Consider the following 273132-nt stretch of genomic DNA (forward strand, 5'->3'; position numbering starts at 1 on the left):
GAACAGTTGCATATCACGGGGGCTATTCGATGCTATTGCAGTCCGCCACAGGATGTTTTTGTGCTGGTCGAGGGCAGTCAGGTCTGGAGTGAACCAAGGGCTGTATCTGTTCTTAGTTCTGCATTTTTTGAACGGAGCATGCTTATCTAAAATGGTGAGGAAGTTACTTTTAAAGAATGACCATGCATCCTCAACTGACGGGATGAGGTCAATGTCCTTCCAGGATACCCGGGCCAGGTCGATTAGAAAGGCCTGCTCACAGAAGTGTTTTAGGGAGCGTTTGACAGTGATGAGGGGTGGTCGTTTGACTGCGGCTCCGTGGCGGATACAGGCGATGAGGCAGTGATCGCTGAGATCCTGGTTGAAGACAGCAGAGGTATATTTGGAGGGCCAGTTGGTCAGGATGACATCTATGAGGGTGCCCTTGTTTACAGAGTTAGGGTTGTACCTGGTGGGTTCCTTGATGATTTGAGTGAGATTGAGGGCATCTAGCTTAGATTGTAGGACTGCCGGGGTGTTAAGCATATCCCAGTTTAGGTCACCTAACAGAACGAACTCTGAAGCTAGATGGGGGGCGATCAATTCACAAATGGTGTCCAGGGCACAGCTGGGAGCTGAGGGGGGTCGGTAGCAGGCGGCAACAGTGAGAGACTTGTTTCTGGAGAGAGTAATTTTCAAAATTAGTAGTTCAAACTGTTTGGGTATGGACCTGGAAAGTATGACATTACTTTGCAGGCTATCTCTGCAGTAGACTGCGACTCCGCCCCCTTTGGCAGTTCTATCTTGACGGAAGATGTTATAGTTGGGTATGGAAATCTCTGAATTTTTGGTGGCCTTCCTGAGCCAGGATTCAGACACGGCAATGACATCAGGGTTAGCAGAGTGTGCTAAAGCAGTGAGTAAAACAAACTTAGGGAGGAGGCTTCTGATGTTGACATGCATAAAACCAATACTTTTTCGATCACAGAAGTCAACAAATGAGGGTACCTGGGGACATGCGGGGTCTGGGTTTACCTCCACATCACCCGCGGAACAGAGAAGGAGTAGTATGAGGGTGCGGCTAAAGGCTATCAAAACTGGTCGCCTAGAGCGTTGGGGGCAGAGGATAAGAGAAGCAGGTTTCTGGGCATGGTAGAATATATTCAGGGCATAATGCGCAGACAGGGGTATGGTGGGGTGCGGGTACAGCGGAGGTAAGCCCAGGCACTGGGTGATGATGAGAGAGGTTGTATCTCTGGACATGCTGGTTGTAATGGGTGATGTCACCGCATGTGTGGGGGGTGGGACAAGGGAGGTAACAGGGGTATGCAGAGTGGATCTAGGGGCTCCATTGTGAACTAAAACAATGATAACTAACCTGAACAACAGTATACAAGGCATATTGACATTTGAGAGAGACATACAGCGAGGCATACAGTAATCACAGGTGTTGAAATGGGAAAGCTAGCTAAAAACAGTGGGCGAGGCTAATCAGCTAGCACAACAAACAGCAGGTAAAATGGCGTTGACTAGGCAACTGGGCCGACAGATAAACAAACAAGCAGAATGGAGTACCGTGATTAATGGGCAGTCCAGCGTGCGTCAGCTATGTAGCCAAGAGATCAGTGTGGTCCTACAACGGAACCTTGAGGAACACTGAAATTTACAGTTGATTTGTCAGAGGACAAACCATTCACAGATACAAACTGATATCTTTCTGACAGATAAGATCTAAACCAGGCCAGAACTTGTCCATGTAGACCAATTTGGGTTTCCAATCTCTCCAAAAGAATGTGGTGATCGATGGTATCAAAAGCAGCACTAAGATCTAGGAGCACGAGGACAGATGCAGATCCTCGGTCTGATGCCATTAAAAGGTCATTTACCACCTTCACAAGTGCAGTCTCAGTGCTATGATGGGGTCTAAAACCAGACTGAAGCATTTCATATACATTACTGTTGTCTAACATTACTTGTACGGGATAACATTACTGTTATATAACACTACTATTAGTAGATAGCATTACTGCTATCTAACATTACTAGTATGAGAACATTACTCTTGCCTAACATTACTAGTAGTAGGTAACATTACTGTTGTCTAACATTACTAGTACGAGATAACATTGCTGTTGTCTAACATTTCTGGTATGAGAACATTATTGTTGTCTAACGCTAATAGTAGTAGTGAACATTACTGTTGTCTAACATTACTAGTATGAGAACATTACTGTTATCTAAGATTACTAGTAGTGGATATCATTATTGTTATCTAACATTACTAGTAGTAGGTAACATTACTGTTGTCTAACATTACTACTAGTAGATACCATGACTGTTGTCTAACATTACTACTAGTAGATAACATGACTGTTGTCTAACATTACTAGTATTAGATAACATTAATATTGTCTAATACTCCCAACAGACAAATGGACGGACCTGTGTCCAGCAGTTCTGAAAGGATCATAGGCTTCCACACTGGTGAGCCTCTGGGTCCCTCAGTGCAGGCCGGGAGTGGGCTTCAGCCAGATGCAGCACAGCTACAAGTCTCTCTGGTTGGAGAGAGTCAGCCAGGAACCCTGCACAAGCCTCTACTTCACGGGGAAACTGGAGAGAGTAGATGGATACAGGGAGAGAGAGACAGAGGCAACAGATCAAGTCAAGATGACAGACAAGAGGTTTTATCTTCATCTAACTAACATTTATCTGACTTAAATCATCTCTCTCAAATACACAGGCACACACACAAAAACACACAAACACAGCTGTGAGCTTCATTCAGGCCAGAGTAGAAAACTGATACTGAGGATTAACATCAAGTATGACTTTCACTTCCCTGTCTCAGCAGTCAGCAGATTTAGACTAGAATACAATGATATGTTAGCTGTCATCTGATTGCCTAGAATACAGTAATATCTTAGTGGTCACCAGATGCAGACTAGAATACGGTAATATGTTAGCTGTGCACACCACAGGAGGTTGATGGCACCTTAATTGAGGAGAACAGGCTCTTGGTAATGTCAGGAGTGGAATAGGTGTAATGGTATCAAATATATGGTTTCCATTTGTTTGATGCCATTACATTTGGTTCGTTCCAGCCATTATTATGAGCCGTTCTCCCCTTAGCAGCCTCCACTGGTGCACACCTATCCCAGAATTTAGAGACAATATTCCCACCAGCCCTTGAATACACATTCACCACGACACAGAACTTCATAGCATGTGTAAGTGTGTTTATTAGCTCTTCCTGTCAGGCCCTGTTGCTGATGCATTGTGATTGGTTGATGTCATGTGGTACATGATGAAGCAACATTCCTGTTCTAGATCCCTCCCTCAGCTGTCAATCCCTGGAACTGGCCGTTTGACACCTCTCCTGCTCTACCTAGCACAGGTACATGTGTTTGATGATTTGTAGCACTCTTTTATTAAGGACCAGACTGAGCAAATTCCACTCTCTCTCACTCTGCTTCACATTGTGCATACTAACAGACCAGAGCCGTGGTATATTTAAGAAATAAGGCACGAGGGGATGTGGTATATGGCCAATATACCATGGCTAAAGGTTGCTCTTTGCACGATGCAACGTGGAGTGCCTGGACACACCCCTTAGCCGTGGTATATTGGCCATATAACACAACCCCTAGAGGTGCCTTGTTGCTATAAGAAACTGGTTACCAGTGTAATTAGAGCAGTAAAAATACATGTTTTGCCATACACGTGGTATACCACAGCTGTCATCCAAAAAACATTCAGGGCTCAAGCCACCTAGTTTATATTGGCCATTAGTCTTCCGTTGCCGTACCTCCAAAATCGCGTCATTGTCACGGGAAGACTGTTTCTCGACGAGGCTAATTGGACACACACCCCACCCCGTCTGGTCTCATTATTTAATGATAGATCTAATAATCTGTGCAGGGCCTATTTTGTGCTTTCATGACCGTTGTGAACAAGTAACAAGTTATTGTCTTACTCAGCGTTAAAGCAGCCTGAATAGTTGTAGCTGCAGAAATAGTTGAAGTCCACACAGTGGCACTATCGAGCCACGCAGCCCAAGCTCACTAAATAAACTATAGTAGATTTATACGTACACCGTATCATCACACCCTCTTCTCACCATGCATTTTCTCTTTGTCCACAAGGTCGCAGTGGCATATCAATGTACATGTGATTCAAAAAATCTCTTGGGGAGAATTGGCTTGTTGCATGCTGAGACACATTTGTAATCATAATACAGACAGGCATCGTTTCTCTGTAATATCAAATTATGCTGAGACAAAAATCAGAAGGCATAGAGAGCACATGCACACATACACTACCAGCCAAAAGTTTGGACGCAACCAACTCGTTCAAGAGTCTCTTTATTTGTACTATTTTCTACATTGCAGAATAATAGGGAATACATCAAAGCTATGAAACAACACATATGGAATCATGTAGTAACCAAAAAAGTGTTAAACAAAACAAAATATATTTGAGATTTTAGATTCTTAAAAGTAGCCACCTTTTGCTTGATGACAGCTTTACACACTCTTGGCATTCTCTCAACCAGCTTCATGAGGAATGCTGAGCACTTGTTGGCTGCTTTTCCTTCACTCTGTGATCCAACTCATCCCAAACCATCTCAATTGGGTTGAGGTCGGGGGGATTGTGGAGGCCAGGTCATCTGATGCAGCACTCCATCACTCTCCTTGGTCAAATAGCCTTTACACAACCTGGAGGTTTGTTTTGGGTCATTGTTCTGTTGAAAAACAAATGATAGTCCCACTAAGCGCAAACCAGATGGGATGGCGTATCGCTGCAGAATGCTGTGGTAGCCATGTTGGTTAAGTGTTCCTTGAATTCTAAATAAATCACTGTCAGTGTCACCAGCAAAGTACCCCACACCATCACACCTCCTCCTCCATGCAGATTTTCAACAGTCTTGTAACGGTGGTCCTCTGACGAGGAGGAGTAGTAGGAAGGATCGGAGGACCAATGCGCAGCGTGGAAAGTGTCCATATAGTTTAATAAGAATAATGAACACTGAACAAAACAATAAACAACAATGTGAAATAACAAAACCGATACAGTTCCGTGTGGAACAAACACTGTCACGGAAAATAATCACCCACAACTCAAAGTGAAACCAGGCTACCTAAGTATGGTTCTCAATCAGGAACAACGATTGACAGCTGCCTCTGATTGAGAACCATACCAGGCCAAACACAGAAATCCCAAATCTTAGAAAGGGGAACATAGACAACCTACCCAACTTACGCCCTGACCATACTAAAACTAAAACAAAACAAAGGAACTAAGGTCAGAACGTGACAGGTCTAATGTCCATTGCTCGTGTTTCTTGGCCCAAGCAAGTCTCTTCTTATTATTGGTGTCCTTTAGTAGTGTTTTTTCTGCAATTCTTAACAGTTTATGTTGAGATGTGTCTGTTACTTGAGCTCTGTGAAGCATTTATTTGGGCTGCAATCTGAGGTGCATTTAACTCTAATGAACGTATCCTCTGCAGCAGAGGTAACTCTGGGTCTTCCTGTCCTGTGGCGGTCCTCGTGAGAGACAGTTTCATCAGAGCGCTTGATGGATTGACCTTCATGTCTTAAAGTAATGATGGACTGTTGTTTCTCTTTGCTTATTTGAGCTGTTCTTGCCATATGGACTATCTTCTGTATACCACCCCGACCTTGCCAAAACACAACTGACTGGCTCAAATGCATTAAGAAGGAAATTCACTTTTAACATTTTTAAATGCCAAGAGAGTGCAAGAGTGTGCAAAGATGTCATCAAGCTAAAGGATGGTTACTTTGAAGAATCTTTAACATAAAGTTTTGATGTCTTCACTGGGGGTGACTGTTAGTTGGCAAAATGAAGAAGAATACTTCACACGTTTAAGAACATTCTAATGTTGTATGTAAAATACTTTTATTTAACTAGGTAAGTCATTTATCAACAAATTCATATTTACAATGACAGCCTAGGAACAGTGTGTTAACTGCAGAACAACAGATTTTTACCTTGTCAGCTCAGGGATTCGATCTAGCAACCTTTCGGTTACTGGCCTAACACTCTAACCACTATGCTACCTGCCGCCCCAATACAGTTTCATGTATTAATTTTCTGGGTGAAAATGAATTGAAATGTATTCCAGGTGACCACCTCATGAAGCAGGTTGAGAGAATGCCTAGAGTGTCATCATGGAAAAGGGTGGTTACTTTAAAGAATCTTAAATATAACGTTTTGATGTCTTCACTATTATTTTACAATGTAGAAAATAGTGAAAATAAAGAAAAACCCTGGAATGAGTAGGTGTGTCCAAACTTTTGACTGGTACTCTACATGCACACTGACGCACACACACGCACACACATGCACACACATATGCAATCACACACACAGACACTACGTGTTTTTTTTTCAGTTGCCAAGAAACCACAGCTCATACTTCCTCCTAGTCTGTCTGCAGAACGTATTCAAGAAAAGATCATAACACCACACATATTACCACAGACAGATACACAGACAGACAGACCGGAGGTGTCTGAGAGCAGATAACTGAAACTGCTGTGTAGTTGATACAGCCTTGTGTTTGGAGTGCAGTTTGGCCTAGCGTGTCGGTCAGTTAGGGGCAGGATGGGGTGTCCCCAGCCGTACATTACCAGTATCCTGTTCTTCCTGAGTGGACTCATCCAATGGGGTAAGAGGATCTTCAGGTCACCACACACACACCTCCAGTCCTACCCATGGGGGTGCCTGTTGGTTAGCAAAATTAGGAAGAACACTACACACATTTAAGAACATTCTAATGTTATATATAAAATGTTATACAGTTTCCTCTATTAATTTGCTGGGTGAAAAAATGATCTGCATAAAGGCACAAAAGGTTGTGCAAATTCTCGGTTCTCTTTGACCTGTTAATTATCAGCAAAGTCCAAAGTATTGAGTTGCCTTTTAGAGTCCTTGGGTCAGATGATGGGGGTGGACTGTTGAAATGGCCACAGTTCTATATCAGTGTTTCTAAAATCTCCTCTCTTCATAGTTGGTCTACTGATGAAATGTTATGAAATACTGTTCGTGTGACAGAAAATGTCTACTTGGAATGAGTCACAATGTTTTTGATTTGATCAAACAAGCGCTATGAAAACAATTTAACTAACACAAACCCTGACGATTGAAAATTATTTATTCAAAATTGCAATTTAACAGCAGTAATTACACCTTTTGATTAGCAGCACAATCAAACCTCCCCACAGCAGGTGTTAGTCTAAGAGATGGAGCTGTGGCTGTTTTCAAGCCATTACAATTGTCACATGACAGTTGCGATATGAATGCATTATTTATAGTTTGTTGATGAGAGGCAGACAGTGCAGACTGCAATCATTCTAAAAAAGAGAGGTCATATTTGAAGCTAGATATAATTCTCTTTAAGTTAGTCTGAGAATATCATCTTCCTGTATTGACTTCTGTTCTCCATCTAGGCGGGGCCAGGGTGCTTGTGGAGGTGCAGTCTGGCCCTCTGCATCGTGTGATTGGCTACCCTATCTCCATCTCCTGCAACGTGAGTGGCTTCTCTAACCCGTCGGCCCAGCAGGACTTCAGATTCTCAGTCTACAAGCCAAAAAACCCCACCCAGGAGATCCAGATCATCAGCACAGATGACCCAAACTATGCCATGGCGGTGTACGGCGTCCGCGTCAGGGGAGGTGTCATCACTCTGGAGCGCCTGTCAGTGACCTCGGTCCTTTTCCACGTGAAGAGTCTGGAGGATGGGGACGAGGGAGAGTATGAGTGCCACACCCCAAACTCAGAAGCTGTATATGACGGGACATACAACGCAAAGACCACATTGAAGGGTAATGTTTTTTTCTTACTTATTCATCTAATTTTGCCTAAATGACAAGGCCTTCTGTGGTTGCTGTATGTGTATCATTAACAAGCCATTATTTGAAATAACTCTGGACTTGTCTACCAGATATACTGTATCAGTCAATCAGAACCATACTGTAGTGTTGATGTCCATCCCTCAAATCCTGTTTCCATAGTGATTGGGGACACCCTGACCGCCTCCTCCACTGGCCCCGCCTCCTTTAGCCTATCAGAGGGTGACGACCTAACCCTGCAATGTCTCGCCTCCAGCAACACCTTCCAGCACACCCACCTGTCCATCACCTGGTATCACCATGGAGACAGGGAAGCCTCACCCCACCCCATCATCTCTCTGGACCGTGATTTGAAGGTGAGTCCGGGTCAGCGGTTTGAGGGTCGATACCAGGCAGGGTTCATTGTTTTGGACAAGCTGGAGGAGGCCACCTACAGGCTGAAGATGGCAAGGATTGAGCTGTCCGATGCAGGGAGAATCTCCTGCCAGGCCCAGGAGTGGATCCAAGACCCAGACCGGAGCTGGTACCGAATCGCCCAAAAAGACACACAGCCAACCACTTTGGAGGTCAAAGCCATAGGTGAGAAACACCTTAGTGTTTTTTATACTTCCAATCCTTAGCCCAAATTTGTCATGCAGGTGAAAGAGGACCCAAAAGCGACTTAACAGAAACAGAGTTTATTCAAGTCCAAACAGAAAACGACAAATCCTGAATCCTTAACAGGAAATGTCCAAACAGGGAATAACAGAAATCCTCTAGTCTGTAGAGGGGAATAACAGGAGAAGCGGCCACAGACTGCAGGTCGCTTCGGGTAGGCGCAGGCCGTAGCTGACAGAGACACCTGCTCACACGCAGCATCTGATGAAGGCAAAAACACGACAGGACAGGGCGATACACAATCACAGCACGGTGAATTCTAAACAAGGAACCGACAGGACAGGAACGGAACACAAAGGAAGAAATAGGGACTCTAATCAGGGGAAAGGATCGGGAACAGGTGTGGGAAGACTAAATGATGATTAGGGGAATAGGAACAGCTGGGAGCAGGAACGGAACGATAGAGAGAAGAGAGAGCGAGAGAGTGAGAGAGGGAGGGGGAGAGAGAGGGATAGAAAGAGGGAAAGAACCTAATAAGACCAGCAGAGGGAAACGAATAGAATGGGGAGCACAGGGACAAGACATGATAATAAATGACAAACATGACAGTACCCCCCACTCACCGAGCGCCTCCTGGCGCACTCGAGGAGGAATCCTGGCGGCAACGGAGGAAATCATCGATGAGTGAACGGTCCAGCACGTCCCGAGACGGAACCCAACTCCTCTCCTCAGGACCGTAACCCTCCCAATCCACTAAGTATTGGTGACCCCGTCCCCGAGAACGCATGTCCATGATCTTATGTACCTTGTAAATAGGTGCGCTCTCGACAAGGACGGGAGGGGGGGAGGGAAGACGAACGGGGGTGCGAAGAAAGGGCTTAACACAGGAGACATGGAAGACAGGATGGACGCGACGAAGATGTCGCGGAAGAAGCAGTCGCACAGCGACAGGATTGATGACCTGGGAGACACGGAACGGACCAATGAACCGCGGAGTCAACTTACGAGAAGCTGTCGTAAGAGGAAGGTTGCGAGTGGAAAGCCACACTCTCTGGCCGCAACAATACCTTGGACTCTTAATCCTGCGTTTATTGGCGGCTCTCACAGTCTTCCCCGCAGACAAAGGCAGACCGGTAATGAAGTCTAAGGCGATGTGAGACCATGGTCGAGAAGGAATGGGGAGCGGTCTGAGACGACCGGCAGGAGGAGAGTTACCCGACTTAGTCTGCGCGCAGTCCGAACAAGCAGCCACGAAACGGCGCGTGTCACGCTCCTGAGTCGGCCACCAAAAGCGCTGGCGAATAGACGCAAGAGTGCCTCGAACACCGGGATGACCAGCTAACTTGGCAGAGTGAGCCCACTGAAGAACAGCCAGACGAGTGGAAACAGGAACGAAAAGGAGGTTACTAGGACAAGCGCGGCGACGCAGAGTGCGTGAGTGCTTGCTTAACCTGTCTTTCAATTCCCCAGACTGTTAACCCGACAACACGCCCATAAGGAAGAATCCCCTCGGGATCAGTAGAAGCCACAGAAGAACTAAACAGACGGGATAAGGCATCAGGCTTGGTGTTCTTGCTACCCGGACGGTAAGAAATCACAAACTCGAAACGAGCGAAAAACAACGCCCAACGAGCTTGACGGGCATTAAGTCGTTTGGCAGAACGGATGTACTCAAGGTTCTTATGGTCTGTCCAAACGACAAAAGGAACGGTCGCCCCCTCCAACCACTGTCGCCATTCGCCTAGGGCTAAGCGGATGGCGAGCAGTTCACGGTTACCCACATCATAGTTGCGCTCAGATGGCGACAGGCGATGAGAAAAATAAGCGCAAGGATGAACCTTATCGTCAGACTGGAAGCGCTGGGATAGAATGGCTCCCACGCCTACCTCTGAAGCGTCAACCTCGACAATGAATTGTCTAGTGACGTCAGGAGTAACGAGGATAGGAGCGGACGTAAAACGTTCTTTTAGAAGATCAAAAGCTCCCTGGGCGGAACCGGACCACTTAAAACACGTCTTGACAGAAGTAAGAGCTGTGAGAGGGGCAGCAACTTGACCGAAATTACGAATGAAACGCCGATAGAAATTAGCGAAACCTAAAAGCGCTGCAACTCGACACGTGACCTTGGAACGGGCCAATCACTGACAGCTTGGACCTTAGCGGAATCCATCTGAATGCCTTCAGCGGAAATAACGGAACCGAGAAAAGTAACGGAGGAGACATGAAAAGAGCACTTCTCAGCCTTTACGTAGAGACAATTCTCTAAAAGGCGCTGTAGAACACGTCGAACGTGCTGAACATGAATCTCGAGTGACGGAGAAAAAAAATCAGGATATCGTCAAGATAGACAAAAACAAAGATGTTCAGCATGTCTCTCAGAACATCATTAACTAATGCCTGAAAAACAGCTGGCGCATTGGCGAGACCGAACGGCAGAACCCGGTACTCAAAATGCCCTAACGGAGTGTTAAACGCCGTTTTCCACTCGTCCCCCTCTCTGATGCGCACGAGATGGTAAGCGTTACGAAGGTCCAACTTAGTAAAGCACCTGGCTCCCTGCAGAATCTCGAAGGCTGATGACATAAGGGGAAGCGGATAACGATTCTTAACCGTTATGTCATTCAGCCCTCGATAATCCACGCAGGGGCGCAGAGTACCGTCCTTCTTCTTAACAAAAAAGAACCCCGCCCCGGCCGGAGAAGAAGAAGGCACTATGGTACCGGCGTCAAGAGACACAGACAAATAATCCTCGAGAGCCTTACGTTCGGGAGCCGACAGAGAGTATAGTCTACCTCGAGGAGGAGTGGTCCCCGGAAGGAGATCAATACTACAATCATACGACCGGTGAGGAGGAAGGGAGTTGGCTCGGGACCGACTGAAGACCGTGCGCAGATCATGATATTCCTCCGGCACTCCTGTCAAATCGCCAGGTTCCTCCTGAGAAGTAGGGACAGAAGAAACGGGAGGGATGGCAGACATTAAACACTTCACATGACAAGAAACGTTCCAGGATAGGATAGAATTACTAGACCAATTAATAGAAGGATTATGACATACTAGCCAGGGATGACCCAAAACAACAGGTGTAAACGGTGAACGGAAAATCAAAAAAGAAATAGTCTCAATGTGGTTACCAGATACTGTGAGAGTTAAAGGTAGTGTCTCAAATCTGATACTGGGAAGATGACTACCATCTAAGGCAAACATGGGCGTAGGCTTGTCTAACGGTCTGAAAGGAATGTTATGTTTCCGAACCCATGCTTCGTCCATGAAACAACCCTCAGCCCCAGAGTCAATCAAGGCACTGCATGTAGCACCCGAACCGGTCCAGCGTAGATGGACCGACATAGTAGTACAAGATCTAGATGAAGAGACCTGAGTAGTAGCGCTCACCAGTAGCCCTCCGCTTACTGATGGGCTCTGGCCTCTTACTGGACATGAATTAACAAAATGTCCAGCAACTCCGCAATAGAGGCACAGGCGGTTGGTGATCCTCCGTTCCCTCTCCTTAGTCGAGATGCGAATCCCTCCCAGCTGCATGGGCTCAGTCTCAAAGCCAGAGGAGGGAGATGGTTGCGATGCGGAGCAGGGAAACACCGTTGATGCGAGCTCTCTTCCACGAGCCCGGTGACGAAGATCTACCCGTCGTTCTATGCGGATGGCGAGAGCAATCAAAGAGTCCACATCTGAAGGAACCTCCCGGGAGAGAATCTCATCCTTAACCACTGCGTGGAGTCCCTCCAGAAAACGAGCGAGCAGCGCCGGCTCGTTCCACTCACTAGAGGCAGCAAGAGTGCGAAACTCAATAGAATAATCCGTTATGGACCGTTCACCTTGGCATAAGGAAGCCAGGGCCCTAGAAGCCTCCCTACCAAAAACTGAACGGTCAAAAACCCGAATCATCTCCTCTTTAAAGTTCTGGAACTTGTTAGAGCAATCAGCCCTTGCCTCCCAGATAGCTGTGCCCCATTCTCGAGCCCGGCCAGTAAGGAGTGAAATGACGTAAGCAACCCGAGCTCTCTCTCTAGAGTATGTGTTGGGTTGGAGAGAGAACACAATCTCACACTGCGTGAGAAAGGAGCGGCACTCAGTGGGCTGCCCGGAGTAGCAAGGTGGGTTATTAACCCTAGGTTCTGGAGGCTCGGCAGGCCAGGAAGTAACAGGTGGCACGAGACGTAGACTCTGGAACTGTCCAGAGAGGTCGGAAACCTGAGCGGCCAGGTTCTCCACGGCATGGCGAGCAGCAGACAATTCCTGCTCGTGTCTGCCGAGCATGGCTCCTTGGATCTTGACGGCAGTGTAACGAGCGTCTGAAGTCGCTGGGTCCATTCCTTGTTCGGTTCCTTCTGTCATGCAGGTGAAAGAGGACCCAAAAGCGACTTAACAGAAACAGAGTTTATTCAAGTCCAAACAGAAAACGACAAATCCTGAATCCTTAACAGGAAATGTCCAAACAGGGAATAACAGAAATCCTCTAGTCTGTAGAGGGGAATAACAGGAGAAGCGGCCACAGACTGCAGGTCGCTTCGGGTAGGCGCAGGCCGTAGCTGACAGAGACACCTGCTCACACGCAGCATCTGATGAAGGCAAAAACACGACAGGACAGGGCGATACACAATCACAGCACGGTGAATTCTAAACAAGGAACCGACAGGACAGGAACGGAACACAAAGGAAGAAATAGGGACTCTAATCAGGGGAAAGGATCGGGAACAGGTGTGGGAAGACTAAATGATGATTAGGGGAATAGGAACAGCTGGGAGCAGGAACGGAACGATAGAGAGAAGAGAGAGCGAGAGAGTGAGAGAGGGAGGGGGGAGAGAGAGGGATAGAAAGAGGGAAAGAACCTAATAAGACCAGCAGAGGGAAACGAATAGAATGGGGAGCACAGGGACAAGACATGATAATAAATGACAAACATGACAAAATTGTGTTTACACAGCCATCAAATATGTGGGTGATTGTTCTGGGTTAAGAGGACTTATGCCCATTCACTCTTTTGTCTTATTTCCTGTAAGTAAATGCTGAGATGGGGTTTCCTGTGTCTCAGAGGTGATTATGAGGACTGAGTTTACTGTATGTCTAAGAGATTATTGTGAGTTATTTCCTGTCCTTCTCTCAGTGGTGGCTCCAGACCAGGGCTCTAGTTCTATGGTGGTGAGTATGACTGTGCACAAAACACACCTTCAAGAGGGGGGAGGAGCTATCCTTGCAGTGCATCGTGAACACACAGGGCCCGGTGGGTCAGTTCTTCTCAGTGGCCTGGGTCAAGGACAACCAGGAGCTGGCCAATATTGGGCCCACGGGGGTCCTGTCTGTGGGGCCGGAGTATGGGGGGCGAGAGAGAGGGGGTGAGCTGAGAGCTGTGCGAACGAGGGAGAAGACACACCTGCTCACCCTGCGACCTGTCAGAACCCAGGACCAGGGAGTGTACCACTGCAGGGCCTGGCCAGAGGAGAGGGATGGGAACGGGGTCTTCACACAGGGATCCACCCAGGACTCCACCACAGAGACTATCACCATCACAACTACAGGTGAGTGATCTGACACCAAGCCAATCAGAAGCAAGGCTACAGGTGTGTAAGCAAGTAAGAAGCCAATCCAGGTCAGAGCTAAATTTTTACGCTTACATTTTAGTCATTTAGCCGACGCTCTGTGATCAGAGACCTGGAGGGGAGTTGCAGTGAGATTAGTAGGCGAGCAGCCTCTAGTATTGCCTGCCCTGTGAGTTGGAGGGGACTGGGAAAGGGTGAGGTCAAAAGAGGCAAGGAGGGGAAAGAGAGAGTCAGAAATAAATTAATCGAAGGCAGATGTCGGGAGGTTGAAGTCTCCAAGTACAAAGATCAGTGAGCCATCGTCAGGACATTAGCTTATCAAGGTGTCAAGCTCATTGAGGAGCTCTCCAATGGCACTTGGTGGGCGATAGATGACAATAATGTTAAGCTTGAGTGGACATGTGACAGTGACAGCATGGAATTCAAATGAGGAGATGGAGAGGTGAGAGAGCTGAGAGAAAATCTCCACAGAAATGAGTAGACCTGTACCACCACCGCGACGACCAGATGCTGTCGGACTATGAGAGAAAACATTGTCAGATGAAGAAAGAGCAGCTGGGTCATTAAGATGAGTCATCAAGCACTGAGTCAGAGCCAGAGCAAAATTGTAGTTGTTTCATCAGCTTTCCATGTGGTTGCTACACCAATCAACAACAGGGGGTGAGATCCTCAATAAGTTCAGTTTGTGCATTGACCTGGCTCTGAAAACAGTTATTACATATGTACAACACACACACACACTCATCACTCACACACTCATCACACACACACACACACACACACTTATCACACACTGATAACACACTCAGCACCTTCTTTTTGTCTGTTCTCAGAAAGTGGTTTGGCTGTTGCCGTGGATACCCAACAGGTGAATGTTGACGAAGGGGATGCGCTGCAACTCACCTGTAGAGTGAGCGGGGTCAAGGGTCAGCTCTCTATCACCTGGCAACACAGATCAGCCTCAATGGCAACAGGCCCCTTCAGTGATGTCATCAGCCTGAGCCGTGTGGGTGTGATGGAACTGGGGGCAAAGTTTGGGAAGCGTAATGTTCGTACAATGCGTCCCATGGCAGACATATTCACCCTGGAGCTGGGTGAGGTCACGCCCTCTGACGCAGGAGCCTATCAGTGCACCGTCTCTGAGTGGACCACGGAAGCCAACGGCAATGGCAAGAAAACTCACAGCCAATCACAGGACTGCAGTGTAGAGGTTCATCATGTGGGTAAGAGCACTTTCTGCATCGTGGTGCTAGAGGCGTCACTATAGGCCCGGGTTCAATCCAAGGCTATGTCGCAGCCGGCCACGACCGGAAGACCCATGAAGCGGCTCACAATTGGCCCAGCGTTGTTCGGGTTAGTGGTTTGGCCGGCCGGGATGAGAAAGAGAGGTCATAGACCATGGGAAGTAGGGTTGTTGGGGGTGCTACAGCACCACCTAAAAAAACAGAATAAAAAACAAATGTGCGCTGGGCCTACTAGTCGTGTATTAACAGACCTATGTAACAGTCTGTAATGAGGGCAAAACAGAAAACCTCCACCCTCAACCCCAAACTACTTCCTGCGGCTATATGGGAAAGAGAGAGGGAGAGTTTCAAAGTTGACAAACATAACATAAAAATTCAAACAAAATATTTGCTTGCCTCGTTGATGTCCATGAATATTTAATTTAACACAGCACAAATATTTATTCTTCAAAGTTACTGGAGACAGTGTTGGTAAAGATCAACTGAGCAAGAAGCATGAGGTAGGCTTTCAGCTCCCACATTATCTATGTAGAGATCAATAACTTTATACTTGATGACTGATCTCTCACATCAGATAGATTGATTCAATATTTTTGCAGATGACCATGTTCTCCTTATCCTCACAGCCACTGTTAGAGTTTGGCCCTAAGAGGCCTGATAGTTGTCATCAGTGATTTCTCATCATTGTCATCTCAGTGGTATCTCATCATTGTCATCAGTGATATCTCATCATTGTCCTTGCAGAGTCTCTGCTGAGTGTGTACCTGAGTAGTCGTGGTGTCCAGGTGACAGTGGGGGGAGAGGTGGAGCTGGTGTGTCGGGTTCAAGGGCCCTCGCGCCCGGTTACTGTAACGTGGAGCCTGCAGCGTGAGGGGCAGTCTGCCCCAGACAACATCCTGACCCTGTCGTACACTGGTGACATCACGTGGAGTGGCGACCAGAGCAATTACCAGTTGAGGGCGACCACCGGGAAGAAGGAAGTGCGTTACTACCTCCGCATCATCAAAGCGAGCCACAAGGAGGCTGGGCGCTACCAGTGTGTGATCTCAGTGTTCCTGCAAGGGAGACACAGGAAGCCACAGAACTCCAACGCTCTGGGTGTGCTGGTCCAGACTCCAAGTAGGTCAGGTCAACAGGTCAACCTGGGGTTAGAGTTAGGGTCTCAGCCTCCATCACGCTTTCTTTATTTACCTGTCTTTCTCTCTCTCCCTCTTCCAGAGGGTGTACTCACCTTGTCCTCTAGCTCCTCCCCTCTGGATAAGAGTGTCAAGACAGACATACAGATGGAATGCTCCGTAGCCAAAGCAACCTCTAACTCATCCCGCTTCGCTGTCAGCTGGTTGGCCCAGAAGAACGGGGAGGGGAACAAGACGGTCCTCAGCTCAGACCGTGATGCTGTGATAACGCTAGGGCTGGGATTAGGCACAGAACAGCGAATCAGCATGAGAAGACGTGAGGGGCGGAGCTTTGAGCTGACCATTCGACAGGCCCGTAGCTGGGACAATGGGATGTACTACTGCGTGGTGGAGGAGTGGCTACAGGATCCTCACGGCCAATGGTACAAGCTCCTGCCCTCTTCTGCAGCCATGGAACTCCGTGTACTCCAGACAGGTGTGTTATCCGGTCATGGCTAGAAGGGATTTTTTTTTTTTGCAGTTTAGCTAACCCTAACACTGTTCCTAACCTTAACCCAGTTTTCCTAACCTGCTGCTCGAATTCTCCTAATCTGCTGCGTAAATTCTCCTAACCTGCTACAAACAGTCAAATCGGACAAAAGCTGAATTCCATCTAAGTCAAAACCGAGTTACCCTGATAACAAAGCAAGGCAATGCTGCATTGGTAGAAGGACATGGATCTGCAATGTATATCACATCTATAGAGTATCTTGTTGTGCTGATTTGCAGTTTCTCTGACTTTCTCTTCAATTCAATTCAAGGGGCTGTATTGGCATGGGAAACATATGTTAACATTGCCAAAGCAAGTGAAGTAGATAATATACAAAAGTGAAATAAACTATGCAAATGAACAGTAAACATTACACTCACAGAAGTTCCAAAAGAATAAAGACATTACAAATGTCATATTATGCACATATACAGTGTTGTAACAATGTACAAATATCTGACCCCGCCTCTCTCTCTTTCTGTCTCTCTCTCTGTCCCAGTGACTGACCTCAGTGTTAACCAGACAGATCTGGAGATGGAGGTCAAAGAGGGGGAGGGGGCAGAGTTGACCTGTGCCTTGACCTCAGGTGACCCCGCCTCTCTCTACTCTCTCACCTGGTTCTACATGAGGCGTGGCTCCTCCTCCTCTCTCAGGGTTCCTCTAGTGATTCTGGGCCATGATGGTGTCCTGAAGTACCCTGAGGACCAGGACAACCAAGGGCTCCAGGACCAGAAGGGGAGGCTGATCTTCTCCAGGCCCACCCATGGTACCTTTCTGCTGGGTCTGCAGAGAGCTCTTCAGGGTGACAGTGGAGTCTACCAGTGTCAAGTGGACCAGTACAAGCTCATTCATAGCAACTGGGAATTAAGCGCCACCAACCAATCAGGAACAACCAACCTCACTGTACGACGACCAATAGGTATGATGGCATCACTTATGAGTCCATGACATCGGACTGTACAAATACAACTGAATCCGAATGGGTTGTCTTTATTTCTCACCTTCTTCTGTTCTCTCCTTCCCCAGAAGATGTGTCTGAGTTGCTGTCTGAACGAGGATTCGTTACTGAATCAATTCTAGGCATCTTCATCCCTCTTGTCTGTATCCTGGCAATTCTTGTCGTGGTGCTGTCAATCAAGCTGAAGCGGCAGGGCTCAGCTGGAAACAAGAAACAGGCCAAATCTCTGTGGCTGGAGTTTAACCCACTGAATCCACGCCCAGAAGACTGAGCACAGGGGAGAGGAGAGAAGTGAAACAGAGAGAGGATGCGTAGATGAGAGGAAGAGTACATCAGTGAGGGGAGAAAAGGAGAGGATGTGGGATGGGGAGGGATTATAAGAGTGGGAAAAGGGGGATACGTGAGAGAACAGGAAAGGAGATGGGAGAGGGCAGAATGAGCTTTTTTTTATGTTAATGTGGTTGATTTTTGGATCCAAGCATGCTTTTTACTTGTTTACAAATAGGATTTACAGTTGCACACATTTTCTAGAACTTGAAATGTACATTGGCACTGCTTTAACTTTGAGACAACTTTTTTCAAATGTAGTTTTACATCAGTATTCTCTGATCACTCAAAACTCAAAGGATCATGTCTGATCATTGTTTGTATGAATGAGTTTTTCACAGATATTATATTTGTGAATTGTTGAAAGATATTCTGCCATGTTCTGTACTCATTTGTAACATTTTGCCTCAAGAATGAATCAGTTTTATTTCTTAACTTGTTTGAGTTGGGACTGCTTACGAGACTTTTGAAACACTTCTGAAAGAACTCTGAGACTTTATGGTATCACAAACATTTTATATAAAGAGAAGAATAAAGCGCTGCTCTCAGACATGTATCATTTGTAAAGTTGCTGGTGTATTATCTGGTTTGTAATAAATAGAGTACTATGACATGATTGATCTTCTTGGCTTTCTAACTCTGACAGCATGGGACTGTGTTGAAAACTACCTCTTTGTCTCGTGTGGATGTGAATGTGGTGGTTTATGTCACCTCTCTCCTTGTCGTATGTGAAACATATTGACTGCCCGTTAAACAGGAAGTAATTGCGTCTCTGCCCTGTAAAGAGGAAGCATCTGTGGTCCTGCTGAGTTCTGCTGAGCTCTGAAGCAGACCTCAGAGCAGTCGCACTGCGAAGAGAACGGAAACCTTCACACACGCACAGCAGTGTATTACCAAGTATACATTATCGCAAGATTTTCATCAGTGAATGTTCCATCTCTGCTGTGCCTTGGCCATTGGGAAGTGGGCTGTGCATGTATGCGAGACATGACAAACGTTGTGGTTATGGCTGCCTAGTTATGTATACACTGGTTCTCAGTGAAACAGCTCACTCTAGTGGAAACTGTGTGCGGTGGCACAGAGAGTTGCTTTACTGTAATCAGTCTCTATATTCATTTATAATAGTTTGTAATAGTAATACTATTCTACTATTATGATTTATATGTGAATAAACCAATCAATTTATCATATATATTATATTAGGAACATGGTGCTAGGAACATATTAAAAATATTTTGCTCTAAACCTGAGAGATGTCTACACATTGCTCGTGGTATTGCATGTACCACCCCGAGAGGGATGCTGCGTGTGTGTCTCTGTGTTTCAGAGAGTGCTGAGTCTTCTAGCAGATGTTGCTCCTACACAATGGAATGCCGGCGGTACTGAACATTGCCTACAGAGGAAGAGTGTCAGCATGGGACTGCTCTCCTTTCTACCTTCATCTCGCTCTCTATTTCTTTCTCTCTCTTTCTCCTCTCTGCATTCAGCCTATCAATGTTTAACACAGCCCATCTGTGGGGGAGTTTGGGAGAGAATAGACTCCATCACTTACTGCTCAAGCAAAAGGACTCGGACAACAGGCTCGTTCCTACATTACAAGAGATGTTTCTGGCAAATCAACTGAGTGTGTACCAGCTGTGGACAGTCTGTAAAAAACACCGGGGTCACAGTGTAAGGGGAAACAGTACGGTGTACAGCCTATTAAAAGATGTGACAATGTAGAACTGAAATGTATGATAAGAAGCTGTGAATAGATTGTCAATTGTTGAGAGGTGAGGATGTACATTATAAACTGGGTGGTTCGAGCCCTGAATGCTGATTGGCTGATAGCTGTAAATCAAATCGTGTACCAGGGGTATGACAAAACGTATTTTTACTGCTGTAATTACATTGGTAACCAGTTCATAATAGCAATAAGGCACTTCAGGGTTTTGTGATATATGGCCAATATTCCACGGCTAAGGGCTGTGTCCTGGCACTCCACGTTGTGTTGTGCGTAAGAAAAGCCCTTAGCCGTGGTATATTGGCCACATACCACACCTCCTCTGGCCTTATTGCTTAAATTGAACACACAATCTTCAACCTACAGATACATGTTTTGGCTCTACAGTAGGTTTGTGTGTCTGGATCTTGTTAAATCCCCCATCGGTCCACATCGCAGTAGAACACCAAGGGGAGATTCTTCAAAAGAAAAACACTCTTAACTCTCCCTTTCAACACTTCTGCCCACTCGCGTTGCTATGGCAGCGCTGACAGTGCAAACAATGCACAAACCGTTTTTCAGAGTTTGTCAGTCTATCGCGTGTCATTGTGTGTGTGTGTGTGTGTGTGTGTGTGTGTGTGTGTGTGTGTGTGTGTGTGTGTGTGTGTGTGTGTGTGTGTGTGTGTGTGTGTGTGTGTGTGTGTGTGTGTGTGTGTGTGTGTGTGTGTGTGTGTGTGTGTGTGTGTGTGTGTGTGTGTGTGTGTGTGTGTGTGTGTGTGTGTGTGTGTGTGTTCATCCAGAATCCTGTGTCAGGGCTGATCAAACTATTAATTTGTTCCTGTGTGGAAGATAGACTAGATGAATCAGTATATCAGGTGCAAATTGGTTGTATTTATTTAACAGTGCAGATGAAAATTGGATCCAGTTGAATTTACATAATATACAAATGAACATACAAATGTAGAAAAAATATGAAGAAATTATTATCTTGCAAAAATAATACACTTGGTTGACATAAAAACATACCAGGCCAAAGCAATTACTAGACTCTATCAATTCGAGGAAACAGACAAAACGCCTCCAATTAATCGACAAAGCATTTACATGCAACATAAATTATTAATCCAAAAATAGATTAAAAACAATTATTTTTATTGTTAAACTTGACTGTATACACGTGTAGTGTTAACCAGCTAGCTAGAGTGGACAAGTTAGCTGGTCCTGCTGTTGCACGTACTACGTGCTCACGTATCACCACTATAACAATCCTGCATTTGGGAAGGAAATAAAGAGCATTTGGGATGCACACAAACACACACACACTTTCAAGCAACACCAAATAGTAGTAGTTTGAGTAGCGTGCAGCATTAAATGTAGGAGTTAGGTTTGAGCGACTGTTATTGATCTATAGCCTGTTTATGTTCGGTGATTCCCTGCCTCTCTCCGTCTCTCACTCAGCTTCTCTCTCTCATTACTTCTTCTCCATCTCGCTCTTTAACTTTCTGGAATCCATCTATCTAACACACAGACTACACTCAGGACTGTACAGTCTGTCAGTCTCTCTCTCTCTCTCTCTCTCTCTCAGTCCTGACGTTGATCCCCTGAGACACTGCCTGCTGCTGGAGGAAGCTGAAAAGCCCAAAACAAAAACATACTAAATGGTGCAATAGGAAGTAATAGTCTGTACTCTTCACTGACAGGGGAGCTCTAAGGAACTCTGTCCATCAATGGAGCTAAATAGGATATTTTATTGGGGCAAGACTTGCCTAGTTAAACAAAGATTTAAAAAATGTTTTTGTTAAAAAACAAGTTGAATGTAGCGAAGGGCTATTGTATTAAATATTGAAGTCAGCTGGTATTGACTCATTAACATACACTTGTCAGAGTAAATTATAGTAAATGTATAGTATTTCCTGTCTTGTGACATCCCACTGTTTGTGAAAAGACAGGAAACATTCAGTTCCTCATCTTTGCTGTTGCATCACTGCCTGAAGGCTTGTGTGCCTGCTATCCTGCTATCCTGCCTGCCATCCTGCCTGCCTGCCTGCCATGCTGCCTGCCTGCCATCTTGCCATCTTGCCTGTCTGCCATCCTGTCTGCCTACCATCCTTCTCGCCTGCAGTCCTGCCTGCCTGCCTACCATCCTGCCTTCCTGCCTGCCTACCATGTTAAAATCCTGCCTGCCTATCATCCTGTCTTCCTGCCTGCCTACCATCCTGCTAGACTGCCTTTATGCCTGCCTTCCTGCCTACCATCCTGTCTTCCTGCCTGCCTTCCTGCCTGCCTACCATCCTGCCTTCCTGCCTGCCTACCATCCTGCCTTCCTGCCTGCCTACCATCCTGCATTCCTGCCTGCCTACCATCCTGCCTTCCTGCCTGCCTACCATCCTGCCTTCCTGCCTGCCTACCATGTGACCATCCTGCCTGACTGCATATGTATGAGCTGGGTTTCTGTAATACTTTTTGAAAGACCACTGAGAGAGAAACACAAATATGGATTTTAATGAAAAATTCAAAATTCCATCTGACTTCATAAAGCCCTGCATGGGAATAGAATTAGACTTATTGTAAATGCGGTATGCAATTTAGTTCGTGCTAGGAGTTGCATGAATAAAACAACAAATCTCAAACCAGATAAACTTGATAAGCTGCACTCTCTCTTTTCACAAACACAAGGAAAATGAATGTGAAACCTCACCCATTCCTACTTCTCTCTAGTCATGCAGTCTCTTCTGCTTTATCCTTTTCTAGGATCCTCCTTTTGTCCAGTCATTGGACAGGTGCCATGTTTTGATGTTTTCATGTACTCATACTGTATGCCTGTAAGTAATGTTAGCCTACTTTGCAGTACAGTGTTCACATTTCTAATGGTTTTCTTTTTGTGTTTTCTATTCTATTCTCCACCGGCCACTTTGCTAAACAAGTAAGTCTTTAGCTGTCTCTGTTCTGTATACACACGACACAGAATCTACAAGTACAAACACAGTCTGGTCTCACAGGCTTAACAGCATAAACAACATGCTGTTGATGCTTGTATGTGACTGCTAGAGAGCATTCTGGGACCCCCCCCCCCCCCCACACACACACACACACACACACACACACACACACACACACACACACACACACACACACACGCACACACTATCATAACTGTTATCGTTCCCTGCAGAATTATTCAGTGTCTCTTTAATAAATTATTGGGCATCCCTATCAAACAAATACCAGTAACAGCAACATAGAACCAGTACATATCTTAATTTGAGCCAGGTTGCAACTGCATGGAAATAATCCTGCAGCAATGGGAAATGTGAATTATTATGTGGATTATAATGAAAGGACATTATTGTAGGGGAAAATCAAGTCTGAAATTTCCAAATGGAAATGACTAACTTCAGAAACCTTTTTATACCTCACATATAATTAATTGCAGGAAAGTTATCATGCAACAGGATGATCAAATTAAGATCCTACATCTTTATGAATAACTGATGAGGCAACATTCGCTACTAATGCACTGGGACTAAGACGTGTCTCTCATTGGCTCAGAGACGCGCATGCCGGGAAACAGATGACAACTCGCTGGGGACCGGGGTGACACAAACATCACCAAGGCAACACAACTCTGCAACCAGCTCTGACTTTTGGCAGTTGGACTGCTGGACTTTCTGTTTGGCAGAACTATGCGGTGATTCCAAACTTAATTCTAGTTTGATGGCAATGAGAGAGAAGCAGTTAAGCTGGTTCTGTTTGTTTGCATGCTGTTTGGCGTATCCGATGTTGGCTTTGACAAGGTTTCCATCTGCCTCAGCCCCGGGATCAGAGGAAGGGAAAATGTCATCCGGACCCAAAAACATTAGCTCAGTCAATTTTATCTCCCAACACAAGTGCCAATACAGACCAACCCGTATCAGAGAATCAGATCAGTCATTCTCAGTGACGGCAGACCCTAATCTAGCAACGCATCATCCAATACCTCTTACAGACTAAACTCACACCTGCCAGTCCATCTATTTGTCCCTAAATGGTTTTTCTCTCATGAGAGAAGAGGGGGACAGACAGAGAGGAGAGAAATGTCACAGTCAATGTGTCATTACCCACACTGCACCCTGTTGGTGCTCTTCGCCATTTGTGAGAGAGGGAAAAAAGAGAAGAGGAGAGGAGAGGAGAGGAAAGGAGAGGAGAGGAGAGGAGAGGAGAGGAGAGGAGAGGAGAGGAGAGGAGAGGAGAGGAGAGGAGAGGAGAGGAGAGGAGAGGAGAGGAGAGGAGAGGAGAGGAGAGGAGAGGAGAGGAGAGGAGAGGAGAGGAGAGGGAATGACAGTGGTGGCTAATCTCTATAGTGCATTATTTTCTTTAAAATGTGGATGGGTAAAAACAGCAAGTCACTTCTCACAATGCCTGTCTGTCTTCCTACATGTGTGTGTACAGCATGTCTGTGTGTATATGTGTGCTTTTATCTGTGCTCCTCCTCATATTCATCTCTATATGTCTGTGACATCTCCTGCCACCTCTTTACAGTATCTGCATGTTAGTATGCTTGTTTTTCCCTTACTGTTGTCTATTCTCTGTGTACAGCTTTATCTCCATGTCAACCTTCTCTTCTATGTGTGTGTGTCTCTGTGTGGCTCTTTCTTTTACATGTCAGTTTGTATGTCCACTTTCTCCCCCCACTCTATTCATGTGAAGCAAAGTAAGCATCTCTGTAAGACACATTTTGCCACATGAGCTTCTGACTTTGTGAGTCAACACCATCACCTGTTAGCCCTTCCAGAAATTATAGAGAGAGGAAATGTGACACTTTTTTCCTCATGTATCCACGAGCCATCAGAATTACCATAGTAGTTGATGATGGACATGAGTGAAATGTGCAATGAAGTTTTCTTCTTCAGATTTTCGATGCCAGCTGCTGTGGCTCACTGTGCTTGACTGCTGCAACCTGAAGTCACCTCCCGCAGTAAACAAATAAAACTACAAGCCAAGAAACAAATGAAATTAGATCCAACCATCACACAAAGAGAGAGGCTGTCATTTTCCTCCAACTTTGCCTCCACACATGTACCTGGCTGTGAGACATAGTCATGAGGACCTCTCACTTCGACACTATCTCAGCCTGCCTCTCCAAGCAGCACATGATGTTTGTTCTCTGTGTGTGTGTCTCGGCCTTCTTGTGGCTGGGCTGTTAGCGGCCTTGGTTCAACACTAGTAACGTGTGAGTTTTGACAGCTGCCCGAGGTAGTGAGCTGATGTCTTCATTAGCATAGTTTAGCTGCTGTCATCCCTCCTCTCTGTCACCATGCAGCTCAGCCAGACAGACGCGCCACCACACTCATCAACTCCCATCATCCTTGCAGTGTAAGTGTGTGTGTGTGTGTGTGTGTGTGTGTGTGTGTGTGTGTGTGTGTGTGTGTGTGTGTGTGTGTGTGTGTGTGTGTGTGTGTGTGTGTGTGTGTGTGTGTGTGTGTGTGTGTGTGTGTGTGTGTGTGTGTGTGTGTGTGTGTGTGTGTGTGTGTGAGACACTTGCTCGCTAAACCCCCATTTCACTACCACATGTTTCTAATTAGCTGACAAACATGGGATCTCTCACTACCCCAGTCCCTGATATGATGCTCACACACACACACACACACACACACACACACACACACACACACACACACACACACACACACACACACACACACACACACACACACACACACACACACACACACACACACACACACACACACACACACACACACACACACACACACACACACACACACACACACACACACACACACACACACACACACACACACACACACACATATCCTGTTATTATCTGTCTCTCACACACAGTGCCACATACATATTCTGTAGACTACACACATTGTCATTATTTGTCTCTCACACACATTATTTGTCTCAAACACACAAGTCAGACATATAGAGTACATACACACACATTATATCTCTAGATACGTTCCCATACTATCTGTCAGGAATACATTTCAATGGTCGGTTTCTATTTGGTTTCACACTTTCTTTTTTTAATTAAAAAAATATAAAGAATATACCCCCTTTTTTCTTCCCAATTTTGTGGTATCCAATTGGTAGTAGTTACAGTCTTGTCTCATCGCTGCAACTCCCATACGGACCGGGGAGAGGCAAAGGTCGAGAGCTATGTGTCCCCCGAAACACAACCAAACCAAGCCGCACTGCTTCTTAACACAATGCCCATCCAACCCGGAAGCCAGCCGCACCAATGTGTCAGAGGAAACACTAACACCTGGCAACCTGGTCAGTGTGCACTGCACCCGACCCGTCCGGGAGTCGCTAGTGCGCGATGAGACAAGGATATCCCTGCCGGCCAAACCCTCCCTAACCTAGACGACGCTGGGTCAGTTGTGCGCTGCCCCATTGGCCTCCCGGTCACGGCTGGCTGCGACAGAGCCTGGACTCAAACCCAGGATCTCTGGTTGCACAGCTAGCACTGTGATGCAGTGCCTTAGACCACTGCGCCACCCGGGAGGCCTAGTTTCACATTTTCTAAATATACACATTTTGTCAAGCTTGGTTTCCGTGCTGCCATAGCAACTTCTTCCTTGCAGATGTAGCTATTTTAAAAAACATATTAGCGCTGTCTCAATAACAGTTCCGGCTCTAATATCATCTCAATTACAGTATAGTCTTCAGTGGGACTGTGTCATCATCTAAAAAAAAATATCATATCAGTTTATTAAGAGCTCAGTACAGTACGTGTCAAGACATGGAGAGGAGAGACATGTTGACAGACGTGCCATCTTCTGTTGCTCTCTGTCCCCTGCCTCCATCCACCCTATTTCTCTCTCTCGCTCTCTTTCGTTCTCTGTGTGTGTGTGTGTGTGTGCTCTGCAGTTCTTGTGTCTGCCACGGCTGGCGGCTAGTTGACATTCAGGCAGGCAGGCCTGTCACCCGGCATCGCTGTCTCACAGTGTGACACAGCAGGGCGAAGGAGTTGTGGGGACAGAGACACAGTGGGCAAGTCTGCTCCAGTCTGCTCCATGTTCCAAGGAATCTCATCTCTTTCATGTAGTGAGCAGCAGCAACTCTGTGGTGGCTTGGATCTTCAAACAGGCGTTAGTACAAACAGGCCAGTGCAAGAAACAAAGTGATACCATGTTGTGAAACGAGTGTTTTGTGTCATTCATTGTCCCGCTGAATCTAAAGTGTGTGTGTGTGTGTGTGTGTGTGTGTGTGTGTGTGTGTGTGTGTGTGTGTGTGTGTGTGTGTGTGTGTGTGTGTGTGTGTGTGTGTGTGTGTGTGTGTGTGTGTGTGTGTGTGTGTGTGCGCGTGTGTGCGCGTGTGTGCGTGTGTGCGTGTGTGCGCGTGTGTGTGTGTGTGTGTGTGTGTGTGTGTGTGTGTGTGTGTGTGTGTGTGTGTGTGTGTGTGTGTGTGTGTGTGTGTGTGTGTGTGTGTGTGTGTGTGTGTGTGTGTGTACCGCTGTCTCTATAGTGCAGCAATGACTCCACACACAATCAGAGGCATTCAGATGCTGCTACCCTAAAAGGTCATATATATATCATATATTGATAGGAAGGTACAGTATATTTACCTGACCCTACCCTGTGTTTACCCCCTACAGTACTCCATCACTGTGTTACCCCCTACAGTACTCAATTTATTGTGTTTACCCCCACAGTACTAAATGTATTGTGTTTACCCCCACAGTACTCAATTTATTGTGTTTACCCCCACAGTACTCAATTTATTGTGTTTGCCCCCTACAGTACTCAATTTATTGTGTTTACCCCCTACAGTACTCCATCACTGTGTTCACCCCATACAGTACTCCATCACTGTGTTTACCACTACAGTACTCCATTTACTCTGTTTACCCCCTACAGTACTCATCACTGTGTTTACCCCCTACAGTACTCCATCACTGTGTTTACCACTACAGTACTCAATTTACTGTGTTTACCCCCTACAGTACTCATCACTGTGTTTACCCCCTACAATCCTTCATCACTTTGTTTACCCAGTACAGTACTCATCACTGTGTTTACCCCCTACAGAACTCATCACTTTGTTTACCCAGTACAGTACTCCATCACTGTGTTTACCCCTACAGTACTCATCACTTTGTTTACCCAGTACAGTACTCATCACTGTGTTTACCCCTACAGTACTCATCACTGTGTTTACCCCCTACAGTACTCATCACTGTGTTTACCCCTACAGTACTCATCACTTTGTTTACCCAGTACAGTACTCCATCCCTGTGTTTACCCCCTACAGTACTCCATCCCTGTGTTTACCCCCTACAGTACTCATCACTGTGTTTACCCCCTACAGTACTCCATCACTGTGTTTACCCCCTACAGTACTCATCACTGTGTTTACCCCCTACAGTACTCTATCACTGTGTTTACCCCCTACAATACTCCATCCCTGTGTTTACCCCCTACAGTACTCCATCACTGCGTTTACCCCCTACAGTACTCCATCACAGTGTTTACCACTACAGTACTCCATCACTGTGTTTACCCCTACAGTACTCCATCACTGCGTTTACCCCCTACAGTACTCCATCACAGTGTTTACCACTACAGTACTCCATCACTGTGTTTACCCCCTACAGTTCTCATCACTGTGTTCACCCCCGACAGTACTCTATCACTGTGTTTACCCCCTACAATAATCCATCACTGTGTTTACCCCCTACAGTACTCCATCACTGTGGCGCCGACTGAGATGGCCGCCTCGCTTCGCGTTCCTAGAAAACTATGCAGTTTTTAGTTTTTTTTACGTGTTATTTCTTACATTAGTACCCCAGGTCATCTTAGGTTTCATTACATACAGTCGAGAAGAACTACTGAATATAAGATCAGCGTCAACTCACCATCAGTACGACGAAGAATATATTTTCCGCGACGCGTATCTAGTGTTCTGCCTTACAAACAGGACAACGGAATGGATCGCATGCAGCGACCCAAGGAAACGACTCCGAAAAAGAGGGAAACGAGGCGGTGTTCTGGTCAGACTCCGAAAAAGGGCACATCGCGCACCACTTCCCAGCATTCTTCTTGCCAATGTCCAGTCTCTCGACAACAAGGTTGACGAAATCCGAGCAAGGGTGTCATTCCAGAGGGACATCAGAGACTGCAACGTTCTCTGCTCCACGGAAACATGGCTTACTGGGAAGACGCTATCCAGGGCGGTGCAGCCAACGGGTTTCTCCACGCATCGCGCCGACAGAAACATACATCTCTCTGGTAAGAAGAGTGGCCGGGGCGTATGCCTCATGACTAACGGGACATGGTGTGATGAAGGAAACATACAGGAACTCAAATCCTTCTGTTCACCTGATTTAGAATTCCTCACAATCAAATGTAGACCGCATTATCTTCCAAGAGAAGTCTCTTCGATTATAATCACAGCCGTATATATCCCCCCCCCAAGCAGACACATCGATGGCTCTGAACGAACTTTATTTAACTCTTTGCAAACTGGAAACCATTTATCCGGAGGCTGCATTCATTGTAGCTGGGGATTTTAACAAAGCTAATCTGAAAACAAGACTCCCTAAATTTTATCAGCATATCGATTGCGCAACCAGGGGTGGTAAAACCTTGGATCATTGCTACTCTAACTTCCGCGACGCAAATAAGGCCCTGCCCCGCCCCCCTTTCGGGAAAGCTGACCACGACTCCATTTTGCTGATCCCTGCCTACAGGCAGAAGCTAAAACAAGAGGCTCCCACGCTGAGGTCTGTCCAACGCTGGTCAGACCAAGCTGACTCTACACTCCAAGACTGCTTCCATCACGTGGACTGGGACATGTTTCGTATTGCGTCAGATGGAAATATTGACGAATACGCTGATTCGGTGTGCGAGTTCATTAGAACGTGCGTCGAAGATGTCGTTCCCATAGCAACGATAAAAACATTCCCAAACCAGAAACCGTGGATTGATGGCAGCATTCGCGTGGAACTGAAAGCGCGAACCACTGCTTTTAATCAGGGCAAGGTGTCTGGTAACATGTCCGAATATAAACAATGCAGCTATTCCATCCGCAAGGCTATTAAACAAGCTAAGCGTCAGTACAGAGACAAAGTGGAATCTCAATTCAATGGCTCAGACACAAGAGGCATGTGGCAGGGTCTACAGTCAATCACGGACTACAAGAAGAAAACCAGCCCAGTCACGGACCAGGATGTCTTGCTCCCAGGCAGACTAAATAACTTTTTTGCCCGCTTTGAGGACAATACAGTGCCACTGACACGGCCTGCAACGAAAACATGCGGTCTCTCCTTCACTGCAGCAGAGGTGAGTAAGACATTTAAACGTGTTAACCCTCGCAAGGCTGCAGGCCCAGACGGCATCCCCAGCTGCGCCCTCAGAGCATGCGCAGACCAGCTGGCCGGTGTGTTTACGGACATATTCAATCAATCCCTATACCAGTCTGCTGTTCCCACATGCTTCAAGAGGGCCACCATTGTTCCTGTTCCCAAGAAAGCTAAGGTAACTGAGCTAAACGACTACCACCCCGTAGCACTCACTTCCGTCATCATGAAGTGCTTTGAGAGACTAGTCAAGGACAATATCAGCTCCACCCTACCTGACACTCTAGACCCACTCCAATTTGCTTACCGCCCAAATAGGTCCACAGACGATGCAATCTCAACCACACTGCACACTGCCCTAACCCACCTGGACAAGAGGAATACCTATGTGAGAATGCTGTTCATCGACTACAGCTCGGCATTCAACACCATAGTACCCTCCAAGCTCGTCATCAAGCTCGAGACCCTGGGTCTCGACCCCGCCATGTGCAACTGGGTACTGGACTTCCTGACTGGCCGCCCCCAGGTGGTGAGTGTAGGCAACAACATTTCCTCCCCGCTGATCCTCAACATGGGGGCCCCACAAGGGTGCGTTCTGAGCCCTCTCCTGTACTCCCTGTTCACCCACGACTGCGTGGCCACGCACGCCTCCAACTCAATCATCAAGTTTGCGGACGACACAACAGTGGTAGGCTTGATTACCAACAACGACGAGACGGCCTACAGGGAGGAGGTGAGGGCCCTCGGAGTGTGGTGTCAGGAAAATAACCTCACACTCGGCGTCAACAAAACTAAGGAGATGATTGTGGACTTCAGGAAACAGCAGAGGGAACACCCCCCTATCCACATCGATGGAACAGTAGTGGAGAGGGTAGCTAGTTTTAAGTTCCTCGGCATACACATCACAAACAAACTGAATTGGTCCACTCACACTGACAGCGTCGTGAAGAAGGCGCAGCAGCGCCTCTTCAACCTCAGGAGGCTGAAGAAATTCGGCTTGTCACCAAAAGCACTCACAAACTTCTACAGATGCACAATCGAGAGCATCCTGGCGGGCTGTATCACCGCCTGGTATGGCAACTGCTCCGCCCTCAACAGTAAGGCTCTCCAGAGGGTAGTGAGGACTGCACAACGCATCACCGGGGGCAAACTACCTGCCCTCCAGGACACCTACACCACCCGATGTTACAGGAAGGCCATAAAGATCATCAAGGACATCAACCACCCGAACCACTGCCTGTTCACCCCGCTATCATCCAGAAGGCGAGGTCAGTACAGGTGCATCAAAGCTGGGACCGAGAGACTGAAAAACAGCTTCTAGCTCAAGGCCATCAGACTGTTAAACAGCCACCACTAACATTGAGTGGCTGCTGCCAACACACTGTCATTGACACTGACCCAACTCCAGCCACTTTAATAATGGGAATTGATGGGAAATGATGTAAATATATCACTAACCACTTTAAAAATGCTACCTTATATAATGTTACTTACCCTACATTATTCATCTCATATGCATATGTATATACTGTACTCTACATCATCGACTGCATCCTTATGTAATACATGTATCACTAGCCACTTTAACTATGCCACTTTGTTTACTTTGTCTACACACTCATCTCATATGTATATACTGTACTCGATACCATCTACTGTATGCTGCTCTGTACCATCACTCATTCATATATCCTTATGTACATATTCCTTATCTCCTTACACTGTGTATAAGACAGTAGTTTTGGAATTGTTAGTTAGATTACTTGTTGGTTATCACTGCATTGTCGGAACTAGAAGCACAAGCATTTCGCTACTCTCGCATTAACATCTGCTAACCATGTGTATGTGACAAATACAATTTGATTTGATTTGATTTACCCCCGACAGTACTCTATCACTGTTTACCCCCTACAATAATCCATCACTGTGTTTACCCCCTACAGTACTCCATCACTGTGTTTACCCCCTACAGTACTCCATCACTGTGTTTACCCCCTACAGGACTCATCACTGTGTTTACCCAGTACAGTACTCATCACTTTGTTTACCCCCTAAAGTGCTCCATCCCTGTGTTTACCCCCTAGAGTACTCCACCACTGTGTTTACCCCTACAGTACTCTATCACTGTGTTTACCCCCTTAAATACTACATAACTGTGTTTACTCCTACAGTACTCCATCACTGTGTTTACCCCCTACAGTACTCATCACTGTGTTTACCCCCTACAGTACTCATCACTGTGTTTACCCCCTACAGTACTCCATCACTATGTTTACCCCCTACAGTACTCCACCACTGTGTTTACCCCTACAGTTCTCATCACTGTGTTTACCCCCTACAGTACTCATCACTGTGTTTACCCCCGACAGTACTCCATCACTGTGTTTACCCCCTAGAGTACTCCACCACTGTGTTTACCCCTACAGTACTCCATCACTGTGTTTACCCCTACAGTACCCCATCACTGCGTTTACCCCCTACAGTACTCCATCACAGTGTTTACCACTACAGTACTCAATCACTGTGTTTACCACTACAGTACTCCATCACAGTGTTTACCCCCTACAGTACTCCATCACTGTGTTTACCCCCTACAGTACTCATCACTGTGTTTACCCCCTACATTACTCCATCACTGTGTTTACCACTACAGTACTCAATCACTGTGTTTACCACTACAGTACTCCATCACTGTGTTTACCCCCTACAGTACTCCATCACTGTGTTTACCACTACATTACTCCATCACTGTGTTTACCACTACAGTACTCAATCACTGTGTTTACCACTACAGTACTCCATCACTGTGTTTACCCCCTACAGTTCTCCATCATTGTTAACCACACAGCTGTAGTATTACTGTTCCACATTGTATAGTCTCAGTTAAATCCAGCGTGCACACGCATAACACATCTACACATTTTATCTCTAGTATGTTATTACATACTGTAACATATCAGGTTACTGCCAAAATAAAGGAAACACCAACATAAAGTGTCTTAACAGGGCATTGTGCACCACGAGCTAGAACAGCTGCAATGCACCTTGGCATAGATTCTACAAGTTTCCGGAACTCTATTGGAGAGACGTGACACCATTCTTCCGTGTGAAATTTTATAATTTGGTATTTTGTTTTTGGTGGTGGAAAATGCTGTCTCAGGTGCCACTCCTGAATCTTACATAAGTGTTTAATTTGGTTGAGATCTGGTGACCGAGACGGCTATGGCATGTGGTTTACATCGTTGTCATGCTCATCAAATCATTCAGTGACCACTCGTGCCCTGTGGATGGGGGCACTGTTATCCTATGGGGGCATAGCCAAAATAATGGCCTGCCCAGCATTTTAAGCATGACCCTAAGTAATATAATATAATATATGCCATTTAGCAGACGCTTTTATCCAAAGCGACTTACAGTCATGTGTGCATACATTCTACGTATGGGTGGTGCCGGGGATCGAACCCACTACCCTGGCGTTACAAGCGCCATGCTCTACCAACTGAGCTACAGAAGGACCACACCTGCGTGATGGGATGATGGGATGTTAATTAATTAATTAACTCAGGAACCACACCTGTGTGGAAGCGCCTGCTTTCGATATACTTTGTACCTCATTTACTCAAGTGTTTCCATTATTTTGTCAGTTACCTGTATGTTGTTGATGTAATGTAGTTGTCACAGTACGCCTAATGATGTAGTGTAACTGTGCTGCCTGTTGGTTAACAGCTGGTGAAGCGGAGACAGTAGAGTGACTCCATGCTCACGCTGTGCAGGAGAATGTCTCTCATGACAGTCTGAGAAAACATGTTGAGACTAAACCTAAAGAATGAGCTTTTCTATTTCATCAACATCGTATGGTTCCTTTGTCGTAGTTGATTTAATTGAATTGTATTAGGATCCCCATTAGCTACTTCATATGCAGCAGCTACTCTAACTGAGGTCCACATAAAACATACAAATACATGACAAAGTGCAGAACAGTTATAGACAAAAACAACATAAGAGGTTACATTAAATTCAAAATAAATATTGGAAAGAAACCAAGAGACAACATAAATACTATTTACACACTATTCATATACACAGTACATGTTCATAATTATATATACAGTACATATTCATATTCTTATATACAGTACATATTCATATTTATATATACAGTACATATTCATATTCTTATATATAGTGCATATTCATATTCTTCTATGCAGTACATATTCATATTCTTCTATGCAGTACATATTCATATTCTTCTATACAGTACATATTCATATTCTTATATACAGTACATATTCATATTCTTATATACAGTACATATTCATATTCATATATACAGTACATTTTCATATTCTTATTTTCTAGGTGTGAAGGAGAGTCGGACCAAACCGCAACGTAAACACGAATAAACACAAACACTACAAAACAATAAACGTAACGAAAACCGAAACAGCCTATACTTGTCAACTAACACAGCGACAGGAACAAAGACACTAAGGACAATCACCCACGACAAACTCAAAGAATATGGCTGTCTAAATATGGTTCCCAATCAGAGACAACGATAAACACCTGCCTCTGATTGAGAACCACTCCAGACAGCCATAGACTTTGCTAGATCACCCCACTAGCTACAATCCCAATACATACACACCAAAACCCCAAGACAAAACACACCACAATACAAAAACCCCATGCCACACCCTGGCATGACCCAATACATGATGATAAACGCAAAATACTTCGACCAGGGCGTGACAATATATAACTGAGTCCCACATTAAATCTGGTTTTGGTTTTGGTAGTACTGGCAGTAGCCCAGTCTTTGTTGTTGTAGTAACATAATAATAATTCATTATGAGAGGTGGACTTGTAGAAATGCTGTTGTTTTCAACTAGTCCTAAAAAAGGAAGGCCTAACATCCCTTCTCTCCCCATCATATTAACTCAATCTCACCAAACATGCAGCACTTACCCAATTACTTTCGCCTGCAATTGTCAAACACCAATGACAGGAAAACCAACACCTAAAAAAAAGAAAAACTGTTCATGTCATGAAAATGTACTATTAAGTATACACAAACAGGAAGAGGGAGGTTTTCCTTTGAAATGGAAATGGACATTTTAGATTTGTGTTTATCAAGCATGTTTTAATGGTGAGAGGCATTCCCGTCAGCTACTTCAAATCAATTAAAAACACGTTGCCAACAGCCTGGCTCGGTTCAAACTGAGGAAGGTTTATGGGAGAGGGGGAGTTTAGATAGAATACTGAACCCCATCTCTCTCTCCCTCTTTCTTCTTTCACACATACATACATACATACAGACACACACACACACACACACACACACACACACACACACACACACACACACACACACACACACACACACACACACACACACACACACACACACACACACACACACACACACACACACACACACACACACACACACACACACACACACACACACACACACACACACACACACACACACTCTCCAGGGAGGGAGATGAAGTGGGAGTCAGTAGAGGCCTAAAGCCGTCCACATGCCTCCAATCTGAAACAGTTTGGAACCGTTTGTACATATATTATGAAGACATTTTGTAATGTTTTGGTTCGTTTTGGTCTTAGGCAAGGTTTTCTTTGGTTGTTTGGTTGCACATATATTTTTTTCTCCAGGCAAGCCCGAAGCCGGTAGCTAAAGTCGTTAGCCGAAGTTGTTAGCCAAAGTTTATGCCCACCATCTGTGATTGGTCAACAGTAGGGATTGTTTGTTGTCATTTAACGAGCGACGACTCGTTTACATGCACTTTTTTTTCACTTGAGAAATACTGAACCAAACATCTAGGAGATTTAAAATTGATGCTGCACCAATCATCTAAGAGATGTAAAATTGATGCTGCACCAACATTCTAAGAGATGTAAAATTGATGCTGCACCAAACATCTAAGAGATGTAAAATTGAGACCTCACCAAACATCAAAGAGATGTAAAATTGATGCTGCACAAAACATCTAAGAGATGTAAAATTGAGACCTCACCAAACATCAAAGAGATGTAAAATTGATGCCTCACAAAACATCTAAGAGATGTAAAATTGAGACCTCACCAAACATCTAAGAGATGTAAAATTGATTTCTCACAAAACATCTAAGAGATGTAAAATTGATGCTGCACAAAACATCTAAGAGATGTAGAATTGATGCCTCACAAAACATCTAAGAGATGTAAAATTGATGATGCACCAAACATCTAAGAGATGTAAAATTGATGATGCACCAAACATCTAAGAGATGTAAAATTGATGATGCACCAAACATCTAAGAGATGTAAAATTGATGATGCACCAAACATCTAAGAGATGTAAAATTGATGATGCACCAAACATCTAAGAGATGTAAAATTGATGATGCACCAAACATCTAAGAGATGTAAAATTGATGATGCACAAAACATCTAAGAGATGTAAAATTGATGATGCACCAAACATCTAAGAGATGTAAAATTGATGATGCACCAAACATCTAAGAGATGTAAAATTGATGATGCACTAAACATCTCAGTTAGATGTAAAATTGACTAAGATCTGTGCAAAAACAAGTTATGTATTTTGAGTAAGTATATACTGTACTGGCTACGGAGTCTCTGGATTGACAAACAGTACTATTGAGGATTTTTTTTCAAATTTTTCAAGCAACGGTCTTTTGAGGGAGTATTCGAGCACACTTGATTGCTTCAGGCGAACCAAACTTCAGCCAAGTTTGGCTATCCAAATTTGGCTAGGCTCCAGCCAAGCCGAATCCTGCTGACGTCTGTAGATAACTCTTATCCGGTGTTATGACTATGGGAAAATACACTTCTGCTAGATGTGTGCTGCTCAGAGCATGCTCCACCAACATACAGGAGAGTGTTTCCATGGTATCTGTTTAAGGGGTATAAAAAAAGATGGATGGTCATTGTGTGAGTTTGACAGAGTGATAATTCCGGCCTGACCAAAGTCACAACCCTCCGCAACAGTCCTAATGTCCTAAAGCACAGTCAATATCACCGACCTGATTTCTTTATTTGGGCAGAGGTGCATCCAACTGTGTTTATGCAGTTTCCGAGAGTGAGTGAGTGAGTGAGTGAGTGAGTGAGTGAGTGAGTGAGTGAGTGAGTGAGTGAGTGTGAGTGAGTGAGTGAGTGAGTGAGTGAGTGAGTGAGTGAGTGAGTGAGTGAGTGAGTGAGTGAGTGAGTGAGTGAGTGAGTGAGTGAGTGAGTGAGTGAGTGAGTGAGTGAGTGAGTGAGTGGAGTGAGTGAGTGAGTGAGTGAGTGAGTGAGTGAGTGAGTGAGTGAGTGAGTGAGTGAGTGAGTGAGTGAGTGAGTGAGTGAGTGAGTGAGTGAGTGAGTGAGTGAGTGGGTGAGTGAGTGTGAGTGAGTGAGTGAGTGAGTGAGTGAGTGAGTGAGTGAGTGAGTGAGTGAGTGAGTGAGTGAGTGAGTGAGTGAGTGAGTGAGTGAGTGAGTGAGTGAGTGAGTGAGTGAGTGAGTGAGTGAGTGAGTGAGTGAGTGAGTGAGTGAGTGAATGAATTAGTGAGTGAGTGAGTGAGTGAGTGAGTGAGTGAGTGAGTGAGTGAGAGTGAGTGAGTGAGTGAGTGAGTGAGTGAGTGAGTGAGTGAGTGAGTGAGTGAGTGAGTGAGTGAGTGAGTGAGTGAGTGAGTGAGTGTGAGTGAGTGAGTGAGTGAGTGAGTGAGTGAGTGAGTGAGTGAGTGAGTGAGTGAGTGAGTGAGTGAGTGAGTGAGTGAGTGAGTGTGTGTGTGTGTGTGTGTGTGAGAGAGAGAGAGAGAGAGAGAGAGAGAGAGAGAGAGAGAGAGAGAGAGAGAGAGAGAGAGAGAGAGAGAGAGAGAGAGAGAGAGAGAGAGAGAGAGACAGTGTGTGAGAGTATGTGTTGTTGTTGCATGTGTGCGTTTGTGTTGACATGGGCGCAAACCACCTGTCACTTTTAGACGTTGACTGACATTGGAACAAACCACCTGTTACTTTCAGACGTTGACTGACATTGGAGCAAAGTGAGGAGAGGATACAGGTTAACTGACTGTCAGAACTCATCTCCTTACGACAAGAGAGGAAGATGAGAGAAAAGGAGAGGGACAGAAAGACAAAGAGGGTAGTGTCACAGACAGACAGAGAGAGAGAGAGAGAGAGGGGGGGAGACAGACAGACAGAGAGACAGACAGAAAGACAGAGAGACAGACAGAGAGTCAGACAGAGAGACAGACAGACAGACAGACAGACAGACAGACAGACAGACAGACAGACAGACAGACAGACAGACAGACAGACAGACAGACAGACAGACAGACAGACAGACAGACAGACAGACAGACAGACAGACAGACAGACAGCTCATGTAGAGATAAGATTAGACTGATCTGACCATTTATCAGACCTGAGGTGGGACCTGGGCCAAGCTACACGCCAACAGGCCTTAGAAATCTGCATTTACAAACACTAAACCTGCATCTGATAGGATTGATTAGGTGCCAATAGACAGATCACTATGGCAATGCATGGCACGCTCTTATCAAGTCTCTGTGAGAGTTTGCCTCCTCTCTTTAGCAGTGGAGTGTCCACAGTCAGCACAGATTATAGACTGAATTGTGTGTGTGTGTGTGTGTGTGTGTGTGTGTGTGTGTGTGTGTGTGTGTGTGTGTGTGTGTGTGTGTGTGTGTGTGTGTGTGTGTGTGTGTGTGTGTGTGTGTGTGTGTGTGTGTGTGTGTGTGTGTGTGTGTGTGTGTGTGTGTGTGTGTGTGTGTGTGTGTGTGTGTGTGTGTGTGTGTGTGTGTGTGTTTCAAGTTTCAAGTTTCAGGTTTTAATGTCAAGCGCACAAGTACAGTGAAATGCCTTTCTTGTGGCGGCAGAGTAGCCTAGGGGTTAGAGCGTTGGACTAGTAACCGAAAGGTTGCAAGATTGAGTCCCCGAGCTGACAAGGTAAAAATCTGTTGTTCTGCCCCTGAAGAAGGCAGTTAACCCACTGTTCCTAGGCTGTCATTGAAAATAAGAATTTGTTCTTAACTGACTTGCCTTGTTAAATAACGGTTAATATATATATATATATATATATAAATATATAAAAATACCCAACAATGCAATAATTAATAACAATGTAATACTAAAAATAATTTAAGGTGCGTGTGTGAATCACACATCCTTCATTTCTGAGCCACTACTCCACCTCTAAGTGGAGTCGTAAACCAACAGCTCATACCATGTGTGTGTGTGTTCCACGGCCATCCACACCACAGAGAGACTGTAAGCAGGACATTGGAGACAGGTTTCTGTTTCCTGTGACCATGCTCTTGGGTGTCCTAGGTTTCTGTTATCAGAGAGTCACAATGATGCCATCCAGATATGTTTTCTCTCCCTCCACAGAGGTACAGACACATACATACAGTTGAAGTCAGAGGTTACATACACGTAGGTAGGAATCATTTAAACTTGTTTTTCAACTACTCCACAAATTTCTTGTTAACAAACTATAGTTTTGGCACGTCGGTTAGGACATCTACTTTGTGCATGACACAAGTCATTTTTCCAACAATTGTTTACAGACAGATTATTTCACTTGTAATTCACTGTATCCCAATTTGGCCATAATGACCATCATTATGTTTGGAGGGAAAATCGGGAGGCTTGCAAGCACAATCCCAACCGTGAAGCATGGGGGTGGCAGCATCATGTTGGGCGGGTGCTTTGCTGCAGGAGTGACTGGTGCACTTCACAAAATAGATGGCAACATGAGGAGGAAAATGATGTGGATATATTGAAGCAACATCTCAAGACATCAGTCAGGAAGCTTGGTCAAGGTATTGGAGTGGCCATCACAAAGCCCTGACCTCAATCCTATAGAAACTTTGTGGGCAGAACTGAAAAAGCGTGTGCGAGCAAGGAGGCCTACAAACCTGACCAGCTCTGTTAGGAGGAATGGGCCAAAATTCATTCAACTTATTGTGGGAAGCTTGTGGAAGGCTCCCCAAAACGTTTGACCCAAGGTAAACAATTTAAAGGCAATGCCACCATACTATTTGAGCGTATGCAAACTTCTGATCCACTGGGAATGTGATGAAAGAAATAAAAGCTGAAATAAATCATTCTCTCTACTATTATTCTGACATTTCACATTCTTAAAAATAAAGTGGTGATCCTAACTGACCTAAGACAGGGAATTTTTACTAGGGTTAAATGTCAGGAATTGTGAAAAAAGTTTAAATGTATTTGGCTGAGGTGTATGTAAACTTCCAATTTCAACTGTACACACACACATACACACACATATACACACACATGCACATATACACACACACATACACATACACACATACACAATCACATACACACACATACCTTTCTAATATTGCGTTGCACCCACCCCCTTTTGCCTTTAGAAGAAAATCAATTCGGGGCATGGGCTCTACAAGGTATCAAAAGCGTTCCACAGGGATGCTGGCCCATGTTGACTTCAATGCTTTCCACAGTTGTGTCCATTTGGCTGGATGTCCTTTGGGTGGTGGACCATTCTTGATACACACGGGAAACTGTTGAGTGTGAAAAACCAAGCAGTGTTGCAGTTGCGCCTGCCACATACTACCATACCCCGTTCCAAGGGACTTCAATTTGTTGTCTTGGGCTTCCCGGGTGGCGCAGTGGTTAAGGGCGCTGTACTGCAGCGCCAGCTGCGCCACCAGAGACTCTGGGTTCGCGCCCAGGCTCGTGGGGCGATGCACAATTGGCCTAGCGTCGTCCGGGTTAGGGAGGGTTTGGCCGGTAGGGAAATCCTTGTCTCGTCGTGCACCTGCGACTCCTGTGGCGGGCCGTGCGCAGTGCGCACTAACCAAGGCTTCCAGGTGCACAGTGTTTTCTCTGACACATTGGTGCGGCTGGCTTCCGGGTTGGATGAGCGCTGTGTTAAGAAGCAGTGCGGCTTGGTTGGGTTGTGTATCGGAGGACGCATGACTTTCAACCTTCGTCTCTCCCGAGCCTGTACGGGAGTTGTAGCGATGAGACAAGATAGTAGCTACTAAAAACAATTGTATACCACAAAATTGGGGAGAAAAAGGGGTAAATAAATACATTTTGTTGTCTTACCAATTCACCCTCTGAATGTTACACATGCGGATGCATCGTTGAGAGCATTCTGTCGGACTGCATCGCCGCCTGGTAAGGCAACTACACCACCCGCAACTACATGGCTCTCCAGAGGGTGGTGCGGTCAGCCCAACGAATCACCGGGGGCACGCTGTCTTCCCTCCAGGACAGCACTCAGTGTCAAAAGAAGGCCAAGAAGATCATGAAGGACCTCAGTTACCTGACAACAGACTGTTCACTCAGCTACCGTCCGACAAACAGAGACAGTACAGGTGTATCTAAGATAGAGAGACTAAAGAAAACAGCTTCTATCACCAGACCATCAGACTGTTGAACAGCTTCTATTACCAGACCATCAGACTGTTGAACAGCTTCTATTACCAGACCATCAGACTGTTGAACAGCTTCTATTACCAGACCATCAGACTGTTGAACAGCTTCTATTACCAGACCATCAGACTGATGAACAGCTTCTATTACCAGACCATCAGACTATTGAACAGCTTCTATTACCAGACCATCAGACTGTTGAACAGCTTCTATTACCAGACCATCAGACTGATGAACAGCTTCTATTACCAGACCATCAGACTGTTGAACAGCTTCTATTACCAGACCATCAGACTGTTGAACAGCTTCTATTACCAGACCATCAGACTGTTGAACAGCTTCTATTACCAGACCATCAGACTGTTGAACAGCTTCTATTACCAGACCATCAGACTGTTGAACAGCTTCTATTACCAGACCATCAGACTGTTGAACAGCTTCTATCACCAGACCATCAGACTGTTGAACAGCTTCTATTACCAGACCATCAGACTGTTGAACAGCTTCTATTACCAGACCATCAGACTGTTGAACAGCTTCTATTACCAGACCATCAGACTGTTGAACAGCTTCTATTACCAGACCATCAGACTGTTGAACAGCTTCTATCACCAGACCATCAGACTGTTGAACAGCTTCTATTACCAGACCATCAGACTGTTGAACAGCTTCTATTACCAGACCATCAGACTGTTGAACAGCTTCTATTACCAGACCATCAGACTGTTGAACAGCTTCTATTACCAGACCATCAGACTGTTGAACAGCTTCTATTACCAGACCATCAGACTGATGAATAGCTTCTATTACCAGACCATCAGACTGTTGAACAGCTTCTATTACCAGACCATCAGACTGTTGAACAGCCATCACCTGCCATCTACCAGGTACTGCACACTCACAACACGCACACTGGCTGTCACATACACCTCATACTCATAAGCACACAAACACACACACACACACGCACATGCACACACACACGCACATGCACACACACACACACACATGCACACACACACACACACACACACACACACACACACACACACACACACACACACACACACACACACACACACACACACACACACACACACACACACACACACACACACACACACACACACACACACACACACACACACACACACACACACACACACACACACACACACACACACACACACACACACACACACACACACACACACACAAACCCAAAACCTAGTTACAAACACTGGACAGCGAAAAACCCAAAACAAACACGATACATCACCAAACGTAACAACCAACAAGCCCGCACAAACACCAGCGGGCAAAACGAACTAAAATAACACCCATCCCCAAAACCCCAACAAGGAACAGGTGAAAACAATTAGACAGCAACAAACGAAAAGGAAAAAGGGATCGGTGGCATCTAGTAGACCGGTGACGATGACCGCCGAGCGCCACCCCAACAGGAAGGGGAGCCACCTTCGCTGGTATTCTGGACACATTGTTGTCCCATGTTATAGAGATATTAAACCATTGGACCGTTCAGATGTCACACTGTGTATTTAAATGCTGTATTCTTAACATAGCTCATTCTAATATATCTACTACAGTACGTATTCTAGGTTTATCTTGTGTAAATTAATCAGGTGTATATATATGTATAGATTCCATTTGAATTACTGTTACAACACTATTTGGGTTGTTAAATAGATTCGTTCTGACGGTTCTTGATGTATTTTTTTTTAAAGGTACTGACCGAGAGACAGAATGAGTGTGAGCGAGAGAGCGAGAGAAAAAGAAACCAAGTGTGAACTGTAATCTGTTTGACAAAGCTCCTGCCTAGTGTCTAATAATAACACTGACAGGAAGTGTGAGTGTGGTGCTGACAGGGAGTGTGGTGCTGACAGGGAGTGTGGTGCTGACAGGGAGTGTGGTGCAGACAGGGAGTGTGGTGCTGACAGGGAGTGTGGTGCTGGCAGAAGTGTGAGTCTGGTGCTGACAGGGAGTGTGGTGCTGACAGGGAGTGTGGTGCTGACAGGGAGTGGGGTGCTGACAGGGAGTGTGGTGCTGGCAGGGAGTGTGGTGCTGACAGGGAGTGTGGTGCTGACAGGGAGTCTGGTGCTGACAGGGAGTGTGGTGCTGGCAGAAGTGTGAGTGTGGTGCTGACAGGGAGTGTGGTACTGGCAGGGAGTGTGGTGCTGGCAGGGAGTGTGGTGCTGACAGGGAGTGTGGTGCTGACAGGGAGTGTGGTGCTGACAGGGAGTGTGGTACTGGCAGGGAGTGTGGTGCTGACAGGGAGTGTGGTGCTGACAGGGAGTGTGGTGCTGACAGGGAGTGTGGTGCTGACAGGGAGTCTGGTGCTGACAGGGAGTGTGGTGCTGGCAGAAGTGTGAGCGTGGTGCTGACAGGGAGTGTGGTGCTGACAGGGAGTGTGGCTCTGATGGGAAGTGTGAGTGTGGTGCTGACAGGAAGTGTGGTGCTGACAGGAAGTGTGGTGCTGACAGGGAGTGTGGTGCTGACAGGAAGTGTGGTGCAGGAGGAAGTGTGAGTGTGGTGCTGACAGGGAGTGTGGTGCTGACAGGGAGTGTGGTGCTGGCAGAAGTGTGAGCGTGGTGCTGACAGGGAGTGTGGTGCTGACAGGGAGTGTGGTGCTGACAGGGAGTGTGGTGCTGACAGGGAGTGTGGTGCTGACAGGGAGTGTGGTGCTGGCAGAAGTGTGAGTCTGGTGCTGACAGGGAGTGTGGTGCTGACAGGGAGTGTGGTGCTGACAGGGAGTGTGGTGCTGACAGGGAGTGTGGTGCTGGCAGAAGTGTGAGTCTGGTGCTGACAGGGAGTGTGGTGCTGACAGGGAGTGTGGTGCTGACAGGGAGTGTGGTGCTGACAGGGAGTGTGGTGCTGACAGGGAGTGTGGTACTGACAGGGAGTGTGGTACTGACAGGGAGTGTGGTGCTGACAGGGAGTGTGGTACTGACAGGGAGTGTGGTGCTAGCAGAAGTGTGAGCGTGGTGCTGACAGGGAGTGTGGTGCTGACAGGGAGTGTGGTGCTGACAGGGAGTGTGGTGCTGACAGGGCGTCTGGTGCTGACAGGGAGTCTGGTGCTGACAGGGAGTGTGGTGCAGGCAGAAGTGTGAGCGTGGTGCTGACAGGGAGTGTGGTGCTGGCAGGGAGTGTGGTGCTGACAGGGAGTGTGGTGCTGACAGGGAGTCTGGTGCTGACAGGGAGTGTGGTGCTGGCAGAAGTGTGAGTGTGGTGCTGACAGGGAGTGTGGTACTGGCAGGGAGTGTGGTGCTGACAGGGAGTGTGGTGCTGACAGGGAGTGTGGTGCTGACAGGGAGTCTGGTGCTGACAGGGAGTGTGGTGCTGACAGGGAGTCTGGTGCTGACAGGGAGTGTGGTGCTGGCAGAAGTGTGAGCGTGGTGCTGACAGGGAGTGTGGTGCTGACAGGGAGTGTGGCTCTGACGGGAAGTGTGAGTGTGGTGCTGACAGGAAGTGTGGTGCTGACAGGAAGTGTGGTGCTGACAGGGAGTGTGGTGCTGACAGGAAGTGTGGTGCAGGAGGAAGTGTGAGTGTGGTGCTGACAGGGAGTGTGGTGCTGACAGAAAGTGTGGATCTGACGGGAAGTGTGAGTGTAGTGCTGACAGGAAGTGTAGTGCTGACAGGGAGTGTGGTGCTGACAGGAAGTGTGATGCTGACAGGGAGTGTGGTGCTGACAGGGTGTGTGAGTGTGGTGCTGACATGAAGTGTGGTGCTGGCAGGGAGTGTGAGTGTGGTGCTGACAGGAAGTGTGGTGCTGACAGGGAGTGTGAGTGTGGTCCTGACAGGGTGAGTGGTGCTGACAGGGAGTGTGCTGCTGACAGGGAGTGTGGTGCTGACAAGAAGTGTGGTGCTGACAGGGAGTGTGGTGCTGACAAGAAGTGTGGTGCTGAATAGGAGTGTGGTGCTGACAGGAAGTGTGTGTGTGGTGCTGACAGGAAGTGTGGTGCTGACAGGAAGTGTGGTGCTGGCAGGGAGTGTGAGTGTGGTGCTGACAGGAAGTGTGGTGCTGACAGGGAGTGTGAGTGTGGTCCTGACAGGGTGAGTGGTGCTGACAGGGAGTGTGGTGCTGACAGGGAGTGTGGTGCTGACAAGAAGTGCGGTGCTGACAGGGAGTGTGGTGCTGACAAGAAGTGTGGTGCTGAATAGGAGTGTGGTGCTGACAGGAAGTGTGTGTGTGGTGCTGACAGGGAGTGTGAGTGTGTTGCTGACAGGAAGTGTGGCCCTGACAGGGAGTGTGGTGCTGACAGGGAGTGTGGTTCTGACAGGGAGTGTGGTGCTGACAGGAAGTATGAGTGTGGTGCTGAAAGGGAGTGTGGTGCTGACAGGGAGTGTGGTGCTGACAAGAAGTGTGGTGCTGACAGGGAGTGTGAGTGTGGTGCTGACAGGGTATGTGAGTCGGTGCTGACAGGAAGTGTGGCACTGACAGGAAGTGTGGCGCTGACAGGGAGTGTGGTGCTGACAGGGAGTGTGGTGCTGACAAAAAGTGTGGTGCTGACAGGAAGTGTGAGTGTGGTGCTGACAGGGAATGTGAGTGTGTTGCTGACAGGAAGTGTGGTGCTGACAAGAAGTGTGGCTCTGACAGGGAGTGTGGTGCTGATAAGAAGTGTGGTGCTGACAGTGAGTTTGAGTGTGGTACTGACAGGACGTATGGTGGTGATAGGGAGTATGGTGCTGACAGGAAGTGTGGCCCGGATAGAGAGTGTGAGTGTGGTGCTGACAGGGAGTGTGAGTGTGGTGCTGACAGGGAGTGTGGTGCTGAAAGGGAGTGTGATACTGACATGGAGTGTGGTGCTGACAGGGAGTGTGGTACTGACAGGGAGTGTGGTGCTGAAAGGGAGTGTTATACTGACAGGGAGTGTGGTGCTGAAAGGGAGTGTGATACTGACAGGGAGTGTGGTGCTGAAAGGGAGTATGGTGCTGAAAGGGAGTGTGGTGCTGAAACGGAGTGTGGTGCAGAAAGGGAGTGTGATACTGACAGGGAGTGTGGTGCTGAAAGGGAGTGTGGTACTGACAGGGAGTGTGGTACTGAAAGGGAGTGTGGTGCTGAAAGGGAGTGTGGTGCTGAAAGGGAGTGTGATACTGACAGGGAGTGTGGTGCTGAAAGGGAGTGTGGAACTGACAGGGAGTGTGGTGCTGAAAGGGAGTGTGGTACTGACAGGGAGTGTGGTGCTGAAAGGGAGTGTGGTACTGACAGGGAGTGTGGTGCTGAAAGGAAGTGTGGTACTGGCAGGGAGTGTGGTGCTGAAAGGGAGTGTGGAACTGACAGGGAGTGTGGTGCTGACAGGGAGTGTGGTACTGACAGGGAGTGTGGTACTGGCAGGGAGTGTGGTACTGGCAGGGAGTGTGGTACTGACAGGGAGTGTGGTACTGGCAGGGAGTGTGATACTGGCAGGGAGTGTGGTGCTGACAGGGAGTGTGGTACTGACAGGGAGTGTGGTACTGACAGGGAGTGTGGTACTGACAGGGAGTGTGGTACTGACAGGGAGTGTGGTACTGGCAGGGAGTGTGGTACTGGCAGGGAGTGTGGTACTGGCAGGGAGTGTGGTACTGGCAGGGAGTGTGGTACTGGCAGGGAGTGTGGTACTGACAGGGAGTGTGGTACTGGCAGGGAGTGTGGTACTGACAGGAAGTGTGGTACTGGCAGGGAGTGTGGTACTGGCAGGGAGTGTGGTACTGACAGGGAGTGTGGTACTGGCAGGGAGTGTGGTGCTTGTGTTAGTGTGTGAACATCTGCTAGACCAGTCAAAGGTGAGAAACAGGTCTAGTCAGGCCCAGGGGACACCAGCTTTGTAGGGAATATACTTGACTGCAGGTGGGAGAGAACAGACCCACATGCACACAAACTGTTGCACACACATATGGACAATCATCTTGTAATTATGTCTCTCAATCTTGGCATACAAATAGAAATTAATCATGTGTGAAACGAAAGGGAGAGATTGGGAACGAGGGGGAAATGGAGAGATTGGGATTGATAGAGAATGTGAGAGATGGGAAACGAGAGAGAAAGGGAGAGGTGGGGAATGAGAGAAAAGGGGAGGGATGGGGAACGAGAGAGAAAGGGAGAGATGGGGAATGAGAGAAAAGGGGAGGGATGGGGAACAAGAGGGAAAGGGAGAGATGGGGAATGGGAGAAAAAGGGAGAGATGGGGAATGAGGGGGAAAGGGAGAGATGGGGAATGAGGGGGAAAGGGAGAGATGTGGAATGAGAGGGAAAGGGAGAGATGAGGAATGAGGGGGAAAGGGAGAGATGAGGAATGAGGGGGAAAGGGAGAGATGGGGAATGAGGGGGAAAGGGAGAGATGGGGAATGAGAGGGAAAGGGAGAGATGGGGAATGAGAGGGAAAGGGAGAGATGAGGAATGAGGGGGAAAGGGAGAGATGGGGAATGAGAGGGAAAGGGAGAGATGGGGAATGAGAGGGAAAGGGAGAGATGGGGAATGAGAGGGAAAGGGAGAGATGGGGAATGAGGGGGAAAGGGAGAGATGAGGAATGAGAGGGAAAGGGAGAGATGGGGAATGAGGGGGAAAGGGAGAGATGGGGAATGAGAGAAAAAAGAGTATAGAGAGGAACAGCAGGTCTAAAAGAAGAGGGGCTCAGATAGTTATATATGGATACTTTGCAGTAAGAGCCTCTCTAATGAATAATTGATCTGCAGGAAAATGTAGCAATTTGCACTCCCGGCGGGCTAATGTAATGTTAAAATGAAGCTACTAGGGTCAGAGTGTGTACGTATCTGTATGTGTAGGGTAATCCAATGTTAAATCAAGTTGCTAGCCTGCAGACAGTATGCACTGTATGTTGGTGTATGTGTGTGTGTGTGTGTGTGTGTGTGTGTGTGTGTGTGTGTGTGTGTGTGTGTGTGTGTGTGTGTGTGTGTGTGTGTGTGTGTGTGTGTGTGTGTGTGTGTGTGTGTGTGTGTGTGTGTGTGTGTGTGTGTGTGTGTGTGTGTGTGTGTGTGTGTGTGTGTGTGTGTGTGTGTGTGTACTAAAGTGCGTATGTGTGAGCAGGTACCTGTGAGCATGCATGCGACAGGAGTCTACAGAACATCCTGCCTATTATCTAATATAAGAACATCTTGACTATGACAGGCTGTATCTGAAGAATGAAATTACATCCTTGACTTGACCAGCTTTAGCTGCATCTAATCACAGTTCATCATCTGAAGCAGCATGTAAATAAAACTGAATCACATTAACATGAGCAGCAGCTCCTCTGTTGACATTCATGTTTTGAAGTTGGCAGCCTGTGTGTAGGTGACGCTTGATCGCGGTCGGCAGGAGGGATCACCCTTCTCCTGGTAACTGCCAAAATAATGGAAAGGCTTGAGTATATGAGGGATGCAAAGTATATTGAAAGCAGGTGCTTCCACATAGGTGTGGTTCCTGAGTTAATTAAGCAATTAACATCCCATCATGCTTAGGGTCATGTATAAAATTGCTGAGCAGGCCATTATTTTGGCTACCACTGCTATGCCCCCATAGGATGACAATTCCCCCATCCACAGGGCACTAGTGGTCACTTAATGGTTTGATGAGCATGAAAACAACGTAAACCATATCCCATCTCAGTCACCAGATCTCAACCCAATTGAACACTTATGGGAGATTCTGGGGCGGCGCCTGAGAGCGTTTTCCACCATCTTCAAAAAAACACCAAATAATGGAATTTCTCAAGGAAGAACATCCCTCTGATATAGTTCCAGACACTTGTAGAATGTATGCCAAGGTGCATTGAAGCTGTTCTGGTGCATGGTGGCCCAATGGCTTATTAACATACTTTATGAGGATGTTTCCTTTATTTTGGCAGGTACCTGTATCTGAGATTCCATTGATTATCATAACCTGTCATCCACACCAAGCTCTTTAGAGAACCTGGACTCTTGTAGTATCCCCTCTGACTGCCATGCTTTTCTCTAAACAGTGGAAATTCGGAAAGTAATTCAGACCCCTTGACTTTTTCCACATTTTGTTACATTATGGCCTTATTATAAAATGTATTAAATTGTTTTTTTCCTTCATCAATCTACACACAATACCTCATAACGACAAAGCTGTTGTTACATCTGCTCCTACTACGCCCTCTTGTGTTCATCCGGTGTCTTTTTGATCTGCAGTTACTCCCCAAGTACTCCCTCTCCCTCTCCCTCTCCCTCTCCCTCTCCCTCTCCCTCTCCCTCTCCCTCTCCCTCTCCCTCTCCCTCTCCCTCTCCCTCTCCCTCTCCCTCTCCCTCTCTGTGTGTTTGTGTGGTTTGAGACAGGTGTTGGTGTCAGAGCAGGTCCCTACCAGCTGTAACTCGTTCCATAATCAAGACATCTACAAATAGTTCTCCCACTTCCACTCTGCCAGATCGTAATCTCTGCTCATTTACCGCTCTGTCTCTGGATTCCTGTCTCCCGTTCCACATCTCACCACCCTACTACCCTGTTCTGGATTTAGCTCACCACCACCACCTTGGATTCCCCTCCGGACCTGTTTACCCAGTTCTACCCAGCTCACTCCAACCTCAGTCTCCACATCTGGTTTCTACAACTCATCCGAGCTTCTCCAGATCTGCACTCCATATCTCCCTGTGTTACAATAAATATCTTGGTTCATTCATCCCTGTTTCCTCGTCTGAGTCTGCTCTTGGGTTCTCCTGTGTCACTCCGCCTAACAGCTCTCTCAGGTTGGAATGGGAGTGTCGCTGCACAGCCATTTTCAGGTCTCTCCAGAGATGTTCGATCGGGTTCCAGTCCGGGCTCTGGTGATGTGGATGCCAAGGAACTTGAAGCTCTTGACCCATTCCACAACAGCCCAGTCGTTGTGGATGGGCGCTTCTTCTCCTATACTCCACAATCAGCTCCCTGGTCTTACTGACATTGAGGGAGAAGTTAATATCATGGCACCACACTGCCAGGTCATTGACCTCCTCCCTGTAGGCTGACTCATTGCCGTTGGTGATCAGGCCTACAACCATTGTGTGTTCAGCCAACTTGATGATGGTGTTTGAGTCGTGCATGGCCACGCAGTCGTGGGTGAACAGGGAGTACAGAAGGAGAATAAGCATATACCCCTGAGGGGGCCCGTGTTGAGGGTCAGCACGGCAGAGGTGTTGTCTACCGTCACCACCTGGAGCCAGCCTGTCAGGAAGTCCAGGATCCAGTTTCAGAGGGAGAGGTTCAGTCCCAGGTTCCCTAACTTGGTGATGAGCTTGGAGGGGACTATGGTGTTGAACGCTGAGCTGTAGTCTATGAACAGCATTCTCACAAAGTTATTTCCCCTCTTTTCCAGGTGGGAGAGGGCAGTGTGAAGAGCAATTGAGATTGTGTCATCTGTGGATCTGTTGGGGCGGTATGTGAATTGTAGTGGCTCTTGGATGTCTGGGATGATGGTGTTGATATGTGTCATGACCAGCCTTTCAAAGCTCTTCATAACTACAGATATGAGTGAGTGCTACAGGGCAATAGTCATTAAGGCAGGTTTAAATTTTTACATAAACATAAAAAATGTAACCTTCAGTTAACTAGAAAAGTCAGTTAAGAACACTTATTTACAATGAAGGCCTACCCTGGACAAACCGGACGATGCTGGGCAATTGCACGCCGCCCTATGGGACTCCCAGTCATGGCCATTTGTGTGTGTGTTTTTAAAGTGTGCGACTATGTGAATGCGAATATTCTTTATCCCCTTACACTGTGTATAAGACAGTAGTTTTGGAATTGTTAGTTAGATTACTTGTTGGTTATCACTGCATTGTCGGAACTAGAAGCACAAGCATTTCGCTACACTCGCATTAACATCTGCTAACCATGTGTATGTGACAAATACAATTTGATTTGATTTGATTTGACTGTGTGCAAGGGTGAGTATGTATGTGAAGAGACACTGCTCTCACACATCCTGCTCTGTAACACTGAAAAACTTCTGTGAAGCCCGAGATACGCACCAAAAGAAAACAAATGAATAATTGATTTGCTTACTGAATGCACTCTGAAAATATGTGAACATCAGAAAAAATATGTGAACAAATCTCTTTCCTAAAGTGATACCAGTGAAGTGTTTCTCCCAAACTAACCCCATTCATGCGCACCATGAAGATTCAACTCAAGTGCATTACAAGATCAAAACACCAAAACAATGTAGTCTATAGAAGGGGATTACTAATGACTGTTCTTGTCATGCATAGGTGTAATAGGTGGCAGGGAAGTCAGGCGCAGGAGAGTCAAACGGAGTGTAAATATGGAGTCTTTTAATAAAGTTCCAAGAGTATGATCCATAACAATAAATGTACAAACAAAACATGGGTACGAGGACCCGACGCGCACCTATACAAACAATCACACTACACTGACAACAAATCAATCTCTGACAAAGACATGAGGGGAAACAGAGGGTTAAATACACAACAGGTAATGAATGGGATAGAAAACAGGTGTGTGGGAAGACAAGACAAAACCAATGGAAAATGAAAAAAGGATCAATGATGGCTAGAAGACCGGTGACGTCGAACGCCGAGCACCGCCCGAACAAGGAGAGGCAACGACTTCGGTAGAAGTCGTGACAGTTCTCATACTATTACTGTAATTATTGCTATTGAACAAATCTAAAGGAATACAGTCTGTTCTGGGCACAGGTGGTTGGTGGCACCTTAACTTAATTGGGGAGGAAGGGCTCACGGTAATGGCTGGAGTGGAATCAGTGGAATGGTATCAAATACATCCAACACATGGTTTCCATGTGTTTGATGCCATTCCAATTGCTCCTATCTTGCCATTATTATGAGCTGTCCTCCCCACAGCAGCCTCCTGTGGTTCTGAGTCATAGCAAGGCTGGATGGCTTATTATGGGATGAGACCAGCAGGGAAATTAACACTCCTCTGTTTCCAAGGAGCTATTTCTTTGATCAGAGTACCTGATATCAAGACACCTATACCTGTCAACGGTTTCACCTTTAACGACACAGGTCACAAACTCTGGTGACATGTCAGAAGACATACTCTGTCTCTAAATTACAAGTCTGTGTAGTTTTGAGGCTAGATAGATGCATACAGACAAGCCACGGTGGATAACAACCAGGCAAATGATTAGTCGATGTGATTTGATTTGAAGACAAATGATTATTATAGAGACCATTATTTATGAGACAGGGTGTGTAACTCATGGGTTATATATGCTTTTTACGCACCTAAGTCTACATGTAGATGAGGATACCGTTACTTGTTTTGCGGAAAAAAATGTAAAGAGGATGACATTATAAGGTGCATTATAAGGTGCCCAATGGCAGGAACATCCTACGTTCCATCATATCACTATCTAATCCGTGACTGGATTACTATGGCTCTGCAGCCAACCACTAAAGCCTTTGTTTTCTCCTGCAGAAACACAGATATTACCACTCAAAGCTGTCTCTCTTTCACATTTACTACACAACTTATTTTTAAGACAAAATCCTAGGCCTCGGCAGATGTGTTGAAGTGTTTTGAATAAAGATATTCAGCTGTATTTTCATTGTGGTTTACTCACAGTTGTCAAAACAGCCAAACAGCGCTCAGGTATACCCAGCGGGCCAGGTATACCCCGCCAAACCCAGCCAAACCATGCCAAACCAAAATATTTTGGCAGCCCGGTCGATTTCAAGTTTCTCCAACTGAAGTGCTGAGTCCTATAGGTTTCCACTGGTTACCATAGCCGCAAAGTCAAATTTGGCTATCGTAAAAATTAATAAAAACATAAAATAGCTTTTCAGACTTCATTTAAGGTTAAGGTTATGCATAAGGCTAGCAGTGTGGTTAAGGTTATGGTTAAGGTTAGGTTTAATATGACATTTTTAGAAGATATTTGTGGAAATATTTGGGGTTTGTGACTTTGCTGTGGTAACTAGTGCAGGCTCACTAGTGACCACCAAACATATACATGTTATAAACTACTTATAGAAATCATAAAGCTTTGTGTTCATTCTCAGTTCATGGGATTCATCCATGGCTCTGTATGTTTTGGAGATAGATGGACAGAGAAATGTAAAAGTAAAAACACATGCTATCAATGAAATGTCAAGACTATTATTATTGGTATCATATTATTCAATAAAAGGGGGCATGTAATATCCCATGTCCATAACACGTTTATGCTCAATCCAATTGAACTGCATATGAAAACATTTAGACATTTTAATTTAGGGAGTGATTGGGGGAAAAAGAATGCCTTTTGACCAATTGAGTGGGTCTTCAAGTCGGTGTCAGTCGTTATTGGGTGAATTGTAGAAAGTACCCGGTGTGGGATTGTTGGGCACGCTGGTTCGTTTGCAAGGAATACAAAACTGCTTCTCTCAAAGTCTATTCTTCCAACCAGCTAATGAACTACGTGGAATAAACCGTGGGAATATTCCAAAATACTTTCATTGACTTTGACTGAACTTGCAAAGAGACTTGACTCGGAGCCGTTGATGAGCAGCAACTGAGTAGCTTTATTCTAAGGTATTGATCAGAAACACATGTGACGTTCGAGGCTATTTTCGCCGGTGTGGATGTATCAATATACTGTATTTGTGCCCGAACAGCACATTGTGTAGGCGATGCACAACCCTCAACTCTGTGATCAACGGGAATAGACATGTATGTGACTATTATAAACACGTAGCTAATACAATAAGTAGCGTGGTTAACTTGCGATGGACTCGACCTATTGACGAATTCGTGCGGAGGTCCTTCCTATGTAATATTGCACTGCGTGCTCTGCGGCGACAGCGCCCGCCCATCGACTTTTTCTCCTAGCAGAGCAGTGAAAGGAGATTGATTTTACTGGAGCAGCCGTGGAGTGTGCACGACCTGCATACGTTTGGGTAGAGCTATTGCCGCCGGAGGAAGTATTTTATTTACTTTCTCACCAAAGGACTTTGCATACAGATTTTTCGTATTGATCCGAACATCTTGATGTTGGCTAAATTCTAAATAGCGCACCAAGAAACGCCAGACATACACACACAACGCTGGACTCAGGACTCCCTGCTGAGGTGGTGTGTCATCCTACAGCGAAGCGCCTCCGCAAGGGAGAATGGGCTGGGTCGCCTAGGCGTCTTTTATGGGCGCATTTCATTGGCATTATGAGAAATCCCTGAAGGCGATAGTAGAGACAAGCGACACCCGAGTATACCGAGCCCCGCATCTCAGAGCAGGATACGGGAGATAGGTGAGGGCATCCCATAGGCAGTAGGTGGAGGGGATCTTACTCTCAAGCCAGCCCAGAAGCTTGGATCCTCGGGGTGTACCAGAGCTGCCCGACGCCGGATACCGAGTTGGCCGCAGACCCCTCATTTCCCCTCCAATAGACCGAAGTTTTGCGCCTCCAAACGGATTATAGAAACGGTTTCTGCGGAGAGAGAGAAACGGGAGACAATGGGCATCCACACGCTCCTTATTGCATGTGCGCTGCTTGGTAAGTCACTCCTGTGTCCCATTTCTTACATTGGACACATTGCAATCTTTCTCAGCTTCCGTTTATTAAAATACAGAGCGAGTCTTCAGACTACCACTCCTGAGTCATAGCACACCTGCACGACAGATCCCAACACTGTGTGTGTGTGTGTGTGTGTGTGTGTGTGTGTGTGTGTGTGTGTGTGTGTGTGTGTGTGTGTGTGTGTGTGTGTGTGTGTGTGTGTGTGTGTGTGTGTGTGTGTGTGTGTGTGTGTGTGTGTGTGTGTGTGTGTGTGTGTGTGTGTGTGTGTGTGTGTGTGTGTGTGCTAGTACCACCTCATTAGGAGTCCCTGGGAGAGGGCATTGTATTTGTCACTAATAACAGATGTATTTGAACAGCTGTGTTCGTGGATGAGTTGGATAACAGAGACCACATCCCCTTATTACTATGTGTAACCACTTTACATGTTTCACTTTACATAACACCCTGGGCCACTGCTATTATCTCTCTGTCAAACAAATGACATACTCTTTCAGACACATACTGTAGCATAGCCTACACACACACATATGCAGTACCAGTCAAAAGTTTGGACACACCTGCTCATTCCAGGATTTTTCTTTATTTTTCATTTTTTCTACATTGTAGAATAATAGTGAAGACATAAACTATGAAGTAACACATATGGAATCAAAAAATTGTTAAACAAATGCAAATATATTTGAGATTCTTCAAAGTAGCCACCATTTGCCTTTATGACAGCTTTGCACACTCATGGCATTCTCTCAACCAGCTTCATGAGGAAGTCACCTGGAATGCATTTCAATTAACAGGTGTGCCATGTTAAAAGTTCATTTGTGGAATTTATTTCCTTCTTAATGTGTTAGAGCCAATCACTTGTGTTGTGACAAGGTAGGGGTGGTATATAGAAGATAGCTAAATTTGGTAAAAGACCAAGTTCCTATTTTGGCAAAAACAGCTCAAATAAGCAGAGAGAACAACAGTCCATCATTACTTTAAGACATGAAGGTCAATCCATCTGGATAATTTCAAGAACGTTGAAAGTTTCTTCAAGTGCAGTCACAAAAACCATCAAGCACTTTGATGAAACTGGCTCTCATGAGGACCGCCACAGGAAAACAAGACCCAGAGTTACCTCTGCTGCAGAGCATAAGTTTGTTAGAGTTAACTGCACCTCCAATTGCAGCTCCCAAAAAATGCTTTGCAGAGTTCAAGTAACAGACACATCTCAACATCAACTGTTCAGAGAAGACTGCGTGAATCAGGCCTTCATTTTCGAATTGCTGCAAAGAAACCACTACTAAAAGACACCAATAATAAGAAGAGACTTGCTTTGACCAAGAAACACGAGCAATGGACATTAGACCGGTGGAAATCTGTCCTTTGGTTTGACGAGTCCAAATTATGATTTTTTCGTTCCAACCGCCATGTCTTTGTGAGACGCAGTTCCCACCGTGAAGAATGGAGGAGGTGCTTTACTGGTGACACGGTCTGTTATTTATTTAGAATTCAAGGCGCACTTAACCAGCATGGCTACCACAGTATTCTGCAGCGATACGCCAGCCCATCTAGTTTGTGCTTAGTGGGACTATCATTTGTTTTTCAACAGGACAATGACCCAATACACATCGAGGCTATGTAAGGGTTATTTGACAAAGGAGAGTGATGGAGTGCTGCATCAGATGACCTGGCCTCCAAATCACCTGACCTCAACCCAATTGAGATGGTTTGGGATGAGTGGGACCGCAGAGTGAAGGTAAAGCAGCCAACAAGTGCTCAGCATATGTGGTAACTCCTTCAAGACTGTTGGAAAAGAATTCCAGGTGAAGCTGGTTGAGAGAATGCCAAGAGTGTGCAAAGCTGTCATCAAGGCAAAGGGTGGCTACTTTGAAGAATGGAAAATATATTTTTATTTGTTTAACACTTTTTTACTATATGATTCCATCTGTGTTATTTTGTAGTTGTAATGTCTTCACTATTATTCAACAATGTAGAAAATAATAAAGAAAAATCCTTGAATGAGTAGATGTGCCCAAACTTCTGACTAGTACTGTACACACACACACACACACACACACACACACACACACACACACACACACACACACACACACACACACACACACACACACACACACACACACACACACACACACACACACACACACACACACACACACACACACACACAGAGTGGTCTGTCCCAAACAAACACCAGATGGCTGCTCTGTTCCTAGAAGGGAGGTATGTTAATGTTAATGCTGCCGGGGGGACGGGGTGGATGTGTGTGTGATGAAAACAGACCCCTGCGACTCGGAGGACATTGAATGGGTTAGAGCAGTGGTTCCCAATCTTTTATAGTCCCGTACCCCTTCAAACATTCAACCTTCAGCTGCGTACCCCCTCCAGCACCAGGGTCAGCACACTCTCAAATGTTGTTTTCTGCCGCCATTGACAGGCTCCACAACACACACTATATGATACATTTATTAAACACAAGAATGAGTGAGTTTTTGTCACACAGAGCTCTTATAGGACCAGGGCATCCTTACATTTAAACATTATTTGTTCATGTCACAACTATGAGTGAAGAGGTGTGGAGTCAGGCGCAGAGAGCACAGATGTGGGAAAAACAACACGCTTTAATGTCCCGAAACACAACATGTACAAAGTGAAAACACAAATGAACAGAAATATAACCGGACAGCGTGTAACCCAAAAATACAACAAAATACACTCAACCAACAAAACAGACGAACAAGCCCGCACGAAACAGAAGCGGCTAAACAGACTATATATACCCTATCCTAACAACCAAACTAGAAACAGGTGCTACCAATTAGACAAAACTAAACGAACACAGAACAACGGATCGGCGATAGCTAGTAGACCGGCGACGACGACCGACGAGCGCCACCCGAACAAGAAGGGGAGTCACCTTCGGTAATATTCGTGACAGTTCATCAACAATTGTGAATAACTCACCACAGGTTAATGAGAAGGTTGTGCTTGAAAGGATGCACATAACTGTGCAAGGTTAGGTTGCGAATCTTAAATCATTTTCCACAAACAGTCTGTGCCTGTATTTAGTTTTCATGCATGTAAGGGCCGAGAATCCACTCTCACATACAGTGGGGAGAACAAGTATTTGATACACTACAGATTTTGCAGGTTTTCCTACTTAAAAAGCATGTAGAGGCCTGTAATTTTTATCATAGGTACACTTCAACTGTGAGAGACGGAATCTAAAACAAAAATCCAGAAAATCACATTGTATGGTTTTTAAGTAATTAATTTGCATTTTATTGCATGACAGGTATTTGGTCACCTACCAACCAGTAAGAATTCCAGCTCTCACAGACCTGTTAGTTTTTCTTTAAGAATCCCTCCTGTTCTCCACTCATTACCTGTATTAACTGCACCTGTTTGAACTCGTTACCTGTATAAAAGACACCTGTCCACAAATCAAATCAAATCAAATCAAATGTATTTATATAGCCCTTCGTACATCAGCTGATATCTCAAAGTGCTGTACAGAAACCCAGCCTAAAACCCCAAACAGCAAACAATGCAGGTGTAAAAGCACGGTGGCTAGGAAAAACTCCCTAGAAAGGCCAAAACCTAGGAAGAAACCTAGAGAGGAACCGGGCTATGTGGGGTGGCCAGTCCTCTTCTGGCTGTGCCGGGTAGAGATTATAACAGAACATGACCAAGATGTTCAAATGTTCATAAATGACCAGCATGGTCAAATAATAATAAGGCAGAACAGTTGAAACTGGAGCAGCAGCACAGTCAGGTGGACTGGGGACAGCAAGGAGCCATCATGTCAGGTAGTCCTGGGGCACGGTCCTAGGGCTCAGGTCCTCCGAGAGAGAGAAAGAAAGAGAGAATTAGAGAGAGCATATGTGGGGTGGCCAGTCCTCTTCTGGCTGTGCCGGGTGGAGATTATAACAGAACGTGGCCAAGATGTTCAAATGTTCATAAATGACCAGCATGGTTGAATAATAGTAAGGCAGAACAGTTGAAACTGGAGCAGGAGCATGGCCAGGTGGACTGGGGACAGCAAGGAGTCCTCATGTCAGGTAGTCCTGGGACATGGTCCTAGGGCCCAGGCCAGTCCACACACTCAATCAAACAGACTCCAACCTCTCCATAATGGCCAAGACCAGAGGGCTGTGTAAGGACATCAGGGATACAATTGTAGACCTGCACAAGGCTGGGATGGGCTACAGGACAATAGGCAAGCAGCTTGGTGAGAAGGCAACAACTGTTGGTGCAATTATTAGAAAATGGAAGAAGTTCAAGATGACGGTCAATCACCCTCGGTCTGGGGCTCCATGCAAGATCTCACCTCGTGGGGCATCAATTTAAAAATATATATTTTTAACCTTTATTTAACTAGGCAAGTCAGTTAAGAACAAAACAAACTACTGCAGCATAAATACTGGAGGCTGAGACAGGAGAGGTCAGGAGACACTGTCGCCCCATCCGAGGACACCCCCGGACAGGGCCAAACAGGAAGGATATAATAGTATATTATAGGATAGTATAGTATGTCTCCCCAGCCTGGTGAGTCCTGTGCCTGCTCCATGGACCAGGCCTCCAGTATGTCACCCCAGCCTTGTGAGTCCTGTGCCTGCTCCACGGACCAGGCCCTGGAGCCAGAGCAGAGGTCATGTTCCAGCTGCCCTCAGGGCCTAATGGGATCATGTAATGCAGAGTTAGCAGCGGAATGTCCCTACCTTACTGTTAACTCCCACCCCGTCACACACTCCTCTGACTGGACAGTTTTATTGTCATGTGCACAAGTATAGTGAAATATCTCTTGCAAGCTCCAAACTCAACAATGCAATAATCCAATATCAATGTAGCACAAAAAATAACAAGGTAGAACAAAACCAGAAATAGAAATAGGAAGAACACAAGAAAGTAAGAAGCTATATACAGGGTCTGTTCTAATAAGGTATTTACAATGTGCTGAGATACTGGAGTGATACAGGAGTTGTAGAGGTAGATACAGTGCCTTTGGAAACTATTCAGACCCCTCGACCTTTTATACATTTTTGCTCATTTATAAAAAAAATTAAACAGAAATATCACATTTACGTAAGTACTTTGTTGAAACATCTTTGGCAGCTATTACAGCCTTGAGTCTTCTTAGGTATGACGCAACAAGCTTGGCACACCTGTATTTGGGGAGTTTCTCCCATTCTTCTCTGCAGATACTCACAAGCTCTATCAGGTTGAATGGGGAGTGTTGCTGCACAGCTATTTTCAGGTATCTCCAGAGATGTTAGATCAGGTTCAAGTCCGGGCTCTGGCTTGGCCAGTCATGTTCCTTTTACTGAGGAGTGACTTCTGTCTGGCCACTATACCATAAAGGCCTGTTTGTTGGAGTGCTGCACAGATGGTTGTCCTTCTGCAAGGTTCTCCCATCTCCACAGAGGAACTCTGGAGCTCTGTCAGAGTGACCATCACCTCCCTGACCAAGGCCCTTCTCCCCTAATTGCTCAGTTTGGCTGGGCCGCCAGCTCTAGGAAGAGTCTTGATGGTTCCAAACTTCTTCCATTTAAGAATGATGGAGGCCACTGTGTTCTTGAGGACCTTTAATGCTGCAGAAATGTTTTGGTACCCTTCCCCAGATCTGCACCTCGACACAATCCTGTCTGGGCCTTGGACCTCACGGCTTAGTTTTTGCTCTGACATGCACTGTCAACTGTGGGACCTTATATAGATAGATGTGTATCTTTCTAAATCTTGTCCAATCAATTGAATTTACCACCGGTGGACTCCAATCAAGTTGTAGAAACATCCCAAGGATGATCAATGGAAACAGGATGCACCTGAGCTCAATTTCGAGTCTCATAGCAAAGGGTCTGAATACTTATGTAAACAAGGTTTTTGTGTTTTTTATCTGTAATACATTTGCAAAAATGTCTAAACCTGTTATGGGGTATTGTGTGTAGATTGAGGAGTTTTATTTAATGAATCCATTTTAGAACAAGGCAGGAACATAACAAAATGTGGAAAAAGTGAATGCATCTGAATACTTTCCTGAAGGAACTGTATGTATAGGGGTAAGGCGACTAGGCATCAGGATATATGATAAACAGAGTAGCAACAGCGTATATGATGATTGTATGTGTGCGTGTGTGTAGAGTCATTATAAATGTGTGTATATGTTGGAATGTCTGTGTGTGTGTAAGTTTGTAGAGTCCTGTGAGTGTGCATAGAGACAGTGCAAAAACAAAATACAAGGGTCAACTCAGCTAGTCCATGTAGCCATTCTGTTAGCTATTTAGCAGTCTTATGGTTTGGGGATAGAAGCTGTTCAAGAGCCTGTTGGTGTCGGATTTGATGCATCGGTACCGCTTGTGTGCGGAAGCAGAGACAACGGTCTATGGCTTGGGTGGCTGGAGTCTTTAACAATTTTACAGGCCTTCCTTTCACACTGCCTGATCTAGAGGTACTGGATGACAGGGAGCTTGGCCCCAGTTGTGTAATGGGCTGTGTCACGCCCTGACCTTAGATATCTCTGTTTTTCTATATATTTTGGTTAGGTCAGTGTGTGACTAGGGTGGGTACTCTAGTTTTTGAATGTCTTGGGTCTTTGTATGTCTAGGGGTCTTTGTATGTCTATGTTGGCCTGATATGGTTCCCAATCAGAGACAGCTGTTTATCGTTGTCTCTGATTTTCGGATCATATTTAGGTAGCCATTTTCCTCATTTTGTGTTGTGGGATCGTGTCTATGTATAGTTGCCTTAGTGCACATCAGTAGCTTCATGTTTCATTTGGTTGTTTGTTGTTTTGTTCAGTGAGTTTTGATTTATTGAAATGATGTGGAACTCTACTCACACTGCGCCTTGGTCTCATCATTATGACGAACGTGACAGGCTGTCCTTTTCACCCTCTGTAGCACCATGCGATTGAGGACGGTTCTGTTGCCATATAGTGATGCAGCCAGTCAATATGCTCTCAGTGGTGCAGCTGTAGAACTTTTTGAGGATTTGAGGGCCCATGCCAAACCTTTTCAATATCCCTAGGGGTGAAGAGGCACTGTCGTGCCTTCTTCACGACTGTGCACGTATGAGTGGACCACTTTAAATCCTTAGTGATTTGGCACAGAGGGACTTTTAGCTCTCGACCCAGTCCACTGCAGTCCCATCGATGTGGGTGTGCTCTCTCCCCCCTCCCCCATTCCCTGTAGTCCATGATCAGCTCCTTGGTCTTACCGAAGTTGAGGGAGAGGTGGTTGTTCCGGCACCACACTGCCAGCTCACTGACCTCCTCTCTGTAGTCTCAACGACGCCATGATCAAGCCTACCACCATCGTATTGCCAGCAAACTTGAGGATGGGGTTGGAGTTGTGAGTGGCCACGGAGTTGTGGCAGAACAGGGACTACAGGAGGGAACTAAGCACACACCCCTGTTGAGCCCCCATGTTGAGGGCCAGAATGGCAGAAGTGACATTGCCTACTCTCACAACCTGGGGTCGGCCCATCAGGAAGTCCAGGATCCAGTTACAGAGGGAGGTGTTCAGTCCCAGGGTCCCTAGCTCGGTGGTGCGCTTGGAGTGGACAATGGTGTGGAGTGCAATTGAGATTGTGTCGTCTATGGATCTGTTGGGGCGGTATGCAAATTGGAGTGGGTCTGAGATGATTGAGTGGATGTGTGCCATAGCCAGCCTTTCAACGCATTTCATGATTACAGATGTGAGTGCTACAGGCCGGTAGTCATTGTGTCATGAATCCGTAGAGTTCATGTAAACAGGAATGATGGTAGTCATTTTAAGACATGGGGATTACAGACTGGAACAAGGAGAGGTTGAAAAATACCAGGAATGTGGCTGCCATCTATTCTGTGCATGCTCTGATAACACTCCCTACAATACCGTCCGGCCCTGCAGCCTTGCGTGTATTGACCTGATTAAAGACCTTACTCACATCAGCCTCGGAAAGTGAAATCACCCAGTCCTCTGGGTCGGTGGGGGCACTCACACACGGTACGGAGTCACTGTCGAAGCATGCATGAAATGCATTGAGTTCGTCTGGAAGAGGGGAATCGTTGGGCAGATCACGGTTTGCTCCTCCTTTTGTAATTCGTAATGGACTGTAGCCCCAGCTACTTGCAGCCGGCGTCAGAGTCTGTGTAAAAGGATTCCACCTTATTCCTATATTGTCCTTTTGCTCGTTTGATGACTCTGTGAAGGTCGTAATGGGACTTCTTGTAATTGTTCCAGCCGTAGCCTCAGGGTTGTCTGCGAACGCATGTGTATGTGTTAGCCCTGTCCATAAGCTTTGCGAAAACCTCTGTATTAATCCATGTCTTTTTATTGGCAAAGCGGAGAACCTTCCCTGTTGGGACAATGTCGCGGATGCATTTCCTTATGAAGCTGGTGACGGAGGTGGTTAGCTTGTCGACGTTATCGGCGGAACATATTCCATTCAGTGCTAGCAAAACAGTCCAGTAGCATAACCATTTCTCAATGGAGCGAGTCATGGGTACATCCTGTTTTGAGCTTCTGCTTGTATGGTCAGGATAAGATTTGCCGAATGTTGGACGAGGGCGGGCCTTGTATGCTTGCTGCTGGGTAGAGTAACAGTGGTCTAGGACTTTATCACCCCTGTGGAGACTGATGCTGATGGAAGTTGGGCATCACATGTCTTAATGACACGGAATTAAAATCACCGGCAACAAGAACGTTTTCCTGCATGTTTATAGCCTCATATAGGTTAAGTGCCAGTTTTAACAATCAGTTTTACAAGAGCACGGAGATCTGCTGTTACACAGCAAAAAAACTGGTGCTGCTCTCTTCACACAATTTAGCATTCATTCCCCGGACATGTGAAAGACAAGTTGGAAAATAGCCTGCTGTGTTATTTTTAAACTCCTTAGGGACATCCTGCTTAAATGAATCAGGTGCTTGTCTGCAGCATCTGTTTTTTTTCTCTGGATGGACTAACTCTGTACTGTGCTCTGTTTGTTTCTATAGTGGTGAACTCTGTATAGCAGCACCTCATAATGGAGGTCATGAACTCTTTGACCTTAGAGCTGACCACCAGAGTTTTGTGCTGAGCGATAAGTGCTTTTTGAGTTAGTTTAGATTATTCTGCATTATGTGGGTTGATTGAACGGGTTGATTGAATGCAAAATAAAACTATTATTAAAAGTCCTATGATGGTAGTGACTGCCCATTATTGCTTATAACTTAGTAAACATAATTTATTAACATTAACTTAATAAAATATTTCAGTTCTTTACATTTGTTTATTTAATGACTTTTTAATTTCAAGTCATCTCATCTCTATAGAGCTGGTGCCTATGCTGTCTGACAATATCACTATTTTCTATCACTATCACTAAAGCCCGGACAAGTAGAGCGCAATGGATTATGGTCATTGTAGTTCATTGCCACGTTTTCTGCTCTAAACTATTTAGAATATTGGCCTGTTGCACAGATCAGGATTTATCTCTAGAGAAGCTGTGCAATGTATGTATTGAGCTCACAGAAAGAAAGAAAACAGATGTTGGTCAAATAGTTGTTTTAAAATAAATCAACATTTGCTTACCAGATTTCCAAAACAGCTGTTGATGGTTTTATAGTTGTGATTGTAGACCTAGATATTTGACAGTAAACATAAATGTGTTTAGGTGTGTGTGTGCACATTTTATTATACTTGTTAGTACCAGAAGTCACCACAATAATAGTAAACCAACTACAATTCAGAGAAGTGAGGACATTTTTGTTAGTCCTCAATTGTAAAAAGACTAATTTTAGGGTTAGAATTGGGGTTCGAGTTATAGTTAGGTTTAATGGTTAGGGAATATAGTTTTTTGAATGGGAATCAATTGTTGGTCCCCAAAAAGTATAGTAAGACATAGAGGTGTGTGTGTCTGAGGTACCCTTACTCAGATAAGATCTAAGGCAGTGTAAAGCATGCTTCAGTTCGGCTCGCGGCTAGAGAATCGAATGAGTGTGCTCGCGTACTCCCTTAAAAGACCTTCTCTTGAAAAATGAGAAAAAACTGCAATAGTATTTATTGTTTGTCCATTTTGAGATGCCCGTAACCAGTATACACTTCTTCAAAATAGTCCGAATTAAAGATGACTCAAGAAATGTCTTTAAATCAGATGTTTTCGTCGATGGGATCTTAGTCGCGCAATTTTACATCTAACTAAGATGTTTGGTGCGGTATTTCTCAATGAAAAAAAGTCCAAAACTAACAGAAACGTCACAAAATGTTATAATATGTGACCCGTTTCAAGAAGCTATGCGCATGTCACACATCACTACTTCACAGGAGAAGCATATGAAAGTTTTATTTATTTTGTTATTTTATTTTCGTATGCGTTTTTTGGCATAAATTCCTTCTGGAGCATGTGAACTTTCATGTGCCTTAATAACAAACTTCTATGCCAACTGTAAATACAGTTGTTAAATTACGAACCTAGTTGATTTAGCCACAGAAAAAGTCAGAAACCTTCCCGCTAGTCACGATTGGCTGAGATAATGGATGGGCTGGACATGCCGAGAGATAACTTCAGATTGGGCTGCCATGTCGCACTTTTCTGTCTATAACATGAGCTGCTCAGTATGCGTCGATAATCGTTGTTACCGCAGCTTTTTTTAAAGACATAACATTAGCCATGGAGATCTGTAAAAGTGTTGCTACTGCTCTCGATAGCATTGCTGCCCAGAATTTTGCAGGCGAAGACCAGTGGGAAAAAGTTGTGATGGACTACTTTATGCACAAGATCAGTGTGAATCGGATTGACTTGACACAACAATGGGGCAAACAAGCTGTAGCTAGCGACAAACCAAACGGTAAAGACACGCTGCCGTGAAGTGTTAATCCATGTATATGGGGAAGAGTCTAGCTATGTTTTCAGATATTAATTTCAGATGTTTTTGTTTTGTTTTCATTGCATGTTAAAGTGTACTGTTAGCTAGCTAGCATACTGTTAGCTGGCTAGCAAATGTTAGCTTTCTGGCTCGCTAGGTAACATTACGTGTATGCGATCTGTGTAGTAATATTGTTCGCATCTCAGAAATCCATTTGCGTTGCTAGTTAAAGCCTAATGAACATAGTTGGTTAGCTTTAGCTACCTGCAGATTCATACCCAAGCATTTCATGCATAGTGGCTGGCTATGACAATCCGTTTGTACTGTAGCTATGGGTTAGGATTATGTTTCATTGTTTAGCTAGCTACCTATATGTCTAAACAAAAGAGTCACTTCACAAGAGAATGATTACATGACCCATCAAGTTAGCCATGTGTGTTGGGGGTGATTATGGCCATCTATTGTATTTCATGAACATGTGTACATGTCTAGACCATAGTGACCCATACAATTAGCTAGATGTGGCTGGGGCTTGGTTGTAGCATTTATTTCCTATGAACCATCAATTTAGACAAGTGTCTGGGTAAGCTTCATGTAATAATTCAAAAATATTTCAAAAATATTTTTATCTGGACACTTTCAAAGTCAGATTAGGATAAAGGCCAAGGATTAGATGAAGTGTATTTTTACCTGGTGTTTTTCATCATTGTAGGCTACTACTTTCACCTCTTAGTCTTGCAATCTTTGGTTGTTTACTACACTACCTAACTCACTCTGTTTAGCACATGGCCTCAGATGTGAATCCTTCAAGAGATGGTTGGGCTAAGAGGGTGTGCATGATGCTGAATAGGTGTAGACAAAGAAGAGCTCTCCAGTAGGTGTACCAAAACATTAAAGGACCATTCTCTCAAAATTGGGGTTACAAGTTTATCAACTTTCAAAGCATAATTACTTTCCCATTGTTCCTCAACTGCAGTGTGTGTGATTTTCCATGCACAAACTTTTCCAAACTGTTTCATTTGGGAATCATGCGGACGTCTTCACTGGTATGTTGATGGATTTGGCTGGTTTGCATAAATAGCTCCCTGATCTCCCATCCCCCGCTGTACTTTAAAGACCACGATAAGTTACCATCTTCTTTGAAGATCTCCCTTCTCCCTTCCTCCCTGGTTTAATAGGTACGTTGGATGACGTTGTCTCCTAGATACTGATCCAAGATGAGTTTGCCTCTGATGGGTAAGGTTAGGATTTATAGGGGGGTAAGCTAATAGTAGAAATGTGCAACTCCTACTCAGGGCTCTGTTAGATAACAGGGTAGCCCAGATTCCACTCCTCCAGATCCACCCACAATGCTCTGGGTTTACATACCCAGACTCCTCTCTCGTCCTCGCTGGATTCTCCACCCAAACACAGCCTCAGTTGGATGCACATGAGACGTCAGCGTTACTATGGAGACAGCTCCCCTGCTGCACATCCACAGACGCTGACACACACACACACACCATCCCACACACCTCCCTCCAGTGTTAGCCCCACACTTACACACATGCCCATGGCAGCCATTGCTGTTTTCAGATGAAAACAAAAGAAGATAGTCAGTGTAGGCCTGAGCTAAACTAACCCACAGGGATGGAGGGATCCGATCTGATTCTCCCTGGAACTCACGTGTGTGTGTGTGTGTGTGTGTGTGTCTGTGTGGTTTTGCTTAACTTTTCATCCTGAATGCTGGAATGACGAACAATAGTAGAGAAGTCTGTTTGAAGAGCCTAATTAATAGTTAATTGGGTTCCTTTCCAATCTGTGGATTAATGCACAAACATAGGGAGAGAGAGCAAGCTGTCAATCTCTAACACACACACTTACATCTACAGCTAAATGTGTGGGTTTGTATACTTATAAAAGATTGAAGATGGGATGTGTGGTTTTACATTAACTTTAGCAGCTGTCTGGAGTTTGTACATACACGTCAGATGAGGGTGTGTGTGTTCCTGCATAGTAAAACTGTGCAGATGTGTTTGAATCTTTAATTGTTTTTGTAGATGTTCTGTATGTGCGTTTGTGAGTTAAAGGGAGCATTTTAAGTCCATCTCTTTGCCATGGTGTTGTAGGGCAGGGGAGCAGGTGGATATATGGAATGAATGGACTGGAGGAAGGGGGGCAGAGGGGGATGCTTCAGATGGGACAGGACAGGGGGCAAAGAAAGAAGTGGGTGTGTGTTTGAGACACCGCCTGTGTGCTACAGTAGGTGTTATTATATGGGTGAGTGAGTTGGCCATAAACACTACATTTATTACCATATCCTTCCCCGCCATCTCTCTCAATTATTCATTAATTCTGGGATGGGATGGGTAGAGGCATGGACAAATGCTTACAGTTACCAGGCATCGCATTAGCTTTCAGAAATCTGAATTTTCCAAACACAGACCATTAAAAAAATCTGATTTAAACCATTTCAACAGCATTTTATATTGACAGTCAACAGTGGTGTTTTGCTTCAGTAAAGTTATACAGTGCGTTCAACAAGGTTTTCTTCACACAAAATGCATTGTTGCAACACCATTCGACAGAAAATTGGTGGCCAGTAAAAAACTGGTCCTGAACATCTCTAAAACTAAGAATATTGTATTTGGCATAAATCATTCCGTAAATTCTAGAGCTGCCGCTTTCAAGGAGCGTGACACTAATCCGGATGCTTATAAGAAATCCTGCGAGGCCCTCCGACGAACCATCAAACAGGCAAAGCGTCAATACAGGACCAATATCAAATTCCACAACACCGCCTCAGATGCTCGTCAGATATGGCAGGGCTTGCAAACTATCATGGATTACAAAGGGAATCCCAGCCGCGAGTTGTCCAGTGACGCAAGGCTACCAGACAAGCTAAATACCTTCTATGCTCGCTTCGTGGCTAGCAACACTGAACCCTGCATGAGAGCACTAGCTGTTCCGGACGACTGTGTGATCACACTCTCCATAGCCGATGTGAGTAAGACCTTTTAAATAGGTCAACATTCACACGGCCTCAGGGCAAGACGGATTACCAGAAAACCTACTCTGAGCATGCGCTGATCAGCTGGCAAGTTTCTTCACTGACATTTTCAACTTCTCCCTGACCCAGTCTGTAATACTTACATTTCAAGCAGACAACAATAGCCCTGTACCCAAGAACGGCAAAGTAATATGTCTAAATGACTACCGCCCCGTAGCGCTCACATCTGTAGCCATTAATTAAATGCTTTGAAAGGCTGGTCATGGCTCACATCGACACCATCATCCGAGACACCCTGTACACACTCCAATTAACATACTGCGCCAACAGATCCACAGATGACACAATCTCTATTGACCTCCACACTTCCCTTTCCCACATGGACAAAAGGAACACCTACGTGAGAATGCTGTTCATTGATTAACACCATAGTACCCTCCAAGCTCCTCACTAAACTGAGATCCCTGGGATTAAACACTTCCCTCTGCAACTGGATTCTGGACATTCTGACGGGCCTCCCCCAGGTGGTGAGGGTAGGCAACAACACATCCGCCATGCTGATCTGCAACACGGGGGACCCTCGGGTGCATGTTTAGTCCCCTCCTGTACTCCCTGTTCACCCACAACTGTGGCCGCACACGATTTCAACACCATCATTAAGTTTGCAGACGACATGACGGTGGTAGGCCTGATCACTGACAACATGAGACTGCCCACAGGGAGGAGGTCAGAGATCTGGCAGTGTGGTGCCAGGACAACAACCACTCCTTCAATGTCAGCAATACATAGGAGCTGATCATGGACTACATGAAACGGAGGGCCAAGCACTCCCCCATCCACATTGATGGGGTTGTAGTGGAGCAGGTCAAGAGCTTCAAGTTCCTCTGTGTCCACATCACTAAGCAATTATCATGATCCACACACACCAACACAGTTGTGAAGAGGGCATGGCAATGCCTCTTCCCCCTCAGGAGGCTGAGAAGGTTTTGCATGGGCCCTCAGATCCTCAAGAAGTTATACAGCTGCACCATTGAGAGCATCTTGACTGGCTGCATCTCCGCTTGCTAAGTACATTTCTTGGCATCTGACCGCAATGCGCTACAGAAGGTAGTGCGTTTGGCCCAGTACATCACTGGGGCCGAGCTCCCTGCCGTCCAGGATTTTTATACCAGGCCAGTGTCCGTGTCTCTGACACTGGCCCTTCTTTGGACACTGTGTTAACAAACCTCCAAATGAGATTCAATGCCATACAACACTTCTTCCGTGGCCTCCAACTGCTCTTAAATGCTAGTAAAACTAAATGCATGTTCTTCAACCGATCGCAGCCCGCACCTGACTAGCATCACTACTCTGGACGGTTCTGACTTATAATATGTGGACAACTACAAATGCCTAGGTGTCTGGTTAAACTCTCCTTCCAGACCCACATTAAGCATCTCCAACCCAAAATTAAATCTAGAATCATCTTCCTATTTCGCAACAAAGCCTCCTTCACTCATGCTGTCAAATATACCCTCGTAAAACTGACTATCCTACTGATCCATGACTTCCGTGATGTCATTTACAAAATAGCTTCCAACACTCTACTCAGCAAATTGCATGTAGTCTATCACAGTGCTATCCATTTTTTCACTAAAGCCCCATATACTACCCACCACTGTGACCTGTATGCTCTCGTTGGCTGGCCCTCACTACATATTCGTCACCAAACCCACTGGCTCCAGGTCATCTATAAGTCTTTGCTAGGTAAATCCCCAGCTTATCTCAGCTCATTTCACTGGTCATCCCCAAAGCCAACACCTCTTTGGCCACATTTCCTTCCAGTTCTCTGCTGCCAATGACTGGAACGAATTGCAAAAATCATTGAAACTGGAGACTCATATCTCCCTCACTAACTTCAAGCATCAGCTGCCAGAGAAGCTTACCGATCTGTAAATAGCCCATCCAACTACCTCATCCCCATATATATTTGTTTTTGCTATTTTGCACCCCAGGATCTTTACTTGCACATCATCATCTGCACATCTCTCACTCCAGTGTTAATGCTAAATTGTAATTATTTCACCACTATGGCCTGTTTATTTCCTTACCTCCCTAATCTTACTACTTTTGCACACACTATATATCGATTTTTCTATTGTGTTATTGACTGTTTGTTTGTTTATCCCATGTGTAACTCTGTTGTTTTCGCACCGCTTTGCTTTATCTTGGCCAGGTCACAGTTGTAAATGAGAACTTGTTCTCAACTAACCTACCTGGTCAAATAAAGGGGGGAAAAATTAAAAGAAGAATTGTCAGACTCCAGCCACCCAAGTCATAGACTGTTCTCTCTGCTATCGCACAGCTAGCGGTACCGATGCACCAAGTCTGGAACCAACAAGACCCTGAACAGCTTCTTCCCCCATGCCGTAAGACTGCTAAATAGTTAGTCCGAGTAGCAATTGGTTAACTATTTAACTATCAGCAGCCTGATCAATTATTTGCGAAGGAGTTGTGTCGTGCTGCCTGAGGCAAATGGTGGTCATACCAGATACTGACTGGTTTTCTGATCCATGCTCCTATCTTTTTTTAAGGTATCGGTGACCAACAGATGCATATCTGTATTCCCAGTCATGTGAAATCCATAGATTAGGGCCTAATGAATTTATTTCAATTGACTAAGTTCCTTATATGAACTGTAACTCAGTAAAATCTTTGAAATTGTTGTGTTTATATTTTTGTTCAGTTTAAACAAGGTTTCTGTGTATCATTTTCAATAAATTGCTAAAATTTCTAAACACGTTTTCACTTTGTCATTATGGAGTATTTGGTGTAGATGGGTGAGAATCGATTTTTGATTTCAGGTTGTAACCCAACAAAATGCCAATGGGTATGAATACTTTCTGAAGGTGTGTGTAACTGTTAGATGAACCCACACAGAATCACACACACATGCGCACTACATGTCAATGTTTTTAAATGTATGGAAATTGACGTCTTGTCTGTAATGTATTTTATGTTGCATCGGACCCCAATAAGAATATCTGTCGCCATTGGGGTCAGCTACGGTAGGTAGCCTAGTGATTAAAGCATTGGGCCAGTAACCGAAAGGTTGCTGGATTGAATCCCTGAGCTGAGGTAAAAAATCTGTCATTCTGCCCCTGAACAAGGCAGTTAACACACTGTTCCCCGGTTGGCTGTCATTGTAAATAAGAATTTATTCTTAACTGGCTTGCCTAGTTAAATAAAGGTTAAATAAAAAATAAAAAAATAAAAGGGTTCTCTCCCTACCAATAGTTGCTCAGTTTGAGGGACACTGTCACACCGAGGGGCACTTGAAAATGAGGGGGAGGGATAAGGATGGGGCGGGGGTATTAGGATTGAGCCTCAGTTTGGGACTGAGAGGGTGTTTTCACAGCCAGCTTCAAAGCACTTGAGGCCCACAGCAGAGCAGTCCAGCAGCACACTGTGTTATTTACCCAACATCACAGGCCAGTTAAAGACAAGCCGGCAGAACACTGTGTTATTTACCCAACATCACAGGCCAGTTAAAGACAAGCCGGCAGAGCACTGTGTTATTTACCCAACATCACAGGCCAGTTAAAGACAAGCCGGCAGAGCACTGTGTTATTTACCCAACATCACAGGCCAGTTAAAGACAAGCCGGCAGAACACTGTGTTATTTACCCAACATCACAGGCCAGTTAAAGACAAGCCGGCAGAGCACTGTGTTATTTACCCAACATCACAGGCCAGTTAAAGACAAGCCGACAGAGCACTGTGTTATTTACCCAACATCACAGGCCAGTTAAAGACAAGCCGGCAGAACACTGTGTTATTTACCCAACATCACAGGCCAGTTAAAGACAAGCCGGCAGAGCACTGTGTTATTTACCCAACATCACAGGCCAGTTAAAGACTAGCCGGCAGAGCACTGTGTTATTTACCCAACATCACAGGCCAGTTAAAGACAAGCCGGCAGAGCACTGTGTTATTTACCCAACATCACAGGCCAGTTAAAGACAAGCCGGCAGAGCACTGTGTTATTTACCCAACATCACAGGCCAGTTAAAGACAAGCCGGCAGAGCACTGTGTTATTTACCCAACATCACAGGCCAGTTAAAGACAAGCCGGCAGAGCACTGTGTTATTTACCCAACATCACAGGCCAGTTAAAGACAAGCCGGCAGAGCACTGTGTTATTTACCCAACATCACAAGCCAGTTAAAGACAAGCCGGCAGAGCACTGTGTTATTTACCCAACATCACAGGCCAGTTATAATAATAATAATAATAATATATGCCATTTAGCAGACGCTTTTATCCAAAGCGACTTACAGTCATGTGTGCATACATTCTACGTATGGGTGGTCCCGGGGATCGACCCCACTACCCTGGCGTTACAAGCGCCATGCTCTACCAACTGAGCTACAGAAGGACCACAAGCCGGCAGAGCACTGTGTTGACTGACTACTAACCCTCACCCCTAACCATTACAGCCTGTTCCTGAGCTAATGGAGAGGGGAAACGGAGTGGGAAGGAAATAAACAGCGAGAAAGAAGAAGACATACACAGTCAGAAAGAGAGACAAATGGAGGGAGATAGGCTGAGGGGGAAAGGGCCTGTGTTTCATCTCAGTCATTTCAGTTCGTTGAGCAATCCCCATCCCTCCCTCTCGCCCCCTCCGGCTTACTGCAGCCACCAACAAGGCCAAGCTGAGAGAGAGGACCAGATCATCATGTCTGCTATTACCTTATCTCAACACGGTGCACAGAGAGGAAATGGGGGAAAGACAAGGGTATAGCGAAATGGGGGGCAAGAAAAAGAAAGGAAGGATAGATGAGAGAAGGAGAGGGAGAGCAAGGCTGAGGATGAGTTTTGATAACCAGTTGCGTTGTGGCTGAGGTCCAACCTCTGAGCAAGAACAGAGACAGCAGCCAGAGGGTACAAGGAACATCAAGCACTGCTGCACAGTCACACACACGCAAAATACTATAAAGTATGTCTTTTATTTCAAATGTATTTTATTAGGATCCCCATTCATTTATTTGTCAATTTAACCTTTATTTAACTAGGCCAGTCAGTTGCAACTTGGGTCGCAGAACTTCATGGGAGTTTTGGGAGCCACTCGATAGGAAGTGACATTTGCTCCAATCTTTGTTCTGCCAGTAGATTTTGAGGAATATTTGTTTTACTTCTCCCATTAACTTCTCAAACTGGTCTGGTCCGGTCTGCCGTGTCTGCTTCGCTAGCTTTCCAGAAGTCTCACGATGCTGCGCCTCTTGGTTTAGAAACTCTGCGGCTGAGATATCTCAGTTGGATTGTGATCGTTTGGCTTCCTCATAAACCCACATAATGCCCATTTACAGCTTTGCCATACCTATGGCCTCTTTCTCTTCCAAATCTTTGGGAACAGATGTCAATTAGGCTAGTATTTTCAGGGTTTTGATAAGGGTAAAGTTGTGTGGTTGATTTTTTTAAAGGGGGCATAATTCTTTCACATGTGAATTTACATACATTTTTTCCCCTAGCTTTTAGCTGCCTCTGTACCACCTGGGTGAGTTTATTTGGCAGGTAGGGAACATTCCCTGGCCAACTTGGCAGGTGGACCCAGGACATTACTTCCCAGACCCTGATAGACATGATTATTACCACTCAGATGGATGTGGATGATAAAGGCTAAAGTTGAGATCTCATCTCCTACTCTCTCTTTTTTTATTGTTGAATTGTACCCCCTTTTCTCACCAATTTCGTGGTATCCATTTGTCTTGTTAGTATTTTACTATCTTGTCTCATCGCTACAACTCCCGTACAGGCTTGGGAGAGACGAAGGTCAAAAGCCATGTGTCCTCCGAAACACAACCCAACTAAGCCGCACTGCTTCTTAACACAGCGCTCATCCAACCCGGAAGCCAGCTGCACCAATGTGTCGGAGGAAACACTGTGCACCTGGCAACCTGGTTAGCGTGCACTGTGCCCGGCCCACCACAGGAGTTGCTAGGGCGTGATGAGACAAGGATATCACTACCGGCCAAACCCTCCCTAACCCGGACGAGGCCAATTGTGCGTCGCCCCATGGACCTCCCGGTCGTGGCCTGGCTGCGACAGAGCCTGGGCTCGAACCCAGAGTCTCTGGTGGCACAGACAGCACTGCGATAGAGAGCCGTAGACCACTGCGTCACCCGGGAGGCCACCTCTTACTCTCTCTTAAGCCGGGTGTACACAACACGATTTTGGCCCCATTTTAGCTGTCCCAGACAAGTTTTTGAGATCAGTGACAAAATCCCCATGTCATTCCCTACTTGGGGCTTGCGGCCATCACCGATGCTCATTTTAAGACTCAAACTCATTTTTGAGCAGTTTCAGACGTCCCAAAATGTTCAAACATTTTTTATTTAATCGGCACAAAATCTGCAATGTTCTTGTAGTGTGAGGTGTGCAACAACACGTTTTGAGAACGGTGATCAGCAATAGCCAATGAGAGCTCGCCAGAGAAGAATGCAGTGAGATGATGATGGTTCACATCACCCAGAATGCAGTGAGATGATGATGGTTCACATCACCCAGAATGCAGTGAGATGATGATGGTTCACATCACCCAGAATGCAGTGAGATGATGATGGTTCACATCACCCAGAATGCAGTGAGATGATGATGGTTCACATCACCCAGAATGCAGACTCTCCAGCAGGAGCCATGACTACAACTAGTATGTGTTTGTACTTGCCTTTAACCAAAGCCAAAGTGTCAAATTGTTCGAGCTCTAAAGTTCACAAGCAATGTTATTCAATTCAAAATGTCTGTGCCACATCGTTTAGTGTGCGCACCACCCCTAGGTTGGCACAACAACAAACTACAGGAAAGACAGTGGTTTAATGTGCGAGGCTCAGCGATATTAGGATTTATAAAGTTGTGTACACCTGGCTTTTACGCTCACTTCTCCACTGTATGGTGTGTGTGTGTGTGTGTGTGTGTGTGTGTGTGTGTGTGTGTGTGTGTGTGTGTGTGTGTGTGTGTGTGTGTGTGTGTGTGTGTGTGTGTGTGTGTGTGTGTGTGTGTGTGTGTGTGTGTGTGTGTGTGTGTGTGTGTGTGTGTGTGTGTGTGTGTGTGTGTCATACTGACTCGGAGAGAGTCTGTCTGTCCCTGCCTGCCTGTCCGTCTCCATCACAGCTTCTCACAGAGTATCGCTGGTGAAAGGATAGATGTAACGTAAGAGCCGTCTTAATATGCACCCAGGGCCATATAAATGTAATATGGAGAGAAATAGGACTTTCTTCTGCAGTCCTCTGAAATGAATTGATGCCTGACATGGTCCATTTCTTTCAAATGAAAATCACCCTTTTGCTCTCCCTCCCTCCCTCCCTCCCTCTTTCCTTCTCTCACACTCTCTTTCTCTGTGTTAATGGGTGTTGAAGGGGCATGATGTTGAGGGGATCCATAGGGAGAGGGAGGCAGATTGATTCTGGAGAAGGTTTAACCCAAGTCTAGTGTGAGACTTACATATGCACACGGTGAAGTAAACATATCATGTGTCAGTGTGCCTTCATCATGTAGCACCCTGGAGACTTTTTGGCCTCTCTTTGCTCTTTCTCCTTCTCTTCATCCCCCTCTTTCTATCATCCATCCACCCATCCCTCTCTCCCTCCCCCCTCTCTCTGTCTGAGAATGTTCACAGGATTCCAGATCTTTCAGATGAGACTGAGGCTCCCTGTTGAGAGATTGAGGACACTGATTGAGGCAGAGTCCATTGATTTATTTATTTATCTCTGTTCTATAATAATATATTCCTTTTTCACACTGCCTCCAGTTGCCTTTACCCCACATTTCTTCTAATTGTTCTTAGAAGTGTTTGGTGGAGCAGTTGAGACAGGACTGGGATTGTGTTGTAATCATTAGTCCGTGGTGTGGTCCATTCTGTGACAGAAATAGATTCACCTGGGCATAGTGAGGGATGATGGCCAGGGATCTATGTACTGCTACCCTGTGTATATAGCCAAGTTATTGTTACACATTGTGTATTTATTCATATAGAAAAAAACATATATTTTTCGCTCTGCATTGTAGAGAAGGGCTCATAAGTAAATATTTCCCTGTTAGTCTACACCTGTTGTATTAGGAAACGTGACCAATTTTACTTGAGGGAGGAGAGAGAGATAGCGGGACCATCCTATGGCTCCGCTGATGCCAGCAGAATGACAAAAGATACGTGGCTTCAAATATGATCAGCCGTAACGTGTTTGTGTTTATGTGTGTGTGTGTGTGTGTGTGTGTGTGTGTGTGTGTGTGTGTGTGTGTGTGTGTGTGTGTGTGTGTGTGTGTGTGTGTGTGTGTGTGTGTGTGTGTGTGCGTGTGTGCGTGTGTGCGTGTGTGCGTGTGTGCGTGTGTGCGTGTGTGTAAGATTATCCTGTGAGGGTTGGAGTAAGTCGGTGGTGTGTGAGGGTTAACAGTACAGTTCCGTGAGATGATGCTTTCACTGTGGATAAGACACCAGCCACAAATGATTGGATTAGTGTACAACCCCCCCTCTACCAATATAATCCTCTTTACAGCTTCCTCTTTTAGTGCATGTGTGTGCGCATGTTAGTTGATGTTTCAAAGCTTTTTAGTGTCATTGCCTGCAAGAATGTGTGACTACCTGCCTTCGCCTGAACAGAGAACAGACTTGAGAGGATGACTGACAGACAGACAGACAGACAGACAGACAGACAGACAGACAGACAGACAGACAGACAGACAGACAGACAGACAGACAGACAGACAGACAGACAGACAGACAGACAGACAGACAGACAGACAGACAGACAGACAGACAGACAGAGGGGTAGAGACACAGCTATATAAGGCTTATAGATGAACGCAAGCAGTTCCAGGGGCAGTTAGTGATAAAGACGAGGCAGCCAGAGGTGAAGAGACAGCCAGAGGTGAAGAGACAGCCAGATAGTGGGTACAGAGGGATTAGGTTGGAGGGATGGAGTGATCAGTTAGAATTCTGGAGGTTTTGGTATGTCATTGTCAGCCTCTCAAAACAGCCTGCAGAGCGCCGTGCTGCTTTGAAGTATCACAGAGCCGCTTAAACCCTGCCTGAAAAGACGCAGAGAACCGCGAGGCACAGAGGAGAGACAGGAATCTGAAAGAGAGAAACAGGGAAGAGAGACTGGAGGGAGTGAGAAAGAATGGAGAAGGGGTAGCGAGGATGGAGGGTGTATGAGAGGAGAGGTCGAGAGGGAGGGTGGCTGGAGGGTGTATGAGGAGAGGGGTAGAGACTGATGAGTGGGAGCGAGGCTGGAGGGTGTATGAGGAGAGGGGTAGAGACTGATGAGTGGGAGCGAGGCTAGAGGGTGTATGAGGAGAGAGGTAGAGAGTGACGAGAGGGAGGGAGGCTAGAGGGTGTATGAGGAGAGAGGTAGAGAGTGACGAGAGGGAGGGAGGCTAGAGGGTGTATGAGGAGAGAGGTAGAGAGTGACGAGAGGGAGGGAGGCTAGAGGGTGTATGAGGAGAGAGGTAGAGAGTGACGAGAGGGAGGGAGGCTAGAGGGTGTATGAGGAGAGAGGTAGAGAGTGACGAGAGGGAGGGAGGCTAGAGAGCGACGAGAGGGTGCGAGGAGGAGAGAGAGGGAGAGCCTGACAGAATGAAACAGAGGGACGGGTGGGGAAGGTGAATAATAGTTTCATGCTCAAACAGTATGAGTAGCAGCAGCCTAATCATGATCAATAAAGTGAGCATCAGTGATACAGGACCAGGACAGCCTAATCATGATCAGTGATACAGGACCAGGGCAGCAGTAATGTGAACATCAGTGATACAGGACCAGGGCAGCAGTAATGTGAACATCAGTGATACAGGACCAGGGCAGCAGTAATGTGAACATCAGTGATACAGGACCAGGGCAGCAGTAATGTGAACATCAATGATACAGGACCAGGGCATCAGGGCTCCGGGTAGCCGAGCGGAAATGGAGGAAAACTCGCCTCCCTGCGGACCTGGCATCCTTTCACTCCCTCCTCTCTACATTTTCCTCCTCTGTCTCTGCTGCTAAAGCCACTTTCTACCACTCTAAATTCCAAGCATCTGACTCTAACCCTAGGAAGCTCTTTGCCACCTTCTCCTCCCTCCTGAATCCTCCTCCCCCTCCCCCCCCTCCTCCCTCTCTGCAGATGTCTTCGTCAACCATTTTGAAAAGAAGGTCGACGACATCCGATCCTCGTTTGCTAAGTCAAACGACACCGCTGGTTCTGCTCACACTGCCCTACCCTGTGCTCTGACCTCTTTCTCCCTCTCTCTCCAGATGAAATATCGCGTCTTGTGACGGCCGGCCGCCCAACAACCTGCCCGCTTGACCCTATCCCCTCCTCTCTTCTCCAGACCATTTCCGGAGACCTTCTCCCTTACCTCACCTCGCTCATCAACTCATCCCTGACCGCTGGCTACGTCCCTTCCGTCTTCAAGAGAGCGAGAGTTGCACCCCTTCTGAAAAAACCTACACTCGATCCCTCCGATGTCAACAACTACAGACCAGTATCCCTTCTTTCTTTTCTCTCCAAAACTCTTGAACGTGCCGTCCTTGGCCAGCTCTCCCGCTATCTCTCTCTGAATGACCTTCTTGATCCAAATCAGTCAGGTTTCAAGACTAGTCATTCAACTGAGACTGCTCTCCTCTGTATCACGGAGGCGCTCCGACTGCTAAAGCTAACTCTCTCTCCTCTGCTCTCATCCTTCTAGACCTATCGGTTGCCTTCGATACTGTGAACCATCAGATCCTCCTCTCCACCATCTCCGAGTTGGGCATCTCCGGCGCGGCCCATGCTTGGATTGCGTCCTACCTGACAGGTCGCTCCTACCAGGTGGCGTGGTGAGAATCTGTCTCCTCACCACGCGCTCTCACCACTGGTGTCCCCCAGGGCTCTGTTCTAGGCCCTCTCCTATTCTCGCTATACACCAAGTCACTTGGCTCTGTCATAACCTCACATGGTCTCTCCTATCATTGCTATGCAGACAACACACAATTAATCTTCTCCTTTCCCCCTTCTGATAACCAGGTGGCGAATCGCATCTCTGCATGTCTGGCAGACATATCAGTGTGGATGACGGATCACCACCTCAAGCTGAACCTCGGCAAGACGGAGCTGCTCTTCCTCCTGGGGAAGGACTGCCCGTTCCATGATCTCGCCATCACGGTTGACAACTCCATTGTGTCCTCCTCCCAGAGCGCTAAGAACCTTGGCGTGATCCTGGACAACACCCTGTCGTTCTCAACTAACATCAAGGCGGTGGCCCGTTCCTGTAGGTTCATGCTCTACAACATCCGCAGAGTACGACCCTGCCTCACACAGGAAGCGGCGCAGGTCCTAATCCAGGCACTTGTCATCTCCCGTCTGAATTACTGCAACTCGCTGTTGGCTGGGCTCCCTGCCTGTGCCATTAAACCCCTACAACTCATCCAGAACGCCGCAGCCCGTCTGGTGTTCAACCTTCCCAAGTTATCTCACGTCACCCCGCTCCTCCGCTCTCTCCACTAGCTTCCAGTTGAAGCTCGCATCCGCTACAAGACCATGGTGCTTGCCTACGGAGCTGTGAGGGGACCGGCACCTCAGTACCTCCAGGCTCTGATCAGGCCCTACACCCAAACAAGGGCACTGCGTTCATCCACCTCTGGCCTGCTCGCCTCCCTACCACTGAGGAAGTACAGTTCCCACTCAGCCCAGTCATAACTGTTCGCTGCTCTGGCCCCCCAATGGTGGAACAAACTCCCTCACGACGCCAGGACAGCGGAGTCAATCACCACCTTCCGGAGACACCTGAAACCCCACCTCTTTAAGGAATACCTAGGATAGGATAAGTAATCCCTCTCACCCCCCTTTAAGATTTAGATGCACTATTGTAAAGTGACTGTTCCACTGGATGTCATAAGGTGAATGCACCAATTTGTAAGTCGCTCTGCATAAGAGCGTCTGCTAAATGACTTAAATGTAAATGTAAATGCAGTAATGTGAACATCAGTAATACAGGACGAGGGCAGCAGTAATGTGAACATCAGTGATACAGGACCAGGGCAGCAGTAATGTGAACATCAGTGATACAGGACCCTGGCAGCAGTAATGTGAGCATCAATGATACAGGACCAGGGCAGCAGTAATGTGAACATCAGTGATTTAGGACCAGGGCAGCAGTAATGTGAGCATCAATGATGCAGGACCAGGGCAGCAGTAATGTGAACATCAATGATACAGGACCAGGGCAGCAGTAATGTGAGCATCAATGATGCAGGACCAGGGCAGCAGTAATGTGAGCATCAATGATGCAGGACCCTGGCAGCAGTAATGTGAGCATCAGTGATACAGGACCAGGGCAGCAGTAATGTGAACATCAGTGATACAGGACCCTGGCAGCAGTAATGTGAACATCAATGATACAGGACCAGGGCAGCAGTAATGTGAACATCAGTGATACAGGACCCTGGCAGCAGTAATGTGAACATCAATGATACAGGACCAGGGCAGCAGTAATGTGAACATCAGTGATACAGGACCCTGGCAGCAGTAATGTGAGCATCAATGATACAGGACCAGGGCAGCAGTAATGTGAACATCAGTGATACAGGACCAGGGCAGCAGTAATGTGAGCATCAATGATACAGGACCAGGGCAGCAGTAATGTGAACATCAGTAATACAGGACGAGGGCAGCAGTAATGTGAACATCAGTGATACAGGACCAGGGCAGCAGTAATGTGAACATCAGTGATACAGGACCAGGGCAGCAGTAATGTGAACATCAGTGATACAGGACGAGGGCAGCAGTAATGTGAACATCAGTGATACAGGACCAGGGCAGCAGTAATGTGAACATCAGTGATACAGGACCCTGGCAGCAGTAATGTGAGCATCAATGATACAGGACCAGGGCAGCAGTAATGTGAACATCAGTGATACAGGACCAGGGCAGCAGTAATGTGAGCATCAATGATACAGGACCCAGGCAGCAGTAATGTGAACATCAGTGATACATGGACCAGGGCAGCAGTAATGTGAGCATCAATGATGCAGGACCAGGGCAGCAGTAATGTGAGCATCAATGATACAGGACGAGGGCAGCAGTAATGTGAGCATCAATGATACAGGACGAGGGCAGCAGTAATGTGAACATCAGTGATACAGGACCAGGGCAGCAGTAATGTGAGCATCAGTGATACAGGACCAGGGCAGCAGTAATGTGAGCATCAATGATACAGGACGAGGGCAGCAGTAATGTGAACATCAGTGATACAGGACCAGGGCAGCAGTAATGTGAGCATCAGTGATACAGGACCAGGGCAGCAGTAATGTGAGCATCAATGATACAGGACGAGGGCAGCAGTAATGTGAGCATCAGTGATACAGGACGAGGGCAGCAGTAATGTGAGCATCAATGATACAGGACGAGGGCAGCAGTAATGTGAACATCAGTGATACAGGACCAGGGCAGCAGTAATGTGAGCATCAGTGATACAGGACCAGGGCAGCAGTAATGTGAGCATCAATGATACAGGATGAGGGCAGCAGTAATGTGAGCATCAATGATACAGGACGAGGGCAGCAGTAATGTGAACATCAGTGATACAGGACCAGGGCAGCAGTAATGTGAGCATCAGTGATACAGGACCAGGGCAGCAGTAATGTGAGCATCAGTGATACAGGACCATGACTGTGAGCTGTATATGGTCAGACTGAACGGTGCCCTGGTCACTAATGCTCCACTATATAATGTCTCACTGAGAGCCAACACAGCCACAGAGAGTGCAAGAGAGAGGACAGAAAGAGGGGAACAGATTTATTTGATTTTATTTTACCTTTATTTAACCAGGCAAAGTCAGTTAAGAACAAATTCTTATTTTCAATGACGGCCTGGGAACAGTGGGTTAACTGCCTGTTCAGGGGCAGAATGACAGATTTGTACCTTGTCAGCTCGGGGGTTTGAACTCGCAACCTTCCGGTTACTAGTCCAACGCTCTACAGATAAATGTAGGGCGACGACAACAACTTCTCAATTTCAATCCAGTGACTTATTCCATGATCACACATTTATTGAAGATTATTTTGACAAGATGGGTTAGTTCCTGGAGGCATCCCCCTCTCTCTCTGGCTGGTCCTCTCTCTATTTCGGTGTCTCTCTTTCTCTCTCTGTCTGTGTGTGTGTGTCTCTCTCTCTCTCTCTCTCTCTCTATCAATTTAAGGGGCTGTGTTTAAATCTCCTGCCTGTACATTCATGGGCAGATCTTATTGGGCTCTATTGGATATGTGAAGCCTTGGAGTGATACATTTTGATATATTTTTTTCTGAAAGCTGTTCTTATTGAATTGAAATCCATTTAAACTGGAAAGAAATCAGACATATGTAACCCTTTCATGAGGCCAAATGGGAAGAAAATACAAAGGATCACAACACCAAGCTCAGGAAGGATGGAAACAAGATGAGGAAAACAGAAGCAAACCCACACGCACACATATTACACACACACACAGAAATAAATGTTGTCCATTTTCTCTCATTTTGCCGACTCACTGAGCAATCACTGAGGTTTGTTGATTTTCAACTAGATAACCTTTTATAGGCAACACACACACGTAGTCATGACAGTTAAAAAAAGGGGAGAATGAAAGTGTGAGAGAAATGACTGAGATGGAGAGAGGATGTTGGAACAAGGGAGAGAGGAAGTTATTGAAATATTAATGCAGTCCATTGTGTCTACAGACACACATCCTCTCAGACTCTCATCCACTCTGTTACACACACACACACACACACACACACACACACACACACACACACACACACACACACACACACACACACACACACACACACACACACACACACACACACACACACACACACACACACACACACACACACACACACACACACACACACTGCTGTGTTCCCCAGTTGTTCATTCAGTCAGGAGGCAGTGTCTTGTCCGCCTCTGTCTGTGGTGTGTGTGTGTTTGTGATTTTATGTGTTGTCTGCTCTATGTTCTCTCAATGGTGTGTCTGGACTGTACTGTGATCTTCCCCAGCTGAAACTGAACACAGATGTTTACAGACATCCATGTCCTCCACCAAGAACTGAAATAGCATCCTTGTATTACACAGTATCACCCCCTGTCGTGTGTGTGTGTGTGTGTGTGTGTAGAGCGTGACCTCCTCAACCCGGTAATGTGTGGTTCATGGGCTGCTTGTCAGTGTTGTAACAACCTGCCACTGACCTCTTGTCTTTTACAGCTGTTCTAATGATAGGCTGTGTGAGTAGACTGTCTGGCACTACAGGGCTTTCTTCAGGACACTGAGAGGACCTGTCATGTTGACTCTGTTCATCTTGGGAGAGTGCTGGAACTGAAGCTCCCAGGATGCAAAATGTTTTAACAGCAGTTTTGTAACTAATGTCCTTTCTGTCTCCCCCTCTCCTTCTGTCTCCCCCTCTCCTTCTGTCTCCCCCTCTCCTTCTGTCTCCCCCTCTCATTCTGTCTCCCCCTCTCCTTCTGTCTCCCCCTCTCATTCTGTCTCCCCCTCTCCTTCTGTCTCCCCTCTCATTCTGTCTCCCCTCTCCTTCTGTCTCCCCCTCTCCTTCTGTCTCCCCCTCTCCTTCTGTCTCCCCCTCTCATTCTGTCTCCCCTCTCCTTCTGTCTCCCCCTCTCATTCTGTCTCCCCCTCTCCTTCTGTCTCCCCCTCTCCTTCTGTCTCCCCCTCTCCTTCTGTCTCCCCCTCTCTTTCTGTCTCCCCCTCTCTTTCTGTCTCCCCCTCTCTTTCTGTCTCCCCCTCTCCTTCTGTCTCCCCCTCTCCTTCTGTCTCCCCCTCTCCTTCTGTCTCCCCCTCTCCTTCTGTCTCCCCCTCTCCTTCTGTCTCCCCGTCTCCTTCTGTCTCCCCCTCTCTTTCTGTCTCCCCCTCTCTTTCTGTCTCCCCCTCTCTTTCTGTCTCCCCCTCTCCTTCTGTCTCCCCCTCTCCTTCTGTCTCCCCCTCTCCTTCTGTCTCCCCCTCTCCTTCTGTCTCCTCCTCGCCCCCCTATCAGGCGTGACCGTGGCCCAAAGGGTGGTGACGGTTCAGAGCGGACCACTTGTACGGACAGAGGGCAGTCACGTGACCATCTGGTGCAACGTGACTGGTTACAAGGAGGGCGTGGAGCAGGACTTTGAGTGGTCCATGTACCTGACCTCGGTGCCCGACCGCGAGATCCGCATCGTGAGCACGGCCCAGTCCAACTATGCGTACGCAGTGTACGCCCAGAGGGTCAACAGTAAGGAGATCTGGGTAGAGAGGCTGACCAGGGACTCAGCCCTGCTCCACATCACCAAGGTCCAGGCCAGAGACCAGGGGCTGTTTGAGTGTTACACCCCCAACACAGACGGACAGTACCTCGGCTCCTACAGCGCCCGTACCAACCTCACCGGTGAGTCCATGTTACATCACATGGCTGTGTTATAAATGGCACACTATCCCCTTTTCATTGTTCCCCTGTAATCAGGGACTTATTTTAGATGGGGTAGGCCTAGTCATTGAGGGTGTGGCTGGCTGGATCAGCGAGTCTTTGGTCAGGGAAAGTCGTGCCTCGCCCCACTCTCACTCCCACATCCCCTCCCTCTGTGCGTTGTTTTATTAGCACACTCTGTGTGTGTGTGTGTGTCTGTCACCAGCATCTGTTCCTCTGTTACACACACACACACACACACAGCTGGTATGGTTGAGAATTCCGCTCCCAGGTCGGAATCTGGTTCCCGTCATGCCTTCATCCCTGATGCTGGTGACCTTGCACTGAGTAAGGGGTCAGAGGTCACGCCAGGCGCTCATGGGAGTTATGTTAATAGTCATACAGTATGCCAGTGTGAGAGTTGATAGACTAATGAAGTGTAGTTGGTGTGCCATTATATCTGATTTTAGTTTGTCACTGTTAGCCGGGTGTACATCGCTTAATAGACCCAGACTTATATTTATCAGTATTTTTTATCATTTCCCTCTGAATATGTGTTGGGTGGGGCAGCAGCGTAAAAGCCCCTGTACTAACTATAGTATATTGGTGGCCTTGCAGCAGTATGCACGGTATGCTTTGAATGTGGGGCAAGGCTCAGGCGTAAAGCACTGCAAAAGGGTGCTGCTGATAACATACTGTATTTATAGAGTGTGTGTCTGGGGGGGGGGTGTTATATGAGCCCCTCTCTGTGTCTATAATCTTAGCCCAGTTCCCCATGGTCAGGGGGATGTTACAGGGTTCTCTTCCCTCCCTCCCCTCATCCCCGTCTCTCAGCAGCTGCACGCGTCCGGATACGCAATACCCTGTCTTCTACCCACTGCCTCCCCCTCTTTCACTCTCTCTCAAACTCCTTCTTTTTCTCTCACCCTCTCTCTGTATCAGTTCTGTTTGGGAACGAAGAATATTCTCGTCTCGAAGTAGGAAGTGTGTATCTCACCAGTCATGTCACAGGACAGGAGGGAAGTTGGCTATCTAATCAGAGAATAGGAGGAAGTATTGGAGAGAGTGAGAGTGGGAGGGATAAGTGGGGATATAAGTTGATAGGAGGAAAACTGAGTAATCAATGTGGTTGCTAAGTAAAGGACGGTGAGACAGTGATCAGTGTCCTCTCTGTCACAATTGGCTCTGTGAGACTGATTTATGCAAGTAGAACAATGTATCCTCTCTGTGCCCCGGGGAAGGTTATCTGCAGCGCACCTGGCAAGTCCGATACTTGATCATCATTGTTTGAGTGAGGTGTGTCTATTGTGTGTGCAGTAGAATATATCACCTGGGCCATGTGTGTGGCTGATTGTTCAGAAAGATGATACCACACTGTGTGTCTGTCACATCTTTTCTAATGAGACATGAGTCCACATGTGACTGTGTGGCGTGGGCTAGCTGAACAAACTGGCGCCCAATTTCTAATCAACTCATCAAAGCACCAACAAGTTATTGAAAATAACTGGAAATAAATTCAAAATATTAGTAACTTTTTTGACTTTCGGAGTGTGGATGTACCAGCCTGTCTGTGTGTTTGTTCCATACACCAGAGTGTGTCTGTGTGTGTGTCTGTGTGTGTGTCTGTATGTACGTGTCTGTGTGTGTGTCTGTGTGTGTGTCTGTGTGTACGTGTCTGTGTGTGTGTCTGTGTGTGCGTGTCTGTGTGTACGTGTCTGTGTGTGTGTCTGTGTGTGTGTCTGTGTGTACGTGTCTGTGTGTGTGTCTGTGTGTGTGTGTCTGTGTGTACGTGTCTGTGTGTGTGTCTGTGTGTACGTGTCTGTGTGTGTGTCTGTGTGTGCGTGTATGTGTGTGTGTCTGTGTGTGCGTGTCTGTGTGTGCGTGTCTGTGTGTGCGTGTCTGTGTGTACGTGTCTGTGTGTACGTGTCTGTGTGTGCGTGTCTGTGTGTACGTGTCTGTGTGTACGTGTCTGTGTGTACGTGTCTGTGTGTGCGTGTCTGTGTGTGCGTGTCTGTGTGTACGTGTCTGTGTGTACGTGTCTGTGTGTGCGTGTCTGTGTGTACGTGTCTGTGTGTACGTGTCTGTGTGTGCGTGTCTGTGTGTACGTGTCTGAGTGTACGTGTCTGTGTGTACGTGTCTGTGTGTGCGTGTCTGTGTGTGCGTGTCTGTGTGTGCGTGTCTGTGTGTGTGTGTCTGAGTGTGCATTTCTGTGTGTGCATTTCTGTGTGTGCGTGTCTGTGTGTGCGTGTCTGTGTGTGCGTGTCTGTGTGTGCGTGTCTGTGTGTGCGTGTCTGTGTGTGCGTGTCTGTGTGTACGTGTCTGTGTGTGCGTGTCTGTGTGTGCGTGTCTGTGTGTACGTGTCTGTGTGTGTGTGTGTGTGTGTGTGTCTGTGTGTACCTGTCTGTGTGTTTGTTCCATACACCAGTGTGTGCGTGTCTGTGTGTGCGTGTCTGTGTGTACGTGTCTGTGTGTGCGTGTCTGTGTGTGCGTGTCTGTGTGTGCGTGTCTGTGTGTGCGTGTCTGTGTGTGCGTGTCTGTGTGTACGTGTCTGTGTGTTTGTTCCATACACCAGTGTGTGCGTGTCTGTGTGTGCGTGTCTGTGTGTACGTGTCTGAGTGTGCGTGTCTGTGTGTGCGTGTCTGAGTGTGCGTGTCTGTGTGTGCGTGTCTGTGTGTGCGTGTCTGTGTGTGCGTGTCTGTGTGTACGTGTCTGTGTGTGCGTGTCTGAGTGTGCGTGTCTGTGTGTGCGTGTCTGTGTGTGCGTGTCTGTGTGTACGTGTCTGTGTGTGCGTGTCTGTGTGTGCGTGTCTGTGTGTGCGTGTCTGTGTGTGCGTGTCTGTGTGTGCGTGTCTGTGTGTACGTGTCTGTGTGTCTGTGTGTGCGTGTCTGTGTGTGCGTGTCTGTGTGTGCGTGTCTGTGTGTGCGTGTCTGTGTGTGCGTGTCTGTGTGTGCGTGTCTGTGTTTGTTCCATGCGCCAGATTGTGTGTATCCAGATTGTGATTATCCAGATTGTGTGTATCCAGATTGTGTGTATCCAGATTGTGTGTATCCAGATTGTGATTATCCAGATTGTGTGTATCCAGATTGTGTGTATCCAGATTGTGTGTATCCAGATTGTGTGTATCCAGATGTTGTGTATCCAGATTGTGTGTATCCAGATTGTGTGTATCCAGATTGTGTGTATCCAGATGTTGTGTATCCAGATGTTGTGTATCCAGATGTTGTGTATCCAGATGTTGTGTATCCAGATTGTGTGTATCCTACACATTAGCTCGTGATAAAAATCCAACAGCATGAAATGGTCCTACCCAATGTCCCCTCTAAGCTGCGCGCGTACATGCAGCTCCACGGGACTGCCACACAGAAGAAATATCAGCGCGCACAGAGAACACAAGATTGAACTTCACTGTAATTTCTATAGTTTTCCCCCTTTACACAATCAACATTTCCCTTTACTGTGGGAATTGTGATCGAACCAACGTAATATTTGCTACTTTCAATGCAACATACTGAAACAAAACAAACTACTCAAGACTTAGTATGCATAACTAACCACTCAAGAGAAGGAATAGGAGTAGGATTCTATTGCATTGACAGCACGAACTCTACACAGACCTGTGTGCCATAACCAATCAGGCCTATAAGCAAATAGACCATTGCCATATATGGATCTGTGCCATTCACTTTGAACTGGACTGTTTTTACAGCATCAGCGGTTGTGAGGAGATGCGCTTGTTTATAGATCAAAGCCAGAGATGGATGTTGTGACATTTGTACATTTGTTCATATCCTTTTCTAGTTAATGAGTTAGCCCAGTTCTGGATCATTTTGTAGTCAGCAATAGGGGAGTGATTGCTTCCTACGAGAGCACAAAATCCTTGAAAAGCCAGTTGGGTATAGATCTTGTTTTTGTCTTAAAGGGGCAGTGTTGTATTTTGAGAAAGGCTTGAATAAGCTAAGTAGCCAAAAGGCGGCGGGTAGCTTATTTTGTGGTTTCTTGCATCAAACACAACATTTTCAGTCACCTTGTCTGAAGGACAAGTGGATAAACAGGTTGATGTCAAGCCCTGCATGTTTTTTTTCTCTCACTGAATTTAGGCCTTCATTGAACACCACACATTGGCTGCTACTGTAGGCTGAATGATATAACAGTTATTTCCATTTTAAAATGTGATGGGATGCATTTTCTCCATTGTTTTTGATGGTAGGCCAACATTATAATCAAATAGCCGCAGTAGCCTACTTGACCACTGTTAAAACAAAGTTAAAGAGGGTACAGCCTTAGTGGTCACAGTAAACACACGCCGGAAGTTGCACAGAATTTTCACAACTTTCCAGTTTGCTCTCAGCAGACCAGAAATTTGCTCAGTGATAATAAAAAAAATTGAGGGAACATTGGTCCTACTGTGTGTGTGTGTGTGTGTGTGTGTGTGTGTGTGTGTGTGTGTGTGTGTGTGTGTGTGTGTGTGTGTGTGTGTGTGTGTGTGTGTGTGTGTGTGTGTGTGTGTGTGTGTGTGTGTGTGTGTGTGTGTGTGTGTGTGTGTGTGTGTGTGTGTGTGTGTGTGTGTGTGTTCCCATGCATGTCCCACGCACCAGCCTGTGTGTGAGTGTGTCCAAGGCACTTGTGTGAGAACAGGGACAAACAGCAGACTGCTCTTCTCCTACTCAGCCATGTGGCTCAAAAACACTCACATTCAAGATCACGGTAGTCTTAGTCACTCTGGCTGCGTTCACACAGGCAGCCCAATTCTGATCCTTTTTTCCAACAACACGAGTTTTGAACAATCACATCAGATAATTTTCAGAGCTGATCTGATAGGTCAGAATTTGTCTACCTGTCTAAACACAGCCCACTCATACTGTACATCTACTGTACTCCTCTATAGAGTGGATCATTACGTTGCTCTCACAGACCGTACATACATCTACTGTACTCCTCTATAGAGTGGATCATTATGGTGCTCTCAGACACAGACAATACATACATCTACTGTACTCCTCTATAGAATGGATCATTACGGTGCTCTCACAGACATAGACCATACATACATCTACTGTACTCCTCTATAGAGTGGATCATTACGGTGCTCTCACAGACCATACATACATCTACTGTACTCCTCTATAGAGTGGATCATTACGGTGCTCTCACAGACCATACATACATCTACTGTACTCCTCTATAGAGTGGATCATTACGGTGCTCTCACAGAGCATACATACATCTACTGTACTCCTCTATAGAGTGGATCATTACGGTGCTCTCACAGACCATACATACATCTACTGTACTCCTCTATAGAGTGGATCATGACGGTGCTCTGACAGGCACAGACCATACATACATCTACTGTACTCCTCTATAGAGTGGATCATGACGGTGCTCTGACAGGCACAGACCATACATACATCTACTGTACTCCTCTATAGAGTGGATCATTATGGTGCTCTCACAGACCATACATACATCTACTGTACTCCTCTATAGAGTGGATCATTATGGTGCTCTCACAGACACAGACCATACATACATCTACTGTACTCCTCTATAGAGTGGATCATTACGGTGCTCTCAGACACAGACCATACATGCATCTACTGTACTCCTCTATAGAGTGGATCATTACGGTTCTCTCACAGGCACAGACCATACATACATCTACTGTACTCCTCTAAATCAAATCAAATCAAATGTGTTTATATAGCCCTTCGTACATCAGCTGATATCTCAAATTGCTGTACAGAAACCCAGCCTAAAACCCCATACAGCAAGCAATTCAGGTGTAGAAGCACGGTGGCTAGGAAAAACTCCCTAGAAAGGCCAACACCTAGGAAGAAACCTAGAGAGGAACCAGGCTATGTGGGGTGGCCAGTCCTCTTCTGGCTGTGCCGGGTGGAGATTATAACAGAACATGGCCAAGATGTTCAAATGTTCAAAATTACCAGCATGGTCAAATAATAATAATCAAAGGCAGAACAGTTGAAACTGGAGCAGCAGCACGGCCAGGTGGACTGGGGACAGCAAGGAGTCATCATGTCAGGTAGTCCTGAGGCATGGTCCTAGGGCTCAGGTCGTCCGAGAGAGAGACAGAGAAAGAGAGAATTAGAGAGAGCATACTTAAATTCACACAGGACACCGGATAGGACAGGAGAAGTACTCCAGATATAACAAATTGACCCTAGCCCCCTGACACATAAACTACTGCAGCATACATACTGGAGGCTGAGACAGGAGGGGTTAGGAGACACTGTGGCCCCATCCGATGACACCCCCGGACAGGGCCAAACAGGAAGGATATAACCCCACCCACTTTGCCAAAGCACAGCCCCCACACCACTAGAGGGATATCTTCAACCACCAACTTACCATCCTGAGACAAGGCAGAGTATAGCCCACAAAGATCTCCGCCACGGCACAACCCAAGGGGGCCGCCAACCCAGACAGGAAGATCACATCAGTGACTCAACCCACTCAAGTGACGCACCCCTCCTAGGGACGGTATGAAAGAGCCCTGGTAAGCCAGTGACTCAGCCCCTGTAAAATGTTAGAGGCAGAGAATCCCAGTGGAAAGAGGGGAACCGGCCAGGCAGAGATAGCAAGGGCGGTTCGTTGCTCCAGAGCCTTTCCATACACCTTCACACTCCTGGCCCAGACTACACTCAATCATATGACCCACTGAAGAGATGAGTCTTCAGCAAAGACTTAAAGGTTGAGACCGAGTTTGCGTCTCTCACATGGGTAGGCAGACCATTCCATAAAAATGGAGCTCTATAGGAGAAAGCCCTGCCTCCAGCTGTTTGCTTAGAAATTCTAGGGACAATTAGGAGGCCTGCGTCTTGTGACCGTAGCGTACGTGTAGGTATGTATGGCAGGACCAAATCAGAGAGATAGGTAGGAGCAAGCCCATGTAATGCTTTTGTAGGTTAGCAGTAACACCTTGAAATCAGCCCTTGCCTTGACAGGAAGCCAGTGTAGCGAGGCTAGCACTGGAGTAATATGATCAAATGTTTTGGTTCTAGTCAGGATTCTAGCAGCCGTATTTAGCACTAACTGAAGTTGATTTAGTGCTTTATCCGGGTACCCGGAAAGTAGAGCATTGCAGTAGTCTAACCTAGAAGTGACAAAAGCGTGGATGAATTGTTCTGCATAATTTTTGGACAGGAAGTTTCTGATTTTTGCAATGTTACGTAGATGGAAAAAAGCTGTCCTTGAAACAGTCTTGATATGTTCTTCAAAAGAGAGATCAGGGTCCAGAGTAACGCCGAGGTCCTTCACAGTTTTATTTGAGACGACTGTACAACCATTAAGATTAATTATCAGATTCAACAGAAGATCTCTTTGTTTCTTGGGACATAGAATAAGCATCTCTGTTTTGTCCGAGTTTAAAAGTAGAAATTTTGCAGCCATCCACTTCCTTATATCTGAAAAACATGCTTCTAGCGAGGGCAATTTTGGGGCTTCACCATGTTTCGTTGAAATGTACAGCTGTGTGTCATCCGCATAGCAGTGAAAGTTAACATTATGTTTTCGAATGACATCCCCAAGAGGAAAAATATATAGTGAAAACAATAGTGGTCCTAAAACGGAACCTTGAGGAACACTGAAATTTACAGTTGATTTGTCAGAGGACAAACCATTCACAGAGACAAACTGATACCTTTCCGACAGATAAGATCTAAACCAGGCCAGAACTTGTCTGTGTAGACTAATTTGGGTTTCCAATCTCTCCAAAAGAATGTGGTGATCGATGGTATCAAAAGCAGCACTAAGGTCTCTATAGAGTGGATCATTACGGTGCTCTCACAGACACAGACCATACATCCATCTACTGTACTCCTCTATAGAGTGGATCATTACGGTGCTCTCACAGGCACAGACCATACATCCATCTACTGTACTCCTCTATAGAGTGGATCATTACAGTGCTCTCACAGGCACAGAGCAGAGTATGACAGATCGCTCCTTTACTACATTTGCTGAAATTGCTGGACATGAATGTAGCACGTTCTCTCACTCACATGTGCCTGTTTTATCTTATCTACCCATTGGCTGAAGGGGCTAGTTATAGTATGTAGAGTGTGACTGATAGAGAGAATGATTTGATGGGAATGATAGAGGAGGGAAATGGAGAGCGCAAGAGAGAGAGAGAGAGAGATATGGGGGAAAAACAGTGTGTGATGGAGAAATGATGAGCCCTTCTTCCTGGCTCAGTCTAATTGGTTCGATCCCGCCGGGTGCTACCTACAATGCAGCTGGTGCTATAGGGGCGCGTTTTAAGTAGTCTGTGCCTGATATGACTATTAAGGTTAATGCCATGCCTACTGCCTATGATTCTTTTTCTTTGCAACTATTCCTTGAAGGCCAGCATCTCGGAGTCGCCTCTTCACTGTTGACATGGAGAGTTGTGTTTTGCGTGTACTATTTAATGAAGCTGCCAGTTGAGAACTTGTGAGGTGTCTGTTTTAGAGGTCGACCGATTATGATTTTTCAATGCCGATACCGATTATTGGAAGACCATAAAAGCCGATACCGATTAATCGGACAATTTTTTTTTTTTACATATATATTTTTTTGTAATAATGAGAATTACAACAATACTGAATGAACACTTATTTTAACTTAATATAATACATCAATAAAATCAATTTAGCCTCAATTAAATAATTAATGTTCAATTTGGTTTAACCTGTTAGTCCTACCCACACCGTATTCGGTAGCGTAATCATAGCCTCAAGCTCATTACCATAACGCAACGTTAGCGATTTCTAAAAATCGCAAATGAAATGAAATAAATATGCCTATCCTCAAGCTTATCCTTTTCTTAACAATCCTGTCGTCTCAGATTTTCAAAATCTGCTTTAGAACCAGAGAAAATCAATAATTTGTGTAAGAGTGGTGATAGCTAGCTTAGCATTTAGCGTTAGCATTTAGCACGCAACATATTCACAAAAACCAGCAAAGGGATCAAATAAAATAATTTACCTTTGAAGAACTTCAGATGTTTCAATGAGGAGACTCTCAGTTACATAGCAGATGTCCAGTTCTTCCTGAAAGATGCTTGTGTAGGACACAACGTTCCGTTTTGTTACTATGCATTTGGCTACCGAAACTAACCGAAAATTCAGTCACCTACACGTCAAACTTTTTTCCGAATTAACTCCATAATATCGACTGAAACATGGAAAACGTTGTTTGAATCCATCCTCAAGGTGTTTTGTCATATATCTCTTCATTGAAATGCCATTCCTGGAAGCCTGCATTGTTCTCAGATTCGGATGGAAAAATACTGGTACCTGACTTTTGCGCACCAATTTCCACACAGACACCGTGCGGGACCCCTGGTAAATGTAGTCTCTTATGGTCAATCTTCCAATGATATGCCTACAAATACGTCACAATGCTGCAGACACCTTGGGGAAACGATAGGAAGTGTCCGTTCATTCCTGTCGCATTCACAGCCATATAAGGCGATCATGGAAAACGTGCCATCAGAAATCCTGTTGATTTCCTGGTCGCTCAAACATCTTGGTTTTGCCTGTAGGTTTTGTTCTAAGGCACTCACAGTGAAAATCTTTGCAGTTCTGGAAACGTCAGAGTGTCTTCTTTCCAAAACTATCAATTCCAAGCATAGTCGAGCATCTTTTCGTGACAAAATATTGCGCTAAAAACGGGCACGTCTTTTTATCCAAAAATGAAATACTGCCCCTAGAGTCTTAACCGGTTAAATAATGCAAAAACAAAGTGTTGGAGAAAAAAGTAAAAGTGCAATATGTGCTATGTAAGAAAGCTAACGTTTCAGTTCCTTACTCAGAACATGAGAACATATGAACGCTGGTGGTTCCTTTTAACATGAGTCTTCAATATTCCCAGGTAAGAAGTTTTAGGTTGTAGTTATTATAGGAATTATAGGACTATTTCCCTCTATACCATTTGTAATTCATTAACCTTTGACTATTGGATGTTCTTATAGGCACTTTAGTATTGCCAGTGTAACCGTATAGCTTCCGTCCCTTCCCTCGCTCCTCCCTGGGCTCGAACCAGCAACACAACGACAACAGCCATCCTCGAAGCAGCGTTACCCATGCAGAGCAAGGGGAACAACTACTAGAAGGCTCAGAGCGAGTGACGTTTGAAACGCTATTAGCGCACGCTAACTAGTTAGCCATTTCACTTCGGTTACACCAGCCTCATCTCGGGAGTTGATAGGCTTGAAGTCATAAACAGCGCAACGCTTGACTCACATCGAAGAGCTGCTGGCAAAATGCGCGAAAATGCTGTTTGAATGAATGTTTACACGCCTGCTTCTGCCTACCACCGCTCAGTTAGATACTTAGATACTTGTATGCTTGTATGCTCAGTCAGATTATATGCAACTCAGGACACGCTAGATAATATCTATTAATATCATCAACCATTTATACCTAGTTAACTAGGTATAAAAATAAAAATAAAAATATAAAAAAATACAGATTTCCGATTGTTATGAAAACTTGAAATTGTCCCTAATTAATCGGCCATTCCGATTAATCGGTCAACCTGTAGTCTGTTTCTCAAACTAGACACACTAATGTACTTGTCCTCTTGCTCAGTTGTGCACCGGTGCCTCCCACTCATCTTCCTATTCTGGTTAGAACCAATTTACACAGCATTGTACGAGATCTTCAGTTTCTTGGAAATTTCTCGCATGGAATAGTCTTGGGATGGGCTACAGGACAATAGGCAAAGCAGAGCTGGAGGCAGCGAAAGCTGAGCGGCAGCGATATGAGGAGGCAGCACGGCAGCGCGACAGGTACGAGAGGCAGCCCCCCCCCAATTTTTGGGAGAGGGAACACAAGGTGTGGGGCTAAGCCAGGTAGCAGACCTGAGCTCACTCTTCGTGCTTATTATAAGCAGCGCGTTACTGGTCAGGCACCATGTTATGCGGTTAAGCGCACGGTGTCGCCAGTACGTGCCCATAGCCCAGTGCGCTATAGGGCAGCCCCCCGAAAGTGTCATGCGAGTGTGGGCATCCAGCCAGGGCATATGGTGCCTGTTCAGCATGTCTGGTCGCCGGTACGCCGTTCCTGTCCAGGGTATCCTGCGCCGGCTCTGCGTGCTGTGTCTCCGGGAGGTCTCACTAACCTGGTGGGTCCTGTGGCAGCCCCACGCACCAGGCTGTCTCTCTGTCTCCTCCCTACAGGTGTTCCCGTCTGTCCAGAGCGGCTAGAGTCTCCCGCCTGTCCAGAGCGGCTAGAGTCTCCCGCCTGTCCAGAGCAGCTAGAATCTCCCGCCTGTCCAGAGCGGCTAGAGTCTCCCGCCTGTCCAGAGCGGCTAGTCTCCCGCCTGTCCAGAGCGGCTAGAGTCTCCCGCCTGTCCAGAGCGGCTAGAGTCTCCCGTCTGTCCAGAGCGGCTAGAGTCTCCCGTCTGTCCAGAGCGGCTAGAGTCTCCCGTCTGTCCAGAGCGGCTAGAGTCTCCCGTCTGTCCAGAGCGGCTAGAGTCTACCGTCTGTCCAGAGCGGCTAGAGTATCCCGTCTGTCCAGAGCCGCCAGTCTGTCATGAGCCACCAGAGCCACCAGTCTGTCAAGAGCCGCCAGTCTGTCATGAGCCGCCAGAGCCACCAGAGCCGCCAGTCTGTCATGAGCCACCAGTCTGTCATGAGCCGCCAGATGCGCCAGTCTGTCATGAACCGCCAGATGCGCCAGTCTGTCATGAACCGCCAGATCTGCCAGTCTGTCATGAGCCGCGAGTCTGTCACGAGCCGCCAGAGCCACCAGTCTGTCACGAGCCGCCAGAGCCGCCAGTCTGTCACGAGCCACCAGAGCCGCCAGTCTGTCACGAGCCGCCAGAGCCGCCAGTCTGTCACGAGCCGCCAGAGCCGCCAGTCTGTCACGAGCCGCCAGAGCCGCCAGTCTGTCACGAGCCGCCAGAGCCGCCAGTCTGTCATGAGCCGCCAGAGCCGCCAGTCTGTCATGAGCCGCCAGTCTGTCGTGAGCCGCCAGAGCCGCCAGTCTGTCATGAGCCGCCAGAGCCGCCAGTCTGTCACGAGCCGCCAGAGCCGCCAGTCTGTCACGAGCCGCCAGAGCCGCCAGTCTGTCATGAGCCACCAGAGCCGCCAGTCAGCATAGAGCGGCCGGTCAGCCAGGATCTTCCAGAGCCGCCCGTCAGCCAGGATCTTCCAGTCAGCCAGGATCTGCCAGAGCCGCCAGTCAGCCAGGATCTGCCAGAGCCGCCAGCCAGTCCGGAGTTGCCCTTCAGTCCGGAGCTGCCCCTCAGTCCGGATTTGCCCCTCAGTCCAGTTGGGCCATTTAGAAGGGTCGCCGTGTTTAGGAGGCCACGGAGGCGGACAATGAGGCAGAGAAAGACTGTGGTGAAGTGGGGTCCGCGTCCCGCGCCAGAGCCGCCACCGTAGACAGACGCCCACCCAGACCCTCCCCTATAGGTTAAGGTTTTGCGGCTGGAGTCTGGACCTTTGGGGGGGTGGGTGCTGTCACGTTCCCACCTTTATGTCCTTTGTTTTGTCATTATTTAGTATGGTCAGGGCGTGAGTTGGGGTGGGCAGTCTATGTTTGTTTTTTCTATGATTTTGGGATTTCTATGTTTCGGCCTAGTATGGTTCTCAATCAGAGGCAGGTGTCATTAGTTGTCTCTGATTGAGAATCATACTTAGGTAGCCTGAGTTTCACTGTTTGTTGGTGGGTGTTTGTTTCCGTGTCTGTGTTTTTCACCACACGGTACTGTTTTGGTTTTCGTTCGTTTCACATTTATTGTTTTTGTATCAGTTGTGTTCATGTTGAGTATTCCTTATTAAAAGAACCATGGACACGTACCACGCCGCATATTGGTCCTCCGATCCTTCTCGCCTCTCCTCTTCAGACGAAGAGGAGGAAAACCTTTACACCCACTGTATGTTGTGAAATGGTTAGATATTACTTGTTAGATATTACTGAACTGTCAGAGCTAGAAGCACAAGCATTTCACTACACCTGCAATAACATCTGCTAAACACGTGTATGTGACCAATAAAATTTGATTTGAGACAGATTTTTGTCAAGACTGAATAAAGGTGGCGGTGTCTTCTGAAATAAGTTTCTGTCATTCCTCCAATGATCGATTCACCCAGCAAGACTATGGTGTATGCTGCACTGATAGTCACCCATCAATCCATACCCCCCTCTCTCTTTTCCTCTCTCGCTCGCTCCCTCCCTCCTTCACTCTCTCCATCTCTTTCCCCCTGTCCTCTCCCCTCTTTGGCTGTCTAAGAAGCAGGTCTATGGCCTAGTCAATAAAAGTCTTGGCTCTCCAGCCTTATCAGATTGAAGGAGGAGAACAGGGAGGAGAAGGGCGAGTGATTTAAGAATGAAGGTAGAGATGGACGCAAGAACAGGAGGGATTGAGAGGAGTACTAGATGAAAAGGAGAAACAAGGTGGATTTACAAAGAGATAGCGTGATGGAAAGAGATAATGGGCTAGAGAGGGATGGCTAAAGAGCGAGAGGGGTGGCGTGAGAGGGATGGCTAGAGAGTGAGAGCGAGAGGGATGCGAGAGGGATGGCTAGAGAGAGAGGGATGGCTAGAGAGTGAGAAAGAGAGGGATGGCCAGAGAGCGAGAGTTACTGGAGGAGAGAGGAAGGCTGTATCCACTCTCTTGGTATTGATTGGGTGCTCTGGGCTTCCTGTTCCTTTTCACAGTGGCATTAGCTCTCTGTCCCTCTATCCTTCTCTCACTCTCTCTCTCACCATCATCCTTTTCTCCATTTAATTTACAATCACTCTTCTCTCTTTCCTATTTGGCACTGAGTTTGACTCACTGTGAGTATATGAGTGTAGGTTCTCTGAGCTGGTGAATGGGCATGGGTCTTAACAAAAAAGAGAGGGAGAGAGAGATTTTATCACTGTCTACTCTGCCATTTCCATGCCGATCTCATGTCCTCCAGAGACAGGGCCTCCTGCTCAATGACATTACTGCCACTTAGACACACACACACTCTCAGCCCGGGCGTTTGTTCTCTCAGTCAGGTAACTGACTCTGGTGAGAGTGTGTCAGTGGAACCAGGAACAGCAGCGCAGAACATTATGTGACGTCTCTTACGGAACACAACCCAACGTTACACACAGGTGCAATGGAACCACAGAATAGAACCTGCAGCAGGAATAGAACAGCCACTGCACAGTGGTACAAGATGGTAGATGTAATAGGAGGAGATGGAGTGGACAGGACACAGTGTGACAGGGAGGGCATAGGGGCCATCTCAGTACTCTGAACAGGACACAGTGTGACAGGGAGGGCATAGGGGCCATCTCAGTACTCTGAACAGGACACAGTGTGACAGGGAGGGCATAGGGACCATCTCATTACTCTGAACAGGACACAGTGTGACAGGGAGGGCATCGGGGCCATCTCAGTACTCTGAACAGGACACAGTGTGACAGGGAGGGCATCGGGGCCATCTCAGTACTCTGAACAGGACACAGTGTGACAGGGAGGGCATAGGGGCCATCTCAGTACTCTGAACAGGACACAGTGTGACAGGGAGGGCATAGGGGCCATCTCAGTAGTCTGAACAGGACACAGTGTGACAGGGAGGGCATAAGGGCCATCTCAGTAGTCTGAACAGGACACAGTGTGACAGGGAGGGCATAAGGGCCATCTCAGTAGTCTGAACAGGACACAGTGTGACAGGGAGGGCATAAGGGCCATCTCAGTACTCTGAAGTGGCTGCCTCCTCGTCACCTGCCTCTCATTCATTTGCACTTATGCAATGGCAGTTGCTAGCTCAAGTCTGAAGAGATCATAGTGCAGTTCACACACACTATTCGGAGAATGAGAAAATATACAAACATCCCTCTCAAAGGAGAGCAAGAGACGATACAGACAGACACACACGCATAGTACACACGTTGACAATCTTGTTTATTACCCATACAATAATGGAATAAATGTCAACCTACGAGTGAGTGCTGCAGTTAGCTGCCGCCCACACTAACGAGCTAGGCTAATGCGAAAGGGTTTATCGTGTTAGCATTGTGTGTGTGTGGGGTAAGGGGGTGGGGAAATGAGCCAAAGAAGCACTACCGTGCCTCCGTTTTAATTAGATTAGCTTAGCTAAGCGCTAACCCTCAGAGGTGCGCTGCCTCTTCTTTGTGTGAGATCAATGCAATGCAGCAGCGAGGCTACATGAATATGTATATGAATAGGAGAATGCTAATGCTACATGAATATGTATATGAATACGAGAATGCTAATGCTACATGAATATGTATATGAATAGGAGAATGCTAAGGCTACATGAATATGTATATGGATAGGAAAATGCTCATGCTACATGTGTAGGTTAGTCAGCTGGTTCTCATAAAACAGGCAGGAGACGAAAGCGAGGATGAAGCCAGTTATTGTTGAAGCCCTGGAACAAGCTAGGAGCGTCTGTGTGTGTGTGACATTGTGTTGCTTTGAAGTCTCATCTCCACAGAAAAGGGACAACTCAAGGTGCTTGTATTTCCACTTTTTCGGTGGAACTGCTGATAACCCCGCTCAGTCTGCCACACACACACACACCAGGGTTTACGTTAGGAAAATGTGGACAACGTGACCCGGAAGATTTTAATTTATTTGCCGACCATTTGAGAAGTGTACCGGACCCATAAGCATTGGATGTATAACCCATTAGGGTGTCTAACCATGGTGCTCAGAAATACAGAAATCACATTTAGATTATGGTAATTCATCTTAACACAACATGCAACACATGTAATGAAGCAGCCAATAAAACATAATTTTCAAACAAAATGCATTTTGTGGGAAAAAGGGAAACGCCATTATAAACAGCTCACCTGATGCGAGCGGTATGACAGATGGTGATCTAAAGATACACCAGCTAGGATGGGATGACTATAGGATTGTGCATTTGGCTTCTGGACAAGGAATTAAAGTTGATATGAAAACCAATAGAACAGGAGAGAAATTAGGAAGTCTTTCATAGGCACCGCAAGGCAAAAGGATAGCTGATTATTGAGTTGCGGCTATCAGTGAAAAACATTAACCAGGTAGGCTAGTTGAGAACAAGTTCTCATTTGCAACTGCGACCTGGCCAAGATAAAGCATAGCAGTGTGAACAGACAACACAGAGTTACACATGGAGTAAACAATTAACAACTCAATAACACAGTAGAAAAAAAGGGGAGTCTATATACAATGTGTGCAAAAGGCATGAGGAGGTAGGGGAATAATTACAATATTGCAGATTAACACTGGAGTGATAAATGATCAGATGATCATGTACAGGTAGAGATATTGGTGTGCAAAAGAGCAGAAAAGTAAATAAATAAAAACTGTGGGGATGAGGTAAGTGAAAATGGGTGGGCTATTTACCAATAGATTATGTACAGCTGCAGCGATCGGTTAGCTGCTCAGATAGCTGATGTTTGAAGTTGGTGAGGGAGATAAAAGTCTCCAACTTCAGCGATTTTTGCAATTCGTTCCAGTCACAGGCAGCAGAGTACTGGAACGAAAGGCGGCCGAATGAGGTGTTGGCTTTAGGGATTATCAGTGAGATACACCTGCTGGAGCGCGTGCTACGGATGGGTGTTGCCATCGTGACCAGTGAACTGAGATAAGGCGGAGCTTTACCTAGCATGGCCTTGTAGATGACCTGGAGCCAGTTGGTCTGGCGACGAATATGTAGCGAGGGCCAGCCGACTAGAGCATACAAGTCGCAGTGGTGGGTAGTATAAGGTGCTTTAGTGACAAAACGGATGGCACTGTGATAAACTGCATCCAGTTTGCTGAGTAGAGTGTTGGAAGCGATTTTGTAGATGACGTCGCCGAAGTCGAGGATCGGTAGGATAGTCAGTTTTACTAGGGTAAGCTTGGCAGCGTGAGTGAAGGAGGCTTTGTTGCGGAATAGAAAGCCGACTCTTGATTTGCTTTTCGATTGGAGATGTTTGATATGGGTCTGGAAGGAGAGTTTGCAGTCTAGCCAGACACCTAGGTACTTATAGGTGTCCACATATTCAAGGTCGGAACCATCCAGTGTGGTGATGCTAGTCGGGCATGCGGGTGCAGGCAGCGATCGGTTGAAAAGCATGCATTTGGTTTTACTAGCGTTTAAGAGCAGTTGGAGGCCACGGAAGGAGTGTTGCATGGCATTGAAGCTCGTTTGGAGGTTACATAGCACAGTGTTCAATGACGGGCCGAAAGTATATAGAATGGTGTCGTCTGCATAGAGGTGGATCAGGGAATCGCCCGCAGCAAGACCAACATCATTGATATATACAGAGAAAAGAGTCGGCCCGAGAATTGAACCCTGTGGCACCCCCATAGAGACTGCCAGAGGACCGGACAGCATGCCATCCGATTTGACACACTGAACTCTGTCTGCAAAGTAATTGGTGAACCAGACAAGGCAGTCATCCGAAAAACCGAGGCTACTGAGTCTGCCGATAAGAATCTGGTGATTGACAGAGTCGAAAGCCTTGGCAAGGTCGATGAAGATGGCTGCACAGTACTGTCTTTTATCGATGGCGGTTATGATGTCATTTAGTACCTTGAGTGTGGCTGAGGTGCACCCGTGACCGGCTCGGAAACCAGATTGCATAGCGGAGAAGGTACGGTGGGATTCGAGATGGTCAGTGACCTGTTTGTTGACTTGGCTTTCAAAGACCTTAGATAGGCAGGGCAGAATGTATATAGGTCTGTAACAGTTTGGGTCCAGGGTGTCTCCCCCTTTGAAGAGGGGGATGACTGCAGCAGCTTTCCAATCCTTGGGGATCTCAGACGATATGAAAGAGAGGTTGAACAGGCTGGTAATAGGGGTTGCGACAATGGCGGCAGATAGTTTCAGAAATAGAGGGTCCAGATTGTCAAGCCCAGCTGATTTATATGGGTCCAGGTTTTGCAGCTCTTTCAGAACATCTGTTATCTGGATTTGGGTAAAGGAGAACCTGGAGAGGCTTGGGCGAGGAGCTGTGGGGGGGCCGGAGCTGTTGGCCGAGGTAGGAGTGGCCAGGTGGAAGGCATGGCCAGCCGTTGAGAAATGCTTGTTGAAGTTTTCGATAATCATGGATTTGTCGGTGGTGACCGTGTTCCCTAGCCTCAGTGCAGTGGGCAGCTGGGAGGAGGTGCTCTTGTTCTCCATGGACTTCACAGTGTCCCAGAAGTTTTTGGAGTTGGAGCTACAGGATGCAAACTTCTAGATTTTTTATCTCACCCATCTACACACAATATCCCTTAATGACAGTGAATTGTATTTTGTTTTTAAATTTTACCTTAATTTCACTAGGCAAGTCGGTTAAAAACAAATTCTTATTTACAATGACGGCCTACCAAAAGGCAAAAGGCCTCCTTGGGGACGGGTTGAGATTAAAAATACAAAAATATAGGACAAAACACACATCACGACAAGAGAGACAACACAACACTACATAAACAGAGACCTAAAGACAACAACATAGCAAGGCAGCAACACATGACAACACAGTATGGTAGCAACACAACATAACAACAACATGGTAGCAACACAACATGGTAGCAGGACATAAAATAGTACAAACATAATTGGGCACAGTGAAAACATGTTACAAAAAATTGGTGCACATTTATTGAAAATAAAAACAGAATGATCTAATTTTCATAAGTATTCATACTGCTGGGTTAATACTTCATAGATGCACATTTGGCAGCGATTACAGCTGTGAGTCATTCTGTGTGTAAATCTGTGTAAAGAGCTTGCCACACCTAGATTGTACACCTAGAGTGTACAATATTTACATTAATATTTTAAAAATTCTTCAAGCTCTGTCAAATTGGGGGTTGATCATTGCGAGACAACCATTTTCAGGTCTTGCAATAGATTTAAGTCGAAACTGTAACTTGGCCACTCTGCAACATTCACTGCCTTTTTGGTAAGCAACTCCATTGTAGATTTGATCTTGTGTTTTAGGTTATTGTCCTGCTGAAAAATGAATTGATCTCCTCCAAGTGGCTGGTGGAAAGCAGTCTGAACAAGGTTTTCCCCTAGAATTTTTCCCAGAATTATTTTATCCTGAAAAACTTCCCAGTCCTTAACGATTACAAGCATTCCCATAACATGATGTAGCCACCGCAGTGCTTGAAAATATGGAGAGTGTTACTCACTAATGTGTTCTATTGGATTGGCCCCAAACATAACACTTTGTATTCAACATAAAAAGTGATTTTCTTTGTCACATTTGTTGCGTTATTACTTTAGTGCTCTTCATTTTTTATAATAATTCCAATTCTTTGATATTCTGAGGTATTGTGTGTAGGTCAGTGCATCTTAATTTAATACATTTTAAACTCAGGCTGTAAGACAACAAGATTTTAAAAATGTCAAGGGGTGTGAATACTTTCCGAAGGCACTGTGCATGTGTTTGCTGTTGGCTCTTTGTTATATGGCTAAACATGTTGGAGAAGTGCTTTATTCATACATCTCCATTTTGGATAGATAGCTCTTCGTGTTGTTGTTTGTTTAGTGTGTTCCAATTTCCCCAGAAGTGATTGGACTGTATGGATTATTCAATCAGATTGAGCTGTTTTCTGACATGCTGTTCCTTTTTTCTTGGTGTATTTTTCTATTGTTCTAGTGTTTCAACATAGGGAGTTCGTTCTGCTTCTCTGGGTCTCTGGGTTTTTGGTTGGATTGGTTTCTCAATTTCTTTCCTAGCTTTTTGCATTCTTCATGAAACCATTTGTTGTTGTTGTTTTCTGATAGATTTAGTATTTTATTTGATATGTTTGCTGATAAGTCAAATATACTGTTCAGGCTTCCTACTGCAAAGTTTACACCATCGCTATTGCAGGGAAACATTTAGTCCTGGAAGTTGTCTAGGGGGGATTGGATTTGTGGTTGCCCAGTGGTTTTTTGTAGCTTTCTACACTGCCTTTCTTCTGCCTACAGAATGTCTTAATAGCATGCCGTCGGTTGGGCTTCAATACCTCATGGTTGAGTATTTCTCTGTTGGGGTTTGATAGCGGTGTTAGTTGGCTGACTTGGTATGCTCTGAGAGACTACAGTACTATTATTTCATTTTTTATTCCTACCCAATTGCAAAATGTTTCCTGTTTTTGGTTAATTTACCAAATTAGCATTCCCTCTGGGTCCCTTCACTGTGTAACATCTGGTAGTTGGTGGATGCGACTACCAGCTCTCTGTAACCTAGAGGGCAACCAGTGAGTCCATCTTCTCTATACCATGTTTATTGCAGTATGATAATATCTGTGTTTCTGATTTATTTTGTGAAATCTATGTTCCTGCTCTTTAGGCCAAAGGCAGATGACCTCCAACTTTGTATATTCCAGGAAGAGATAGTAAAAGCTTGGTGTTCCATAGTGTCTCTGTCGGTCTGTGTCTGTATGTGTGTGGAGGTAGTGCTGGTATCAATTTAAAGAGATTAACATCGTGCCCGCCTCATTAGCATGCTAATCAGCCCCTCATTATTTGGAATGAGAAATAGTGATTTATTTCAAATGTCTACTATAATGGATTTCAGTGTGGGCTCTAGAGCCCCAGGCTGTCTGTCTGTGTGGAAGTGGGGGTAAACCAACTCTGAACACACTACACATATACACCACACGGTGCTACACACATACAAGGAAATCTGAAGGCCTGATGGAGTTCTGCAGACTATTCTCCTAACATGTCCCTCTGTGACAGAATTCCACTTTGAAGGCCCCTGTGTGGATAACTACGTCCTCAATCTCCACGGCGTGAGCAATCACGTACGTACATACACACACACACACTCTCCCTCGGAACAGGCGGGTGCAGACAGCAGACATGTGCTGCCACCTGTGCCCCACTCCAGGGTCGAGCTCTGCCGGAGGGGACCGTTTGTGTGTAAGCCCCCCCTGGTGTTGTTCTAGCTCAGACAGACAGTTGCTCCTCTTATCTGATACCCTGCTGGACTGGTGCCCTGTGGTTCTGTTCAACCTACTCTCACCCTGGACTGCATATGCATATCCCCCCCCCCCCCCCACACACACACACACATACAGTTGAAGTCGTAAGTTTACATACACTTAGGTTGGAGTCATTAAAACTAGTTTTTCAACCACTCAACAAATGTCTTGTTAACAAACTATAGTTTTGGCAAGTCGGTTAGGACATGTACACAAGTAATTTTTCTAACAATTGTTTACAGACAGATTATTTCCCTTATAATTCACTGTATCACAATTCCAGTGGGTCAGAAGTTTACATCCACTAAGTTGACTGTGCCTTTAAACAGCTTGCAAAACTTCTGATAGGCTAATTGACATAATTTTAGTCAATTGGAGGTGTACCTATGGATGTATTTCAAGGCCTACCTTCAAACTCAGTGCCTCTTTGATTGACATCATGGGAAGATCAAAAGAAATCAGCCAAGACCTCAGAAAAGTCTTGTTCATCCTTGGGAGTAATTTTCAAACACCTGAAGGTACCAAGTTCATCTGTACAAACAATAGTACGCAAGTATAAACACCATGGGACCATGCAGCCGTCATACCACTCAGGAAGGAGACGCATTCTGTCTCCTAGAGATGAACGTGCTTTGGTGTGAAAAGTGCAAATCAATCCCAGAACAACAGCAAAGGACCCTGTGAAGGTGCTGGAGGAAACAAAAAAGTATCAATATCAATATCCACAGTAAAACGAGTTCTATATCAGCATAACCTGAAAGGCTTCTCAGCAAGGAAGAAGCAACTGCTCCCTAACCACCATAACAAAGCCAGACTACGGTTTGCAACTGCAAAGGGAGAGGCTTGCAAGCTGAAGAACACCAACCCAAACATGAAGCACGGGGTTGGCAGCATCATGTTGTGGGGGTGCTTTTCTGCAGGAGGGACTGGTGCACTTCACAAAATAGATGGCATCATGAGGAAGGACAATTATGTGGATATATTGAAGCAACATCTCAAGACATCAGTCAGGAAATTAAATCTTGGTCGCAAATGGGTCTTCTAAATGGACAGTGACCCTAAGCATACTTCCAAAGTTGTGGCAAAATGGCATAAGGACTACAAAGTCAAGGTATTGGAGTGGCCATCACAAAGCCCTGACCTCAGTCCCATAGAATATTTGTGGGCAGAACTGAAAAATTGTGTGCGAGCAAGGAGGCCTACAAACCTGACTCGGTTGCACCAGCACTGTCAGGAGGAATGGGCCAAAATTCACCCAATCTATTGTGGGAAGCTTGTGGAAGGCTACACCAAAACGTTTGACCCAAGTTAAACAATTTAAAGGCAATGCTACCAAATACTATTTGAGTATATGTAAACTACTGACCCACTGGGAATGTGATGAAAGAAGTAAAAGCTGAAATAAGGAATTCTCTCTACTATTATTCTGACATTTCACATTCTTAAAATGAAGTGGTGATCCTAACTGACCTAAGACAGATCATTTTTACTGGAATTAAATGTCAGGAATTGTGAAAAACTGAGTTTTTGGCTAAGGTGTATGTAAACTTCCGCTTCATCTCTACATACATACATACATATACAGTTGAAGTCTAAAGATTACATACACCTTAGCCAAGGTCAGAAGAAAGGCCTCTTTAGTGTCCTACATTTTCATAACCTATCTCCTGATTCTGCCTCCTCAACCCTCCTCTCCTCCCTCTCTGCATCCCTTGACTCTCTATGTCCCCTATCCTCCAGGCCGGCTCGGTCCTCCCCTCCCGCTCCGTGGCACGATGACTCATTGCGAGCTCACAGAACAGGGCTCCGGGCAGCCGAGCGGAAATGGAGGAAAACTCGCCTCCCTGCGGACCTGGCATCCTTTCACTCCCTCCTCTCTACATTTTCCTCCTCTGTCTCTGCTGCTAAAGCCACTTTCTACCACGCTAAATTCCAAGCATCTGCCTCTAACCCTAGGAAGCTCTTTGCCACCTTCTCCTCCCTCCTGAATCCTCCGCCCCCTCCCCCCCCCTCCTCCCTCTCTGCAGATGACTTCGTCAACCATTTTGAAAAGAAGGTCGACGACATCCGATCCTCGTTTGCTAAGTCAAACGACACCGCTGGTTCTGCTCACACTGCCCTACCCTGTGCTCTGACCTCTTTCTCCCTCTCTCTCCAGATGAAATCTCGCGTCTTGTGACGGCCGGCCGCCCAACAACCTGCCCGCTTGACCCTATCCCCTCCTCTCTTCTCCAGACCATTTCCGGAGACCTTCTCCCTTACCTCACCTCGCTCATCAACTCATCCCTGACCGTTGGCTACGTCCCTTCCGTCTTCAAGAGAGCGAGAGTTGCACCCCTTCTGAAAAAACCTACACTCGATCCCTCCGATGTCAACAATTACAGACCAGTATCCCTTCTTTCTTTTCTCTCCAAAACTCTTGAACGTGCCGTCCTTGGCCAGCTCTCCCGCTATCTCTCTCTGAATGACCTTCTTGATCCAAATCAGTCAGGTTTCAAGACTAGTCATTCAACTGAGACTGCTCTCCTCTGTATCACGGAGGCGCTCCGCACTGCTAAAGCTAACTCTCTCTCCTCTGCTCTCATCCTTCTAGATCTATCGGCTGCCTTCGATACTGTGAACCATCAGATCCTCCTCTCCACCCTCTCCGAGTTGGGCATCTCCGGCGCGGCCCACGCTTGGATTGCGTCCTACCTGACAGGTCGCTCCTACCAGGTGGCGTGGCGAGAATCTGTCTCCTCACCACGCGCTCTCACCACTGGTGTCCCCCAGGGCTCTGTTCTTGGCCCTCTCCTATTCTCGCTATACACCAAGTCACTTGGCTCTGTCATAACCTCACATGGTCTCTCTTATCATTGCTATGCAGACGACACACAATTAATCTTCTCCTTTCCCCCTTCTGATGACCAGGTGGCGAATCGCATCTCTGCATGTCTAGCAGACATATCAGTGTGGATGACGGATCACCACCTCAAGCTGAACCTCGGCAAGACGGAGCTGCTCTTCCTCCCGGGGAAGGACTGCCCGTTCCATGATCTCGCCATCACGGTTGACAACTCCATTGTGTCCTCCTCCCAGAGCGCCAAGAACCTTGGCGTGATCCTGGACAACACCCTGTCGTTCTCAACTAACATCAAGGCGGTGGCCCGTTCCTGTAGGTTCATGCTCTACAACATCCGCAGAGTACGACCCTGCCTCACACAGGAAGCGGCGCAGGTCCTAATCCAGGCACTTGTCATCTCCCGTCTGGATTACTGCAACTCGCTGTTGGCTGGGCTCCCTGCCTGTGCCATTAAACCCCTTCAACTCATCCAGAACGCCGCAGCCCGTCTGGTGTTCAACCTTCCCAAGTTCTCTCACGTCACCCCGCTCCTCCGTTCTCTCCACTGGCTTCCAGTTGAAGCTCGCATCCGCTACAAGACTATGGTGCTTGCCTACGGAGCTGTGAGGGGAACGGCACCTCAGTACCTCCAGGCTCTGATCAGGCCCTACACCCAAACAAGGGCACTGCGTTCATCCACCTCTGGCCTGCTCGCCTCCCTACCACTGAGGAAGTACAGCTCCCGCTCAGCCCAGTCAAAACTGTTCGCTGCCCTGGCCCCCCAATGGTGGAACAAACTCCCTCACGACGCCAGGACAGCGGAGTCAATCACCACCTTCCGGAGACACCTGAAACCCCACCTCTTTAAGGAATACCTAGGATAGGTTAAGTAATCCCTCTCACCCCACCCCCCCTAAGTTTTAGATGCACTATTGTTAAGTGACTGTCCCACTGGATGTCATAAGGTGAATGCACCAATTTGTAAGTCGCTCTGGATAAGAGCGTCTGCTAAATGACCTAAATGTAATGTAAAATGTGCTCTTATTTGTCTACCATCTGTAAGCTGTTAGTTTCTTAACGACTGTTCCATGTTCATTAATTGTTTTATTATATATATATATATATATATATATCTTTTACCTTTATTTAACTAGGTAAGTCAGTTAAGAACAAATTCTTATTTTCAATGACAGCCTAGGAACAGTGAGTTAACTGCCTTGTTCAGGGGCAGAATGACAGATTTTAACCTTGTCAACTCGGGGATTCAATCTTGCAAACTTTCAGTTGCTAGTCCAACACTCTAACCACTAGGCTACCTGGTTCATTGAACAAGTATGGGAAACAGTGGTTCTTTACAATAAAGAGCTGTGAAGTTATTTGGATTTTTACGAATTATCTTTGAAAGACAGGGTCCTGAAAAAGGATGTTTATTTTTTTTTGCTAAATTTACAGTGCCTTGCGAAAGTATTCGGCCCCCTTGAACTTTGCGACCTTTTGCCACAATTCAGGCTTCAAATAAAGATATAAATGTTATGCTGGTGAATGAGGACCCAAAAGCGACTTAACGGAAACAGAGTCTTTATTCCAGTTTTAAACAAAAGCGATAATCCTGGATATTATCTAGGTAAAAGCAAAACAGGAAAACTGAAATCCACTCGTCAGTAGAGAGGAATGACTGGAGACGCGACCACAGACTGCAGGTCGCTTCGGGAAGGCACCGGCCGTAGCTGACATTGGCACCTGCGTACACGCAGCATCTGAAGAAGGTAAAACACGACAGGGCGGAACAAGGACACAGAACAGCGAACATCAAGCAAGGATCCGACAAGGACAGAAGCGGAAAACAGAGGGAGAAATAGGGACTCTAATCAGAGGGCAAAATAGGGGACAGGTGTGAAAAGAGTAAATGAGGTAGTTAGGAGAATGAGGAACAGCTGGGAGCAGGAACGGAATGATAGAGAGAGAGAGCGAGAGAGGGAGAGAGGGAGGGGGAGAGAGAGGGATAGAAAGAGGGAAAGGACCTAATAAGACCAGCAGAGGGAAACGAATAGAAGGGAAGCACAGAGACAAGACATGATAATAAATGACAAAACATGACAATAAAACTGTATTTTCTTGTGAAGAATCAACAAGTGGGACACAATCATGAAGTGGAACAACATTTATTGGATATTTCAAACTTTTTTAACAAATCAAAAACTGAAAAATTGGGCGTGCAAAATTATTCAGCCCCTTTACTTTCAGTGCAGCAAACTCTCTCCAGAAGTTCAGTGAGGATCTCTGAATTATCCAATGTTGACCTAAATGACTAATGTTGATAAATACAATCCACCTGTGTGTAATCAATTCTCTGTATAAATGCACCTCCACTGTGATAGTCTCAGAGGTCCGTTAAAAGCGCAGAGAGCATCATGAAGAACAAGGAACACACCAGGCAGGTCCGAGATACTGTTGTGAAGAAGTTTAAAGCCGGATTTGGATACAAAAAGATTTCCCAAGCTTTAAACATCCCAAGGAGCACTGTGCAAGTGATAATATTGAAATGGAAGGAGTATCAGACCACTGCAAATCTACCAAGACCTGGCCGTCCCTCTAAACTTTCAGCTCATACAAGGAGAAGACTGATCAGAGATGCAGCCAAGAGGCCCATGATCACTCTGGATGAACTGCAGAGATCTACAGCTGAGGTGGGAGACTCTGTCCATAGGACAACAATCAGTCGTATATTGCACAAATCTGGCCTTTATGGAAGAGTGGCAAGAAGAAAGCCATTTCTTAAAGATATCCATAAAAAGTGTTGTTTAAAGTTTGCCACAAGCCACCTGGGAGACACACCAAACATGTGGAAGAAGGTGCTCTGGTCAGATGAAACCAAAATTTAACTTTTTGGCAACAATGCAAAACGTTATGTTTGGCGTAAAAGCAACACAGCGCATCACCCTGAACACACCATCCCCACTGTCAAACATGGTGGTGGCAGCATCATGGTTTGGGCCTGCTTTTCTTCAGAAGGGACAGGGAAGATGGTTAAAATTGATGGGAAGATGGATGGAGCCAAATACAGGACCATTCTGAAAGAAAACCTGATGGAGTCTGCAAAAGACCTGAGACTGGGACGGAGATTTGTCTTCCAACAAGACAATGATCCAAAACATAAAGCAAAATCTACAATGGAATGGTTCAAAAATAAACATATCCAGGTGTTAGAATGGCCAAGTCAAAGTCCAGACCTGAATCCGTGGAAAGAACTGAAAACTGCGGTTCACAAATGTTCTCCATCCAACCTCACTGAGCTCGAGCTGTTGTGCAAGGAGGAATGGGAAAAAATTTCAGTCTCTCGATGTGCAAAACTGATAGAGACATACCCCAAGCGACTTACAGCTGTCATCGCAGCAAAAGGTGGCGCTACAAAGTATTAACTTAAGGGGGCTGAATAATTTTGCACGCCCAATTCTTCAGTTTTTGATTTGTTAAAAAAGTTTGAAATATCCAATAAATGTCGTTCCACTTCATGATTGTGTCCCACTTGTTGTTGATTCTTCACAAAAAAATACAGTTTTATATCTTTATGTTTGAAGCCTGAAATGTGGCAAAAGGTCGCAAAGTTCAAGGGGGCCGAATACTTTCGCAAGGGACTGTATATACATGTGTATATACAGTATATCACACACCAACTGGTATTTTCTCACCCACACTAACCTCTTCCCATGAGGCACCAGAATTTTCCAGACAATGCACCACCGCCCCACACAGACACACACACCAGGGACTGCATATTCCAGCCCCACTACACACACCAGGGACTGCATATTCCAGCCCCACTACACACACCAGGGACTGCATATTCCAGCCCCACTACACACACCAGGGACTGCATATTCCAGCCCCCCTACACACACCAGGGACTGCATATTCCAGCCCCCCTACACATACCAGGGACTGCATATTCCAGCCCCCTACACACACCAGGGACTGCATATTCCACCCCCTACAAACACCAGGGACTGCATATTCCACCCCCTACAAACACCAGGGACTGCATATTCCAGCCCCCCTACACACACCAGGGACTGCATATTCCAGCCCCCCAACACACACCAGGGACTGCATATTCCAGCCCCCTACACACACCAGGGACTGCATATTCCAGCCCTCCCACATACACCAGGGACTGTATATTCCAGCCCCTCCCACACACACCAGGGACTGCATGTTCCAGCCCCCTACACACACCAGGGACTGCATATTCCAGCCCTCCCACATACACCAGGGACTGTATATTCCAGCCCCTCCCACACACACCAGGGACTGCATATTCCAGCCCCCCCTACACATACACCGGGTTGCATTATCCCCACCCTGAAGACACACACACACACAAAACCCTCAGCTTCCTATTCCCCTGCCCCATCAACACAATCAGCACCCCTCCCGGTGCCACCAACCAGACACCACGCTCTGCCTCCTCCCATGTCTCTGTCTGGGTGTGTCTCCATATGGCTGATTGATGGGTGGCTGGATGGCTCTGTGTGTGAATGGGTCTTCGTCTGATTTAAAGGAGGGACTGGCCCTGTTGCTCTGCACTTGCTTTTGGAGATAGGCTTATTTTCCTGCTTATGTTTATTCACACACACTCATACATACACACAGGCCAATTTGAAAAGCAGCACCACCTGGGAGTGGCAAAAAGAGAAAGCTCTCATGCAGTGATCCACACACACACACACACACACACACACACACACACACACACACACACACACACACACACACACACACACACACACACACACACACACACACACACACACACACACACACACACACACACACACACACACACACACACACACACGATAGTGGTGGTCAGATGGCTGAGGCTATAACTGGCTCTGTCCCTGGGGCTGTCTTTAATTGGTCACAGTACTTGACCATCTGGGGTTGGAGAGAGGGAGAGATTGACGAGAGAGAAACGGAGCGATGAAACGAGAGGGAGGGTTGCTTCTCTAGGTGTGAGAAGCGGAGACTGAGAGAGGGAGGTGAGGCCTTGGAGAAAAAGAGGTTGCATTAATGCCTGCTTTTATTCTGGTGTCATTCTGTTTGTAAATTCAAATGTTCTTTGTACATGTTTTCTTCTGAGTTGAGTGGATGTCTGTTTGAGTGTGCTGCATTGTATAAGAGTAGGATGAGGGAGCTGGTATGTGAGCCTGTATAGAGTAGATTGGTAGTGAGCCTGTATAGAGTACTGTAGAGTGGTAGTGAGTCTGTATAAAGTGCTGTAGAGTGGTAGAGAGCCTGTATAGAGTAATGTAGAGTGGTAGTGATCCTGTATAGAGTAGAGTGGTAGTGAGCCTGTATAGAGTACTGTAGAGTGGTAGTGAGCCTGTATAGAGTAGATTGGTAGTGAGCCTGTATAGAGTACTGTAGAGTGGTAGTGAGTCTGTATAAAGTGCTGTAGAGTGGTAGAGAGCCTGTATAGAGTAATGTAGAGTGGTAGTGATCCTGTATAGAGTAGAGTGGTAGTGAGCCTGTATAGAGTACTGTAGAGTGGTAGTGAGCCTGTATAGAGTAGAGTGTTAGTGAGTCTGTATAGAGTACTGTAGAGTGTTAGTGAGTCTGTATAGAGTACTGTAGAGTGGTAGTGAACCTGTATAGAGTACTGTAGAGTGGTAGTGAGCCTGTATAGAGTACTGTAGAGTGGTAGTGAGCCTGTATAGAGTACTGTAGAGTGTTAGTGAGTCTGTATAGAGTACTGTAGAGTGGTAGTGAGCCAGTATAGAGTAGAGTGGTAGTGAGCCTGTATAGAGTAGAGTGGTAGTGAGCCTGTATAGAGTAGAGTGTTAGTGAGTCTGTATAGAGTACTGTAGAGTGGTTGTGAGCCTGTATAGAGTACTGTAGAGTGGTAGTGAGCCTGTATGGAGTACTGTAGAGTGGTAGTGAGCCTGTATAGAGTAGAGTGGTAGTGAGCCTGTATAGAGTACTCTAGAGTGGTAGTGAGCCTGTATAAAGTACTGTAGAGCTCTAGTGAGCCTGTATGGAGTACTGTAGAGTGGTAGTGAGCCTGTATAGAGTAGAGTGGTAGTGAGCCTGTATAGAGTACTCTAGAGTGGTAGTGAGCCTGTATAAAGTACTGTAGAGTTCTAGTGAGCCTGTATAGAGTACTGTAGAGTGGTAGTGAGCCTGTATAAACTACTGTAGAGTTCTAGTGAGCCTGTATAGAGTACTCTAGAGTGGTAGTGAGCCTGTATAAAGTACTGTAGAGTTCTAGTGAGCCTGTATGGAGTACTGTGGAGTGGTAGTGAGCCTGTATAGAGTAGAGTGGTAGTGAGCCTGTATAGAGTACTCTAGAGTGGTAGTGAGCCTGTATAAAGTACTGTAGAGTTCTAGTGAGCCTGTATAGAGTACTGTAGAGTGGTAGTGAGCCTGTATAAAGTACTGTAGAGTTCTAGTGAGCCTGTATAGAGTACTGTAGAGTGGTAGTGAGCCTGTATAGAGTACTGTAGAGTGGTAGTGAGCCTGTATAAAGTACTGTAGAGTTCTAGTGAGCCTGTATAGAGTACTGTAGAGTGGTAGTGAGCCTGTATAGAGTCGATTGGTAGTGAGCCTGTATAGAGTACTGTAGAGTGGTAGTGAGCCTGTATAAAGTACTGTAGAGTTGTAGTGAGCCTGTATAGAGTACTGTAGAGTGGTAGTGAGCCTGTATAGAGTACTGTAGAGTGGTAGTGAGCCTGTATAAAGTACTGTAGAGTGGTAGTGAGCCTGTATAGAGTAGAGTGGTAGTGAGCCTGTATAGAGTAGAGTGGTAGTGAGCCTGTATAGAGTACTGTAGAGTGGTAGTGAGCCTGTATAAAGTACTGTAGAGTTGTAGTGAGCCTGTATAGAGTACTGTAGAGTGGTAGTGAGCCTGTATAGAGTAGAGTGGTAGTGAGCCTGTATAGAGTACTGTAGAGTGGTAGTGAGCCTGTATAGAGTACTGTAGAGTGGTAGTGAGCCTGTATAGAGTACTGTAGAGTGGTAGTGAGCCTGTATAGAGTACTGTAGAGTGGTAGTGAGCCTGTATAGAGTACTGTAGAGTGGTAGTGAGCCTGTATAGAGTAGAGTGGTAGTGAGCCTGTATAGAGTACTGTAGAGTGGTAGTGAGCCTGTATAGAGTACTGTAGAGTGGTAGTGAGCCTGTATAGAGTACTGTAGAGTGGTAGTGAGCCTGTATAGAGTACTGTAGAGTGGTTGTGAGCCTGTATAGAGTAGAGTGGTAGTGAGCTTGTATAGAGTACTGTAGAGTGGTAGTGAGCCTGTATAGAGTACTGTAGAGTGGTCGTGAGCCTGTATAGAGTACTGTAGAGTGGTAGTGAGCCTGTATAGAGTACTGTAGAGTGGTAGTGAGCCTGTATAGAGTACTGTAGAGTGGTAAGAGAAAGAGAAATGGAGGTAAAGAACGAAGGAGTGTGATAGAAAGAGAAATGGAGGTAAAGAACGAAGGAGTATGATAGAGAAATGGAGGTAAAGAACGAAGGAGTATGATAGAAAGAGAAATGGAGGTAAAGAATGAAGGAGTGTGATAGAAAGAGAAATGGAGGTAAAGAACGAAGGAGTATGATAGAGAAATGGAGGTAAAGAACGAAGGAGTATGATAGAGAAATGGAGGTAAAGAACAAAGGAGTGTGATAGAAAGAGAAATGAAGGTCATGAACGAATGAGTATGATAGAAAGAGAAATGGAGGTAAAGAACGAAGGAGTATGATAGAAAGAGAAATGGAGGTGAAGAATGAAGGAGTGTGATAGAAAGAGAAATGGAGGTAATGAACGAATGAGTGTGTTAGAAAGAGAAATGGAGGTAAAGAACGAAGGAGTATGATAGAAAGAGAAATGGAGGTAAAGAACAAAGGAGTGTGATAGAGAAATGGAGGTAAAGAATGAAGGAGTATGATAGAAAGAGAAATGGAGGTAAAGAACAAAGGAGTATGATAGAAAGAGAAATGGAGGTAAAGAACGAAGGAGTATGATAGAGAAATGGAGGTAAAGAACGAAGGAGTGTGATAGAAAGAGAAATGGAGGTAAAGAACGAAGGAGTGTGATAGAAAGAGAAATGGAGGTAAAGAACGAAGGAGTGTGATAGAAAGAGAAATGGAGGTAAAGAACAAAGGAGTAGGATAGAGAAATGGAGGTAAAGAACGAAGGAGTATGATAGAAAGAGAAATGGAGGTAAAGAACGAAGGAGTGTGATAGAAAGAGAAATGGAGGTAAAGAACGAAGGAGTATGATAGAGAAATGGAGGTAAAGAACGAAGGAGTATGATAGAAAGAGAAATGGAGGTAATGAACGGAGGAGTGTGATAGAAAGAGAAATGGAGGTAAAGAATGAAGGAGTGTGATAGAAAGAGAAATGGAGGTAAAGAACGAAGGAGTGTGATAGAGAAATGGAGGTAAAGAACAAAGGAGTATGATAGAAAGAGAAATGGAGGTAAAGAACGAAGGAGTGTGATAGAAAGAGAAATGGAGGTAAAGAACGAAGGAGTAGGATAGAGAAATGGAGGTAAAGAACGAAGGAGTATGATAGAAAGAGAAATGGAGGTAAAGAACGAAGGAGTGTGATAGAAAGAGAAATGGAGGTAAAGAACAAAGGAGTAGGATAGAGAAATGGAGGTAAAGAACAAAGGAGTGTGATAGAAAGAGAAATGGAGGTAAAGAATGAAGGAGTGTGATAGAAAGAGAAATGGAGGTAAAGAATGAAGGAGTATGATAGAAAGAGAAATGGAGGTGAAGAACGAAGGAGTATGATAGAGAAATGGAGGTAAAGAACAAAGGAGTGTGATAGAGAAATGGAGGTAAAGAACAAAGGAGTGTGATAGAAAGAGAAATGAAGGTCATGAACGAATGAGTATGATAGAAAGAGAAATGGAGGTGAAGAATGAAGGAGTGTGATAGAAAGAGAAATGGAGGTAATGAACGAATGAGTGTGATAGAAAGAGAAATGGAGGTAAAGAACGAAGGAGTATGATAGAGATATGGAGGTAAAGAACGAAGGAGTATGATAGAAAGAGAAATGGAGGTAAAGAATGAAGGAGTGTGATAGAAAGAGAAATGGAGGTAAAGAACGAAGGAGTATGATAGAGAAATGGAGGTAAAGAACGAAGGAGTATGATAGAAAGAGAAATGGAGGTAAAGAACGAAGGAGTGTGATAGAAAGAGAAATGGAGGTAAAGAATGAAGGAGTGTGATAGAAAGAGAAATGGAGGTAAAGAACGAAGGAGTGTGATAGAAAGAGAAATGGAGGTAAAGAATGAAGGAGTGTGATAGAAAGAGAAATGGAGGTAAAGAATGAAGGAGTATGATAGAAAGAGAAATGGAGGTAAAGAATGAAGGAGTATGATAGAGAAATGGAGGTAAAGAACAAAGGAGTGTGATAGAAAGAGAAATGGAGGTAAAGAATGAAGGAGTGTGATAGAAAGAGAAATGGAGGTAAAGAATGAAGGAGTATGATAGAAAGAGAAATGGAGGTGAAGAACAATGGAGTGTGATAGAAAGAGAAATGGAGGTAATGAACGAAGGAGTATGATAGAGAAATGGAGGTAAAGAACGAAGGAGTGTGATAGAGAAATGGAGGTAAAGAACGAAGGAGTAGGTTAGAGAAATGGAGGTAAAGAACGAAGGAGTATGATTGAGAAATGGAGGTAAAGAACGAAGGAGTGTGATAGAGAAATGGAGGTAAAGAACAAAGGTGTCATGCTGGTGAAAGAGGACCCAAAAGCGACTTAACAGAAACAGAGTTTATTCAAGTCCAAACAGGGAATAACAGAAATCCTCTAGTCTGTAGAGGGGAATAACAGGAGAAGCGGCCACAGACTGCAGGTCGCTTCGGGTAGGCGCAGGCCGTAGTTGACAGAGACACCTGCTCACACGCAGCATCTGATGAAGGCAAAAAAACACGACAGGACAGGGCGATACACAATCACAGCAAAAACACGACAGGACAGGGCGAAACGCAATCACAGCATGGTGAATACTAAACAAGGAACCGACGGGACAGGAACGGAACACAAAGGAATAAATAGGGACTCTAATCAGGGGAAAGGATCGGGAACAGGTGTGGGAAGACTAAATGATGATTAGGGGAATAGGAACAGCTGGGAGCAGGAACGGAACGATAGAGAGAAGAGAGAGCGAGAGAGTGAGAGAGGGAGGGGGAGAGAGAGGGATAGAAGGAGGGAAAGAACCAAATAAGACCAGCAGAGGGAAACGAATAGAATGGGGAGCACAGGGACAAGACATGATAATAAATGACAAACATGACAGTACCCCCCACTCACCGAGCGCCTCCTGGCGCACTCGAGGAGGAATCCTGGCGGCAACGGAGGAAATCATCGATGAGTGAACGGTCCAGCACGTCCCGAGACGGAACCCAACTCCTCTCCTCAGGACCGTAACCCTCCCAATCCACTAAGTATTGGTGACCCCGTCCCGAGAACGCATGTCCATGATCTTATGTACCTTGTAAATAGGTGCGCTCTCGACAAGGACGGGAGGGGGGAGGGAAGACGAACGGGGGTGCGAAGAAAGGGCTTAACACAGGAGACATGGAAGACAGGATGGACGCGACGAAGATGTCGCGGAAGAAGCAGTCGCACAGCGACAGGATTGACGACCTGGGAGACACGGAACGGACCAATGAACCGCGGAGTCAACTTACGAGAAGCTGTCGTAAGAGGAAGGTTGCGAGTGGAAAGCCACACTCTCTGGCCGCAACAATACCTTGGACTCTTAATCCTGCGTTTATTGGCGGCTCTCACCGTCTGTGCCCTGTAACGGCAAAGTGCAGACCTCACCCTCCTCCAGGTGCGCTCACAACGTTGGACAAACGCTTGAGCGGAGGGAACGCTGGACTCGGCAAGCTGGGATGAGAACAGAGGAGGCTGGTAACCCAGACTACTCTGAAACGGAGATAACCCGGTAGCAGACGAAGGAAGCGAATTGTGAGCGTATTCTGCCCAGGGGAGCTGTTCTGCCCAAGACGCAGGGTTTCTGAAAGAAAGGCTGCGTAGTATGCGACCAATCGTCTGATTGGCCCTCTCTGCTTGACCGTTAGACTGGGGATGAAACCCGGAAGAGAGACTGACGGACGCACCAATCAAACGACAGAACTCCCTCCAAAACTGTGACGTGAATTGCGGGCCTCTGTCTGAAACGGCGTCTAACGGGAGGCCATGAATTCTGAATACATTCTCAATAATGATTTGTGCCGTCTCCTTAGCGGAAGGAAGTTTAGCGAGGGGAATGAAATGTGCCGCCTTAGAGAACCTATCGACAACCGTCAGAATCACAGTCTTCCCCGCAGACAAAGGCAGACCGGTAATGAAGTCTAAGGCAATGTGAGACCATGGTCGAGAAGGAATGGGGAGCGGTCTGAGACGACCGGCAGGAGGAGAGTTACCCGACTTAGTCTGCGCGCAGTCCGAACAAGCAGCCACGAAACGGCGCGTGTCACGCTCCTGAGTCGGCCACCAAAAGCGCTGGCGAATAGACGCAAGAGTGCCTCGAACACCGGGATGACCAGCTAACTTGGCAGAGTGAGCCCACTGAAGAACAGCCAGACAGTGGAAACAGGAACGAAAAGGAGGTTACTAGGACAAGCGCGCGGCGACGCAGTGTGCGTGAGTGCTTGCTTAACCTGTCTTTCAATTCCCCAGACTGTTAACCCGACAACACGCCCATAAGGAAGAATCCCCTCGGGATCAGTAGAAGCCACAGAAGAACTAAACAGACGGGATAAGGCATCAGGCTTGGTGTTCTTGCTACCCGGACGGTAAGAAATCACAAACTCGAAACGAGCGAAAAACAACGCCCAACGAGCTTGACGGGCATTAAGTCGTTTGGCAGAACGGATGTACTCAAGGTTCTTATGGTCTGTCCAAACGACAAAAGGAACGGTCGCCCCCTCCAACCACTGTCGCCATTCGCCTAGGGCTAAGCGGATGGCGAGCAGTTCACGGTTACCCACATCATAGTTGCGCTCAGATGGCGACAGGCGATGAGAAAAATAAGCGCAAGTATGAACCTTATCGTCAGACTGGAAGCGCTGGGATAGAATGGCTCCCACGCCTACCTCTGAAGCGTCAACCTCGACAATGAATTGTCTAGTGACGTCAGGAGTAACGAGGATAGGAGCGGACGTAAAACGTTCTTTTAGAAGATCAAAAGCTCCCTGGGCGGAACCGGACCACTTAAAACACGTCTTGACAGAAGTAAGAGCTGTGAGAGGGGCAGCAACTTGACCGAAATTACGAATGAAACGCCGATAGAAATTAGCGAAACCTAAAAAGCGCTGCAACTCGACACGTGACCTAGGAACGGGCCAATCACTGACAGCTTGGACCTTAGCGGAATCCATCTGAATGCCTTCAGCGGAAATAACGGAACCGAGAAAAGTAACGGAGGAGACATGAAAAGAGCACTTCTCAGCCTTTACGTAGAGACAATTCTCTAAAAGGCGCTGTAGAACACGTCGAACGTGCTGAACATGAATCTCGAGTGACGGAGAAAAAATCAGGATATCGTCAAGATAGACAAAAACAAAAATGTTCAGCATGTCTCTCAGAACATCATTAACTAATGCCTGAAAAACAGCTGGCGCATTGGCGAGACCGAACGGCAGAACCCGGTACTCAAAATGCCCTAACGGAGTGTTAAACGCCGTTTTCCACTCGTCCCCCTCTCTGATGCGCACGAGATGGTAAGCGTTACGAAGGTCCAACTTAGTAAAGCACCTGGCTCCCTGCAGAATCTCGAAGGCTGATGACATAAGGGGAAGCGGATAACGATTCTTAACCGTTATGTCATTCAGCCCTCGATAATCCACGCAGGGGCGCAGAGTACCGTCCTTCTTCTTAACAAAAAGAACCCCGCCCCGGCCGGAGAAGAAGAAGGCACTATGGTACCGGCGTCAAGAGACACAGACAAATAATCCTCGAGAGCCTTACGTTCGGGAGCCGACAGAGAGTATAGTCTACCTCGAGGAGGAGTGGTCCCCGGAAGGAGATCAATACTACAATCATACGACCGGTGAGGAGGAAGGGAGTTGGCTCGGGACCGACTGAAGACCGTGCGCAGATCATGATATTCCTCCGGCACTCCTGTCAAATCGCCAGGTTCCTCCTGAGAAGTAGGGACAGAAGAAACGGGAGGGATGGCAGACATTAAACACTTCACATGACAAGAAACGTTCCAGGATAGGATAGAATTACTAGACCAATTAATAGAAGGATTATGACATACTAGCCAGGGATGACCCAAAACAACAGGTGTAAACGGTGAACGGAAAATCAAAAAGAAATAGTCTCACTGTGGTTACCAGATACTGTGAGAGTTAAAGGTAGTGTCTCAAATTTGATACTGGGAAGATGACTACCATCTAAGGCAAACATGGGCGTAGGCTTGTCTAACGGTCTGAAAGGAATGTTATGTTTCCGAACCCATGCTTCGTCCATGAAACAACCCTCAGCCCCAGAGTCAATCAAGGCACTGCATGTAGCACCCGAACCGGTCCAGCGTAGATGGACCGACATAGTAGTACAAGATCTAGATGAAGAGACCTGAGTAGTAGCGCTCACCAGTAGCCCTCCGCTTACTGATGGGCTCTGGCCTCTTACTGGACATGAATTAACAAAATGTCCAGCAACTCCGCAATAGAGGCACAGGCGGTTGGTGATCCTCCGTTCCCTCTCCTTAGTCGAGATGCGAATCCCTCCCAGCTGCATGGGCTCAGTCTCAAAGCCAGAGGAGGGAGATGGTTGCGATGCGGAGCAGGGAAACACCGTTGATGCGAGCTCTCTTCCACGAGCCCGGTGACGAAGATCTACCCGTCGTTCTATGCGGATGGCGAGAGCAATCAAAGAGTCCACATCTGAAGGAACCTCCCGGGAGAGAATCTCATCCTTAACCACTGCGTGGAGTCCCTCCAGAAAACGAGCGAGCAGCGCCGGCTCGTTCCACTCACTAGAGGCAGCAAGAGTGCGAAACTCAATAGAATAATCCGTTATGGACCGTTCACCTTGGCATAAGGAAGCCAGGGCCCTAGAAGCCTCCCTACCAAAAACTGAACGGTCAAAAACCCGAATCATCTCCTCTTTAAAGTTCTGGAACTTGTTAGAGCAATCAGCCCTTGCCTCCCAGATAGCTGTGCCCCACTCTCGAGCCCGGCCAGTAAGGAGTGAAATGACGTAAGCAACCCGAGCTCTCTCTCTAGAGTATGTGTTGGGTTGGAGAGAGAACACAATCTCACACTGCGTGAGAAAGGAGCGGCACTCAGTGGGCTGCCCGGAGTAGCAAGGTGGGTTATTAACCCTAGGTTCTGGAGGCTCGGCAGGCCAGGAAGTAACAGGTGGCACGAGACGTAGACTCTGGAACTGTCCAGAGAGGTCGGAAACCTGAGCGGCCAGGTTCTCCACGGCATGGCGAGCAGCAGACAATTCCTGCTCGTGTCTGCCGAGCATGGCTCCTTGGATCTCGACGGCAGTGTAACGAGCGTCTGAAGTCGCTGGGTCCATTCCTTGGTCGGTTCCTTCTGTCATGCTGGTGAAAGAGGACCCAAAAGCGACTTAACAGAAACAGAGTTTATTCAAGTCCAAACAGGGAATAACAGAAATCCTCTAGTCTGTAGAGGGGAATAACAGGAGAAGCGGCCACAGACTGCAGGTCGCTTCGGGTAGGCGCAGGCCGTAGTTGACAGAGACACCTGCTCACACGCAGCATCTGATGAAGGCAAAAAAACACGACAGGACAGGGCGATACACAATCACAGCAAAAACACGACAGGACAGGGCGAAACGCAATCACAGCATGGTGAATACTAAACAAGGAACCGACGGGACAGGAACGGAACACAAAGGAATAAATAGGGACTCTAATCAGGGGAAAGGATCGGGAACAGGTGTGGGAAGACTAAATGATGATTAGGGGAATAGGAACAGCTGGGAGCAGGAACGGAACGATAGAGAGAAGAGAGAGCGAGAGAGTGAGAGAGGGAGGGGGAGAGAGAGGGATAGAAGGAGGGAAAGAACCAAATAAGACCAGCAGAGGGAAACGAATAGAATGGGGAGCACAGGGACAAGACATGATAATAAATGACAAACATGACAAAAGGAGTGTGATAGAAAGAGAAATGGAGGTAAAGAACAAAGGAGTATGATAGAGAAATGGAGGTAATGAACGAAGGAGTATGATAGAAAGAGAAATGGCGGTAATGAACAAGGGAGTGTGATAGAAAGAGAAATGGCGGTAATGAACGAAGGAGTGTGATAGAAAGAGAAATGGAGGTAAAGAACGAGGGAGTGTGATAGAAAGAGAAATGGCGGTAATGAACAAGGGAGTGTGATAGAAAGAGAAATGGCGGTAATGAACGAAGGAGTGTGATAGAAAGAGAAATGGAGGTAAAGAACGAGGGAGTGTGATAGAAAGAGAAATGGCGGTAATGAACAAGGGAGTGTGATAGAAAGAGAAATGGCGGTAATGAACGAAGGAGTGTGATAGAAAGAGAAATGGAGGTAAAGAACGAGGGAGTGTGATAGAAAGAGAAATGGCGGTAATGAACAAGGGAGTGTGATAGAAAGAGAAATGGCGTTAATGAACAAGGGAGTGTGATAGAAAGAGAAATGGCGGTAATGAACAAGGGAGTGTGATAGAAAGAGAAATGACGGTAATGAACAAGGGAGTGTGATAGAAAGAGAAATGGCGGTAATGAACAAGGGAGTGGCCTTTCTAGGGAGGTTTTCCTAGCCACCGTGCTTCTACACCTGCATTGCTTGCTGTTTGGGGTTTTAGGCTGGGTTTCTGTACAGCACTTTGAGATATCAGCTGATGTACGAAGGGCTATATAAATAAATAAATGGAGGTAAAGAACGAGGGAGTGTGATTAAAAGCAAGTGATTTCGCAGGAAACAGTTATTTTCTAATGTTTTAAAAGCACCATGTGTGTGTCTCTGTTTCACCCAAGGATTTTATTTAGCAATAACTTTGCCTGAACACTTCTCACATGCTCTTTTTAGGAATATTTGTCTTTCATACAGACAGCTCTTTCTTCAAACTACCTCTCCTCTCATGCCTCCCTCCTTTTAATCTCTTGCTTTTCTCTCTTCCCTATATCACTGTCTCTCGCTCTCTTTCTCAAGTTCCTTTGCTGGCATGGCCTGTGGGAGGAATGGTGTCATGGAGGGAGAGAGTATGTTTAAAGTGTTCAACCTGCTTCCTGTGCTCTGTGTGTGTAAGAGAGAGAGGGAGAGAGACGTGTGTGTGTGTGTGTGTGTGTGTGTGTGTGTGTGTGTGTGTGTGTGTGTGTGTGTGTGTGTGTGTGTGTGTGTGTGTGTGTGTGTGTGTGTGTGTGTGTGTGTGTGTGTGTGTGTGTGTGTGTGTGTGTGTGTGTGTGTGTGTGTGTGTGTGAAAAAGAGGTGTGTGTGTGTGTTAAATCCATCCTGTCATTGTGTAAACAGCACCTCATGCTAAAGTCTCTCTCCATGAATACCTCACATCACCACAGTCAGCCTACTATCTCCATGTCTCCATTCAGCTGCTGCAATAAAATTATTCCTTTCTTTAATTTTTTCTTTCTTTCTTTCTTTCTTTCTACATTCACACACAGACAGGCTTGCAGTTGGCCGTATATCCATCTGAAAAGAGTGCTCTCTCCTTCTGTCTGTGTCTCAGTGTTGTGATGACACGAGGAGCAGTCAGTCTCTTCTCAATTTTCAATTCAATTTAAGGGCTTTATTGGCGTGGGAAACATATGTTTACATTGCCAAAGCAGGTGAACTAGATAATAAACAAAAGTGAAATAAACAATAAAAAAGTAGTAGTCTCTCTCACTGCCCTGGGGGAGGGGACAGGGGTGGGGGATGGGCTAGTAGTATCTCTCACTGCCCTGGGGGAGGGGACAGGGGTGGGGGATGGGATAGTAGTCTCTCTCACTGCCCTGGGGGAGGGGGAGGGGTGGGGGATGGGCTAGTAGTATCTCTCACTGCCCTGGGGGAGGGGACAGGGGTGAGGGATGGGCTAGTAGTATCTCTCACTGCCCTGGGGGAGGGGACATGGGTGGGGGATGGGCTAGTAGTCTCTCTCACTGCCCTGGGGGAGGGGACAGGGGTGGGGGATGGGCTAGTAGTCTCTCTCACTGCCCTGGGGGAGGGGACAGGGGTGGGGGATGGGATAGTAGTCTCTCTCACTGCCCTGGGGGAGGGGACAGGGGTGGGGGATGGGCTAGTAGTCTCTCTCTTCCCTGGGGGAGGGGACAGGGGTGAGGGATGGGCTAGTAGTCTCTCTCACTGCCCTGGGGGAGGGGACAGAGGTGGGGGATGGGCTAGTAGTCTCGCTCACTGCCCTGGGGGAGGGGACAGAGGTGGGGGATGGGCTAGTAGTATCTCTCACTGCCCTGGGGAAGGGACAGGGGTGGGGGATGGGCTAGTAGTCTCTCACTGGGAGGGGGGATGGGTAGGGGTTGGGCTAGTAGTCTCTATCAAATCAAATGTATTTGTCACATACACATGGTTAGCAGATGTTAATGCGAGTGTAGCGAACTGCCTGTGCTTCTCGTTCCGACAATGCAGTAATAACCAACGAGTAATCTAACCTAACAATTCCACAACTACTACCTTATACACACAAGTGTAAAGAGTTAAAGAATATGTACATAAAGATATATGAATGAGTGATGGTACAGAACAGCATAGGCAAGATGCAGTAGATGGTATCGAGTACAGTATATACATATGAGATGAGTAATGTAGGGTATGTTAACAAAGTGGCATAGTTTAAAGTGGCTAGTGATACATGTATTACATAAAGATGCAGTAGATGAGTACAGTATATACATATACATATGAGATGAGTAATGTAGGGTATGTAAACATTATATTAAGTAGCATTGTTTAAAGTGGCTAGTGATATATTTTTCCATCAATTTCCATCAATTTCCATTATTAAAGTGGCTGGAGTTGAATCAGTGTGTTGGCAGCAGCTACTCAATGTTAGTGGTGGCTGTTTAACAGTCTGATGGCCTTGAGCTGTTTTTCAGTCTCGGTCCCTGCTTTGATGCACCTGTACTGACCTCGCCTTCTGGATGATAGTGGGGTGAACAGGCAGTGGCTCGGGTGGTTGTTGTCCTTGATGATCTTTATGGCCTTCCTGTGACATCGAGTGGTGTCACTGGATACCTGTCCTGGAGGGCAGGTAGTTTGCCCCCGGTGATGCGTTGTGCAGATCTCACTACCCTCTGGAGAGCCTTACAGTTGTGGACGGAGCAGTTGCCGTACCAGGCAGTGATACAGCCCGACAGGATGCTCTCAATTGTGAATCTGTAGAAGTTTGTGAGTGCTTTTGGGGACAAGCCAAATTTCTTCAGCCTCCTGAGGTTGAAGAGGCGCTACTGCGCCTTCTTCGTGATGTTTTCTGTGTGGGTGGACCAATTCAGTTTGTCTGTGATGTGTACGCCGAGAAACTTTGTTTCCTGAAGTCCACAATCATCTCCTTTGTTTTGTTGACATTGAGTGTGAGGTTATTTTCCTGACACCACACTCCAAAGGCCCTCACAAGCCTACCACTGTAGTGTCGGCTGCAAACTTGATGATTGAGTTGGAGGCGTGCATGGCCACGCAGTCGTGGGTGAACAGGGAGCACAGGAGAGGGCTCAGAACGCACCCATGTGGGGCCCCAGTGTTGAGGATCAGCATGGTGGAGATGTTGTTACTTACCTTCACCATCTGGGGGCGGCCCGTCAGGAAGTCCAGTACCCAGTTGCATAGGGCATGGTCGAGACCCAGGGTGATGACGAGTTTGGAGGGTACTATGGTGTTAAATGCTGAGCTGTAGTCGATGAACAGCACTCTTACGTAGGTATTCCTCTTGTCCAGATGGGTTACGGCAGTGAGCAGTGTGGTTGCGATTGTGTCGTCTGTGGACCTATTTGGGGGGTAAGCAAATTGGAGTGGGTCTAGGGTGTCGGGTAGGGTGGAGGTGATATGGTCTTTGACTAGTCTCTCAAAGCACTTCATGATGAGTGAGTGCTACGGGGTGGTAGTCGTTAAGCTCAGTTACCTTCACTTTCTTGGGAACAGGGACAATGGTGGCCCTCTTGAAGCATGTGGGAACAGCAGACTGGGATAAGGATTGATTGAATATGTCCGTAAACACACCAGCCAGCTGGGTTGCGCATGCTCTGAGGACACGGCTGTGGATGACGTCTGGGCCTGCAGCCTTGCGAGGGTTAACACGTTAACACGTGCTTCTAAACCTGCATTGCTTGCTGTTTGGGGTTTTAGGCTGGGTTTCTGTACAGCACTTTGAGATATCAGCTGATGTACGAAGGGCTATATAAATACATTTGATTTTGATTTGATAAATGAGAGAGAGAGCCCACGGGTTTTGGTTGCAGGCCGTGTCAGTGGCACTGTATTGTCCTCAAAGCGGGCAAAAAGTTATTTAGTCTGTCTGGGAGCAAGACATCCTGGTCTGCGACGGGGCTGGTTTTCTTTTTGTAATCCGTGATTGACTGTAGACCCTGCAACATACCTCTTGTGTCTGAGCTGTTGAATTGCGACTCTACTTTGTCTCTATACTGAAGCTTAGCTTGTTTGATTGCCTTGCGGAGGGAATAGCTACACTGTTTGTATTCGGTCATGTTTCAGGTCACCTTGCCCTGGTTAAAAGCAGTGGTTCGCGCTTTCAGTTTCATGTGAATGCTGCCATCAATCCACTGTTTCTGGTTTGGGAATGTTTTATTCGTTGCTATGGGTACGACATCGTCAATGCACTTTCTAATGAACACTTTCGAAGCAGTCTTGAAGAGTGGAATCAGATTGGTCAAACCAGCGTTGAACAGACCTGAGCGTGGCAGCTTCTTGTTTTAGTTTCTGTCTGTAGGCAGGGATCAACAAAATGGAGTCGTGGTCAGCTTTTCCGAAAGGAGTACGGGGGAGGGCCTTATATGCATCGCGGAAGTTAGAATAGTAATGATCCAAGGTTTTACCAGCCCTGGTTGTGTAATCGATATGCTGATACAATTTAGGGAGTCTTGTTTTCAGATTAGCCTTGTTAAAATCCCCAGCTACAATGAATGCAGGCTCAGGATATGTGGTTTCCAGTTTACATAGAGCCAAATAAAGTTTGTTCAGGGCCATTGATGTGTCAGCTTGGGGGGGAATATATACGGCTGTGACTTGAGTTCCTGTATGTTGTTATGATCACACCACGTCTCGTTAATCATAAGGCATACCTCCCCGCCTCTCTTCTTACCAGAAAGATGTTTGTTTCTGTCGGCGCTATGCGTGAAGAAACCAGCTGGCTGCACCGACTCTGATAGAGTCTCTCGAGTGAGCCATGTTTCCATGAAGCAAAGAACGTTACAGTCTCTGTTGTCTCTCTGGAATGCTACCCTTGCTCGGATTTCATCAACCTTGTTGTCAAGAGACTGGACATTGGCGAGTAGTATGCTCGGGAGTGGTGTGTGATGTGCCCGTCTCCGGAGCCTGACCAGAAGACCGCTTCGTCTGCCCCTTTTACGGCGTCGTTGTTTTGGGTCGCCAGCTGGGATCTGATCCATTGTCCTGGGTGGAAGAACACAGAACACAGGATCCGCTCCGCGAAAGTCATATTCCTGGTCGTAATGATGGTGAGTTGACGTTGCTCTTATATTCAGTAGTTCCTCCCGAATGTATGTAATAAAACCTAAGATTACCTGGGGTGCCAATGTAAAAAATAACATGTAAAAAAACGAAATACTGCATAGTTTCCTAGGAACGCGAAGCTAGGCGGCCATCTCTGTTGGCGCCGGAAGGGTGGGGGAGGGGACAGGGGTGGGGGATGGGCTAGTAGTCTCTCTTAGCTCAGTTAGTCCTTTGTGTGTCAGAGAGCAGCTGTCCCTTCAGGGCTCTCAGGCTGGCGTGTGTGCCGCTGGGTGTGTGGTTCTGTGTTTATTTTTGTGAGTTTGTGTTAGGTGTGCCGCTGTGTATGTGTGTCACACAGATTTCCATCTCGGTTTCGCCATCTGAGTGCAGGTATAATGAGCAGTAATATCCACAGGGGGTCTGCTCTCACACACACACACACACACACACACACACACACACACACACACACACACACACACACACACACACACACACACACACACACACACACACACACACACACACACACACACACACACACACACACACACACACACACACACTCTACCACATCTGGATCCACCAGAGGGCTAGATGTGATTGTATAACTTAAATCTTAAATGCTAAATCATCTCTGAATAAAGAGTGAGGGAGAGCCAGAGACAGGTTAGCAGCGTGAATGAGACAGCACAGCATCAGTATCAAAGTTTATTGGTCGTTTACACAATTTACCAGGTCTTAAGGCGGGTGCAGTGAAATGCTTATGTTACTCGCTCCTGACAATGCAGTGAAATGCTTATGTTACTAGCTCCTGACAATGCAGTGAAATGCTTATGTTAATAGCTCCTGACAATGCAGTGAAATGCTTATGTTACTAGCTCCTGACAATGCAGTGAAATGCTTATGTTAATAGCTCCTGACAATGCAGTGAAATGCTTATGTTACTAGCTCCTGATAATGCAGCGAAATGCTTATGTTACTAGCTCCTGACAATGCAGTGAAATGCTTATGTTACTAGCTCCTGACAATGCAGCGAAATGCTTATGTTACTAGCTCCTGATAATGCAGTGAAATGCTTATGTTACTAGCTCCTGACAATGCAGTGAAATGCTTATGTTACTAGCTCCTGATAATGCAGCGAAATGCTTATGTTACTAGCTCCTGATAATGCAGTGAAATGCTTATGTTACTAGCTCCTGATAATGCAGCGAAATGCTTATGTTACTAGCTCCTGATAATGCAGTGAAATGCTTATGTTACTAGCTCCTGACAATGCAGTGAAATGCTTATGTTACTAGCTCTGATAATGCAGTGAAATGCTTATGTTACTAGCTCCTGACAATGCAGCGAAATGCTTATGTTACTAGCTCCTGACAATGCAGTGAAATGCTTATGTTACTAGCTTCTGATAATGCAGCGAAATGCTTATGTTACTAGCTCCTGATAATGCAGTGAAATGCTTATGTTACTAGCTCCTGATAATGCAGTGAAATGCTTATGTTACTAGCTCCTGATAATGCAGCGAAATGCTTATGTAATATATGCCATTTAGCAGACGCTTTTATCCAAAGCGACTTACAGTCATGTGTGCATACATTCTACGTATGGGTGGTCCCGGGGATCGAACCCACTACCCTGGCGTTACAAGCGCCATGCTCTACCAACTGAGCTACAGAAGGACCACTAGCTCCTGATAATGCAGTGAAATGCTTATGTTACTAGCTCCTGATAATGCAGCGAAATGCTTATGTTACTAGCTCCTGATAATGCAGTGAAATGCTTATGTTACTAGCTCATGACAATGCAGTGAAATGCTTATGTTACTAGCTCCTGATAATGCAGTGAAATGCTTATGTTACTAGCTCCTGATAATGCAGTGAAATGCTTATGTTACTAGCTTATGACAATGCAGTGAAATGCTTATGTTACTAGCTCCTGACAATGCAGCGAAATGCTTATGTTACTAGCTCCTGATAATGCAGCGAAATGCTTATGTTACTAGCTCCTGACAATGCAGTGAAATGTCAAACAAGTACACAAGTATTCGAAAATATGACAATTTAACAAAAACACCATCAAGAAATGTTGGAATGAATCCAATGAACATCCCAAATAACACTGTAACTGTAATCCGAATGCAATCTATACGTGTATATACACCTGATGATGCATTTAAACAAAATATGCTAGGAATTATATGTACAGCAGTAGAAATACCAGAGATAGTAAAGAATAGGGTATATAAATACATATGCAGTGTTTATAAAGAGTGTAACTATAATACATTGTACAGTAGAAGTATCAGCCAGGCAGATAGGGAGAGGAGGAGGGGAGTGAGAACAACATAGAAGTGATAATTGAGTGCTGACAAGCAGCTTGGCTAACGAAAGAGAAAACCATAAGACAATGTGAGAGAAAAAGGGCAGAAAGAGTGTGGAGAGAGTGAAGGAGTAAATTGTGAGTGAAAATGCTGAGATTTTGGTGAGTGAGAGGAGTGTGAAAAAGAAAGCCAGAGAGAGAGGAGAGGATGATTCAGAGGCCCTTATTTAACAGTACAGCCTCCACGTCATGTGGGCTGCAGTCAGTGACACACACACACACGCACACACACACACACACACGCACGCACGCACGCACGCACGCACGCACGCACGCACGCACGCACACACACACACACACACACACACACACACACACACACACACACACACACACACACACACACACACACACACACACACACACACACACACACACACACACACACACACACACACACACACACACACACACACACACACACTACCTGTATGTGGTTACTCCATTAGCAGGAAGCGAGATGTCTCATATTGAATAGCTCAGACCCATTTCCTGCAGTGGCTTGTCATCCTTTTTCCACCTCTTTATTTTCCTCCCTCATTCTCGCCATCTCTCGGTCTCTTATGTTCAAATTTGAGATAATTTGACAGTGTTTTTATAGCAACGTGTCAAAGACTTCATGTGGGCTGCAAAAAAAATACTTAAAAGATGGCTTGGGATAAGTTATTAAGAGTACACACACACACACACACACACACACACACACACACACACACACACACACACACACACACACACACACACACACACACACACACACACACACACACACACACACACACACACACACACACACACACACACACACACACACTACCTGTATGTGGTTACTCCATTAGATGTCTCATATTTACAGACCCATTTCCTGCAGTATGGCTCATGTTCCAGTGTTTTTATCTGTATGTGTTATAAAAGATGGGATATAAGAGAACACACACACACACACACACACCCCTGATGAGACCCTACACCACCCTGTCCTCTCTTCTCTACTGAGGTTGTGTTCTCTTTTCTCCACTATGTTCCTCTCATTTCTTGTCTTCCCTCTTCCCTCTCTTTCTCTGTTACTCCCTCTCTCCCCCTCAACTCTCCTGATTTCTGTATCCAGTAACTCTTCTCCTCTCTCTCTCTTCTCTCTCTCTCTCTCTCTCTCTCTCTCTCTCTCTCTCTCTCTCTCTCTCTCTCTCTCTCTCTCTCTCTCATCTGTACACACACAGTCATATTTGAGGTTGTGTTTCTCTTCACAGCTCTAGTGATGGGGGATTGTTTTTCTCATTGTTCCAAGTGTGTTCTATGTTAAACGCGCTCTAGTCTTCTGTGATATAAGAAAGTGTGTGTATGTGTGACAGACAGACAGACAGACAGACAGACAGACAGACAGACAGACAGACAGACAGACAGACAGACAGACAGACAGACAGACAGACAGACAGACAGACAGACAGACAGACAGACAGACAGACAGACAGACAGACAGACAGACAGACAGACAGACAGACAGACAGACAGACAGACAACCACCCATCGAGAGGGAGACAGACAGACAAACTGAGATGGGGAGAGAGACGCATCGAGAGAGACGGAGGGAGAGAGACACATCGAGAGAGACGGAGGGAGTGAGAAAGTTCACTCAACCTCTAAAGCAGTCTTTGCACTTCCAGCTGTGAGGCTCAACATCTCTCAGGGCATCCTGCTGTGTGTGCATGAGGAACACTCATCATCCTCTTCCTCAATCTTCTCTTCATATTCTCTTTGATCTTCATCACCATCTGCATCATCATCCTCATTCGCCCTCTCATCCCTCCTTGCTAACCCTCAGAATGTATTCATCCCTCTCACCACCAGCTCTAAGCCTCAGTGAGAGGAGGAGGAAGAGGGAAGACAGAGAGAGGAGACATTTGTCCATTCCTCTAGTCATCACTGGATTCGTATACAATTCCTACACACACACACACACACACACACACACACACACACACACACACACACACACACACACACACACACACACACACACACACACACACACACACACACACACACACACACACACACACACACACACACACACACACACACACACACACACACACTTACAGTAGTGTTGAGGTATCACCCATCTTCCCCATTTTCCTCTCAGCAGTAATCTCCATTTCTCACAGAGCAATTATTGCTAATGAGCCTTCCGTGTCCTTGGCCATTCTCCTTCTCTTCTGTAATGTCTGTTTGCCCCTCTTCACATTTCAATGCCTATAGATGGTAATCAATAAAATGTCACAATAAGGTGCAGAGCGTTGGATTTGCCTGCTTGGGGGCAAGGAGACTCCCAGCTCTGCTAAAACCATTGACAACTGTGTGCCGTTTTCAATGGATTGTTAAATAAGTGTTAACTATTTGGTTGTAATATCGTCACCTCATGAAGAGCATAGTCACAACTACACATGTGCCATTATTCCATGCAAAACAATTGCTCACATTTAGCTCTATCATCTTAGATATACAGCTAGTAACTGCATGCTTTTCATGGTCAGTAAACATAAATTGATCATGTCGTTTCAGAGGGTAGCCTCAGGATATCTCTCCATATAGGCCACCATTAATTGGATATTTGAGTAATATTAAATAAAATAACTGTACCTGACATGAGTTTAGGTTCATTTCCCATTCTTCGCGGGTTCTGCCTATCAAGCAGCAGAAGGGCACATTTGCCGATGTACTATTACAGTAGCTGATAATGTTTACTTTGCAAGTTATAGGTAGTAACGTTGTACAATTGGCTAAACATATAGCGGTAAGTAGACCTAATGTACTTTTTTCTCCAACCAGTCGTGGCCAAAAGTTTTGAGAATGACACGAATATTAATTTTCCACAAAGTTTGCTGCTTCAGTGTCTAGATATTTTTGTTCAGATGTTACTATGGAATACTGAAGTATAATTACAAGCATTTCATAAGTGTCAAGGGCTTTTATAAACAATTACATGAAGTTGATGCAAAGAGTAAATATTTGCAGTGTTGACCCTTCTTTTTCAAGACCTGCAATCCGCCCCCTGACTTGCTGTCTATTAACTTCTGGGCCACATCCTATAATAAATAATATAATATAATATAATACATCCTGACTGATGGCAGCCCATTCTTGCATAATCAATGCATGGAGTTTGTCAGAATTTATGGGTTTTTGTTTGTCCACCTGCCTCTTGAGGATTGAACACAAGTTCTCAATAGGATTAAGGCCTGGGGAGTTTCCTGGCCATGGACCCACAATATCGATGTTTTGTTCCCCAAGCCACTTCGTCACCAAACTGTTCCTGGATGGTTGGGAGAAGTTGCTCTTGGAGGATGTGTTGGTACCATACTTTATTCATGGCTGTGTTCTTAGGCAAAATTGCGAGTGAGCCCACTCCCTTGGCTGAGAAGCAACCCCACACATGAATGGTCTCAGGATGCTTTACTGTTGGCATGACACAGGACTGATGGTAGCGCTCACCTTGTCTTCTCCAGACAAGCTTTTTTTCTGGATGCCGCAAACCATCGGAAAGGGGATTCATCAGAGAACATTACTTTACCCTAGTCCTCAGCTGTCCAATCCCTGTACCTTTTTGTCACGCCCTGACCATAGAGAGCTGTTTATTCTCTATGTTGGTTAGGTCGGGGTGTGATTAAGGGTGGGTTATATCTAGGGGAATTGTCTATCTATGTTGGCCTGGTATGGTTCCCAATCAGAGGCAGCTGTTTATCGTTGTCTCTGATTGGGGATCATATTTAGGTAGCCATTTCCCCATTCTGTGGGATCTTGTCTATGTATAGTTGCCTGTGAGCATTATTATTGCTTCACGTTTCGTTTGTCACGACTCCGACCGAAGGTGGCTTCCCTTCCCGTTCGGGTGGCGCTTGGCGGTCGTCGCCGCCGGCCTACTAGCTGCCACTGATTATTTTCTCCCCCTCCTTATGTGTTTATTGAGTGCACCTATTTTGAGTTGGTTATAATTAGTGAGGCTTTATTAGTCAGCCGGCCCGCCTGGTTCTTTGTGCGGGATTGATTATTGTAACCCTATTGTTTGCATTAGATGTACATGTTTGTGTATTTAGTGCTAGACTGTTTTCGTTTCCCTGTGTCTGGGGCATTTGGTTTGAGCATCCGTAAGTGGGGTGACCGTAGATCACTGTGTGTGCATTAAAAAAAACACTTTATTCAACTCTACTTTCCTGCGCCTGATTTCACCCTCACGGCACCCAGGACCTTACAGTTTGTTCATTTCGTTTGTTCTTTGAAGTTTTCTATTTCAAAATAAAGGATGGAGGCATGCCACGCTGCATCTTGGTCTATTCCTTATGACGAACGTGACACTTTTGCAGAATATCAGTCTGTCCCTGATGTTTTTCCTGGAGAGACGTGGCTTCTTTGCTGCCCTTCTTGACACCAGGCCATCCTCCAAAAGTCTTAGCCTCACTGTACGTGCAGATGGGCTCACACCTGCCTGCTGCCATTCCTGAGCAAGCTCTGTACAGATGGTGCCCTGATCCCACAGCTGAATCAACTTTAGGAGACGGTCCTGGTGCTTGCTGGACTTTATTGGTTGCCTTGTAGCCTTCTTCACAACAATTGAACCGCTCTCCTTGAAGTTCGTGATGAGCCGATAAATGGTTGATTTAGGTGCAATCTTTCTGGCAGCAATATCCTTGCCTGTGAAGCCCTTTTTGTGTAAAGCAATGATGACGGCACGTGTTTCCTTGCAGGTAACTATGGTTGGCAGAGGAAGAATAATGATTCCAAGCACCACCCTCCTTTGGAAGCTTCCAGTCTGTTATTCGATTCAGTTCATTTGCATGGCAAAGAGGGACTTTGCAATTAATTGCAATTCATCTAATTGCGATTCATCTGATCACTCTTTATAACATTCTGGAGTATATGCAAATTGCCATCATACAAACTGAGGCAGCAGACTTTGTGAAAATGTATATTTGTGTCATTCTCAACTTTTGGCCACAACTGTAGGCCTACCTATCGAAGTTACCTAACATCTCCTTTCAACACTGTTTAATCACAATTACTGCTGACAGAAATTATGGGCTCCATTGATTGATGGATCATGTCAAATTGGCTAGCTAGCTAGCTAACAACTGATCACGTCAATATGGCTAGTTAACAAGCTAACAGAGGGCTATATATTGTTTGATATACTGTATATACACATGTATATACAGTGCCTTGCGAAAGTATTCGGCCCCCTTGAACTTTGCGACCTTTTGCCACATTTCAGGCTTCAAACATAAAGATATAAAACTGTATTTTTTTGTGAAGAATCAACAACAAGTGGGACACAATCATGAAGTGGAACGACATTTATTGGATATTTCAAACTTTTTTAACAAATCAAAAGCTGAAAAATTGGGCGTGCAAAATTAAAGACATCAGCCAAGACCTCAGAAAAAATAATTGTCGACCTCCACAAGTCTGGTTCATCCTTGGGAGCAATTTACAAACATCTGAAGGTAGCACGTTCAACTGTACAAACAATGGTATGCAAGTATAAGCACCATGGGACCACGCAGCCTTCATACCGCTCAGGAAGGAGACAAGTTCTGTCTCCTAGAGATGAACGTGCTTTGGTGCAAAAAGTGCAAATCAATCCCAGAAAAACAGCAAATGACCTTGTGAAGATGCTGGAGGAAACAGGTACAAAAGTATCTACAGTGGGGAGAACAAGTATTTGTTACACTGCTGATTTTGTAATTTTTATCATAGTTATACTTCAACTGTGAGAGACGGAAACTAAAACGAAAATCCAGTAAATCACATTTAATGATTTTTAAGTAATTAATTTGCATTTTATTGCATGTTTGACGTCTTTACCTGTGTAAAAGACACCTGTCCACACACTCAATCAAGCAGACTCCAACCTCTCCACAATGGCCAAGACCTAGAGAGCTGTGTAAGGACATCAGGGATAAAATTGTAGACCTGCATAAGGCTGGGATGGGCTACAGGACAATAGGCAAGCAGGTTGGTTAGAAGGCAACAACTGTTGGCGCAATTATTAGAAAATGGAAGAAGTTCAACATGACGGTCAATCACCCTCGGTCTGGGACTAGATGCAAGATCTGACCTCGTGGGGTATCAATGATCATGAGGAAGGTGAGGGATCAGCCCAGAACTACACGGCAGGACCTGGTCAATGACCTGAAGAGAGCTGGGACAAAAGTCTCAAATAAAACCATTTGTAACACACTACGCCGTCATGGATTCAAATCCTGCAGCGCACGCAAGGTCCCCCTGCTCAAGCCAGCGCATGTCCAGTTCCGCCTGAAGTTTGCCAATGACCATCTGGATGATCCAGAGGAGGAATGCGAGAAGGTCATGTGGTCTGATGAGACATAAATAGAGCTTTGTGGTCTAAACTCCACTCGCCGTGTTTGGGGGAAGAAGAAGGATGAGTACAACCCCAAGAACACCATCCCAACCGTGAAGCATGGAGGTGGAAACATCATTCTTTGGGGATGCTTTTCTGCAAAGGGGACAGGACGATTGCACCGTATTGAGGGGAGGATGGATGGGGCCATGTATCGCGAGATCTTGGCGAACAACCTCCTTCCCTCAGTAAGAGCATTGAATATTGGTCGTGGCTGGGTCTTACAGCATGACAACGACCCAAAACACACAGCCAGGGCAACAGAGGAGTGTCTCCGTAAGTTGCATCTCAAGGTTCTGGAGTGGCCTAGCCAGTCTCCAGACCTGAACCCAATAGAAAATCTTTGGAGGGAGCTGAAAGTCCGTATTGCCCAGCGACAGCTCCGAAACCTGAAGGATCTGGAGAAGGTCTGTATGGAGGAGTGGGCCAAAATCTCTGCTGCAGTGTGTGCAAACCTGGTCAAGAACTACAGGAAACGAATGATCTCTGCAATTGCAAACAAAGGTTTCTGTACCAAATATTAAATTCTGCTTTTTTGATATATCAAATACTTATGTCATGCAATAAAATGCAAATTAATTACTATAAAATCATACACTGTGATTTTCTGGATTTTGTTTTAGATTCTGTCTCTCCCAGTTGAAGTGGACCTATGATAAAATAAATTACAGACCACTACATGCTATGTAAGTAGGAAAACCTGCAAAATCAGCAGTGTATCAAATACTTGTTCTCACCACTGTATATCCACGGTAAAACGAGTCCTATATCGACATAACCTGAAAGGCCGCTCAGCAAGGAAGAAGCAACTGCTTCTTAACCGCCATAAAAAAGCCAGACTACGGTTTGCAATTGCACATGGGTACAAGGATCATACTTTTTGGAGAAATGTCCTCTGGTCTGATGAAACAAAAATGTAACTGTTTGTCCATAATGACCATTGTTATGTTTGTAGAGAAAATGGGGAGACTTGCAAGCCGAAGAACACCATCCCAACCGTGAAGCACGTGATTGGCAGCATCATGTTGTGGGGGTGCTTTGCTGCAGGAGGGACTGGTGCACTTCACAAAATAGATGGCTGCGTGTGGAAGGGAAATTATGTGGATATATTGAAGCAACATCTCAATACATCAGTCAGGAAGTTAAAGCTTGGTCGCAAATGGGACAATGACCCCAAGCATACTTCCAAAGTTGTGGCAAAATGGCTTAACCTGTTAAGTCGACCCTCTACTTTTTCTACATTCTGTTAAAAATCGCGCAACATTTCAGCGCCCTGCTACTCATGCCAGGAATATAGTATATGCATAGGATTAGTATGTGTGGATAGCAAACACTCTGACGTTTCTAAAACTGGTTAAATCACGGCTGTGACTTTAACAGAGCGTGAGTTTCATCGAATAGCGCAGGAAAACCTGATCACTGAAAATGGAAATAAATATCCTTGCGCTTACTTCCAGGAATTGTTCAAAGTGAACCGAATTACATGAGACCGAGCTTTCAGCGCCTACAGCTACCACACGTTGTCTAGAGTCTTGTCATTTGATTCGCAATTGATTCTTGGTCTAACCGGTTCAAGGGAACTCCTTCCCTCCGTTCTCCGACCGGATGTTTTGGTCGAGCTCTCTCGGCCATGTTTTTTTTTCAGACGACACCTATAGAAGTTACATCGCCTCCTGATGAATTTTATCGCTTATTAAGGTGTACTAATACCTAAAGTTGCATTACAGAAGTATTTCGAAGTGTTTTGTGAAAGTTTATCGTCGACTTTTTGAATTTTAAAAAATGACGTTATGTTATGAAACGCTCTTTTTTCCGTTTATCATGCAGTCTACATAGAACGATATCTAGGCTATATATGGACCGATTTAATCGAAAAAAAGACCCAATAGTGATTATGGGACATCTAGGAGTGCCAACAAAGAAGATGGTCAAAGGTAATGAATGTTTTATATTTTATTGTGCGGTTTGTGTAGCGCCGAATATGCTAATTATTTTGTTTACGTCCCCTGCGGGTCTTTTGTGGTGTTACATGCTATCAGATAATAGCTTCTCATGCTTTCGCCGAAAAGCATTTTAAAAATCTGACTTGTTGCCTGGATTCACAACGAGTGTAGCTTTAATTCAATACCCTGCATGTGTATTTTAATGAACGTTTGAGTTTTAACTAATACTATTAGCATTTAGCGTAGTGCATTTGCATTTCCAGAGCTCTAGATGGGAGCTCCTGCGTGCCAGGTAGGAGCAAGTGGTTAAGGACAACAAAGTCAAGGTATTGGAGTGACCATCACAAAGCCCTGACCTCAGTCCCATAGACAAATTGTGGGCAGAATTGAAAAAGCGTGTGCGAGCAAGGAGGCCTACAAACCTGACTCAGTTACACCAGCTCTGTCAGGAGAAATGGGCCAAAATTAACCCAACTTATTCTGGGAAGCTTGTGGAAGGCTACCCAAAACGTTTGACCCAAGTTTAACAATTTAAAGGCAATGCTACCGAATACTAATTGAGTGTATGTAACCTTCTGACCCACTGGGAATGTGATATTAAAGCTGAAATAATTCTTAAAATAAAGTTGTGATCCTAACTGACCTAAAACAGGGAATGTTTACTAGGATAAATATCAGCAATTGTGAAACTGAGTTTGAATGTATTTGGCTAAGGTTTATGTAAACTTCCGTCTTCAACTGTATGATTATTAGTACAAGTCAAAAGTTTGGACACACCTACTACACCTACACTTTTCTACATTGTAGATTAAGAGTGAAGACATCCAAACTATGAAATAACACATGGAATCATGTAGTAGCTAAATAATTGTTAAACAAATCTAAATATATTTGTATATTTGGGTGCCAGGCACAGGCAATCTGAATGAGTTTATCACCACTAAATTGCTTAATTACAGAAATATATATTTCTCAGTTTCATCAGCTGTCCAGTTGGCTGGTCTCAGACGATCCTGCAGGTGAAGAAGGAACATGTGCAGGTCCTGGACTGGAGTGGTTACACTACTACTCATTCAAGGGTTTTTCTTTATTTTGACTATTTTCTACATTGTAGAATAATAGTGAAGACATCAAAACTATGACATAACTCACATGGATCATGTAGTAACCAAAAAAGGGAGATTCTTCAAAGTAGTCACCCTTTGCCTTGATGACAGCTTTACACACTTTTGCCATTCTCTCAACCAGCTTAATTAGGTGGTCACCTGACATGTATTTCAATTAACAGGTGTGCCTTGTTAAAAGTTAATTCATGGAATTTCTTTCCTTCTTAATGGATTTGAGCCAATCAGTTGTGTTGTGACAAGATAGGGGTGGTATACAGAAGATAGCCCTATTTGGTAAAAGACAAAGTCCGTATTATGTTAAGAACAGCTCAAATAAGCAGAGAGACAGCCCATCATTACTTTAAGACATGAAGGTCAGCAATACGGAAAATTTCAATATCTTTGAAAGTTTGTTCAAGTGCAGTTGCAAAAGCCATCAAGCATTTTGATGAAACTGTCTCTCATGAGGACCACCACAGGAAAGGAATACCCAGAGTTACCTCTGCTGCAGAGGATACATTCATTAGTTAACTGCACCTCAGATTGCAGCCCAAATAAGTGCTTCACAGAGTTCAAGTAATAGACACATCTCAACATCAACTGTTCAGAGGGGACTGTGGGAATCAGGCCTTCATGGTCAAATTGCTGCAAAGAAACCACTACTAAAGGACACCAATAATAAGAAGGGACTTGCTTGGACCAAGAAACACAAGCAATGGACATTAGACTGGTGGAAATCTGTATTATTTGTCTGATGAGTCCGAATTTGAGATTTTTTGTTCCAACTGCCATATTGTGACATTTAATTGATAATAACCCATTGACGGTAACTTAATGTATGGATTATTACTAATTATTGTGTGGCAGTGGGCACTTAGTAACTCAGTGCTGCCATTAAGTCTTGTAATATGCAGTTCCCATTACAAGACATCTGATAATGAGAGTTGACCATCACAGTTGATAGGAAAACACACACACACGTTACTTTAATCTACTCTTTCTGTTCATGTTCAAAAAGATAATTTCTTCAGTGTAACTTCAATGGTTAAATAAAGGTTTGATGTTAAGATAGGGGTTTGAAGTTGACATTGCAGATCAAACTGCTCAAGTTTTCATCTTTACCTCTCCTTCTGTCTCTCCATTTCTCTTTTCCTCCCTCGTTTATCTGGCCATGTCACATCTCTCTCTGATGTTGTGGGACTCTACATGAAAGGCCAGCCAGAGGGACCAGCGACAACACTTCAGAGAGGGAAATGTGAGAGAGGGGGATGGGGTAGAAGAGAGATGGAGAGAGGGGGATGGGGTAGAAGAGAGATGGCGAGAGGGGGATGGGGTAGAAGAGAGATGGAGAGAGGAGGATGGGGTAGAAGAGAGATGGAGAGAGGGATGGGGTAGAAGAGAGATGGAGAGAGGGGGATGGGGTAGAAGAGAGATGGAGGATGGGGTAGAAGAGAGATGGAGAGAGGGGGATGGGGTAGAAGAGAGATGGAGAGAGGAGGATGGGGTAGAAGAGAGAAGGAGAGAGGAGGATGGGGTAGAAGAGAGATGGAGAGAGGGGGTTGGGTTAGAAGAGAGATGGAGAATGGGGTAGAAGAGAGATGGAGAGAGGGGGATGGGGTAGAAGAGAGATGGAGGATGGGGTAGAAGAGAGATGGAGAGAGGGGGGTGGGGTAGAAGAGAGATGGAGAGAGGGGGATGGGGTAGAAGAGAGATGGAGAGAGGAGGATGGGGTAGAAGAGAGGTGGAGAGAGGAGGATGGGGTTGAAGAGAGATGGAGAGAGGGGGATGGGGTAGAAGAGAGATGGAGGATGGGGTAGAAGAGAGATGGAGGATGGGGTAGAAGAGAGATGGAGGATGGGGTAGAAGAGAGATGGAGGATGGGGTAGAAGAGAGATGGAGGATGGGGTAGAAGAGAGGTGGAGAGAGGAGGATGGGGTAGAAGAGAGATGGAGAGAGGGGGATGGGGTAGAAGAGAGATGGAGAGAGGGGGATGGGGTAGAAGAGAGATGGAGAGAGGGGGATGGGGTAGAAGAGAGATGGAGGATGGGGTAGAAGAGAGATGGAGGATGGGGTAGAAGAGAGATGGAGAGAGGGGGATGGGGTAGAAGAGAGATGGAGGATGGGGTAGAAGAGAGATGGAGGATGGGGTAGAAGAGAGATGGAGGATGGGGTAGAAGAGAGATGGAGGATGGGGTAGAAGAGAGGTGGAGAGAGGAGGATGGGGTAGAAGAGAGATGGAGAGAGGGGGATGGGGTAGAAGAGAGATGGAGAGAGGGGGATGGGGTAGAAGAGAGATGGAGGATGGGGTAGAAGAGAGATGGAGGATGGGGTAGAAGAGAGATGGAGAGAGGGGGATGGGGTAGAAGAGAGATGGAGAGAGGAGGGTGGAGTAGAAGAGAGATGGAGGATGGGGTAGAAGAGAGATGGAGGATGGGGTAGAAGAGAGATGGAGAGAGGGGGATGGGGTAGAAGAGAGATGGAGGATGGGGTAGAAGAGAGATGGAGAGAGGGGGATGGTGTAGAAGAGAGATGGAGAGAGGAGGATGGGGTAGAAGAGAGATGGAGAGAGGAGGATGGGGTAGAAGAGAGATGGAGAGAGGAGGATGGGGTCGAAGAGAGATGGAGAGAGCAGGATGGAGTAGAAGAGAGATGGATAGAGGAGGATGATGGAGATGGGGTGAAAGTGATGCAGAGAGGGTGATGAGGGGGTGGAAGAGAGATGGGTCAGAATAATGAGTGGAGAAAGCAAGGGGGAGGGGAGAGATTCCAGTCCACACACCCACTGTTATTTAACGCACCTGGTGATGCCTTTTGAAAATCTGGTGGGTGGCAAATAAAACCATATAATTTCAACCAAGCATGTTGTGATTGTAGCCTGTTTCTAGACTGCTCATCATAGTACTATATCTTACTTAAGAGAAAACAAGTCCACTACTAGCAGCAGTAGTATGGGCTTGGCCAGGTGCCTGTCCTTGAATTCTCTCCCAGATTTAGGCCAAGTCCACACTCCTGTAGTGTATGTGCGCAGGCATACACATCGTGCATGTGTCCATCGCCTCATCCTTAATCTTACTCAGATTGAGGTCAAAGAGCGACTGGGAGAATCTCAAGGAGATCACATCTGTGTTTACCAGGGCTGCACGATAAGGGCAAAGAAATAGAATTTACTTTGTTTTTTGTGACCCAAGATTTGAATTATGATAATAGATCAAAACACTTGGGTGAACTGTTGAAATCATAAAAAGACATAAATACTTTTAATTTGTCAGTTTAAATACAGTGGACACATGGAATGCAGTTTTGTTTGGCATGACAATTATTTAAACGTAAGGGTGGAGATGGTTGTGACAGAGTAGGAACCAAAGTGTTGGTCAGTGTTTCCCATGGGACCCTAATTATACTGAACAAAAAATATAAACTAAACATGCAACAATTTAAACAATTTTACTGAGATACTGTTCATATAAGTTAGTCAATTGAAATTAATTCATTAGGCCGTAATCTATGGATTTCAAATGACTGGGCAGGGGCTTAGACGTGGGTGCCAATCCGAATGAGTTTATCACCACTTCTCATTCATTTATTTCTTTATTTGTACTATTTTCTACATTGTAGAATAATAGTGAAGACATCAAAGCTATGAAATAACTCTTATATTAATCATGTAGTAACCAAAAAAGGGAGATATATTCAAATAGCCACTCTTTGCCTTGATGACAGCTTAGCACACTCTTGTCATTCTCTCAAACAGCTTCATGAGGTAGTCACCTGGAATGCATTTCAATTAACAGGTGTGCTAATTTTGTTAATTTGTGGAATTTCTTTCCTTCTTAATGCATTTGAGCCAATCAGTTGTGTTGTAACAAAGTAGGGCTGGTATACAGAAGATAACCCCAATTGGTAAAAGACCAGGTCCATATTATGGCAAGAACTGCTCAAATAAGCAAAGAGAGTCCATCATTACGACACTCCATCATTACTGTCGTAAGAAATTAAGTTCAGTCAATACGGAAAATTTCAAGAACTTTGAAAGTTTGTTCAAGTGCAGTCACAAAAACCATCAAGCGCTATGATGAAACTGGCTCTCATGAGGACCGCCACAGGAATGTTAGACCCAGAGTTATCGCTGCTGCAGTGGATAAGTTCATTAGAGTTACCAGTCTCAGAAATTGCAGCCCCAAGTAAATGCTTCACAGAGTTCAAGTAACAGACACATCTCAACATCAACTGTTCAGAGGAGAATCAGGCCTTCATGGTCAAAATGCTGAAAATAAACCACTACTAACGGACACAATAAATAAGAAGAGACTTGCTTGGGCTAAGAAAAACGAGCAATGGACAATAGACTGGTGGAAATTTGTCCTTTGGTCTGATGAGTCCAAATTTGAGATTTTTGGTTCTAACCGACATGTCTTTGTGAGATGCTGCGTGGTTGAACAGAGGATCTCTGCATGTTTATTTCCCTCCGTGAAGCATGGAGGAGGAGGGGTTATGGTGTGGGGGTGCTTTGCTGGTGACACTCTGGGATTTATTTAGAATTCAAGGCACACTTAACCTGCATGGCTACCACAATATTCTGCAGCGAAACGCCATCCCATCTGGTTTGGGCTTAGTGGGACTATCATTTGTTTTTCAACAGGACAATGACCCAACACACCTCCAGGCTGTGTAAGAGCTATTTTACCAAGAAGGAGAGTGATGGAGTGCTGCATCAGATGACCTGGCCTCCACAATCACCCGACCTCAACCAAGTTGAGATGGTTTGGGATGAGTCGGACCGCAGAGTGAAGGAAAAGCAGTCAACAAGTGCTGAGCATATGTGGGAACTGCTTCAAGACTGTTGGAAAAGCATTCCAGGTGAAGCTGTGTGCAAATCTGTCATCATTGTAAAGGGTGGCTATTTAATGAATCTCAAATGTAACATATATTTGATTTGTTTAACACTTTTTTTGGTTACTACATGATTCCATGTGTTATTTCATAGTTTTGATGTCTTCACTATTATTCTACATTGTAGAAAATAGTAAAAATAAAGAAAAATCCTTGAATAAGTAGGTGTTCTAAAACTTTTGACCTCTAGTGTACACGTGTGTCACGCCCCTTTTTATGTCTCTATTTAGTTTGGTCAGTGTGTATCGTTGTCTCTGATTGGGAATCATACTTAGCCAACCTGTTTTGCCACCTTAGGTTGTGGGATGTTATTTTTTGTTAGCTCTGTGTAGCCTTCAGAACGTGATGTTCGTTGTTCTTTGTTTGGTGATTAAATAAAGAATCATGAACACGTACCACGCTGCACCTTGGTCCACTTCTTCCGACGAGCGTTACAACGTGGTCTGCGGTTGTGAGGCCGCTTGGACATACTGCCATATTCTCTAAAACGGCATTTGAGGCGGCTTATTTTTTAAATATATTTCACCTTTATTCAACCAGGTAGGCTAGTTGAGAGCAACTTCTCATTTACAACTGCAACCTGGCCAAGATAAAGCAAAGCAGTGCGACAAAAACAACAACACTGAGTTACATATGGGGTAAACAAATGCACAGTCAATAACACAATAGAAAAAGATGTGTACAGTGTGTGCAAATGTAGTAAGATTAGGGAGGTAAGGCAATAAATAGACCATAGAGACAAAATAATTACAATTATTTATCATTAACACTGGAGTGATAGATGTGCAGATGATGATGTGCAGGTAGAGATACTGGGGTGAAAAAAAAAAAAAAAAACAATATGGGGTTGAGGTAGTTGGGTGGGCTATTTACAAATTGACGGAAATTGATGGGAAATGATGTAAATATATCACTAGCCACTTTAAACAATGCTACCTTATATAATGTTACTTACCCTACATTATTCATCTCATATGCATATGTATATACTGTACTCTACAACATCGACTGCATCCTTATGTAACACATGTATCACTAGCCACTTTAACTATGCCACTTTGTTTACTTTGTCTACACACTCATCTCATATGTATATACTGTACTCGATACCATCTACTGTATGCTGCTCTGTACCATCACTCATTCATATATCCTTATGTACATGTTCCTTATCCCCTTACACTGTGTATAAGACAGTAGTTTTGGAATTGTTAGTTAGATTACTTGTTGGTTATCACTGCATTGTCGGAACTAGAAGCACAAGCATTTCGCTACACTCGCATTAACATCTGCTAACCATGTGTATGTGACAAATAAAATTTGATTTGATTTGATTTGATTTGATTTACAGATGGGCTGTGTACAGGTACACTACTCTGACAGCTGATGCTAAAAGTTAGAGAGGGAGATATAAGTCTCCAGCTTCAGTGATTTTTGCAATTTGTTACAGTCATTAGCAGCAGAGAACTGGAAGGAAAGGCTGCCAAAGAGGGATGACCAGTGAAATATACCTGCTGGAGCGCGTGCTACGGGTGGGTGTTGCTATGGTGACCACTAAGCTGAGATAAGGTGGGGCTTTATCTAGCAAAGACTTATTGAGGACCTGGAGCCAGTGGGTTTGGTGATGAATATGTAGCAAGGGCCAGCCAACGAGAGCATAGAGGTCGCAATGGCTGGTAGTAAATGGGGCTTTGGTGACAAAAAGGATGGCACTGTGACAGATGACATCCAATTTGCTGAGTAGAGTGTTGGAGGCTATTTTGTAATTGACATCACCGAAGTCAAGGATCGGTTTTACGAGGGTAAGTTTGGCAGCACAAGTGAAGGATGCTTTGTTGCGAAGTCGGAAGCCGATTGGAGATGCTTAATGTGAGTCTGGATGGAGAGTTTACAGTCTAACCAGACACCTAGGTATTTGTAGTTGTCCACATATTCTAAGTCATAACCGTCCAGAGTAGAGATGTTAGTCGGGCAGGGCGGTTGCGGGCAACAATCAGTTGAAGTGCAGACATTTAGTTTTACTCAGATAGACCAACGAACTAGTGTTTTGCAAAACACAAAGTGGATTTAATTTCTTTAGGCAAACAGCCCTAATGTTGGAAACAAACATCATTATGTTGCCATCCAGAGCAACATTTAGTTATTTTCCAAGCTATAGCACACAATATTTTGCATACAGCAGGTTTGTAAAGGACCAAATAGTTTGTTCTGTTTCGTACAGCCCTAATCAGACCCTCACACCATGACCCCAGTGTGTCATGTCTGATTGGTTAAATGCATTCCAGACAGGATTTGATTGGCTTTGGGGACAGTAGCGTAGGTGGGGATATGTTTTTGTCTGTGTCATGCCATCCCAGCTGTTTTGTGGACATGTGCCAACCCAGGGGATGAAGAGAAGCAAGTTTCTGTTTTGCAGTTATTCAGAGTGTTTGGGTGGTTCTGGGGGAGGGGGACAGGGAGAGGCGGATCAGGTGAGAGATATACGGGAGGTGTAGGCTGTTTTAGGGGTGACCTTGGTAACGTAGAGTGGGTGGGTTGCTATGGCAACAGGAGGCTGTAGCATAGGAGGGTTGTTGTGGAATGAGTAGGCTCTCTCTTCTTTTCCCCTCTCTTTTTACCACTCCTGTCTCCTGTGTTAGAAATCTCTCTTCCTCCCTTTTTTCCCACCCTCGTATTGATTGGGCTAGTAATGTGGTCTCTCCGGGTATGAGAGGTGATCTCTACTATGCTTTTTACTCACCCTCGTATTGATTGGGCTAGTAATGTGGTCTCTCCGTGTATGAAAGGTGATCTCTACTAGGCTTTTTACTCACCAATACTAGGCTTTTTACTCACCCTCGTATTGATTGGGCTAGTAGTGTGGTCTCTCCGTGTACGAGAGGTGATCTCTACTAGGCTTTTTACTCACCCTCGTATTGATTGGGCTAGTAGTGTGGTCTCTCCGTGTATGAGAGGTGATCTCTAATAGGCTTTTTACTCACCCTCGTATTGATTGGGCTAGTAGTGTGGTCTCTCCGTGTATGAGAGGTGATCTCTACTAGGCTTTTTACTCACCCTCGTTTTGATTGGGCTAGTAGTGTGGTCTCTCCGTGTATGTGAGGTGATCTCTACTAGGCTTTTTACTCACCAAATGAGTCCTCCGTCATGCCTTTGAACCTTCTCTCCCTACATAGGGCATTTCAGATTCTGTCTGAACGCTCTGTATCACAGACATGATATGGAGACTCCCATATCAAGCCTCCATCGTTCAGACTCAGAGACTTGTCATAAGAGACTTTCCCCTTAGTGACAGGGATTGCCTATAACTCATTTAATAGTAAAGTGTGATCAAACACATATCCTTTAGTGGGGTGAAAAAAGTTGGTGTAAAAGAAATAGAGCCCACACAGTCATAAGCTCCACCACGCAGCTTTATGAATAAACACACAGTGTTTTCATCCTGCAGGGATGTTTGTCAGGTCGTTTCACCGGGAGTGTACCACACCCATATTGATAGACATAAAACAAGCGCCAATTAAGGCAGTCTATACATATTTAAGTTGAAAAGGGCAACACAAAAACAGTGTATAAAAGGCTCATATTGAGTTGCACCCCCCTTTTGCCCTCAGAACAGCCTCAATTCGTCGGGGCAGGGACTCTACAAGGTGTCCAAAGCATTCCACAGGGATGCTGACTCCAATGCTTTCCACAGTTGTGACAAGTTGGATGGATGCTCTTTGGGTGGTGGACCATTCTTGATACACACAGGAAACTGTTGAGAGTGAAAACCCAGCAGCGTTGCAGTTCTTGACACAAACCATACCATACCCTATTCAAAGTCACTTAAATATTTAGTCTTGCATATTCAACCTCTCAATTGCACATATATTAATATCTCAATTGTCGAAAAAGCTTAAAAATCCTTCTTTAACCTGTCTCCTCCCCTTCATCTACACTGATAGAAATGGATTTAACAAGTGACATCAATAAGGGATCATAGCCTTCACCTGGTCAGTCTGTCATGGAAAGCGCCGATGTTCTTCATGTTTTGTACACGCCGTGTATATACTATGTTATGACTGTATAACCAGTGGTGGAGATTTTGAGTGTGTGGGCTCTATTTCTTTTATACTGTAACTCATTTATTGTTAATTCAGATCAATTTGAACCAATTTCAGTTCAATTCAAAGTCATTTCAGTTCAATACAACCCAAATCTCGATACTGGTATGCTAAATATTGCATTCCATTTCCGGAGTTACATAGCCACAATTTCAGTGGGATAGAAATCAAACAAATTCCTTTATTTCCTGTGGTCTTTCATCCATCTCTCTCTCATGTTGTCATTCTTCCCAGTGCCTTGATAAACTGCAGTAACCTGATGTTGAACACAGATCCTCCTCCTCTTCTATGTCTTTTCTCTGATCTCTTTGTTCTCTCATTTCATTAGCGGTGGCTGTCTCTGTTGTTCCTGATATCTCTCTGAATCTCAATCCACACACACACACACACACACACACACACACACACACACACACACACACACACACACACACACACACACACACACACACACACACACACACACACACACACACACACACACACACACACACACACACACACACACACACACGCCCGCGCACGCACACACACACACGCCCGCGCACGCACACACACACACACACAAACACACGCCCGCGCACGCACACACACACACACACGCACACGCCCGCGCACGCACACACACACACACACGCCCGCGCACACACACGCCCGCGCACGCACACGTACAAAGCGAAAGAGATTGGGATCAAGCTGTTTTTAGCATCTGTGCTCAGTCATACCAGGATAACTTCAGGATATATGGATACCACCAGGCTTGAAACTAGCCCATGTGACATCTCAACAATTACAATGTTTCAAATCTACAAACCACTTCAATACCATGCGCCTGGTGCACTATACACTCCAATACCATACATCTTCACAAAGCCCTTGAATGGCCAAGCATCTTAACCAGGGCTTGACAATACCACACTGTATTACTGGAAAGCCTACTCCATCCTCCATTCATTTATCCAGGCCAGCTAAAAGGATGACTGCTGCTGCTACCCATTGTGTCTTACACACTGATGTCTTTCTACAATCTAGGGCTGTGTGTGTGTGTGTGTGTGTGTGTGTGTGTGTGTGTGTGTGTGTGTGTGTGTGTGTGTGTGTGTGTGTGTGTGTGTGTGTGTGTGTGTGTGTGTGTGTGTGTGTGTGTGTGTGTGTGTGTGTGTGTGTGTGTGTGTGTGTGTGTGTGTGTGTGTGTGTGTGTCTTCGCTGTGATCTCTGTCATTAGATCTAAACCACATCACAGTCCCCACTGCCCCTAACCGGTTAGATGAGCCTTTTCCCACTGAGATAACAGAACCTGAACAGGATATGAATCCAGCTGACAGATATTCAGACAGGATGTATTGACCCTTTACACTGTGGGAATTGGCAGTATGGATAGGGATAAATTAAAAGGGTTCTTACAGAAGAAATAGGAAATGCATCAGCGTGGTAGGAATTGAAGGGGAACAATTTGGAGATTCTGGGGAAAATATTAGACCAAAGTTGAGGACCCAACAGTTCACCTGACACAAGACTGAATCCAAACATTACACTTGTTGATTTTATGTGGATGTTGTATTGTCTGTACTTTTTGCCCCATTTGTTGATAACACAGTCTGAAAATACTCTGGATACATTCACTAACATGATAAGAATATTCCTGGAAAATGTGGGGTAGGTGCAACACAAGACAGATCAAGTAAGAGGACTAACTGGTGTCTCCAAGTGGCCACACACACCTCTCCAAAGTGTGCACAGTTCCTAAGTCATTTCAATGCAACTATAAGGTGCTGTTTTGAGCTCTCCTAGCTGTGCCATTGAGGAACTAGTGCAAACACACCTGTAGAGTTGTTTGTTTGGAATGCAACCCTACATCACCGCCATCACACAATTCCTGTTGTTTACGCGATCCAAAAACGGCCCATAAAAAAATTGTAATCTGGGTCAGTTGGGCATAATTTAAAAGCTTGTTCTATTGCCAACATGCCTAGCTAAGTTATAAAATATGATATTACAGTGTTAGGCTTCACAAGGCAATTCAGAGAAACACACACACATCCTCTTGACTGCTGCTGGGACATGTCATCATCTTCCATCCCAGAATAATCCTGCCGCCCACCAAGCCCCGTCTCTGGGTAGAGGGTTTTACCACTTCTCCCTCCCAAACCCGTCCCGTCTGTCTCTCCCGCTTTTCCTCTCTGTTTTTAACCGGAAGTGTTTGTTTGCTTCTGTTGTCAGCTATACATAGTAGCTCATTCTGAAATGTGTTCTCATTCCAAATACATTGTCTGTATATTTTGTGTGTGTGATCTGCAGGGAAATGCTCTGTTTGAGGTTCCAGTGTTAGGCTGTCATTTAGGAGAAGGTGCCCTGGCTGGTTGAACACTGTGTGTGTGGTGTGTGCGTGCGTGCCCTGTATGTCTGAGAGGGTTATGCTATACGCCTGGGGCAGGTGTCAACTGATGTAATAGAAATATAACAACAATGTCATACAGCAGATGCTTTCATATAAAGCCACTTAAAGTTGACATATGGGAATGAAAGCCACAACTCTGATCCATCCTCCTACCAAACGATGTGCTCCATCTGTGAGTCATCATATGCCATAGAACCACTGATGTGATACTCATCTCTTCTCTCTTCTTCCTCCTCTCGTCCTGCAGTCATCCCCGACTCCCTCGCTGTCACTGCGCCGCCACAGACCCTCTCCCAGGTGGAGGGTGACACGCTCCAGCTCACCTGTGAAGTTTCCCGGTCGACAGAGCAGCACACACACCTGTCTGTGGGTTGGTACCTGCGTTCCCCTGAGGACGCTACCATGTCGCCCCAGGAGATCCTCACTCTGTCCCGAGACTTTGTCCTCCGGGCCGGTGCGCCCTACAAACAGAGGATGACTGCAGGAGACCTGAGACTGGATAAGACCAGCCCTACGTCCTACAGGCTGACCATCCACCGGCTGCAGCCTGCTGACCAGGGCCTGCTCTACTGCCAGGCTGCAGAGTGGATCCAGGACCCCGACCGCAGCTGGTTCACCATGACCCGCAAGCAGGCTGATAAGACCCAGCTACGGATACAGCCCATTGGTGAGTAGGGGGAGATGGGAGTGTGGAGGTGTGACACACACACAGACTCTTTTTGAGTGAAGATCACTATCTCCCACTAAGCAAAGGAACAACATTAGCATATTTTAGTAAATTGGATAGTCATAATTTAGGTTAATATAACTCAATCACTGTTTGCAAACTTTTCAATGCAGCGCGTGGTAGAGTATTGGCCTTGACTAGGCTTTATCAAATATGTTTCTTCTCTTTTCTTTGCACAGGAAAAATATGGCCTTTTTTAAAAACAGTTCATGCAATTCTTCTACACTTTATATGACTGGAGAGATTAGCAGAATTTTTTTAAGTGATGAAGATTGTGGCCAAAGCAATTTAGCTAAGGCCAGTTCAGTTGCCTCACTTCAGCCACAATGTTGACCCCTTTGTCTGTGGTGATACAGGACACTTTATTTTTTGTCAAAGGCCCAGTCAAGCAATCCCGAACGCAGGGCTTCGGCCAGGTATTTATCAGTGTCCCGTTTATCAGTGTCCCGTTTATCAGTGTCCCGTTTATCAGTGTCCCGTTTATCAGTGTCCCGTTTATCAGTGTCCCGTTTATCAGTGTCCTGTTTATCAGTGTCCCTTTTGTGGTGCTGGAAGTCTTAGTAGATCTCCTATGGTTTTTGCGCATATTATGGAAGCAGACTGGTCCAAGTCATCTGGTTCTCCATTGTCGTTAGGTTTGAAATCTAAATGTGCCTCAATAAGTGATGTTATGTTTTCTTTTGATGCTGAGAGCCATCTTCTTCACCTCACTACTCCAATCTACAGTAACACTGAAAAAGGTCAGTGGAGTGGAAGAATGTGCAAAGTAGAAATAGAAATAATGGGGTGCAAAGGAGGAAAACAAACAAACAAACACAGTAGGGGAAGAGGTAGTTGTTTGGGCTAAAGTATAGATGGGCTATGTACAGGTGCAGTAATATGTGATCTGCTCTGACAGCTGGCGTCCAAAGCCAGTGAGGGAGATAAGTGTTTCCAGCTTCAGAGATTTTTGTAGTTCATTCCAGTCATTGGCAGCAGAGAACTGGAAGGAGAGGCGGCCAAAAGAGCATTTGGCCTTGGGGGTGACCAGAAAGATATACCTGCTGGAGTGCATGCTACAGGTGAGTGCTGCTATGTTGAACAGTGAGCTGAGATAAGGGGGGACTTTACCTAGCAGGGTCTTGTAGATGGAGCCAGTGGGTTTGGCGACGAGTATGAAGCGAGGGCCAGCCAACGAGAGTGTACAAGTCGCAGTGGTGGGTAGTATATGTGACAAAACGGGTGGCACTGTGATAGACTGCATCCAATTTATTGAGTAGAGTATTGAAATACATTTTTTAGATGACTTTGCCGAAGTCGAGGATCGGTAGGATGGTCAGTTTTACGAGGGTATGTTTGGCAGCATGAGTGAAGGATGTTTTGTTGCGAAATAGGAAGGCAATTCTGGATTTAACTTTGGATTAGAGATGTTTGATGTGAGTCTGGAAGGAGAGTTTAAAGTCTAACCAGACACCTAGGTATTTGTAGTTGTCCACATATTCTAAGTCAGAACCGTCCAGAGTAGTGATGTTGGATGGACGGGCAGGTGCAGGCAGTGATCGGTTGAAAAGCATGCATTTAGTTTTACTTGTATTTAAGAGCAGTTGGAGGCCACGGAAGGAGAGCTGTATGGCATTGAAGCTCATCTGGAGGGTTGTTAACACAGTGTACAAAGAAGGGCCAGAAGTATACAGAATGGTGTCGTCTGCGTAGAGGTGGATCAGAGACTCACCAGCAGCAAGAGCAACATCATTGAAGAATACAGAGAAGAGAGTCGGCCCAACAATTGAAGCTTGTAGCACCCCCATAGAGACTGCCAGAGGCCCGGACAACAGGCCCTCCGATTTGACACACTGAACTCTATCAGAGAAGTAGTTGGTGAACCAGCCGAGGAAATCATTTGAGAAACCAAGGCTATCGAGTCTGCCGATGAGGATGTGGTGATTGACAGAGTCGAAAGCCTTGGCCAAGTCAATGAATACGGCTGCACAGTAATGTCTCTTATTGATGGTGGTTATGATGTCGTTTAGGACCTTGAGCATGGCTGAGGTGCACGCATGACCAGCTCTGACACCAGATTGCATAGCAGAGAAGGTACAGTGGGATTCAAAATGGTTGGTAATCTGTTTGTTAACTTGGCTATCAAAAACCTTAGAAAGACAGGGTAGGATAGATATAGGTCTGTAGCAGTTTGGGTCTAGAGTGTCACCTGCTTTGAAGAGGGGGATGACCGCGGCAGCTTTCCAATCTTTCGGAATCTCAGACGACACGAAAGAGAGGTTGAACTAGCTAGTAATAGGGGATGCAACAATTTCGGCAGATAGTTTTAGAAAGAAAGGTTCCAGATTGTCTAACCCGGCTGATTTGTAAGGGTCCAGAATTTGCAGCTGTTTCAGAAAAATGCTTATTGAAATTCTCAATTATAGTGGATGTATCGGTGATGACAGAGTGTTCTTATTGTCCATGGACTTTACAGTGTCCCAGAACTTTTTTGAGTTTGTGTTGCAGGAAGCAAATTTCTGCTTGAAAAAGCTAGCCATGGCTTTTCTAACTGCCTGTGTATATTGGTTTTTAACTTCCCTGAAAAGTTGCATGTTTTGTGTTGGTTAAGGGCAGTCAGGTCTGGAGAGAACCAAGGGCTATATCTGTTCCTGGTTCTAAATTTCTTCAATGGGGCATGTTTATTTAAGAAATAATAAAAAATATTCCATCAGTAGAGGATGCCTGGTTGAGGTCAATATCCTTCCAGGATACCCGGGCCAGGTCGATTAGAAAGGCCTGCTGGCTGAAGTGTTTCAGGGAGCGTTTGACAGTGATGAGTGGAGGTTGTTTGACCGCTGACCCATTGCGGATGCAGACAATGAGGCAGTGATCGCTGAGATCATGGTTCAAAACAGCAGAGGTGTATTTAGAGGGCAAGTTGGTTAGGATGATATCTATGAGGGTGCCCGTGTTTACGGCTTTGGGGTGGTACCTGGTAGGTTCCTTGATCATTTGTGGGAGATTGTGGGCATCAAGCTTAGATTGTAAGATGGCTTGGGTGTTAAGCATGTCCCAGTTTAGGTCACCAAGCAGCACGAGTTCTGAAGAGAGATGGGGGGCAATCAGTTCACATATGGTGTCCAGAGCACAGCTGGGGGCAGAGGGTGGTCTATAGCAGGCGACAATGGTGAGAGACTTGTTTTTAGAGAGGTGGATTTTTAAAAGTAGAAGTTCAAATTGTTTGGTTACAGACCTGGATAGTAGGACAGAACTATGCAGGCTATCTCTGCAGTAGATTTCAACACCGCCCCCTTTGGTCGTTCTATCTTGTCTGAAAATGTTGTATTTAGGGATGGAGATTTCAGAGTTTTTGGTGTTCTTCCTAAGCCAGGATTCAGACACAGCTAGGACAGCCGGGTTGGCAGAGTGTGCTAAAGCAGTGAATAAAACAAACTTAGGGATGAGGCTTCTAATGTTAACATGCATGAAACCAAGGCTATTACAGTTACAGAAGTCATCAAAAGAGAGCACCTGGGAAATAGGAGTGGAGCTAGGCATTGCAGGGCCTGGACTCACCTCTACATCACCAGAGGAATGGGGGAGTAGGATAAGGGTACGGCTAAAAGCTATGAGAATTGGTCATCTAGGACGTCTGGAACAGAGAGTAAAAGGAGCAGGTTTCTGGGGGCGATAAAATAGATTCAAGGTAGAATGTGCAGACAAAGGTATGGTAGGATGTGAATACAGTGGAGGTAAACCTAGGCATTGAGTGATGATGAGAGAGATATTGTCTCTAGAAACATCATTGAAACCAGGTGATGTCATCGCGTGTGGGTGGTAGAACTGAAAGGTTGGATAAGGTATAATGAGCAGGGCTAGAGGCTCTACAGTGAAATAACCCAATAAACATTAACCAGAACAGGAATGGACAAGGCATATTGACATTAAGTTGAGGCATGCTTAGCCAAAGTGATCATAAGGGTCCAGTGAGTAGTGAGTTTGGTTGGGGTCACGGCGATTTAGACAGCTAGCCGGTCCATCGGTAGCAAGCTGGCAGAGGATGGAGGTGTGTTTTTAGCCACCTCGTGTGTTTCCATCTGTAGATTAGTGGGGTTCCGTGTGGTATTCAACCACTGGGTGAAAAGACAAAGACATGTTGACACAAGCACATATATTTATACCCTCCTACTAGGATGAGTCACCTCCTTGCACATCTCGATAGCCAACATGTCTGTTGCTAGTCAGGAACTTCATTGGTTCCTCTCACTCACTGGTGTAGTCATGGCCCCGCCTCCTGCTAGAACCTTTGTGGGCATGCAAGTATATATGTGTGACAAGACTGTTCCCCCTCACTTCATCTGACCTGACCTCGGGCCGGATTCCTAACTCCTCCCTAATCCACGACTGTCCATCCTTATCAGTGGCTGAAACCAGACTGTTGCTCTTTGCCTCCTTCCATAGGATCCACTGATTAACTTTCCATACACCTAGTTCTTATCCACCCTTCATTGACCCCAACATATACATTCATTTTACATGTAAAGTAATCAATAAGTTCTGGTATGGTAACATGAATAAGTGTATTTCAAGCTAGAATCCAACACCATTCACCGTCACCCTGTAGGCTATAGGATCTATAGGTACCCCTGGTCCCCACTTTTCACCCCACAACCTCCCCACTTGACCTTCAGACTCTCTCCTATTCATGCGTATTGTGGATTTGCTGATTTCGCATCAACAGATAGTTGGAAAGAGGAGATGTATACAGTTTAATAGACAGACTAAATTATCAAAACAATACTATATCATCAATAGTTAACACTCCCGCTATGGGTAAAGTATTTCTATAATAAAATAAAGTTGTTCAAACATTTTTTAAAGAACTTCTATTTTCACGATGGTCTTCATCCAAAACCGTCAATGTCACGGTTATCCAATTACTGTCACAGCCCTAGGGAGATGTGTGGAGATATAGCTTCTTGTTATAATGATCTGATAATAAGCTGTTGACCTCTCCAACCCAGCAGACCGGGAACAAGAGCAGAGTCTTAGCTACACACACACACTGAAACACACAACATGAAATACAGGGCCCTTGTACGCTACAGAACAATGGTGTCTTTCTACAGTTCCAGGAACACTATTCCAGCAGATCTATAAGATGACTGATTATTAGCAGAATGACGGTAGAATTATTAATTGATTCTTAAGCATTTGCAACAATGGAAACATATTTGTTTTCTTTCTGTGAGCAGTGAACGCTCTGAACCTCCGGTGGTTGATGCCGCCTCAAATGGTGATCAGAGGATGTTGGATATGAAGGCTCTCTGTGTCTCAGAAGAGTGTTAAGTCAGCCAGGAGAGGCACAAAGAGCTCTGCCTCTTACACCCCCTCTTCTCTCTCTCTTTTCTCTCTCTCTCCTATAATCCATAATGGATGGGAGTGTTGTAACGTGACAAAAGGTGTAGATCAAGGCATGTGCGTGTGTACACCTGCGTGTGTGTGTGCATGCGTGTCTCCTTCATTAAGCTGTGTGTATTGAGGAGAGAGAGAAAGAGGATCCAGAGACAGCCCCATCACTGGCTAATCACCCACAAACAGAGAGGAGAGGCCAGACATGGACAGAATCCTCATTTGTATTTATTTATTTTATTTCACCTTTATTTAACAAGGTAGGCCAGTTGACATTGTCATTTACAACTGCGACCTGGCCAAGATAAAGCAAAGCAGTGCGACAAAAACAACAACACAGTGTTTTATATTTTACCTTTATTTAACAAGGCAAGTCAGTTAAAAACAAATTCTTATTTTCAATGACGGCCTAGGAACGGTGGGTTAACTGCCTTGTTTAAGGCAGAAAAAAAAGATTTTGACCTTGTCAGCTCTGGGATTCAATCGTGCAACCTTTCGGTTACTAGTCCAACAGTCTAACCACTAGGCTACCTGCCGCCCCGATAATGGGATAAACAAACGTACTGTCAATAACACAATAGAAAAGGTCTATGTACAGTGTGTGCAAATGTAGTAAGATTAGGGAGGTAAGGTAATAAATAGGCCACAGAGGTGAAATAATTACAATTTAGCATTAACACTGGAGTGATAGATGTGCAGATGATGATGTGCAGGTTGAGATACTGGTGTGCAAAAGAGAAAGAAGATAAATAACAATATGGGGATGAGGTAGTTGGGTGTTCTATTTACAGATTGGATGTGTACAGGGACAGTGATCGGTAAGCTGCTCTGACAGTTGATGCTTACAATTAGAGAGGGAGATATAAGTCTCCAGCTTCAGTGATTTTTGCAATTAGGTTCCAGTCATTGGCAACAGAGAACTGTAAGGCAAGGTGGCCAAAGTAAGTGTTGGCTTTGGGGATGACCAGTGAAATATACCTGCTGGAGCGCATGCTATGGGTGGATGTTGCTATGGTGACCAGTGAGCTGAGATAAGGCGGGGCTTTACCGAGCAAAGATTTATAGATGACCTGGAGCCAGTGTGTTTGGCGACGAATATGTAGCGAGGGCCAGCCAACGAGAGCATACAGGTCACAATGGTGGGTAGTATATTGGTGACGAAACAGATAGCACTGTGATAGACTACATCCAGTTTGCTGAGTAGAGTGTTGGAGGCTATTTTGTAGCTGACATCCCTGAAGTAAAGGATCGGTAGGATCGTCAGTTTTACGTCGGTATGTTTGGCAGCATGAGTGATGGAGGCTTTGTTACGAAATAGGAAGCCGATTCTAGATTTAATTTTGGATTGGAGATGCTCAATGTGAGTCTAACCAGACACCTAGTTGTCCACATATTCTAAGTCAGAACCGTCCAGAATAATGGTGCTAGTCGGACGGGTGCAGGCAGCAATCGGTTGAAGAGCATGCATTTAGTTTTACTAGCATTTAAAAACAGTTGGAGGCCACGGAAGGAGTGTTGTATGGCATTGAAGCTCGTTTGGAGGTTTGTTAACACATTGACCAATGAAGTGCCGGATGTATACAGAATGGTGTCGAGAAGACAGAGAAGAGAGTCAGCCCACAAATTGAACCCTGTGGCACCCCCATATTGACTGCCAGATGTCCGGCCACAGGCCCTCTGATTTTAAACACTGCTCTCGATCTGAGAAGTAGTTGGTGAACCAGGTGAGGCAGTCATTTGAGAAACCAAGGCTATTGAGTCTGCTGAAAAGAATGCGGTGATTGACAGAGTTAAAAGCCTTGGCCAGGTCGATGAAGACGGCTGCACAGTACTGTTTTTTATCGATGGCTGTAATGATATCGTTTAGGATCTTGAGCGTGGCTGAGGTGCACCCATGACCAGCTCGGAAACCAGATTGCATAGTGGAGAAGGTACGGTGGGATTCGAAATGGTCGGTGATCTGTTTGTTAACTTGGCTTTTGAAGATTTTCGAAAGGCAGGGCAGGATAGATATAAGTCTATAACAGTTTGGGTCTAGAGTGTCTCCCCCTTTGAAGAGGGGGATGGCAGCTTTCCGATCTTTGGGGTTTGTCAGATGATATGAAAGAGAGGTTGAACAGGCTAGTAATAGGGGTTGCAACAATTTCAGCGGATCATTTTAGAAAGTGAGGGTCCAGATTGTCTAGCCCAGCTGATTTGTAGGATCCAGATTTTGAATCTCTTTCAGAACATCAGCTGTCTGGCTTTGGGTGATGGAGAAGCAGGGGGGGGGGGGGCTTGGGCAAGTTGCTGCTGGGGGTGCTGAGATGTTGGCCGTAGAAAAGTTCTTATTGAAATGATTGATTATCATAGATTTATCAGAGGTGACAGTGCTTCTTAGTCTCAGTGCAGTGGGTAGCTGCAAAGAGGTGCTCTTATTCTCTATGGATTTTACAGTTTATGCTACAGGATGCACATTTTTGTTTGAAATGCTAGCCTTAGCTTTCCTAACTGAATGTGTATATTGGTTCCTGACTTCCCTGAAAAGTTGCATATCGCAGCGGCTATTCGATGCTAATGCAGAACGCCACAGGATATTTTTGTGCTGGTCAAGGGCAGTCAAGTCTGGAGCAAACCAAGGGCTATATCTGTTCTTAGTTCTAAATATTTTTGAATGGAGCATGCTTATTTAAGATGGTGAAGAAAGCTCTTTTAAAGAGCATCCAGGCATCCTTTACTGACGGAATGAGGTCAATACCCTTCCAGGATACCCGGGCCAGGTTGATTAGAAAGGCCTGCTCGCTGAAGTGTTTTAGTGAGCATTTGACAGTGATGAGGGGTGGTTGTTTGACCGTGGACCCATTACGGACGCAGGCATTGAGGCAGTGATCGCTGAGATCCGGGTTGAAGACAGCAGAAGTGTATTTAGATGACAAGTTGGTCAGGATGATATCTAAGAGGGTGCCCATGGTTACGGCTTTAGGGTTGTACCTGGTAGATTGTAGGACTGCCAATGTGTTAAGCATATCCCGGTTTTGGTCTCTTAACATTTTGAACTCTGAAGATAGATGGGGGGCAATCATTTCACAAATGGTTTCCAGGGGATAACTGTGGTCTCAGGGGGGTCTATAACAAGCTGCAACGGTGAGAGACTTGTTTCTGGAAAAGTGGATTTTTAAAAGTAGAAGCTCAAATTGTTTGGGTACAGACCTGGATATTATGACAGAACTCTGCAGGCTATCTCTGCAGTAGATTACAACTCCGCCCCCTTTGGCAGTTCTATTTTGTCGGAAAATGTTGTAGTTGGGGATGGAAATTTCAGGATTTTTGTTGGTCTTCCTAAGCCAGGATTCAGACACAGCTAGGACATCAGTGTTGGCGGAGTGTGCTAAAGCAGTGACTAAAACAAACTTAGGGAGGAGGCTTCTGATGTTAACATGCATGAAACCAAGGTTTTTACGGTTACAGAAGTCAACAAATGAGAGCGCCTCGGTAATGGTAGTGGTGCTGGGGGCTGTAGGGCCTGGGTTAATCTCTACATCACCAGAGGAACAGAGGAGGAGGAGGATAAGGGTACGGCTAAAGGCTATAAGAACTGGTCATCTAGTGCGTTTGGAACAAAAGGAGCAAATTTCTGGGCGTGGAAAAAATAGATTCAAGGCATAATGTACAGACAAGGGTATGGTAGGATGTGAGTACAGTGGAGGTAAACCTAGGCATTGAGTGACAGTGAGAGAGGTTTTTGTCTCTGGAGGCACCAGTTAAGCCAGATGAGGTTACCACATTTGTAAGGCGTATTGGGCAGGGCTGGGAGCTCTACAGTGAAATAAGACTAATCACTAACCAAAACAGCAATAGAATGTATTGACATTAGGGAGAGGCATGAGAAGCAGAGTGTTCATAGGGTCCATTGTGTAGCAATAGATGAGTCAGGGAGCCGATTCAGTAGTTGCTACTACGTTAGGCGATCTGGAGACACGGCGATTCTGACAGCTAGTGGGCCGAGGCTAGCAGATTGGCCTTCGGTGGCATCGCAACGGAAGAGCCTGTTGAAACCACCTCGGACGATTACGTCGGCAGACCAGTTGTGATGGATCGGCGGGGCTCCATGACGGCAGTAAAGGGTCCAGGCCAATAGGCAAAAGAGGTATTGTAGCCCAAGAATTGGCTGGTAAACAGGAGATGGGCCTACCTCGAGGCTAGCTCAAGGCTAATTGGTGCTTGCTTCAGGACAGAGACGTTTGCCAGGAGTAGCCACTAGGATTACAGCTAGCTACCTGCGATGATCCGGTGTAAAGGTTCAAACTTGCGGTAGGAATCCAGAGATGTGATAGAGAAAATGCAGTCCGATATACTCTGGGTTGTAATCGCGCTGTGCAGACTGGCAGGTATTGACCGAGCTGAGGCTTGCTGGTGTCCGAGTTAACGGTTAACGGAGTTAACGGTGAAGTGGCTAACTGACTACTAGTAGCTAGTAGCTAGTTATCTGGCTAGCCTCTGATGAGGGTTCCGGTTGTAAAGTTCTAAAATTCAAAATAGCAGATCCATACCACATTGGGTGAGGCGGGTTGCAGGAGAGTATATTCAGTCCGTAGATGGAAAGTGAGATTAAAATGTATATTAAATTTATACGGACAAAACAATATTTACACGGGACAGGACGGAGCAAGACAAAACACATGTCCGACTGCTTCACCATCTTGGAACAAAGGACCTCTCCTTCTCTTTCCATCTCTCTCTATCTCATTCCTCTTTACACATCCCTCATGTTATCTTTCTCTCTCTAAAACATCACATTTTTTGCTTTCGCTCCATCTCTCCCCCTTGCTCCTTGTCTCTTTTCCCACCTCTCTCACTTCCGAACTCCTGCATTTAAGACATATCTCTATCTTGTTTTCCTTTCTCTCTACATCTCATTGTCTATTTTCTCTCACTTTCTTTACATGTTCAATTTGTTGCAAACATTGATGGGTACGTCTCCACTTTTACCTGCTCTGTTCCTTCACGTCTCTCACCCCTCAACATTGCCCTGACACAGTTCAGGTTGTATTTTTTAGGACCAATCATAGCAAAACATTTCAAACAGTTGTACCAAGGAAAACATAAACAAGTATTTCTAATTGGAAGAATATAGTACCTCCCCATTTTGACCTGATTGCTTCAGTTTCGTGCCTAGTGAATACGACCTAGGCTGTGCTGGCTGTGTTAGCTGTTGAAATCTAAGTTGAGGCAGTGTCCTTATAAAGCAGGGCACAGCTCCTTGAGTTTACAGTCAGCCCATCTCTGTTTTCACAATGCAATATACTGCCGCTTCATTGGTCAGCGAGGGCCAGATTGCCACTGGCCTTTTTTTGGCATCTGCTTTCCACTCTATTAGGGTTGAGCTGTGTGTGTGTGTGTGTGTGTGTGTGTGTGTGTGTGTGTGTGTGTGTGTGTGTGTGTGTGTGTGTGTGTGTGTGTGTGTGTGTGTGTGTGTGTGTGTGTGTGTGTGTGTGTGTGTGTGTGTGTGTGTGTGTGTGTGTGTGTGTGTGTGTGTGTGTGTGTGTGTGTTAGAGAGGTGATGCAATGTGTGTGTGAATTGTGTGTAAGTATGCGTGTATCTGTCCAGTTAGTGCCAGACTGTTAGCTGTTCGGCTCAGTGTTATTTACAGACAAGCGGCCAGCATGAAAGCTCACTGTTTGTGCATGTAAACAGTCCCCCCATCCACCCCAAAGCCATAAGGCTGCTACATAGTTAACCAAATAGCTTGTTTTTGGACTCTTCACATACGCTGATGCTACTGTTTATCTGTCACTTTATTCCTGGTTAAATGTACATATCTAAATGCACATCGACCTGGTACTGGTACCCCGTGTATGTAGCCAAGTTATCATGACTCATTGTGTATTTATTATTACCTGTTTTACTTTCCTATTCTAGCACTATTTCTGTATCTCTGCATTGCTGGGAAGGGCCCGTCAGTAAGCATTACACCTGAAGCATGTGACAAATATCATTTGATTTTGAACAGTCGCCCCCTTCCTTATTCCCATAACACTTCCCCACATAACTAATCATACCCAGGCAAACAGCAGTCTTTGAACTTTGCCTCATGACTGTGTTTTCTCAGGAAGTCTGTTTAAAGTCTTTATTACAGCCGGAGGCTAGCACCTCTCTGAGTGAGCCAGGCAGAGAGGAGCGGAGCGGGAGAGATGCACAGAGCTCACCGCCGCTCGTCATGTGGAAATGAATACTGTAAATAAAACGCCAGCGTCGCCGTATGCGGAGTGCATCTGTAATTGGGAGCCCAGTCAGAGGTGTAGACAGTGAAGGCTGTGCTAACAATGTTTGCTCCGTCTTCTCTCTCTTCTCTCTCAAACAGCACAGGAAGAGCGAGGGAGGGGAGAGGCGATGCTTTTTTCGTCTGCTGGAGAGAATCTTAATTCGCTGTGTTTTTGTCTTGGAGGTGAAACCAAGGGGAGAGGAGGAGGCTGGAGGAGCGGTGCTTTACTGTGGGCATAGCTGACTAGTTGTGTTACTACCCCTTTCTCTCTTCTTGCCTCTCTCTCCCTCTCTCTATTTACTGCATTGTCGGAACTAGAAGCACAAGCATTTTGCTACACTCGCATTAACATCTGCTAACCATGTGTATGTGACAAATCAAATTTGATTTGATTTTATTCCTCCAATGTGAGGCAACCTACATTAAAGAACAGGATGTGGTATATGCTCTTATTTAAAGCAGGTCTCTAACCCAAGCAGCTAGTCAAGCCCTCATGTGTTATATGAGGATAAGGGAACAGCTAAATCAGAGTTGATGAATCTCTGTCTGTCTGTCTGTCTGTCTGTCTGTCTGTCTGTCTGTCTGTCTGTCTGTCTGTCTGTCTGTCTGTCTGTCTGTCTGTCTGTCTGTCTGTCTGTCTGTCTGTCTGTCTGTCTGTCTGTCTGTCTTCGGGAGAGACTGGCAGAGCTTAAACTATACTGATGCCAAATGTTGTTGTTTTTTAGATTAGATTCAACTTTGTCATTGAACAAGTACAAGTACAGTACAATGAAATGCAGTTAACATCTGACCAGAAGTGCAAATAAAAGAGAAACAATTATGTACAATGTATGTATACATTTGCAATGAAGGCAAATGGCAAGTCTAAATGTGCAATGAAGGTAAATTAAAAGTGCAAGGAGACATGCAACTGAAATACAGGGATATCAGCAATGAGGTTACCGAGGTTAACATGTACATATACAACTGAATAATGTCCTTAATCAGACTTTGCAAAGCAATATCAGAGTCAAATAGTACAGCAAAAGAGTGCAGTGCAACAAGGTCCCTGAGAGGGAGTGGTAGGATATGAGAGGGAGTGGTAGGTAGTACTAAGTGGTAGGATATGACTAGTTTTTTTATTTTATCTTTATTTAACTAGGCAAGTCAGTTAAGAACAAATTCATATTTTCAGTGACAGCCTAGGAACAGTGGATTAACTGCCTGTTCAGGGACAGAATGACAGATTTTTACCTTGTCAGCTCAGGGATTTGATCTTAAAACCTTTCGGTTACAAGTTCAACGCTCTAACCACTAGGATACCTGCCGCCCCAGTGCCATGTCACAGAGTTCAGCAGGGTTACAGTAGCTGGAAAGAAGCTGTTCTTGAGCCTGGTAGTGTGGGAATGCAAACAGTTTGCCGCGCACCCTACGCAGACACAGCTTTTGCTGGAGGTCTATGATGGCAGGGAGCTGGGCACCAGTGATGTGCTGGGCAGCTTTTAGTCTTCCTGTAATCCTTCCTTGGTTTTCTTTGCATTGAGGACCAGGTTGCCACCCCGCTTCCCTCGCCTTTGTTTACGATCTTGACGCCGTCTCCGGGCACTTCCTCTCGGCGATGTTTCAGTCTCCCTGGGCGTCTTCGCGATCTCCAGTGGAAGTTGTAAGTTGTCGAAAACTCTCTTTGTGCGTTGTGTTCCAATATCGGCTATATACATCAGGCTGTACTGAGTAAATAAACTAAGAACTATTAAGTAAATTACTGCTAATTCGCAAAATCTGGGCACACACCAAGCCTTGAGTTGTACACGCGCCACCATGATCTGGGGGTTAGTAGGGATGACAATTTTATCTTATCCCTTCGCCCCTTCCTTCCCCCACTCGCTTCTAACCTGCCTCCCTCCCCCATATTGGGACTTCAGCATCCATTAACATTCTCTTCTGATTAGGGACTGGAGTATAAATATGTGTTGACACATTGACATGTGCTCTCTGGAGACAGGAGGAGCTCAACTCTGCTGGGAACGGGTGTCCTGTTGGGGACACCCGTTCCCAGCTGGGACCTCCCCCCCACACCCTCAGCTGGAATGTGGCGCATGGAACGCAAACATATTCCTAAAAATATTTAACCTCCACACATTAACAAGTCCAATAGCTCAAATGTGTCATGTTTTGTCATTAATTATCATGTCTTGTCCCTGTGCTTCCCCTTCTATTCGTTTCCCTCTGCTGGTCTTATTAGGTTCTTTCCCTCTTTCTATCCCTCTCTCTCTCCCTCCCTCTCTCACTCTCTCGCTCTCTCTTCTCTCTATCGTTCCGTTCCTGCTCCCAGCTGTTCCTATTCCCCTAATCAATCATTTAGTCTTCCCACACCTGTTCCCGATCCTTTTCCCTGATTAGAGTCCCTATTTCTCTCCTTGTTTTCCGTTCCTGCCCCGTCGGATCCTCATCTATAATTCACCGTGCTGTGTCTATGTTTTGCCCTGTCGTGTCGTGTTTCCCTCAGATGCTGCGTGGTGAGCAGGTGTCTGAGTCTGCTAGGTTCAAGTGCCTTCCCGAGGCAACCTGCAGTTCTCGATCAAGTCTCCAGTCTGTTCTCGTCTTTACGAGTAGTATTATGCTTTTTGTTTTGTAAAGTTTCTTACTGGATTAAAAACTCTGTTTTCGCCAAGTCGCTTTTGGGTCCTCATTCACCTGCATAACAGAAGGATCCGACCAAGGAATGGACCCAGCGACTACAGAGGCTCGTAACACTGCCGTCAAGATCCAAGGAGCCATGCTCGGCAGACACGAGCAGGAATTGTCTGCTGCTCGCCATGCCGTGGAGAACCTGGCCGCTCAGGTTTCCGACCTCTCTGGACAGTTCCAGAGTCTTCGTCTCGTGCCACCTGTTACTTCCTGGCCTGCCGAGCCTCCGGAACCTAGGGTTAATAACCCACCTTGCTACTCCGGGCAGCCCACGGAGTGCCGCTCCTTTCTCACCCAGTGTGATATTGTGTTCTCTCTCCAACCCAACACATACTCTAGTGAGAGAGCTCGGGTTGCTTACGTCATTTCACTCCTTACTGGCCGGGCCCGAGAGTGGGGCACAGCTATCTGGGAGGCAAGGGCTGATTGTTCTAACAATTACCAGAACTTTAAAGAGGAGATGATTCGGGTTTTTGACCGTTCAGTTTTTGGTGGGGAGGCTTCTAGGGCCCTGGCTTCCCTATGCCAAGGTGATCGATCCATAACGGATTACTCTATAGAGTTTCATACTCTTGCTGCCTCTAGTGACTGGAACGAGCCGGCGCTGCTCGCTCGTTTTCTGGAGGGACTCCACACAGTGGTCAAAGATGAGATTCTCTCTCGGGAGGTTCCTTCCAGTGTGGACTCTTTGATTGCTCTCGCCATCCGCATAGAACGACGGGTAGATCTTCGTCACCAGGCTCGTGGAAGAGAGCTCGCATCAACGGTGTTTCCCTGCTCCGCATCGCAACCATCTCCCTCCTCTGGCTCTGAGACTGAGCCCATGCAGCTGGGAGGGATTCGCATCTCGACTAAGGAGAGGGAACGGAGGATCACCAACCGCCTGTGCCTCTATTGCGGATTTGATGGACATTTTGTTAATTCATGTCCAGTAAGAGGCCAGATCCCATCAGTAAGCGGAGGGCTACTGGTGAGCGCTACTACTCAGGTCTCTTCATCTAGATCCTGTACTACTATGTCGGTCCATCTACGCTGGACCGGTTCGGGTGCTACATGCAGTGCCTTGATTGACTCTGGGGCTGAGGGTTGTTTCATGGACGAAGCATGGGTTCGGAAACATAACATTCCTTTCAGACAGTTAGACAAGCCTACGCCCATGTTTGCCTTAGATGGTAGTCATCTTCCCAGTATCAGATTTGAGACACTACCTTTAACTCTCACAGTATCTGGTAACCACAGTGAGACTATTTCTTTTTTGATTTTTCGTTCACCTTTTACACCAGTTGTTTTGGGTCATCCCTGGCTAGTATGTCATAATCCTTCTATTAATTGGTCTTGTAATTCTATCCTATCCTGGAACGTATCTTGTCATGTGAAGTGCTTAATGTCTGCCATCCCTCCCATTTCTTCTGTCCCCACTTCTCAGGAGGAACCTGGCGATTTGACAGGAGTGCCGGAGGAATATCATGATCTGCGCACGGTCTTCAGTCGGTCCCGAGCCAACTCTCTTCCTCCTCACCGGTCGTATGATTGTAGTATTGATCTCCTTCCGGGGACCACTCCTCCTCGGGGTAGACTATACTCTCTGTCGGCTCCCGAACGTAAAGCTCTCGAGGATTATTTATCTGTGTCTCTTGACGCCGGTACCATAGTGCCTTCTTCCTCTCCGGCCGGGGCGGGGTTCTTTTTTGTTAAGAAGAAGGACGGTACTCTGCGCCCCTGCGTGGATTATCGAGGGCTGAATGACATAACGGTTAAGAATCGTTATCCGCTTCCCCTTATGTCATCAGCCTTCGAGATTCTGCAGGGAGCCAGGTGCTTTACTAAGTTGGACCTTCGTAACGCTTACCATCTCGTGCGCATCAGAGAGGGGGACGAGTGGAAAACGGAGTTTAACACTCCGTTAGGGCATTTTGAGTACCGGGTTCTGCCGTTTGGTCTCGCCAATGCGCCAGCTGTTTTTCAGGCATTAGTTAATGATGTTCTGAGAGACATGCTGAACATCTTTGTTTTTGTCTATCTTGACGATATCCTGATTTTTTCACCGTCACTCGAGATTCATGTTCAGCACGTTCGACGTGTTCTACAGCGCCTTTTAGAGAATTGTCTCTACGTAAAGGCTGAGAAGTGCTCTTTTCATGTCTCCTCCGTTACTTTTCTCGGTTCCGTTATTTCCGCTGAAGGCATTCAGATGGATTCCGCTAAGGTCCAAGCTGTCAGTGATTGGCCCGTTCCAAGGTCACGTGTCGAGTTGCAGCGCTTTTTAGGTTTCGCTAATTTCTATCGGCGTTTCATTCGTAATTTCGGTCAAGTTGCTGCCCCTCTCACAGCTCTTACTTCTGTCAAGACGTGTTTTAAGTGGTCCGGTTCCGCCCAGGGAGCTTTTGATCTTCTAAAAGAACGTTTTACGTCCGCTCCTATCCTCGTTACTCCTGACGTCACTAGACAATTCATTGTCGAGGTTGACGCTTCAGAGGTAGGCGTGGGAGCCATTCTATCCCAGCGCTTCCAGTCTGACGATAAGGTTCATCCTTGCGCTTATTTTTCTCATCGCCTGTCGCCATCTGAGCGCAACTATGATGTGGGTAACCGTGAACTGCTCGCCATCCGCTTAGCCCTAGGCGAATGGCGACAGTGGTTGGAGGGGGCGACCGTTCCTTTTGTCGTTTGGACAGACCATAAGAACCTTGAGTACATCCGTTCTGCCAAACGACTTAATGCCCGTCAAGCTCGTTGGGCGTTGTTTTTCGCTCGTTTCGAGTTTGTGATTTCTTACCGTCCGGGTAGCAAGAACACCAAGCCTGATGCCTTATCCCGTCTGTTTAGTTCTTCTGTGGCTTCTACTGATCCCGAGGGATTCTTCCTTATGGGCGTGTTGTCGGGTTGACAGTCTGGGGAATTGAAAGACAGGTTAAGCAAGCACTCACGCACACTGCGTCGCCGCGCGCTTGTCCTAGTAACCTCCTTTTCGTTCCTGTTTCCACTCGTCTGGCTGTTCTTCAGTGGGCTCACTCTGCCAAGTTAGCTGGTCATCCCGGTGTTCGAGGCACTCTTGCGTCTATTCGCCAGCGCTTTTGGTGGCCGACTCAGGAGCGTGACACGCTCCGTTTCGTGGCTGCTTGTTCGGACTGCGCGCAGACTAAGTCGGGTAACTCTCCTCCTGCCGGTCGTCTCAGACCGCTCCCCATTCCTTCTCGACCATGGTCTCACATCGCCCTAGACTTCATTACCGGTCTGCCTTTGTCTGCGGGGAAGACTGTGATTCTTACGGTTGTCGATAGGTTCTCTAAGGCGGCACATTTCATTCCCCTCGCTAAACTTCCTTCCGCTAAGGAGACGGCACAAATCATTATCGAGAATGTGTTCAGAATTCATGGCCTCCCGTTAGACGCCGTTTCAGACAGAGGCCCGCAATTCACGTCACAGTTTTGGAGGGAGTTCTGTCGTTTGATTGGTGCGTCCGTCAGTCTCTCTTCCGGGTTTCATCCCCAGTCTAACGGTCAAGCAGAGAGGGCCAATCAGACGATTGGTCGCATACTACGCAGCCTTTCTTTCAGAAACCCTGCGTCTTGGGCAGAACAGCTCCCCTGGGCAGAATACGCTCACAACTCGCTTCCTTCGTCTGCTACCGGGTTATCTCCGTTTCAGAGTAGTCTGGGTTACCAGCCTCCTCTGTTCTCATCCCAGCTTGCCGAGTCCAGCGTTCCCTCCGCTCAAGCGTTTGTCCAACGTTGTGAGCGCACCTGGAGGAGGGTGAGGTCTGCACTTTGCCGCTACAGGGCACAGACTGTGAGAGCCGCCAATAAACGCAGGATTAAGAGTCCAAGGTATTGTTGCGGCCAGAGAGTGTGGCTTTCCACTCGCAACCTTCCTCTTACGACAGCTTCTCGTAAGTTGACTCCGCGGTTCATTGGTCCGTTCCGTGTCTCCCAGGTCGTCAATCCTGTCGCTGTGCGACTGCTTCTTCCGCGACATCTTCGTCGCGTCCATCCTGTCTTCCATGTCTCCTGTGTCAAGCCCTTTCTTCGCACCCCCGTTCGTCTTCCCTCCCCCCTCCCGTCCTTGTCGAGAGCGCACCTATTTACAAGGTACGTAAGATCATGGACATGCGTTCTCGGGGACGGGGTCACCAATACTTAGTGGATTGGGAGGGTTACGGTCCTGAGGAGAGGAGTTGGGTTCCGTCTCGGGACGTGCTGGACCGTTCGCTTATTGATGATTTCCTCCGTTGCCGCCAGGGTTCCTCCTCGAGTGCGCCAGGAGGCGCTCGGTGAGTGGGGGGTACTGTCATGTTTTGTCATTAATTATCATGTCTTGTCCCTGTGCTTCCCCTTCTATTCGTTTCCCTCTGCTGGTCTTATTAGGTTCTTTCCCTCTTTCTATCCCTCTCTCTCCCCCTCCCTCTCTCACTCTCTCGCTCTCTCTTCTCTCTATCGTTCCGTTCCTGCTCCCAGCTGTTCCTATTCCCCTAATCAATCATTTAGTCTTCCCACACCTGTTCCCGATCCTTTTCCCTGATTAGAGTCCCTATTTCTCTCCTTGTTTTCCGTTCCTGCCCCGTCGGATCCTCATCTATAATTCACCGTGCTGTGTCTATGTTTTGCCCTGTCGTGTCGTGTTTCCCTCAGATGCTGCGTGGTGAGCAGGTGTCTGAGTCTGCTAGGTTCAAGTGCCTTCCCGAGGCAACCTGCAGTTCTCGATCAAGTCTCCAGTCTGTTCTCGTCTTTACGAGTAGTATTATGCTTTTTGTTTTGTAAAGTTTCTTACTGGATTAAAAACTCTGTTTTCGCCAAGTCGCTTTTGGGTCCTCATTCACCTGCATAACAAAATGAAAGATAAACAAGTTGTTTATCTACCCAGCAAGTCAGATTTCTAAAAAGTTTTACGGTGAAAACATAGCACATATTTATGTCAAACCACCACCGCAGACATAGCTCATTTGCATAGCCAAGTAGGAAAAAATATGCAATCAACAAACGCAGGATTAAAAGAAAAATCATTTCACTAACCTTTTGAAATCTTCATCAGATGACAGTAATATAACATGTTACACAGTACATTCATTTTTTTTCAATAATCTGCAATATATATCCATAAATCTCTGTTTACAATGATGCATCGTTCAAAAAATGCTACTAAAATGTCAGGAGAAATGACGATAGCTCCGGCAGATAACGTCAGCTAACAAGGAATACACATCATAAACTTTGACTAAATATGCATGTTCTACATATGTATAGGAACATACACTTCTTCTAAATGCAATCGCTGTGTTACATTTATTTTTAACGTTACAGGTTGCGCTCACTAGGCTATACTAGGAGTCGGCGCTCCAAATGTAGCATTCTGGCTCCTCTATCTTGGAGTCCACAGAAACCCAAATTTACCACATAAATATTCCCTTACCTTTGCTGTTCTTCCATCAAAAGACCTGGAAGGGATAATACTTACCAAAACAGCGTTTAGTTTTCAAGTCTGCGTCTTTCGGTTCTCAAAAACTACACATTTCGGTCAAAATGTAGCCAAAAGTCAAGTGGATGCGCACCAAAACGTCGAACTTACATATTATATGTCGAGTAAACTTGTCAAACTAACTTCATAATCAAGCTTTAACATGTTATAAAGGTGTACAGCAATTGTGAGGACGAACAGAAACACAGGCATCGTTCAATCGATCTTGGAAAAAAGACAGGACTTGACCAGAGCGCGCATAAAAGTGACCTGTTTTTTCGCGTGACCGAGAGCTTTCGGCACGCTCAAACTCCCGTGAGCGCGCGATTCTCACAATGAGAAGCCCCATTGAAAGCAGGGATCGCGCTGAACACGTAGGAACTGTTCCCAGAGCTGTAACTGTTTGGGCAGGGTGTTTGCGATGACGTCAAAGTTGGGCCAACTTTTATCATGACAAGAGATAGTTTGGGAGAATGCATGCCCTGACAGTTCTGCTTTACATAGAGACAAAATTTAAACGGTTTTAGAAGCTTTAGAGTGTTTTCTATTCGATAATATTTTTTATATGCATATATTAGCAACTTTTGACAAAAATTTATCCTGTTTAATAAGGGCGCTAAATTCCTCCAGTAGGGGCAGTAAACAGCCCTAGCACTGACAGGTTAAACTGCTTTGCAACTCATTTTATCTCTCTTTTATCCCCCTCTCCCACCCCCAGATCGGGACTTCTCTATCCAGGTGAGCACGGAGCGGCGGTCCTTCACAGCGGGCGAGCCGCTGGAGCTGCGCTGCACCATCGATGCCCAGAGCGTGCCCGAGCGCTTCTTCTCGGTGTCGTGGGTGTTCAGCAGCTCGCCGGTGGCCGTGATAGGGCCCAGCGCTGTGCCCGTCCTGGGACTCGACTACGTGGCGCGTGAGGCCGCTGGTCGCATGACTGTGCGCAAGGAGAGCCCTACTGTGCACTTGCTTAAGCTGCAGCACCTCCGACCACAGGATGCTGGGAAATACATCTGCAGGGTCACGGAGAGGGAGAAGACACCCACCGGGGACTTTATAGACCGGAGCAAGAGGTCACGCAACGTCCAGATCACCGTCCAGCCCATCAGTGAGTATCAACACGGCACCCTATTGGCACCTGGGTTAGTAACCAGGCCTCCCATTAACCACTTGATCAGTTAAACCAGAGATTATCAAACCTGGGTCCACTGAGGTTCTGCAGGGGGTCTGACAAATTATTATACTTTTTTGGGAGGGGGAGGGGTTTATAAGTGGAAAATTTATATTTTCTGAATATCGCTAGCTGGATAACATTTGTATGTCTCTGCGTCCAGTATAAACGAAGTTAGAGGTAGTATCACAAGCCAATGCTAACTAACATTAGCCCAGTGATTGTGGAAGTAGATAAATGGCTTCATTGTGCAATTCTCTGAAATTGCAGTCATAGGAGGAAATTGCAGTCATTGGAGCTAATTATATATTTTTTACTGTATAAAGTGGTAATTTCCGGGATGTAAAAACAACGCGTCAACTTAAACTACCAAAACCAGAGAGAAAGCATGCAATAAAGAAATTGAACTATATATATAGGGAGAATCGAAAATGTTCTCTACGCCACCAAGAGTCTTCGTAGCTAATAGAATATGTTAGAGTTTACACTTCCTCTTCCAATGAACTGTGGGGAGGTCAAAATAATGAAACTGTCTACCAAATCTATTAATTTAATGTTGATTACTTCTCCTTGCCATTATCATTCACCTGATGATAAGACAAGATGTGACCTTTTTTATTTTTGGCTAACATCTGATGAGTGTCCCTGGGTTGCCGGTTTGCCTGGGCATGAGATCCCAGCATCTAATTGTCCCTTTGATAATAGTATTCCTTTTTAATGATATGCATGATGTATTCTCCCAGAGCCCCCTCTGTCTCTCGGTCAGATACCTTTCTTCCCAGAGAACAGCAGCGCCTGAGTCACTCTGAGAAAAAAGGCATTCTTTATTCTACCATTATTTTCTGTGTCAGTGGATTGCTAAAGTTAGGTAATGCAGTATTAGGGTCCTTCACATTCCCTCAGCTCGGGGCTGCGAGCGAAAGCTGCTAGCTTGGATAATGGAGAAAGCTGGCGAGGAGGATGGAGGACGCTGAGCTAACAGGCGTGAAATGAGAGTGTGGAGAAGGAGATGGGGAGAGAGAGAGAGAGAGAGAGAATGGGGCCTACCTCTCCAGGGCCCACTAATGGATCCCTGGGCTAAATTACTGTGTTCTGCTGGGGCCGAGGGACTCAGCTGGGCTTTCAGAGGGGTGGCCGCTAGGGATGTGCTGGAGCACAAGCTAATACAACACCCCCAAAAACTTGCAGGGCACAATGTTCTCTTCCTCTCTCTTTCTGTTTACTAGTGAAGTAACTCCCCTCTGGTCTTCAGCTCTATAACCCCTCTACAGCACCCTCCCTCCTCTCTATCCCTCCTCTCTTTCCCTCCTCTCTATCCCTCCTCTCTATCCCCCCTCTCTCTCCCTCCTCTCTATCCCTCCTCTCTATCCCTCCTCTCTATCCCTCCTCTCTTTCCCTCCTCTCTATCCCTCCTCTCTATCCCTCCTCTCTATCCCTCCTCTCTATCCCTCCTCTCTTTCCCTCCTCTCTATCCCTCCTCTCTATCCCTCTTCTCTATCCCTCCTCTCTATCCCTCCTCTCTATCCCTCCTCTCTTTCCCTCTTCTCTATCCCTCCTCTCTATCCCTCCTCTCTATCCCTCCTATTCAATCCCTCCTCTCTATCCCTCCTCTCTATCCCTCCTCTCTATCCCTCCTCTCTATCCCTCTTCTCTATCCCTCCTCTCTATCCCTCCTCTCTATCCCTCTTCTCTATCCCTCCTCTCTTTCCCTCCTCTCTATCCCTCCTCTCTATCCCTCCTCTCTATCCCTCCTCTCTATCCCTCCTCTCTTTCCCTCCTCTCTATCCCTCTTCTCTATCCCTCTTCTCTATCCCTCCTCTCTATCCCTCCTCTCTATCCCTCTTCTCTATCCCTCCTCTCTATCCCTCCTCTCTATCCCTCCTCTCTTTCCCTCCTCTCTATCCCTCCTCTCTATCCCTCCTCTCTATCCCTTCTCTCTATCCCTCCTCTCTATCCCTCCTCTCTATCCCTCACTCTTTCTTTCACTATAAGGGCTGGTCTTTTCACTATAAGGGCTGGTCTTGAATCCTAAATCCAGCTGCTACCAGCATTAAAACACAACACAACAACCCACCCCAACTCACCCTAAATGAATCAAATCAAATGTATTGGTCACATACACGTGTTTAGCGGATGTTATTGCAGGTGTAGCGAAATGTTTTTATTACATTTTTTGTAATACGGTAATAACACAAAAACATTCTGGGCTAATAATGTAAGAATTAACATATAAAAAAGTAGTTCACTATTTTTAGGATTAGTTCACTATTTTTAGGAGTAGTTCACTATTTTACAACTTGTAAGATGATTGCTCACCCTGAAAGTAGTCTATGGAGCAGGAGAAAATCATATGTAATCAAATCACATTTTATCGGTCACATACACATGTTTAAGGTGTTATTGCGGGTGTAGCGAAATGCTTCTATCGTTCAGTTTTCTTTAAACAGCCACTACAAACTTCAGCTAACTTTAGCCACCACAACCTAACAATTGACCTTTAAATACATCAAACCAAATATGGAGTTGATTTGAATTGATTTCAGGTGATTTGGACATATTTTTTGTAAACACACATTCTTCCATCACTTCAATTTGTTGTTAGCTTGTGGTAGCTAAGGTTAGCTGAAGTTTGTAGTGGCTTAAACATCGATTACAGTTTTATCTTGGCCCAAAGACTACTTTCAGGATGATGGACCATCTAACATCAAGTTGTGAATAGTGAACTACTCCTTTAAGCAAGCACCCCAACCTCATCCCACTCCCGCCCAAAACTGTCCCCAAACAAAGCCCCTCTGGCCTCGACATGGCTCTAGTAAATCCCCAAAATGCTGCCTAATGGGACCTTTTGTTTCCCTAACAGAGGTTTAATGTTCTATTTAAGCTCTTTATGGAGTTTTTACAGTGTAATAACCATGATTACAGCAGGGAGGGAGGTCAAAATGTACCGGGCTGCAGGCAGCGAGAAGAGAGGTATGGGGTCAAGGTGACTCCCCTATACAGACAACACCCCCGACGCACCTACCTCTAGTTACCACCACTTGTATCTGGGCCAATTAGACAGTGGCCTCTGTGTGGCCCTGATTGGGGGGATGGGTGATGGGGGAGTATGGGTTAGAGTGGGGTGAGAGCGGGAGGGCAGGCAGAGGGAACAGAGCTGTAAACAGTGCTGACAAATCAGTCCTGATGGATGAGTTTACCTTGCAGGGGAGAGGGGTCCTGAAGCGCTGCTATGAATTACAAACACACACAGAGAAAGAGAAAGAGACAGAAAGAGAGAGAGAGATGGGGGGAGCGAGCGAGTGAGAGTGGGGCAGTAGACGGAAAGGAACGGAGATAGAGAGGGGATTAAAGAGGAGGGGGGAGGAAAAACACACAGTGAAAAGATAGAGGTGTAAGAGAAAAGAGAATAATGAAGTTCAGGAAGGGAGATAAGTTACAAGTGGGAGACATAAAAATAAAAAGAGGAAAAAGATCTGAGATTTGAAGAGAGAAGGAGAAAAACAGGCAGGTTTGAAGAGAAGCTGCCCTCTGCCTGCTTAACCATGTGTGATGTTCACGCACATCCACATTGACACTTAGAGCTGAGAGACGGAGAGAATGTATAATGTATTTAACACCGAAAAAAGCTGGGTTGAAATCAAAAGACGGAGGGAGGAAGAGAAACGGATGGAGGCATTCCTTTTGTTCATCTAAGTGTGAAAGGCTGCTTCATTCTGTATTCTCCCAAGAGCTTGTTAGGAGGGGCGGTTAGCTCTGAGAAAACCTCTGATGGCAGAGAGAACGAAATGGAGAGAACGAGGGAGAGAGAGAAAGAGGGAGAGCGAAAGAAGCCTTCCCTGTGTCTCTAGAGACTAAGCCCATCACCCTGAGGGTTAAGGGGGTGTTTTTGGCTGGGCAGGCTATGCCGTGTGTGAAAGAACTTGATGTGATGCGAGAAGGAGTGAGGGGCTTTTTAAAGCACAGAGGACGGACTGCTGAACACTTTTATCCTTCTATCCTGCACTTTCTTCTGAGGCGGAATCCCTCAGACGCTGAGCCGTGTGATCTCAGGGCCGGCCCCGGGTGGACCGGGGGTAGATGCTGCATTACATTTGGTTTCAGAAGTGGGATCTGCTAACCCCCACGCATCAGTCCACTGGGGTCTGTGTGTGTCTGACATTCTCTCGCTCTCTGCTCAGGTGCCCCTAGGCTAAAGTAGAGTGATCATCTCCAGAGACACACATGCTGCTGTGTCATACATACAGTACCAGTCAAAAGTTTGGATACACCTACTCATAGTAACCAAAAAAATGTTCAACAAAATCTAAATGTATTTTTTATTATTTAAAGTAGCCACCCTTTGCCTTGATGGCAGCTTTGCACACGCTTACCATTCTCTCAACCAGCTTCACCTGGAATGCTTTTCCAACAGTCTTGAAGGAGTTCCCACATATGCTGAGCACTTGTTGGCTGCTTTTCCTTAACTCTGCGGTTCCACTCATCCCGAACCATCTGTTGGGTTGAGGCCAGGTCATCTGATGCAGCACTCCATTACTCTCCTTCTTGGTAAAATATCCCTTACACAGCCTGGATGTGTGTTGGGTCATTGTCCTGTTGTAAAGCAAATGATAGTCCCTCTAAGCACAATCCAGGTGGGATGGCGTTTTGCTGCAGAATGCTGTGATAGCCATGCTGGTTAAGTGTGCCTTGAATTCTAAATAAATCACAGACAGTGTCACCAGCAAAGCACCCCCACACCATAACCCCTCCTCCTCCATGCTTCACGGTGGGAAATACACATGCGGAGATCATCTGTTCACCTATCCTGCGTCTCATAAAGACACAGCGGTTGGAACAAAAAATCTCAAATTTGGACTCATCAGACCAAAGGACACCAGTCTAATGTCCATTTCTCATGTTTCTTGGGCCAAGCAAGTCTCTTCTCATTATTGGTGTCCTTTAGTAATCGTTTCTTTGTAGCAATTTGACCATGAAGACCTGATTCACGCAGTCTCCTCTGAACAGTTGATGTTGAGATGTGTCTGTTACTTGAACTCTGTGAAGCATTTATTTGGGCTGCAATTTCTGAGGCTGGTACCGTATCGTCTGCAGAAGAGGTAACTCTGGGTCTTGCTTTCCTGTGGCGGTCCTCATGAGAGCCAGTTTCATCATAGCGATTGATGGCTTTTGCGACTGCACTTGAAGCAACTTTCAAAGTTGTTGAAATTTGACCTCCTTGTCTTAAAGTAATGATAGACTGTCATTTCTCTTTGCTTATTTGAGCTGTTCTTTGCTATAATATGGACTTTGTCTTTTACCAAATAGGGGTATCTTCTGTATACCACCTCTACCTTGTCACAACACAACTGATAGGCTCAAACGCTTAAGGAAGGAAGGAAATTCCATGAATGAACAAGGCATACATGTTAATTGAAATGCATTCCAGGTGACTACCTCATGAAGCTGTTTGAGAGAATGCCAAGAGTGAGCAAAGCTGTCATCAAGGCAAGGGGTGGCTATTTGAAGAATCTCAAATATGAAATATATTTTGACACTTTATTGGTTACTGCATGATTCCATATGTGTTATTTCATAGTTTGGTGTCGTCACTATTATCATACAATGTAGAAAATAGTAAAAAATAAAGAAAAACCCTTGAATGAGTAGGTGTGTCCAAACCTTTGACTGGTACTGTATTTGCTGAACAAAAATATAAACGCAACATGCAATAATTTCAAAGATTTTACTGAGTTACAGTTCATATAAGGAAACAGTCAATTTAAATTAATTCATTAGGTCCTAATCTATGAATTTCACAATACTGTGCAGGGGCCCAGCCATGGATGAACCTGGGAGGGCATAGGCCCACCCACTGGGGAGCCAGGCCCAGCCAATCACAATGAGATTTCCCCCACAAAAGGGCTTTATTACAGACAGAAATACTCCTCAGTTTCATCAGCTGTCAGCTGGATGAATTTTCTTGACGAAGGAGAAATGCTCACTAACAGGGATATAAACCAATTTCTGAAGAAAATTTGATTATTATATGCTTTTTGTGCATATGGAACATTTCTGGGATCTTTTATTTCAGATCATGAAACATGTGACCGACACTTTACATGTTGCGGTCATATTTTTGTTGAGTGTATATATACGTTTTACTGTCACACACAGTGGCAAGAAAAAGTATGTGAACCCTGTGGAATTACCTGTATTTCTGCATGAATTGGTCATCAAATTTGATCTGATCTTCATCTAAGTCACAACAATAAACAAACATAGTGTGCTTCAACTAATAACACACAAATTATTGTGTCAGCTAAAGACTTACAGAAATCTCTGGAACATGCAAACATCTCTGTTGATGAGTCTATGATCCGTAAAACACTAAACAAGAATGGTGTTCATGGGAGGGCACCACAGAAGAAGCCACTGCTGTCCAAAAAAAAACATTGCTGCACGTCTGAAGTTTGCAAAGGTGCACCTGGATGTTCCAATATTCTGTGGGCAGATGAAACTAAAAAGTTGAGGAACACACAACACTGTGTGGAAGCTAAAAAGGCACAGCACACCAACATCAAAACATCATCCCAACTGTAAAGTATGGTGGAGGGAGCATCATGTTAGGCCATCTGTCCGCCAATTGAAGCTCAACAGAAGTTGGGTGACGCAACAGGACAACAACCCAAAACACAAAACTAAATAAAAAACAGAATGGCTTCAACAGAAGAAAATATGCTTTCAGTCAGATTCCTGACCTTCTGGAGTGGCCCAGTCAGAGTCCTGACCTTCTGGAGTGGCCCAGTCAGATTCCTGACCTTCTGGAGTGGCCCAGTCAGAGTCCTGACCTTCTGGAGTGGCCCAGTCAGATTCCTGACCTCAACCCGATTGAGATGCTGTGGCATGACCTTGAGAGCAGTTCACACCAGACATCCCAAGAATATTGCTGAACTGAAACAGTTTTGTAAAGAGGAATAGTTCAAAATTCCTCCTGACCGTTGTGCAGGTCTGATCCGCAACGACAGAACATATTTGGTTGAGGTTGTTGCTGCCAAAGGAGGGTCAACCAGTTATTAAATCCAAGGGTTCACGTAGTTTTTCCACCCTGCACTGTGAATGTTTACACGGTGTGTTAAATAAATACATGAAAACATATAATTGTTTGTGTGATATTAGTTTAAGCAGACTGTGTTTGTCTGTTGCTGTGACTTAGATGAAGATCCGATCAAATTTTATGACCAATTTATGCAGAAACCCAAGTAATTCTATAGGGTTTACATACTTTTCTTGCCCCTGTACACTGAAGTGTAGTTGTTTTACAAACTAGGGTTAAATGCCATGCTCATCGAGGCATCAACAGGGTATTCAAATGAGCAACCTTTTGGTTACTGGCACAATGGTCTAACCGCTGGGGACCCTGCCAGGTTACCTGCCATACATACATACATACATACATACATACATACATACATACATACATACATACATACATACATACATACATACATACATACATACATACATACATACATACATACATACATACATACATACATACATACATACATACATACATACATACATACATACATACATACATACATACATACATACATACATACATACATACATACATACATACATACATACATACATACATACATACATACATACATACATACATACATACATACATACATACATACAGTGCTGTGAAAAAGTATTTTCCCCCTTTCTGATTGTCTGTATTCTATATTTTTGATACTGAATGTTATCAGATCTTCAACCAAAACCTAATATTAGATCAAGTGAGTTTACAAAAAAACTAAAAAATGAATACTTATTGAAGTTATGCAACACCCAGTTCCCCTGTGAGGTCATCCCCAAACCTTCACACTACCACCACCATGCTTGACTGTTGGTATGAGGTTCTTACTGTGAAATGCATTGTTTGGTTTTCGCCAGACATAATGGGACCCATCTGGTCCAAAAAGTTGACTCCAGTTTTCAAAAATCACCTGGATGATCATCAAGATAAGAAGAATGTTCTATGGACAGGTGAGTCAATTGTATACCTGCAAACCAAACACTGAATTCCACAGCAAGTACCTTATACCAACGGTCAAGCATGGTGGTGGTAGTGTGATGGTTTGGGGATGCTTTGCTGAGTCAGGATCTGGACGACTTGGCTTAACAGAAGGAACCATGAATTCTGCTCTGTATCAGAGAATTCTACAGGAGAATATCAGGCCATCATCTGAGAGCTGAAGCACAGCTGGGTCATGCAGCAAGACAATGATCCAAAACACAAAATCAAGTCTACATGAAAATGGTTAAAAAGCAACACATTTTGAGTTTTGGAATGGCCTAGTCAAAGTCCAGACCTAATCCCAATTGAGATGTTGTAGCTGATTTAAAACAGTTCAGCGTGAAAGTGTACACTAAAATTCCTCCACGGCAACGTGAGACTAATCAACAACTACAGGAAGCGTTTGGTTGGAGTCATTGCAGCTAAAGTTATTGAGAGTAGGGGGGCAATTACTTTTTCCCACAGGATAATTGGGTGTTACATAACTTTGTTTATTAAATAAATGAAATAAGTATGTAATTTGTTATTGTAACGTCAGGTTCCCTATATCTAATATTAGGTTTTGGTTGAAGATCTGATGACATTCAGTATAAAAAAATATGCAAAAGTAGAGACAATTTGAAAGGGGACAAATACTTTTTCACAGCACTGTACAGGCATAGGCTAGTCAGTATACTCCAGATGCCATACCGGTAGATACAATACTGCTCGTGTCTATGATTTTTTTAAATAAAAAAGCATGAGCTGGTGCACACCTCCAAAATTTGGTAGAGGTGTAGGTAGACTAATGACGAGTATCCTGTATGCTATAAAAAATAGAGTCGCAAGCTCCTATCAGGTATGAAGGTAAGACCCAGAGGCAGACCACGTCGAATAAACAATAGTTTAATATTCCAACAGGGGCAGGCAATAGAGAGTTCAAGGCAGGGGTCAGAGGTGGGGCATCCATACGGGGCGGCAGGCAGAGGTCAGTAAACCAGAGGTGGGGCATCCATACCAGGCGGCAGGCAGAGGTCAGTAATCCAGAGGTGGGGCATCCATACCGGGCGGCAGGCAGAGGTCAGTAATCCAGAGGTGGGGCATCCATACCGGGCGGCAGGCAGAGGTCAGTAATCCAGAGGTGGGGCATCCATACCGGGCGGCAGGCAGAGGTCAGTAATCCAGAGGTGGGGCATCCATACCGGGCGGCAGGCAGAGGTCAGTAAACCAGAGGTGGGGCATCCATACCGGGCGGCAGGCAGAGGTCAGTAAACCAGAGGTGGGGCATCCATACCGGGCGGAAGGCAGAGGTCAGTATCCAGAGGGGGGAAAAGGTATAAGTCGGCAAGCAGGGTCAGGCAGGAGGGCTCGGAGTCAGGACAGGCAAGGGTCAAAACCACGAGGGTGAGAAAAGAGAGACTGGAAAAAGCAGGAGCTGAGACACAAAACGCAGGCAAAACTAGCAACGGACAAACAGAGAACACAGGAATAAATACACAGGGGTTAATGGGGAAGATGGGCGACACCTGGAGGGGGGTGGAGACAATCACAAATACAGGTGAAACAGATCAGAGTGTACAAGCTCCCAGTAATTAATTGGGTAAACCACCAGCAAGCTCCCAGTAATTTATTGGGTAAACCACCAGCAAGCTCCCAGTAATTTATTGGGTAAACCACCAGCAAGCTCCCAGTATTTTATTGGGTAAACCACCAGCAAGCTCCCAGTAAATTTTTGGATAAACCACCAGCAAGCTCCCAGTATTTTATTGGGTAAACCACCAGCAAGCTCCCAGTAATTTATTGGGTAAACCACCACCAGCAAGCTCCCAGTATTTTATTGGGTAAACCACCAGCAAGCTCCCAGTAATTTATTGGGTAAACCACCAGCAAGCTCCCAGTATTTTATTGGGTAAACCACCAGCAAGCTCCCAGTAATTTATTGGGTAAACCACCAGTGTTTCAGCATCACTGTGCCCATCTTCTATGAGGCCTGGGTCTATTATTTCATTTTTTTATTCAACATTTTATTTCTGAGGTCTTGGATCAATTTTGACTGATTTGTTTATTTTTTCTCTCTCACTTCCTATCACTATTCCTCCACTCTCCCCCTCACTCTCTCATTCTCACTCCCTATTCCTCCACTCTCCTCCCTCCCTCTCTCATTCTCACTCCCTATTCCTCCACTCTCCTCCCTCCCTCTCTCATTCTCACTCCCTATTCCTCCACTCTCCCCCTCACTCTCTCATTCTCACTCCCTATTCCTCCACTCCCCCTCACTCTCTCATTCTCACTCCCTATTCCTCCACTCTCCTCCCTCCCTCTCTCATTCTCACCTCCTATTCCTCCACTCTCCTCCCTCCCTCTCTCATTCTCACTCCCTATTCCTCCACTCTCCCCCTCACTCTCTCATTCTCACTCCCTATTCCTCCACTCTCCCCCTCACGCTCTCATTCTCACTCCCTATTCCTCCACTCTCCTCCCTCCCTCTCTCATTCTCACTCCCTATTCCTCCACTCTCCTCCCTCCCTCTCTCATTCTCACTCCCTATTCCTCCACTCTCCCCCTCACTCTCTCATTCTCACTCCCTATTCCTCCACTCTCCTCCCTCCCTCTCTCATTCTCACTCCCTATTCCTCCACTCTCCTCCCTCCCTCTCTCATTCGCACTCCCTATTCCTCCACTCTCCTCCCTCCCTCTCTCATTCTCACTCCCTATTCCTCCACTCTCCTCCCTCACTCTCTCATTCTCACTCCCTATTCCTCCACTCTCCCCCTCACTCTCTCATTCTCACTCTCTATTCCTCCACTCTCCTCCCTCCCTCTCTAACTCTCACTCCCTATTCCTCCACTCTCCCCCTCACTCTCTCATTCTCACTCCCTATTCCTCCACTCTCCTCCCTCCCTCTCTCATTCTCACTCCCTATTCCTCCACTCTCCTCCCTCCCTCTCTCATTTGCACTCCCTATTCCTCCACTCTCCTCCCTCCCTCTCTCATTCTCACTCCCTATTCCTCCACTCTCCTCCCTCCCACTCCCAATTCCTCCACTCTCCCCCTCACTATCTCATTCTCACTCCCTATTCCTCCACTCTCCCCCTCACTCTCTCATTCTCACTCCCTATTCCTCCACTCTCCCCCTCACTCTCTCATTCTCACTCCCTATTCCTCCACTCTCCTCTCTCCCTCTCTCCATTCTTCCATCCCTCCCTCCCTCCCTCCCTCCCTCCCTCCCTCCCTCCCTCCCTCCCTCCCTCCCTCCCTCCCTCCCTCCCTCCCTCCCTCCCTCCCTCCCTCCCTCTGAATTATCTCTCTCTTCCCCCACTCCTCTCTCCCTCCACCAGAGAGTAACGTCACAGTGTCTTTGTCCAGTAACTCGTCGGAGGTCCAGGAGGGGGACGTGGTCCAGCTGACCTGCTCCATCCACTCCACCACGGGTCCTCTCTCTGTGGCCTGGCAGTGGAGTGAGAATCAGGGCTCCACCCCTCCCCAGAACCTGGCCTCTGTAGACCGCGACGGGACTGTCCGACCAGGCCCTGGGTACCGTGAGCGCTCCAGCTACGGGGAGATCCGTGTAGAGAGGGTACAGGAGGACATTTATACCTTGTCCCTCTACAACGCCCTGCCTGGGGACGAAGGGCTGTTCCGGTGCACGGCCACAGAGTGGGTGGAGGCCGGGACAGAGTCCGAGCAGAGTTGGGAGAAGATAGGGGAGAAGTCAGCTACTAAGGCCATCACTGTTAAGACCGTGGGTGAGTGTGTAGCATGGCGTCGTGACTCAGGAAGATACAAACACATATACCCACACACACCATCACTGTCACAACATTATGCAAGGTACACTCACACAGAGTACAGTACACACACACACACACACACACACACACACACACACGTCAGGCCATCAGTGTGTAGACAAGCGTGTGCAGTGGGATGTCAGGAACACACAGAGAACAGTTTATGCTGTAAGAGATTGTGATGACTAGCTCATTTAGGGTCTGGAAAACAAAGCATGCTTTATTCATGTAGGTATGAATATCCCCCCAAGGGGTATGTGCCACTACAACACATGCACGCACACACACAAACATACACACACCATGCTGATTTCAAATGTAATTTTACTTTTTTATGATATTATGCTCAATGGACACCAAACACACAATCTTGACATGAGACACACATTCCACTACTTGCGTAAACACAGATTAGCCAGAATGATTATAATGTAAATGCAGTTGTAAATGTGTTTAGCAGTGGGCAGGCTTTTCTCTGTCAGTGCTGAGTTAAGCTGAACATCCCTGGTACAGGCTGACTGAGCGCACTGGAGCGAAGCATTGACTGAGGCACTGGGGAGCCAAGGGCTCAGCACACACACAGCAAAGGGATTAGTCCCTGCAGCAGAACTTTGTGGTTCCGTAGAGGGAGAGACAACATGTCAGCTTTTTAACTGGTCATTTGTTGTGTTTTAGCAACTGATGAATTATGTAGACTATGTAGATCTTGGGGTTTGTTATCGTTCCGACACGTTTATTTTCATTTGTGTGTCCGTGTGCGCTCATGCCTGTTTGTGTGTACTAGGGATGGGCATTTTAACTAATTTCAGTATTCTTATAATATCATGATATCTGGATAGCCTAAATACATGTTTTTACAGAAAAACATATATTTTTAAAAACTTCAATGGAGACTTGCTTTCGCAGCTCGAGCACTGAGGTATAATAAGAACTGGAAACCGCGTCCAAGATGTCTGACCATTGTTTTTAAGGTTATCTACTCACAGTCGCATATGCCGATTCATGGACCGTCTATATCCGGATTGCTTCCGGTTTATACAGACCAACATCATTTGTGCTCGAGTGAGCAGCGACGACGTCATCCAAAAACATGGCTGACATTGGATTTGAAGAGTTAAGTGATGAGTGAAGGGAAAAATGGGGGAGGGGGGGAAACGGCCTCATCGACAATAATTCAAATAATTCAATGGATGTTTTGTCCACAAAAGTGATGACTAAAGTGTCTTATTAGGAATTTTCTAATCTGACTTCTCTGTGGCCGTCTATGGAAATCATTATTTCTGGGCCAGGTGTCAGTTAAACTGCAGTACTGAAGCAAAACTATAAGAGCAGTCGAAACCGTACTTCTAGACTGGAACCCTGGCCCCTTGCTCGAGAGAGTCGGGGTGATGGGTGAGATGTGTGTGGCAGAGAGGGAGAAAGTAGCCAAACCGACTCGCTTGTTAGAGAGATTGTTGCTGCCATAGGTTATATATCATACCATCAGGTAGTGCCCTTTTTGACTGCATTGTTGTAAAGAAGCTACAGTAGATGTGTTTTGTCCTATATTTTTATTTAATATATTTTTATTTTTAATTCCCAGCCCACTTCCCCGCAGGAAGCCTTTTGGTTGGCCGTCATTGTAAATAACCATTTGTTCCTAACTGACTTGCCTAGTTAAATACATGTTAAATAAAGGTTAAGTAAAACATATAGCCAGCTCAGCTAGCCAGCTAGCTATCTAATGTAGCAAGGCTAATTGACGCTATTCTGCTGCACTCTACGTCTAAATCAACTCCATTCATATGAAACAACAGCCTACCTGTTGATTGATCATTGTAGCTTACTCCTTCGCATTTAACTAACTTAATTCCGTCATTTTTATTCCAGAAATCTACCACTTCACTTGCTAGACATGGAGCCTCTGACTGTGGTGCCGTTTTAATTGACCGACAATAACAACAAGCTCCATGTGTGAAACGTGTGTAGGCTACCTGTATGTCTTTTTATGGGCTGCACTCTTCTCAAAAAGAAATACTGTCCCAAGTAATCGAATACTAATATCTGTTCAGATCTTCAAATAATCATCCCCATCCCTAGCGTGTACATGTGTCTTCAAGATGATCCTCCATCTGGCCTTCCATTCCCCTTTATCCCAATGCGTCTTCTTCCACTGGGGCTGTCTGCCCTGTGGGGATTAGTCATAGTGTGCTCTGAGTGTTGACAGGGAGCTGATTTCATCTGTAGCCTGTTAAACTGCGAGTCGTAGTGGGAGGACCACACAACATGTCATCGTGTGACTCCAAGTTTACTTCGATATGATGGTTATTATATCAATATTTGTACATAAGCATTTCCACTGACATTTCTTGCATAATTCATTTTACAGACACAAAAAGATCCCACCTCGTCTAGCGTATTTTCTTTTGTCGACATTTGGAATTAAGGATATTACAGCAGGATACCTGATGGTGGACCGAAGTACCAGGGAACCTCTCCCACCTTTTTCTCTTCTCTCTAAGTGGTGTGGTGTAGGTGTATGTTGACCCTATTATCTGAACCAGGGTGACTGTTGTTATCTTAATGAGGAAAGTTTGGATTGGCTAGAGAAGCAAGCAGATCGAACATCAGCTCTTAGAGAAAATCTCTCCCTGGAGCCTTTCCTGGTGGTGCATCACCAATGGTTTTCAGCTCTGCTCTTACACACGTACACATACACTCCCTTTGCTGGGCAAATGGCTGTCTGTGGCCGCCCCGGGGTGTCATGAGAAATCGATCTCTGCTCTGTCATCACAGGCTCTGGAACTAAGCACCTGTGCACCCTGGGTAAGTGTTGTCAGTGTTAATCTCAGCAGGTGAATCCTTCACCCACCCACCCACCGACCTGTGCCCACCGTGAGAGAGGGGGGATCTGTGTGTTAGCATTAACCCTATAAATGCAGTACATCTTCTACAAACACACATTTATACAACCTCTCCATAATGTTGTGTTTCAGAGGACAGTGAATGGATTCTAACGGCTAACTTGTTGATCAAAGGCAAGTTACTCAACTCTCCCTGAATGCAACTCAGTCTTGCAATCACTTCTCCTTCACTCCCCCTTTGTCCGTGTATTAAAGTAGAGGGTTTCTCCATCACAGTCTGTCACCACCATGGCCTCTGTTATGCTGCCTGGCCTGCCACACTGCTTACCCCTCCAATCCCTTCACATGTACATCAAGTGGGTGGCAGGTAGCCTAGCGGTTAAGTGCATTGGGCCAGTAACCAAAAGGTTCCTTGTTCAAATCCCAGAACCGACTAGGTGAATTATCTGTCAATGTGCCCTTGAGTAAGGCACTTAACACAATTGCTGTTTTAAATGACTAAAATGTTTTTTAGTTAAAAAAAAATAGTAAAGTGCTTAGGGAATGAGAGTTAAGGAATAGGAGTTAGGGAATAGGATAGGGACTCCCGAGTGGGACAGTGGTCTAAGACGTTGCATATTGGTGCAAGAGGCTTCACTGCAGTACCTGGTTCAAATCCAGGCTGCATCACATCTGGCTGTGATTGGGAGTCCCATAGGGCGGCGCACAATTGGCCCAGCGTCGTCTGGTTTTTGACGGGATAGGCAGTCTTTTATAAATAAGAATTTGTTATTAACTGACTTGCCTAGTTAAATAAAGGTTCAATAAAAAAATAGCAGCTACGGGTCAGTTTGGATTTACCCTTACTCCCCAACAGTAATGCATTTCTTCCTGTTTTCCCAGAATCATCCTTTGTGGTCTCGGCGTCGTCGCGGACGCCCAGCGTGACATTTGGCGACTCGTTTGACCTCCAGTGCCTGGTGAAGCCCCGTCATAACCCTCGTGTGCCTGCCTCTGTCACCTGGCGCTTCATGCCCGCCAGTTCGGGCTCTTCTGGGGAGGTTGGTACAGCAGGCATGTTCCGAGACCTGGTGACGTTTACCCGCGAGGGCACGCTGCAGTGGGGCGAGCAGCTGCTGGGCCTGGGCACCCGCACCACGGTGGACCGTTCCCATTCCAACACCAACTTCAGATTGTCTGTGACGCGCGCTGGGCGCAAGGAGGCGGGGACGTATCAGTGCTCTGCCCTCCTGTGGAGGAGGAACTACGACAACACCTGGAGCAAAGTGGCCAACAGGACGTCCAACCTGCTGGGGATCAGCGTGTTACAGCCAGGTGGGACACACACACACCTGGAGCCATGTGGCCAAACAAACACACTTCTAACCTTCTGGGCATCAATTAACACACAAAACAGGGAGAAACACAGAGAATGACTGCGGTAGGCCTGAGGTCAGGCAATGTTTAGAGGTGAACATATGCTGCAACAGGGGGTTTTCCTCGCTGCCTCCCTGCCCTGCTGTGTTCTGGCTGAGCCGTGTTCGGTCTGAGGAGTGTGTCCTGTATGAGCAGTGTTTGTTCTGCCCATTAGGTCTGTGTTGCCTAGGATATATGGGCATTAGAATCTCTCCCTCGCTCTCTCTCTGCTCTAATTGCTCTCACTCTCTGGTTTACAGACTGTGTGTGTGTAGCGTAGCACTGGGCTAGGGCGGAACCTCCTAATGGAGCAGAGTAGAGTAACGATGGATCGTTAATATCCCCCACTAGAGAGAGTGATTAGAGAGACAAAGAAAATGGGTGGGGACTGAGATAGAACAAAAGAGATGGAAGACATAGAGCTATGTTCTTGAACTCTTTCCCTCATCAACAATTCACTAACTATACCCCCAGTGGCCTCACACACTGTTGTAATAATAGGCCTTTACACACACACACACACACACACACACACACACACACACACACACACACACACGCACACACACACACACACACACACACACACACACACACACACACACACACACACACACACACACACACACACACACACACACACACACACACACACACACACACACACACACACACACACACACACACACACACACACACACACACACTGAAATTGTTGAGGCAGAGTTCGTGTGGTGAGGAAGTTAATGTCAGTGCTTGTGTTGGCTTCCCAGGCTGTTTATGTATTCTCTCTGTGAGGAAACTGAAGTCATTCAGACTTGCACTCTGACCTTGCTGTCACTCTGAGCTGAGGAGTGTTTGTGCACTTCCTCATTATAGTGTGTGCATGCCCTGGGATGCTCTCTGTTTTCACACACACACACACACACACACACACACACACACACACACACACACACACACACACACACACACACACACACACACACACACACACACACACACACACACACACACACACACACACACACACACACACACACACACACACACACACACACACACACACACACACACCCTTTCACCGTGGACCTGGGGTGTTTCTTTCATGCTGCCTGTGAAGCCAGTAGTGGGTTCCATCACTTTACTATCACTGAGACTGGCTGTGTGGGGTTCCATCACTTTACTATCACTGAGACTGGCTATGTGGGGTTCTACCACTACTATCACTGAGACTGGCTATGTGGGGTTCTACCACTACTATCACTGAGACTGGCTGTGTGGGGTTCCATCACTTTACTATCACTGAGACTGGCTGTGTGCTGTTCCATCACTTTACTATCACTGAGACTGACTGTGTGGGGTTCCATCACTTTACTATCACTGAGACTGACTGTGTAGGGTTCCATCACTTTACTATCACTGAGACTGGCTGTGTGCTGTTCCATCACTTTACTATCACTGAGACTGGCTGTGTGGGGTTCCATCACTTTAATATCACTGAGACTGACTGTGTGGGTTTCCATCACTTTACTATCACTGAGACTGGCTGTGTGGGGTTCCATCACTTTACTATCACTGAGACTGGCTGTGTGGGGTTCCATCACATTACTATCACTGAGACTGGCTGTGTGGGGTTCCATCACTTTACTATCACTGAGACTGGCTGTGTGGGGTTCCATCACTTTACTATCACTGAGACTGGCTGTGTGGGGTTCCATCACTTTACTATCACTAAGACTGGCTGTGTGGGGTTCCAGCACTTTACTATCACTGAGACTGGCTGTGTGGGGTTCCATCAAATTACTATCACTGAGACTGGCTGTGTGGGGTTCTACCACTACTATCACCGAGACTGGCTGTGTGGTATTCCATCACTTTACTATCACTGAGACTGGCTGTGTGGGGTTTCATCACTTTACTATCACTGAGACTGGCTCTGTGGGATTCCATCACTTTACTATCACTGAGACTGGCTGTGTGGGGTTCTACCACTACTATCACTGAGACTGGCTGTGTGGGGTTCCATCACTTTACTATCACTGAGACTGGCTGTGTGCTGTTCCATCACTTTACTATCACTGAGACTGACTGTGTAGGGTTCCATCACTTTACTATCACTGATACTGGCTGTGTGCTGTTCCATCACTTTACTATCACTGAGACTGGCTGTGTGGGGTTCCATCACTTTACTATCACTGAGACTGGCTGTGTGGGGTTCTACCACTGAGACTGGCTGTGTGGGGTTCCATCACTTTACTATCACTGAGACTGGCTGTGTGCTGTTCCATCACTTTAATATCACTGATACTGACTGTGTGGGGTTCCATCACTTTACTATCACTGAGACTGGCTGTGTGGGGTTCCATCACTTTACTATCACTGAGACTGGCTGTGTGGGGTTCCATCACTTTACTATCACTGAGACTGGCTGTGTGGGGTTCCATCACTTTACTATCACTGAGACTGGCTGTGTGGGGATCTACCACTGAGACTGGCTATGTGGGGTTCCATCACTTTACTATCACTGAGACTGGCTGTGTGCTGTTCCATCACTTTAATATCACTGAGACTGACTGTGTGGGGTTCCATCACTTTACTATCACTGATACTGGCTGTGTGCTGTTCCATCACTTTACTATCACTGAGACTGACTGTGTGGGTTTCCATCACTTTACTATCACTGAGACTGGCTGTGTGGGGTTCCATCACTTTACTATCACTGAGACTGGCTGTGTGGGGTTCCATCACTTTACTATCACTGAGACTGGCTGTGTGGGGTTCCATCACTTTACTATCACTGAGACTGGATGTGTGGGGTTCCATCACTTTACTATCACTGAGACTGGCTGTGTGGGGTTCCATCACTTTACTATCACTAAGACTGGCTGTGTGGGGTTCCAGCACTTTACTATCACTGAGACTGGCTGTGTGGGGTTCCATCACTTTACTATCACTGAGACTGGCTGTGTGTGGTTCTACCACTACTATCACCGAGACTGGCTGTGTGGTATTCCATCACTTTACTATCACTGAGACTGGCTGTGTGGGGTTCCATCACTTTACTATCACTGAGACTGGCTGTGTGCTGTTCCATCACTTTAATATCACTGATACTGACTGTGTGGGGTTCCATCACTTTACTATCACTGAGACTGGCTGTGTAGGGTTCCATCACTTTACTATCACTGAGACTGGCTGTGTGGGGTTCCATCACTTTACTATCACTGAGACTGGCTGTGTGGGGTTCCATCACTTTACTATTACTGAGACTGGCTGTGTGGGGTTCTACCACTGAGACTGGCTGTGTGGGGTTCCATCACTTTACTATCACTGAGACTGTCTGTGTGGGGTTCCATCACATTACTATCACTGAGACTGGCTGTGTGGGGTTCTACCACTACTATCACTGAGACTGGCTGTGTGGTTTTCCATCACTTTACTATCACTGAGACTGGCTGTGTGGGGTTCCATCACTTTACTATCACTGAGACTGGCTGTGTGGGGTTCCATCACTTTACTATCACTGAGACTGGCTATGTGGGGTTCTACCACTACTATCACTGAGACTGGCTATGTGGGGTTCTACCACTACTATCACTGAGACTGGCTGTGTGGGGTTCCATCACTTTACTATCACTGAGACTGGCTGTGTGCTGTTCCATCACTTTACTATCACTGAGACTGACTGTGTGGGGTTCCATCACTTTACTATCACTGATACTGGCTGTGTGCTGTTCCATCACTTTACTATCACTGAGACTGACTGTGTGGGGTTCCATCACTTTACTATCACTGAGACTGGCTGTGTGGGGTTCCATCACTTTACTATCACTGAGACTGGCTGTGTGGGGTTCCATCACTTTACTATCACTGAGACTGGCTGTGTGGGGTTCCATCACTTTACTATCACTGAGACTGGCTGTGTGGGGTTCCATCACTTTACTATCACTGAGACTGGCTGTGTGGGGTTCCAGCACTTTACTATCACTGAGACTGGCTGTGTGGGGTTCCATCACTTTACTATCACTGAGACTGGCTGTGTGGTGTTCTACCACTGAGACTGGCTGTGTGGGGTTCCATCACTTTACTATCACTGAGACTGGCTGTGTGCTTTTCCATCACTTTACTATCACTGAGACTGGCAGTGTGGGGTTCCATCACTTTACTATTACTGAGACTGACTGTGTGGGGTTCTACCACTGAGACTGGCTGTGTGGGGTTCCATCACTTTACTATCACTGAGACTGGCTGTGTGGGGTTCCATCACTTTACTATCACTGAGACTGACAGTGTGGGGTTCCATCACTTTACTATCACTGAGACTGGCAGTGTGGGGTTCCATCACTTTCCTATTAGTGAGACTGACTGTGTGGGGTTCTACCACTGAGACTGGCTGTGTGGGGTTCCATCACTTTACTATCACTGAGACTGGCTGTGTGGGGTTCCATCACATTACTATCACTGAGACTGGCTGTGTGGGGTTCTACCACTACTATCACTGAGACTGGCTGTGTGGTTTTCCATCACTTTACTATCACTGAGACTGGCTGTGTGGGGTTCCATCACTTTACTATCACTGAGACTGGCTGTGTGGGGTTCCATCACTTTACTATCACTGAGACTGGCTATGTGGGGTTCTACCACTACTATCACTGAGACTGGCTATGTGGGGTTCTACCACTACTATCACTGAGACTGGCTGTGTGGGGTTCCATCACTTTACTATCACTGAGACTGGCTGTGTGCTGTTCCATCACTTTACTATCACTGAGACTGACTGTGTGGGGTTCCATCACTTTACTATCACTGATACTGGCTGTGTGCTGTTCCATCACTTTACTATCACTGAGACTGACTGTGTGGGGTTCCATCACTTTACTATCACTGAGACTGGCTGTGTGGGGTTCCATCACTTTACTATCACTGAGACTGACTGTGTGGGGTTCCATCACTTTACTATCACTGAGACTGGCTGTGTGGGGTTCCATCACTTTACTATCACTGAGACTGGATGTGTGCTGTTCCATCACTTTACTATCACTGAGACTGACTGTGTGGGGTTCCATCACTTTACTATCACTGAGACTGGCTGTGTGGGGTTCCATCACTTTACTATCACTGAGACTGGCTGTGTGGGGTTCCATCACTTTACTATCACTGAGACTGGCTGTGTGGGGTTCCATCACTTTACTATCACTGAGACTGGCTGTGTGGGGTTCCAGCACTTTACTATCACTGAGACTGGCTGTGTGGGGTTCCATCACTTTACTATCACTGAGACTGGCTGTGTGGTGTTCTACCACTGAGACTGGCTGTGTGGGGTTCCATCACTTTACTATTACTGAGACTGACTGTGTGGGGTTCTACCACTGAGACTGGCTGTGTGGGGTTCCATCACTTTACTATCACTGAGACTGGCTGTGTGGGGTTCCATCACTTTACTATCACTGAGAATGACAGTGTGGGGTTCCATCACTTTACTATCACTGAGACTGGCAGTGTGGGGTTCCATCACTTTACTATTACTGAGACTGACTGTGTGGGGTTCTACCACTGAGACTGGCTGTGTGGGGTTTCATCACTTTACTATCACTGAGACTGGCTGTGTGGGGTTCTACCACTACTATCACTGACACTGGCTGTGTGGTTTTCCATCACTTTACTATCACTGAGACTGGCTGTGTGGGGTTCCATCACTTTACTATCACTGAGACTGGCTGTGTGGGGTTCTACCACTACTATCACTGAGACTGGCTATGTGGGGTTCTACCACTACTATCACTGAGACTGGCTGAGTGGGGTTCCATCACTTTACTATCACCAAGACTGGCTGTGTGCTGTTCCATCACTTTACTATCACTGAGACTGACTGTGTGGGGTTCCATCACTTTACTATCACTGAGACTGGCTGTGTGGGGTTCCATCACGTTACTATCACTGAGACTGGCTGTGTGGGGTTCCATCACTTTACAATCACTGAGACTGGCTGTGTGGGGTTCCATCACTTTACTATCACTGAGACTGGCTGTGTGGGGTTCCATCACTTTACTATCACTGAGACTGGCTGTGTGGGGTTCCATCACTTTACTATCACTGAGACTGGCTGTGTGGGGTTCCATCACTTTACTATCACTGAGACTGGCTGTGTGGGGTTCCAGCACTTTACTATCACTGAGACTGGCTGTGTGGGGTTCCATCACTTTACTATCACTGAGACTGGCTGTGTGGTGTTCTACCACTGAGACTGGCTGTGTGGGGTTCCATCACTTTACTATCACTGAGACTGGCTGTGTGCTGTTCCATCACTTTACTATCACTGAGACTGGCAGTGTGGGGTTCCATCACTTTACTATTACTGAGACTGACTGTGTGGGGTTCTACCACTGAGACTGGCTGTGTGGGGTTCCATCACTTTACTATCACTGAGACTGGCTGTGTGGGGTTCCATCACATTACTATCACTGAGACTGGCTGTGTGGGGTTCTACCACTACTATCACTGAGACTGGCTGTGTGGTTTTCCATCACTTTACTATCACTGAGACTGGCTGTGTGGGGTTCCATCACTTTACTATCACTGAGACTGGCTGTGTGGGGTTCTACCACTACTATCACTGAGACTGGCTATGTGGGGTTCTACCACTACTATCACTGAGACTGGCTGTGTGGGGTTCCATCACTTTACTATCACTGAGACTGGCTGTGTGCTGTTCCATCACTTTACTATCACTGAGACTGACTGTGTGGGGTTCCATCACTTTACTATCACTGATACTGGCTGTGTGCTGTTCCATCACTTTACTATCACTGAGACTGACTGTGTGGGGTTCCATCACTTTACTATCACTGAGACTGGCTGTGTGGGGTTCCATCACTTTACTATCACTGAGACTGGATGTGTGCTGTTCCATCACTTTACTATCACTGAGACTGACTGTGTGGGGTTCCATCACTTTACTATCACTGAGACTGGCTGTGTGGGGTTCCATCACTTTACTATCACTGAGACTGGCTGTGTGGGGTTCCATCACTTTACTATCACTGAGACTGGCTGTGTGGGGTTCCATCACTTTACTATCACTGAGACTGGCTGTGTGGGGTTCCAGCACTTTACTATCACTGAGACTGGCTGTGTGGGGTTCCATCACTTTACTATCACTGAGACTGGCTGTGTGGTGTTCTACCACTGAGACTGGCTGTGTGGGGTTCCATCACTTTACTATTACTGAGACTGACTGTGTGGGGTTCTACCACTGAGACTGGCTGTGTGGGGTTCCATCACTTTACTATCACTGAGACTGGCTGTGTGGGGTTCCATCACTTTACTATCACTGAGAATGACAGTGTCGGGTTCCATCACTTTACTATCACTGAGACTGGCAGTGTGGGGTTCCATCACTTTACTATTACTGAGACTGACTGTGTGGGGTTCTACCACTGAGACTGGCTGTGTGGGGTTCCATCACTTTACTATCACTGAGACTGGCTGTGTGGGGTTCCATCACATTACTATCACTGAGACTGGCTGTGTGGGGTTCTACCACTACTATCACTGACACTGGCTGTGTGGTTTTCCATCACTTTACTATCACTGAGACTGGCTGTGTGGGGTTCCATCACTTTACTATCACTGAGACTGGCTGTGTGGGGTTCTACCACTACTATCACTGAGACTGGCTATGTGGGGTTCTACCACTACTATCACTGAGACTGGCTGAGTGGGGTTCCATCACTTTACTATCACTGAGACTGGCTGTGTGCTGTTCCATCACTTTACTATCACTGAGACTGACTGTGTGGGGTTCCATCACTTTACTATCACTGAGACTGGCTATGTGGGGTTCCATCACTTTACTATCACTGAGACTGGCTGTGTGGGGTTCCATCACTTTACAATCACTGAGACTGGCTGTGTGGGGTTCCATCACTTTACTATCACTGAGACTGGTTGTGTGGGGTTCCATCACTTTACTATCACTGAGACTGGCTGTGTGGGGTTCCATCACTTTACTATCACTGAGACTGGCTGTGTGGGGTTCCATCACTTTACTATCACTGAGACTGGCTGTGTGGTGTTCTACCACTGAGACTGGCTGTGTGGGGTTCCATCACTTTACTATCACTGAGACTGGCTGTGTGCTGTTCCATCACTTTACTATCACTGAGACTGGCAGTGTGGGGTTCCATCACTTTACTATTACTGAGACTGACTGTGTGGGGTTCTACCACTGAGACTGGCTGTGTGGGGTTCCATCACTTTACTATCACTGAGACTGGCTGTGTGGGGTTCCATCACATTACTATCACTGAGACTGGCTGTGTGGGGTTCTACCACTACTATCACTGAGACTGGCTGTGTGGTTTTCCATCACTTTACTATCACTGAGACTGGCTGTGTGGGGTTCCATCACTTTACTATCACTGAGACTGGCTGTGTGGGGTTCTACCACTACTATCACTGAGACTGGCTATGTGGGGTTCTACCACTACTATCACTGAGACTGGCTGTGTGGGGTTCCATCACTTTACTATCACTGAGACTGGCTGTGTGCTGTTCCATCACTTTACTATCACTGAGACTGACTGTGTGGGGTTCCATCACTTTACTATCACTGATACTGGCTGTGTGCTGTTCCATCACTTTACTATCACTGAGACTGACTGTGTGGGGTTCCATCACTTTACTATCACTGAGACTGGCTGTGTGGGGTTCCATCACTTTACTATCACTGAGACTGGCTGTGTGGGGTTCCATCACTTTACTATCACTGAGACTGGCTGTGTGGGGTTCCAGCACTTTACTATCACTGAGACTGGCTGTGTGGGGTTCCATCACTTTACTGTCACTGAGACTGGCTGTGTGGTGTTCTACCACTGAGACTGGCTGTGTGGGGTTCCATCACTTTACTATTACTGAGACTGACTGTGTGGGGTTCTACCACTGAGACTGGCTGTGTGGGGTTCCATCACTTTACTATCACTGAGACTGGCTGTGTGGGGTTCCATCACTTTACTATCACTGAGACTGGCTGTGTGGGGTTCCATCACTTTACTATCACTGAGACTGGCAGTGTGGGGTTCCATCACTTTACTATTACTGAGACTGACTGTGTGGGGTTCTACCACTGAAACTGGCTGTGTGGGGTTCCATCACTTTACTATCACTGAGACTGGCTGTGTGGGGTTCCATCACTTTACTATCACTGAGACTGGCTGTGTGGGGTTCCATCACTTTACAATCACTGAGACTGGCTGTGTGGGGTTCCATCACTTTACTATCACTGAGACTGGCTGTGTGGGGTTCCATCACTTTACTATCACTGAGACTGGCTGTGTGGGGTTCCATCACTTTACTATCACTGAGACTGGCTGTGTGGGGTTCCATCACTTTACTATCACTGAGACTGGCTGTGTGGGGTTCCAGCACTTTACTATCACTGAGACTGGCTGTGTGGGGTTCCATCACTTTACTATCACTGAGACTGGCTGTGTGGTGTTCTACCACTGAGACTGGCTGTGTGGGGTTCCATCACTTTACTATCACTGAGACTGGCTGTGTGCTGTTCCATCACTTTACTATCACTGAGACTGGCAGTGTGGGGTTCCATCACTTTACTATTACTGAGACTGACTGTGTGGGGTTCTACCACTGAGACTGGCTGTGTGGGGTTCCATCACTTTACTATCACTGAGACTGGCTGTGTGGGGTTCCATCACATTACTATCACTGAGACTGGCTGTGTGGGGTTCTACCACTACTATCACTGAGACTGGCTGTGTGGTTTTCCATCACTTTACTATCACTGAGACTGGCTGTGTGGGGTTCCATCACTTTACTATCACTGAGACTGGCTGTGTGGGGTTCTACCACTACTATCACTGAGACTGGCTATGTGGGGTTCTACCACTACTATCACTGAGACTGGCTGTGTGGGGTTCCATCACTTTACTATCACTGAGACTGGCTGTGTGCTGTTCCATCACTTTACTATCACTGAGACTGACTGTGTGGGGTTCCATCACTTTACTATCACTGATACTGGCTGTGTGCTGTTCCATCACTTTACTATCACTGAGACTGACTGTGTGGGGTTCCATCACTTTACTATCACTGAGACTGGCTGTGTGGGGTTCCATCACTTTACTATCACTGAGACTGGATGTGTGCTGTTCCATCACTTTACTATCACTGAGACTGACTGTGTGGGGTTCCATCACTTTACTATCACTGAGACTGGCTGTGTGGGGTTCCATCACTTTACTATCACTGAGACTGGCTGTGTGGGGTTCCATCACTTTACTATCACTGAGACTGGCTGTGTGGGGTTCCATCACTTTACTATCACTGAGACTGGCTGTGTGGGGTTCCAGCACTTTACTATCACTGAGACTGGCTGTGTGGGGTTCCATCACTTTACTATCACTGAGACTGGCTGTGTGGTGTTCTACCACTGAGACTGGCTGTGTGGGGTTCCATCACTTTACTATTACTGAGACTGACTGTGTGGGGTTCTACCACTGAGACTGGCTGTGTGGGGTTCCATCACTTTACTATCACTGAGACTGGCTGTGTGGGGTTCCATCACTTTACTATCACTGAGAATGACAGTGTCGGGTTCCATCACTTTACTATCACTGAGACTGGCAGTGTGGGGTTCCATCACTTTACTATTACTGAGACTGACTGTGTGGGGTTCTACCACTGAGACTGGCTGTGTGGGGTTCCATCACTTTACTATCACTGAGACTGGCTGTGTGGGGTTCCATCACATTACTATCACTGAGACTGGCTGTGTGGGGTTCTACCACTACTATCACTGACACTGGCTGTGTGGTTTTCCATCACTTTACTATCACTGAGACTGGCTGTGTGGGGTTCCATCACTTTACTATCACTGAGACTGGCTGTGTGGGGTTCTACCACTACTATCACTGAGACTGGCTGAGTGGGGTTCCATCACTTTACTATCACTGAGACTGGCTGTGTGCTGTTCCATCACTTTACTATCACTGAGACTGACTGTGTGGGGTTCCATCACTTTACTATCACTGAGACTGGCTATGTGGGGTTCCATCACTTTACTATCACTGAGACTGGCTGTGTGGGGTTCCATCACTTTACAATCACTGAGACTGGCTGTGTGGGGTTCCATCACTTTACTATCACTGAGACTGGCTGTGTGGGGTTCCATCACTTTACTATCACTGAGACTGGCTGTGTGGGGTTCCATCACTTTACTATCACTGAGACTGGCTGTGTGGGGTTCCATCACTTTACTATCACTGAGACTGGCTGTGTGGGGTTCCATCACTTTACTATCACTGAGACTGGCTGTGTGGGGTTCCATCACTTTACTATCACTGAGACTGGCTGTGTGGTGTTCTACCACTGAGACTGGCTGTGTGGGGTTCCATCACTTTACTATCACTGAGACTGGCTGTGTGCTGTTCCATCACTTTACTATCACTGAGACTGGCAGTGTGGGGTTCCATCACTTTACTATTACTGAGACTGACTGTGTGGGGTTCTACCACTGAGACTGGCTGTGTGGGGTTCCATCACTTTACTATCACTGAGACTGGCTGTGTGGGGTTCCATCACATTACTATCACTGAGACTGGCTGTGTGGGGTTCTACCACTACTATCACTGAGACTGGCTGTGTGGTTTTCCATCACTTTACTATCACTGAGACTGGCTGTGTGGGGTTCCATCACTTTACTATCACTGAGACTGGCTGTGTGGGGTTCTACCACTACTATCACTGAGACTGGCTATGTGGGGTTCTACCACTACTATCACTGAGACTGGCTGTGTGGGGTTCCATCACTTTACTATCACTGAGACTGGCTGTGTGCTGTTCCATCACTTTACTATCACTGAGACTGACTGTGTGGGGTTCCATCACTTTACTATCACTGATACTGGCTGTGTGCTGTTCCATCACTTTACTATCACTGAGACTGACTGTGTGGGGTTCCATCACTTTACTATCACTGAGACTGGCTGTGTGGGGTTCCATCACTTTACTATCACTGAGACTGGCTGTGTGGGGTTCCATCACTTTACTATCACTGAGACTGGCTGTGTGGTGTTCTACCACTGAGACTGGCTGTGTGGGGTTCCATCACTTTACTATCACTGAGACTGGCTGTGTGCTGTTCCATCACTTTACTATCACTGAGACTGGCAGTGTGGGGTTCCATCACTTTACTATTACTGAGACTGACTGTGTGGGGTTCTACCACTGAGACTGGCTGTGTGGGGTTCCATCACTTTACTATCACTGAGACTGGCTGTGTGGGGTTCCATCACATTACTATCACTGAGACTGGCTGTGTGGGGTTCTACCACTACTATCACTGAGATTGGCTGTGTGGTTTTCCATCACTTTACTATCACTGAGACTGGCTGTGTGGGGTTCCATCACTTTACTATCACTGAGACTGGCTGTGTGGGGTTCTACCACTACTATCACTGAGACTGGCTATGTGGGGTTCTACCACTACTATCACTGAGACTGGCTGTGTGGGGTTCCATCACTTTACTATCACTGAGACTGGCTGTGTGCTGTTCCATCACTTTACTATCACTGAGACTGACTGTGTGGGGTTCCATCACTTTACTATCACTGATACTGGCTGTGTGCTGTTCCATCACTTTACTATCACTGAGACTGACTGTGTGGGGTTCCATCACTTTACTATCACTGAGACTGGCTGTGTGCTGTTCCATCACTTTACTATCACTGAGACTGACTGTGTGGGGTTCCATCACTTTACTATCACTGATACTGGCTGTGTGCTGTTCCATCACTTTACTATCACTGAGACTGACTGTGTGGGGTTCCATCACTTTACTATCACTGAGACTGGCTGTGTGGGGTTCCATCACTTTACTATCACTGAGACTGGCTGTGTGGGGTTCCATCACTTTACTATCACTGAGACTGGCTGTGTGGTGTTCTACCACTGAGACTGGCTGTGTGGGGTTCCATCACTTTACTATCACTGAGACTGGCTGTGTGCTGTTCCATCACTTTACTATCACTGAGACTGGCAGTGTGGGGTTCCATCACTTTACTATTACTGAGACTGACTGTGTGGGGTTCTACCACTGAGACTGGCTGTGTGGGGTTCCATCACTTTACTATCACTGAGACTGGCTGTGTGGGGTTCCATCACATTACTATCACTGAGACTGGCTGTGTGGGGTTCTACCACTACTATCACTGAGATTGGCTGTGTGGTTTTCCATCACTTTACTATCACTGAGACTGGCTGTGTGGGGTTCCATCACTTTACTATCACTGAGACTGGCTGTGTGGGGTTCTACCACTACTATCACTGAGACTGGCTATGTGGGGTTCTACCACTACTATCACTGAGACTGGCTGTGTGGGGTTCCATCACTTTACTATCACTGAGACTGGCTGTGTGCTGTTCCATCACTTTACTATCACTGAGACTGACTGTGTGGGGTTCCATCACTTTACTATCACTGATACTGGCTGTGTGCTGTTCCATCACTTTACTATCACTGAGACTGACTGTGTGGGGTTCCATCACTTTACTATCACTGAGACTGGCTGTGTGGGGTTCCATCACTTTACTATCACTGAGACTGGCTGTGTGGGGTTCCATCACTTTACTATCACTGAGACTGGCTGTGTGGGGTTCCAGCACTTTACTATCACTGAGACTGGCTGTGTGGGGTTCCATCACTTTACTGTCACTGAGACTGGCTGTGTGGTGTTCTACCACTGAGACTGGCTGTGTGGGGTTCCATCACTTTACTATTACTGAGACTGACTGTGTGGGGTTCTACCACTGAGACTGGCTGTGTGGGGTTCCATCACTTTACTATCACTGAGACTGGCTGTGTGGGGTTCCATCACTTTACTATCACTAAGAATGACAGTGTCGGGTTCCATCACTTTACTATCACTGAGACTGGCAGTGTGGGGTTCCATCACTTTACTATTACTGAGACTGACTGTGTGGGGTTCTACCACTGAAACTGGCTGTGTGGGGTTCCATCACTTTACTATCACTGAGACTGGCTGTGTGGGGTTCCATCACATTACTATCACTGAGACTGGCTGTGTGGGGTTCTACCACTACTATCACTGACACTGGCTGTGTGGTTTTCCATCACTTTACTATCACTGAGACTGGCTGTGTGGGGTTCCATCACTTTACTATCACTGAGACTGGCTGTGTGGGGTTCTACCACTACTATCACTGAGACTGGCTATGTGGGGTTCTACCACTACTATCACTGAGACTGGCTGAGTGGGGTTCCATCACTTTACTATCACTGAGACTGGCTGTGTGCTATTCCATCACTTTACTATCACTGAGACTGACTGTGTGGGGTTCCATCACTTTACTATCACTGATACTGGCTGTGTGCTGTTCCATCACTTTACTATCACTGAGACTGACTGTGTGGGGTTCCATCACTTTACTATCACTGAGACTGGCTGTGTGGGGTTCCATCACTTTACTATCACTGAGACTGGCTGTGTGGGGTTCCATCACTTTACTATCACTGAGACTGGCTGTGTGGGGTTCCAGCACTTTACTATCACTGAGACTGGCTGTGTGGGGTTCCATCACTTTACTGTCACTGAGACTGGCTGTGTGGTGTTCTACCACTGAGACTGGCTGTGTGGGGTTCCATCACTTTACTATTACTGAGACTGACTGTGTGGGGTTCTACCACTGAGACTGGCTGTGTGGGGTTCCATCATTTTACTATCACTGAGACTGGCTGTGTGGGGTTCCATCACTTTACTATCACTAAGAATGACAGTGTCGGGTTCCATCACTTTACTATCACTGAGACTGGCAGTGTGGGGTTCCATCACTTTACTATTACTGAGACTGACTGTGTGGGGTTCTACCACTGAAACTGGCTGTGTGGGGTTCCATCACTTTACTATCACTGAGACTGGCTGTGTGGGGTTCCATCACATTACTATCACTGAGACTGGCTGTGTGGGGTTCTACCACTACTATCACTGACACTGGCTGTGTGGTTTTCCATCACTTTACTATCACTGAGACTGGCTGTGTGGGGTTCCATCACTTTACTATCACTGAGACTGGCTGTGTGGGGTTCTACCACTACTATCACTGAGACTGGCTATGTGGGGTTCTACCACTACTATCACTGAGACTGGCTGAGTGGGGTTCCATCACTTTACTATCACTGAGACTGGCTGTGTGCTGTTCCATCACTTTACTATCACTGAGACTGACTGTGTGGGGTTCCATCACTTTACTATCACTGAGACTGGCTGTGTGGGGTTCCATCACTTTACTATCACTGAGACTGGCTGTGTGGGGTTCCATCACTTTACAATCACTGAGACTGGCTGTGTGGGGTTCCATCACTTTACTATCACTGAGACTGGCTGTGTGGGGTTCCATCACTTTACTATTACTGAGACTGACTGTGTGGGGTTCTACCACTGAGACTGGCTGTGTGGGGTTCCATCACTTTACTATCACTGAGACTGGCTGTGTGGGGTTCCATCACTTTACTATCACTGAGACTGGCTGTGTGGGGTTCCAGCACTTTACTATCACTGAGACTGGCTGTGTGGGGTTCCATCACTTTACTATCACTGAGACTGGCTGTGTGGTGTTCTACCACTGAGACTGGCTGTGTGGGGTTCCATCACTTTACTATCACTGAGACTGGCTGTGTGCTGTTCCATCACTTTACTATCACTGAGACTGGCAGTGTGGGGTTCCATCACTTTACTATTACTGAGACTGACTGTGTGGGGTTCTACCACTGAGACTGGCTGTGTGGGGTTCCATCACTTTACTATCACTGAGACTGGCTGTGTGGGGTTCCATCACATTACTATCACTGAGACTGGCTGTCTGGGGTTCTACCACTACTATCACTGAGACTGGCTGTGTGGTTTTCCATCACTTTACTATCACTGAGACTGGCTGTGTGGGGTTCCATCACTTTACTATCACTGAGACTGGCTGTGTGGGGTTCTACCACTACTATCACTGAGACTGGCTATGTGGGGTTCTACCACTACTATCACTGAGACTGGCTGTGGGGGTTCCATCACTTTACTATCACTGAGACTGGCTGTGTGCTGTTCCATCACTTTACTATCACTGAGACTGACTGTGTGGGGTTCCATCACTTTACTATCACTGATACTGGCTGTGTGCTGTTCCATCACTTTACTATCACTGAGACTGACTGTGTGGGGTTCCATCACTTTACTATCACTGAGACTGGCTGTGTGGGGTTCCATCACTTTACTATCACTGAGACTGGCTGTGTGGGGTTCCAGCACTTTACTATCACTGAGACTGGCTGTGTGGGGTTCCATCACTTTACTATCACTGAGACTGGCTGTGTGGGGTTCTACCACTGAGACTGGCTGTGTGGGGTTCCATCACTTTACTATCACTGAGACTGGCTGTGTGGGGTTCCATCACTTTACTATCACTGAGACTGGCTGTGTGGGGTTCCATCACTTTACTATCACTGAGACTGGCTGTGTGGGGTTCCATCACTTTACTATCACTGAGACTGGCTGTGTGGGGTTCCATCACCTTACTATCACTGAGACTGGCTGTGTGGGGTTCCATCACTTTACTATCACTGAGACTGGCTGTGTGGGGTTCCATCACTTTACTATCACTGAGACTGGCTGTGTGGGGTTCTACCACTGAGACTGACTGTGTGGGGTTCCATCACTTTACTATCACTGATACTGGCTGTGTGCTGTTCCATCACTTTACTATCACTGAGACTGGCTGTGTGGGGTTCCATCACTTTACTATCACTGAGACTGGCTGTGTGGGGTTCCAGCACTTTACTATCACTGAGACTGGCTGTGTGGGGTTCCATCACTTTACTATCACTGAGACTGGCTGTGTGGGGTTCTACCACTGAGACTGGCTGTGTGGGGTTCCATCACTTTACTATCACTGAGACTGGCTGTGTGGGGTTCCATCACTTTACTATCACTGAGACTGGCTGTGTGGGGTTCCATCACTTTACTATCACTGAGACTGGCTGTGTGGGGTTCCATCACTTTACTATCACTGAGACTGGCTGTGTGGGGTTCCATCACTTTACTATCACTGAGACTGGCTGTGTGGGGTTCCATCACTTTACTATCACTGAGACTGGCTGTGTGGGGTTCCATCACTTTACTATCACTGAGACTGGCTGTGTGGGGTTCCATCACTTTACTATCACTGAGACTGGCTGTGTGGGGTTCCAGCACTTTACTATCACTGAGACTGGCTCTGTGGGGTTCCATCACTTTACTATCACTGAGACTGGCTGTGTGGGGTTCTACCACTGAGACTGGCTGTGTGGGGTTCCATCACTTTACTATCACTGAGACTGGCTGTGTGTGGTTCTACCACTACTATCACTGAGACTGGCTGTGTGGGGTTCTACCACTACTATCACTGAGACTGGCTGTGTGAGGTTCTATCACTACTATCACTGAGACTGGCTGTGTGGGGTTCTACCACTACTATCACTGAGACTGGCTGTGTGGGGTTCTACCACTACTATCTACCACTACTAGACTGGCTCACTCCCTCACACACTTTCACTCACACACATAGCAGCACAGGGACACAGACAGTGTTCTGCTCAACTGGCTGGCTGGCTCTCTGGCCTCAGCCACTCCAGCTAAAGAAACACTCACCAGACCATTCAGGAGTGATTTGGCAATCGACTTATCATCCTGAACGCTTGTTTAGTTCCCTGATGTGCACTTTACTTTGTTTACCGCTAGTGAAGGGAACCAACGACACACACGCACACACAGACACACACACACATTTTGAGTGCTGTACAGTACAATAGAGAAAACCATGGATCTATCTTCTCTAGCTCCGCACCAACTCCATGATGACGTGATCATTTACCTTGGCAAAACTATCAGTTACTGTGATGATATGATCATTTACCTTGGCAAAACTATCAGTTACTGTGATGATATGATCATTTACCTTGGTAAAGCTATCAGTTACAGTGATGATATGATCATTTACCTTGGTAAAGCTATCAGTTACTGTGATGATATGATCATTTACCTTGGTAAAGCTATCAGTTACAGTGATGATATGATCATTTACCTTGGTAAAGCTATCAGTTACAGTGATGATATGATCATTTACCTTGGCAAAACTATCAGTTACTGTGATGATATGATCATTTACCTTGGTAAAGCTATCAGTTACAGTGATGATATGATCATTTACCTTGGCAAAACTATCAGTTACTGTGATGATATGATCATTTACCTTGGTAAAGCTATCAGTTACAGTGATGATATGATCATTTACCTTGACAAAACTATCAGTTACCGTGATGATATGATCATTTACCTTGGTAAAGCTATCAGTTACCGTGATGATATGATCATTTACCTTGGTAAAGCTATCAGTTACTGTGATGCTATGATCATTTACCTTGACAAAGCTATCAGTTACAGTGATGAAATGATCATTTACCTTGGTAAAGCTATCAGTTACAGTGATGATATGATCATTTACCTTGGTAAAGCTATCAGTTACAGTGATGATATGATCATTTACCTTGGTAAAGCTATCAGTTTCCGTGATGATATGATCATTTACCTTGACAAAGCTATCAGTTACCGTGATGATATGATCATTTACCTTGACAATGTCATGAGTTACCATGGCGAAGTGATCAGTTACGATGGAGAGTGTTTAACGGGAGTGTTTAATTGGCTGTGAGGTGGACTAATCCAGCTCCCCTATTGGCTCCTCCATATTCCATATTCCATCCTTTGTTTCTATTTTTTCAGTCAAATTCTGTTTTCCTCCTTAACTAGTCCTGACACGCACAGACACATAGACACACATAGACACATCCCTGTTTTCCCTTCTCTGTTTTCCTAAATGTTAACCACTCCTGGCTAAATGAGTGGCTGGCATTTGCCATTTCCACTTTCTCTCTCAAAGAAGCAGAAACGAGCGGAACAGGAGAGCTGGAGTAATGACGTGTGAGAGCATCACACAGCATCTGACCTAATACATTATTAAGAAAGTTTAAATCATGCTTCCAGATGTGCCTGTACACCGACCCACTGGCCTGCTCAATATGTATGAGCTTCCTCACCATTACCATGTGTGTGTGCATCTCCATCTGCATATGAGTCTGCATAATGCTACTCACATACATACTCTGCATTCATACATACAGTTTGCAGCTCCCTCCCTGTGATGGGACGGTGCCTCTGGAATATGTGCGGCTCCAGGGCTTTGGACCGGCATAACCCAGCACCATTCTCAGCTCCAAACCATCTCCCTGCAGAGCCCCAACCTCAGCCCCTGTGGCTGGTGTGCTCTGGTCTTCTCCTCCTGGAACATGAAGAGCTTTGCTGCTGCACGAGGAGGCAGAGTCTGTTCTCTCTTGTTCTTTCTCTGGGAGCTCCAATGCCTTGAACACTTTGACTCAGATTAGCCCCTAGACTAGCGGCTGCATGCAGGAGATTTCCATCAGACACACACTCCTGGATTCTGTCCCTGTGCAAGAGTGAAAATTATCTTATATCGGAACACACTTCTTTATTAGCGTTCACACAGACAGACATACGCACACAGACACACACACAGGGCTCACAGACACAATGACAGAAGGAATATTAGATGCGTTTTCTTTTTGTCTCTGTAAAATGTAATACAAACACATTGTCCTGCACATCAGCAGGGACGCTTCAGTCATAGAACTACACAATCTAATACCAGCTCCTCATAACTCTCCCCCACCACTCACACACACACACACACACACGCACGCACACACACACACACACACACACACACACACACACGCACGCACGCACGCACGCACGCACACACGCACACACACACACACACACACACACACACACACACACACACACACCATCTCATTATGCTGAATCTCCGTAATGCAGCCGGGGCTCAGATTAATGACGGTTAGGGGAATTGAATAGATTTTCTCATCAGTGCGTGTGTGTGAACGAGAGCGCCGTGTGTGTGTCTGTCTGCGTGGTTTGAGGAACGTGATAGTAACGTTCTCTGGTTCCTGGGCTGTGCTGGAATAGGAAGGGAGATGATCGAGGGAGAGGGAGATGTCCTACTTACTGTAGAGAGAGAGAGAGATCTGCGGTGTCCACACCTCAACTCTAGCCTGCATATGGTACAGTATGCTGGTCATTACTGTAACTAGTTTACATACAGTACAGTATGCTGGTCATTACTGGAACTAGTTTACATACAGTACAGTATGCTGGTCATTACTGTAACTAGTTTACATACAGTACAGTATGCTGGTCATTACTGGAACTAGTTTACATACAGTACAGTATGCTGGTCATTACTGGAACTAGTTTACATACAGTACAGTCTGCTGGTCATTACTGGAACTAGTGTACATACAGTACAGTATGCTGGTCATTACTGGAACTAGTTTACATACAGTACAGTATGCTGGCCATTACTTGACCAGATCCCTGATCAAAAGTAGTGCACTGCATTAGAGTCAAAAGAAGGCCACTTAATAAGGAGCCTTTTGCAGACATTAGGGATGCAGACATACAGTATTTAAGGAAGACCTGGTCTTAGTAGCTGATGTGATGCATATAAAGTGTCTGAAAAGGGTTAGGGTTGCCTCCTGCTCTTTCCTTCTTCTTCCATTCTCCTATCTTTATCTGGTCTGTCTCTCTCTCATATATATTATAAACACGCACACACACTTTCTCTCTCTCTCATATATATTATAAACACGCACACACACTTTCTCTCTCTCTCATATATATTATAAACACGCACACACACTTTCTCTCTCTCTCATATATATTATAAACACGCACACACACGTTCTCTCTCTCTCATATATATTATAAACTCGAACAAACACACGTGTGCACGCACACTCTCTCTCTCTTGCGCACACACACACAGACACACACACAGACACACACACAGTAGGTGATAAATTAAGCTCTGATCTCTCTGTGCCTTCCTCACAGACTGCACCACCACACACACTCCCACTGCTCCTGACACTGAAACACAATCTCTACCCCCCCCCCCCACACACACACAGAGACACCTCTGTCTTCTCCAAATCTGCAGACCTAATTGTATTTTCTTTATCTCCTTGTCCTTTCCTCTGTATCCATCCCTCACCTCTGTGTAGGGTTACTCTGTCTGCCTCCATCTCTAGCTATGCTCCTTAATCTGACTGTGTGAATGTGTTTGTGCACGTGTTTGTGTTTGTGTGTGTGTGTATTGCATCTGTAATTGAACTTGCAACTCAGGAGAGTCGCAGCACGGGTGCTCCTCATGTAAATCAGTGTCTAATACAAGGAGCAGTAGTGTGTGGGATGCAGCTTGACTGCCGTGATGGTACTTTAGCACTACCCTACACTATACTGCTCTCCTATATTCTCACTACCTCTCTCTCTCTGTCTCTCTTGCACACACACACACACACACACACACACACACACACACACACACACACACACACACACACACACACACACACACACACACACACACACACACACACACACACACACACACACACACACACACACACACACACACACACACACACACACACACACACACACACACACGCACACACACAGACACACACGCACACACGCGCACACACACACACACACACACACGCACACACACACACACGCACACACACAGACACACACGCACACACGCGCACACACACACACACAGACACACGCGCACACATACACAATCACACACGCACACACACACACACACAGTACCCGCAAAACATCAGTCTCAACACCAACAGTGAAGAGGCGACCCCAGGATGCTGGCCTTCTAGGCAGAGTGTTCCTCTGTCCAGTGTCTGTGTTCTTTTGCCCATCTTAATCTTTTCTTTTTATTGGCCAATCTGAGATATGGCTTTTTCTTTGCAACTCTGCCTAGAGGGCCAACATCCAAGAGTAATTTTGTGCTTGTAATCAAAGCCACAAATGCTGATGCTAAAGATACTCAACTAGTCTAAAGAAGGTCAGTTTTATTGCTTCATTAATCAGAAAAACAGGTTTCAGCTGTGCTAGCATAATTGCAAAAGGGTTTTCTAATGATCAATTAGTCTTTTAAAATTATAAACTTGGATTAGCTAACACAATGTGCCATTGGAACACAGGAGTGATGGTTGCTGATAATGGGCCTCTGTATGCCTATGTAGAGGCATACAGCTACAATAGTCATTTAAAACATTAACAATGTCTACACTGTATTTCTGATCAATTTCATGTTATTTTAATGGACAAACTTTTTTTCTTTTTTTCTTATACAGTGGGGAGAACAAGTATTTGATACACTGCCAATTTGTATCATATGTACACTTCAACTGCGAGAGACGGAATGTAAAACAAAAATCCAGAAAATCACATTGTATGATTTTTAAGTAATTCATTTGCATTTTTTTGGATGACATAAGTTTTTGATACATCAGAAAAGCAGAACTTAATATTTGGTACAGAAACCTTTGCAATTACAGAGATCATACGTTTCCTGTAGTTCTTGACCAGGTTTGCACACACTCCTCCATACAGACCTTCTCCAGATCCTTCAGGTTTCGGGGCTGTTGCTGGGCAATACGAACTTTCAGCTCCCTCCAAAGATTTTCTATTGGGTTCAGGTCTGGAGACTGGCTAGGCCACTCCAGGACCTTGAGATGCTTCTTACGGATCCACTCCTTAGTTTCCCTGGCTGTGTGTTTTGGGTCGTTGTCATGCTGGAAGACCCAGCCACGACCCATCTCCAATGCTCTTACTGAGGGAAGGAGGTTGTTGGCCAAGATCTCACGATACATGGCCCCATCCATCCTCCCCTCAATATGGTGCAGTCGTCCTGTCCCCTTTGCAGAAAAGCATCCCCAAAGAATGATGTTTCCATCTCCATGCTTCACGTTTGGGATGGTGTTCTTGGGGTTGTACTCATCCTTCTTCTTCCTCCAAACACGGCGCGTGGAGTTTAGACCAAAAAGCAATATTTTTGTCTCATCAGACCACATAACCTTCTCCCATTCCTCCTCTGGATCATCCAGATGGTCATTGGCAAACTTCAGACGGGCCTGGACATGCACTGGCTTGAGCAGGGGGACCTTGCATGCGCTGCAGGATTTTAATCCATGACGGCGTAGTGTGTTACTAATGGTTTTCTTTGAGACTGTGGTCCCAGCTCTCGTCAGGTCATTGTCCAGGTCCTGCCGTGTAGTTCTTGGCTGATCCCCCACCTTCCTCATGATCATTGATGCCCCACAAGGTGAGATCTTGCATGGAGCCCCAGACCGAGGGTGTTTGACCATCATCTTGAACTTCTTCCATTTTCTAATAATTGCGCCAACAGTTGTTGCCTTCTCACCAAGCTGCTTGCCTATTGTCCTGTAGCCCATCCCAGCCTTGTGCAGGTCTACAGTTTTATCCCTGATGTCTTTACACAGCTCTCTGGTCTTGGCTATTGTGGAGAGGTTGGAGTCTGTTTGATTGAGTGTGTGGACAGGTGTCTTTTATACAGGTAATGAGTTCAAACAGGTGCAGTTAATACAGGTAATGAGTGGAGAACAGGAGGGCTTCTTAAAGAAAAACTAACAGGTCTGTGAGAGTCAGAATTCTTACTGGTTGGTAGGTGATCAAATACTTATGTAATGCAATAAAATGCAAATGAATTACTTAAAAGTCATACAATGTGATTTTCTGGATTTTTGTTTTAGATTCCGTCTCTCACAGTTGAAGTGTACCTATGATATAAATTACAGACCTCTACATGCTTTGTAAGTAGGAAAACCTGCAAAATCGCCATTGTATCAAATACTTGTTCTCCTCACTGTACATAGAGATAGCTCGAGGGGGGGGTGGCTTCTCTCAACAATATCTACGACCACAGTCGACCACTGGTTTAATGGACATCATTTATGTTTACTGGCAGACCCCCTTTCCCTTCACAAACATTTGTGTGCACACTCACACATACGCAGCGTGTACACATGCAAGGACGCACACACACGAATGCAGGCCTGCCTGGTATGACTTTATTCTCCCATTTCCCTGCCTGCTCCCCCTCTCCTCCCTCCCTCCCTCCCCTCCCTCTCTCCCCTCCCTCCCTCGCTCCCTCCCTCCCTCGCCCCTCCCTCCCTCGCTCCCTCCCTCCCTCCCTCGCCCCTCCCTCCCCTCCTTCCCCTCCCTCTCTCCCCTCCCTCCCTCCCTCGCTCCCTCCCTCCCTCGCCCCTCCCTCCCTTCCCTCCCCTCCCTCTCTCCCCTCCCTCCCTCCCCTCCCTCCCTCCCTCCCCTCCCTCTCTCCCCTCCCTCCCTCCCTCACTCCCTCCCTCCCTCCCTTGCCCCTCTCTCCCTCGCCCCCCTCCCTCCCTCCCTCGCCCCTCCCCTCCCCTCCCTCCCTCCCTCCCTCCCTCCCTCCCTCACCCCTCCCTCCCCCTCGCCCCTCCCTCCCCTCCCTCCCTCCCTCCCTCGCCCCTCCCTCCCTCCCCTCCCTCCCTCCCTCCCTCCCCTCCCTCTCTCCCCTCCCTCCCTCGCTCCCTCCCTCCCTCGCCCCTCCCTCGCCCCTCCCTCCCTCCCTCCCTCCCTCCCTCTCTCCCCTCCCTCCCTCCCTCCCTCCCTCGCCCCTCCCTCCCTTCCCTCCCCTCCCTCTCTCCCCTCCCTCCCTCCCCTCCCTCCCTCCCTCCCCTCCCTCTCTCCCTCCCTCCCTCCCTCACTCCCTCCCTCCCTCCCTTGCCCCTCCCTCCCTCGCCCCTCCCTCCCTCCCTCCCTCCCTCCCTCCCTCCCTCGCCCCTCCCTCCCTCCCCTCCCTCCCTCCCTCCCTCCCTCCCTCACCCCTCCCTCCCTCGCCCCTCCCTCCCCTCCCTCCCTCCCTCCCTCGCCCCTCCCTCCCTCCCCTCCCTCCCTCCCTCCCTCCCTCCCCTCCCTCTCTCCCCTCCCTCCCTCCCTCGCTCCCTCCCTCCCTCGCCCCTCCCTCGCCCCTCCCCTCCCTCCCTCCCTCCCCTCCCTCTCTCCCCTCCCTCCCTCAACTCTCCCTTTCCCGTTAGGCCAGGCAGAGTCCAGTGATCCATCTCTGAGACAGCAAGCAGGAGGCAGAGGAGAAAGGCAGCCGGATGTGTGTGTTCACATAAGTATGTGTATTTGTGTGTGATGCTGCCGTTGGGTGTGTGCAGATCCCCTTAATTACCCCAATCGTAATGACATCAGGGGGAGTCAAGGGGGTTGGTGGGGGGGGTAAATCTCCCTTCGACACAAAAGGATCAGAGATACATCGACATCATTAGCGTAGAAATAAGCTCCCCATTATAGCAGAGGAACAGAGTAGCAGCCACTCCACAGCCAGGGGATAGCCCCATCCCTCATCCCTTCCCGAAGGGAACCGGTTCAGACCTCTCCCCAGAGATGGTGCTCCGGGCCAGGGCTGAACAGCAGGGAGGAGTGGCCCAGCTGGTGAGCCGTCCTGGGGGATGAGAGTGCGTCTGAGCTTTTGACCCTACAGCCCTCTGGGACTCAGCCTGTGGCTAGACTAATGCTAACAGAGGAGCGGGCTGGGTTTAAAATGTTAAGCCTCCCTGAGTGGAGACTCAAGAGCCCCCCACTGGTCCCAAATCCTCCCAGGAGAACTCTCTCCAAGTTTTTTCATTTTTATTATAATGTATTTTTTTGCTTCCCTTCATCCACTATTTCCCCATACTCCTTCTTGCTTCCTTTCTTTTCTCTTTGCTACTTCTCTCTCCTGTTCTCACTTCTCTCTCTTCACCCTGTGCAGCTTCTCTCTCCTATTCTCACTTCTCTCTCTTCACCCTGTGCTGCTTCTCTCTCCTGTTCTCACTTCTCTCTCTTCACCCTGTGCTGCTTCTCTCTCCTGTTCTCTCTTAACCCTGTGCTGCTTCTCTCTCCTGTTCTCACTCCTCTCTCTTCACCCTGTGCTGCTTCTCTCTCGTGTTCTCACTCCTCTCTTCACCCTGTGCTGCTTCTCACTCCTGTTCTGACTCCTCTCTCTTCACCCTGTGCTGCTTCTTTCTCCTGTTCTCTATTCACCCTGTGCTGCTTCTCTCTCCTGTTTTCACTCCTCTCTCTTCACCCTGTGCTGCTTCTCTAGACTGTTCTCACTCCTTTCTTCACACTGTGCTGCTTCTCTCTCATGTTCTCACTCCTCTCTTCACCCTGTGCTGCTTCTCTCTCCTGTTCTCACTCCTCTCTTCACCCTGTGCTGCTTCTCTCTCCTGTTCTCACTCCTCTCTTCACTCTGTGCTGCTTCTCTCTCCTGTTCTCACTCCTCTCTTCACCCTGTGCTACTTCTCTCTCCTGTTCTCACTCCTCTCTTCACCCTGTGCTGCTTCTCTCTCCTGTTCTCACTCCTCTCTTCACCCTGTGCTGCTTCTCTCTCGTGTTCTCACTCCTCTCTTCACCCTGTGCTGCTTCTCTCTCCTGTTCTCACTCCTCTCTTCACCCTGTGCTACTTCTCTCTCCTATTCTCTCTTCACCCTGTGCTGCTTCTCCTGTTCTCACTCCTCTCTCTTCACCCTGTGCTGCTTTTCTCTCGTTCTCACTCCTCTCTTCACCCTGTGCTGCTTCTCTCTCCTGTTCTCACTCCTCTCTTCACCCTGTGCTGCTTCTCTCTCATTCTCACTCCTTTCTTCACCCTGTGCTGCTTCTCTCTCCTGTTCTCACTCCTCTCTTCACCCTGTGCTTCTTCTCTCTCCTGTTTTCACTCCTCTCTTCACCCTGTGCTGCTTCTCTCTCCTGTTCTCACTCCTCTCTTCACCCTGTGCTTCTTCTCTCTCCTGTTTTCACTCCTCTCTTCACCCTGTGCTGCTTCTCTCTCCTGTTCTCACTCCTCTCTTCACCCTGTGCTGCTTCTCTCTCATTCTCACTCCTTTCTTCACCCTGTGCTGCTTCTCTCTCCTGTTCTCACTCCTCTCTTCACCCTGTGCTTCTTCTCTCTCCTGTTCTCACTCCTCTCTTCACCCTGTGCTTCTTCTCTCTCCTGTTTTCACTCCTCTCTTCACCCTGTGCTGCTTCTCTCTCATTCTCACTCATCTCTTCACCCTGTGCTTCTTCTCTCTCCTGTTTTCACTCCTCTCTCTTCACCCTGTGCTTCTTCTCTCTACTGTTCTCACTCCTCTCTCTTCACCCTGTGCTGCTTCTCTCTACTGTTCTCACTCCTCTCTCTTCACCCTGTGCTGCTTCTCTCTCGTGTTCTCACTCCTCTCTTCACCCTGTGCTGCTTCTCACTCCTGTTCTGACTCCTCTCTCTTCACCCTGTGCTGCTTCTCTCTCCTGTTCTCTATTCACCCTGTGCTGCTTCTCTCTCCTGTTTTCACTCCTCTCTCTTCACCCTGTGCTGCTTCTCTCTACTGTTCTCACTCCTCTCTCTTCACCCTGTGCTGCTTCTCTCCTGTTCTCTCTCACTCCTCTCTCTTCACCATGTGCTGCTTCTCTCTCCTGTTCTCACTCCTCTCTTCACCCTGTGCTGCTTCTCTCTCATTCTCACTCCTTTCTTCACACTGTGCTGCTTCTCTCTCATGTTCTCACTCCTCTCTTCACCCTGTGCTGCTTCTCTCTCCTGTTCTCACTCCTCTCTTCACCCTGTGCTGCTTCTCTCTCCTGTTCTCACTCCTCTCTTCACTCTGTGCTGCTTCTCTCTCCTGTTCTCACTCCTCTCTTCACCCTGTGCTACTTCTCTCTCCTGTTCTCACTCCTCTCTTCACCCTGTGCTGCTTCTCTCTCCTGTTCTCACTCCTCTCTTCACCCTGTGCTGCTTCTCTCTCGTGTTCTCACTCCTCTCTTCACCCTGTGCTGCTTCTCTCTCCTGTTCTCACTCCTCTCTTCACCCTGTGCTACTTCTCTCTCCTATTCTCTCTTCACCCTGTGCTGCTTCTCCTGTTCTCACTCCTCTCTCTTCACCCTGTGCTGCTTTTCTCTCGTTCTCACTCCTCTCTTCACCCTGTGCTGCTTCTCTCTCCTGTTCTCACTCCTCTCTTCACCCTGTGCTGCTTCTCTCTCATTCTCACTCATCTCTTCACCCTGTGCTGCTTCTCTCTCATTCTCACTCCTTTCTTCACCCTGTGCTGCTTCTCTCTCCTGTTCTCACTCCTCTCTTCACCCTGTGCTTCTTCTCTCTCCTGTTTTCACTCCTCTCTTCACCCTGTGCTGCTTCTCTCTCATTCTCACTCCTCTCTTCACCCTGTGCTTCTTCTCTCTCCTGTTTTCACTCCTCTCTCTTCACCCTGTGCTGCTTCTCTCTACTGTTCTCACTCCTCTCTCTTCACCCTGTGCTGCTTTTCTCTCGTTCTCACTCCTTTCTTCACCCTGTGCTGCTTCCCTCTCCTGTTCTCACTCCTCTCTTCACCCTGTGCTACTTCTCTCTCATTCTCACTCCTCTTTCTTCACACTGTGCTGCTTCTCTCTCATTCTCGCTCCTCTCTTCACCCTGTGCTGCTTCTCTCTCCTGTTTTCTCTTCACCCTGTGCTGCTTCTCTCTCCTGTTCTCACTCCTCTCTTCACACTGTGCTGCTTCTCTCTCCTGTTCTCACTCCACTCTTCACCCTGTGCTGCTTCTCTCTCCTGTTCTCACTCCTCTCTTCACCCTGTGCTGCTTCTCTCTCCTCTTCTCACTTCACCCTGTGCTGCTTCTCTCTCCTCTTCTCTCTTCACCCTGTGCTGCTTCTCTCTCCTGTTCTCTCTTCACCCTGTGCTGCTTCTCTCTCCTGTTCTCACTCCTCTCTTCACCCTGTGCTGCTTCTCTCTCCTGTTCTCACTCCTCTCTTCACCCTGTGCTGCTTCTCTCTCCTCTTCTCTCTTCACCCTGTGCTGCTTCTCTCTCCTGTTCTCACTCCTCTCTTCACCCTGTGCTGCTTCTCTCTCATTCTCACTCCTTTCTTCACACTGTGCTGCTTCTCTCTCATGTTCTCACTCCTCTCTTCACCCTGTGCTGCTTCTCTCTCCTGTTCTCACTCCTCTCTTCACCCTGTGCTGCTTCTCTCTCCTCTTCTCTCTTCACCCTGTGCTGCTTCTCTCTCCTGTTCTCACTCCTCTCTTCACCCTGTGCTGCTTCTCTCTCATTCTCACTCCTTTCTTCACACTGTGCTGCTTCTCTCTCATGTTCTCACTCCTCTCTTCACCCTGTGCTGCTTCTCTCTCCTGTTCTCACTCCTCTCTTTACCCTGTGCTGCTTCTCTCTCCTGTTCTCACTCCTCTCTTCACCCTGTGCTTCTTCTCTCTCCTGTTCTCACTCCTCTCTTCACCCTGTGCTGCTTCTCTCTCCTGTTCTCTCTTCACCCTGTGCTGCTTCTCTCTCCTGTTCTCTCTTCACCCTGTGCTGCTTCTCTCTCCTGTTCTCTCTTCACCATGTGCTGCTTCTCTCTCCTGTTCTCACTCCTCTCTTCACACTGTGCTGCTTCTCTCTCCTGTTCTCACTCCACTCTTCACCCTGTGCTGCTTCTCTCTCCTGTTCTCACTCCTCTCTTCACCCTGTGCTGCTTCTCTCTCCTCTTCTCACTTCACCCTGTGCTGCTTCTCTCTCCTCTTCTCTCTTCACCCTGTGCTGCTTCTCTCTCCTGTTCTCTCTTCACCCTGTGCTGCTTCTCTCTCCTGTTCTCACTCCTCTCTTCACCCTGTGCTGCTTCTCTCTCCTGTTCTCACTCCTCTCTTCACCCTGTGCTGCTTCTCTCTCCTCTTCTCTCTTCACCCTGTGCTGCTTCTCTCTCCTGTTCTCACTCCTCTCTTCACCCTGTGCTGCTTCTCTCTCATTCTCACTCCTTTCTTCACACTGTGCTGCTTCTCTCTCATGTTCTCACTCCTCTCTTCACCCTGTGCTGCTTCTCTCTCCTGTTCTCACTCCTCTCTTCACCCTGTGCTGCTTCTCTCTCCTCTTCTCTCTTCACCCTGTGCTGCTTCTCTCTCCTGTTCTCACTCCTCTCTTCACCCTGTGCTGCTTCTCTCTCATTCTCACTCCTTTCTTCACACTGTGCTGCTTCTCTCTCATGTTCTCACTCCTCTCTTCACCCTGTGCTGCTTCTCTCTCCTGTTCTCACTCCTCTCTTTACCCTGTGCTGCTTCTCTCTCCTGTTCTCACTCCTCTCTTCACCCTGTGCTTCTTCTCTCTCCTGTTCTCACTCCTCTCTTCACCCTGTGCTGCTTCTCTCTCCTGTTCTCTCTTCACCCTGTGCTGCTTCTCTCTCCTGTTCTCTCTTCACCCTGTGCTGCTTCTCTCTCCTGTTCTCTCTTCACCATGTGCTGCTTCTCTCTCCTGTTCTCACTCCTCTCTTCACCCTGTGCTGCTTCTCTCTCCTGTTCTCACTCCTCTCTTCAAGAGAGGGGTGAGAACAGGAGAGAGAAGCAGCACAGGATGAAGAGAGGGGTGAGAACAGGAGAGAGAAGCAGCACAGGGTGAAGAGAGGAGTGAGAACAGGAGAGAGAAGCAGCACAGGGTGAAGAGAGGGGTGAAGAGAGGAGTGAGAACAGGAGAGAGAAGCAGCACAGGATGAAGAAAGGAGTGAGAACAGGAGAGAGAAGCAGCACAGGGTGAAGAGAGGAGTGAGAACAGGAGAGAGAAGCAGCACAGGGTGAAGAGAGAAGTGAGAACAGGAGAGAGAAGCAGCACAGGGTGAAGAGAGAAGAGGAGAGAGAAGCAGCACAGGGTGAAGAGAGGAGTGAGAACAGGAGAGAGAAGCAGCACAGGGTGAAGAGAGGAGTGAGAACAGGAGAGAGAAGCAGCACAGGGTGAAGAGAGGAGTGAGAACAGGAGAGAGAAGCAGCACAGGGTGAAGAGAGGAGTGAGAACAGGAGAGAGAAGCAGCACAGGGTGAAGAGAGAACAGGAGAGAGAAGCAGCACAGGGTGAAGAGAGAAGAGGAGAGAGAAGCAACACAGGGTGAAGAGAGAAGAGGAGAGAGAAGCAGCACAGGGTGAAGAGAGGAGTGAGAACAGGAGAGAGAAGCAGCACAGGGTGAAGAGAGGAGTGAGAATGAGAAGGGAGCAGCACAGGGTGAAGAGAAAACAGGAGAGAGAAGCAGCACAGGGTGAAGAGAGGAGCGAGAATGAGAGAGAAGCAGCACAGGGTGAAGAAAGAGGAGTGAGAACGAGAGAGAAGCAGCACAGGGTGAAGAGAGAGGAGTGAGAACAGGAGAGAGAAGAAGCACAGGGTGAAGAGAGGAGTGAGAACAGGAGAGAGAAGCAGCACAGGGTGAAGAAAGGAGTGAGAACGAGAGAAAAGCAGCACAGGGTGAAGAGAGAGGAGTGAGAACAGGAGAAGCAGCACAGGGTGAAGAGAGAATAGGAGAGAGAAGTAGCACAGGGTGAAGAGAGGAGTGAGAACAGGAGAGAGAAGCAGCACAGGGTGAAGAGAGGAGTGAGAACAGGAGAGAGAAGCAGCACAGGGTGAAGAGAGAACAGGAGAGAGAAGCAGCACAGGGTGAAGAGAGGAGTGAGAACAGGAGAGAGAAGCAGCACAGTGTGAAGATAGGCAGGAACTGCTTCGCCAATAGAAATCCCAGATCATGCGTGTATGTATCATGGCGACGTTGGCTAGCTATGCTCATGTGCAGAAACACATCATCTGGTCTAACTGCTTTTGACGAAAATGAAAACATGTCACTTTGTCACTTTCACAAGGTTGGAGAAATAACATGTTCAACTACTTAAGACATTGGCTCGACTCTAGGTTGATTTCGAGAAAATGAACAACTAAGGAATAATTTGTCACTTCTCTCGTTGACTTCTCAAACCCCAAACCGCTGACTGATCTGATGGTCTATTTCACAAGCGTTCCCAGAAGTCTCACCATGTTGCGCCTCTTGACTTTACAAACTGTGACTGAAGCATCACTCATCAAAAGGCCTGTGTAGGTGGAGAGATGCTAGCAGGCCCCTAGGCTGAGTGGGGAGTAATCATATTGTCTTTGTCCCAAATGGCACCCGATTTTCTAAATAGTAGTGCAATATTGGGAAAAAGGGATACCTGGTCAGTTGCACAACTGAATGCATTCAACCGAAATGTGTCTTCCTCATTTAACCCAACCCCTCTGAATTATGTATTCAATGTTTCCAGCTGTCAAGTCTTTTCAGATGAATGATCATAAAGCGCAGAAAACACTATTTAAGAATGAGCAGCAAAATGTGAACCAGGGACTGACACCACCTCCTGTATGAGCTCTTTATCGGGGCCTCATGAATATGCATGACCCTGTAGGTGAGCCTTCTGAATATTCATGTCCTGGCAGGTGATGAGACTGGCTGTGATTGGCAGGGGCACGGTGTCTGGGACAGACAGCAGCAGGGGTTAGAGAGAGAGAATGGGTGAGAGATGGAGAGAGGAGTGGTGAGAGATTGAGAGATGGAGGGATGAGAAAGAGAGATGGAGACAGCAGAGGGAGGTGGAGAGCACGAACATGGAGTGAGAGGAAGGGGTTAGAGAGAGAGAGAGTTGGACAGACCGACAGAGAAGGAGAGCGAGATGGAGTGAGAGGAAGGGGTTAGAGAGAGAGAGAGTTGGACAGACCGACAGAGAAGGAGAGCGAGATGGAGTGAGAGGAAGGGGTTAGAGAGAGAGAGAGTTGGACAGACCGACAGAGAAGGAGAGCGAGATGGAGTGAGAGGAAGGGGTTAGAGAGAGAGAGTTGGACACACCGACAGAGAAGGAGAGCGAGATGGAGTGAGAGGAAGGGGTTAGAGAGAGAGAGAGTTGGACAGACCGACAGAGAAGGAGAGCGAGATGGAGTGAGAGGAAGGGGTTAGAGAGAGAGAGTTGGACAGACCGACAGAGAAGGAGAGCGAGATGGAGTGAGAGGAAGGGGTTAGAGAGAAAGAGAGTTGGACAGACCGACAGAGAAGGAGAGCGAGATGGAGTGAGAGGAAGGGGTTAGAGAGAGAGAGAGTTGGACAGACCGACAGAGAAGGAGAGCGAGATGGAGTGAGAGGAAGGGGTTAGAGAGAGAGAGAGTTGGACAGACCGACAGAGAAGGAGAGCGAGATGGAGTGAGAGGAAGGGGTTAGAGAGAGAGAGTTGAACAGACCGACAGAGAAGGAGAGCGAGATGGAGTGAGAGGAAGGGGTTAGAGAGAGAGAGCTGGACACCGACAGAGAAGGAGAGCGAGATGGAGTGAGAGGAAGGGGTTAGAGAGAGAGAGAGTTGGACAGACCGACAGAGAAGGAGAGCGAGATGGAGTGAGAGGAAGGGGTTAGAGAGAGAGACAGACCGACAGAGAAGGAGAGCGAGATGGAGTGAGAGGAGGAAGGAAGGACATCGGAGGGATCGAGTGTAGGTTTTTTCAGAAGGGTTAGAGAGAGAGAGAGTTGGACAGAGCAAAAGAGAAGGAGAGCGAGATGGAGTGAGAGGAAGGGGTTAGAGAGAGAGAGCTGGACACCGACAGAGAAGGAGAGCGAGATGGAGTGAGAGGAAGGGGTTAGAGAGAGAGAGAGTTGGACAGACCGACAGAGAAGGAGAGCGAGATGGAGTGAGAGGAAGGGGTTAGAGAGAGAGAGAGTTGGACAGACCGACAGAGAAGGAGAGCGAGATGGAGTGAGAGGAAGGGGTTAGAGAGAGAGTTGAACAGACTGACAGAGAAGGAGAGCGAGATGGAGTGAGAGGAAGGGGTTAGAGAGAGAGAGAGTTGGACAGACCGACAGAGAAGGAGAGCGAGATGGAGTGAGAGGAAGGGGTTAGAGAGAGAGAGAGAGAGAGAGAGAGAGAGAGAGAGAGAGAGAGAGAGAGAGAGAGAGAGAGAGAGAGAGAGAGAGAGAGAGAGAGAGAGAGAGAGAGAGAGAGAGAGAGAGAGGGAGAGAGAGAGAGAGAGAGAGTTAGACAGAGAGAGAAGGAGAGCGAGAGAAAGAGATTGGGATGAGATATCAAACTAGGGAGTGCAACACTCTACATCTGCACAGAGATGGAAACTCTCAGAATGATATATTGCGTAATGGGCCACACTAACAATTCCACACTAACAGTAATCTGATTTTTCACTTTAAAATGTATGTTAAACAAACCATACAACTCTATGCACAATGACTACTTATAACACTTTCTACAGAAGATGTGGAAATTGTTAAAAGTAGTCCTTCTGCATAGAGTGGTTTGTTTAACTCTGCAATCGTTGGTTTTTGTTTGCATACATTTTAAAGTGAAACATCTTAGTCTGTGTCACTCTGTTAATGTGGAATTGCCCTAATCAGAACTGACATAGAAGGAGATTGAGATGGAGTGAGAGGAAGGGGTTAGAGAGAGAGAGAGTTGAACACACCGACAGAGAAGGAGAGTGAGATGGAGACATAGAAGGAGATTGAGATGGAGTGAGAGGAAGGGGTTAGAGAGAGAGAGAGTTGAACACACCGACAGAGAAGGAGAGTGAGATGGAGTTAGTTTGCCATCTGGATGAATGCTGGAAGGTTTCTTTCCTGCGTAGTATTTAATACTCCACATCCCTATAGTTGGGCTGTTTTGCACCGGTCTGAGAATTGTAATTGATGTTGTGTCATTCAGTTCAGGCAGACAGACAGATAGGTGGTGTTCTGATTACACTGCTAGTGAGTGATGGTGAGAGGTTGGAGAGATACTGCAGAGCACAGCCTTTACAGTACACTTTCCTCCCTACCCCCTGGACCGTAAAATACCTCCCCAAGACGTTTTCATCTGTTCCTGCACTTGGCTGGGCAAATAAAGAACCGCCTCGCCGCGTTGTGGCATACAGCTATGAGGAGAGGGAAGAGGGAAGAGGGAAGAGGGAATATGGCGGTCACAAGGCTTGTTTTCCTGCCTTTCTTCTGGATGTGAATGGTTCTGTGATTGTGGTCATTGTGTGCTTTATGCCACTGATGAATAAGGAGGAATAAAAGTAAGCTTTATCTAGGCTCTGCAGCAACACGCCACAATTAAGGCCTTCTGACGACAAAACTGGACACACTCAGGGAGGGGGTCGGCTTTTCAAACAGTTGTTTACTTGCTTGTTTGATTTTCCAACAAAGAGAGAACACTCACTCTGTTTTTGGAGAGTCAGGGCCTGAATGTTAATTAACTGTTTGTTTAATCGTGCCTGGCGATGGCAGTGTTTAATTGGGTCTGCTCCCTGACTGGGAGACCCAGCAGGACTCCTTCAGGTATTCTGGCCACGCCCTTGGTCGCCCTGGGAGATGGGGTTGCCCTGGAAACCAGAGTGGAGGGAAGTGCGATGGCAGCATTAAAGTTCAAGGTTAACTTCTAATATGATCATCTCTTCCTCATCTACACCATCTAGCATCGGATTGGCTCCCAATTGCCAGAATCCGCCCCTTTCACTGACAGTAGTAAAAAGTACGGAGGTCTCGGAGGGGCATAAGTCATACACAGGATCTCAGCAGCACTCACTATCTCTTTCACTGGGGAGAGATCACACAGAGCGGAGAGGGAGAGGAGAACAAACCTCAGAGCCTGTTGAGCTCATAAACACAGAAAGGCATAGGGCCTGGGCTTGAGTGACACACCAGCTAATGCAGAAAGGAGATGACAAGTGTTTCCAATTATGGATTTGTCTTACTTTGGTTTGGTACCCAGGAGGCTCATTAAAGAAACACGCTCACGCAGAGCATCCAAACACACTTAACATAGACATGGACTCTCTGAAACACACACAGACATACAGATACATGTAGGAATTCAGCTGTAAAGGGAATTGGCAGTACCCATACATGATGTATGGCCTTGTTACAGATGCATGATTGAACAGCATGCTCTATTCCCAAAGCATTAACGCACACACACACACACACACACACACACACACACACACACACACACACACACACACACACACACACACACACACACACACACACACACACACACACACACACACACACACACACACACACACACACACACACACACACACACACACACACACACACACACACACACACACACACACACAGAGAGAGAGACTCTAACCTTAACCCTAACTTTTAAGCTTAAAATAGCATTTGAATACATTCAGGACATTCAGGACAAAAAAAGTTATTGTTCTCTACTTTGTCAGGACATTCTGGTGAATTGTTCGGACATTCGGTTCCTGATGAGGTAGGAAAACAGACACACACACACACACACACAGAGGGAGAGAGCCTCACACGTACAGTATGCATATGTTACCATTGGGGCAGCAGGGTAGCCTAGTGGTTACCGAAAGGTTGCAAGTTCAAACCCCCGAGCTGACAAGGTACAAATCTGTCGTTCTGCCCCTGAACAGGCAGTTAACCCACTGTTCCTAGGCCGTCATTGAAAATAAGAATTTGTTCTTAACTGACTTGCCTAGTAAAATAAAGGTAAAATAAAAAATAAATACCAGTCCATGTACTCTACAGCCCTGTTCTCTGCCTCTTCCTGTTGAAGACAACCTCATTTTAAATGTGTGTGTGTGATAGAGAGACTGGTCCTGGTGCGGAGTCTCTCTCTCTGCAGTAGCCCTGATCTTCTAAAGAGCACACATGGATTTCTTCCTATGGAGCTGAGGTCATTGGACCCGTTTCAACACTCAGGATGACTTATAATGCGTCATAAGGGGTTATAATGTGCCATAATGGGCTTGAATGGCTGGTAATTTGTCAGGCTTTGAACAGGCCTTTCTGTAAAGACTGGTCCAAGGCTTTCAACCCTCACAGTCTCCTCTTTTCCTAATGTAGTCTAACTTCAAATGGGAATAAACAGCGCTGTGCTTTGTCCTGTGCCAATCAAATTCAGCACGGTTCCACTCCCGGAGATACTGAGGTTATTCTCTCTCGGAGGATGATTGGCAGGATTCCGGGGTGTTTGACTGTAATTCTGGCTGGAGTGATTGTCGGTGTTCAGCGAGTCTCTCCAGCGTGGAGCCAGCTAATGATGACTAATTTCAGAACTCACTGGAGAGCCCGGCACTGTGGAGAGGGGAGAGGACCCGGCACGGTGGAGAGGGGAGAGGGCCCGGCACTGTGGAGAGGGAGAGGGCCCGGCAGTGTGGAGACGGGAGAGGACCCGGCACGGTGGAGAGGGGAGAGGACCCGGCACTGTGGAGAGGGGAGAAGACCCGGCACTGTGGAGAGGGGAGAGGACCCGGCACTGTGGAGAGGGGAGAGGACCCAGCACTGTGGAGAGGGGAGAGGACCCGGCACTGTGGAGAGGGGAGAGGGCCCAGCACTGTGGAGAGGGGAGAGGACCCGGCACTGTTGAGTGGGGAGAGGACCCGGCACTGTGGAGAGGGGAGAGGACCCGGCACTGTGGAGAGGGGAGAGGACCCGGCACTGTGGAGAGGGGAGAGGGCCCGGCACGGTGGAGAGGGGAGAGGGCCCGGCACGGTGGAGAGGGGAGAGGGCCCGGAGATGCCTTTTAGCTGTGAAAATACTAAGAGTGTGGCCAAATGCTAGTTCACACACACGAGCGCATTCACCAATCTGTGAGTACGGGTGAAATTCTGTAGGCAGATGGTTGTGACTCCAGGCAGTCGGTTCTATCAAGGCTTAGCACAGGCAATAGAGAGGTGTATCTTACTAACAAGCCTATATCTGTGTTGAAGTGGCTTCATGCTCTAGTGTTCAAGTGAGGTTGGTTTTATTTTACATTAATAACGTACCGTTTCATGTGTGACTTGTCAGTTATTAATGTGTTATGTTTCAATGGTTTCAAGTACTGTGAAATGCATTTGCAAGCTCTAAAGCCAATCAATAACAATGTAATACTAAAAATAACAAGGTAGAACAAAAACACGAGAAATAAAACTAAGAAGACCATGATAAAGTAAGTAAGCATACTATATACAGGGTCAGTCAGTTTCAGTATTTACAATGGTCAGGGATACTGGAGTGGTAGAGGTAGATACAGTTGAAGTCGGAAGTTTACATACACCTTAGCCAAATACATTTAAACTCAGTTTTCCACAATTCCTGACATTTAATCCAAGACCCATTTGCGTCCAAGCTTTAACTTCCTGACTGATGTCTTGAGATGTTGCTTCAATATATCCACATAATTGTCCTACTTCATGATGCCATCTATTTTGTGAAGTGCACCAGTCCCTCCTGCAGAAAAGCACCCCCACAACATGATGCTGCCCCCCCCCCCCCGTGCTTCACACTTGGGATGGTGTTTTTTGGCTTGAAAGCCTCCCCATTTTTCCTTCAAACATAACGATGGTCATTATTGCCAAACAGTTCTATTTTTGTTTCATCAGACCAGAGGACATTTCTCCAAAAAGTACGATCTTTGTCCCCATGTGCAGTTGCAAACCGTAGTCTGGCTTTTTTATGGTGGTTTTGGAGCAGAGGCTTCTTCCTTGCTGAGCGGCCTTTCAGGTTATGTTGATATAGGACTCATTTTACTGTGGATATAGATACTTTTGTACCCGTTTCCTCCAGCATCTTCACAAGGTCCTTTGCTGTTGTTCTGGGATTTTCACTTTTCGCACCAAAGTATGTTCATCTCTAGGAGACAGAACGCATCTCCTTCCTGAGCCGTATGACGGCTGCGTGGTCCCATGGTGTTTATACTTGCGTACTATTATTTGTACAGATGAACGTGGTACCTTCAGGCGTTTGGAAATTGCTCCCAAGGATGAACCAGACTTGTGGAGGTCTACAATGTTTGAGGTCTTGGCTGATTTCTTTTGATTTTTCTCATGATGTCAAGCAAAGAGGCACCGAGTTTGAAGGTAGGTCTTGAAATACATCCACAGGTACACCTCCAAATGACTCAAATTATGTCAATTAGCCTATCAGAAGCTTCTAAAGCCATGACATAATTTTCTGGAATTTTCCAAGCTGTTTAAAGTCATAGTCAACTTATTGTATGTAAACTTCTGACCCACTGGAATTGTGATACAGTGAATTATAAGTGGAATAGTCTGTTTGTAAACAAATGTTGGAAAATTACTTGAGTCATACACAAAGTAGATGTACTAACCGACTTTCCAAAACTATAGTTAGTTAACAAGAAATATGTGGAGTGGTTGAAAAACGAGTTTTAATGACTCCAACCTAAGTGTATGTAAACTTCCGAATTCAACTGTATGTATAGGGGTAAGGTGACAAGGCATCAGGATATATAATAAACAGACTAGCAGCAGCGTATATGAGGATTGTATGTAAGTGGGCGTGCATGAGTGTAGAGTCAGTATAAATGTTAAGCATATTATGTGTGAGAGCAAATTGTGAAGTGAGTGTTTGTGTGATCTGCCCTGTGCACTGCCCTGTGAGTGTGCATAGAGACAGTGCAAAAATACAAGGGTAGACCATGTAGCTATTTATTTAGCTATTTAGCCGTCTTAGAAGCTTTTCTGGAGCCTGTTGATGTCAGACTTGATGGTACCACTTGCCGTGCGGAAGCAGAGGGAGCATTCGTTGGCTCGGAAAGAAAGAGTTTTTAACGATTTTCCAGGCCTTCCTTTCACACCACATGATATAATGGTCCTGGATGGCAGGAAGTTCGGCCCCAGTCATGTACTGGGCTGTCCGCACCACCCTCTGTAGCGCCATGTGTTTGAGGGCATTGCTATTGCCATACCAAGCGGTGATGCAGCCAGTCAAGATGCTCTCGATGTTGCAGCTGTTGAAATGTTTGAGAATTTGAGGGCACATGTCATGATAGAATGGAGCTCAGTCAAGGTGTGTGTTTGTGTGTACAAGCTCTGTTTCCTCTCCTAAAGCCTCTCCCACTGTGAGACACACCCGGTTGGTCATACCTGATGTACCTGTCGCTAATCTAATATTACACCTGACGTCCCAGTAACCTATCCACTACTGTACCTCCCTGACATCTTATTCTAGTACTCCCTCCATATCTCTCTCTCTTCCTCCCTCTAACTCCCACAAGTATCTTTCTCCCACAGCCCGGATTCCTTCATCTCTCCCTCTCTCCATCTCTTCTCTTTCTCCCACAGCCCGGATTCTTTCATCTCTCCCTCTCTCCATCTCTTCTCTTTCTCCCACAGCCCGGATTCCTTCATCTCTCCCTCTCTCCATCTCTTCTTCTCTTTCTCCCACAGCCCGGATTCCTTCATCTCTCCCTCTCTCCATCTCTTCTTCTCTTTCTCCCACAGCCCGGATTCCTTCATCTCTCCATCTCTTCTTCTCTTTCTCCCACAGCCCGGATTCCTTCATCTCTCCCTCTCTCCATCTCTTCTCTTTCTCCCAAAGCCTGGATTCCTTTATCTCTCCCTATATCCATCTTTCCCCCTCTCACTATTAAACTGAATCTTCCCTACTCCTCCCTTCAACTTATTCAAGGCCTCTCTTCCTCCCTCGCTGTGTCGTACACTGACAGCCATCCTTTCCCTCCCTCCCTCCCTCCCTCCCTCCTTCCATCCCTCCCTCCCTCCCTCCCTCCCTCCCTCTGTCTCTCTGTCTCTCTCTGTTCTCTGCCCACACACTAATATCCTCTCCTGTTCAGCAGGAAATGAAGACAGCCTCGACACGTCTGTCAAACAGAAATTGCATTGTATACCTGTCACCAGCATTCACTTGTTTCTTTAAATAGGGAAATTATTGTTGAAATAACTTCTCTCTCTCCTCTACCTACCCCTCCTCCTCCATTCCTCTCCACCTGTCCCTCTCTCCCCTTTTCTCCACAGTGTCTAAGTTGCGTGTGCAGAAGACCAACCAGTCCCTGGTCTACCTGGAGGACAGCCGTGTGCGCGTCAACTGCTCCGTGGCCTCTCAGACCAGCACCGACTCACAGCATGCCATGCTTTGGTACGTGCGCCGCGCGACGGGTGCCGAGGCCGACGAGCTCCTGCTGAGGATTGAGCGCTCAGGTGCATTTGAGTATGGCGCGTACGCAGACGAGGAGAGGTTGAGGCGGCGGGTGCAGGCAGAGAGGATGTCGCCACAGCTGTATGCGCTGACACTGAACAGGGCAGAGAGCAGCGACTCTGGGACTTACTACTGCCTGGTGGAGGAGTGGCTCACAGATCCAGACGGAGCCTGGTACAGACTGGCACGGGACTCCTCAGGCTTCACACAGGTCCTCGTCAGACAGCCAGGTGAGTACAAAGAGAAGGGAAGGAGGGATCAGGGGAGGGAGGCTGGTACAAACTGGCACAGGACTCCTCAGCCTTCACACACAGATATCTTCCCAAAAGATATAGCAAGAGCCCAGTCTCTCTCTCTCTCTCTCTCTCTCTCTCTCTCTCTCTCTCTCGGTCACTGTCTCTCTATCTCTGTGTCTTTCTCTGTGGTTAACGGTAGCTGTTCTTTGCCCATGTGGTTCAGTCACCTCCTAGCAGTGACCAGTTGTGCCTAACAACCCTCCCCTCTCTACACTCCCCCTGTCCTCAAGACCGTCTCGCTCTGATGACCACATCAACTGCCCTGGGCAGAGCTCAGGTGGCAGAGCGGACGTTGTGTCTCTGGTGCCAGCTGGCACAGATGGGCATAGCCTGGCAGTAGAGCCGAGGGGGATAACCCACCTGTCCACCCCTCCAACCCCTAATGCCCATCAATGTTATGCCTCTGTCTCCCCAACAGAACTGCGACCCCACACACCCTCACTCACCTCCAACCCACTAACCCTGACCCCACCATGTCCTCTACTCACCTCCAACCCACTAACCCAGACCCCAGCATGTCCTCTACTAAACCTCCAACCCACTAACCCAGACCCCACCATGTCCTCTACTCACCTCCAACCCACTAACCCAAAACCCCACTATGTCCTCTACTCACCTCCAACCCACATACCCAGACCCACCTTGTCCTCTACTCACCTCAAACCCACTAACCCTGACCCACCTTGTCCTCTACTCATCTCCAACCCACTAACCAGACCCCACCATGTCCTCTACTCACCTCCAACCCACTAACCCTGACCCCACTATGTCCTCTACTCACCTCCAACCCACTAACCCAGACCCCACCATGTCCTCTACTCAGCTCCAACCCACTAACCCTGACCCCACTATGTCCTCTACTCATCTCCAACCCACTAACCCAGACCTCACCATGTCCTCTACTCACCTCCAACCCACTAACCCTGACCCACCTTGTCCTCTACTCATCTCCAACCCACTAACCCAGACCCCACTATGTCCTCTACTCACCTCCAAACCACTAACCCAAACCCCACCATGTCCTCTACTCACCTCCAACCCACTAACCCAGACCCCAGCATGTCCTCTACTCACCTCCAACCCACTAACCCAGACCCCACTATGTCCTCTACACACCTCCAACCCACTAACCCAGACCCCACTATGTCCTCTACACACCTCCAACCCACTAACCCAGACCCCAGCATGTCCTCTACTCACCTCCAACCCACTAACCCAGACCCCAGCATGTCCTCTACTCACCTCCAACCCACTAACCCAGACCCCAGCATGTCCTCTACACACCTCCAAGTCCCCCTCCCACTGTCTACACCCCATGCCCCACAAACTCCTCCCCTCACACTCTGGACTATCTGCCCTACATACTGACACAAAGCAAACACACATACTTTTTACACTTATCATTTGCTACTGCGACACCATTCTTTATTTTCCTCATACTATAATCTATCCTGATACCTAGTCACATTACTCTGCCTGCATGTACATATCGAGCTCAAATACCTCGTACCCCTGCACATTGATCTGGTAATGGTAATCTGCATTGGTGGGAAGGGCTCATAAACAAGCATTTCATGGCAAAGTCTACACACGTTGTATTCGGCGCATGTGACAAATACTATTTTATTTTATTTGACTGTTTACAAACAAACATGGGTAACCCCCCTTTCCCCACCCCTCCCCTCCCCGTAACATCTCTGAAAGCATCTGTTCTGCCAGGGGTCCTGTGAGCAGGGCATTATAAATGCAGGGTGAAATGTGCAGGGTGTCCGTGGCATCTGCCCGACTGCAACATGAAGGTCAGACAGAAGGGCTGAAGCTGGGCAGGGAGCAACAGTGCTCATCTTTTATTTAAGCAGCAAAGTGGACACTACTCACCCAATTACATTAATGCTGAAAACACACACACACACACACACACACACACACACACACACACACACACACACACACACACACACACACACACACACACACACACACACACACACACACACACACACACACACACACACACACACACACACACACACATACACTGACACACATACATATATCTGTTTGTCGCTTTCAACTCACAGCGACCCAAGTGTGTGTTTGTGCATGTGTGTGACTGTGTGTGTGTATGCATGATTGCCTGTGTGTGTATATCAGTGAATCACTTTGATGTTTTTTTTGTTGTATCTTACCTCTGTGTTTCTCAGAGGTAAGATGTGCCTTTCGGGATCCCGAGGCTCACCAGGGGATTGGGTTATTATTATCAAACACCATATCAGGGAGCTCTTATTCCATATATAGTTATACATGTGCAATATAAATATATAAAGGTGGGTGGCAAACTTCCAGGCTTGATTTCCCAGGGGGCCGTTAGGAGAGACTCATTAAGGTGCTAAAGAATGCAGTCACCCAGGAAGTCAGACGGAAATGGTTCTCTGTCAGAAGAACAGGGAGATAAGATGAGATCGAGATGCAAGTTCTCCCCTTGTCTCTCTGTCTGTCTGTCTGCCAGCTTCCTCTCCTCTTTTAACCAGAGGAAACATTACAGTCTGTGAACAGCCTGATCTATCAGTCTTTGTAAGTTCAGTTCTTTTTTACTTGTTGTAACTGGGTCAGTGTGCAGGCCCTGTAGGAGTGTAGCCATCCCTTACAGACACTCTCCCCCTGGGCTTGAAGCTTCTAAGAGGCAGGCCCTGTAGGAGTGTAGCCATCCCTTACAGACACTCTCCCCCTGGGCTAGAAGCCTCTAAGAGGCAGGCCCTGTAGGAGTGTAGCCATCCCTTGCAGGCACTCTCCCCCTGGGCTAGTAGCCTCTAAGAGGCAGGCCCTGTAGGAGTGTAGCCATCCCTTACAGACACTCTCCCCCTGGGCTAGAAGCCTCTAAGAGGCAGGCCCTGTAGGAGTGTAGCCATCCCTTGCAGGCACTCTCCCCCTGGGCTAGTAGCCTCTAAGAGGCAGGCCCTGTAGGAGTGTAGCCATCCCTTACAGACACTCTCCCCCTGGGATAGAAGCCTCTAAGAGGCAGGCCCTGTAGGAGTGTAGCCATCCCTTGCAGGCACTCTCCCCCTGGGCTAGTAGCCTCTAAGAGGCAGGCCCTGTAGGAGTGTAGCCTACAGACACTCTCCCCCTGGGCTAGAAGCCTCTAAGAGGCAGGCCCTGTAGGAGTGTAGCCATCCCTTGCAGGCACTCTCCCCCTGGGCTAGTAGCCTCTAAGAGGCAGGCCTCTAAGAGGCAGGCCCTAGTAGCCTCTAAGATGCAGGCCCTGTAGGAGTGTAGCCATCCTTTACAGACACTCTCCCCCTGGGCTAGAAGCCTCTAAGAGGCAGGCCCTGTAGCAGTGTAGCCATCCCTTACAGACACTCTCCCCCTGGGCTAGAAGCCTCTAAGAGGCAGGCCCTGTAGGAGTGTAGCCATCCCTTACAGACACTCTCCCCCTGGGCTAGTAGCCTCTAAGAGGCAGGCCCTGTAGGAGTGTAGCCATCCCTTACAGACACTCTCCCCTTGGGCTAGAAGCCTCTAAGAGGCAGGCCCTGTAGGAGTGTAGCCATCCCTTACAGACACTCTCCCCCTGGGCTAGAAGCCTCTAAGAGGCAGGCCCTGTAGGAGTGTAGCCATCCCTTACAGGCACTCTCCCCCTGGGCTAGAAGCCTCTAAGAGGCAGGCCCTGTAGGAGTGTAGCCATCCCTTACAGACACTCTCCCCCTGGGCTAGAAGCCTCTAAGAGGCAGGCCCTGTAGGAGTGTAGCCATCCCTTACAGACACTCTCCCCTGGGCTAGTAGCCTCTAAGAGGCAGGCCCTGTAGGAGTGTAGCCATCCCTTACAGACACTCTCCCCCTGGGCTAGAAGCCTCTAAGAGGCAGGCCCTGTAGGAGTGTAGCCATCCCTTACAGACACTCTCCCCCTGGGCTAGAAGCCTCTAAGAGGCAGGCCCGGCCCTGGAGGGGAACCAAGAACTGGAAAGGCCACAGACAGCTGGTGGGGTCACTAACCCTGTTCGTCTAATTTTCAAGGATTTTGGATTGGGCATCTGGGGGTAGTTGGGAATGTAAAATTGACAGCGAAAGAGATTTTGCTATCTACTGTCAATTATGTGTATTGAATTTTTGAAGTACATAATGTTTTGAAGCACATCGGCATCTATCGTTCAGTGTAATGTTTTCTGTTTCAAGGCAAGACAATCATTTTGGCTTTAAATTGTAATTTTCTTCTACACCCCCCCCCCTCTGTACAGAGGTGCGGTTACAGGTGGAGGAGTCCGAGTCTAATATCACCGTGTCCCAGTCCAGTTCCATCCGGTTGGGCTGTAGCATTCCCTCCCAGTCCTCCAGAGACTCCCGTTTCTCCGTGTCCTGGTATGTGGAGCGCTCCTCCATGCTCTCTGAGGAGGAAGAACAGGGGGATGTTGATGAGGGAAACCGGGCCTGTGTGTTCTCCATCGGACACGACGCCGTGTTCGGGAACGGGAACTGTAGCCCAATCGAGGAGGCGGGGCCTAACTCACGCCTGCAGTTTGAGAGGACGACCTCTGACCTCTACAGTCTGACCATCCAGGGGGCGCGACCCGCTGACGCTGGGCGCTACTACTGTCATGTGGAGGAGTGGCTGCTCAACCCCCGCAACGCCTGGTATCGCCTGGCAACCAACATCTCTGATGTCACCATCGTCAACGTGATCCAGCAGGGTAAATCAATGAATACATTTCTGTAGTGCTTTTAGGAATAAAACAGATAGTGCCACATGGCGAATGACAATGTCCTAGGGCTAGAAAAACAAAGGAAAAGCGATAGAATGACAATGTCCTGGGGCTAGAAAAACAAAGGCAAAGCGATAGAATGACAATGTCCTGGGGCTAGAAAAACAAAGGCAAAGCGATAGAATGACAATGTCCTGGGGCTAGAAAAACAAAGGCAAAGCGATAGAATGACAATGTCCTGGGTCTAGAAAAACAAAGGCAAAGCGATAGAATGACAATGTCCTGGGTCTAGAAAAACAAAGGCAAAGCGATAGAATGACAATGTCCTGGGTCTAGAAAAACAAAGGCAAAGCGATAGAATGACAATGTCCTGGGTCTAGAAAAACAAAGGCAAAGCGATAGAATGACAATGTCCTGGGGCTAGAAAAACAAAGGCAAAGCGATAGAATGACAATGTCCTGGGTCTAGAAAAACAAAGGCAAAGCGATAGAATGACAATGTCCTGGGTCTAGAAAAACAAAGGCAAAGCGATAGAATGACAATGTCCTGGGTCTAGAAAAACAAAGGCAAAGCGATAGAATGACAATGTCCTGGGTCTAGAAAAACAAAGGCAAAGCGATAGAATGACAATGTCCTGGGTCTAGAAAAACAAAGGCAAAGCGATAGAATGACAATGTCCTGGGTCTAGAAAAACAAAGGCAAAGCGATAGAATGACAATGTCCTGGGTCTAGAAAAACAAAGGCAAAGCGATAGAATGACAATGTCCTGGGTCTAGAAAAACAAAGGCAAAGCGATAGAATGACAATTTCCTGGGTCTAGAAAAACAAAGGCAAAGCGATAGAATGACAATGTCCTGGGGCTAGAAAAACAAAGGCAAAGCGATAGAATGACAATGTCCTGGGGCTAGAAAAACAAAGGCAAAGCGATAGAATGACAATGTCCTGGGGCTAGAAAAACAAAGGCAAAGCGATAGAATGACAATGTCCTGGGTCTAGAAAAACAAAGGCAAAGCGATAGAATGACAATGTCCTGGGTCTAGAAAAACAAAGGCAAAGCGATAGAATGGAGACGTATTATTGTTGTTGACATTTCAGCTGCAAAGTGTTTTTCTCACAAAGTGTTTAACCCTGGCCAACCAACTCCTCCCATTTATATCATTATTATTCTAGAGACCAAATATAAGATCATTGGCTTGTGCTGATCTTACTGATGATTCTGGTGTTTGAGGTAGTACTTACACAGTCACAGCTACTGTGTAGGCTGCTAAAAGTAACATGTCAACAAACATCAAACTACACCATAATGGAATGCTCTCCATTGATGTCATCTTTTCATCCATATCACACTCCCATCCAATTTTCAGTTCTCTCTACCTTGCCCTTCTCCCTATTTCCCCCCCCCCTCTCTCTCTCTCTCTCTCTCTCTCTCTCTCTCTCTCTCTCTCTCTCTCTCTCTCTCTCGCTCTCTTGTTCTCTCTTCTCTCCGCTCTTTCTCTCTCCTCTCCACCCTCCCTCCCTATCTCGCTCTCTTGTTCTCTCTTCTCTCCGCCCACCGTTCCTGTCTCTCTTTCTCTCTTCTCTCTGCCCTCCCTCCCTATCTCTCTCTCTCCCCACAGTTTCCACCCTGCAGTCGGTGATATGTTCCAACGACTCTCTCTTCTCTCTGCCCTGCCTCCCTATCTCTCTCTCTCCCCACAGTTTCCACCCTGCAGTCGGTGATATGTTCCAACGACTCTCTCTTCTCTCTGCCCTCCCTCCCTATCTCTCTCTCTCCCCACAGTTTCCACCCTGCAATCGGTGGTATGTTCCAACGACTCTCTCTTCTCTCTGCCCTCCCTCCCTATCTCTCTCTCTCCCCACAGTTTCCACCCTGCAATCGGTGGTATGTTCCAACGACTCTCTCTTCTCTCTGCCCTCCCTCCCTATCTCTCTCTCTCCCCACAGTTTCCACCCTGCAGTCGGTGATATGTTCCAACGACTCTCTCTTCTACTTTGTCTTCTTCTACCCGTTCCCCATCTTCGGCATCCTCATCATCGCCGTCCTCCTGGTGCGCTACAAGAGCCACAGACACAGCAAATCCCAGGAGAGCAAGAACGGTGCCCCCTTACTGTGGATCAAAGAACCCCACCTCAGCTACTCCCCCACCTGCCTGGACCCACCCGTCCTCAGCCTGCACCCCGGCTCAGTGGACTAAGGGACAGATCCATAGCCCTCATCCCATAGTCCTCATCGCGGACCCAACTAATACCACGCCAGGGAGGGGCTACTCCGGACCTCCACCTGTCTAATCACTTCTGTGTCCAAGCTGTCAATCAATCCGTCCATCCATGTATAATCCCACCCCCCTGTCTGCCTGTCTGTGAGTTACCCTGTAGCAGCTCTGTCATGTGGGTGTGTGAGCATGTGGAAAAGTGTGTGTGCTTGGAATGTGCAGACGTGTGTATGCAGGACATGTGTGTATGCAGGACATGTGTGTATGCAGGACGTGTGTGTGTGCAGGACGTGTGTGTATGCAGGACATGTGTGTGTATGCAGGACGTGTGTGTATGCAGGACGTGTGTGTATGCAGGACGTGTGTGTATGCAGGACATGTGTGTGTATGCAGGACATGTGTGTGTATGCAGGGCATGGGTGTGTATGCAGGACATGTGTGTGTATGCAGGACATGTGTGTGTATGCAGGATGTGTGTGTATGCAGGACGTGTGTGTATGCAGGACGTGTGTGTATGCAGGACGTGTGTGTGTATGCAGGACGTGTGTGTGTATGCAGGACGTGTGTGTGTATGCAGGACATGTGTGTGTATGCAGGACATGTGTGTGTATGCAGGACATGTGTGTGTATGCAGGACGTGTGTGTATGCAGGACATGTGTGTATGCAGGACATGTGTGTATGCAGGACATGTGTGTATGTAGGACATGTGTGTATGCAGGACATGTGTGTATGCAGGACGTGTGTGTATGCAGGACATGTGTGTATGCAGTACGTGTGTGTATGCAGGACGTGTGTGTATGCAGGACACGTGTGTGTATGCAGGACGTGTGTGTGGTTTGGAAGTATGAGTGTTTATCTCTTGCTCTCTTTTTTTCCCTTTCTCTCTCCTTCTCTTTTCTCCCTGTCCAGTGGAAAACCGGATTTCATAGCTATACTTTATTATTTTTATTTCTCAGAAACAGTGGTCTGTTTTTCAAAAGATGTGAAGATCACTCTAGAATGGAACAATCTGAAAACAGGGGAATGACAAGTCAAGGATCCTATAGTATAGGTGCATACTGTACTGTTTTGTACTGTGGACCTGGTGAGGATGATAAGAAATGTCTCTCTCTGTGCTCAGTGGACTTAGCACTGATCTCAGAGCAGTTACTGCTTGGCCTTATACATTAGTTACCTTAGTGAAGGCCCTCCTCCCACTGACTCCAGAGCTGTGGACTGGAATGCCACAGAAACACTAAAACACAAAGACAATCCCTGTGGCTTGGAAGTGGACTGTGTGTGTGAGACAATGTGTGAGAGTGTGTGTGTTCACCCATCTGTTTCCTCAGTGTGTTTGCGTTGGCAGACAGAGACAGACCTGGCCAACCCATTGAACACTGCCAGACACCAGGCATCAGTGTGAATGCACTGCTCCTCCTCTCCAAACAGAGAGAGAATGAGGGAATGTGGGAGGGAAAGAAAGAGAGAGAGAAGGGAGGAGGATAAATGAACTTCTCTGTCATGCTGAGGGCATACTTTTGACATGAAGGATATTTTAGTGCCAATACCTTCTTATTACACTCTTCCCTCTGCAACAAGTGTGTGAAGTTTAAAGCGGGTGAGCAAAGCCGATTGGCTCTGAGGCACTCTGTAAATATGGCTACCGACCCCCTGCTGGAGGATTATGGGCCTTGTAGGCATAAAGTGAGATTTTTACGCTTATGTTAAACCAGTTGAGCCGTTTTTGGCATAAATGTGTTGACACAGTGGAAATTATTGACTGAAATGAAATTTTCTGCCATTTTAAACGTTGTCTGCTATAGACTTTAATTAATGGAAACAAGCTGTTCAGCTCTCAGAAATTCCTGTAGAGGGGCGGTAAGACACAACGCATATCATCACTAGAGGGGTGTAGAAGTACATGCAGCTTACCACACACACACACACACACACACACACACACACACACACACACACACACACACACACACACACACACACACACACACACACACACACACACACACACACACACACACACACACACACACACACACACACACACACACACACACACACAGAGAGAGAGAGAAACATCCCCCAAAAACATCAGATTAACAATACCAACAAACCATTCAAATTAATTTCAAGTGGGCAATTTTATTTAGATTTTGAACCTTTCATTTAGATGTTTTATTTTATACTGTTTTGCATAGTTTATGTACATTTTCTTTTTGTTTTGAAATTCTCCAAGAACTGCTCTTCTACTTGTGTTGCCAGGCAACCGCACCACACAGATACAAAATCATGATAACCCTTTTGCTGTGTGTCCATAGTAACAGGCACCGAAATGTCGTAGATATAGAAATGCTAGATTTGTTCTGCACGCTCAGTGGCATCACATTGAAGATTGTCATGAATGGGCCAGTGCCAACACTGTATTAATGAACTAACTAACTGCTCTATACCTGTATTGGAAACCTAGCTGCTTCACTATATTAGTATATACAGTAGATTAACAGCAAGAGTCACACAATGGATCCACTTGAAGCTTTTTCTCATCTTGTTTATTTATTGAAGTGTACCGTGGCACCTAGTTAGGATGTGTGAGCTCCATAGGAATGCATTAGACAAATGGCCATAGACTCTGGAGTGGACTGGATGGAAACCGTCCTCTCTTGGACTGTGGACTGGGTGGGGAGCATGCTGTCTGGTTCCCCCTGACCAGCAGTGCACATGGCAGAAGGGTTGAGAATCTGTGTCACATTCCCAAAGTATGGAAGTGTGACATTCCTGTTCCGTAAAATAACCCTTTCACTGCCAGACCGACTGAAAGCTCTCGTCATTCTCTTCTCAATCGTGTCAAAATGTATATTGCATGACAATATTGCAGGAGGCATTTTGCTGTTTTGTAACCTTTGAACTCTTGAGCGTTGTGTTTGTGTAACAGAACAATGCCAAGCCCTCCACTTCCTGTGCCAAGTGTCAGACGGATCTATAGAAGTGGAAGTTACTTTCAACTGTAGGTTTATGAGGGAGTTTTTTTAACTTTATTTTTATTTGCCATTCAAATCTATAGAAGTGGAAGTTACTTTCAACTGTAGGTTTATGAGGGAGTTTTTTTAACTTTATTTTTATTTGCCATTCAAATCCTGAGATGGTTGAAGCCCTCATCACGCCTGTCGGCTGACAGCTATCGGACAGTGCATTCAAATCCTGAGATGGTTGAAGCCCTCATCACGCCTGTCGGCTGACAGCTATCGGACAGTGCATTCAAATCCTGAGATGGTTGAAGCCCTCATCACGCCTGTCGGCTGACAGCTATCGGACAGTGCATTCAAATCCTGAGATGGTTGAAGCCCTCATCACGCCTGTCGGCTGACAGCTATCGGACAGTGCATTCAAATCCTGAGATGGTTGAAGCCCTCATCACGCCTGTCGGCTGACAGCTATCGGACAGTGCATTCAAATCCTGAGATGGTTGAAGCCCTCATCACGCCTGTCGGCTGACAGCTATCGGACAGTGCATTCAAATCCTGAGATGGTTGAAACCCTCATCACGCCTGTCGGCTGACAGCTATCGGACAGTGCATTCAAATCCTGAGATGGTTGAAGCCCTCATCACGCCTGTCGGCTGACAGCTATCGGACAGTGCATTCAAAGTGTATGTGGGTTTTCTATAAATAATGGGGACAATGTGTGACATTGTGATCAAAATTATGTTCAGGCAGTTCCACATGTGTACTTAGAGGAATAGACGTGAATAAAAGCAAATTGGCCCTATACAACAACATGACTGTTTAAAAGCATGGCAATTCAAATTCAAGGACTTTCAGATACTTTTTTAAGCACTTAATTGTAATTTTTAAGGATCTCAATGTTATACAACTGTATAATGTACATATAAGGCCTAATATATAAACACCCAAAAAGCATGCACCAGGTGTCAAAAGGGAAGATCAAACATATTCAAGTTATTATTACATTCTAGAATATGAGAGAATATGTACATTTCCTGACTAAATAGATGGGTTGCATGGCCGTGTCTCTGTAGTCTATGTGGCCGACGCAGGTTCACATAATAAGGCCATGAATAGCGGTAGCATTAATCTCTCCATTTGAATCTCCCCATCGCTGTTTTTATCATGAGAAAGTGACCAAAAAAACAAGTTTCTTTTTTAATGGAAGGAATTGTATGGAAAGCCAAGTTGTAGCCAACATTAGATGTTGTTTTCCGCATAATTACCACAACAGAGTAGTGCAACACCCATCAAATGAAGCTGTAGGAAACTAACAAAAGTGGCCTCTCTCTCACAAAAACTGATATCTCACAACAAAAAAATAATTAAATCATAGATCATTATAAGGGACCAGGAGATCTTATAAATTGGCTATAATAATTACAATAACTTTTCAAGAGCCAAACTGATTTTCAAGGTAGGCAGGCCTATTCCAGTACTTTAATTTCTGAACTTCAAATTCAAGTAGGCTATTACTTAAAATTGCAGGTGTAACATGGAAACCAAAATGTATTAGTCCTGTTATTTCATTACCAGATCGTATTGTCAATAAGCTCACTTGGCTATGTCATTTGTTGTCATTATATCCAGAATAATGAACATGAATAGAGTTGGGTGTTGCACAATACTCTATCCTACACAATTGCGCACTGTAGACTCGCGCACTGTATGCACAAAAACATGTGAAAACATGAACACATTACCTTGATGCTTTCTCTGTTAAATCTAAAGAGACCCTGCTGTAAATCAAGCAGACAATACAGACCCAACTGTCTTCAAAAGCATAATGAAAGAGAGCTCCCGAGTGGCGCAGCGGTCTAGCACTACAACTCAGTGCTAGAGGCGTCACTACAGACCCTGGTTTGATCCCGGGCTGTATCACAACCGGCCGTGATCGGGAGTCCCGTAGGGCGGCGCACAATTGGCCCAGCGTTGTCTGGGGAGGGTTTGGCCTGGGTAGGCCGTCATTGTAAATAAGAATTTGTTCTTAACGGACTTAAGAACAGTTTAAAAAAGACAGAAAAACATTCTGGACATTCCTTGCAATTACCTTTTTTTCTAGCACTTGCACCTACGGTGTCATTGCGCAAAATAGTACGCAGCATCATCTGGATGTGTATACAACAAAGATCAACGTTCACCTTCTGCTACCGTTTCTGTCAAGCTGTCTACGCATTCAGTTTGATGCATATGTTCGATTTATCCAAAGTATGCACAACACTGAATGCACTGCAATGCAATGCTGCAAGGCAAACACAGCGTTCCATTGCAAATGAATGTACTTCTGGTGTACCAACATGCAATGATGCTGTAAGGTGTGATCGAGGTGTTACACACGATGTCCACCAGATGCATACAGTATGCATTTTGTTTTTCTGGATATCTTGCCCACATTTTCCATACTTGAGGTACAGTGGGGCAAAAAAGTATTTAGTCAGCCACCAATTGTGCAAGTTCTCCCACTTAAAAAGATGAGAGAGGCCTGTAATTTTCATCATAGTTACACTTCAACTATGACAGACAAAATGAGGAAAAAATCCAGAAAATCACATTGTAGGATTTTTTATTAATGAATTTGCAAATTATGGTGGAAAATAAGTATTTGGTCAATAACAATACTTTATTATATACCCTTTGTTGGCAATGACAGAGGTCAAATGTTTTCTGTAAGTCTTCACAAGGTTTTCACACACTGTTGCTGGTATTTTGTCCCATTCCTCCATGCAGATCTCCTCTAGAGCAGTGATGTTTTGGGGCTGTTGCTGGGCATAGAAAGGCCGTGTATGGGTGTTTAGAACTAGGATACCTAGTTAGGTCAGCTGCACATTGTTACCATATTGTCGACTCTAGGCTAGATCTATGCATCACTGAGTTAGATGCCAGTTGAAAGAGTAGTTCAAGGCAACTTCACATGACCCTGGCCTGAACCCAGTACCTGGTCCAACATCAGAGGTGGACCCTCCATCTTAAACTTCACTTTTGAATTGGTTTTGCCACAATTCCGTCATAAAGGAATTTGACAATCCCAGGATCTCTGACTCTGAACCACGAAGTGGAGGGTTGGTGTGTGATGTCACAGTGCCACCGTGATTGAAGCTGTACAGTTGTACTCTGAATGGTGTTTTTGTAGTAATCAACATTCATAGACGCCTCCTCAACGTTATCCAGACGTTCTGACGGTGTTGTAGCTGTGTTACGAGGGCTGCATGTAGTGGCTGTGTGCTGGCTACAGATTTAGCTGTAAAAGAACTTTTGGTGATGTGTTCAGTTCAGCCAGTGCTGCTTTTCTCCAGTGATGTATTTTTCTGTTCATTTTTTTTATCTATGAGAAATAGTGCACTGAAATTAAAAGGAAGGCCATAGCTTTTTTAAATGCTTGTGTTTTTTGTTGTATGACATGTTTTTGTAGATTTTCATTTTGTATATATATAGTCACATCCCAAATGATTGACACCCTTGATAAAGATTAGCAATATACTTTATAAAATAAATACAAATAATGAGCTACATTGTATGCTTTATTTATTTATTTTAATGATATTATTTTATACTAATACAGTTGCTCAGATTTTTGTTTAACAAGTACTACCTTTTCTTTACAATACTTTGTGCACCCTCCCCTGGCGAGGATAACTGTGCCCTTGGGGTTCTTGTCTTGGCTAAAATGTCCTGGTATTTGGCAGAGTTCATGATAAAGTTGACCTTAACAAGGGCCCCAGGACCAGTGGAAGCAAAATAGCACCATAACATCAAAGGTCCATCACCATCATTTACGGTAGGTATTAGGTTCTTTTCTGCTTATCCATCCTTCATACGAGGCCAAACCCACCACTGCTGTGCTTCAACTGACCATAGCTCACAGTTCCAATCCAAGTGCCAATGCCATTATTCAGACAAAGCATTCACATATGTTGGTTGCTCTCAATGGAGGCTTTTTTTTGTTGTCTAATTGTAGATTTGGAGACTTGATAACCCCGACCAAGTTCTTTAATTCTTCAACTGCGGACCTTGATTTTCCTCCTGAATCATCTCTCACTGTGCGTGGGGATAAGATACACTTGGGTCCTCTATCAGGCAAGTTTAGTAGTGTTCCAGTTGATTTAAAGTTTGTTCATTTTTGCTTTAACAGCGGTAACTGGTATTAATAGCGGTATATTTTTTTGTTTGTTCGTTTATTTGTACCCATTGCCTGATTTATGAGTCTAAAACCATTTGTCTCCATTCATGAGTTCTCTGCCTTTACCCAGGGTGATGGAAGACAATGGAATTTTACATGTGTGTTACCTCATTTTATACCCCAGTGAAACAGGAAGCCACGGAAGGCCACCATACAGTTCCTTAAAACTGAGATTAACTTTAAAAAGTAGACTGTTAATGCAGATACATTTATTCTAATTTTAAATAGTATATAAGAAGCTTGAGGGGTGGCAAACATTTTCACGTGTCATTTTTAGAGTTTTTTAAACTTGTTAAACAATCCTTCTCTGAGCAAATGTATTAGTATGAAATAAAATGTTCCATTTTGATGATACAATATAGGTATTTTATCTTTATCAAGGGTGTCAATATATTGAGATGTGACATTATATTCTATTGAATAGTAACCATAGCTGTCATTAGAAAGGCACTTTGCTATTCTGTCAGTTTATTGCAATAAAAACATGTTAAGTGCAACCTTCAGTGTTGACATTACTCCTGACCCTTCCATGTTTCTTTCTATGAACCTCCTGACAGACTATTTCTCTAATACAAAGATACTCTTAGTTTTTGTATTTATTTTGATTAAAGGAATTATTCTGTATGCAGCCCAAGCTACTATATCTGATCCTTCCATTACATAGTTTGTTTCTTCAGCTCTGTAGTGAGGGTTAATACCCATGATGTTCTGGGATACTGAGTGAGTGTAAGATGCTGCTCTTGTGACCCTTTGGCAAAATGTGAATCCGTTTCTGCCTTTATACCACATGGCCAGGAGGGTCAAAATGGCATCAGTGTGTGTGTCAGCCTGTCACAGGGATAAATGGTGCTCCCAGGTCTCACCTTGGCTAAGCAGCCTCTTTCTGACGGCCTCAGCAAATCACATCACACCCTTCATAACTCATTCTGACACACACTCTCTCTCCCTCTATCTAACACACACATGTGTCCACTGTTGCTCAGACCACACCATTAATAAGCCCTTAATATTCCAAACACACACTCACAAACTTTCCCATTTCCACACACACTCACACACCATGACCAGTGGGGGCCAGACCAAATCCTATCACCCTCTCCATAACTCACAGTGACACAGAGCAAAAATAACATTTACTACAGCAGAATTTATATTCCTTGGTGTCAACTTGATGCATGCAGGGTTAGTGGATCATATCGTGGGCCCAGTGGTACCTGGGTCCCCCTGTAGGGCAGGCTCTATGGGAAACGATCTCCTATCTGTCACACACACTGATGGTGTGCCGCTGATAGTGGCATCACTGATGACATTGGGTTTTTTTGTTGTTGAAAAAAAAGTACTCCCTTTTCGTGGTATCCAATTGTTAGTAGTCATCTTGTCTTATTGCTACAACCGTACGGGAGAGACGAAGGTCGAAAGCCATGCTTCCTCCGAAACACAACCCAACCAAGCCGCACTGCACATCCAGCCTCACCAATGTGTCGGAGGAAACACCGTGCACCTGGCGACCTGGTTAGCACACAATGCGCCCGGCCCGCCACAGGAGTCGCTAGTGCGTGATGAGACAACCGGCCAAACCCTCCCTAAACCAGACGACACTAGGCCAATAGTGTGTCACCCCATGAACCTCCCGGTCGCGGCTGGATGCGACAGAGCCTGGGCTCAAACCCAGATTCTCTGGTGGCACAGCTAGCACTGCGATGCAGTGCCCTAGACCACTGTGCCACCCGGGAGGCTCACTGATGACATTGTTGATGCTGTTGTCAATGTGCTCTTTCACAACTCTGGTGGAGACAAAGAAATGGTGCTCAGTTGGGGATATTTTTCTCTCATCTCGCTCTCTCCCTCTATTGCTCTCTTTGTTTCTCTCACTCACTCATTCACTCTCAAACTCATTCTCTCCCTCCCCCCAAACACACACACGACAAGGGCTATTTTCAATAGCAGTAAATAATAAAATACGCAAATACATGCTCACAGAGGACACAGACACCAGAGGGCAAACATGGGCAGACAGCACTTAACGATCCAGAGCAGAGAAGCAGCAGGCATGCTAGTAGATGAGGATTTATCACCAGTGAGAGAGGAGCAGAATGTAGAATGAGAGGCAGGACATCTCTCCAGGTTATACTTCAGCTAGTTGGGGGGTCAGTATTCAGAACAGCATAACAATGCTAGTAGATGAGGATTTATCACCAGTGAGAGAGGAGCAGGCTTTAGAATGAGAGGCAGGACATCTCTCCAGGTTATACTTCAGCTAGTTGGGGGGCAGTATTCAGAACAGCATAACAATGCTAGTAGATGAGGATTTATCACCAGTGAGAGAGGAGCAGGATATAGAATGAGAGGCAGGACATCTCTCCAGGTTATACTTCAGCTAGTTGGGGGCAGTATTCAGAACAGCATAACAATGCTAGTAGATGAGGATTTATCACCAGTGAGAGAGGAGCAGAATGTAGAATGAGAGGCAGGACATCTCTCCAGGTTATACTTCAGCTAGTTGGGGGGTCAGTATTCAGAACAGCATAACAATGCTAGTAGATGAGGATTTATCACCAGTGAGAGAGGAGCAGAATGTAGAATGAGAGGCAGGACATCTCTCCAGGTTATACTTCAGCTAGTTGGGGGGTCAGTATTCAGAACAGCATAACAATGCTAGTAGATGAGGATTTATCACCAGTGAGAGAGGAGCAGAATGTAGAATGAGAGGCAGGACATCTCTCCAGGTTATACTTCAGCTAGTTGGGGGGCAGTATTCAGAACAGCATAAGAATGATCAAATATGTACAAGAAGAATAACAGGAATGGATGTCCCATAGGGAACAGCATCAGGTATTAGTGGCGTCATCATAACGTGACCATTGATTATGCCTGGAGCTTTTGTTTTTAGCATAGCACCTGAGGTTGTAGTGACTTTACGTGTGAGTGTGGTGTTACACATGAGAGTTCCCACAGTAACTGCTCTGACTCATGTACTAATACTATACACTGTTCAGGTTGGGTGTCCTGAGGTTTGGAGACTGAGTTAGTCTATTGATTTGTCTGCTGTATCAGTTGGTCTCCTGAGTGTTGCTCTCTGTGTTAAATCTCTCTGCCAGGAGGCTGGGGATCAATAGCTGTATTAAAGGCCTATTGGTTAGGACCGGATCATTGGAGAAATGTCTCACTTTTCCTGCCGATAGACAAATAAAGACCATTGAACAAAGACTACTTACAATGTCTCGGTTTTCCTGTTGATAGACAAATAAAGAACCATTGAACAAAAACAATTTACTGTGAAGAGGAGAAGGTGACATTGTTGGCGTCATGGCAAATGAACCAAACACCCACCCTATCTTCCTTATCTAAGCTGAGCTCTCACAGCTTTGCGCATGCCGAAAACCGCAATGCCGCGTTCTCATCCATTATGAATTAGAAAACACGAACACACACGCACAGAGACATCAATAAGTCTTGGCCTATCTATTATAGATAAACACTTAAAGTCCTGTGTGTTCTTCCGTTGGCTCTCTGCCTGTGATGGGGTCGTTACTAAGGCAGCTCCCCGTGACAACAACTCTGCATTCATTCAACACTGCAGTCCCATTATTGTCTATAAAAAAACTCTTAATGGCTTTGGGTGCCCTTTGGCACAGATCTAGGATCTATCCTTACCTGTTAGGGGGGAAATGTGAAACTGACCTTAGATCAGTGCCTAGGGACAACTTAATCTTACTCCACGTGCCTGCTTTAAATAGCTCTGATTACCTGACAAAGCTGATACTTTTACAATACCTACGTTCCAGTAGAGGCTGGTGGGAGGAGCTATAGGAGGATGGGCTCATTGTAAAGGCTGGAATGGAATTCATGGAACGGTATCAAACAGATCAACCATGGAAACCACGTTTGACACCGTTCCATTAATTCCATTCCAGCCATTACAATGAGCCCCATCCTCCTATAGCTCCTCCCACCAGCCTCCACTGCTCTATTCAAGCAATGTTATTGCACCGTGCTTGAATTTACTGTACTGTCATGGAACTAAATGGAAATTTATCCTCTCACGAATTGTGGGCTCATAGTATCACTGCTACGGTGTGCTTGCCCTGTATGCATAAATGGCATACATTGCTGTAGACCCTCTCCTAAAACAACTGAAAACAGAGGGGAACTATGGAGCAACCATAACAAACAGGCACCCCATGTCACTGCGCCTCCCTCGGCAAATTACAATCACCGCCTCCCATGAATCACTGCACACTCACTCCCCCAGGGGCAAAGCAGAGAGATATTTTGTAATGTTTTTCTAAGCAATTACAGTTGCATGTTTTAATTGTTAATTAGATAGAGCTAGCACACACACCCTATCAGAGGGGAGGAGTTTATGCATAAATAATGCCGTGTTCGTGGGTTAGTTAGAACTTGGAAACTTGGACATTTCCGACTTGTTTCTGAGTGGTTGTAGTTATACACGTGCCCCGTTCAGCCAAAGTCGGACATTTTGGAGTTTCCTAGTTCCGACTGACAACAGTAAGCTAATCAGCGCCACACTTCCTGCCTCCTGTGGGATTGTGGGTGATTATGAATAAGCTGGAACATGCGATGCGACGAGTGAGGTAATGTGCTTTTGGTGTTGAATAGGACAGGGAGAAGAGGAGGGCAGAGATATCACCTCTAGCCACCAGAAAGAGATAGATAAAGAGTAGTGGGAAAGGTGAAGAAAGCGAGAGGGAGAGTAAAAAGGGAAGATGAAAGGGGGACATAATAAAGGAGAATGCATGCAGCACCATGTTCTCTTTCATTAACAGATTCATTATACACTAGCCTGTCTTTGGACCGATGGGTTTGAATAATCCATTTAATATGATTGCATGATGGATGAGAAATGTTACATCTCTAGTCTACATATCAATAAGTTTTGATTTAGATGATCATGAATGTGATTAACTCTAATTCACATTGGAATTCGAAGCATTGGATGCCACTTCCTCCCAGTAGATAGTGTTTATGAGAAGAGCAGGGATGTATTTGTTACGTCAATTCTGTTGAAAAACGTTTCATCTGTTGTTTGCCAACAAAAACAAGAGTTTCTATTGGACAAATTCTGGTAGGTCCCGCCCCGTTTTGTTTGCGTTTTGGTTCTTAAACAGTAAACAGCTTCTTTTGTAAGACGTAATCAATACAACCCTGGTTTCTGGTTTAGCAGTGATAGTGTGTTCCAATGAGTAATGTAGGCTCTGACTACTAAACCCTGCTCAGTAGGGCCCTCTGCAGGGCTCCGGGGTGGTGTCCTCCGGGGTGGTGTCCTCCGGGGTGGTGTCCTCCGGGGTGGTGTCCTCCGGGGTGGTGTCCTCCGGGGTGGTGTCCTCCGGGGTGGTGTCCTCCGGGGTGGTGTCCTCCGGGGTGGTGTCCTCCGGGGTGGTGTCCTCCGGGGTCGTGTCCTCCGGGGTCGTGTCCTCCGGGGTCGTGTCCTCCGGGGTCGTGTCCTCCGTGTACTACTCTGTTCCAGCCTTCACACCAGAGACAGCAACCCAGCCAGACTCAGACTGCAGGTCTCTGAAGACAGGATCAAAAACTCCACGACATGACAGCTGCCAGTGTGTGCGTATGGCATACATGTATGTGTGTACACGTTACTGGGGTTATAATAAGCTTCTGTGTATGTGTACCCAACAATCAATGTTCTCCCCTGTGAGTGCCTGCGGACATACAGTGGAACATGTGCAGTAGGCAGCTCACCCTGACTTGATCGAGTGTGGAGGAGGGAGGACGCGTTAGAATAAGGCTCCAACCAACGCTACATAATCTTTCACTCTCTCTCAGTAAATGGCAGCATCTGGATATGGTTGCTATGGCACCAGTGGCATAACTTTTCCATTCCCTTGAGTAGCATTGGCTATACGCACAGCGCAGTAGGACAGTAGGCCTATGTATAAGTCTGCTTGATGTGAATTTGCCCATGTGTAAGTCAGTGTGTTTGGTTAAACCTTGTGGAATTTCACATTTTCGCTTTTGTCAAGAGTTTTCCTACTTGAATCTATGATTCCCTCGTTAATGGGCAATTTGTATAGTGCATATATATATATATGCCATTTAGCAGACGCTTTTATCCAAAGCGACTTACAGTCATGTGTGCATACATTCTACGTATGGGTGGTCCCAGGAATCGAACCCACTACCCTGGCGTTACAAGCGCCATGCTCTACCAACTGAGCTACAGAAGGACCACATCATCACACTTCTCGGTTTTCCTCTCTTAAAGATGACAAGCACTTCATCAAATATAAATGTGCAGTGTCTTATAAATACATGTAGAGAATAGTGTGCACATATGACTCACAGCATTCTCCCCAGATACTATCATGACTAATGATGGTGCGGTCTGAGACGTAGCAGAGATCCAACTGTCAGGATGTATTAAGAGAAAAATAGACACAGGTGACCCTCTTACGTGTCCCTACCACACACACACACAGACCTCAAAAGCCACCCAGTATTACCATTTCTGTAAATAATCTGTTGTCTGTCTCATATGAACCTCTGTCTTGTGTGATATGTGACACTGAAATGGAAATACAGAATTCTGAAATCAATATTGCAGGAGAAAGTGAATCATCTCCCAGACATGTTGCATTATTTAGAACAAGCGGCTTGCAGCTTAAAGTGTGTCATGTGTGATTCTCATTGCCAAGAGGTTTGTCCCAGTGGGCATAGAGATGTAGAGATGACCTCTATCTCTCAGACAAAATGACTGCTTGCGGTAGAAGGGCTTTGAGCAGTGAGCACTATTCAGTAAAAACAGGAAACGCCTGACATACTTCTTGCGTTTACTAACTAGAAACAAATATTGTCCGAGTTAAATAGTGTTAAATAAAAAAGAGTCTTCCTATCAGGGCAGGGAGAGGATTGTTTTTCTATTTATACCGTAATGCAACTATTTGTTTTGATTAAATAAACCCCTGTCTCAGCCTAATGCTCTGTTAGTTTATGCATGCATTCAAAGCCAGGTATTAACTATACATCACATCATTAAAATTAGATATGGATCAAGAAGATCACTAATGCTCTCCTATGGCACATGGTAGTCATTTATGGATAATTCACTGTTATCAATAATCTCATGACTTAATATCAGTAGTTAATAAACAGGGTTGGGTAGGTTACTTTTTAAATGTAATCCCCTACTAGTTAACTATAAAATTGTAACAGTAACGTAACATTTAAATTACCCAAACTCAGTAACGTAATCTGATTACATTCAGTTACTTTTAGATTACTTTCCCTTCCCCGCAAGAGGCATTAAAAGAATACAAAAATGTATGTGTATGTTAAAAAATGTAATGACATTATTGCAGGATAAATCAATGTTAAAGTTTACATAGCTGGCCATATATGGATGATTCATTTTACTTTATGGGTTGATTATGTTGGCTTCTTCTAAACCATCGCTTTCTACTACATATAATAATACAATTAAATGTTATCTTTACATTAAAAACGATCTATCAGAATTCCAGTCATTCCAATAAATGTTATACCCCTTGATCTTCATAAATAGGACATGGAAATATGGAAAAATAGATTAGTCTATTTGTTTTTCCTGCGCATGACCCCAAAACTAAGGACTTATTAGCCAGCCCTACTCTGTTGTTTATGATTAGAGTTGAAAAATGAATGCTGTGCTCATGGAGTGGCATGTTTTGAGTACCACTGAAAAGTGCTATTTACATGTGAAAAATGAATGCCATATGCTACATTTGCTATAGGTCTATTGTTAATATTTTTGTTGGTGACACTTTGATATCTTGATAATATGCAGCTGTTTAAAGGGCAAATCCACAGATAAAACAATAACAAAAGTCGCCCCGCCCCGTCTCTCTTGATAAAAAACTGAGGGATGGGCCTGGAGAAATGTAACCACTCTCAGATTAATAGAAAGAGCTATGGATGCGAGGACTGACCATCCATGATATCAAAATGATTATTTTAACCATGTTATGAGGCTATACAGTGTTTGTTTACATTTACAATGTTTACAAACATTGGAGAAAAACACGCTTATATTTTGGGTTCTCATGGAGTGTGACAGTTGAACTAAGCTCATGAGACATTTGTAAGTTATATTCTTCAGCAATCAATGGATATTTATTACTCCAAAAATGGATGTAGCAACTAATGTGTCCATTAGTCCTATGGATGTATTTATTTGATCAGCATGAATTAGATGGAGCAATAAAAGCCCCACTTTTATTCCACAGGCTTGGATCAGAGAGCATTTAGTTACAAGAGAGCATTTTTCACTGGCTGTCCACTGGTTTAATGAAAAACAATGATTGATAGATAGGCACCTTAAACTTCTTGAATTCAACCATTATCGGGTTCAAATAAACATTTAGATTTGTGAACAGCCATCCACAACAACCACAATCCTTAAGGTGCAAATATCTAAATGAGAGAGCAGCAGTGTGATTCACATCAATAGCCTACTGTATGTACATATCAATAATAAGTGAGACTACACCACTACTGTCATCCTTCCCTCAAAGTGTTTATTGGAATACATAGCTTGGACTGTATCCTATAAAAGCCTATTCCTGCTCTTTTCCCGTAATCCATCAAACACATTTGGTTTGTCATCATAGTGGTCTCTGACTTGTGATCAGACTCGCTCAGGTGATAAAAAAAACTTTAACTTGCGCCTTTTTTCAATGCTGATTTGAATGTCATTGCGAAAACAGAGGTGTCATATTTATTTTCACAAACATCTTTTCTGAATTTAAAAGTAATCTTCAAAGATTTTCAAAGGTATCTGTAATCTGATTACAATATTTTTACTGGTAATTTAACCGATTAGTTACCTTTTTTTCTTGTAATCCATTACTCCCCAACGTTGGTAATAAATCACGGGTAAACAAGATAATACATAAAACAGGGATCTGAAAAAAAGAAGAATGACAGTCTCTGGTTTACAAACATCAGGATGAATAGTTTGAGCAAGCTTGCCCTCTAGTGTCTAAGTATTACAATCAGTGTTGTGTTCGAGACCGATTTAAGACCAAGACCGGAAGCCTTTGGGAAGGGCAAGACTGAGTCAAGACCATAACCAGAAAAATGTCAAATTCAAGTCATAAAAGTCCAATTCAAGACCATGATTGTAATTTTGTCAAATCAGCACCATAATAAGAGTTCAAAATGTCCAGTATTTCTGTGTTCATATTTCAGAACAACATATGGATTCTTTAGACATTCAGAATTGTAAAAAGAAAATGTATGCTAAGGGAAAATAGAGCCACTCTACGAATTATTACTAACCCAAACACAGTGGGGAACAATGAGGGCCTTCTAAGCCTTCAGAGAAGGGCTACGGATTTATAAAGTAATTCTAATTATATTCTTTTTAATTATGTTTTGATTTAAACTTTTCAGTTTTGTTAGAAAGGAAAGGGTTAACACTGAAGAGAACATGATCCAATCAGGATTTATCTTTGGTGATCTCTGGGGAGATAAATCTAGCTCTTTAAGTAAGCCATTGGCTAGGCCATCAGAAGCTTGATAGAAGGCATCTGCCATTCATCTGTATTAAAGCAACATTTTGGAGTGACATTGGAATTAACCAATCACATTGACTTGTAATGGGTGGGACCGTTTACTGAGGAGTGGATTCCAGTAAGCAGTAGTAGGTATAGCAAGCAGTAGTAGGTATAGCTAGCTAGCTTTTGTTGTAGGCTAGTTTACAGCAACTGCAGCAGGTGTTATCAAAGAGGATGGATACTGTTGCTAATTTATTAGCGTCTCCCTTTTCATGAATAACTCATCCATTGAGTGGAACTGTGTTTTTTATTGCAGCTCGCATGCTGTTGTTAGCCATCTCTTTGAAAATAACTTGTGTGTGTGAAACATGGCTGCATTTCAACTTTAGATCACCGGTGACTTTGAGTGCTAAATGTAAAATGTTTGTTGCAATGGGAAGTAATAATTATACATTTCAATTGGAAAATACTTTGCAAAAAGGTTGTGTTTTTGTATTCTTGTGATTGGGACCAACTGGCTTTAGTAGTAAGTCTGAGTGAATGGGCTACTTATTCTTTAACATCATGCTGTGTGTGACTGCTGTCTTTCCATCGGCGCTATGCAGTGGGTCCTGTCTGGAAAACCATACGTTTTCCTATGAATTGTACATATTTTTATTCAAAATCACACCGTTCTTTTAAAATAAAAAAAGTGATGTTCTATGTCCACAACAATGCTTTAACCACATCAGGAGACCATTTTGAGGTCTGGGGAAAAAATATTTTTGAAGGGTGTAGTTTCCCTTTAATTCAATTGTGTAAAACAAATGCCCTCACATGATACAAATCAGCATTATATCACTGTCAGGTAGGCCTACATTGCAGTCCATTTTTTTGTATGTTTTTTGGGGGAAAGCCTTTAGAAATGTTCATACAGACAGCGCATGATGACTGAATTGAGCATTGCAAATAGCCTACTAACCAAGACAAGACCAAGATCAAACTTTATCAATACCTGTTTCATACCCATTGTTGCCTTAGTTAGCATTTACTGGTAGATCATAAATTGAAACGTCTTTCCTAGCAACGGGTGTGGCTGAAATAGCCAAATCCACTCATTTGAAGGGGTATCCATCATACTTTGGTATATTTAGCGTACTTCACATGCTTTGCAGTTGTGTTGACTACTTTGTGCATGATTTCCCTGTTGTACTACATAAATACAATACATACATCTTATACCTCCACTACACTAATTTGATATGCAACAGTAGGGATTAAGAAGTGGGTATAGGCAATGCCCTCTGGAAAAATAAAAAGTGGGTATATGCCATATACAGTGCTTTGGAAAGTAATAAATAAATAATTAATTCTATACACAATACTCCATAATGAACATGTTTATTATTTTATTTTAGCAATTGTATTAAAAATAAACACTGAAATACCTTATTTACATTATTATTCAGACCCTTTTCTATGAGACTCGAAATTGAGCGCAGGTGCATCCTGTTTCTATTGATCATCCTTGATGTTTCTACAACTTGATTGGAGTCCACCTGTGGTAAATTCAATTGATTGGACATGATTTGGAAAGGAACACACCCGTCTATAAAAAGGAGCAAAAACCAAGCCATGGGGTCTGAAGGAATTGTCGGTAGAGCTATGAGACAGGATTGTGTCGAGGCATAGATCTGGGGAAGGGTATCAAAACATTTCAGCAGAATTGAAGATCCCCAAGAACACAGTGGCCTCCATCATTCTTAAATGGAAGAAGTTTGGAACCACCAAGGCCCTTCCTAGAGCTGGCCGCCAGCCAAACTGAGCAATCGGGGGAGACGGGCCTTGGTTAGGGAGATGACCAAGAACCAGTCACTCTAACAGAGCTCCAGAGTTCCTCTGTGGAGATGGGAGAACCTTCCAGAACGACAACCATCTCTGCTGCACTCCACCAATCAGGCCTTTATGGTAGAGTGGCCAGATGGAAGCCACTCCTCAGTAAAGGGCACATGACCGCCCGCTTGGAGTTTGCCAAAAGGCACCTAAAGGACTCAGACCACGAGAAACAAAATTATCTGGTCTGATGAAACCAAGATTGAACTCTTTGACCTGAATGCCAAGCATCATGTCTGGAGGAAACCTGGCACCATCCGTACGGTGAGGCATGGTGGAGGCAGACCTCAGACTGGGGCGGTTCACCTTCCAACAGGACAACGACCCTAAGCACACAGCCAAGACAACGCAGGAGTGTCTTCGGGGGAAGTCTCTGAATGTCCTTGAGTGGCCCAGCCAGAGCCTGGACTTAAACCCAATGGAACATCTCTGGAGAGACCTGAAAATAGCTATGCAGCAACACTCCCCATCCAACCTGACAGAGCTTAAGAGGATATGCAGAGAAGAATGGGAGAAACTCCCCAAATACAGGTGTACCAAGCTTGTAGGGTCATACCCAAGAATACTCAAGGCTGTAATCACTGCCAAAGGTGCTTCAACAAAGTACTGAGTACGGGTCTGAATACTTATGCAAATATAATATTTCAGTATTAATTTTTTTTATAAATTAGCAAACATTTCTGAAAACCTGTTTTTGCTTTCATCATTATGGGGTATTGTGTGTAGATTGATTAGGGGGGGAGAAGCAATTGAATTCAAGGGGTCTGAATACTTTCCAAATACACTGTACCTGCCTATAGCCTCCACTACACCACTGGCCCTTTGTGTATTACAAAAAGTGCCCTCTCCCACATGATGGTATTACAGTAGCTGTCCTTTCAGTAATAGCTTTGGTACTATTTTCATCTAGAAATGCCTTTCATATATGCAACGCTCACTAATTGACCAAGGAGAGTGATGGAGTGCTGCATCAGATGACCTGGCCTCCACAATCACCCGACCTCAACCAAGTTGAGCTGCTTTGGGATGAGTTGGACCGCAGAGTGAAGGAAAAGCAGCCAACAAGTGCTCAGCATATGTGAATACTCCTTCAATACCGTTGGAAAAGCAGCTGGTTGAGAGAATGCCAAGAGGTTGAAAAGGTTGAAAAGCTGTCATCAAGGCAAAGGGTGGCTACTTTGAAGAACCTCAAATATATTTGGATTTGTTACTACATGATTCCATGTGTTATTTCATAGTTTTGATTTCTTCACTATTATTCAACAATGTAGAAAATAGCAAAAAATAAAGAAAAACCATTGAATGAGTAGGTGTACCCAAACTTTTGACTGGTACTGTAGGTGTAGATTCATGACGCATTTGGAATTCCATGATCAGAACTCTACGATCAGAATACTAAAGCTGCATGAACTGCCAAGTCTAGACACAGCTTCTAGAGAGGGAGGCAGATGTCTAATGAAGTCTGGCCATCGTCCTTGACCATGTGGTAAACAGAGACCTTACCAGAGGCTGCCAGATTAGTTCACCACAATCTGAAAAGATCGACTGTCAATTCGATCATGAGAACTTCGCCAAGAAAAGCGGTAACTCTGCAGGATATGTACTCTGCTTTACCATTACATTTACAGTAAACAACATTGTAACGCACGTAAATTCACAACACATCTTACACTATTCTTCCAGTATGATCTATTGACAGTATACTCTGTTCTAACCTCAGAATTGACAGAAGACCCCATGGTGGTGGCCATGTGCTGACCAAGCAGCAGGAGTGGGCAGTTGTGAGGGCCAGGAATGACATTGAGAACGATGAAACATTTTGCCAAACACATTTACCTGGTGCCTTTCGAGAAAAACAATGACTGGGTGAAACAACGGCGGGGTGCATATGTTCAAGTACAGCACTATATACTGTATTACTGTTACTATTTCATCCACATGCTACTTCACAATATATTGGAACTTTACTGTAAACAATAAGTAACCTAAATATGTTTTTAGAGGATGATGGTGCTGGATGCTGCTGTGAACCATCACAAGTATATCTTTGTTAATGAAGCGCTTCAATCTGGCCAAACCTCATCAGCCAAGTGCCTGGAAAACGTGGGCGAAACAGCTCCATGTGCGCAGCTATCTCTGAAGATGGTGTGGTAGGATGTAAGCCATTACTTGAATCCAACAAAGCTGCACACCTCATTGTGTTTCTCAATACAATTGAGCAGGCCTATCAAGGTGAAAGAGTCACCTATGTCATTGTGTGGGACAATGTCAGGTTCCACCATGCAGAGGTGGTTAAGACATAGTTTTCGGGCCCATTCCTGATTCTTGACCCTATACTTGCCCCCATACTCTCCTCTCCTCAACCCTACTGAGGACCTTTTCAGTAAAGAGGTAGAAGATGTACAATCGCCATTCTAATGAGCGTGCCGCTATTCTTCTGGCCATGGATGAGGCATGCGATGACATCAATGCAGAACCAATGTCAAGCTTGGATTTGCCATGCCAAAAGGTGTTTCCCGTGGTGCATGAACAATGAGGACATTCACTGTGATGTGGATTAGAATTTATGGACACATGCTCAAGACAGGCCTGATGCAAATGAAAAAGTTTCATTTTCATTCATTTAACTTGTTTCATTTCATTTCTTACACTTGATTACAGACAGTACACCGATTGTTGCAATTATATCTGAAAAATATTAATTATGATTTAATAAAAAGGTAGAGGATGTCTTCATTGATCACAAATTATAGATTTTCTGTCAATTTTGTTGGGCAATGTAATGTAAGTGTATTGCCTAATGTAAAAACTAATTTATAGCACTGTAGCATATTACTTTCAGCACTTCTAAGGGCGATTTGAAACGCATATCTTGTATCGTTTGCTATTGGATTAATTGGTAGTTAAAATGACTAAATTGAAAAGACATCATTGTGTTTTGGTGATTAAACTAATGTTCTCATTACATTTCACAAACTTATATTTTGAATGGTTGGTTGGTGAGAGATGTTTACATTGCAAATGAATGCACAATGACCGGTTTTGAATGAAAGACTGGCTGGTTAAGAAGTGTGAACAGATTGGAGTTTTGTACTAAGAGTTGTGAAAATATACCAAAAACTTGTAAAAATTGTACCAAAGCAATTAATAAAAACTAATAGTGAGTTTGCAACTTGCAAACAATTTCCTCCACCAGAGCAGCAAGGAAATTCTGACAAAGTTTGAGAATTTTTTTCTAACAAAAGTAAAAAAGCCTAATGTTAAGAATAAAGTAGATATCCCAGATACCAATAGGCATTAAGATATTGTTTAAAAAAAAGGAGTGTATATATTTCACGTGGTTTTATACACTTGACTGAATGGAAGCTTTTAATTATGAAAAGGCTATTTTACTCCGCTGGTCTCGGGAAGAGTCCTCAATGTCCAAGACCGAGTAAAAATATATCTGACACAGACTCTCAATGTGGTCTTGAGTACTACAACGCTGAGTAAAATTTACTGCTTGGCAGATCAAGAGGAGGGATTCCATGTTTCATGTGTCTGGGTGAAATAGTAACAGGTATTTCATCCCGGCAGTGACAAAATACTAGCCTGTAATTCTGCAGTCCAGTATCTAACACCTCTCACTCTCTCTCAGCACTAGTAATAAAAAAAATTAAAAAGACCTTCAATTCAGTTACATTTTTTTGTCAGACATATCTTTATCATTAGTTCGACATAACAGTATTCCAAAAAATATTCAGGAATGTTTACAATTATTGTGTGCAATCAACATAACCACTGTTCCACTCTCGTTAAAGTGTTAATTTATCCACAGGCCTAAGCTGGTAGGTGGGTAAATCATTGGTTGAGTAGTGATCCTGGCTGAGTGTGGGGATTTGGGGTTGGTTCTGATGTTCTGGGGTATTGAGGGGCAGGGGCGCAGCTTCACTGGATCAAACTGTGACATCAGCACACCAGTCTGCAGAGCACCAACTTCCACACCCCTCCCTGACCACCAAAGAGAAACATCTTTTGACTGTCCCACTTTAGGGTGTATTAGCATGTTGCTATGGCGTTCTGGTGTGAGGAATTACTGTGGTGATCGCCAGGCAGGGGGCGTGTCAACGGTCCAGTGAGCGTTTCTGTATGGCCTCAGAGACAGCAGTCCTCAGCATTGTGATGACAGAGCGAGGGTCGTCGCTGCTCACCACCGCACTGCCCGACACAATCATGTTAGCACCCGCCTACCAGAGACACACACAGAAAGATAAAACACACACACCGTGAACACCCATGGATGGACACAAGCAACGAGACAACGTAGTTAAGCACCAGGGCCCACGGGTACATGGTATGGGGAGGCATGTACGCACCTCAGCACACTTGTGGATGGTAGAGGGACCCACTCCTCCGTCCACCTCAATGTCCAGAGAGGGAAACTGACTCCTTAGCCAGCTAACCTAGACACACAGAAACAGACAATGAAATGTCAATGACATGCCCCTAATGTCCAAAACAGACACGGCAAATATATACAATCAAACCACACAGATCCACAGACCGCGAGAATCAAACAAAACAGAGAGACACACAGAGAACCCCTCTAACACATTACTCAGATGACACAATGTCAACTGGAGATATTGTAACAAACCTCTGCATTCAAAATAAACTGAGTGACCTTGTGTATAAAACAGATCACAGATGACAAAGAAGCTTTTTCATGCAGCTTATCAGACACATGCTCTCTAGCGAGATAAAAACATAAGCCACAAAATAACACATAGGATGTGTTTACACAGGCAGCCCAATTTGGATATTTTGGCCAACAGATCTGATCTGATCTGATCGGTCAAAAGATCAACTAGTGGCAAAAAAATAACATAATTGGTTGGGCTGCTTGTGTACATGCAGCCTGATAGACAGACACACAAACACAACACACTACCTTGGGCATCATGTCCTCCATGAACTTCTGGCCTCCAAAGCCAGGCTCCACAGTCATGACCAGTGCCATGTCAATCTGTCCTGCCCATGGGGCCAACTCCTCTACTGTGGTCCCAGGCTTTATGGCCAGGCCCACCTACAACACACACACACACACACACAGTGTTACATTACCGTACATGGGTGAAGACGCACAACTGTTAGACAACACATAGTTGTGAACTTTCTCTGACTGGGTGTCAATCTGTGCCCATCCACTTCTCGCAATCTCTGACCTCCCATATCAGGACCTCACCTCTGGTCCCTCTCTATAGTCAACTATGCCTCTCTCTCTCACCTTCATGCCACTCTCTCTGATCTCCTTAATGAGGTTTCCAGCATTAGTAGTGGTCTCCAGGTGGAACGTGTACTGATTAGCTCCTGCTGCTGCCATGGGTTTCACCCACTGCTCCGGCCTCGACACCATCATGTGCATGTCTATAAGAGAAACACAAACACTTTTGAGATGGCTACTATGCAACCCTGAACAAACCATAATCCTACTTAGAACAAAGTATTATGGTGTCCGTAATAATGGTAGCTGTGATCAGCACGTTCAGCTAGAATAAATATGGACTGGTCAATGTGTTGTCATACAGGTAGGCTAGTGGTTAGAGTGTTGGACTAGTAACCGAAAGGTTGCAAGTTCAAATCCCAGAGGTAAATATCTGTCATTCTGGCAGCTAACAAGCTGTTATTGAAAATAAGAATCTGTTCTTAACTGACTTGTTAAATAAAGGTAAAAACAGGGACATATTGTAACCATATCAGAGTAAGGTTGTGTTACTGACCAAAGAAAGGGTCTGGCCCCACGCAGTTCCTTAGGCACTCCACCATCGGGTGGCCAAAGGTGATGTTGGGGACAAAATTACTTCAAGGGAACAAGATACAATCATTATTCTTATGTGACTGATTCTACTCCAGTCACGCTGATATAAGGCAGGCTGATCAATAACAAAACGTGCTATGTGCTAGCTAACTATCAGTGCTGAATAAAACATAAACTGAAAAAAAGATAACTAAACTGTGGATGTCGTAAACAGAGTTGCAGAACGTTATGCAATGTGGACTGGTATTGCAATCTGCCGTGATGTTGACATCACCCTTAATGACTTTTAGCTTGACTTCTAACAATATATTAACAGAAGTCAAAAACAGCAGTGATTGCTAACGTTAACTAACGTAAACTAAAATGTGCATACATTCACAGTGGTACAGCTAGCTAACGTTAGTTAACTGCCTGACTGTGAATCCTATTGGACTGAGGCTATGCTAGTTAGCTAGCGTGCTCTCTGGATTTGTTCACCCGTCCATAACGTCGAGGTGCAGGTAGTCAGCTCCGCACTCCATCATTCGGACGCATTCACTGCCCAGGCATGCGAGGTCACTGCTGAGGATGGACGGGCCTATCTTTGCGCTGTAAGACATGTTGAAGGTCTCTGCTCTGTGTGCTCGATTGCAGTTCAAGAAGTACTCCAACGTGCGAGTTTGCTACTTCCGTGTTCAACGCTGCTTTCAAAATAATTTATGTTCCAAAAGTTGCCACTGGATGGCGTATAAATCACACTGAAGTGACACCACTTTCACATATTTTCCTGTGTTGAAAAAATACTTTATATTGCCCACACAGCTCATATATTTTCTTAGCTGGCTGTAAGATTGAGTGGGCAGAGCGTTTGACTGAAGGTTGACAGGAAGAGATGAGCTGGGTTAGGTCCAATCCCTGAAAATGTGGGGGACCGTATCAGTGTGTGAGTATTGGCAGCCCCTTGAGAACAGGAGGCAGGGCAAGACAGGGCCAAGGTCGATGGTCACACAAAGTACTGTGGGAGAGACCAATACTACATCTATATAAGCCTCTGCCTCTTATTCTCTCTCTCTCTCTCTCTCTCTCTCTCTCTCTCTCTCTCTCTCTCTCTCTCTCTCTCTCTCTCTCTCTCTCTCTCTCTCTCTCTCTCTCTCTCTCTCTCTCTCTCTCTCTCTCTCTCTCTCTCTCTCTCTCTCTCACACACACACACACTTTTTTTGTATAAAGGGTTTTGACTCTGTGCCTTTCTGTGGTCAGAGGCTTGCTTTTGGAGTGCTTTAAAGGTTATGAAGAGTTCATCCGCAGTCCAACCTCCAACTTTTAATGATTTATAAGAATGTGAAAAATGAATCCCTGGTAGTTCCAGCAGCATTTTCTGTGGCCACTACAGACTCAGTCACATCCATGAGGGTAAACACCAATGTGACATTAATGGGTTTGGGCTGTGGGTCGCGTTTCTGCTGTAGAGATGATGGTGAGCTGTGGTGGCATGGTATGCACCAGGGGACAGGAAGGTAATATGTTATTCTCAAGTTGGCTTGAGTGAGAGTAAGCGTGGTTGTCAAGGTGAATGGGAGCCTTAAGTAAGAGCCCCTGGGGGAGAGCTGTAAAGATTTAGGATATGACAGCCTCGCCACACACACACACACACACACACACACACACACACACACACACACACACACACACACACACACACACACACACACACACACACACACACACACACACACACACACACACACACACACACACACACACACACACACACACACACACACAGGCCCTCAGCAAAGTTGATACACTTAACAGCGTTTGTTGTAGATGTCTGTCTGTCCACACGTCACTGACAGGCCGCCATATCATCACTCCGTCTAAAACATCTCTCTCTCTCAGACGCCATCTTGAGAGCTTTAGATGTGATAAAGTAGTGTCCTGCAGGGGTACAATGAAGGCCATTTGTAGAGAGCCCAGATAGGCTTGTCATGAATACAAATCTACCTGTCTGCTCTACAATATATATTGTTTCTCTGAGGTTAAGAGGGTTTCCACTGGGCACAGACGTCAATTCAACAACTATTCCACATAGTTTCAATTTCAATGAAATGACGTGGAAACAACGTTGATTCAACTAGTGTGTGCCCAGTCAGTTAATGTTCTTGACTTTACATGAGGTGACATTGTAAAATGGTGCACTCGGCGATGGAGGTTTTAGTGGGAAGGCAGACAAGATTCCTGGTGCAATGCCCAGATTGAAAGCTTTTTGTACTTGTATTTACAACAAAAACAACAGGATGACATATTGAAAGAGTAACACATCCTGCACCACACACAAGGGCAGGGCTCTCCAGAGGGCGGAGCGGTCTTCCCAACGCATCATCGGGGGCACACTGCCTTCTCTCCAGGACACCTACAGCACCTGATGTCAAAGGAAGGCAAAAAGATTATCAAGGACACCCGAGCCTGTCTGTTCATCCTGCTATCATCCAGAAGGAGAGATTAGTAAAGGTGCATCAAGCTGGGACTGAGAGACTGAAAACCAGCCTCTGTCTCAATGCCATCAGACTGTTACAGTGCATACGGATATTATTCAGACCACTTCACTTTTTCCACATTTTTATATTACCGCCTTATTCTAAAAAGGATTACAATATATATTTTTTGTCATCAATCTAGACAAAATACACCATAATGACAATGAAAAAACATTTTTTTTAAAGGTTTGCTAATTGATTAAAAATAGCGATTACAGCCTCAAGTCTTCGTGGGTATGAAGCTACAAGCTTGGCACACCTGAGTTTCTCCCATTCTTCTCTGCAGATCCTCTCAAGCTCTGTCAGATTTGATAGGGAGCGTCACTGCGCAGCTATTTTCAGGTCTCACCAGAGATGTTCAATCTGGTTCAAGGCCGGGCTCTGGCTGGGCCACTCATGGCTATTCAGAGACTTGTCCCGAAGCCAGTCCTATGTTATCATGGCTGTGTGCTTAGGGTCGTTGTCCTATTGGAAGGTGAACCTTCGTCCCAGTCTGAGGTCCTGAGCTCGTTTCACTGTGGATATAGATACTTTTGTACCTGTTTTCTCCAGCATCTTCACAAGGTCCTTTGCTGTTGTTCTGGGATTGATTTTCACTTTTCGCACCAAAGTATGTTCATCTCTAGGAGACAGAACACGTCTCCTTCCTGAGCGGTATGATGGCTGCGTGGTCCCATGGTGTTTATACTTGTGTACTTGTCACGACTTCTGCCGAAGTTGAAGCCTCTCCTTGTTCGGGCGGTGCTCGGCGGTCGACGTCACCGGTCTTCTAGCCATCATTGATCCATTTTTCATTTTCCATTGGTTTTGTCTTGTCTTCCTACACACCTGGTTTCAATCCCATTCATGACCTGTTTTTGATTTAACCCTCTGTTTCCCCTCATGTCTTTGTCAGAGAGCGTTTGTTAGTCAGTGTTGTAATGGTGCGCGACGGGTCCTCGTACCCACTTTGTTTATTGTTACATTTAGTGTTTGGAGTGTGTTTCGTTTATTGGTATTAAATAACTCCATTACACTCAGTTTGATTATCCTGCGCCTGACTTCCCTGCCACCTATACACACGACTCTGACAGTACTATTGTTTGTACAGATGAACGTGGTACCTTCAGGCGTTTGGAAATTGCTCCCAAGGATGAACCAGACTTGTGGAGGTCTACAATTTTTTTTCTGAGGTCTTGGCTGATTTCTTTTGATTTTCCCATGATGTCAAGCAAAGAGGCACTGAGTTTGAAGGTTGGCCTTGAAATGCATCCACAGGTCCACCTACAATTCACTCAAATGATGTCAATTAGCCTATCAGAAGCTTCTAAAGCCATGACATAATTTTCTGTAATTTTCCAATCTGTTTAAAGCACAGTCAATTTAGTGTATGTAAACTTCTGACCCACTGGAATTGTGATACAGTGAAATAATCTGTCTGTAAACAATTGTTGGAAAAATTACTTGTGTCATGCACAAAGTAGATGTCCTAACCGACTTGCCAAAACTATAGTTAGTTAACAAGAAATATATATATATATGATTGGCAATAAATGAAGACAGACAGAGAGATAATATTCAGGGCTATCTAATTGTAATGTAATGAAGCCTGGTACTTTGATGTTGTCTGTCCTCACATATGGAGAGCTGTAAAAGCCTGTCTGCAGATGAAGAGGTCCAGGAATGGTTTTTCCTCTGAAGCTAAGCAGGGTTGGCCCTGGTCGGTCCCTCCATGGGAGACCAGATGCTGCTGGAAGTGGTGTTGGAGGGCCAGTAAGAGGCACACTTTCCTCTCATCTAAAAAAATATCCCAATGCCCCAGGGAAGTGATATGGGACATTGCCCTGTGTAGGGTGTCGCCTTTCAGATGGGACGTTAAACGGGTGTCCTAACTCTCTGCGGTCAAGAAAGATCCCATGGGGTGTCATCCCCAGTGTCCTGGCTAAATTCCCAATCTGGCCTTCATACCATCATGGCCACCTAATCATCCCTAGTTTCCAACTGGCTCATTCATCCCCCATCCTCCATCCCCCGTGACTCAGCCATGCCTCATTGCATGTCCAACATTTCCTCAACTCCCAATCCTTCTAATGTGACTAGCCCCTATGCTCCTCCGTCTTTTCTATTTGCCTACCAATACTCCTTATAGGACACATCAATGCACTCTATACTCCTCTGTAAACTGGTCATCTCTGTATACCCATCGCAAGACCCACTGGTTGATGCTTATTTATAAAAACCCTCTTAGGCCTCACCCCCCCTCTTATCTGAGATATCTACTACAGCCCTCATCCTCCACATACAACACCTGTTCTGCCAGTCACATTCTTAAAGGTTCCCAAAGCACACACGTCCTATGGTCGCTGCTCTTCTCAGTTTGCTGCAGCTAGCGACTGGAAGAGCTGCACTCTTACTGACAGTTGTGGCCGCTTCGCTGTTTTCTCTACCTTCTTGCCTTTGTGCTGTTATCTGTGCCTAATAATGTTTGTACCATGTTTTGTGCTGCTACCATGTTGTCATGTGGTGTTGCTACCATGCTGTGTAATCTAGAGGCGAAGGAAACGCACACCTATTTAGGCGAGGTGCTGGCTAGCAGAGTGGATGACTTTAAAAAGAATAAAGCAGAGCCGCACACTCAGATGCAAAAATATTTATAACCAATGTTTCGACAGACAAGCTGTCTTCATCAGGATATAATGAAAACACTGTGGGATGACTCATTCACATAGTGTCAAAAGACACACAGGTGTCTGTAACCATGGCCGGGTGTGGCTTGATATCATTGGTTAATTCTCATATATTAAAATAGCATACAAAAAAACATAAATGGTTAGAGTACGATCATAGATACAATTTGGCTACATAAGCCTACAAACAATTACAATAGAAAAATCACAAGAATGACTTTAACAATAAATCGTTTTAACAATAAATTGTCGAGGTCACTCCCTCTCCTAGGGAGGGTGACATGTTCGGAGATTTACTATGCAATCTGATACACGTCAAATCAGTTTTCTTGATCTTCTGATCTTGTGTGAAGATAATGTTCTATACACTGATCTCTACAGGAAACCTACTGATAGTAACAGTTGATAGTTGTCACCCACTTCCCTTGAAAAACAGTTTGGCATACAACCAATTTTGTAGAATCAAAATCATTTGTAAAAAACAATCACATTTCGAAGTATGGCTGAGACGCAAAGAAAATGAAAGGAAAGGGGGTACAAAAATGGTCAGATTAATACTGCTATTGAGAAAATTCAAAACGAGACATGACCTTTTTCAAGGTCAGTCTCGCAAAAATAAGCATTCTTGTGTTCTAACTACCCGCTATTCAAAGAGCTCTGAACAAATTAAGGGAACCGTTCACAAACATTGGCACATTCTAAGATCCGGTCATAGTATCGGTAATGTGACCTTCCCTTTGTCATATTCTCCCAGGGCAGAAACCTCAGAGATCAATTGGTAAAGTCTGATTTACCAACAAGATATCCCTGCACAATGTGTATTTGCGCCCCTACTGGATGGAAACTACAAGTGTAATGGCTGTGCTCAATTCAATGGCACTTATACTGTAAATGTTGATCCTTCAAACACCCCCAAACAGGGAAACAGATCCCAATCAAAGGTGTTATTATGTGCTACACTAAGGCAGTTCTTTATCTTATATATTGTCCTTGTGCTAAAAATGACGCGTTTCTTTTTATTTAAAAAAAAAATGTATCCGTTATTTTACCGGGTAAGTTGACTGAGAACACATTCTCATTTGCAGCAACGACATGTGGAATAGTTACAGGGGAGAGGAGGGGGATGAATGAGCCAATTGTAAACTGGGGATTATTAGGTGAACACTAAACAGAAATAAACTACCCACAAAAACCATGTGGGGAAAAGCTACCTTAGTATGGTTCCCAATCAGAGACAACGTAAAACAGCTGTCCCTAATTGAGAACCATACCTGGCCAAAACAAAGAAATACAAAACATAGAAAAAGGAACATAGAATGCCCACCCAAATCACTCTCTGACCAAACCAAAATAGAGACATAAAAAGCTCTAAGGTCAGGGCGTGACACTTGCTCCCTTCGTTCTCAACGTAGACTTTGATCTGAAGCCATTCTTGTGATTATTGTGATTTTGCTATTGTAAATGTTTGTAGGCTTATGTAGCCAAAATGTATCTATGGTTTTTTTTAAATGCTGCAAATGAAAAAGTGTTCTCAGTCAACTTACCTGGTAAAATAAGGGTCAAATAAAATAATAAGTGAATGTCCCAAGAGACTGCTGGCACATCCTTGTATGCCATGGTCAGGAGAGTGGTACTCAGTAATGTGTTGCTGTATTGGATAGTGTAACACTTTGTACTCAGGACCAAAACTTAATTGCTTTGGCACATTATTTTGCAGTATTACTTTAATGCCTTGTTGCAAACAGGATGCATGTGTAGGGGTATTTGTATTCTGTACAGGCGTCCTTCTTTTCAGTTTGTCAATTAGGTTAGTATTGTGGAGTAACTACAATGTTGTTGATCCGTCCTCAGTTTTCTCCTATCACAGCTATTAAACTCTGTACAGTATCTGTTTTAATGTCACCATTGGCCTCATGGAGAAATCCCTGAGCGGTTTACTTCCTCTCTGGCAACTGAGTTAGGAAGGAATCCTGTATCTTTGTAGTGATTGTGTTTATTGATACACCATCCAAAGTGTAATTAATAACTTCACCATGCTTAAAGGGATATTCATCGTCTGTTTTAAAAACATTTTTTTTACCTATCTACAGTACCAATAGATGCCCTTCTCTGCGAGGTTTTGGGAAACCTCCCTGGTCTTTGTGGTTGAATCTGTGTTTGAAAGTCACTGCTCGACTGAGGGACCTTACAGATAATTGTATGTGTGGGGTACAGAGATGAGGTAGTCATTCAAACATCATGTTAAACACTATTAGTGAGTTCACCCTACTTATTATGTAAGTTGTTAAGCAAGTTTGTACTCCTTATTTAGGCTTGCCTTAACAAAGGGGTTAAATACTTATTGACACAAGGCATTTCAGCTTTTCCTTTTTAATTATATTGTAAAATTCTTCTTTGACATTATGGGGTATTGTGTGTAGGCCAGTGCCAAAAATAAATCTATATTTAATCTGTTTTAAATTCTGACTGTAACACAGAAAATGTGGAAAAAGTCCATTTGTAGTGAGCTATAATCATCAATGTCATGAAACAGGTATAATGAAAGAGCCATAAACTATAATATATGAGAATAATAATGTTAAGATACCATAATCCAATTGGTAGTTTATTACATGGGAAATGCAATGCTTAATGTATCATTTACAATGTTATAATGTTACTGGTGATTTATATATTTTGGTGGGCAAATGTCACAATTTAATTTAGTCAACACATTCACAAATGGTGGCTTTGATATCAGTTTTGAGGTTGATTGATGTTCATAGCAAGCTAGCAGCACAAGCAAACATTGTTGTGCAAATCTCTCTTCACTCACCATCATCAACATTCCTTGTAATCCTTCTCCATGCCATTGACTTTTTGTGATTTTGTCTCTGTATTCTAGCAAAGCGACATCAAGCACAGTTGGAAAATCAGACACAGCGATTATTGGCTCTCCACCATCTTTTTGGATTGTGCCCGGGAACTAATGACACGCGCAACTATGTTTCACCAACGGAAGATGTTCAAGCAAACATCTGCTCTTTAGCTGATTGGATAATGGCAGCGGTGGCCGCGTGCAATTTGCGTAAAGTAGAGCAGAGCTGTCTTTTTCTATCGCTCCACTAGTAGGGTTCGCACCGCTCACCTTCCCATAAACCCCCTTGATCCGCGTGCTCACGTTGAAAATGAATGGGAGAGGATCTTCATCTGACAAATTCGGAAGTGGTGAAAACCATATCGTTTGGACCACAGGAAGAGTAGCTGCTGCCTTGGCAGTAGCTAATGGGGATCCTAATAATAATAATAATAATAATAATAAATAATAATCATACGTAAGTCATTGTAATGTGTCTGAATGCAAAACTGTAGCCTTACAGTTTCTCCCTAATATGGGTGTAAAACATGTTATTACTGGAACTCATACGCCTCAACATTCCTTACCTAGAACCATGCCCCAGGACTACCTGACATGATGACTCCTTGCTGTCCCCAGTCCACCTGGCCATGCTGACTGCTCCAGTTTCAACTGGCCTGGGCCCTAGGACCATGTCCCAGGACTACCTGACATGAGGACTCCTTGCTGTCCCCAGTCCACCTGGCCATGCTCCTGCTCCAGTTTCAACTGTTCTGCCTTACTATTATTCAACCATGCTGGTCATGTATGAACATTTGAACATCTTGGCCACGTTCTGTTATAATCTCCACCTGGCACAGCCAGAAGAGGACTGGCCACCCCACATATGCTCTCTCTAATTCTCTCTTTCTTTCTCTCTCTCGGAGGACCTGAGCCCTAGGACCGTGCCCCAGGACTACCTGACATGATGGCTCCTTGCTGTCCCCAGTCCATCTGACTGTGCTGCTGCTCCAGTTTCAACTGTTCTGCCTTATTATTATTTGACCATGCTGGTCATTTATGAACATTTGAACATCTTGGTCATGTTCTGTTATAATCTCTACCCGGCACAGCCAGAAGAGGACTGGCCACCCCACATAGCCCGGTTCCTCTCTAGGTTTCTTCCTAGGTTTTGGCCTTTCTAGGGAGTTTTTCCTAGCCACCGTGCTTTTACACCTGCATTGTTTGCTGTTTGGGGTTTTAGGCTGGGTTTCTGTACAGCACTTTGAGATATCAGCTGATGTACGAAGGGCTATATAAATAAATTTGATTTGATTTGATTTGATTTACTGTAAACATATTTTACTACCTCATAAGCAACACTGAAGCCCTGTCTCGGTCAACATCTGTGGTACTGGTGACTGGTTGTCTTTATAAAAATCTCTGTTTCATTCGTTTGTTTACCCCAGGTGGACTAGCTTAGGAATGTGGCTGTGATGTTTTTGCCTTCACTTCACTTCACTTTCCAGCCCTCAGTCCAGCTCAGTCTTCCTCTGGCCCAAATTCTCTGAGGTCACTTATAGGCGCGGTTAGTCTGCCAAGATATCTTTCACTCTACTAATGATGGCATGGCATGTCCTTTGGTTTTAATCCAACCACTCACTCCCATCCCTAAGGCTGTGTTAGCTTCACTTCGCAGATCAGAAAGGTCTTGATTGTTATAAGCAATATCTTCTATCTTGCTAGTAGACCAGGTGCAGGTGGAGGAGATTGGTGCTTGGCCTATAGTCTTCTGTTAGTCCTCCTAACGTAGCACACAAGGGTAGTATAAAGATATCAGATGCAGGGATGGAGGGAGGTATGTGGGTAATATAGTAAAAACGAGCTATAAGGCTTGTTGCTCTGTGATCCGTGACTTACGATAGTGTACTGTCGTAATCAGCTGAAAACAAAGAGCTCCTTGTTAAATGAGTGCTTGGTTCTCTGTCATTTGTCGAGACAAAATGAGATGACTCCCTGTTGACTGCAAGCGTAGGGGAATGAAAAGCTTATCGGCATCGATAGAATTGGGAGTCCAATTCAGCCCATACCCCCTATATCGACTTCATCAGGTTTT

The 273132-nt window shown here is 45.9% G+C and overlaps 4 protein-coding genes and 1 long non-coding RNA gene across 5 annotated transcripts in view; 3 read left to right on the forward strand and 2 right to left on the reverse strand.

Moving 5' to 3' along the window:
* The window catches only part of LOC124044451, a 25944-nt gene extending 23504 nt beyond the window's left edge, over positions 1-2440 (forward strand). Inside the window, exon 7 of the mRNA XM_046364083.1 lies at positions 2408-2440. Within this exon, the coding sequence (XP_046220039.1) occupies positions 2408-2440 (33 nt within the window). The remainder of the gene's footprint in view (positions 1-2407) is intronic.
* Positions 2441-6469: 4029 nt separating this feature from the next.
* LOC124044452 (immunoglobulin superfamily member 3-like) lies at positions 6470-18812 on the forward strand. Its single transcript, XM_046364084.1, has 9 exons — positions 6470-6667; positions 7449-7823; positions 8013-8429; positions 13616-13981; positions 14836-15225; positions 15991-16365; positions 16465-16857; positions 17411-17830; positions 17938-18812. The coding sequence occupies exons 1-9, from the start codon at positions 6604-6606 to the stop codon at positions 18138-18140; spliced, it is 3003 nt and encodes a 1000-aa protein (XP_046220040.1). The 5' UTR covers positions 6470-6603; the 3' UTR covers positions 18141-18812.
* Positions 18813-54467: 35655 nt separating this feature from the next.
* Positions 54468-238963, forward strand: LOC124044121 (immunoglobulin superfamily member 3-like). Its single transcript, XM_046363592.1, has 9 exons — positions 54468-55106; positions 84958-85335; positions 153183-153602; positions 174114-174500; positions 185949-186356; positions 190127-190558; positions 231287-231697; positions 235993-236442; positions 238399-238963. Exons 1-9 carry the CDS (start codon positions 55067-55069, stop codon positions 238647-238649), a joined length of 3177 nt encoding a protein of 1058 aa, XP_046219548.1. The 5' UTR covers positions 54468-55066; the 3' UTR covers positions 238650-238963.
* A 21938-nt stretch (positions 238964-260901) lies between these two features.
* rpe (ribulose-5-phosphate-3-epimerase) lies at positions 260902-263717 on the reverse strand. The gene is made up of 6 exons (XM_046361140.1): positions 263500-263717; positions 262985-263064; positions 262492-262631; positions 262156-262290; positions 261581-261667; positions 260902-261451 (listed from the first exon to the last, which is right to left on the reverse strand). The coding sequence occupies exons 1-6, from the start codon at positions 263619-263621 to the stop codon at positions 261329-261331; spliced, it is 687 nt and encodes a 228-aa protein (XP_046217096.1). The 5' UTR covers positions 263622-263717; the 3' UTR covers positions 260902-261328.
* Positions 263718-264791: 1074 nt separating this feature from the next.
* LOC124043053 lies at positions 264792-271332 on the reverse strand. Its single transcript, XR_006840259.1, has 3 exons — positions 271017-271332; positions 265335-265420; positions 264792-264936 (listed from the first exon to the last, which is right to left on the reverse strand). It is a non-coding gene; the product is annotated as an uncharacterized LOC124043053 (long non-coding RNA).
* Positions 271333-273132: the final 1800 nt, after the last annotated feature.

Source organism: Oncorhynchus gorbuscha, linkage group LG09 (assembly GCF_021184085.1).
Source record: "Oncorhynchus gorbuscha isolate QuinsamMale2020 ecotype Even-year linkage group LG09, OgorEven_v1.0, whole genome shotgun sequence".
NCBI lineage: Eukaryota > Metazoa > Chordata > Actinopteri > Salmoniformes > Salmonidae > Oncorhynchus > Oncorhynchus gorbuscha.

Excerpts from the sequence above, each read along its gene's own strand:
- LOC124044452 (XM_046364084.1), top strand. The coding sequence starts at position 6,604 with ATGGGGTGTCCCCAGCCGTACATTACCAGTATCCTGTTCTTCCTGAGT. Across the intron at positions 16,858-17,410 it reads ACTCCGTGTACTCCAGACAG|TGACTGACCTCAGTGTTAAC; the intron begins GTGTGTTATCCG and ends TCTCTGTCCCAG. Across the intron at positions 17,831-17,937 it reads CACTGTACGACGACCAATAG|AAGATGTGTCTGAGTTGCTG; the intron begins GTATGATGGCAT and ends CTCCTTCCCCAG.
- LOC124044121 (XM_046363592.1), top strand. The coding sequence starts at position 55,067 with ATGGGCATCCACACGCTCCTTATTGCATGTGCGCTGCTTG. Across the intron at positions 85,336-153,182 it reads CGCCCGTACCAACCTCACCG|TCATCCCCGACTCCCTCGCT; the intron begins GTGAGTCCATGT and ends CTCGTCCTGCAG. Across the intron at positions 186,357-190,126 it reads CATCACTGTTAAGACCGTGG|AATCATCCTTTGTGGTCTCG; the intron begins GTGAGTGTGTAG and ends CTGTTTTCCCAG.
- rpe (XM_046361140.1), bottom strand. The coding sequence starts at position 263,621 with ATGTCTTACAGCGCAAAGATAGGCCCGTCCATCCTCAGCAGTGACCTC. Across the intron at positions 262,291-262,491 it reads TCAGAGAGAGTGGCATGAAG|GTGGGCCTGGCCATAAAGCC; the intron begins GTGAGAGAGAGA and ends TGTGTGTTGTAG. Across the intron at positions 261,668-262,155 it reads TGGAGGACATGATGCCCAAG|GTTAGCTGGCTAAGGAGTCA; the intron begins GTAGTGTGTTGT and ends CTGTGTGTCTAG.